This window comes from Capra hircus, chromosome 4 (genome assembly GCF_001704415.2).
Source record: "Capra hircus breed San Clemente chromosome 4, ASM170441v1, whole genome shotgun sequence".
NCBI lineage: Eukaryota > Metazoa > Chordata > Mammalia > Artiodactyla > Bovidae > Capra > Capra hircus.
Window position 1 is genome coordinate 19,641,757 of NC_030811.1, and position 288,358 is coordinate 19,930,114.

The following is a 288,358-nucleotide window of genomic DNA, read 5'->3' on the forward strand; positions in this document are numbered from 1 at the left end:
TTTGACTAAACCAAACAAATGAGATTTCCTGAGGTAGTACAAGCAGGATGGTATAATCGGGACCTGAAGTCATTCTACAGTTGCCCTAGTCCTCCTTTCACTCCACCAAAACAAAGAATGACCATATAACATAATATCCAAACCAGCACTTTGTGGGGTGAAGGTACAAAAGAAATAATTAGTTACATCATGCCAGCTGACGGAAACCAGATCTGGACACAGGAAACCAGGCCCAGTGGTTTCTATGTGCTTCCAGCTTATGACAGACCATTTGTAGGAGCTGAGTTCTGGTTGTACCACATACCAGCTGTGACCTTGGGCAATTACATGGTCTCACACAGCCTCCAATTCCCCATCTATAAAAAGGGTATAATAACAACTTTTCATTTGATTATGGCCAGATTTAAGTAATAAAATGCCTGGCATGTAAAATGAGTTATATCTGTATAAGATACTGATAATTTTATTACTGTGATACATATGGTTATTCAAGCAAAATCCTAAATGAAAGAATTTGACCATATCCAGAAGGAAAGAATAATTGCATCCTGAGTATTTCAAAGTTAACTCTTTGTTCCTAAAAAGTGATCCGGAGGGTCCAGTGGTCTCACTTGTTTTAGAAAAGGATCTGCTGGATTGATGAGATATTGACTGGTCCGCAAAGTACAGTCTGAAAAGTTCTCAAATCTTTAGTCCTTATTATAGATTTCCAGTTTAATAAGTGTTATAAATATACAGCTTGTATTGAGTGTCCATCCTTGTTGGGCACTCTGCTAGGAATTTTCAAACTCTACATAGTCACTTCTAATCCTCAAAATATTGCTTATACAAAATATCTAATTTATAGTATTACTGCATACATATGAATATGGATAATCTTTCTGTATGAAGGAATTAAATGTCTCTCTCAAGATCAAATAACTAGTTACTAGAGGAGGGGAGAGAGAGCAGTGACTATGTATCAAGTAGACAAATGCAAGCATTCTCTTTGTATTGTAAAATCTACAGCCAGAAACAAGAATTCATTCACATATTCTATAAGCATAAATAATATTGCAACTGTGAAAAATGTTATGGGGATTATAAAGAGGGATTTAATGGAGTTAGAAAATCAGGAAAGACATTCCTGAAAATATCATACTTGACCTGAGATTTAAAGGATTACTGTGAGTTAACTAGGCAATGAAGGGTGAGGAGAGCTTTCCAGAAAGTCCTAAAAAGTGCCTGTGCAAAGGTGCTTTGGCAGGAGAGGACATGATGAGGGTAACTGTGACATGTGGCAAGAGCAAGGAAATCACGTGGGAATGTGGTAAAAGGCGAGGAGGGAGCAGCTTAGCCTTTGAAGGGCTTCGATAAAGGAATCTGGACATTGTCAAAAGAAGAACTCACTCTAGGGTTTTAGAGCTTCCCAGGCGGCACAATAAAGGAAAGAAACTGTATGGACTTAACAGAAGCAGAAGATATTAAATAGAAGTGGTGAGAATATGCAGAAGAACTATACAAAAAAAGGTCTTCATGATTCAGATAACCATAATGGTGTGATCACTCACCTAGAGCCAGACATCCAGGAGTATGAAGTCAAGTGGGCCTTAGAAAGCATTATTACAAACAAAGCGAGTGAAGGTGATGGGATTTTAGTTGAGCTCTTTCAAACCCTGAAAGATGATGCTATAAAAATGCTACATTCAACATGCCAGCAAATTTGGAAAACTCAGCAGTGGCCACAGGACTGGAGAAGGTCAGTTTTCATGCCAATTCCAAAGAAAGGCAATGACAAAGGATGTTTGAACTACCACACAGTTGCACTCATTTCACATGCTAGCAAGGTAACACTCAAAATCCTTCAAGTTAGACTTCAACAGCACATGAACCAAGAACTTTCAGATGTACAAATTGGATTTAGAAAAGGCAGAGGAACCACAGAAAAAATTGTCAACATGTGTTCGATCATAGAAAAAGCAAGGAAATTCAAGAAAAAACATCTAATTTTGCTTCATTGACTAGGCTAAAGCCTTTGAATGTGTGGGTCACAACAAACTGGAAAATTCTTCAAGAGATGGGAATACCAGACCACCTGACTTGCCTCCTGAGAATCCTGTATGCAGGTCAAGAAGCAACAGTTAGAACTGGACATGGAACAATGAACAGGTTCCAAATTGGGAGAGGAGTATGTCAAGGCTGTATATTGTCACCCTGCTTATTTAACTTCTATGCAGAGTATATCATGTGAAATGCCAGGCTGGATGAAGTGCAAGCTGGAATAAAGATTGCCAGGAGAAATATCAATAACCTCTTTTATTCAGATGACACCCATCCTAATGGCATAAAGTGAAGAGGAACTGAAGAACCTCTTGATGAGGTGAAAGAGGAGAGTGAAAAAGCTGGCTTAAAACAACATTTAAAACAAAGATCATGGCATCTGGTCCCATCACTTCATTGCAAATAGATGGGGAAAAATGGAAATAGTGACAAATTTATTTTCTTGGGCTCCAAAATCACTGTGGAGAGTGACTGAAGCCATGAAATTAAACGACTCTTGCTTCTTGGAAGAAAAGCTGTGACAAACCTAGACAGCATATTAAAAAGCAGAGACATCACTTTGCCAACAAATGTCCAAACAGTCAAACTTTGATTTTTCAATGATGATCCAGTAGTCACATATGGATGAGAGTTGGACCATAAAGAGAGCTGAGCACTAAAGAACTGATGCTTTTGAATTGTGGTTGTAGAGAAGGCTCTTGAGAGTCCTTTGGACAGCAAGGAGGTCAAACCAATCAAGCCTAAAGGAAATCAGTCCTGAAAATTCATTGGAAGGACTAATGTTGAAGCTGAAGCTCCTTACTTTGGCCACCTGATGAAAAGAGCCAGCTCACTTTAAAAGACCCTGATACTGGGGAAGACTGAGGACAAGAGAGGAAGGGGGCAACAGAGGATGAGATGGTTAGACATGAGTCTGAACAAACTTAATGGACATGTGTCTGAACAAATTCCGGGAGATAGTGAAGGACAGAGAAGCCTAGCATACTGCAGTCCATGTGATCACATGGTCAGATATGACTGAGCAACTGAACAATAACAACGAGTTTCAAGCAGAGTTCAGATCTGCCTTTTGAACAGATCACTCTGGCTGCAGGCACAAGACAGATGAGATGGAATCCGAGTTGATATGGCAAAATCAGTTAGGCTGCTTCCATTGTATGATAGCATTATGCAATGGGAGAAACAGATAACTTGATAGATTTGATATTTATGAGATAAAAGTGGGAGAATTTGAAGCATGGTTGTGTGAAAGTCAAGGAAGATGGCTTAGTTTCCATTTTGTGCACTGAATAGACCATGGGTTAAGAAACAGGGCTAATTTTATGGGTAAACTTATGAATACAAGTTTGGATGTGGCAAGTTTTGAGGTATGTTTGACATATTCAAGGGGGTTATGAAGTAGACAGAAAATAGGATATGCAGGTTTGGTGTTCCGTGGAGATGAATCAGATGGAGATAATATTTAAGTCTTGTCACATCTGAGGTGATAATAGAAGCTGGAGTTATGGATGAGATTATGTTTGGAGAGAATACTGAGATAAGAGAGGGCCAAGTTTGTATGAAGCCTTAAGGAATCTGAACTGCCCTTTGCTGGGAAAGCTGAAGCTAATTCTTAATGACCATCACGGAGGCTATTGAGAATTTCTGCTCTTAGATGGAGGCGAGTATTGGTGGCAAAAGACATTTCGGCCAACCTCGAAAATTAAAGCATCTAGGCTAACCCTAACCTTGAGTAGGCAAACGTCTAAATGGATCCTTTCCTAGGGCTGGATTGAGTAGAACTCTTTGGCAAGGACACAGTCATCTTTGAGCCCATTCACTACGCTACTTTTTGTATATACCTGACAATAATCTGCATGAGTTTGTGTGGAATTTGACTTGCTTCTCCATATTTGGAAAGAGGAAAGGAATTCCAGGTCTGGGTTTCAAAGTCAATAACTTAGGGAAAGTGCACAGAAAGAGGAAAGTTTTCCTACACACTTAGCCCACCAAGTATTTCTAGAAACCTGAGCACATGTGGAGGTGCTCTAGGCAGTATTTTAGATACTTGAGAAATGGAAAAGCAGAGGATAACAAAAGTGCTCTGGGGCAATTTTCATGTGACTGAGAAAGTGAAATGAAAATTTTTTAGGGTAGAGCTAAGTGAAAGTAAAAGTGAATGTCGCTCAGTCGTGTCCAACTCTTTGCGACCCCATGGACTATACAGTCCATGGAATTCTCCAGGCCAGAATACTGGAGTGGGTAGCCTTTCCCTTCTCCAGGGGATCTTCCTCACCCAGCAATCAAACCCAGGTCTCCCACATTGCAGGTGGATTCTTAACCAATAGCTATGAGGGAAGCCTAGAGCTCACTCTAATTTGTATCAAAATTATCACTTTATCAAGTTGGGGATTTGCCTGAGTTGGTATTCTTAAAGAATGCCAAGGAGTACCTAGAATCTGACTTACAAAATGTTCATATTCTAAACACGATGAATCATATGGCAAAATAGTATATTGTTGCATATACTGACTGGTATAATGCTCCATTTAGGAATAAAACTTGGTCAAAACACATTCAAGGACACGGCATGTAATTGTTTATCATCTTCCAAGTATTTCTGGGATTTGGCACCACTGTTTGCTCAGTGCTGAATTTGGAAGTTGGAATGTCTTTGCACACATGCCTCATCAACATCTAAGTCAACATTCCTTCAGTATGTTGAATATTTTCCATTGGTTCATGTCTCATTCCTTTTAACAACCGTCCATTAAATTCCTACTACCATCTCTTTAAACATGCTCTTTCCCTCTTATAAATAAAATGTGCAATATAGACCTAAGTAAATATACATAATTTATAGCAATATTATATAGTATTATGTTAAAATCCTATCAAAACTACAGTTACTCAATTTATAGAATAAAACATGCTCTTATGTTTTCTTTGAGAATACATAGTCCAGCTATTTTAGCGTGTGCAACGTCATTATTAAACATTCTCATTGCGGGATTTGGAATTCTTATAAATCTAAATGGCTTTTTTTCTTCTTTTGAATTTTTTATTTTGTATTGGATATAGCCAATTAACAATATTGTGGTAGTTTCAGGTGAACAACAAAGGAACTCAGCTATTCACATGCGTGTATCCATCCTCCCCCAGACCTCCTCCCATTCAGGCTGCCACATAACATTGAGCAGAGTTCCATGTGCTATACAAAAAGTCCTTGTTAGTTATCCATTTTAATATAGCAGTGTTTACATGACTATCCCAGATTCCCTATCTAGTCCTTTACCCTGGCAACCATAAATTCATTCTATAAGTCTGTGAGTCTCTTTCTATTTTGTAAGTTCATTTGTGACATTTCTTTTTATATCCTACATATAAGGGATGTCATATGATATTTCTCCTTTTCTGTCTGACTTACTTCACTCAGCATGACATTTTCTAGGTCCATCCACGTTGCTGCAAATGGCACTATTGATTCTTGTTAATGGCTGAGTAATACTCCATTGTATATATGGACCACATCTTCATCTATTCTTCTGTCAATGGACATTTAGGTTGCTTCCATGTCTTGGCTATTGTAAATAGTGCTGAAATGAATATCGGGGTGCACGTATCCTTTTGGATCATGTTTTTCTCCAGATATATGTTTAGGAATAGGACTGCAGGTCATATGGCAGCTCTATTTTTAGTTTTTTAAGGAAGCGCCATACTATTCCCTATAGTGGCTGTACTAATTTACATTCCCATCAACAGTGTAGGAGGGTTCCCATCTCTCTAAACTCTCTCCAGCACTTATTGTTTGTGGATTGTTTTGATGATAGCCATTCTAGTTATCATCTCATTGTATCTCATCAATGAGATACCATCTGATGTGGTATCTCATGATAGTTTTGATTTATATTTTTCTAATAATTAGTGATGTTGAACATCTTTTCATGTGCTATTGGCCATCTGTATGTCTTTAGAGAAATGTCTATTTAGATCTTCAATGAATTTGGCAAAATTCCATGTTACAAATTAATACACAGAAATCTGTTGCATTTCTACATACTAACAACAAAAGATCAGAAAGAGAAATTCAAGAAACAATTTCATTTACCATCAGATCAAAAAGAATAAAATGCTTAGGAATAAACCTATCTAAGGAGACAAAAAATTTGTTCTCCAAAAACTATAAGATGCTGATGAAGGAAATCAAAGAAGACATAAACAGGTGGAAAGATATATCATGTCCATGGATTGAAAGAAATGACTATATTGTCAAAATGACTATACAACCCAAGGCAATTTACAGATTCAGTGCAATCTCTATCAAGTGGCCAATGGCATTTTTCACAGAACTAGAACAAAAAAATCTCAAAATTTGTTTGGAGACACGAAAGACCCTAAGTAGCCAAAGCAATACAGAACAAAACAAAGCAAAAAAAAAAAGGAGCTGGAGGAATCAGGCTCCCTAACTTCAGGCTATACTACAAAGCTACAGTCATCAAAACAATGTGAAGCTGGCACAAAAGTAGACATATAGATCAATGGAACAGAATGGAAAACCCAGAAATAAGCCCATGCACCTATAGGCAATTAATCTATGACAAAGGAGGCAAGCCTACACAATGCTGGAGAGACAGTCCCTTCAACAAATGGTTCTGAGAAAATGGGACGGCCACATGTAAATAATTAAATTAGATCATTCCTAACTACATACACAAAAATAAGCTCAAAATGGATTAAATACCTAAGTGTGAGAGCAGACATTATAAAACTCCTAGAGGAAGACACAGCCAGAATGCTCTCTGATGTAAATTGTAGCAACATCTTTTTCGACCCATCTCTCAGAATCATAGAAATAAAAACAAAAATAAACAAAATGGGACCTTGTGGCTGCTAGGGGCCAGCGTGAGGAACTCCGCCCATGGCAAAGGTCATGAGGAAGGAGGCTTGGCATACACAAAGGCGTGATCAAGCCTCAGGAAACCCCCATTCCCGAGCATCTACCCCAAAACCAGAGTCTGTTTTATGCTCTCACCTACACCTCTGACTTTATGGGGGGCTCTCCCCCATCACCATTTCTCTCGGAGAAGGAGTAAACGTGCAGCTCCAAGGCAATAAAAATTCCTGGGCGTGACAAGAGTGTTTCAGCTTACGGACTCCTCTGAAGGTTATCTAGCCCACCTGTATAGGTTCGTCTGGCCACATGTGATTGTTTACAGCCTCCCAATCTGAGAGGCATGAGATGTTTTAGACTTACTAAGGGCAAATTCTTTTGGGGAGTTAGAAATTATTAGTATACTGGGTTGGTTAGGATTATATTGGTGAAGGGTTTTTCATTTGTTGTGTCAATAATTGCTGCTAATTCCCTGCTCTGGGTGGGACAAGGATGTCTCAGGTCAAACCTCTCTGCTGACAGACTAGCTTGTGTGACAGGATTATCCATACTCCTGCCACATGATTGTTTACTACCTCTTAGCCATAAACAGCACAGAGAGTTTTGGAGTATTTTGAGAGTCTTAATTAGCATAGGGCTTTTTCTTCTTGTTGAGTCAATGATTGCTGCCAGGCCTCCATATCCTTAGGCACCTGGGAATATATTAATCAATGTATTTGGAATATAGAAAAGGAAATATAGTAGTTTTTGATGTTAGCAATACTAGACTTTTGAGTTAATGGATTTTCTGTTTTGTAATAGATCACTGTGCTTTGTTATAAATCACTGTGTCCTTGCTATGTAAAAATGTAACTTTATCACTATCTTAAGACTAAATAGATCTTAAGGGGAGCATTGGTGAAAGGATTTTCATTTGTTGGGCTGATGTTTGCTGCTAAATCTCCATGTTCCCTGCCCTTATAATGAATATAACTAACATATAGGAGAAATAAGTATTAACCTTTAAGCATATAGGAGAAATAAGTATTAACCTTTAAGATTAATCATGTTAACCTTGGGTTAAATAAATTCCTTTCTTGATTGTAACTCACTACACCTTCACCCTATAGGAATGTAACTTTATATGGAGGGTGGTGCCTGGTTTAAGAAAAAACACCTTTGGAATAAATAAGTTTTTTGGTTATCAGAAAGAAAGGATCATAAAATGTCAGCGGGTCTCACTCATGGCCAAAAGATGATGTAATATCCCTAAGACCTTTTTTATACATTTATGTGAAGCACCTGATTTTGATAAAGGTCAGGACTGCTGACCCCTGTGTGACTCTGTATTCATCCCTATGTGTGACAAAAGGTATATAAGCAAACCCCAAAATAAAGAAATCGGATCAGTTTCCGGAAAAAAAAAAAAAAAGACTGATTCCCCCATGTCGCTTCTTTCTTGCTCCCGTTTTTCTGGCTGAATTTCCATCTGGAGCATGGATGCTATTCCACGTAATCCAAGTTATTCAACCTCTTTTTCTCCACTAATCTTCCTACTACACTATCCGTTTCTAATCTCTCTATATATCTGTAATTAAATATGTATTTTTTTCAAGGACACCGACTCCGTCCCCACCTTCGAATCACCCTGGATCCACCGGGGCTGGACCCCGGCATGTGGCTCAGCTGGTAAAGAATCTGCTTGCAATGTGGGAGACCTGGGTTCAATCCCTGGGTTGGAAAGATCTCCTGGAGAAGGGAAAGGCTACTCACTCCAGTATTTTGGCCTGGAGAATTTCATGAACTGTATAGTCCATGGGGTTGGAAACAGTCAGACATGGCTGAGTGACTTTCACTTTCACTTCATTTTCACTTATACTCAAAAGCTTTCACACAGCAAAGGAAACGATAAACAAAATGAAGACAGCCCTCACACTAGGAGAAAATATTTGAAAATGATGTGACCAATAAGGGATTAGTCTCCAAAATTTACAAACAGCTTATGATACTTAACAGCATCAAAACAAATCATCTACTCAAAAAATGGGAAGAATATCTAAATGTTTTTTAATATAAGATTTTTTAAAAGACTAAGACTCTACACCATGTTTATATTTCTCTCTAATGAATTTTATATTTCTTACTCTTAAATAAAAAAGCAAAGCAGTGGATTCAAGAAAGATACCAGGTTCCCTTGTCGTGACAGGTTTTCAGGAATCATTAAAGCTGATGTAACCGTATCATCCTAGTTTGCCTGTTACACAAACTAACCTGTACCTGGTCAAGGAAAACTATTTGCCTGTTAAAATTGGCTTGCTCATAGATATGTGCACATTGAACATAAGCTTTTTTTCATCATGTTTTAAAATCAGACTTTTGTTCTTCCTCAGTCCTCCCAAGCTTGTGATCATACAGAGCTTCTCACACAGTCTTCAAAAAAGTCTTGGCAGGCTTCCAGATTTATGTCTAATACTTAATCATGACAAGTTCCCAGCTGATGGCAGTGTCTGCTCATATTCCCACAGGGCCTGGTTTAAGACCAGGTACACTAACCAGACCTCTTCACAGGTCCACCCCCTTGTGAACGGCTATGAGAGGGCCCACAAGACCACAGAGGTAATCAATACCGTGCTCTTCAGTAATAATTACAAATGGAAACCATCCTCTATGAAGCATTTTTTAAAAAATTTGTAGCTATGCTTTTGCCCATTGTCCATATTTTTGCTCTGTTGTTTTGTTTTGATATTTAAAGCATATGTATCATTAACAGCAGTTTTCAAAAATTATTTTTGCTTTCTGGTGTAGCAATGCCAACCACAGCAAAAATCAAAACAAGTGCCAGGGAAACAATAATTTTTGTGTTTGCCTCTGAAAATATTTATAAAAATTGCTTTTAAAGCAATGTTAGTGAAGAGTTTACCAAAAATATCAAAAAGAGATGAAGAAAGTAAAATTTTTTTTTAAAAATTACAGAGAAATTGGGAAAAGAAAAGAATTTCTATTAAATAGGTATTGCTATTCTTTGAGAGAGCTTAGAGGTTAAGATTTTTTAAAATCTCACTGGAATTTCTTATTTTATTGCTCTTTGTTCAGTCTCAATTTTATTCCTTTTAGTTATTTTTTCTGCTTAAGTAAAAACATTGTTTTAGATTATTACTTCTATGTAGGGTTAGAAAAAGTAAAATGGCTTTATTCAGCCATTTACTATCTGGCCTTTAAATGATCTCTTGTACTTCTTTATTCATAAGCAGAATAATGATAATACTGAGAAAAGCAAAAATAATCTGGTGGATAGTTTTCCTTTTCCTGGAAGATGAGACTTGCATTCCAGTCTTGTTTGTTTTTCAGGATAACAGACATTTTGAATATTTGACCATCTGTTGCATATTCAAAGTAAATATCACTCCTAAGTTTTTATATCATTCAGAGGTATAAAGAGCTATAAACCTAAAAAAGAATGTCTGAGAGGGATTTTGGAAGGAATGTGCTGAGAAATTGTCACTTTTTTTCTTGGACTCAGCTCTCTAGATAGTCACATTGGTATTAAAAGCATCATGTTGTACAGCTTGTAGACTGTTTGGAGGCACCCATCACGAAGATATGTATTTGTAGATGTGCCTTCCAGGTGCAATAGTGTGTTTGGGGCACCTTTTTTCACCATGACCCCATGTAATCATGGGCATGCACTGAAGAGATGGCTTTTGGGTTACTGGAATATATTGGTGGCAGACACAAAGCTAAGGCTCATAAGATCCTAAAGGTTATGAGAAAATCCTTCAGTTTACTGGCCATAGCACAGAGGAGATAGATTTTTTTCCTTCAATATCATTTGGCTGACCTGAGGCTTCAGTATCTTCTCTAGCAGAGTTTCAAATGCTTTTGGAAGTAGCAGAAAGTTTATGCCTCTGGGCACCCTCAAGATATATAGTACAAGGTAAAACGTGTGTTTGTATGCATGTGTATTTTTGGATACATATCTGTGTACCATTGTGTGTGTGTCTGTGTGCCTGAATATGTATGACTGTGTATGTGTATTAAGAAGAGGAAAATATGTATGACTGTGTATGTGTATGAAGAAAGAAAAGTGAAAGTGAAAGCTGCTCAGTTGTGTCTGACTCTTTGCGACCCCCTGGACTATACAGTCCATGGAATTCTCCAGGCCAGAATACTGGAGTGGTTAGCCTTTCCCTTCTCCAGGGGATCTTCCCAACCCAGGGATCGAATCCAGGTCTCCTGCATTGCAGGCGGATTCTTGACCAGCTGAGACACCAGGGAAGCTCAGAGGTTGAAGAATTCCTTCTAAATTGCCAATTAATTACCATTAATTCTAAATGATGTAATAATGGAATGATTCATTTTGAATACACTTATGAGGAGAATGTGTCTGCATACATATCTATGCAAAAATACATGATATAGGACATCATATAAAGTGTATGTCTGAAGTATCTTTTATTGGAGATATCACAGAATTCAAGCATTTGCTGTTTTTATCTTTAAAGATTTGATATGTTAGTTAATCTTTATGTGAATATACCAATATTATTATTTTAAAACTCTGATGTTAAGATCATGGCAAAGTTTCTCAAGAGATGGAAAATATGAAGAATCTATTTATAAGTAGGCAATAGACTTTATGACCAATAAAAACTTTCCTTCCATGTGGATATTTTTTTTCATATAGTATTCTCTTTCTTTTTTTGGTGGTAATGTTTTAAATGTAAATTTTTACCATAAATAATAGATGCTTTGCTAGTTATCATAATGCTTTGGTAAAACTTTTCATTAGACTCAAAAGTCAGTTGTTCTAAAAGTGCAGTCCTCATCAGGATCAGTTGGGAATTTATCAGAAACCCAGATTCTCATATCACACCTCAGATCTACTAACAAGGCTCAACAATCTGCAGGTGATTCTATTGCAGGCTAAAGTTTGAGAACTGCTGACATAAGGCATAATATAATACAGCCCTAGTAAAGATACTCATACCATCACAAATGTTAAGTACCCAGTCTACATACAAGAGCAGTAAGAAAAGCAAGACTTACTGTGCTAAAGATAATTAAGGATAAAGTGAATTATAACTTTGTAATATATAAATCATCCAACTACTATCCAGATTTAAATCATCCACTTCAGCAACCCATAATAATTCTTTCTGGACACAGACGCAGTCTATTCACTAACACCAGACATCCTTGGCAGTTTAGGGATTAAGACTCCATGCTCCCAATGCAGAGGGCATAGGTTCAATCCTTGGTCAGGGAACTAAGATCCTGTATACTAAATAGCATGGCCAAAAAAAAAGGGGATGAGCTATTCAGTAACACCATCACTTATGTTATAGTACTAACTTGAAAACAATACTCATTAAAAAAAAAATCCTTCAAGATGAAGAATTTTTTCAAACCTATCCACATTATCAGTAAATGTATAATTTAAGTATTCAGATGAACTTCTGGGTAAATGGTGCAAGTACCTGCTTGTCTTCATGGTTTCCCATGACTTACTGTGCATGTGTTTAAGAAGTCAAAGAATAGACATTCTAGAATGTCACTACTTAATAAATACCTATCTATATTCTACAACTTACCACGTTATGCTTCTTCCATTTTTGGCTGAAAAAGACATATATGCTATAAAGTGCAAGTTTCTTCATTATGATGGCAAGATGTTTTTCTCCCCTCAGTATTTTCAACCACCTAGTCAGGAAGAGCATTTGACAATTCATCAATACAGTATTCAATTCAAATTCTAAAAAAATTAAATGAGAACGTTTCACTGGGACAATAATAAGTTAATGACAATCGATAGAAAACATCCTTTTTCTTTTTTTCTAGAAATTATTTTGATTTACATAAGAAACAGTAATTCACAAGGGTGGAAACTGTGAGACAGAAGGCACAATTTCTGAAGTGGGTAGCCATCCAATAATGCCATGAAATTCAAAGAAAACTAGAGTTCACTGAAAAATGTATTTCTCATTTCATGCCTTGGAATATAAAGACTAACATGAATCTTTCAAATATTCAGTGTTTATGCTTTTCCTATTAAAATACAAGTGCCTCTTGAGACTTCATGTCCACTATCACTTAATGCCGTAAAATTTGCTAAGTATGGACTCGTGCTAATGGGCCAAAGAAAACATTCTGGGGAATGTGGGTAGGTAGTTGAGTGGGCACCAAGGGAAGGATGAGAACTGCTATGGAGAAGATGTAGGACACTTAGAAACAAGCATATGTTTTGTTATTTCTTAGAGACACTTTGAACATCATACTATATCACAACTTTTTGGCATTAGTGTATGGGATGCTGTATTGCCCCCAGACTGAAAAGAGTGGTTTCTAACAAACAATGCTTGTGCAATTCTTCCTTGTTTTTCAAAGTGTAAAACATTTTGAAGGTCATCCATTCCTCCCAGGATGATTATTTTTTATTTCACAAAAATCAGTTAATTTGGAGGAGAGCAAAGCTGTATGTCAATGAACTGGTTGCAGTCTCATCAGGCAATCAGACGTGAGATCAACACAGCTGTTGGAACCGAAACAGCCAGGAAGATTATAGTTAGAGGACTATCAGGAACACAGAGGCAAAAAGCATTGTTGTCATATGGGGTGACACTAGCAAAGATTTATTAATGTATTCCTCCAAGAGATATTTAAAATAAGCGCTATGTTTTCAAAGATTATAAAACAGTATAGTAGTAATATGGGTAGAGTTTGGGTTGTTCTTTAATGTCTCCCTTCAAAAGCAAATACTACTTTCTTTTACAATTAGGTGTATAAAATCTACCTTTGTCACTCTGAAGCCACAAACACCATATTACATACTCAGATTTTGTGTATAATATATTTATTTGCATACAGAAATATGTATTTCTATTATACATTTTATTACTTTATTTATAGAATATGTATATTAAGCGTACAGCATATTCCAGGAAGATACATTAAATATGCACACAGTTCATGCTGTAGCGTGCACCCTTTTAAGAGAAGCATATTTGAGAGGCAAGGTATTGTATATACATGCTGAAAATACACTTTGCACAATTCATCCAGCTTTGGGTGCTTCCCTAATCTATTTGCAACATCAGTGCTGTGGTTGTTGAAAGGGATACTATCAAACTGGGGAAAAGGCAACTATCAGTGAACTAGTAGGAGAAAATAAAAGTAGATTGCATTTCTAAGTATATGTTGCCATCATTTTGAACTCCCATCTCCCCCAGTGTCATATCTTTAGGGTCAAAAAGCAGTGAATGGACAAAGAGCCGGGAGTATGCGGAAACTCCAGCTTTAACATTCACCAGAAAGCATATCCTACATGACTTATTATATTGATGATTTTGTCCTACCACTTGGGGAGGTGGCATTAAATTAATGATGAACCGGGAAAAAGGCAATCATTTCTTTTTTCAAGAAATGAACTGGCTTTTTCACATTCTTAAGCTCTTCTTATAAGACCACTCTGGGATATTTACATTATTGCTATGAGGAAAGAAGAAATTCTTGACAGATATTTACCTTTCCAGTGAAGATAAAGGAGATGAATCGTGTTGTTTTTTAAAGAGGCTCTTAATGTTTTTGAGAGGAAAAACAGCAGCTCCAATAGAAAGTGACCATATCAATTGCAGCCATTTTAATAGCCAGTTACTTCAATTAACTGGACTCTGTGCAATCCTAACTGGACATTAAAATGCAGGAAACAATGTGTTGTGTGCGTGGTATGGTGATTTGGGAAATGCAGATGTGTCCTGTGTTCCCAATCTGTAAATTACAAACACACCAGACTCAATGGATGACAGTGTTGTCTGGTACATGGTTGGTGAAATTACCTTTTTCAAACAGATGAACAATTTGCATTGATGTCCTAATAGAGATACAGGATTATTTTCCCCACTTATATAAAGCAAGCTCTAGAATCCCTTAAAACAGGATTTCTCAACTTTGACTCTGCTGACATTTTGTACCAAAAGAATCCATAGTTGTGGGGTCTATCCTCTGCATTGTAAGCTGTTCAGTAACATCCCCAGAGCCTAGTCACTAGATGCCAATAGAGCTCCTTTGAGTTGTGGCAACCAAAAACATTCCCACACATTGTTAAATGTCCCCTGGGAGGCAAAATGGTCCCTGGCTGGGAGCCACTGAAATAAACAAATCCAGTAAATAGTTAATGCAAGCCTCTGGATACAGTCTCCACATCGTTCTAACCATCTACTATTTTCAGTATTCTTTTCACTTTTTCTGATTCCAGTTGACAAAGCATCCATGATGTATCAGTCTATATTCAACTCCTTTCTTTAATTTTTGGTGATTTCTTTTTCAGTAAGGTTGTGGTAGATATGGTGAAGATCAAGAACAGAAGAAAGGAGAAGATGCAATGGCAATGGAGAGTTAGAGGCAGTTTGATTCATGGTGAGTTGGATTGTTAGAGGAGACAAAAAAAGACCCAAATCCAGAATCCTCAATCCTTGAATTCAAAGAGTTCAACCCAACTAAAGCTGAATCTACATCGTAACAGCACAAGTTAATACGTGAAATATTCAGCCAGTCAATTGTTTTGTATACAAGAAACCAAACAGCACATTTGCTTGATGTACTTCCCCCCAATTGATGCGTTTACTTGAAAAAAACAAAAATAAATATGGATTTAAAATGTAAAAGTTTATATTAAGGTAGAATAAAGATACCAGTATGAACTGATGCTGTATGTTTATAAATAGAAGATTTGGTTGGGAGGGATGACTGAAGTTATTGAACCAGAAAGTCATTTTTATAAAGGATAACTTCTGTACAAAAATTATTGGCACTTTGCTTCTTACTAATTGTTCTTTTTTGTTGTTATTTGCTTTGTGCTTTTTTTGTCAGCTCTCAAAATTGTTGAGATGCCATCAGTGAGGCAAGTCACACAAAACAGTTCTAATTAAAGTGCTAAAGTCTAATACTGACAAATTCATCATGCAACTCACATGGATACTACTGATCAAGATATCATAGAGCCCATAAACCTAAAATGCAAAATATGAAATTTGAAAGGGGTTTTATAAATTTAATTTCTATTGATTGAACAATCTTAGAAAATCTGATCGGAAGACTATAGGAAATACCGTAAGAAAAAAAGTTGAAGGGTAAAAATAACTAAGCTTGAATCAGTATAATTGTATATTTATTTGGGATCCCAATAAAAATGTCTATCTTAGATAGACAAGGGTAATTGTTCCTGATATGACTTTTCTATTGTCTAGAATTTAAAAATGGCGAGAAGTGGCGTAGGTACAATAAAAAATCATACACAGACAGGTTAATCATTCCTGATACGATTTTTCTGTGGTCTAGAATTAAAAAATGGTGTGAAGCGGCACAGGTGCAGCCACCTACTCTCTCTCAGGTTCTGTTGTGCTTGCTTGGCCCGTTTAGTTATCCATGACTTTCCTTCCATAAAGGTTACTACTTCTATCAACAGCATTTTGAAGTTAAAAAACTTTAAGGGGAATTGACAATTTGAGGAATACAAAACACGTGGTTTCAGTAAATGTTCTCTATTTTTTTTTTTTCCCTCCACAGGTCATAAGACAGTCATAAATCTCACTCGACTATAAATTTAATATCATCCCTTCTCAAGCACTGAAGAGAAAGTTTTATTCTCTTGGGATTGACCCCCAAAGTCATTGGTGTCATGTGAATAACTTAATCCTATTTAAGATTCCAGATGAATAAAGCAGCATCTTATTCCTGCTTGCAAAGGCTAAGAATTCATGTTTTACAAGTTAGCATGTCATACATAGGTCAGGCAGATCAGGTTGAAACAGGATGCCCTTTCAACCTTCTATTTTCTTATCTCAAAATTCACCTGGCCTCAGTAAAGTTTCTCTAAAAAAAAAAAAAAAAGAACATTGTTGAATTTGATGAAACCTCATTTAAAAAAGTTGACTTTGGTTTCTCAAGCATGTTTATATATTAGGTAGACTATTCTATTAAAATAAGGGGATTGTTTAGTATAAAACCAGATTGATGAAAATATTTCACATAAAGAATCATAAGTGAACTAAATCCTCACAGTTTTATACCTCCAAAGAATGCAAAAGACACAGTGGGCAGGGGTGAAATACCCTTTCTTCTGACTGTCTCTGTATTTACTGAAAGTCCTACAGATTTTGCACTTACACAGTGTAAAACATGGAAGTAAAAAATCCGATGCCATATGACAAAAATAATGATGCAATCTAGCTAAGTTTTTGTTTGTTTGCTCTCTTTTTATGATGGGAAAGGGGAAAGATAAAAAAGATAAGCATTTATTACGTTGCAGTTCTCCACATAAAATCATAACAAAAGAATAATGTATGTTCAACACTCTGGAGGCCATGTCTACATCCTTTTTTGATCTTGTTTCTTCACTTCCCCATTGTATAATGGCTTTCTTTATGTTTAAGTCTCCAGGTTAGTTTGTAACTGTGGCCTTTCACTTGGGAACACAAAAATAAAAACACACAGCGAGGTTATTATTCTTTTTGTGCAGAGATAAAATTATAGATTCAGAAGCCCTTCTTCAAGAGAGTACAAGAAAGTATAGGTCACTTCTTAAATCCACAATTTCAACATGTCTCCTTTATGGTCTCATTGTTCCTCAACTGACAGGGTTTATAAGGTACAAGTTTCTCAAACTGGAGCATAGGCACCACAGAGTGTCACTGTTGGGCTCCTTAACTGCACATTCCATAAGACTATAAAGTGCAATGGCAGAGATTTGAAGACTGGGAGCTCTTTTGTTCTGTTTCCTTTCACGAGGCTCCCCTTGACTACCTTTCTTCTCTACAAAGATGCTTTACCTTGTAGCGCCTATGTTCTTATAATGACACATGAGAAGGTGTTTAAAGGTCTTCTTGAAGGTGGCATTACAAAGTGCATAGCAGGCAGGGTTGATAGTGCTATTGATGTAACAGAGCCAATAACCAATTGTCCACACTGTGTTGGGGATGCAGGGTGCACAAAAGGTGTTAATGAGCACCATGACATTGTATGGGGCCCAAGTGATGATGAAAGCCAACAGAATAGCCAAGATCGTCCTGGTCACCTTCTTTTCCCGGGAGGGAGGAGGCTTCTTTTTGGCAGGCTGCTTAGTCATTTTCACAATCTTGCGAGCAACGATGTTCTGTTTTTCATCTCCATTCTGACCTGAAGAACCAACTAGCTCCACGGTGGTATTAGTTGGGGTACATGAGTCACCTTTTGGGGTCTTGGTGACAATTTTGATGCACGTTTGCTTTGAGTTCTCATCTTTGGAATGGCCCACAGAAGTGGAAACTGTGTTTTCGTCCTGGGTTATTTCATCATCTCTCATATTAGAGGCAACAGCACTGACTGAGGTGGAATCATTGGAGCTCTCTTTCTCCTCCCCCTGGACACAGTTTTCAGTTACAGCATCTCTAGGGGTTTTGCCATTCTGGATTTTGTTGTGCTCCAAGCCATCATCACTCCCAGGCATGTTGTTGTTGTTTGGCTTCACTATCCTTCCTTGAACCAGACTTGGAGAAACTGGATCTTGGTTGGCCACAGGCTCCTTCTTGTCCTTCTTGATCCTACTCTTACTGGCGCGGGATATGTGCCAGTATAACACAGTCATGATGATCACAGGCAAATAGAAGGCTGCAATGGCCGTGCCAAAGGTGACAGCCGCATTGGAAAAAAACTGAATGTAGCATTCCCCGTCCTCCACAGTTCTCACCCCTACGATGAACTGCCAGAAGAGAATGGCTGGAGCCCAGAGGATAAAGGAGAGGACCCAGGCAGCTGCGATCATCATACCTGCCATTTTTGTGGTCCGCTTGACGGGATAAGTGAGTGGTTTCGTGACGCAGAAGTATCTGTCGAAGCTGATGATGAGCAGATTCATTACTGAGGCATTGCTGACCACGTAGTCCAGGGCAAGCCAAAGGTCACACACCACAGGTCCCAAAGGCCAGTAGCCAATCACAGTGTAAAGGGTATACAAGTTCATGGAGAAAACACCAATGATGAGGTCAGCACAGGCCAAGCTGAACAAAAAGTAATTGTTGACGGTCTGGAGGTGGCGATTGACTTTAATGGAGACCATGACCAGGATGTTCCCAATAATGGTCACCAAACTGAGGGACCCAGCCACAAGGACAATAAAAACCACTTCAAATGTCTTATAAGGACTGGTCAGAGCCACATTGTTAGAGGAGTTTGTTGAGTTATTCATTTTGTGTTCTCTAATCAGTAGCCAAGTAGTCAAAAAACATTTAAACCTGTAGGGAAATAGAATAAAATTAACAAATATATAATATAAACACTGCTTTAAAATACATCAATTTTCTCCCTTTTGAACCACATTTTTTACTCCAAAATCTTCCTTATTCCTCCTACATGTTTATTGTGACTACCTACCTCAGTCCCCCACATAAAAAGCAAAACTTCCAATGAAGGATTCTAAAGATCCTTTCAGGCTGGCAAAGTATTCGAAGTATGATAACATTTTGAATGTGTTCATATCTAAAACTGAATATCTGTCATAAGTGAATTTAACTGAGCATAGTATTGATGAATTGAACTAAATAGGCCAAAATTGCACATAAAACTTTCCAAAGCACCAAGAGCTTTCTGGTGTAGAGATAAAGACTAATAAATCAACAGGAGGACAGAATTGTGGAGGAAGAAAACAGGTATTGAGTGTGTGATTTTTATAGTCAATACTGAGTGTGTGGGTTTTTCCACCTGGCTGCTCTTTTTCATAATAATACAGATAATGATAATAATAAAGGAAAGATAATCATGATACTTTATTAGCCAATGCATTCCCCCAATGAGTATTATTTTTTTCTGATCTTCATTTTACACTTGCAGTTAGTGTCCCATATTTAGCATATTCTTTGTAGTTAGCAATATTCCATATCCAAAAAAAGGAAGTTATTTATTAAATGTATATTGATACAATTATACCATTTTTTGAATTTTTTTTCAAATCAGTGCCAAGTCCATCATCTTATTGTTCTTTCAGGCAAATCTTTGATACAGTCCGGCTAGAATTTTGATTTGTTTGGCAGAACAGGAAACTGAAGCCTGGAAAGACTGAGTCATTTATACAGGGTCACATATTAGGTCAGTGATAGAGATAAGACTATGAACCTTAGTTTGTTCAACCATTCACTCTGTCCTCACTTTTCTATTAAGCAACTCTGGATTAAGCACTGTGCTAAACTCTGGGTATTCCTTGATGATTAAGACAATGTCCTTGCCTCTGAGAGGCATATGCTTTGGTGGCACGATGGGTTGGTAAAGAAGCAATTATTAAACTGGAGTGCACTTTCTGTTGCCCAACCCTATTGTGTTTAAATAAACACATGTTCACCATTTTCAGATAATACCACTGAAGTCTGGGGACAATTGAGCAATCTTTCATAAGGGACATAGGAAAGAAAGCTGAGTTTATCAAATGAGCTATGACACGTTTCTGGAGACACAACATCTGAAGGAAAAAGTAGCTCATGTTGACAAAATCAACCAGTTGTGTGGATCAGAAAGCATTATTGAGAAATTATTTATTGAAATTTTGAGATTCAGAAATCTCCACTCAGGTCCCACTACTTAAAAATAAATATGGATGGCACCGTGGTGTTCCCTGAAACTCATGTAGAAAATCAACAGCTAAGCACCTTCATAGTACAAATAGCATCTAAACAATTGGATTATTCTTAGAAAGCAAGTTATCTTCAAGTATTTTTTTTAAAACAAACAGTGACTTAGGAGGAGTTTGGCCTCAATAAATAAGACCCAAAATTCAGAGGCCATAAGGAAAATATATGTAATTTTTGCATGGAAGAGTAAAAATAAAAATTGGGAAACAATGTTTGTAAAAGCACATGATTACAAAGTTACCTCATCTCCTTAATATAAAAAGCTATGAAATGAAATAAGGAAAGATGAAAAGACTAACAATCTAAAACAATGACATACAGTTAGATCAATGATAAATTAAATGCTAATATTTAATCATATGAAAAGATATTCAACCTCACAATTTAAAAATGCAAGCATGTTGTCATTAGGAGCTGGTTTAGTCACCCCTGGACCAACCATTCTGACGCTAAGGCATCATTCTAAGGCTCCTTCAGAATCAAAGACACCCAAATCAGTCACCCAAAGACAAATTAATATAGACTAAGTAAAAATGCAAACACAAACATTGGAAACCATTTCTTCATCTGCCTTTCTTATAATTATTGGATGTTACTGGTTGGACTATTGGGGTAATTTCCTTGGAGGGAAACATATAATATCTCTGCAAATGTAAATACATGTATTAAAATTAAAAATGGAGAAACACTTGTCACATGAATACTACATATAGGAGTTTATATTTCAGCTATAGTTATAAAAATGTGCAAGAGGTCTACTCAAGGATGTCTTTTCAGAAATATTATAGCAAAAAAAAAAAGACAACTAGAAACACTAAAAGAATTCATTGACAGAGGTCTCATCATACATTTCTTAAGGAAGACATAAGGAATTTGAATTTAATCTCTACGTCATGGAGAAAGTTTGAAAAGTTTAACAAGGAAAATAGTTTTGATGGGATGGAACTTACTGCATTTTATTCCAAAATTCTCCATATTTTGCTTTACTCGTTTCTAGCGAATCCTATTACCACCAAGTTAAAATTCTGAGCCGTCTCCTGGCCTCCCGCCTCTCCCACACCTCTTGCAGCCATGACCTGTCGACTCTACCTCTCAAGTATCTTTTGCAATTGTACCTTGTTCCCATTTTCAGTCCCATTTCCTTATATTAGGTCCTACTTACTTGTATGCTTAAAATAATTAGGTCTTTGATAAAATTTATAATCTTTCCCCCTTGCATCTTTCCAGAAGTATCTCAGAACTCCCCTAAATATCCCACGTGTGTGTGTGCATGTCTGACTCTTTGTGATGTTATGGACTATAGCTTGCCAGGCTCCTCTGTCCATGGGATTCTCCAGGCAAGAATACTGGAGTGGGTTGCCATGCCTTCCTCCAGGGGATCTTCCCAATCCAGGGATCAAACCCACATCTCTTATGTCTCCTGTGTTGGCAGGCAGGTTATTTTTACCACTAGCACCACCTTTGAAGCCCTAAATATCTCACATTAAAGGCAATTGCATGAGAAATTATCTAAACATAACATTGTATGTAACATCTTCATGCCATTTTCCATCCTGGTCTCCTATCTTGAAAGCATCTCCCCCACATCCCCTTATTTTATGGCCTCACATTTCTCACTTGTCTGCCTCCTATTCAGCCTTCAGGCATCATCAACTCTATGAAACCCTTTTGATAGCTCTTGGACTATTAATAGTTGTGTTTTTCCCCATCTCTGCTTCCATATCATGCTTCATATCATTTTATTCTGTTCTGTTACTCTTATTCGCCTATTTGTCTAGAGCTATTTGAATGTCAAGTGGAAAGCTGAGTTGATTATACTCCTTAGACTTTACCCAACATCCTCCTCAGTCTCTGCAAGGTCTTCATTTTAATTTTATCAATGTTTTCCTTCTTTTCATTTCTATTTCTCACATCCCATTCCTCCTTTCCTCCTTTAGAACTTGTTCAAAATTGTTCAAGTTTCTTGCACTATTTCTTTTGCTAGATACGCAACACTAGAAAATATAGATTTCCTCCCTTATTATCTTAATGTACTAAATGATACTGTGTTCTAGATGTTGTTTTGTTTCTTTTTATTTTTCACTCAGTATCATGCTTTAATGTTGCTCCAGATATTTCAAATGTATTGCTCCTAATTCCATAGTAAGTAAATCATAGCATCTTTTCTTCTACATTTCTCTAGTGACGGGCATGCAGGTTGCAACCTCAAGCTGCTTGAAATAGTGCTGAAGCTAAAATTTCCCTATTGTGTCACGGACTTGAGTTACAAATTTTGCTGTCATATAAGCCTAAGTTAGGGACCAAGGCACTGGGCAAAGGAATGGGTATAAGCTTTCTTCTGACAACAGTCATATTATTCTCTTGGATAGCTGCAGAGGATCCTACGCCGACCAGGTAAGTTCCATTTCTTCATAAGCTTTAAGCAATTGCTATTATGCAGCATCCTAATATTTGCCAATCCCAGAAAGCCAACATGTAGTTTGTTTGTTTGTTTGTTTTTCTCTTAATTTCTATTTCTCTGCTTACTAGAAAGGCTAAGTACTTTGTTTCATATAGTTAGGAGTCTTTCAGGTTTCACTTTTTATAGATCCCTGTATATACTTTTGACCCTTATGGCACCGATTGATACACCATCTATGTAATTTTCTTTCATTACTAAGAAAACAGTGAATTCTGACTTCTGAGTCTTGTAGCTCTACCGTCCAACTCACTGCCTCAAACATAGCTGGTGCTCAAAATGTTTGTTGTATTAATATAGGATCAACAATTGTTATTGTTAATTCAACCCCTGTTTACCTAATCAGTGGAATTGTTTCAATAGCACTGCTTTTGGTCATTATTCATACAGTTGTTTATTCATGTAATTTACTTGAACAAAATAATTTCACTTATCCAATCATTATTCTAATGAGTCCTTATTAGATAATATAACAGTAAGATCAGAATTCTGACTTGTTTATAAACTTGCTTTTGTCTATTCATTAGATAAATTCATGGACAGTTTTGGAAATGAGTTATATGTACATTTCAAAATGTTCATTTTTTAATACTCTGATAGAAAAGTAACAAATATTTATTGTCCCAATATCTTTTTTGACACTTTATTCTTCACATTCATTCTAATAAAACATAGAGCAATATTTGTTTTATTTAAAATATTTTTGGTGGCTTCCTCTGGTGACTTCCTCTGGAGAATTTTATATATATATATATATATATACTTGAAAATAAACTAGCTTGATCTCTTATTTTATGGAAATAAGAAACTATAAGAATGAATAAGGGATTTCTTTCTTGCCATAACTTGTGCTAGTAACTATTATCATTCTAAAACTTTATAATAACATGAAGCTGCAAGATTCTCACTCTACCTTTTCCATATTGTTTATTTGGTAATTTATTCTTTCCCCTCTTCCTTTCCCTTCGTATTGTTTACCATGAGCATGCTTTACATTTTCAACTAAAAAAATATAACCTTGATAAAAACAAAAATGCTAGGGTTCTAAACATATGTTATCTCACTTAGTATTAACATATAAACATGTAAAATTACAGGATAGGTCTTATCCTCCCCTTTATCTTTAGAAGTAAATTCAGGCTATAAGAAGAGATTAGCAGATTGTCTCATTTTCAAGGCCAGTGAGTAAATGTCTGCAACTCAATTCAGTGTCTTTACCTTTGGGTTGGATACTGTTTCTGTCCCATCTTGAGAACTATCCTTTATCCAGTAGAGGATGCTAAGACAGATTCCATTTGTGTGTCCTGGAATGCTTACCCAGGTAGAACATAGTAAATTTAACAGTGTTAACATACTTAGTTGCTATCATATCCTCTAAACTTTTAGAGTTATTTGCTTGTTTATGATCTACTCCAGTATTCTTGCTTGGAAAATTCCATGGACAGAGGAGCCTAGTGGGCTGTAGTCCATGGGGTTGCAAAAAGTTGGACATGACTGAGTGACTGTTGCTGCTGCTGCTAAGTCGCTTCAGTCGTGTCAGACTCTGTGCGCGACCCCATAGACGGCAGCCCACCAGGCTCCCCCGTCCCTGGGATTCTCCAGGCAGGAACACTGGAGTGGGCTGCCATTTCCTTCTCCAATGCATGAAAGTGAAAAGTGAAAGTGAAGTTGCTCAGTCGTGTCCGACTCTTAGCGACCCCATGGACCGCAGCCTACCAGGCTCCTCCTTCCATGGGATTTTCCAGGCAAGAGTACGGGAGTGGGGTGTCATTGCCTTCTCTGGACTGAGTGACTGACCATGCGCTAATACTGTATGTAAAAATGGAAAACATTTCACTCAGAAGCAAGCACAAGTATTTGAAGAACGGCATTCCTTTTTCCCCACATAATTAATACACAAGCTAGCAAGTACTGTTTCTTTTCCATTAAAGAAAATGGATTTCTTTATTTGTAAAGCTCTAGGCATTTCTGTTATTTACATTTCTGTAAAAGTTTTTACCTCTGATGGGGCTTCATAAGATTTTATTAAAGCAACAGATTTTATATCATTGATGAAGTAACATTATCACAACTAAACAATGAAGAAGACCTTTAAAGGGCTCAGTATCTTACTATGGCAAACATATAGTAATCCATTTGTATTTTACTATGTTAGTTTATGACCAAGTTCTGAAAGTACTACAAAACTTAGGAGAAGAAAATTTCTGTCCTTAGCTGCTTCACCACTTGAGTCCTCATATGTAGTAGTGAGGAAAGTAGCATGGTTTAACATTATCTTGGCAAAGTTGTGGGTGCTAATCTCTGCTCTTCTTAGCTATGTGTTTTTTGGTTTTTTTTCCTCAAACAAGAATAATAGCAACCCTGTTTTTCTTCTTGACTTGTGGTAAGGGTCAAGTGAGACAATGTCTCTGAACTCTGATCTGTAAATGTTAAACATTAAATAAACACTATTAATATTTACAATTGTTAAATGAGTTTAAATTAAACATGTTTCTTAATAGTTAACAGAAAATTGTATGTGTGTGTGTGTGTGGAATAGATTAAGAGAGAGGAGATGTGGGTTATAGTGGTACTGGTAATACTAAATTATCATTATCAATGATATTATTAGTCATATTAAATTCAGCATGATTACTCTTCACAGCAACTCCTGAGATAATTATCATTTTTATTATACATCTTTTCATAAATATTGAACTAAAGATCAAATAATTAAGAATTAAACCAACATTCAAACCCAGAGAACCTGGCTGTAGACTCAGCTACAAATATTCCTTGTTTGTCTGGGAACAGTTTTATTGGCCAGTGTGAAAGCAAAAGTGGAAGTAGCTCAGTTGTGTCCGACAGTCCATGGAATCCTCCAGGCCAGAATACTGGAGTGGGTAGCTGTTCCCTTCTGCAGGGGATCTTTCCAACCCAGGGATCAAATCCAGGTCTCCAGCATTGCAGGCGGATTCTTTACCAGCTGAGCCAAAAAGGAAGCCCAAGAATACTGGAGTGGGTAGCCTATCCCTTCTCCAGCAGATCTTGCTGACCCAGGAATTGAACTGGGGTCTCTTGCATTGCAGGCAGATTCTTTACCAACTGAGCTATGAGGGACCAGTGTGAGCCCCCAAATTTATCACTTTGACCTGCCATAACTGATCCAAGTTTAAGTTGGGTCGTTGCCTTAGACAACAGAGGATTATCATGTCCAGACCAATACTGTGACTTTGGACAGATGTTCACAATATGATAAAGAGTTATTAAGCGAGATTCTGCACATGAAACTACATGACATTTAAGGTTTAGAACACTTTCTTAAATGCATCATCATAAAAACCTATCACCAGGTAAACTGACATATAACTACTCACAAAAGTTTTCATGCCAATTATGTAGAAGTTCTAACATTGACAATCTTTTGGAACTCTTACAGATAAAATGCTAATTTAAATGATTTTTAAAAAATTTCTAATGTATATTTGGATATGTAGTGGAAATGTTATGAAATAAATGGGGGTTTTCCCACACTGTGCTTGTCAGGCAAGATGCCTGATATGTAATGATTACTTCCATGGATGCACCCACAATGTAATAAGCTAATAAGAAACTTGTTAATATATGAGTAACCTAGATGCTAAAATTTTCTGCACATTATTTTATTTAATTCTCACAGTACTCTGAAAACAATAGTCACGTTTTCCAGCTTTACATATGACAATGATCAGAGCTGGTAAGTACTAGGGCCAAGGTTCAAATTTTGGTATCTCCTACGGTCACATTCTTTCTACTATGTCATACCAGGAAAGTGAGGCTGATTTATTTAAAAAGCCTCCTAGAAGAATTTTAAAAGTTGGAAAAAATGGAACCTGTGATTGACAACAAGTAGAACCCAGGTAAAGAAAATATGTAGTTGCATAAAAAATTTCAGAACAAGAATTCACATAAACTTGAATTTACAATTGTTTATACTTGTTTAGGGCTTCCCTGGTGGCTCAGAGGTTAAAGACTCTGCCTGCAATGTGAGACCTGGGTTAGATCCCTGGGTCAGGAAGATCCCCTGGAGAAGGAAATGGCAACCCACTCTACTATTCTTTCCTGGAGAATCCCGTGGATGGAGGAGCCTGGTGGGCTATAGTCCACGGGGTAGCAAAGAGTCAGACATGACTGAGTGACTTCACTCACATACTTATTTAACTTTTACTTTTAAAATGTAATCTTAACATATATACTTTTCATAGATTTCTAATTTCTTCTGCTGTTTAAACACATTACCAAAAATGGCAAAGCCTTCTGGGTTTTCATTGTCCCTTTCTTTCAGACATTGATCTCTAAGAAGCAGCCTAATCACTGAGCAAACACTAGGGATAAATACATCAGCTTCAGTAGTTAGTGTGGCCTGAAATTCCCTCAAGTGAGTGTGTAATAAGGCCCATTTTAGCTTTTTAAATAGCAAGTGTGCATACGTGCTTGCTAAGTTGCTTCAGTTGTGTCTGACTCTTTGCGATCCCATGGACTGTAGCCTACCAGGCTCCTCTGTCCATGGGATTCTTCAGGCAAGAATACTGGAGCCGGTGGCCTTGCCCTCCTCCAGGGGACCTTCCTGACCCAGAAATCAAACCCCCATCTCCTGCAGCTCCTACAGTGCAGGTAGATTCTTTACTGCTGAGCCACCAGGGAACCCCTTTAAATTGTATACATGAGGGCTGAACACCACAATCTGTCTGGAGATAATTAAAAGTTGACTTTGACAATATTGGGCTTACCTGGTGGCTCAGCTAGTAAAGAATATGCCTGCAATGTGGGAGACCTGGGTTCAGTCTCTGAGTTGAGAAGATCCCCTGGAGAAGGGAATGGCTACCCACTCCAGTATTCTGGCCTAGAGAATTCCAAGGACTGTATAGTTCATGGGATCGCAAAAAGCTGGACACGATTTGAGCGACTTTCATTTCACTTGACAATATTATGCTGTCAATACAAAATAACCACTATTATTAAAAAACACGAAAAAATATAAGGATGATAAAATAAAATATCAGACTGTCATTAGAAACAAGACTATACTAGGAACAAGGAACTAGCAGATAGTCTAGGAGTTGTTTTTGTTTAGTAAGTCATTTCTGACTCTTATGACCCCATGGACTGTAGCCTGCCAGGCTCCCCTGCCCATGGGATTTTCCAGGCTAGAATATAGGAATAAGTTGCAATTTTCTTCTCCAGGGTATCTTCCTGACCCAGGGATCAAACCTGTGTCTCCTGCATTGGCAAGTGGATTCTTTACTCTGAGCCACCAGGGATTCTAGGAGACTATTTAAACCATTTAAACTGATTATCTCCTCACTGCCTTAAGAATGAAATGCTAATATAATACCACGTTATCACCAATTAGATTTAGAAAAGGATTTAGAAAAGACAGAGGAACCAGAGATCAAATTGCCAACATCCGTTGGATCACTGGAAAAGCAAAAGAGTTCCAGAAAAAACATCTACTTCTGCTTTATTGACTATGCTAAAGCTTTTGACTCTGTGGATCACAACAAACTGGAAAATTCTTCAAGAGATGGGAATACAAGACCACCTGACCTGCCTCCTGAGAAACCCGTATGCAGGTCAAGAAGCAACAGTTAGAACTGGGCATGGAACAACAGGCTGGTTCCAAATCAGGAAAGGAGTACCTTAAGGCTGTATATTGTCACCCAGCTTATTCAACTTCTATGCAAAGTATATCATGTGAAACACCGGGCTGGATGAAGCACAAGCTGGAATCAAGATTGCCAGGAGAAATATCAATAACTTCACATATACAGATGACAGCACCCTTATGGCAGAAAGCGAAGAAGAACTAAAGAGCCTCTTGATGAAAGTGAAAGAGGAGAGTGAAAAAGCTGGCTTAAAACTCAACATTCAGAAAACGAAGATCAAAGCATCCAGTTCTATCACTTCATGGTAAATAGATTGGGACGCAATGGAAACAGTGAGAAACTATTTTGGGGGGCTCCAAAACCACTGCAGGTGGTGACTTCAGCTATGAAATCAAAAGACGCTCGCTCCTTGTAAGAAAAGCTATTACCAACCTACACAGCACATTAAAAAGCAGAGATATTACTTTGCCAACAAACGTCCATCTAGTCAAAGCTATGGTTTTTCCAGTAGTCATGTATGGATGTGAGAGTTGGACTATAAAGAAACAGTTTGAACTGTGGTGTTGGAGAAGACTCTTGAGAGTCCCTTGGACTGCAAGGAAATCCAACCAGGCCATCCTAAAGGAAATCAGTCCTGAATATTCATTGGAAGGACTGATGCTGAAGCTGAACTCCAAACATTTGACCCTCTGATGCGAAGAACTAACTCATTGGAAAAGACCCCGATGCTGGGAAGGATTGAAGGCAGGAGGAGAAGGGGCTGACAGAGGATAAGATGGTTGGATGGCATCACTCAATGGATGTGAGTTTGAGCAAGCTCCCAGAGTTGATGATGGACAGGGAAGCCTGTAGTGCTGCAGTCCATGGGGTTGCAGAGTTGGACACAGCAATTTCCCTGACATGAAGAATGACCACTGAAGTATGTAGTGTATACTCTGTTTTAGATCTTCCACACTTTCCATTAGTCCCACTAATGTTTAAAACCTTTGGGACAGCAATTTAATAGGCCTGAAATTATTCGTACATCAATGAACAATCACTCTGGCTAAAGATGGTGTTAGACAGAAAAATAATGAAGAGAATTGGGGAAAGACTCTTTAAGGAAGTCTTGGGAAACAAAGTCCCTTTTCTCTAAAGAAAGGTTTCAACATACAGGGTTTTGATACTGATGCAGTAGATGATAAAATTTGCGGATACTGTGATGATGCTCACAAATCTTGAAAGTCTTTCAATTTTACTTACAGGAAAAGAAGAGTTTTTTCCAGAGACAGTGCAGCTCTACTAGCTGATAATATTGACATTCCACACTCTGGTACTTTTGGCATCAGGGAGAAGTGGAGTAAATTTCCACTTCTTTCCCTTTAATCGGATTTTCTTTCAAGTGACACATTAGCAGTCAATACACATATTGAGAGCTTTTTAGGAGCTCCTGAATCTCGCTACATGAGCAGCTATAGTGGGAGTCGTGGCCTTAGGGAGTGCTGGCAACCCTGCTAGGAAACCAGAGCTTTCTCTGTTTCTTTCTTGATTCTAAAACATCTTGCAGAATTTCTGTTATGAACAGATCTTCATCTGCCTTCAAGGGCTGTAGAGGATCGCAGTGAAGGAGTAATGAGTGACGAAACACACAAACCAAAAAAAAAAAAAAAAAAAAGAGAACACATTCTTGTCCACAAAGAGTTTATAATCTAGAGGACACACAAAATGCTGATGAAATATCCAGTTACGTAAAACAACCCTGGATTAAAACAATGACAAGTGTCAGGTCTAAGAATCCATGTAGAAAATTACAGAAGGCTTCCTGGAAACCTTTCCTAATATTTCTATTTCCTTTTTACTTCTCTTTTATTCCTTTCCTTCACCATTTGCTTTGTGTGACTTTTTTTTTTTTTTTTTTTTTTTTTTTTTTACTGTGTTCTCAAGATTGTACATAATATTTCTCAGGAAAGTACAATGTACTTTGGTGGACATTTACCCCAGTGCATCAGGCCTGACCACCTGCAGGTTCAGAAACACAAAATAAAACTTAGCCATTGACTCACCTACACTGAGCTTTTAATTATATCTGAAAAGACGTGTTGAAAGTATTCTGAAAGCAATGTGTAGAGTTTTTCTCATTTAGAAAATTGCAGCATGGTATTGCAGACTTTACCGGATATGCATTACGTAAAACATTTTTAAAAATAAAGTCTCACTTAAAACATTGCATTTATCAAGCCTTAAGGTTTGTATACTTCAATGAATGCAAGTTGAACTTTCATTTGAAAAAGGGAAAAAATGTAAAAGCAAATGGTAAATAAGCATGAAAGTAGCTGAAACAGCAATTTGATCCCCACATTAGTACAAATACAAAAGAATTCATGAATTTTTTCAGTGTGAAAATCTTAAAGAATTTCTAAGTCCTTATTGTAAACATGTTTGCAGTTTTGGCTGCCTGTCAAAAATAATACTATTCTTAGTGATGCTGGAACAAACTTCCATTCCCTGTTTGCCAAGCTATCTCCTGTCTTCTTCAAAACACATTCTAAACAGCACTTACTCTAGAAGAATGTAATGACTAAGAGGGAAAGAGAGTTAACAATTATTTAACTGGTACTCTTGTCCTTATTTATATGTCTGTGCCTCCTTTTAGTTATCTTTTTTTTTTTTTTTTTAACACAACACACCTCCTGCCAAAAGGAAAAAGCAGTCTGGATAAATATAAACAAAGCACAATTTGGAACAGATCATCTTTTTGACTTTTTAAAATGAAATTCCATCTGAATAAGTACTCCAGCCCCCTTCCTTTTCTGTACCAGGAATCTGACTGAACTCCAACATTAATGATCAAAATCATTCAGTAAATACGGCGGACAAAATAGTGTTCTAAACCAAACTTTAGTGGAAGTGGAGAAAGCCCTCTCTCTAAAGGTTGTTATATCTTCACAAGGACAAGAAGTAAAAAGAAAAATGGAAGCAATTCTTGAAGAGCTACTGAAAGTTGTATATGATTAGGCAGCTGTATTTGAATTGATGCCTGTGTCTTTCTTACCATCTTGAGAAGCTGGAAATTTGTAGAGTCGGCTTTCTGTATTTTGTTTTGTCTTTTCCTAGCCGGCAGGCTGCTGGTTTAATAACTCTAAATTAGTTAATTCATTGCTTGAATTAAACACGTGAATCAGATTTTCAGAGGGATTGAGGCTTGTTATGACTCTGATAGAAAATTCTAGATTGAAAGCTGTTGTTCTAGAGAAGCTGAGCAATTTCAAACAATACATCCCTTCAGAGATTCTTTTCAATGGTGCACGTGCCTTCTGTTGAAAGCTGAGCACAAGCACAAGGCAACATGGAACTTTGGACAGAACTCAAGAACAGCTCTGAAGAGAGGAATGACAATTAGTTCAGGCTCAGAGAGAAGTTAAAAAGTAAGTTAATAGTTTCCTCTGAAGAATAAGCTGGAATTGTTAAGAATAAATGGGATTAGAAAGGATTAGGAAGTACAGGAAGAAGTGAAATTTCTTCTGACTATAAATAAAATGCAAATTTAGATAAGACACTTATAAAAGGTAAGTGGAGAAAAGGACACTTAGTTGTATTTAGGAATCTAGTGTTTATTTTAAGCATATCTCTGCTTAAGGTTGCACTGCTTACGGAAAGAAAAAAAAGTTAATGCATGCGTTTCTCTTTTCATAAAAATGCACATATGAAAAGTAAAGGTAAGTCGATTATATTTTACAGACAAAATTTTCTTGGCTATAACCTCTGAAAACAAATGCACCCACAGTGTAAGCTTAACTGACATCATCATTCCTCTGGTACTAAAACCTAGAACAGATACAGAGTCCAAGAGAACAAAGGACTCCAAAATGTTGACTCTTGGGTTTTCTAACTTTTCAATGACAGAAATGACACAGGCCTCATATACTGATGATTCATACCAGATTCAATAAAGCTATAAAAATAAAGTAGTAACGAAGTGTAGAGAGTAATGGGCAGCAACTATTTTTATTGTTTCCAATCGAAATATAAAATGATTGTTTCCTCAGAGTCTGATTGCAGCCTATTTCTAGAACGGATCAAAATGACCACAGTATTATCCCACTAAAATGTGAAAAATGAGAGCATGAAGCAGATTAAAGTCTTTACTAAATGATCTAATGCCAATTGAGATGAGGAAACATAAAAAGCTACATCAACTCGGCAAGGATTTTTTGTATCCAAAACACTAATTTAGAGTTAAAATAAAGCAAATTGGCCAGAGAGAATGAAGAACTTTATGTGGTAAATCAGGACAGTCAATTCTCCTACCTGATTAAAATGAAGCCACTTTCTTCTGGATAACAGCAGGCTAAATCAGACATAATTTACCATACGTGACACAAGTGTCACACAGGCCATCACATGCTGTCTTAAGTCTCTGGTCCCCCAACCCCACCCCCTTTCTTCTCTCAACACCACCAATTCAAGCCCAACTATATATTTAAATTCCCTAACTCCCAATTCTTCAAGATAGGCTCCAACACTATGTGAACTGAGAACTTTCAAATGTTCAAGGTGGATTTAGAAAAGGCAGAGGAACCAGAAATCAAATTGCCAACATCTGCTGGATCATAGAAAAAGCAAGATAATTTCAAAAAAACATCTACCTCCACTTCATTGATTACGCTAAAGCCTTTGACTGTGTGGATCACAACAAACTATGGAAAATTCTTAGAGATGGGAATACCAGACCACCTTACTGCCTCCTGAGAAACCTGAATGCACGTCAAGAAAACAGTTAGAACTGGACATGGAACAACCAACTGGTTTCAAACTGGGAAAGGAGTATGCCAAGACTGTATATTGTCACCCTGCTTATTTAGCTTCTATGCAGAGTACATCATGTAAAATGCCAGGCTGGATGAAGCATAAGCTAGAAAAAGATTCCCGGGAAGAATATCAATAACCTCAGATATGCAGATGACACCACCCTTATGGCAGAAAGCAAAGAGGAACTAAAGAGCCTGTTGATGAAAGTGAATGAGGAGAGTGAAAAGTTGGCTTAAAATTCAACATTCAAAAAATGAAGATCACAGCATCTGGTTCCAAACCTTCATGGCAAATAGATGGGTTAACAATGGAAAAAGTGAGAGACTTTATTTTCTTGGGCTCAAAATCACTGCAGATGGTGACCTCAGCCTTGAAATTAAGATACTTGCTCCTTGGAAGAAAAGCTATGACGAACCTAGACAGCATATTAAAAAGCACAGACATTACTTTGCTGACAAATGTCCATATAGTCAAAGCTATGGTTTTTGCAGTAGTCATGCATGGCTATGCGAGTTGGAACATATAGAAAGCTAAATGCCAAAGAATTGATGCTTTTAAACTGTGGTGTTGGAGAAGACTCTTGAGAGTCCCTTGGATAGAAAAGAGATCAAATTAGTCAATCCTAAAGGAAATCAATCCTGAATATTCATTGGAAGGACTGATGCTGAAGCTGAAGCTCCAATACTTTGGCCAAGAATGTTGCCAAGAACTGACTCATTGAAAAAGACCCTGATGCTGGGAAAGACTGAAGGCAGGAGAAGGGCATGACGGAGGATGAGATGGTTGGATGGCATCATTGACTCAATGGACATGAGTTTGATCAAGCTCCAGGAGTTGGTGATGGGAAGCGTGGCGTGCTGCAGTCCATGAGGTCACAAAGAGTCAGACTGAGTGACTGAACCGAAGTCCTCAACTTCAGACTCTCCAAAGACTGAAAAATCAGAAGTCTTATTTAGAGGGAGCTAGAATTATAGGGCATAACCATTCCTTTCCCCCAAGAAGCAATTTCCATGTTGACCAAACCCAGTATGAAGGCTATGACAAAAATAACACCTATTTTCTCAAACTATACCATCTTGGCTAATCATTACCTTCAACACAATTTATATGCCTTTATCCCTACTATGTTAGTGGAAAATGTTGTTAACTTTGAGCAGTATATGTTATAGCGGTATTTACATACAATAGCTGGACCTAAATAATGCACGAGAAGAGAAGATTGTCAAATAAACTGTAAATGGATTGAGACTCATGCATAAATCTGCTAGGCAGGATGCTCTGTCCTTCAAGCACAATTGTACCATCAGCAAAGCAGTTTTAGTTTGCGCTGTCTGCTGAGATAGGATTACACATAGTTGGACCTCTGTGTTAGAAGAGGGTTCTGTAGGTAATTAACTCATTTCTGAAACATTGTAAAATCAGTGGAAATAGGAAGCTATGAGAAATTGCCCTGGATTCCTTCATTTAACCAATTATGTGCCAGTTGTCAGTGCATTAGCCGAAGAGGAACGGATATTGATCCCCTGAAGAACAAGTGAAAGAATGTCTCTGCTCTGAAAATGCCAGCAGTCTAAGGAAAATTTCTCATAAAGCATCACTTCCTCTTGAGGGAGAGAGCAGCAAAGACCCACCGGGCCTAGATATCCCTCTAGGAGATGGGCTGGCAGAGCACATCTGCCACTGGGTTGCCACTGGAGAGGGCTGGCCTCCTTGCTCCCTCAGGGTGGGTCTAGCTTTTCTCTCTGTAGCTTTTATAGTCAGATATCCACGATGGGCTTCTGGATGCAGGAGATAAACTCGAGACTGAAAACTATCTCTGCTAGTTTCTAGCTGTCTGAACTTAAATGTGTAGAGCAACATGGTCATATGCTTTATGAATATGTATAAAATGAATCTGTGACTTACATTTACCACATTCTCTAAATGCTGTTTAAAAAAAAAACTATTTTTAAAACTTAACTCAGCAGTTCTGCTAATTGAATGAGAATACTTTCTAACAACAAAACAAAAATAGAGTATTCATTCTGCCAAATGCTAGTTTTCTTGAGTTTTTCTTTTGTTGTTTACCCATGCTATTTCTCATGAATTCTTATGTGCTACACGTGTATTCACCCTGTCCCTCATCCACCTTTTCTTCAGTAAGTCTCCCAAGTAAGAGATAGCACAGGTTGTCTGAGGGATGATCAAGAGGGGCCAATTTCTCAATCTATAGTGTCATTCTATTCCTCTCCCATGACTGGCCAGAAATAAAGTGAAGTTGCTCAGTCATGTCCAACTCTTTGCGACCCCTTGGACTGTAGCCTACCAACCTCCTCTGTCCATAGAATTTTCCAGGCAAGAGTATTGGAGTGGGTTGCCATTTCCTTCTCCAGGGGATCTTCCCAATCCAGGAATTGAACCCGGGTCTCCTGCATTGCAGGCAGACGCTTTACCATCTGAGCCACCAGGGACTGGCTGGAAATAAGAATCTTTATTTATGTTATGGTTACTATATACAAAATATTTATTTAGAAATATTAGTCCACAGACTCATCATCTTAAAATCCAGAGGTCATGAATAGGTTAGGGCTGACCTCCAATAGCAAGATGAGGGGTTAGGACCCATTGGATTGACAGTCTTTGGGGAATGAGGCAGCTCACCCCAACCTGCCAAGAAGGACCCTCCAGCGTGCCATGGTGTACTTCCCATCCTTTCTCTGGGTATGACGTCTATGCGTCTCTCAATCCGTCTCCACTCTGGTTCATGCTTGGCTATCAGAATGGAAACATTTTGTCCAAGTGTTCCAAGGAAAGACTCATTTGTAGGCAGCCTCTCAGTGTCTGCTCTTCATAATAAAACATCCTCAGTTCTGTGTCTGCATTTAGGAATGTAACTTGTGAGCAGCCTGCCTCTGGCTCTTCCCTTGTTTGGTTCTTTCAAAGCCCACTATAAAGCTGAAAGGTGATGCTTGACTCAATTTGCTACATGTTGTGTTTTCTTTTTCTTTTTAGTATTGTTACTAAAATAACAGATGACAGTGCACAAAGCAGAAAGTCACACTGGCATGGCCCTGTCTAAGGGAAAAGGGAGGGAAGATAAAGTATCTCAACTACAGAAATCCTCAAAAGAGGCATGTTGGGGGACAGGGACTGTGAAGTGGAATGGGGTGAACTTTCAATATTTTTGGCACAATGCCTAGCACACCCTCAGATTTCCAAACTGTGTTTTAAAATAAAGATTGGGAGCCGCTTGAATAAAGTTTAATTTCTGTTTAAATATAATTCCAAGTTTGATAACCAAGTTTTTAAGAGCTGACTATAGCTAGCTTCTTTTTTCTTACTATAAACTACATTCTTACTCAACTGAAAACAAACCTTTAAATGGCTACTTTAAAAGACTCAGTGGATTTACAGAACCCAAATAAAATTCTCACATGTTGAGGTTAAATAAGAAAAATAAGAATCGTGTTCAAGAAAATGGTAATCAAGTGGAAGTTGAATATAAAAGCCAGAATACGAGAAATCATTAAACGTAGTATTGTACATGGTCAGGGTTTGGATAGATAAGAGCAACAGAATAGACAGATGCCTATTTTGTATCTCAACGGTAAAGCAAAGGGAAAAAAAAAAAAGATGATTTCAAAGAAAGATTAGGGAAGTCTTCAAAAATATTTTGTTTAGATGCTTTAGAAAAGGATGACAAGTTGAAAAGAAGAAAATCCTGGTGATTGCAGGTCTAAACAATTAAGAACAATCAATTCCATTGGTGAAGCAGGAGCTTAAGAAAGCAGAAAAGAATGGTACATGGGTGATATGAAGAGAGAACAGCCCCAGACTTAGTATTGCAAAAAGGAGAGAAGGTTATGGATCAGAGTAGATTCCATTAGTATTGGGGATGTTGGGGAATTGGGTGTTTGGGAAACTTTCAAAAAGCTATCTATGGAGTATGAGAAAGGTGGGGTATGGCAGAGAACCTGAGGAGGACGGAGACTGATAAATGGAGACTCCACAACAGTGAAGACCACTTATGTTAGATATTATAATAAACTATTGATAATGTTGATCAAGCTGGTATCATGAAATGTCATTGACCAGGATATATAACTGGACTTCAATTTCAAGTTGATTCTTCTCATTGCCTCTGTCTCTGGCTTCAGCCTTGGCTGAGCCTAACCTTCCCATCATAATTTGAATACCTTCCTTTGACAATCCAAAATTCCAATCTGGCCACATAAGCCCATTCTAAAGTTTTAGTAAGCTTCTAAATTCTACAAGAGTAAGTCTTCTCAATGCTTATGTAGTGAAAATACCCTCTCAGCAGATCCATTTCAAGAATTAAATAACACAAAGGAATCTAAACCAAGCATACTAGCCAAGGAGCCTCAACATTCATCTACAGGCATAAATAAAATCCTCCCTGGTGGCTCAGTGGTAAAGAATCCATTTGCAATGCAGGAGATATGTGTTTGATCCCTGGGTCAGGAAGATTCCCTGGAGAAGGAAATGGCAACCCATTCAAGCATTCTTGCCTGGGAAATCCCATAGACAGAGAAGACTGGTGGGCTACAGTCCATCGGGTCACAAAAGAGTCAGACATGGTTTAGCTACCAGACAATGAAAACAATAATTAAAAGCTTAAAGTTAGCTTTGATTAGGTTGGGAGCAAAGGTGAAAAGAGAATTACGTTCATGGTTTGCAAAATTGCCAACAGTACAATAGGTCTGTTAGAACTGTTGTTTAACTACTTTCTGTTATTTAGAAAGTATATTCTTGAACTTTCTAAGCTCACATGAATTGCAGAGCTTCCCTTGTGGCTCCACTGGTAAAGAACCCGCCTGCAATGCGGGAGACCTGGGTTTGATCCCTGGATTGGACGGATCCCCTGGAGAAGGGAAAGGCTACCCACTCCAGTATTCTGGCCTTGAGAATTCCAAGGACTATAGGGGTCGCAAAGAATTGGACATGACTGAGCGACTTTCATTTTCATTTTCTTTCCTCTACTTATCCATATGAGGACAATTTTCATGAAATCACAACCTCTCTCAAATAATCACCATTTATTACTGAATTCTACAAATTTGTAATAAGTAAATTTGCTAATAATTGTTTCTTGTTCACTAACATGAACCAGAAAAGGATCTTAAGTTGCCAGATAGTAGCAGTGTGCATATTAGAAAGGCAGTCTGTGCGCTGTATTCTCTTTACATATCTTGTTATGTAGAGCAAATGGCATCAGATATGAATATCAGAGCAAAAATGTGCCATGTGTTACGTATGACTGTGTGTGTGCTCACTTGCTTCAGTCGTGTCTGATTCTTTGCAACTCTATAGACTGTAGCCCACCAGGCTCCTCTGTCCATGGGATTCTCTGGGCAAGAATACTGGAGTGGGTTGCCATTTCTCCTCCAGAGGATCTTCCCAACCCAGGGATAAAACCCATGTACCCTGTGTCTCTTGCATTGCAGGTGGAGTCTTTACCTCTGAGCCACCTGTAAGCCCACCATTTACTATTAATGCATTTTTGAAGAGTAATAAACAGTAAATGACTATTAATAATAACTCAAATGTTTTCCATTTTATGTTATATGATGAAAAATAAATACATGACAAAGAAAAGAAAGATATAAATATAAAATGGTGTGAACTGTACAGTTTAATGACCGAATTAAACAAACCTAACGTGACATAAGCCTTGGCTCAAAATTATCAATTTATCTGAATGAGGGTTTCCTCTAATTTTAAGATACTGTCTGATATTGGCAGCTGAATGACTGAGGAAACTCCCTTGCAGCCCTTACTTTCACCCCAACACCCACCTGTTTTGCTTCCTTTTAGCTGGCTATTGGCTGGTTCTATTGTATTCTCCTATGTGTGCGTTTTCTTATTTTAATTTAGGAACTTCGGGCACACTATCTGGGAGGGGTTTCTATTTTGAATCTGCTTCATCTCAAAAGGAAAATGTTCATTTATGAATGATGACATCTATTTCAGGAGCTCAAGCCAACCATCTGTAGACACACAGCCACTCCATTCATGCCATTTCACATACTGATCTCTTTGCTTTTAAACAGCAGTGTTAGTCCAAACTCATGAAAAGAGCAGGGGTCTGGGATGTTCAATTATCTGCAGGCTCCTTCAGGAGATAGCACTTGCCTCCCTGAATTTGATTTTTGTCCTCTGTGCAGTGAGAATGTTCAACTCCAATGTCTCTTTCAGCTTAAATGCATTGTAGGACTCTAACTTCATTTTAATCTTCTTAGGATCCATATGGTGATGACTGGGAGGTCAGAAAGGATCATCAGTGGCTTTGGCCTTAGATTTGTATTTTCCTCACTATCGTACTGCATGTGACTACAGGGAGAAAACTGCTCTGTCTTGAGTTTATAATATTCTGGTTTTGCTGTACTTATTGAAGAGGCCTCTGCTCTGTGTCAGCTGGTTTTGTCACTCACTGTCACCATGCCGTCAACCCCCAACATCCTGGTACATCTCAGCTTCCCTCTGTGACTTTTCATCCATGTAAGCTTGCAAATTAGATTCAAATTGCTATCTGTATCTTCATTTCACTCTCAATATTGAAAAAGTACAAGCATGAACTAATTCTCTCAATCTAGCTCCATATTTACCTACCAACTCATTAAAAAAAAAAAAAGTGGCTTTAGCACTAGAGCAAGAGATCATGTATTAGGGAAGGAAAGCAATTTACTTGGCAAGTTTATTTGTATATTCTCTCCAATGTCAGAGCAAAGGTTTGTCCTTGGGATAAGGGTATTTTCTCACATAGTCTGGTCTTTCTAGCTGTCTGATTCTTCAATTAACTGACACCTCTGTGCTGGTGATTTCATCCTGGACTTAGTGGACAGACTAGAAATTATCATTCAGTGACTTACATGCTGGTTTGATAGTATCATTATAATTATTGTCTAAGTATCCCAGCAACAAAGGAGGGAAGTGAGAGGAAGGCTCTTAGAAAGGGTGTGTTTGAGATATGCAGCACTTTGCAGAGAGTAAGGAAGGGTATATTGGAGAAATCAAAACAAAAGTACAAAATCAGACAAGAATCAATTGGCTCTTGTATTGTGTTTTGTATTATACACAGCAGAATTCAGTGCCAAGGATTTCTGCATCATCTCAACGAATGGTGCGGTTTTCTTTTTTACTTTACAAATACATCAGATTTATTTAAGATATATTTTCCTTTGCTTACAGACGTCCCTCTGCCCTTGGATATTAAAAAAGTAAAAATTATTTTGAATTTTCCTTCTTATTTTAAAATTAGCACATTAGAAATGTAAAGCAAAAGAAAAAAAGACTCTGAATTATTCATACATGACAAATAAGAGCTATTATCTTCCTTACCTGACCATTCAACAATAATTTTCTTTTACCTAAATTCAAGGGATAAAATAGTGAATAATGTTGACTTATTTCTTGCTGTCAAGACCTTACACAATGGTGCCTGTGAAGTTTTATTTCTATTGAAATTTTGTTGTGTATCTTCCTATATGCACACACATGAGCATACAATGAATATATTCACCTATACACACGTTTAACTTTAAAAGTTTCAGATCACATGGTAGAGGTCAGTTCGCTATCTCAGTGGGGCAAGGTAGGGAACTGGAAGAGTGAGAAAAGCATGTTCCTGGCTGGGGTGCCTTGTGGGAAAAGAGAGGAGAACTTCCACTGTCCAGTCCCAGTTGAGGCTGAAATGTGGTCACAATATTGTTAGGTGTTCAGAATTGTAAAGATACACTGGAAATCTGGATTCCTATGTGTGTTCTCCTAATTTACAAATCTTGGCTCAGTGTTATAAAATACTGAGAAGCAAGCAAAACAAGTCTGTTGTGTGGACAGATTTGGCCTCTAGGCCTCTACTTTATAACCTTTGACATTGACTCATTGATAATTTTCAAATAAAGATAATAATGGACTTTAGGCAAATTTTTAATGCATCATTCTAGTGGGTACATAATATTTAGTTTTGTGGTGATATCATGATTTAATTGAACAATCTTTTATTTGTGACATTTAGGCCCTTTTCAATTTTACACTCTAGTATACAGTGGTGAGATGAGGTTTCATGTGCATTATTTTCCTTTACAGATTGCTAATTGCTTTCTTAGGATAAACTCCTAAAACTTGGGTCATTGGTCAAAATGATCTATACTTGCTGTTTTTGATAGTAAAATCCCACCAGCTATTGATGATTATGTTACTTTGCTACAGCTGTTTACAAAAATAAAAATTATCATTAAAATAACTTTGCAAACCAGGTAATAAAATATCCTATGAGTTTGAAGTTTTAGCTATATGGACTATATGGAATATATACATGGGCTATACTTTAGAATAAGGCATGAAGACATGTTGGAGAAGGCAAAGGCACCCCACTCCAGTACTCTTGCCTGGAAAATCCTATGGACAGAGGAGCCTGGTAGGGTGCAGTCCGTGGGGTGGCTAAGAGTCGGACACGACTGAGCTACTTCACTTTCACTTTTCACTTTCATGCATTGGAGAAGGAAATGGCAACCCACTCCAGTGTTCTTGCCTGGAGAATCCCAGGGACGGCAGAGCCTGGTGGGCTGCCATCTATGGGGTCGCACAGAGTCGGACACGACTGAAGCGACTTAGCAGCAGCAGCAGCAGCATGAAGACATGTAATATTGATATTTTCCCCGAAGAGTTAAACAAATCACTCTAGGAACATTTATTAAATAACTTACACTTTCTCTGCAAATTTGAAAAGTTAATTCTGCAATCTACTAACTATTTCTACAAATTCAGATTTCTGGGCTTTCCATTCTACCCCATTATTTCATCTAATTTATCTTTGTATCAATAATATTAATTTTCCTATTATAATTTTATATTTAGACACTAATTATACTTAAAGTCATTTATTAGGGAACCATCTGTAATTATTTACTATATTTTCATGCTTTTAAATATAAACCTCAGAGTATTTTATGACATTTTCCTTATGGAATTTTTAGTGAAGTATTATAAATTAATTTGGAAAAAACTAATGACTGTCTAGTATTAAGTATTTTCATCCAGTCATGTTTTCCTGTTCATTTAAGCTTTTGCTTTTGTCCTTCTGCAGTGTCTTGCAGTTTTCTTCATATGTATTTGACACAAATCATATTTATATATATCTTATTAAGAATGAGCTTATTCTTAGGTGCACAATGAATATAATTTTGTCACCATATTTCTAACTGTGATATAATTCATATAGACTATGAGGGATATGTTAATGCAATTATTTTGTACTTGGCCATTTCTATGTAATGTAGATAGGATATATTCATATGGCAAAGCTATTGTTTTGCATCTGGCCACTTTCCACATACAGATAATTGATATTAAAAATCATGCTTATATATTTATTAAAGCTCATATTACTCCACAGCCTTCTCACCTTTGAATAAGGATTATTGAAATAATTTGTTGGCTAATCTCTTGCCTCCAAGTTTATTCTGCACAGAACTGAAGGTTTTCCAAAATAATGAATACAATACATAAATCTGCAAAGTTACTCTTTCCAATGAAACCACCTATTTCACCCTCTAATTAGCTGAGATTAAAGTTAAATTGCTTCTGTGTTAGGAGCAGAAGGCACTTTGGAAAGTGGCTATTGTCTAATGACATAAACACTTCTGTATTAAATAAGGCATTGATATGGCCCAGCAAGTTTGTAATAGTATATTTTAAGCTAAAGATATAATAGTGATTAAATTGCAATGCAATAGTACCTTTAAATAACTTTCATATGGAATAACCACCAAATGTCAGTAAATGCAGACACAAAATACATTACCGACTCTTCTGAATTACCACTGATGTCTGAGCTCTGACACTTTTGACTATAAAAGTGACAGGATTATTTTTGCTTTAGAATGTCCCCTCATTTTCCCCGAGGTCTGTCATATCGTGATGGGGAGGTCAGGGAAGGGGCTTGCGCCTGGCAGCAGGTACACTCAGAGACTCAGAGAGGCAGAGAGAGCATCTGGAACAGCAAGGTCCTGATTTCACCTTTCATTACTGGGTCCTCTGCATTTACATGGCACCACCACAATCACAGAAACAAACAGCCTTTAAAAAAGAGTGGAAACATGATCACACCGGTTTTTTAGCATTATGTTTATGAGCTAACTGACTGAATTTTTTGCTTTTCAGTGGGTGACTGTGACTTCTATGTGGACTGATTTTGTGACAACTATAGAAAGTATTTGGGGGTCTGTATTTCTCCTCATCTTACTTATGTCCTTTGCTTTTGGGTTCTAGTTCCTTGATTACAGAACTTTGGAATAAGAATTTGATGGCTAATGTATGTGAAAATTTTTCTTTATTAGTAAAAATTGGTCAAAATCTCGCACCTATCCCATCTCCAAAATCACTGCAGATGGTGATTGCAGCCATGAAATTAAAAGATTTTTACTCCTTGGAAGGAAACTTATGACCAACCTAGACAGCATATTAAAAAGCAGAAACATTACTTTGCCAACAAAGGTCCATCTAGTCAAGGGTATGGTTTTTCCAGTGGTCATATATGGATGTGAGAGTTGGACTGTGAAGAAAGCTGAGCACCCAAGAATTGATGCTTTTGAACTGTGGGGTTGGAGAAGACTCTTGAGAGTCCCTTGGACTGCAAGGAGATGTAACCAGTCCATCCTAAAGGAGATCAGTCGTGGGTGTTCATTGGAAGGACTGATGTTGAAGCTGAAACTCCAATACTCTGGCCACCTGATGCAAAGAGCCGAATCATTTGAAAAGACCCTGATGCTGGGAAAGATTGAGGGCAGGAGGAGAAGGGGACAATGGAGGATGAGATGGTTGGATGGCATCATCAACACAGTGGACATGGGTTTGGGTAGACTCTGGGAGTTGGTGATGGACAGGGAGGCCAGATGTGCTGTGGTTCATAGGGTCACAAAGAGTCAGACACGACTGAGCAACTGAACTGAGCTGACCCCATCTCCATGCTCTTCTTGGGCTTCCCTCATAGCTCAGTTGGTAAAGAACCTTCCTGCAATGCCGGAGACCTGGGTTCGATTCCTGGGTTGGGAAGATCCCCTGGAGAAGGCAATGGCAATCCACTCCAGCATTCTTGCCTGGAGAATCCCATGGACAGAGGAGCCTGGCAGGCTACAGTCCATGGGGTCGCAATAGTTGGCAACAACTTAGCAACTAAACCACCAACCACCACCACCATCATGCTCTTCTTAGCCTGGGCTTATTTGGGTGATAAGTGGGAAGTCACTGGGCTAGAACAGGTTGCTTTCCCATCAGTTGCCTCCCTTAACTCTTCACACACCTGCCAAGGGGCTGTGGCTTAACCTTCGAGGAAGTGTGTGCCTGTGCACAGCCTTCTGGCTCTGTATACTTCCCAGGGAGCTAGTACTGAGAAAAGCTGACATATTTTAGGAATATCTAAAACAGGCCCAATGTCAAGGGTAATACTGTTATAATTTTTTTAGATTTAAGAAAACTAAAGAACATATAGGTAAGTAAATTTTCCAATGCCTGCTAGTAGTGGTACCGACTTAAAACTAAGGGGCTCTAGTAAGAAAAACTTTTTGCTCCTGATCAAGTAAACTTCCCACTTGTCAGAGCAGAAACATGTTATTTCTCCTTTTCTCTCTCTTGTGTGTGTGTGTCTTTGTGAGAAGATAGTTATAACTCATCTTTAAATATAAACACCACTCAGTGAACTGGACTCATTGTAAGTTCATCAGTATCAAATCTATGATGATTAATTCTATGTGTCAACTTGACTAGGTCATAGTATGCTATTTCACCAAATACAAATTTTTGGAGCTGCTGCTCTAAAACTATTTTGCAGATGTGATTAACATCTACAGTCAGTTGAGCTGAAGTAAAGGAGACTGTCCTCTCTGATGAGAACAGGCTTCATCCAATCAGTTGATGTCTTAAGAGCAATAACAGGGTTGGAAAAGAAGACATTCTGCCTCAAAACTGCAGCATCAACTCCTGTCTGAGTTTTTAACCTTCTGGCCTGCTCTATAGATTTCAGACCTTCTGGTCCCTATTAACTGTACCTCCAGTTCTTTAAAACCAATCTATATAGGTAGATAGATAGACATAGCACATCTTTGTTATTCTTGGTATCTAAAGTCTATAAAATCCACTTGACTACTAAATCAGTGAATCCTGAACCCTTGTTCCTAGGGGAAATATAGGGTTAGGTTTCTGCAAGCCTCTGGTCACAACATTTTGTCACTTAATCAAAACATAATCTTGCTTTATGTGTGCATGTGTTACTGTCTAAAGACATCTTGCATTGTATGCCGCGTGCACGCTAAGTCGCTTCAGTCGTGTCTGACTCTTTGTCACCCTATGGACTGTCGCCCACCAGGCTCCTCTGTCCTTGGGCTTCTCCAGGCAAGAATACTGGAGTGGGTTGCCATGCCCTCCTCCAGGGGATCTTCCCAGCCCAGGGATTGACCCAGGGTCTGTTGCATCTCCTGCATCGGCAGGCAGGTTCTTTACCACTAGTGCCACTTGGGAAATATCGAAAGACATCTTATTCAACATATATTGCTGATTCATTAACTATAAACTCACAGCCAGCCGCACTAGAATTTATGTCTGAACGATGCTTATCTAACATATGTATTTTCTCCATAAGGTACATCACAATTTTCTGGTGCCTAGGAATATTAGACAGCACTGCAGCACTATGCTTGAGGATCATTTTAAGCAGGAAGATAACCAAAAAACACAAAAATGAGACACTAAATGAACCAAGAAAAGGATATAAGAAGACACAGTATCAATTTCTTTGACTTCAGCTGAAAACATATGTGTCAGGTGACTCAGATTTTCACCACTCTGTGTGTGTCTGGAAATCACCATGAAATCACCACAAGTGTTGAATTGAAATTTTAGCAAGTAGGTGCATTCACAAATACAGAATCCATTCATAATGAATATCAACTATACGTGCATGTGTGGGTATGTGTATTCTCTTGGCTCTACTTCTTTGGAAAACCCTGACTGATACAATGATGATACCAAAGCAACCACAAATATAGTGAAATATTTCATAATTTAGAATAACTGAACATAGAAAATGAGACTAAAGCCTTGTGAAAAATATTAATATTATGCCCAATTTAACAGCAGAACTTATTAGAACTTATCTGATAATTTGCAAATGTGCATCTGAATCAAGGAAACAAAAAAGAAAGATGCCAGAGACCCGGGCTCAATCCCTGAGTCAGGAAGATCCCCTGGAGAAGGAAATGGCAACCTACTCCAGTACTCTTGCCTGGAGAGTCCCATGGAGGGAGGAGCCTGGTAGGCGACAGTCTATGGGTTCTCAAAGAGTCGGACACGACTGAGCGACTTCACTTAGTATATTTCAACCGTTATATGCGGAAAACATCTCAAATTATTTGTTAGGTGCAAATTCAAAACCTCGGTTGTTAGGTTGCTTTTAATCATCGAGTATACTGAGTGCACTTAAAGTAGCTCGTGCCTATGGACGCTATATGAACTGATAAACTGGTCTGCGTTGCTTCTTTCATTCCCATATTATCATCACATGTAAGCACTTACGGATTGGTGCTTTATATGTGTGTTTGCAATATTATTATATATAAATTGCAACCTAAACAAATGCATATTGTTATATGTTTGTGATCTACATCTTTCGTAACCAACAATAGAATTTTGCAAATGATATTTTTTTGAAAGTGATATTTCCTCAGTGTCAGTCTCACTCTCTTTGTTCCCTCCTCTTTATGAACATGAAAGTCTCTGCTGCATGTTTCTCTGGCTTCCTCTCACCTCACAATTCTCTTTTCTTTGGTACTGAAATGAGTTTCTCTCTTTAGTAGTTAACAGGTAAAGGGCAAGAGCCTATGCACTAATTAGAATGGAGGTCTGTTTGTTGATACCAAGACAAATATCCAAATTCAGAAAATTGTGATATATCAAGCAATGTGCTTAAAACAGTGTATGGGCTCTCTTTCTGATAAGTTGAATCAGCTTGATTTGGAATAGCAGACACATCTTAATGAATAGCTTGTCTCTGGAGTGTGCTTAGTCACTTTAGACTGCAGTTAATAAAATATCCTAACATGGCAACCTAGATTAATTCCTATTTTAAAAATCATAATAGAATCTGATGTTCAATTTTACCTGACATATCTATCTTTCCAAGGATTACTGTGACTTATTGCAGCTTAAAGTTGTGTCTATAAAATGTGTTCATTTTAGCAACTGAGGTTTGCTTTCATGATGAAGTGTATTCACCAAGTTCCCCTCACACAGCATCATTCAAAATTGACTATGCATATACTTCTATCAGGCATACATGTTGAAGAGTTTTCATCAGACAAAAAGAAAACCAGGAAAAGGCTATTAATCTGCATAAATACTCCCTCCAGACCTCTAGATGGTAGCTATAGTAAGCTAACCCAAGCCTGGCAATGTTCTGAAATGGAATAATTATGGAACCCAACTCAACAATTTGCTATAAGAACTAAATATGACCATGATAATGTGTTAGGGAGCAGACTGAGAATATTTAGAGTGACAAGAAATTACAGTACATAGGTTCAGCAGTGAGCAAGTGCAAAATTGAGTCTGGGAAGGGTGAAAAGAGGTGGCCAAGAGTCAGAAAGAAATTAAAGTATGGAACACTCGGGTGTCCTGCTAAGGAAACTCAGACTTTATATTGTAGACGATGGAGATCTGGCAACAGATTCTAAGCAATGAATAAATTTACATTTTAAGTAGATCTATGAGACCATCCTGAGTGGGTGGACTCGAAGAGACAAGATCCCTAGTAGGGGGACAGTACCTAGGTCACAGCAACAATCCACGATAAAGAATAGAGATAGGGCAGAAATGATGGGAAAGGAAAAGAGATGTCAGGTTTTAAAGTGTGTGACAATGTAGAGGACAAAGCAGAAGGAGTCAAAGATAATATACGCATTTCTATCATCAGTGTGAACTTGAATTAGCAGAGGGACTTAATCTCCTTACAAAAGGCTAATGAGACTACTGTGGAGATCACTGATGTGAAACTTTAGCAGTGAGCTTGCAGGACAAGGTAGATTTTATTCCCATTATATAAAATGCTTTTCAATTAAGCATCTGGCTTTGCATAGGTTTACATTTACCATGTATCACACTGGGATAGAAAAACCCTTAGAACCTAATGACCTAAGTTTGAATTCTACTTCAGTCATTAATCATTGTGTGACCTTGAATAAGTTAAGTAACTACCTTAACCTTCATGTCTTTAAATATTAAATAAAGAAGAGCTATTAAATGTGAGGAGATATATGAAGGCAAGATGCAAAAAGAAAAAACATGTAAGTAAATACTGAATCCTTCAGAGATCTTCCAGTAACATGTATAGAAATAAATATGCAAAATACAGGGAATGATTCCTAAAATCAGACTAATGAGGACTAGGTCCTGGCTCTATCATTTCTTAATCATGTGACTTTCAAAGCTACAGAGCATCTCCATGTATTAAAAGTCCTCTTTTATAAAATGGGGAAAATGGTATCCAGTTAATTGGTTTGACAGAAAGACTATGGGAAAGGATAAATATAAAGCATTTTGAATATTTGTTAAAATGCACAAAATAAGTGTTATGTATTATTATGAATATGGAGATTTCTGTCTTTATATAATATACATGTAGGTGCATATATATATATAATAAACATTTATATATGTAGACATGTATTTGGCTGTCCCATAAGAAATTGCTAATATTAAATCATTTTGAAAGACAAAAATGGCAATGGCTTGTAGTTTGATCACATCAGTTCATTTCAGTTGTTCAGTCGTGTCCGACTCTTTGCGACCCCATGAATCGCAGCACGCCAGGCCTCCTTGTCCATCACCAATTCCCGGAGTTCACTCAGAGTTGTGTCCATCGAGTCAGTGATGCCATCCAGCCATCTCATCCTCTGTTGTCCCCTTCTCCTCCTGCCCCCAATCCCTCCCAGCATCAGAGTCTTTTCCAATGAGTCAACTCTTCACATGAGGTGGCCAAAGTACTGGAGTTTCACCTTTAGCATCATTCTTTCCAAAGAAATCCCAGGGCTGATCTCCTTCAGAATGGACTGGTTGGATCTTCTTGCAGTCCAAGGGACTCTCAAGAGTCTTCTCCAACACCACAGTTCAAAAGCATCAATTCTTGGGTGCTCAGCCTTCTTCACAGTCCAACTCTCACATCCATACATGACCACAGGAAAAACCATAGCCTTGACTAGATGGACCTTAGTCGGCAACGTAATGTCTCTGCTTTTGAATATGCTATCTAGGTTGGTCCTAACTTTTCTTCCAAGGAGTAAGCGTCTTTTAATTTCATGGTTGCAATCGCCATCTGCAGTGATTTTGGAGGCCCCCCCGCCCCCCGCCAAAATAAAGTCTGACACTGTTTCTACTGTTTCCCCATCTATTTCCCGTGAAGTGATGGGACCAGATGCCATGATCTTCGTTTTCTGAATGTTGCGCTTTAAGCCAACTTTTTCACTCTCCTCTTTCACTTTCATCAAGAGGCTTTTGAGTTCCTCTTCACTTTCTGCCATAAGGGTGGTGTTATCTGCATATCTGAGGTGATTGATATTTCTCCAGGCAATCTTGATTCCAGCTTGTGTTTCTTCCAGTCCAGCGTTTCTCATGATGTACTCTGCATAGAAGTTAAATAAGCAGGGTGACAATATACAGCCTTGACATACTCCTTTTTCTATTTGGAACCAGTCTGTTGTTCCATGTCCAGTTCTAACTGTTGCTTCCTGACCTGCAGACAGATTTCTCAAGAGGCAGGTTAGGTGGTCTGGTATTCTCATCTCTTTCAGAATTTTCCACAGCTTATTGTGCTCCACACCGTCAAAGGCTTGTGTATAGTCAATAAAGCAGAAATAGATGTTTTTCTGGAACTCTCTTGCTTTTTCCATGATCCAGCGAATGTTGGCAATTTGATCTCTGGTTCCTCTGACTTTTCTAAAACCAGCTTGAACATCTGGAAGTTCACGGATCACGTATTGCTGAAGCCTGGCTTGGAGAATTTTGAGCATTACTTTACTAGTGTGTGAGATGAGTGCAATTGTGCGGTACTTTGAGCATTCTTTGGCATTGCCTTTCTTTGGGATTGGAATGAAAACTGACTTTTTCCAGTCCTGTGGCCACTGCTGAGTTTTCCAAATGTGCTGGCATATTGAGTGCAGCACTTTCACAGCATCATCTTTCAGGATTTGAAATAGCTCTACTGGAATTCCCTCACCTCCACTAGCTTTGTTCGTAGTGATGCTTTCTAAGGCCCACTTGACTTCACATTCCAAGATGTCTGGCTCTAGATGAGTGATCACACTATCGTGATTATCTGGGTTATGAAGATCCTTTTTGTACAGTTCTTCTGTGTATTCTTGCCATCTCTTCTTAATATCTATGATAATATTAAATCATGTATATATATTTGGAGAAGGTAATGGCACCCCACTCCAGTACTCTTGCCTGGAAAATCCCATGGATGGAGGAGCCTGGTAGGCTGCAGTCCATGGAGTCGTTGAGAGTTGGACATGACTCAGTGACTTCGCTTTCAATTTTCCCTTTCCACTTTCATGCATTGGGGAAGGAAATGGCAACCCACTCCAGTGTTCTTGCCTGGAGAATCCCAGGGACAGGGGAGCCTGGTGGGCTGCCGTCTCTGGGGTCGCACAGAGTCGGACATGACTGAAGCGACTTAGCAGCAGCAGCATATATATATGTGTAGTTATTCATTTCTTTTCTTGCTCATCTTCTCAGGCAAGCAATGGCTTCAGGACGGAGTTGAATTAACTGACCTCTAAATTATGGTTGCTTACTCTGTTACCACAGTCAGAAAAGCAGTAAAGAATGCAGGCTAAGGCTGACTGTACCGCTGGATTCTAACTCAGACATATATAACTCGATCAAGTTACTTAACCTCTCTAAGCCTCGGTCACCTCCTCTACAAATGAATAAATGATAATATTTCCATAAGCATTAACTGAGAGAATTATGTAGAATGTATAGCATAGAAGCCAATAGAGTGAGCAAGGATGTTAGCTATTGCTACACAAATTATTAATTATTCACTGCAATTCCATTTTCAACAGATGACTACATTAATTGTTTCTATCATGCAACTTATTTCTTCCTGTGCCCCAGGGGTTCCTTCCACAATCTCACTTCCTCCTCTTCTCTCTTCTTCCCTTTAACTTCCTTTCCTTTTCAATGAGAAACCACTGTGATCGATGACATCTGAATTTCTCTGGATATATCTGTCTATAGAACAAACTTTCCTGGAAGAAAATGCATTGATTTTTAATATGTATTTTAATTTTTAGGGGGATGAGATGTCTGTGAATTTAAGTATGATATCCATACACATGTTTCTTCTTACACCAGAAGGGAAAAATACTAATACAAAACCAATCTAATATGCCTTTGTTCCCTACCTAACTGCTCGTAAAAAATGTAATAAAATAAAAATGTTGGAACTCATGGGATCAGTAAAGCAAGTTACACACAGTCCCTGAAAGAAAGAAGGACATAACTGAAGCCTGAATGTGTTTAAGAGAATATTTAAGTGTCCCCAGAGAGGACAATTTGGTTATGACTTCAGTTCAGCTGAGTCGCTCAGTTGTGTCCAACTCTTTGTATCCCCAGGCAACACACCAGGCTACCTTGTCCATCACCAACTCCCAGAGCTTGCTCAAACTCATGTCCATCGAGTAGATGATGCCATACAGTTATCTCATCTCATCCTCTGTTGTCCGTTTCTCCTCCTGCCTTCAATTTTTCCCACTGCTGGGGTCTTTCTAATGAGTTAGTCCTTGGCATCAGGTGGCCAAAGTATTGGAGCTTCAGCTTTAGCATCAGTCCTTCTAATGAATAATCAGGATTGACTGGTTATGATTGGAGGGATGCAAATTTAGAGGTTGATCTCCTGGAAATAGTCATTGGCACCTGTAACTGATTCACCCTTACCTGGGCACAGTTTATACATTTGCCCTACTTCAGCCCATTGGCACAGCTGTGGTCTCTGTGCAGAGCAGGGCAAACGTACATACTTGAGAGGCCTTGAGGTCTGTACTGCTAGGACCACCCTAAGTATATTCTGGGTATGCAATAAATGGTGTTCAGTTAATCTAATAACTAAAAGAAAACCTGGGTGTAGCTTTGAGAGAAATTTTCTCCAGACCCATCTTCTGACCTCTAATTCTGCATGGCAAGTCTCTGATTTCAGAATGCCCAAATGCAAGACACAATGAGTAAGCTATGAGACAGCCTCCCTCTGGGGAAGAAAGAAGCAGAATCCTAGAGAGGATGGGGCTGAGGGTGAGTCTGAAGCAAAAGAGCGAACCCTCTGAGTGGCTTCTGCAGCAAAAGAAAGAGGTTCTGAATGTGGACTGCTGCTGTTCTAACAGCCCCCTATGCTACTCTGGAGGAGGGCCACTGAGAAAGGGGGGATGTGAGCCTGGACTTCAGGGAGGGGAGAAAAGGAGAAAGGAGACAATTAAAAAGAAAGAGAAATAAAAAAAGAAAGAATACCTGAAGGCAGCAAGAAGCTGGGTCAAGGACATTGGAGATATATTTACTCAAGTAGAAGAGCAAACCATTTTTGTTTGGTTTGTTCTGGTTTTGCTTTGGTTTAACTCAGTACAGGGTATGGGATATTTTGCATAGGTTTACAGATAGAATTTAAGTTAATAAATGAAAGAATAAATACTAATAAAAAATTAAATCCAATATAGGATGTTTGCATCTCATATACAATCAGAGTGATTTTGAACAACATAAAACTGCCACTTTGCTACAGTTGGGAAAGGTCCCTTTAGATAAAGGAGGCTCAGATAAGGTGTATATTATGCAGGTGGTGCCGACTGAACCTGATCAAGAATCTCTGGAGCTGCCCCAGAGATCGAGGGAAGCATTATTTGGCATTTTATTAGATGTAAGTCTTTGGACAGTCACATAAATTTTTAACAAGATAAACACTGTCAAAAAATTATGATGAGGCAAATCATGGAAGAGAAAACATAGCTGATTTAAACTGGCCCAATACATCTTAACAGATGAACCAGAGACATGAGAAGGAAGGAAGTCCATGTCTGGCAGAGAGTTGCAGGGTTTACAGTGAATCGAACTAACCTATTTTCAGGACCTTGCAGAACCAGTATATATGCTCTGCTTTTATTGCATAAGAGCTTGTAGCTTAGGGTCTATTGATAGATACTAGGATACAGTCCATCTGCACATTGCTTGGATGTTTTTGTAGAATGAATGACACAGTAGGGAAGTATTAATATAAATAAAAAATGGATTACTTGGAGAAATAGAGTAGGACACTTTATACTTACTCCTTTAAAAAAAAAAAAAACTGCTTAGATAAGGATGTGTTTTGGTTTTGTACTTCCACAGACATTGTTGGTTCCACTTAAGAAATTCTTATGGAGTGGGTTCAGAGGCTGCTGAGCAGGATGATCACTCCATTTCCATCACAGCCTAAATGAGTCATAAATCAGCTGATTGTATCTGTTTTTAGAATGGTGGAAGGATGGGTCACTTGATGTGGTTATTGAAGATTCTTTATATCAAGGCACCATCCATACTCAAGATTCCTTTCCCTCTAATCCTCTGTGCTATGGAAAAGGTATTAGATTTTGTTTGCCTCACTCACTGGTTAAAAAAAATTACCTCAATGGGAAGCTGGTCTTTGCCAAATGAATAAGGAAAATATTGATGTAATCTTACATGCTCTTCATCCAAAAAGGTTAGTAGGGTAATTGAATCCCCTATAAACCAGCACATTTACTTTGATATAGGGACCTCTAGTGAAATACTACATAAGGAACTTATAGAAATGCTCACATTAAAATACGTCATAAACATAAGATAAACAAGTTAGGCTAAACTAGTCTGGAACAATCTCTAAGTTGTTGATTTAGTTTCTCTTAGAGACATTCTCGGGAGACAGAAATATAACTTCACTGGTTTCTTAAATATCATGACTCAGGATATTGAAGATATAAGAGGTGGCTTTCAAACTGAGTTATAGCAATCTCTAAAATCCTAGTTCGGTTCAGTTCAGTTCATTTCAGTCGCTCAGTTGTGTCCGACTCTTTGCGACCCCATGAATTGCAGCACGCCAGGCCTCCTTGTCCATCACCAACTCCCGGAGTTCACTCAGACTCACGTATATCGAGTCAGTGATGTCATCCAGCCATCTCATCCTCTGTTGTCCCCTTCTCCTCCTGACCCCAATCCCTCCCAGCATCAGAGTCTTTTCCAATGAGTCAACTCTTCCCATGAGTTGGCCAAAGTACTGGAGTTTCAGCCTTAGCATCATTCCCTCCAAAGAAATCCCAGGGCTGATCTCCTTCAGAATGGACTGGTTGGATCTCCTTGCAGTCCAAGGGACTCACAAGAGTCTTCTCCAACACCACAGTTCAAAAGCATCAATTCTTCGGTGCTCAGCTTTCTTCACAGTCCAACTCTCACATCCATACAGGACCACTAGAAAAACCATAGCCTTGACTAGACGGACCTTTGTTGGCAAAATAATGTCTCTGCTTTTGAATACGCTATCTAGGTTGGTTATAACTTTTCTTCCAAGGAGTAAGTGTCTTTTAATTTCATGGCTGCAATCACCATCTGCAGTGATTTTGGAGGCCCCCCCCCCCAAATAAAGTCTGACACTGTTTCCACTGTTTCCCCATCTATTTCCCATGGAGTGATGGGACCAGATGCCATGATCTTCATTTTCTGAATGTGGAGCTTTAAGCCAACTTTTTCACTCTCCTCTTTCACTTTTATCAAGAGGCTGTTTAGTTCCTCTTCACTTTCTGCCATAAGGGTGGTGTCATCTGCATATCTGAGGTTATTGATATTTCTCCTGGCAATCTTGATTCCAGCTTGTGCTTCTTCCAGTCCAGTGTTTCTCATGATGTACTCTGCATATAAGTTAAATAAGCAGGGTGACAACATACAGCCTTGACATACTCCTTTTCCTATTTGGAACCAGTCTTTTGTAGCTGGTCAAAAATAATGTGGTTGAAATGCACATGTTTACCTGCAGATTTCATCTTAATATTGAGAGTTGAAAATTTGGAATCAGGGTTTCCAATACCTTCCATGATGCTAGACCAGAATTTACAAAATATGGAGCACTAGTTTCAGGAGCTGTTAACAGATATTCTCTAGAATGACCATTTATTTCATTATAAAATAAGTTTGGGAAAAGTTGCACCCTCAATTCTTTTGGTGAGTCACTATTTACACTGTTTTATTAAAAATGTTGCAGTCAAGAAAACATTAACTTAGCTTATTTCAATATTTCTCAAAATTATTTAACCAGAGAACAAACATACTTATAAGATATATATAATTTATATAAATATATATACATATACACACAGACACACGTATATATGTTTATGGGCTTTCCCAGTTAACACTAGTGGTAAAGAACCTCCCTGCCAATGAAAGAGACATAAAGAGACAGCTGATTCAATCCCTCGATTGGGAAGATCCCCTGGAGGAGGGCATGGCAACCCACTTCAGCATTCTTGCCTGGAGAATCCCATGGACAGAGAAGCCTGGTGGGCTACAGTCCATAGCATTGCAAAGAGCTGGACATGAGTGAAGCAATGGGACAAGCATGCACATATATGTATATACACTATACCTACACACACACTATATACACACATACATATTCCATGGTGGTGGCGGTTTACTCGCTAAGTCGTGTCCAATTCTTGTGATCCCATGGACTATAGCCCATCAGGCTCCTCTGTCCATGGGATTCTCCAGGCAAGAATGCTGAAGTGGGTTGCCATTTCCTTCTCCAAAGGATCTTCCCAACCCAGGAATCGAACCCATATTCCATAGAACACAGTTTGGAAGCACTATGCCAAATGAATCAATAAACTGACTGATGGGACCTCTGAATTGAAATAGTTGAAATTTCCTTGATATTCCAATAAATATTTTATCTCTTTGCATTTCTATATACTGTTCCTTCTCCTTACAATGACTGTCTATCCACAGTAATCCACCCACTCCCCTGCCCTGTCCATATGTTTGATGAGACCTTTGAAGTTTCAGCTTAAAAATAATTTCCTATGGAAAGCTTTTCCTAATACCTCAAGGCTACATGGGGTGCCCCTTCTCATATCTTTCCTAATACTGTGAACTAACTCTGGATTAGTATTTACAACGGTTTTTACTTCTTTTATTTGAAGGAATTGGCTATAGCTTGTTCTTTACCATAAACTTGGTGCCTCTCATAAGACCCTGTATGTGGGAAATGATGAACAAACATTTGATAAATAGATGAGTTGGGGGGAAATCAGGAAGGCATTTCTTCAGACAGGTTTTGCTGATCAGGAAGAGATGTAATAAGATTTTAAGGAGAGAGGTTCAGGGAATCAGAGGAAACCACAGCTTCCCTTTGACATTAGAAACTTGTCCCAGAGGAATGGATACCACACAACCATTAAAATGATGGAATCAGTTCTAGGAGATGTTAAACTCTTAGTCATGTGGACAAGAAAGCCCTTGGGAAGATTTATTCCGAAGTTGCTTACCAATCTGCTTTAGAAGGAAGCCATGTGGAGAGCTTCTTTTGGATTCCAAAGCAAACAGATGTTCTGTCTCCTACAATGATGCCAAGCTACTTATGTTTCTTTCCTTAAGAGCCAATAGTAGCGCACATAGTACAATAGGAATTTTATGCATTTTCATGGAAAAGCAACTACACTATTTACATAGTCAATAGACTGAATCAGTTCCAGAAACAAAACTCTATGAATGGAATTCAGAAAATGACTGTTCTTGAGGGAAATAAACTATTGCTGGTGGACACAGAGAATTAGAGGCATATTCTAGGGACCAAGTTGATTCTGGCCTGGGTGAGAGCAATTTCTGCAACAGGAAATAAGTCTCTTTCTTTCAATAAACTTAAATTTGAATATCGCGCTCTGAACAAAAGTAAAGCCAATGACTCATGGAGGGGCCTCCTCTAGAGTCACTAAGGTTAGGTACCTCAAAATCTCAGACAATATACTTGTCAGCTTTTCCTTTTATTTTATTTTACAAATAACAAACTTTATGCAGAGGTTGAGAGGCCAGCTTGTGCCCAGTTCACACACCTGCTCTCCCATACGTTGTCTGTGTTACTTGTGCAAATCCTCTGGTTACTTTCTCAGTCTACAGATCTGGAAAGTAGGGATGATAGCAGTATCACCTACATTATTAGGCATGAACTAGATTAAATTAGTTATTAGGTGTCTGGCTAAGTGTTATCTATTATAAATTTTCATTTGTACTTATAATGCTAATGTTTATCATTCGTAAAGTGTTAGTCACTCACCCTCTTTCTTATTCAAAAATCTAAGATATTTCCAAATCCAAACTCCTAACTTTGAAAATATTCTATCTTATATAGTACTTTATAAATCCCATTATTCCTTGCCATTCAGTCTAAAGCTCGGCCTGGAAGTTTCCTAAGTATACTTCAAACATGCTTAGGCTGAGCCCAACCTTCAGGTTTTGTACATATGGCTCCTTTTTTCGTAATATAATCCTTTTTTCTCTCTGACTGGTTAATATCTAACCATTCTTTAGGATTTAGTTCCAATGGAACTTCACTGGAAAGATTATTTTCTCATCTCTATAATCATGATACTTTATCTTCCAAACCAAATAAAACAACATTGTGTCACACACAGGTACTAATGTATTTTTCACATAGACATATCTCAATATACTCACCTTGAAAATATCAATATAAACAAGAACACTGTTATCTTAGAGAGTATTGAAATTTCCTGATCTACCTACAGTGTGAGTGGAGAAGGTATTAAATTGCCCTACTCCATTTTTTTGTTTTGTTTCTGTCAGTTGGCTCTTGTATTAAGAGCATTAATCATATTTTTTTCCAAACACTGAAACAACTTGCAAAGATGAAGCCAATAGGAAGAGAATAAATAAAGAAATATATTATAGCATTTATAATAAAACAGCAAATATTTGTTCATTGATATTATAGATTTTGAAGGTAGTAAAAGAGAACATTTCAATATTTGAGAATGCCAATGTGATTATTTTATTGTTGAATTTTACTTTCTTTTATTGGAGACATTATAGATAGTTTTTTTTTTCAACCTAATCCCCAAATTGGGGCTTCCCAGATGGCACAGTGGTCAAGAATCTTCCTGCAATGCAGGAGACACGAATTCGATCCCTGGGTCAGGAAGATCCCTTGAAGGTGGAAATGGCAACCTACTCCAGTATGCTTGCCTGAAAAATCCCATGGACAGAGGAAGCTGGCAGGTTACAGCCTAAAGGACAGCAAAGAGTCGGACACTGCTGAGCAACTAAACACAGCTCCTTTCTCTTTCCTTTCCTCCTGTCCTAGTCTACTGGGATCTGTGACAGAGAAGGTATACATTTATCTAATTAGAAATATAATTTTATTTGGGAAAGGGCTGTGCACCATGTCTATATCCATTCACCCTGTTTTCAGGGTAAGGAGAGTGGGGAGAATTTCCTCTCTGGGAGTCAAGCGACTCTCCAAAACATAAGCAGGAAAAAAGAAAGTGTGTCCTAAGTCACTTAGTAAAATTACTTTTCCAACAGAGTGTTATGTGTACCACTTCTCTCATATCATCTTACATCCTGACACATTCTGCAAGGAGTCTTCAATTATTACTCACTCCTAAAAGCTTTAAAGTACTTATTTTTGAAACCGCATAGTTTAGCAACTAATTATACACTGTCTTGCATTGTTCAGTCTGTGAACAAGCCAGAAATCTGGAAATTATCCTTAAATTTTCCCACATTTAAGTTTTTCAACTCCTTAACATTCTACCTGCTTTATATTCTGTACATTAGTCATCACTTTTGTATGGTTACCATCATTGTATTCAGAGTCTCACCAGATCTCACCCTCAAAGGCCACCCAGCTAATCTCTTTTGCTTTCAGGCTTACTCATTTAAATGTATCCTCAACTCTGAGCTCTCAAAGATCTTTCTAACTTACAAACCTAACTGTGCCAATGTGCTGTTGAAAATTACTCGACAGAGAATGAAATCCCAACACAGAACGGCCTACAAGGCTACTCAGGCAACCATGCAATGGCCTCTGCCTGACTGCAGAGCCTTGTCTCAAGCCGGCACTATATTCTCCCACACCACACTCTTACCTGAGTAATGTGCGATGGCAACATTAAGTTAACTACAGTGATTGCTATAAGGCAGATGTACTCAAGCCAGTGTGTTTTCATGCATTCTGTTTCTTCTAATTGAATGCCTCACTGCTTAAATTTTCCTTCCAAGTCTTAGCTAAAGCATTCTCCCCTCAAATAAAGCCTTTTTTCACCACTCCAGTTAAACTTAGATTTTTTTCCCTTATGATTTCCAGTACAGTTTATGTATTTTCATTCTAACAAATTTCTTGTTATGCAATGATGTTTACAATTCTATGTACTCAGGGCTTGGGGTTAAGCATTGAATCTTCTCTTCTTAGCACAGTGTCTAGGAACTAGAAGGTATTCAATATATGCATGCGTGCTGCTAAGTTACTTTAGTCGTGTCTGACTCTTTGCAACCCTATGGACCGTCATCCACCAGGCTCCTCTGTACACTGGCTTCTCCAGGCAAAAATACTGGAGTGGGTTGCATGTCTTCTTCCAAGGGATCTTCCCACCCCAGGGACTGAACCCATATTTCCTGCAGCTCCTGCACTGCAGGCGGACTCTTTCCCACTGAGCCACCAGGGAAGCCCATTCAATGTATGTTTATAGAATAAACGAATATCATATCTCTAGACTTAAAATATATTGACTTAAAATAAGGATCAAGATAATCTTCTCAGTGACAAAGTCAGCACTGTGTGTTTAGGAGAAGCTTAGATTGATTTACTCAAATGACATAAACACAAGCCACTCTCCAATTTTATTTCTTACGTTTATCATGGAACACCCATAAAAATTAATAAAAACATGAGATTGCAGCAGATGACATAAAAAATGTTTTCAAGGAAGGTAATTTAACTATTTTACTTTTTGAGAAACAAATAGCATATTGATTATAAATTATTTGCTGACATGTTAAACTATTAGACTATTGTTATATATTTTTTCCTCTATTATTCCATAATGGGATCAAATCATCCAAATAATTAACTGGCTCTTTAGAAACAAAGGGCTTCCATGATAGCTCAATTGGCAAAGAATCTGCCTGCAATGCAGGAGACCCTGGTTCAGTTCCTGGGATGGGAAGATCCATTGGAGAAGGGATAGGCTACCCACTCCAGTGTTCCTGGGCTTCCCTGGTAGCTCAGCTGGTAAAGAATCCACCTGCAATGTGGGAGACCTGGGTTCAATCCCTGGGTAGGGAAAATCCCCTGGAGAAGGGATAGGCTGTATTCTGGCCTGGAGAATTTCATGGACTGTATAGTCCATGGGGTCGCAAAGAGTGGGACACAACTGAGTGACTTTCACTTTAGAAAGCAAGACAGACCAACAAATAGATCATCATGAGCATCATCATCACAGCCATTATTAATAATGCCAACACCACCATCTGACTTAAATCATCACTGTTACCACCATCATTAACACCACCATCGCCACCAGTGTTATCACCACCACTTTCACCATCATAACCACCACCATCCTTACCTACTCCCATTACAACCGCTGCTATACCTTCATCAGCAATAACATACACTGGTCACTATATTAAATTCCAACCTAGTTCATTCAAAGCCGAGTTCCATTTGGCAAAACTATCAGCCATAACTTTTTTTTTTTTTTTCTCTCTTTTCTTTCTCAAGAAATTAAATCTGAGAAAATGCTAGGGGGAATGGAATCACTGGCCTGGAAAAGCAGAGTTCTTGGCAAGCAGCAGGCCATCACGTCACTGACAGAAGGAGAGAGAATAAATAATGGAAGTGCCACAGGCTATTGTTTCTGGAAACAAGATATATAAAGTAGTAGATGCTGTTATCCTCCAGGCTGGACAAAACAAGGCAGAGATTCAAAGAAGGAGGACCGATGAGACAGGCTTAAAATGAACACAGATACCAGAAACATCCCCCAAGGCAGAAGGTAGAAGAGGCATTTAAGAAATAAATAAGGATTTTACTCTCACATAAAAAAATAAATCATTTGCTTTTCTTTTAACTGTAAGTGGATTTATGTGCTTTTGAAAGATGGCCTTTATTGAACTTTAGGAGAAAGGCCAGGGTAAAAAAGAGTCATGCAGACGTCCCCCAAACAACCGCACTCCTGTTCCTCTAAGGCTTTCTACGCGGAGTGTCCAATATCAGATCAACCGGGCGCAAGACAGTCGAAGCGTTTTGCCCTTTTTAGAATCATGTAAACAAAGCAGCAGTTTTCAAATAGTTAAAAATGCAGTTCAGAGTTCTTAATTACTCTTTCTTCCCTTTAGAGGTTAACACCAGAGATACAGATGGCAGAGGATTCAAAATCAAAGAATATAAAAGATCTTGTAGCTTGTAAGGAACACAAGATTCATTTAGTTTGTTTCTAATGCAGAACTTCAGCAAACTTATGAGTTTCTTGATGAAGAAAGCAATCACCAATTCCTTTTTCTTTTTTTCTCAAAGTAAATCTATCCTCTTTCTTTTCATAGGTTTTCTTCCCAGTTCATTTTATAACTATAGTTTTCAGTCATGTTTTCCCCAAACTTCTTCAGTGTATCTGTAACCTATCAATCTATACTTATGGAATTAGTGTGGTCTAAACAACCGGACGTAGTTAACAGAGTGCGGGAAGGGTAGAGTGAATCTGAGTCCCAATCTTATGTCAGCTTCTCTCTGTGTGAAAGTGAAAGTTAGTTGCTCAGTTGTGTCTGACTCTTGGTGACCTCATGGACTGTAGTGTGCCAGGCTCCTTTGTCCATGGAATTCTCTGGACAAGAATACTGCAGTGTGTTGCCATGCCCGCCTCCAGGGGATATTCCTGAACAAAGGATTGAACCCGGGTCTCCTGCGTTGCAGGCAGATTCTTTACCACTGAGACACCACGGAAGTTTACAGTTAAACATTTTAGCTTCTGTGGACTTCTGGTCCATCATCAAGAAAATGAACAATTTGATCTAAATGATCTCTGAGATTTGGTCTTAATTCTAATGTTTCTGGTTTTTAGGCTGGTAAATTTCAGCAATTGTCTTGAGAATTATTTCAATCAACATTCAATCTATTTTTTCAGTGCTTATAATTGCCAGAAATGGTGTTGGAGAAGACTCTTGAGAGTCCCTTGGACTGCAAGGAGATCCAACCAGTCCATTCTACAGGAGATCAGCCCTGGAATTTCTTTGGAAGGAATGATGCTAAAGCTGAAACTCCAGTACTTTGGCCACCTCATGCAAAGAGTTGACTCCTTGGAAAAGACCCTGATGCTGGGAGGGATTGGAGGCAGGAGGAGAAGGGGACGACAAAGGATGAGATGGCTAGATGGCATCACCGACTCGATGGACATGAGTTTGAGTGAACTTTGGAGTTGGTGATGGACAGGGAGGCCTGGTGTGCTGCAGTCCATGGGGTCGCAAAGAGTCGGACACGACTGAGTGACTGAACTGAATTGCCAGACACTGATCTAAATTTAATATTAATCAGGAAGATGGAGAGGAATAATTAATTTATTTTGCCTAATTTTTGCATTTTTTTCCTCAGACGTTTTGAAATTTGAGGAAATAAAAAAGAACATTTGTTCACCTTCTCTGTTCACAATGAGGAAAAAAATGGTGATCTTAAGCTTATGTCACCAGCAAAATCTCCAAAAGTCAATAGTGAGGCAGTGAGTGAAACAGTCTGTGTCAAAACTGAAAAGAGAAATACTTTTGTTTTTCCTCCAATATATTGACATGGGCATTTTTGGAGGGGTAAAATGTCTTGAGAACTGGATCCCATGGTGGAGAATTATATTTAGCCTGCTAGCAAAATGTAGGTTTGTCATTAAATGCTGCTGGATGAATGAGGAACTTGAAGGCAAATCAAGCTGAAAATTACTTCCTGGAACCTAGGTATTCAGGGCAAGGAAGTCTATGACACGGTCTCTGCATTAAGGCAGAACTACAATGTAGTTTGGAAGAATTATGTGCTCCCTGCCCTGTGTAGTCATGTGCAAGTTAAGTAAAATACAGAATTGAAACAGTTTATAAGAATAATAGAAGAAATATACTAAGCTAAAGATGGGTAGGTTTGAAGACAAGTGGAGGGATATAATTTGTAAGGGAGTCATGAAAGCAGAAAGTGTCATGAAGAAAGCATGAATAAACAGATTTAATTGAAGAAGATGAAGTATGTAAAGAATTATAAGGAAATAAAGATAGAAATACGGTTTGGAACCAAGCCATAAGTACTCTGTTATGGACTGAAGGTCTGTGTGCCTCCCATGATTTATACATTGAAGTCCTGGCCCCAGAGAGGTGGTATTTGTGATGGGACCTTTGGGAGTAATAAGGTTTAGATGAGGTCTTTAGGGAGAGACCTGCATGATGGGATTAGTGCTCTTAGGAGAAGAGATGGCAGACACTCCTCCACCTCTCTACCATGTGAGGACACATTGAGAAATCTTCAACCCGAATGGGCCAACACCTTGATCATGGACTTCCCAGCCTCCAGAATTCTGAGAAAAAACTTACATTGTTTAAGCTACCCAGTCAATGGTTGTCTGAGGAGGCCTTACAAATAGCTGTGAAAAGAAGAGAGGCAAAAAGCAAAGGAGAAAAGGAAAGATATACCCATTTGAATGCAGAGTTCTAAAGAATAGCAGGGGAGATAAGAAAGTCTTCCTTGGTGATCAATGCAAAGAAATAGAGGAAAAACAATAGAATGGAAAAGACTAGAGATCTCTTCAAGAAAATCAGAGATACCAAGGGAACATTTCATGCAAAAATGGGCACAATAAAGGACAGAAATGGTATGGACCTAACAGAAGCAGAAGATATTAAGATATTAAAGCTGTACGTTGTCACCCTGCTTATTTAACTTATATGCAGAGTACCTCATGCAAAATGCTGGGCTGGATGAAGCACAAGCTGGACTCAAGATTGCCAGGAGAAATATCAATAACCTCACATATACAGATGACAGCACCCTTATGGCAGAAAGCGAAGAAGAACTAAAGAGCCTCTTGATGAAAGTGAAAGAGGAGAGTGAAAATGTTTGCTTAAAGCTTAATATTCAGAAAACGAAGATCATGGCATCCAGTCTCATCTCTTCATGGCAAATAGATGGGGAAACGATGGACACAGTCAGAGACTTTATTATTTGGTGCTTCAAAATCACTGCAGATGGTGACTGCAGCCATGAAATTAAAACATGCTTGTTCTTTGGAATAAAAGAACCTTTGACCCACCTAGAGAGCATATTAAAAGCAGAGACTTTACTTTGCCAACAAACGTCTGTCTAGTCAAAGCTACGATTTTTCCAGTTGTCATTTATGGATGTGAGTGTGTTGGACTATAAAGAAAGCTGAGTGCTAAAAATTTGATGCTTTTGAACTGTGGTGTTGGAAAACACTCTTGAGAGTCCATTGGACTGCAAGGAGATCCAACCAATCCATTCTAAAGGAAATCAGTGCTGAATATCAGATGCTGAAGCTGCAACTCCAATACTTTGGCCACCTGATGCGAAGAACTGACTCATTTGAAAAGACCCTGATGCTGGGAAAGATTGAAGGCAGCAGGAGAAGAGGATGACAGAGGATGAGATGGTTGGATGGCATCACCGACTCAATGGACATGAGTTTGAGGAAGCTCTGGGAGTTGGTGATGGACAAGGAAGCCTGGGGTCGCAAAGAGTTGGACACAACTGTGCAACTGAACTGAACCATCATCAGTGCATTGACAAAATTCTAATAGGGAAAACCTTGCAACACTCTCACTGGGTATGTTAGGCTTTATGGTCCTTTCAATAAATAGTCTTCTCTGGATAAAACATTTGAATCACTTTTGGGCTGTACTTTATCCTCTTGCTATATTCTAGCTCAGACACAGATGCTGAAAAATATTATCAACTGGCTATTTATAATCAAAATGTACAAGACATATGACATTCTTCAGTTTTATCAGTTCAAAAACTTAAGTTTTTATTTACACCGTGTTATGAATTCAAGATTGTTCCCTGTCATCACCAGATCCTAATTTTCAATCTGTGCCTAAGCCATCAACCTAAACACACAGTTTGCTCGTAACTGAGGTCAAGTTCACCAGTATGTAGGTTCTTTAATCATTCTTTTTCTGCTTTGTGAAATATCAAGTCAACATTTCATCCTTCCTGTGTTGTGACACTTCTTTCATCCTACAGCAATTTTAAGAACTTTTGACACTGATTTCACAAGTACATCAATATATCATTTTTAATATCTAAATTTAGTTTCTACTCAAAATACAATTAAAAGTGGTTACTATGTCCTGGAATGTTTATGGTCTATGCAAAAAAAGCAAAGCACAGATCAGTTGCATATACTGTCATTTGTGTAAAAAGGGTAATTTTTACACAAATTCAAGAACCTGTGAAGAATTATGCACAGAATTCATTCCATTCATTGGCCTTCTGGGAGGAGACTGACAGGACTAGAATCTGGAGGCCAAGAGCAGGAAAAATAGTACGTGACGAAATGTATCATGTCAATTTCTATCATGTGCATCTATTTTTCAGTCAACAAAATTTTAAAAACTGTAAAAAACATCTAGCAACTCCCGGGTTGGATTTTAAGAACCAATATGACTTAAAAATAGGAACTATCATCACATTGCTAATGTTTAACTTCATTGGATAGAAACGTTATAACTAACTTTATACGACATGCGTATGTGCATGCATACTTGCATGCTCAGTCGTGTCCAACTCTGCAACCCAGTGGACGGTAGCCCACCAGGCTCATCTGTTCATGGAATTCTCCTGGCAAGATACTAGAGTGGGTTGCTATTCCTTTCTTCAGGGATAGAACCTAGGTCTCCTGCATTGCAGGCAGTTTCTTTACCACCTGAACTACCAGGGAACCACAACATTATCTGACACAATAACTACATATACATTGCCTTTTATTTCATTATATAAAGACATTACAACTCGCATCTACCACAACCATCATTCCATCAAAATAAAAACAAAAATATGTGAAATCTGCAAAAAACAAATGAGGGAAATATCAGAATAAAGAGTGTCTTTTAAATTCGAGCTTTATTAAAAATTCATCTAAATTGTTTTTATTATTAATATTATTATGTTTTACTTTGCAGAAGACAAACACTTAGGAGTCAGTGATTCAAACCACCAAGACTCTTTTATGCTAAATTTTCCTTTTCTGGCATCGATTATTATTCTTCCCTTTCAAGTTTACAGTATATTCTCCTTCACAGAAAAATGTAGAAGCAGAGCAATATTTTGTGTTCCATTTCCCTTTAGCAATCTGTTAAAATTATAGTGTATTCCACAAAGCAGGGGACCCAGGTTTTTCCTATAGCTCTTTCTCTAAATAAAATTTTGTGGTTATTTTTGCCATGTACTTTAATCTTTCTCTCTCTCTTTTATTTTTAATAACATCTTAATTTTTATGTATTTTACCTCTAAATACTATTCCCACATTCCAACGTGTCATTTCTTTGTATTTATTTTTGTCCACATGCTTCACATCCCAATTTGTATATGTACTCCTTTAATATATGAACTGATCATAATAATGGCTTCTGCAGCTGAGCACTGTGAGCCTGGTTTATGGAACTGTGATAGAGACTCAGACAAAATCTCAGTTTAAATTAATTTTGTGTTTATAGGAGCTTCTTTTTTTCTTTATCATGATGTTTTAATTATATGTATTCTTCTCATTTTATTTCCTGGGCCATTCTATTTATTTTTGAGCTATTTTTTTCTTTCAGACTATATGGTTTCTGCTGCTAAGTCACTTCAGTCGTGTCCGACTCTGTGCGACCCCATAGACGGCAGCCTACCAGGCTCCCCCATCCCTGGGATTCTCCAGGCAAGAACATTGGAGTGGGTTGCCATTTCCTTCTCCAATGCATGAAAGTGAAAAGTGAAAGTGAAGTCACTGAGTCGTGTCCAACTCTCAGCGACCCCATGGACTGCAGCCCATCAGGTTCCTCCGTCCATGGGAGTTTCCAGGCAAGAGTACTGCAGTGGGGTGCCATTGCCTTCTCTGTCATACTATATGGTATCTGGACATAAAAATTTTACTAATGCCTCCCCCTCTCTTTTGAAGTTTCCTTTGCAAAATATAATTCCTATTATGTATAATAAAATGGCTAAGTCACCTGGAGAAGAGAATGGCTATCCACTCCAGTATTCTTGCCTGGAGATATCCACAGACAGAGGAACCTGGTGGGCGACAGTCCATGGGGTCGCAAATAGTCAGACATGATGGGAGTGACTAACTAACTAATTATAATAAAATGGCACGGCCATTCTCTCTGACAATTTCTTTTTGTTTTATTTCATCCATCAGTTTGCTTCTGTCAATGAGAAGTAAATCCATAGTAGCAATTCCATTTATTACTTCAATTTTGAGTTATGGAATTGACAATGAAACATAACATTCCCTTTTAGATTGTTTCTATTTACAAAAAATTGACTCCTAACTAATATATAGATATTTGAATTTCCTCACCCTTAATATATATTGTTTCTGTATTTGGATACCTAAATTAAGAATGCATTTTGACAAGGCAGTCTGTATAAATCACCCTTAACACCATTGCTTCTGTTTCTCTATTTAAAACCATTACAATGTTTCTCTGTATTAATTTATATATTTCTATCCTTTAACGTGGGCTTCCCCGGTAGCTCAGTGGTAATGAATCTGCCTGCCAATGTAGGAGATGTAGGTTTGATCTCCTGAATTGGGAGGATCCCCTGGAGAAGGAAATGGCGACCCACTTCAGTACTCTTGTCTGGGAAGTCCCATGGACAGAGGATTCAAACATGACTTAGCGACTGAAAGAACAGCAATAATTTGTTTCTAATTTGCTTTAAAACATAAATTATGTATAGATATATTTATCCATTTCTTAGATATTGCAATTAACTGATACTTATAAATTATTTGAAAATTATAGTCTCATGAAAATATGATCCTGTCAGAGTTTACTTTTGTTCACTAGATATAACTGGGGAAGAATTACTTGGTTAGCTATGTTTTGGTCAAAACGTGTGGCCCAGCAGCAGACAGCCAAAGTTTCAAAATAATAAGAATTCAAAATAAGAATATCTCACCAACGAAATCTATTTCAATGACCAAATGTCATACGACTCAACCAAACAGTACAGGATTCAAATGGGAAGTACAATGAAAGGACATAAGTACCACTGCAAGAAGAGGCTGTTTATGTTTACAACATTGGAACCAATCAGAAATCTTCGATAAACTTCTTCTATAGCAAGAGTCTATCCAAGTCTAGAGAGATAGATAGGTAGATAGGCTGTTCTCAATTCCAGAAGCACATTAGAATGATTTGGAGAAGTTTTAAAATTAATGCTCTTGCCTAGTTTCCACCCAAGTGGTTTTGATTTAATCGTTCCAGCATGGGATCCCAGGCATTAGTATTAGGTAATCCTAGTGTGAAATCCAGGCTAAGACCCCTGGTAAGCAAAACCATGCCTCTAGGTGGGAACAGATGAGATGAACCACAGCTGACACATCTGAACGAGATTATTGGGGAAGTATGTCTTAGACAAAGAAAAATCAACATCTTACATTAATTTCAGCATACTTTCCCTTCTATTTTCATCCTTAAAAACAGGATTTCTTAGATTCTGGGACATGCAGTAGATTAACTTCCTCTTGAGCTTCCATGAACAGCTTTGTCTGGAGAAGCATCTATCACCCCCACTGCAATGTAACTAATGTTTTCCTAGAATCACAAGTTTTTCCAGGATAGGGCCTATGTGTTCTTTAAATCTATTTCTTCATCGCTCATCACCATGCATGGTGTTTATGAAATGAATGATTGTTTAATAAATGTATTAGTTAATGGAAAATATAAAGAGAAGGGCAAGCATTCTGTTACTGGCGTCACTGTTACTTTGGCTATCCTCATTTCATCTTTGATTTCCTTTCTTCTGGTCTAAAGCTTCTGAACTCTTCACTTCTGTTTCTTTTTGTTTTACTCTTCTTGAACTCTTGGACAATATTTTTACTCAAACGTAATTCTCTTCCCTCTGCTACACACTTTCGCTCCTTACTCCCACTCTCCCAGGTAATATCACAAATCCAGTTTACTAAGTTTGGCTAGCATTCATTCTTTGTAAATACTAAGTTAGTAACAAATGCTAACTAGTCCATCTAGTCAAAGCTATGGATAGTAGTCATATATGGATGTGAGAGTTGGGCAATAAAGAAAGCTGAGTGCCGAAGAACTGATGCTGTGGTATTGGAAAAGACTCTTGAGAGTCCCTTGGACTGCAAGGAGATCCAACCAGTCCATCCTAAAGGAAATCAGTCCTGAATATTCATTGGAAAGACTGATGATGAAGCTGAAACTCCAATACCTTGGCCACCTGATGCGAAGAACTGACTTATTTGAAAAGACACTGATGCTGGGAAAGATTGAAGGTGGGAGGAGAAGGGGACAACAGAGGATGCGATGATTGGATGGCATCATTGACTCGATGGACATGAGTTTGAGTAAACTCCAGGAGTTGGTGATGGACAGGGAAGCCTGGCGTGCTGTAGTCCACAAGGTCGCAAAGTCAGATGTGATTGAGCAACTGAACTGAGCTGAACTGAACTGAACATAAGTTATAAGTTAACTCTGGTGGTGCAGACAGTAAAGAATCCACGTGCAATGCGGGAGACCTGGGTTCGATCCCTGGGTTGAGAAGATCCCCTGAAGGAGGGCACAGCAACCCACTCCAGTATTCTTGTCTGGAGAATCCCCATGGACAGAGGAGCCTGACAGGCTAAGTTCATGGGGTCACAAAGAGTTGGACATGACTGAATGACTAAGTACACACACATATAAGTTAAACATCTAAGTTAATCATGTAAGTTAATCATAATTTAATCATAACTATATAAGGAACTCTGCATGGGCTTCCCTGGCGGCTCAGCTGGTAAAGAATCTGCCTGCAATGTGGAAGAGCTAAGGAAGATCCCCTGGAGAAGGGAACAGCTACCCACTCCAGTATTCTGGCCTGGAGAACCCCATGGACTGTATAGTCCATGGGCTCGCAAAGAGTCGGAAATGACTGAGCCAGGTTCGCTCCACAAGGTACTCTGCATAAATGTATATTTTCATTAGCCCTCTACTGGCTCTTGAACTAGAGATGCTGTTGTTTATTCCTAACACAATGCCATTCTCTAGTATGTGAAGCATATCTTTCAAGTGTGTACTTTCCCCCCCCAACTGATTCCAAGTAAATAATATTCCTACTCTTTTCAAAAATTTTATTTGTCCATTAAGTTTGAGTTGAAAGGATGTTTTCACATTTGAATATGAGAAGTATAACAGAGGGTTTGTTAACAGCGACCAGGGCAAGGCTTTCTGTTCTTATTTAGTTTACCTAATTTTTCCCTCCCCTCCCCTCTCTACCACCACTCTCCCTGCTACCACACATTCAGTTAACAATAATATTATCACTCTAGAGTTTCAAACATTTGTCAATATGCTCCTCAGTGTAGTCCATCCGAGAACCTCCGGCTGTTTCATTACCTTTTACAGATACTTGGGAAAGGTGGCTTAGTAGCTGGACCCCTTTCTGGGACTGGCACTGATGCCTGGTGCTCAGTGGTGACCAAGTCTTCGTGCCTGTCTTCCACTCACCCCCTTCCTCTTTTCTCCACATGCAAATGGCCAGCTCTTCTCCTGTGAGCTCCTTTCCCCTTCCTTCTCTTCATATTCCTCCGCTTCTTCCTTCCTCTCAGCTTTCCATTTCTGGACCCCTTCCCCTACTTCTTTCCTCTAACAAAATGTATCTAGATACGTCTTTCAGTTAAAAAGAGAAATTTGAGAATTTACTCATCAATAAACTCACATACTTTATAAGTAAATGAGTAAAGGTAAATTTACACCTGTCTTAATATTTACTTTAAAATACACTCCAAACTATAAATTTTAAAGAATGAGGAAAAACTAAAAGAAGTGATATTTTAAAATTTTACTTTTTAATTTGTTATTTGAATGGGAACTTTCATTAAAAAGGTAGAATTAGAAATATTTTCAGTGTGAGCAATTCGGTCGAAGACGTATCATCATAAAATTATCTTGGGGTAAATTTTAGAATACAGTAATCTACAGGTTTAAAGCCTTGTTTATTTCTATACTTATAAGTCTGGTTTATTGAGTCTAACACAGTGAGCTATAAACATGAAATTGTAAATATTTTATTAAGCATCGGCTCAGCCATGCTTGGTGAAAATCACTCTTTAAGGTTATTTGAAGGATTTCCCAGCTGTTTTTGGTAATTACAATTTAGTCCATTCCACTTTAAGATATCCTCTGTCAGCAGGGACTAATTCTCTGGTTCCGAGTGAGTTGGGTTGGCTCCTGATCTATTTGACTCTGTCCCCTACTTGAGCACTTCAGAATGAGTGAGGGCAGTGTTTCGGCCCTAGGACGTCGTTTCCTCTGTGTCCAGGACCTAGCTCCTCCGGTGGTGTTTGAATCACAAAGAGGGAAGAGAGAAGGAGGAGCTCCTCCTGCATGGTTTTTTACAGCTGCACTACGTAGAGGTAGCTCTAGGTCCTGGCTCATTCTGGGCTTCTGAAAACTTCTGTCAATGTGGCAGTCTCCACAAGGATGATGGGGGCAGTTTTCTAGGTCAGTGAGCACCCTATTCCAGCCCTTTCTATCTCTTAACACACAGTCACAGGGAAGCAGTTTTGTCCATCTTCAGCCACTGCCAATAGCTCACTCCTTCAGTCCCCTCTCAGGTTGGGGCACAGTTTCTTGGTCACCTGGTTCTGGGACAGCCACTGAGTTTCCGCCTTCTTCTGCTACCTGTTCTCCTTCACTGGGAGCCTCAGGAGCCAACGGAGGTAGCATCTGTACCATACGAGGCTCCCAGAAATTGCGGTGGGATGGTCCCCCACCGTTATTTTATCTTCAGTGTATGCTCTAGCCCTTTATCACACACGTCAAAAATCTCTAGAACAGAAAGATGTGGGAGAGCTGCTTTCTGTCTAAGCACATCTTCCACATGCTGGGGACACTGTGAAGCTTCTCTAACAGCTCTCTCACCAGCATCCACTCTCCACTCTGATGGAGCTCAGTATGGGCCTGTTGGGTTGGCAATCTCAGAACTGGACATCAGTATCCATATGTCTCAGGCATCCTTATCTTAATAGACAAATTTCTTGTTACTCTCTTACCCGAGTCACTTATCTTGGGCAAAAGAGCACAGCTCCCTTTAAAAGGTATATACTGTGATATATTTTAATGTAAAAATTAGTTCAGTTTTAGATACACTTTATTTATTTATGTTATACAAATTTACTGATGGATAAATTCTCAGCTCTTTATTGAAGTGAAAAGATGCCTAAGGTGATTTAGTCACTAAGTCATAAACCAACTTGTGCAACCCCATGGACTATAGTCTGCCAGGCTCCTCTGTCCATGGGATTTTCCAGGCAAGAATACTGGAGTGGGGCGCCATTTCCTTCTCCAGGGGAATTAAACTCAGGTCTCCTGAACTGGCAGGAGGATTCTTTAATGCTGAGCCACCAGGGATTCCCTAAAGATGCCTATAGAGAATGGCATTAGAGTTAAGAAGCAAGGAAAGGAGTGTGGGAAAGGATGGTAAGAGGAAGGTAGAAGGAAGAGAATATGGAAAGAAGCTCAGAGGAGAGGAAGAACCAATCAGCATACATGGAGAAAAAAGGAAAGGAGAGGAGAGAGATAAAGGTAAACAGATGAGAAGGGTGACTCAGGTCACTGTTGTTCACCTGACGTCAGAGGTGGGTCAGGGTCTCCAAAAAACAGTCTCTCAGCCTCTTTTTCCAGACATTTTCAAAGGCAAGGGAATGAATGGTGAGCCTCAGACAGACTATAGTTAGAGGCATACAGCCAAACTCTTAAAACTCTGGAAGAATAATTTACTGTAAAATTAAGAGGTGTCAAGGACAGAGCTGGTGTCCCATTTCTTTCCAACTTCCATTGTAGGGCTGCTTCATGTCAATACTTATGTCTCTTCCAAACCCTTGCACTTCCTTACACTTCTAATCTCAGCAGATGACCTTGTTCCTTCTTCTTTCAGGAAAAAATCAGAAGTGAATTAAAGAAAACATCCACTTGTTCCCATTATGCCATTGACACAGTTACTAGCACCAAGGCCATGCACTCTGCCCAGTCTGCTGCCACCAGGCACGAAGGTTCTGCATTCCAGCCAGGGACATCTGCCTTGTTCAATAGGCTTCGTCTCCTCTCATCTACTCCAAGATGTCTCTCCACTGTCTCTCTGCTCCCCTCTCACCAGGCTATTCTCAAGTCAAGTCAAGTGCTTGTGCTCAGCGGTGTCTGACTCTATGCCCCCATGGACTATAGCCTGCCAAGCTCCTCTGTCCAGGGGATTTTCCCAGTGAGAATACTGGAGTGGGTGTCATTTCCTACTCCAGGGGATCTTTCCAACCCAAGGATCAAACTCACATCTCCTGCCCTGCAGACAGATTCTTTACCACTAAGCCACCAGGGAAGCCCTTCTATCCTCATACAAATGTGTCCCTAATTAATGATAACCAAATCTGTGTTAGAAAATTAGTAGAATGATGTAAAATGATACCAGTGTAAACAGGTCCAAAATTGTCTCCAAATTGTACAGACTGCATAATATCAAGCAACCACAGTGAGTGACTGCTACTTTTCCAAATCAGGTCGTCAAATTGCAAAGATTTAGTTGTTAAACTAGTTTGGTTCATAAAGTGTCAAAAATTAATTTGATTTTCTTAGTGAATTTATATTTTTTTCCTGAATTGATACAATGTTATAAGATGTGGCTTCAATAAAATCCTTGTATTTTATTGTGAAGCAGTAAAGATATGAAAATTTCTTATGCAGTAACCAAAGTCACTGAGAGGTCATAATATTTTAAAATTGGTTTCAGAATTCTACAAAACATCTCATATTCAGTAAAGAAAACTTTTCAATTGACTGAGAAATGGCTGGATGTTAGACGTTTAATGCAAGATAGAGACACACAGCCCTGGTATGTGCCTGGTTTCTCAGATGCACATACCTTCCCATATATATTTGTCACTTGTCATAGGTCATAGCTCTCTTCTGTTGTCACTAAACATTAGTCCAAAAGACAATCTGATGTTTTTATAATATGAAGGATACTATAATATAATGTTTCTCTGACTTGAGTGTTGATCATTTTGTTTAATAATTCTGGCTCATCTGTAGGAGCAAATGAACTCAACTAGACCAGCAGTATGTCAACAACCTTGAAATCAGAACCCACTGAATACTTTGTCAGTAATGAAACTACCTGGTTCCTTACTTAACCGAGCTATTTTAGACAGCTTTTGTGTTGACAGAAGTGGGCTGCCTCCAAAAGATGCGCTCAACAAGGCACAGAAGAAACGGCCATTCAGAGACTGGCTTCCTGCCCCGGTGAGCGCCTCAATTACTTTGCTGCCTACCCGGAACACATTGAAGTGGAGTTTTGGCGCTTGGTCTACAGGGCTAGCCAAGGTGGTTGACAACCCAGGCCAAAATACCTACTTTTCCCATCAGGCACTCCGGAGGAGAATTGGAGGTGGAAGAGTCTCCTCAGTTTTCTTGAGCAGCGGGTCCCAGGGCTAGCCTCACATCACCTCAGATGTAGCCTCAACCAGCACGTGGCCAGTGTTTGCTGAGGGGGTCAGTGGGAAGAGGGGTCATCATCCTACTGTATCCCATATCCTATGGTACAAGGGGAATAATAACAATAAAAGTGAAAGTGAAAAACAAACAACTTGCTATGGTCCCATTCCTTGTCTCTGTTTCCTGTCTATATCGATTTGCTACTTTAGTTTACATTAAACAGCCCTCTTAGCAACTGAATATATAGCCACAGGCAAAGGGATTGGAGTTGAGGCTCCTGTGTCAGCCGTCCTCATTAATTTAATAACAAAGGATAATATGATCTAACAACAGAAAAGAAGTATACTAGTAATTTTCAAACCCTGTGGGCAGAGGGGGAGTGGGAATGTGGGTAGCGGCTTCCTGACATTTTGCAATTAATAAGCTCCACTTATATCTTTTTTATATATATATTGGTATTCTGTAATGGAGAATTTTGAAGCCAGATATATTTCCAATCTGGACTTCCTGTTACTATCTATACCCATTAATCTTAGGTCAGAGTGAAGCAGCTTTTCTAGATGACTAAGAGTTGGCATTTCCCCTTAAACAGTACATTTATATTAAGGATCATCTGAAAAGAGTTCACACTGAAAAGAAATAGTACATAAGAAAGAATACATAAAAACCAAGGAAGAATTAAAACAAAAAGCCACTGACTAACAATCCTTTCTCTTTTTTTCTCTCATAGAGGCCATATGCTACATTCTATGCCATTCCAGAGTCTTGAAATAGACTTTATCCTTTCACAAGATCACCCTCCTTGTTCAAAATCCTTAAAGTTCTACTCTCTGTGATGACAATTATAGCATCTCTTCTTTTCCCACCAAAAATCTACATCAGGGTGACTGAGAATCTAAACATTTTTCCTTTTGAGTTATTTCTAACACCAAGAATGGTATAGGATGAGAAAAGACATTCAGTAAGTATCAGTTGATGCATTATCCCCACTTACTCAAGTAAAATAAAATATATAACAAGGAAATCAAAATTAAAAGTCATTATATATGCAGACAACAAGTATAGTTAGTGTTCATATGGTGATTTATAACACTTGGCAAAGATAATGTATGTTGAGTATGCCACCTTGAAATTCAAGCATTAAGAGAACAAGTTCTCATTAAGTCCTCATTGTTATAAAGTTAGTTTTATGATAGTATTTTTTAAAAAGAATTAGCATGGGCAATTCCCTTAAAGTCCAATGGTTAGGGCTTTGTACTTTCACTGCTGAGGGTGTGGGTTCAATTCCCGGTTGTGGAACTGAGATCCCCCAAACTATGCAGTGTTGCCAAAAGTAAGTAAATAAGAACAGGCACCAAAGGGCATAAAGAACTTCTCACACTTTAGTGTGTGAGAGTAGTTAACCCAAAATTATGCAAAACCAACTGCTCAAACCACTACTTTCTAGGACTCCAACAGATTGACAGGACTAAATGTGTCTCTTTAAGAAAAGAATATGAAAAGAAAAAGGCCAAAGCATCTCTCCTGGGAATCAAATGGTAAACTAAGTTATGCTCCATCATGGTTGTGGATATGCAGCTCATGGTTGGCATCTGATGAATAATATGCTGATAATGCATATAGCAGAATGTATCTCATTCTATTCTGATATTGAAATTGAGACTTTGCCATTGCGGAAATAATAAACAGTTAAGTAGGGGAGACTGAGGGGGGACTATTCCAAAGACGTAAACATGTACCAAGTTGAAACATCAAAGGAAGAGTTACTACAACTGCCATTTCCACTCACATTATTATTATCATTTGGATCAGCAACATAATTTATAAGAACTGAATTAATGCATTGATATGAATGGAGTATAAAATATCTTAGCTAGTAAAGGACAGTCAGGACACATTTTAGAATTTAGTCATGAGAAATAGACAGGAAAGGTGAAAGCTTCACTCAAAAAATGAGTTACCTGGTATTAAAAACACAAATGTTTAAAACTCTTTTATTGCTAAACAAAAATTGGGACTACTGGAGCAATAAGGGAAATTGCAGAAAATAGTTTACCCTGCAGTTCCTCTACCTGTGAAAATAATTAACATCTAGCTAAACGAAAATTATCATAGAGATGAAGACCTGCTCCTTTTAAATTAATGTGCCATGAAGAGGAGAAAACAACTGAAGCAGCCAGTGAGAAATGCTATTAGTGAAAAGGGAATCTAACTAAAGCGTTTCTGTAACACATAAAACATGTCAAGGAATTTATAATAAAGCTTATTATTCAGATCCAAATATGTCATGACTTATTGTTTATAAATCAGAATTAAAAATTTTTGCTTATGTTTTTGCCATTAAAGTATCACTCCATTTTCACGGCTATATATTTTTGAATGGAGGCAATACTCAATGGATAGAGAAAGGAAGAGGATAATATGATAAGAACACCAAGGGAAAACCCCTTTAGGGTATCTATGAGCATTTGCTAAGTTTTTCTTGGCCATTTTCCTTTCTTGCTCTGCAAACCACGCCCAACTTCAGCTAGCAATCTATACTTTTATCCTAGAACTTCTATTCTGAGCCTCAGGCTCATATATCCTACCGCCTACACCAAAGAGCCTAAAGAAACCAAGAAAGCAAAGTGCAATGCCAGGAGGGCTCATTAATATCTTTAGGCCCAAAGAGAGAAGAGAGTAGAGATTCCTGAAATTAGGGTGAAACTCCATAGTGAGGGCTGCCTGACAGCTACTTCAGTCTTCAGTAGAGGGATATATAAATAGCAATCTACACTGACCTAGCAGAAGGAGAGATAAGGTAATAAATATCATTAATCTAACTATCCTCTTACTTTATGACTTTCTGGTGCCTTCCATTTGTTGAACTCAATTGGCAGCTAAAGAGCAAGAGGACTCATGCAATGAAGTCTTATATAGGTCAGCTTCCTGGGACATGAAACATGATGGAAGAGTGGAGAATGAAATATGCCCAGCAGAGCTAACTTTCAAAAAATTTTTCATGTTTTTCCTATATTCTACTCTTCCATGAACTCATTGTCCCCAGGGGAGAAATAATCAGAAAGGGGACTCAGACAGAGAATCCACTGAATGTGAAGAGGAAAACACAAGAGGGTTAGCCAAAAGAAATAAAATAAACAAAGTAAACATATGTCTAGTAAACATACACAATAAGATGTAAGTCCATGGGACGTTATGGAATGACAGGTAATATGGAGGAAGAAGCTGGCAGAATTGTGGAGTGATTTACATTCTTTTGATTCTAAAAGATGAGCAACAAGCAAAGGAAAGAGTGGTTGAAAATTTGAGATTCCACACAAAGCTGAGCATGTGTACCTGGTTTACTTGCTGAAACAGTCACTAACTTTGAATAATGACATTTTGGGGGGAAATATACATATGTGTGTGCAATAAAGTAAAGAACACGAGAGACAAATTGGTTGACCTTGGATCATGTCTGCTTCGATTTTGGTAGCTTATATAGGTGTCACTCAGTCTGCTAATACAAAGGAAGAACACAAAGTTTTGACTGGTGTAAATAGCTGAGCTCTGAAGGTTCGATCATGTTCTCTACCAAGCTTCATTCCTCATTACATATTTGACTAGTTCAGCTTTGGCCCAAGCTCCCCTCTCATCATCATAGTCAGAGGATGGAGGTAAAGTGGATAGGAAAACAGCAGAATGCAGGTGCCTCTTTGAGGCAATAACTGGCTTCTTAGATAAGTCCACTGCAGGCTGCAATGTTGATGGACCCACACTGAGGGGGATGGAAGGGTACAACCCTGAGCCCACAGGCACCACCTTACTGCTACTGCCATGCTTTTCCTTGGCTTGCATTGTCTGCATGAAAAAACAATGACTACTTTTTTCAGGGCACACAACACCTGCTCTAGCACAGAATTAAAAATTATGGTTCCCATGTCTGTTTCCGCCACTGCCTATGAGCTCTCTGAAGGCAGGAATCACATCTATCCTCTATATTTTCACTACCTGTCAGGTGAATGCATATACTGGGTATTCAATAAACATTTGTCAAATGAATTAACATGCATGTAGCATAATTAAGTGTCCCATTTTATGTGATTTTTAAATGGGTTTCTAAGTATAGGTAAAATAAATTAAACCACTCTTATAACCAAGATCTTTGTGATCTTGGAGAGTCAGAGAAAACAAGTGCACCAGAAAAGCTATTCCTATACTTGATTGCATTTGGTAACTTGAAATAGAGGATAATGACCCCAAGAGGCATCTGAAACGTCTATTTGTCAGTACCAGGAAGTCAGTGGTGTTGATACTGACAACTAACCTAGGGGAATGTGGAACACCTAGATATTCAGTCACTGAATATTTATTTAAAAAAAGAAAAGAAGAGAGTCCACAAGGCTGTCAGAAGATGTCTGAGAGGGAGCCTCCTAGAGTATAAATTCTACTCATAATGAGTAGAAGATACTAGTTGAGAAGTCAGAAGATGAGAGTTTAAGGATTTAAGAACTTAAGCAGGCTGAATAATGCCCCTGCTCTTCAATTCCTCTTCTATAAAACAGCATGGCTGGATTATATGATCTTCAATAATAGCTTGCTTAATTCTATAAATCAATAAAGCGAATATGATAACAATAGTAGAAAGAAGGTGGAAAGAAAACAAATGAGATAAGAGAGAAATTAATTTAAAATATTGCTTTGAAAAGAATGTTTTGCATTCTGTAATGATAGAACATAGTGTAATTACCAATATTATATTTTATACCATCCTATTAGGAAAAAGAACTATTTGTCCTGTACCAAATATTGGAAAGAGACACTGGATGTCTTCAAATGACTTTTCTCTTCTCACATCCCCATAAAGCCATCCATCTACTTACGCACCCATCTACTTATGCACTTACGACAAGCAGCCCACTCGCCATGGCGCTCATCTCATAGAACACAGTGGGACTGACTAATGGACCACATTCTGCTCCTATCAACCCTGAAGATCTGTGGTTTCAATGCAGTATTTAAGGGGTTACAAAGCTAGATTCTGTGCATCTGATGGGGGACCCATCTGAGTTGCTTCATAAACATTATTTTCTCCTCAATCTGGGAGCCCCTGAAGAATAAGGAGAGAGAAAAGAGGACGAAAGCAAGACAGGGTGACAGAATCGAGAAAACTGACAGTAGGTGAAGAGAAAGAATGCGAAAAATACGATTTTCCTCTAGTTGAACTCTAGTTCAAGGAAAATGATTCAGTGCTTAAAATGATGAATAATGGGGGTGGGAAGGAAGGAGGGAATGAGTGAGTCAATGAATGAGTGAATTCACTGTAATATTGCCCTTGCGCAGTGCTATTCCTTTCCAGATCTGAAGTTACTGTTTGAGGATATTATTAGGAAATGACAGAGAATCACTTCCCCCTGTCTTCTCACATGTCGATCTCCTACTCTCTCTTTTCTCATATGCAATCAAAGAGGGACGAACGACAGATTATCACGTGCATTATAAATACCATGAAACAAAGAAGGAAGCTGCAGTGATAAAACCTAAATCTGATCCGCCAGCCAGACTCTCTAGCAAGTCACATTTTATTATTTTCTGCTCCAATTGTCATTCCTCTAATGCCTATCATATATCTTATACAAGCTTTCAAATCATATCTACAATGACCCCCATCTTTCCCCAGACTGGGAGTTCTGTGCTAGTGGTTGCTTTACAACAAACTCCATGTATCATCAAAATTGACAGGGTTCTCTTGTAATTGATGTATGTGTCTGGCACATTTTGTTACATTTCCCTTGGAAAAATAAAGCTGAAGTAACAAAAGCCATCCTAGCTGGATATCCCACACAATCCTGTGCAAACAGCCTCACCCAGGTGGCCCCTGTCTGACAAGGAGGTATCTCAGTGGAAAAGAGGCCATGACATAGTACAAACGTACTGGATTAGTTCAGTCCTAGCTTAGGCTCTTCTTCCAGTTTGCTGTGCGATTTTGTATACTTTACATCCTTCTTCTTGATGCAAACTCGGCATTTCTAGAGTGGGAGTGTCTAAATAGAAAAGGGCAATAACCTAAATAGAAAAATGAATAAGAAGTATTGACAGACATTTCACAGAATAGGAAACATTCATGACCAATAGACAAAGCGATGCTCAGCCTCATCAGTAATCAAAGAAATGCAAGTGAAAATCACCATGAGATACCATCTTACTCCCAGTAGGCATGGGCAACAACAAAGAAGTATTACATTACCAAGCACCAGGGCTTCCCTGCTGGCTCAGATGGTAAAGAATCCACTTGCAATGTGGGGGACCTGGGTTCGATCCCTGGGTTGGGAAGATACCCTGTAAGAGGGCATGGCAAACCACTCCAGTATTCTTGTCTGAAGAATCCCCATGGACAGAGGAGCCTGGTAGGCTACAGTCCATGGGGTCACAAAGAGTCAGATATGACTGAGTGACTTTCACACTAAGTGGTAAAAAGAACATGAATAAACACAATAACACAATCCCTTCTACATTGTTGGACAAAGTTTCTCTTCTAGAAAACAGTTCAGTCTTATCTTAAATTTCTACTTTCTGCATCTGGCCATTTCTCTTAGGATAGTGTTCTAGAAACAAGATTACATTTAAAGTCTGAATGAGTAATTGACTGACCTGTATTTTTACTTGTATATTTACCTGGATTTAAAGGTACAAAAAAGAGACTCATGAATGAAGGCAGTGATGTGTGTGTGTGTGTGTGTGTGTGTGTGTGTGTAAAGTTTTATTTCAGACTGTTTCTACAAACATCTAAATTGTTTCTTTAAAAAGTCAGCTTGTGAAGTTGACATTTTTGCTGTATTTTGAGATAAAGAATCAGACTCAGAAATTAATTGACTCACTAGAGAGTGTATATTCAGAGATAGACATCAGCTCTAAATTGGTACAAGAGAATGAAAGTTCAGACAAGCCTGGGTCTGGGTTTTGGATTAAGTCCTTGCTGACAATAGTAACTGTAGAAGAAATATTTTACCTCTTTGAGTTTCTATGTCATCTCTTTAAAAAAGGTGCTAATTATGCCTACATTCTGAAGTTTTTATGAAGACAAAATGAGATAATTTATCTATAGTGCAGTAAATATTCCTTTCTGACTTCTCTACCTTCTGTAACACAGGCTACTTTGCAACGAGCCACAGATAGCAAGTGCCGTCTTGCTGCACCCAGTGCCTCTGTGTGACTGAGGACAGACACATCCTTAAATCACTGTTTCAGCTGACTGATGCTATCCTGTCACCTGTCCTTGATGTCCTTCATCACTGTCCCAGATCCTAGCCCCTCAAGGTACTGCCTCCTTTCATCCCATCTTGGTTGCCTCCATAGCTGCCCTGCCTTCCCTTCCTGCTCTGAACCTCTGCGGACTGACTGTGAACGGATGTGAATTTACTTCCTGTCCCCAAGGATGCCTCCTCCCTAGATGACCCATTGGAAGCTACTCTCTGGATTTTCCCACTCTCTGGATACTACAGGGCTTGTGGAAGGAGAAACTTCTCACTTCATTTTATTGTTCAAACCCATTTTCTCTTCACCAAATAAAAACAAGACATTCTTGACTGTAGAAACAGTCTGAAATAAATATATAAAACTTTACACACACACACACTTTCTCTGCTTTCTCTGCCACTTAGTCAAATCCATGCTCATCCAATCACTTTTTCAGGAGACTTTGGCTCTTTCGTGATGTTACTCTGCATTTCTGATTCCACTAACAGCTTGGGTGACTTAAATGTCTACACCATTAAGCCACGGAATGTCTTAGACTAACATTTTCTTGAAACTTCAACTCTGTTTGTCCTCACTTGCACTCCATTTAGTGATCCATTCCCATTGGCAAAAGTTTGACGTTGTTATAGAATTATCCCATCTCTGAAATCTCAAATATTTTTACTCTTTGGCTACAACTTAGTATTCTTGCCCACTACATTTTTTTACTTCCAATATACTATCTTCTTGACTGTAGCAAGACCTCCTATTAGGCCCTATACTTTTCTTCCAGTTAATAGTTTTAATCTTAACCTCTTCTTATTTCCAACCTAGACAACATTTTATAGTCCATTGTTTTACCCATTGTTGTACCTGCATCAACTGCTCCTTGTTTTTCTATAGAATCCTTCTTGTGAACTGTGTTATTCCAGCTGCTCCAGTGGCAGAGTTAACTATTGCCTTCTGCTGCAAAAACTCAACCAGCCATGAGGACTGGAACCATGATTAGGACAAGATCTCAACCTCACCAGTGTCCTCTCTAGTCATCTCTCCACCCGAACTCCCTCAACAACTATTTCAAATCTTCACTCCTCTTCTCAAGTTTTCCCAACTCACTATTGTCTCTTGTCTCCTACATTATCAGGAACTGCAGCTATCAAGAGAGGAAGCACTAATCATCCACCCTTGCCACATGCTGACTTCTCTCTAGTTGTTTCCAATCTTTCCTCCTGACTCTCTGGAGAGCAATCTCCCTTAGCTCCATTTAACCCCACTGCCAGATCCCATCAACTCCAGCCTCCTTAAGGTCCTTAATCTCTCTGTTTCTTGATCTTTAAATTATAAATGATGATAATATTATTGGGAGAAATCATTTTCCTGAAAGAAGAAGAGTTTCTTAGCAGCAATCCCAGACAGGAAGACTCCCTATCAGGTTCAGAGGTACAAGACAAAAGTGAAGAAGCCTCCTGGGCAGATGGCCAAACCAGCAATGATTAAACAGCTGTAATAAATTTTCCATGGAGAAGACTGTGTTGTTACTTAAGTTGATAAAAGTTTATAATAATCACTTTACTGCATGTCGACACTGGACCTTTGTGATTATCAAACTAGATAAAAAAGCCAAATTCCTCAATTACTCTATTGTTTATTCCTCAGCTTCACGTTCTCTTTGTAATTTTATTTCTATCCTTCTAATACTCTCTTTATCCCTAGATATTAAGAAAATGGAAAAAATTAAGGAAAAGAGATAAATTTCCCCCTAAATTCAATATATCTCTTTCCATTTATTTCTTCTTTAGCCACCTCTACATCTGAAAAAAAAATCAGTCTAAACAGTTGTTATAGTTGATAATTTCATGGTGCTTCAAGTGCTTGGTGGCCCTTATGCATAAGATTGGTCAAATCCTTCCTCAATTTCTGAGACCATAATGGTTTGATCCAGTTTATCACTGGGATGAGAAACTAAAACAATTTCGTTGGCATAAAATGGAGGATTTCACTGAGGCAGAAATTTCAACAGAATGAATCCAGTGAGTAAACTTCTTGCTATCCTGGGCATATGGTCCACCTTGGAAAATAACTGTAATAATTTACTGGTCGCCATTCTCTGTGTCTATACCTGAGAATCTAGAAGCTGACAGAGTGAGCCAGAGGTGTCCTACGGAGTCAAGAAGTGGTCTTTGAGGTCTTCTTTCTTAGAGGAAAATGCTTCCTCCAGAAATATTCTGATACTTTTCTGACTTCAATTTGGATAGAGATAATTATGTGAGCACCCTAAAATTGTGATATCTCTCCTGATTCAAGTGCTTTATAACTATATTTATGAATGAGTAGCATCATTCTACTTGAGGTAAGTTTGAACATATTGTAGCATGGAAAATAGAGGTACCAAGCTAAAATGCACAATTCATGCTGGGAATTTATAAATATAAAACAAAACAAAATAAAAATCTGATTTTTTTCCACTATGCTTTTAGTCACAAAAGAAAATCCAAGAACAGTAATACAGTTTATTGTCACATAAACATATGCTGAAAACAAAATTATTATTTTTTTCTGAAATACAGCAACTAAAACCATTAAAAACATTTTAGGTTATAAACCTTTTGCAGGAAGAGCCCTTTTACGTATCCCTATATCTCCTAATACTCTGCACAATGTTCTGTAGGCAATCCACAAATGCTGTGCAAATTTATACATAAATGACTTAATATAATATGATTAATTCATATTATGGATTCTGATATTGTTTCCAATATCAAACTCCCTGAAGATCACCTGATTATATTATCCAAATAGTCTACATTCATATAATACTTCTAATTTTCAGAATGTTTTTACAAGCACTATATAATTGATTATAGAATAACCCTTGAAATAGGTTATTATTCCCAGTTGCTGACTGAGGTAACTGATTCTGAGAGCTGAATGACTTGCATGATATAGGTTTAGCTAAGAGCCAAGCTGGGACAAGAATCTCTCTCTTGAAGTTCCCATTCTGGTTCTCTTTCCATTCTAAAATACTGCTTTTTTTCATTCCATATGATACAATCTATGCAAGATGGGAATCATTGAGATGACTCTTGGAGGTCATTTGGATCAATATGTTATGGAAAAATAACCACGTACCATCATGCCATGGTGCTTGAATTCTTTGACATTATATCTATCTGAATTTGAGTCTGGCATTACTAGAAATGCAATCTTGAACAATTATTTAACCCTTTAGATCTTTGCCTTTTTTTTTTTCACCAACAAGTGAATAATAATACCTACCTTATCAAGTCGTGAAGAATTAGCTGAGATACTATATGAACTGCTTAGCAATTAGCCAGCACATAGTAAGTGCCCAATAAATGATTGCCGAGATGTGATAGTTAGTAAATATAAGATCAAGATGGAAAGTCTTCAGGAAGATTTTCCAAGCTATACATGACACTGATGACAAATCAAGGTTTGATTTTCTTTTCCTACCATTGTTTCTCTTGTTTCTAGTTGGCCTCTTTCTCACCAAGCCCTCCATAATCACTCATACACCATTTCTGGCACTTTCCACCCTATGCATCTTTATCTTAGAGGTTTTCTCTTTGTGCTTTTCTGCACCTGTATATCCAGGCCTATAGGTAACTCCCAGGGGCCTGGCAGATGAGGCTGCTCCTCTCCTGGTTTTTTTCATTCCGTGCTGTCAGAGGTACTTGTTTCCAGGCACAAAACCAGTTTGAAGTCATGTCAATCTATTACTGTGGCTGCGGCTGGCAAGTGTATATTCCCATATATGAGAGTACTTCTACCTGCCTCAGAGCCGTGCAGGATTTTCAGTTCGGTTCTGTCCTTATGTCTGAGTATGTGTGCAGATACCCTCTTTTGTATATATAGGAAAGTGGTGTCTATTAGCCCGGGTGTTTCTTTGTACTTCTAGGTATGCACATTATTCTCCTTTTATGATGCTTGGTTTGAGATACTTTTGTATTTTTCACAAGTGGGCTGATAGACCATCTTAATCTCTGCTCTATTCTCCTGCTGAGCATCTATGAGAACACCTGACACTACATCATATAAAACATGATTCTACCTTGAAAAGCTTTCTGGCTTTTGTTTCTGTTTGTGTGTGTGTGTGTGTCTGTGTTTGCAAGAACCTCTTTTTATCTTTCCCTAAATTACTCTTGCCTGGAAAATCCCATGGATGGAGGAGCCTGGTGGGCTGCAGTCCATAGGGTTGTGAAGAGTCAGACACGACTGAGTGACTGCACTTTCACTTTTCACTTTCTTGCATTGGAGAAGGAAATGGCAACCCACTCCAGTGTTCTTGCCTGGAGAATCCCAGGGATGGGGGAGCCTGGTGGGCTGCCGTCTATGGGGTCACACAGAGTCAGACACGACTGAAGCGACTTAGCAGCACCAGCAGCAAATGGTTTCCAGATTATACCAAGTTAAGGAATTACCAATTCAGGGACAGGCTTTTGGTCAATGCAATATTAGCTTGGCATCTGTTACCAGCCTAATAGGAACAGTACTCATCAGAGAAGCATAAATTAGCATAATTAGAGAATTATGCAAAGGCACTATATATATATGGGACTATTGCGGTGACAGAAAGTTATATTCCTAACGTGCTTTTTGCTTCCAGTTTTGAGGAGCAAATAGCAGTTGTAAACTAAATTGTTTCCACCAAAAACTAAAGAAACAAATGAGGAAGAAAACACTGTTTCAGGAATAAAGGCATAGGTAGACTAAAAGGAACACAAAAGAAGAGATAGCATGTCTAACAGGCGATAGATTTATTCTGCACAGCATTACAGACAACCTCAGTAAGGGCTGGATGTCGCCGGGAGACAGATGACAGTTCAAAATAAGGAAGATCCCTGATGTCAGGTGTGCTCATGTAATGGAATGGGCTGCACTGCAAAACAGGGCAGCTCCCTCCACTTCAAGTGTCCACAGAAAGACTAAACGCTGTCTGTTACAGGAACTGAGGACAGAGCTCCTATGTGAGCTGAGATTGGTGACCTCCAAGTTCCCTTCCAAACCTCAGAGGCCGTGATTAAAATGGAAATGTGAATACTCTGCATCTCCTAGTATGGAATGAAGACTCTGACAGTAAGAGGTTAGACAATGATGTGAAGGACAAAGAGCAAAAAAGGAGAAGAAAAGAGCCAAATGAAAAAAATTCTCTGGTGCGTTGTCTGTGGCCGCCCTAGTGAATGCCTGCAAACCAGCAAAGCATGAGAAAAATCAAAGAGGATAAAGCGATTTGGGAAAATCTAAATTATTTCTGTGCATTCCTCTTCACCATAGAGGATGACAAGCAAAGGCCTGCCCTGGGGTTATTCTTCCCTGACAGTGAAGGTGAGCCTCTGTCAAGGAGCGATGTGTTAAATGAAAGGGTAAAGGGACAAGAACTAAAAATGTCAGACATCACAGAGAAAGGAGGCGAGTTCTGAGAGAATGAGAGAGCAGCACTTTGGGCTTCCCAGAAAAAAAAAAAAAATGTGTTTTATCTTTCAAAATAGGAACCTTGAAAACAGTCCTGCAGGGGGCCCTGTCTGTCTTATGGGTGTTAGTAATAGGACTGATGCCAATCCTCCAGGGCAGTGGCCAGCAGCACTTCCTAAGGGATGGAGAAGCATGAGCTTCTGGGAGCTGCCAGGACACGAAGCCTGCTTTTCCTATTGCACAAAGAAGTGTAGAAACTACTGGTTGTGGTTTGCTTGGATGGGGAAAATTTCCAGCTCCATCAGAAGTTGGGAACCACTGGTGAAATGACACTCGATCCAAGTGAGTGAAATACAGCACACCTTATATATTGTATTTTTAATGTCTTTTTTTTTTTAATAGTTGCTCAATCATGTCTGACTCTTTGCGACCCCATGGACTATAGAGTCCATGGAATTCTCCAGGCCAGAATACTGTAGTGGGAAGCCTTTCCCTTCTCCAGGGGATCTTCCCAACTCAGGGATTGAACCCAGGTCTCCTGCATTGCAGGCAGATTCTTTACCAGCTGAGCCACAAGGGAAGCCAAAGATAATGGAGTGGGTAGCCTCTCCCTTCTCCAGGGGATCTTCCCAACCCAGGAATCAAACCAGGGTCTCCTACATTGCAGGTGGATTCTTTACCAACTGAGCTATCAGGGAAGCCCAATGTCTTTGTCCTACTAGGTTAATGTGTGAAGAACTACACTAGGTGTTTGAAAGACTGCTACTCAGAATAATTGGACTCCTTATACCCCCACATCCTCCAGAGGCTTTGCTCAGCCTCTGAAGGCTGAACAAGTATTTTCAAGTCATTTTCCCAATAAAACTACAAGTATCAAAAAGTAAGATAAACTGATCTCAGGCCTAGGAAATGGAGGCTCAGAGAGGTATACTTATTAGCCCAAAGTCACACAGCTAGAAATGGACTAAGCCAAGTAGTTAAGCCTGGATTATTTGACCCTAGAGCCTGCAGGAATGTGTTTTGGTGACTACGTAGAAGCACTCACTGCTCCTAGGACCCCTGCTCATCCTTACACCAGGCTCATCCTTCCATCAGGCTTATACACTGTGCCGTGTCATCCTCTCACAGACGTTAACATGGCATTTCACTTGACTTTGCCTAGAGTCACATTATAGGTTTTCAGCAAATCAGCAAATCAAACAAAACTAGAGGAGGACACTACTGCCAGGTTGTAAAAAGACAGACATCTTCAAGCCATGAAAAAACACAGATTCTTTACTGACTGAGCCATCAGGGAAGCCTAAAAAACCCAAGTAGGAAACTCACATGCCCATTATTCAGTGAAAGGAGCTAATCCGAAAAGACGATATGCTATGTGATCCCAACCATATGACACTCCAGAAAAGGCAAAACTATGGAGCCAATAAAAAGATCAGTGGTTTCCAGGGGTGGGGGTAGAGGGATGGAGAGTTAGGAAGGGTCCAGAGGATATTTGGAGCAGTTAAAATACTCTGTAAGATACCATAATGATACATCCATGTCATTATTTTCTTGCTCAGACCTATAAAATATACAAGTGTGAACCCTAGTATGCTAATACAAACTATGGGCTTTCGGTGATTATGATGAATCAGTGTGGGTACATCAACTGTAATTAATGTAACACTCCTGAGAGAGATGTTGACAATACAAGAAACTACACATGTGAGCGGGTAGGGAACATACTGTGAACCTAAAACTGCCATAAAAAAATAAAGTTTTAAAATTGGCTATGGGGAGGGGATGGAGGATGAGAAAAAACCTCTCTCAGATGCGTGGAAGAAATGCATGTGGAAAACCTACCATACTGTCCAGGACAAGGTGGTTTGCTTTGAATGCCTTTTTTGAAATCATGGTACAGAGACCTGGATATTCATATGTATCTGTTTAGAGCTTAACTTTTCTCACTGATGATGAAGGGACAAAATGAAACTATGCCTGAGGCCTCTTTTGGTCCTACAAGCTAATGATTCTAGATATTGGTTGCAACCAGGTAATAAAATCTTTTGAATGCTAACTTAAGGTATCTGGGCTTTATCCTGCCTACCATGCAGGAAGCACAGAAGGGTTTTCATTTGGAGGCTGATATAACAGCGGTAGTATTTTTGGAAGATTAATCTCATAACAGGATGCAGGATGAATTGTACTAAGAAAAGCTTGGTGGTATGAAGTTCAGATAAGAGGTTAATGCAGTAAACCCAGGCCTGAGCAGATAGAGAGGCATACTAGAGCCCAGCCCTGGAATCCTTAAGTAGGACTATATTATTAGCTGGGCAGGGTCAAACCCCTGTTCTACTTGACAGTCCTTCAAATGTTAGCGGACGAAACTTCCTCAGTTGTGGTAGCTGATCCTCAAATGAACATTACTTCATGGGTAAAGATATTCCAGTCAAGCAAACATTTATCACATGTCAGCTGTGTTACATAATCTTTCTAACAACTCAGTTTTTGAATATACACTACAAAAATAATAGTGCTTAATTCCCAGAGTTTTTGAAAAAATTAAATAAGAATGTTTTAGCTCAGATTGAAAGTTTAATAAATGTTCAATAAATACTATCTCCTACTTTTCTCCTCTGGAAATATTCCAGATTGTGCGTGTCTCTCTTAGCTCATGATTCAGAATTAACAGGGATAATCATAATGATTAACTGACTTTGTGCCAGGCTGTACTTTGAGCACATGGGCTATTAAATCTCATAAAAGCCCTGTAAGCTATGTAGTCTTCTAAGCCATTAACTCCACCTTATAATTGGTGAAACTAAGACATAAGACAAGTGACTTTCCCAAAGTCACACAACTAGAAAACAGTCACAATGCCAGCATTTAGCCAGGCTGTCTGGTTCCAGAGTCTATGTCCCTAACCACTATGTAAGGTTCCTTCTCTAGGAGGAGGCTGCCAAAGGGAGTGGTACTGTTAACTGTTCCTATTCAGACATAACCTCAGATTGTATTCAAAGCTTTATAGCATCTGAATCATACCATTGATATATTGTTTTGCCATTAAATTAAGTGACTCTTTCATTAAAAAAAACCAACTGTTTTATCTTCTATTTGGTTAATTTTTCAAATGTGTAACAGTGCACTCATTCTCTTCAATATCATCTAATCAGTTTTGGCTCATTAAACCTACTAATGATGCTTAGATTTCTGATTCTAAATCTTAAAACTATTCTGTTCACCTTTTATTCTCCACATTTTTTTTTTCTGGACTTTATCTAACTACAAATAAATGCATTACAAAGCATAAGATCCAGGTACAGAACAAAATACAACTAGTGATCTCGCTCTTAAAATTGGAATTATTTAAACATTAAGCTTCTTCACAAGTGTTCTTCTTTAAAAACTTCTGAAGCCATTAGCCAAAGGCCCGATAACACAGTTATCCTGAGGGACAAGCAACCTTTCCAGCAACAGAATTTTCCAGTATAGTATGTAGAAATGTTAAAAGTACTCAGATCCTGACAAGAACCAGAAGCAAGGGCCAGGTCACCTAACTGCATTCCACTCAGCTGGCCAAAATCTCCCAATTCCAGAAATGCCTTCCACTCTCACAGAGTGAAACCCAGTGATCCACTTACATCTATAGCCTGGCCCATGACAATGTTGATGCTTCTATACTCACCATCATGAAGCCATTGGGCTTGATTCTTCTTTATCTCTGGGACAAACTCTCAACTAGGGAACAACCATAGGAGATTTCCTCCCACTGAACTAGATATAAGAAATGTCATCATGGGCAATGTGTTTGGTAATGAAAGAAAATGGGATCTATCCCCCTTCCAAAGCGATGCACAACAGTCATGTTTGACGTCAAGTGTGACTTCAAGACCTGAAATGCTGTCTTTTCAACCTCATATCATGTATTTATGTCAATCAAAAGAAAATTTTTCGAGCTTCTCTATTTGGATAAGTGCACATGGCTCATTTTCTCATCAGCTTACTTGAAAACCTAATTATACTGAACCAGATGTTGTGTTTAACACCAATGGATGTGGCAAGCAGTTGGTTTTTGACAGTGACACAAATGTCAATTCAAACTGCTTAGACTCTACGCAGGGAGCTGGAATCCAATGCAGTCACAGTCATTGCCTCATCTCTTATTTTTATCTTGTTAAATTAAAAAAGAGTGACCAAGTGGTGAATGTACTGTAATAAAGTGAATCTACTTTATGGAACAGACCATAACAAAATCACTAACATCAAAAAAAAAAAAAAAAACTGAAAAAGAAAATGGCTGCATTAAATTCTGAAATTAATTCTTACATTCTCTTTGGCTTCTTGCTCATAAATAGAATTAAAGTGAGGAAAGAGAAAGCCAAAATTCTCCCTAACACTAAAGTTATTATCCTGTCTTGGGCTTATATATTTGAGTCAATGAGGATGGAAACTTCATTTATGTAGCCATTTAAAACCATAACTATTCTCTGTATAAATCACTGAATAAATCAGAAATTACAAAAGTCTACCTATTTTCATTCTAGTCAAAACCTCTGTCTTTGGGCCAAGAGACAATAAGAAAAGCATAAGTATATTAGTATTCAGAACATAATGAAGTGCAATGTGCTAGTTTAAATCACTGGCTTGTAAGAAACTCTATTCATGTTGACTGGCTTGGTAGAAATGGTTTGATCTTGGAACTCGAAGGCATGTATGACCTTGATCTGTTTGAAATAGAGCAGATTATAGGAGAGCATAACACAAAGTCTCCAGCTATATCTAGACACCTCGATTTAGAGCCTTTTCAACTTAGAAAGCAAGTAGAGACATAAAGAGGTAATACGGAAGAAAATGCCAAATGTACTATTAGAACCTCTACAAAAATGTTACAGATATTTGAAAATTATAATTGATTTGGTCTCTGACTGCAAGGTAATACAAAGTAATTATCAAAAAATTAGAAAATGCAGAGAAGCAAATCCAAATGATAATTGTACTTAAGGCCTGTATTACATCATTGTTCATTTTTATGTGTACACAAAATTCAGACACACACATATACACATACATCAGGTTCTTAAAGCACTTAGCTATGATTGATTTGTATCTGTGTTGACTGATTTATGAATTTTGAATTATGTTATTCTTTTAAAGGCAATTTGTACATTAACATTCAACAAAATGATTAGTAAGTACATATTAATCACTTATTATAATCAATAAAATTACAATGCATTGTGACATTTGTAGTTTCCACCTTTGTTCCTAATTATGGGAAATTTAGAAGCTGCTGCTGCTGCTGCTGCTAAGTCGCTTCAGTTGTGTCTGACTCTGTGTGATCCCATAGACGGCAGCCCACCAGGCTCCCCCATCCCTGGGATTCTCCAGGTAAGAACACTGGAGTGGGTTGCCATTTCCTTCTCCAATGCATGAAAGTGAAAAGTGAAAGTGAAGTCGCTCAGTCGTGTCTGACTCCTACCGAACCCATGGACTGCAGCCCAGCAGGCTCCTCCGTCCATGGGATTTGCCAGGCAAGAGTACTGGAGTGGGATGCCATTGTGTGACATTTAAAATATTCCCTTTTCTCTAGTTATCTCCATTTGAGTACATACATATCTAAATCTAAAATATGCCATAGGCAAAGACACCATTCAGATTATCAGCGATAATAAACTACTTACTTGATATTAGTGGAGTACATGGCCTTGGAAAGGGATGTTTTACATATGCTGATGTATTAGGCAGTCATTTGTTTCATGGGCTAGACAGATGGTGGAAAATCCTCACCCTATCCAACCCTATCCAAATATGGATTTAAATCTTGAAAACAAGTTGTTTTTCTTTTTTTGTTGAGTTACAAATAAGAGGAGAGTGGAAATGCTGGCTCAAAATAAATATTAAAAAAAAAAACACTAAGATCATGGCATCTGGCCCCATCACCTCATGGCAAATAGAAGGGGAAAAGATGGATGTAGTGACAGATTTTCTCTTCTTGGGTTCTAAAATCACTGCAGATGGTGACTGCAGCCATGAAGTTAGAAGATGATTGATTCTTGAAAGGAAAGCTATGATAAACCTAAACAGTGTATTAAAAAGAAAATACATCACTTTGCCAACAAAGATCTGTATAGCCAAGGCTATGGTCTTTCCAGTATTCATGTATAGACGTAAGTTGGACCATGAAAGAAGGCAGAGTGCCGAAGAATTGATGCTTTTGAATTGTGGTGCTGGAGAAGACTCGAGAGTACCTTGGACTGCAAGGAGATCAAACCAGTCAATCGTAGAGGAAATCAACTCTGAATATTCATTGGAAGGACTGATGCTGAAGCTGAAACTGCAATACTTGGGCCACCTTATATGAAGAACTGACTCCTTAGAAAAGACCCTGATGCTGGGAAAGATTGAAGGCAGAAGGAGAAGAGGGTGACAGAGGAGGAGATGGTTGGATGGCATCACTGATTCAATGGACATGAACTTGGGCAAACTCTGGGAGATGGTGAGGGACAGGGGAGGCCTGACACACTGAAGTCCATGGGATCACAGAGTCAGACACAACTTGGCAACTGAACAACAACAACAACAACTAATAAGCCAGTATGAAGATGCAACATGCATTAAACCCCACCCTCCTAGTAGAAGAGGGATGCTAAAGCAGAGACAATTGTAGGGTAAATACTTTTAAATGAAATATCACTGAGGGTTAATGATTGAGGCTCTGAGTTAGATCCATTCTTCTTTCTGCAGAAAGACAAAGCTTTCAGACTGATGCTTAGGTAAAGAGGAAATGAGCTGTTCCCTGACCTAATCCAGCTAAATCCACCATATTCTCTGAGGATATGAACACTTTCATGGATAGCTGAGCCAATCTTAGAACAACAGTGCTTCTTTTTGATAAAAATAACAATAGATGTTATGAGCTTGAAGATGGTTCCCTGCCTTCAATTTGACTTAACCTGATAAAAAGTAAAACAGAATTGCAGAGTGTCCTCACCTAAGTAAACAGTGCACTCTGAAACAGCACCCAAAGCACTGCAGACTCAATGGGAACAGCTGCTCTCTGAAAGGACAAGTCAGAGTCTAATACGAAGTCAACGTGTAAAGCTCAGCCCCTGTGGTGGAGTTTCTTCTTTATGTTTGTGTAAACCTCAACATTCAGGTTTCAGTTGCATGATACTACCTACTATTTTAATCAAATCCCATTTGATTTCAAGTTATCCAATCTACTGTTTCATATCAGGGCTACTATGCAGTCATTCAATTGAGTACCTCGTTTAACCCCTCATTCTGTAATTGATGCTATACATTATATGTAAGAGAACAGTTTTCCATGTGTATGTATGTATGTATATATATATATATATATATATATATATATATATGTCTGATTCTCAGGTCTCTATTTTATTCTTTGGGCCAGTTTGCTTATCCTTGTATAGAAGTATAAGGCCTTAATCAATACAGATCCATGTCTTAATATTTGATAGAAAATAGATACAAAAGATAGAAAATCTTCAGTTCCCCTGATTCTCTATTTCTTTATGGAAATTTTAGAATTTTCTTATAAAGTTCCATAAAAATTCCTATTGGAGATTTTAATTAGAATTTCACTGAATCTAAAACACAATTAAGGGAGAAGTGATATCTTTAATAAAATTGTGTCTCTAACAGTGAATATAAATCTATCTCTATTTATTTAGATCATTAATATTTCTTATAGTTTTAGTATTTTCCTGTTTAAGCCTAGTAATTATTTTTATATTTATTTCAAGATTACTGATAATTTCTGATACTATAGAAAATAATGTCCTTTGTGCAATTATATTTTCTGATTATTTGTGACTAAGGCATCGAAAAGTAATCTCCTTTTTACATATTAATCTTTTGCTCATCCACAATAAGCTAGTCTATTATTTCTAATAATTTACCTGGAGATTGATGTGAAGAGCTGACTCATTTGAAAAGACCCTGATGCTGGGAAAGATTGAGGGCAGGAGGAGAAGGGGACGACAGAGGATGAGATGGTTGGATGGCATCACCGACTCAATGGACATGGGTTTGGGTGGATTCCGGGAGTTGGTGATGGACAGGGAGGCCTGGGGTGCTGCAGTTCATGGGGTCGCAAAGAGTCGGACATGACTCAGCGACTGAACTGAATGAACTGAATAGGGATATTGTCTTGGTTTCCTACATAAGAAAGTCAAATTTTGTGTAACAATGACAATTTTAATTACTCCTCTCCAAACTTTATTCTTCTAGTTTGTTTGCTTGTTCAATGTGCTGCTCACAACCTCAATACATTGTCAAAACTACTGTGATATTAATGGGTATATGTTTTCACTCCTGATATTTAAAAACACTTCTATTATTAAGAATATCATTTCTGAAATAGGATGGCACCATTGACTTCTATCTGTTTTACTGGACTGCAGGTTCTTCAAAGAGAAGTGTTATTTCTGTGTGTTCCTATTACACTGCATAGCATGGGGTGGGGTAAGTTTATAGGATCAGGCATGACCACTAGGCCAGTGATGTCTAGTAGCAATAATGATGTCTCCAGCCTGGATCATGTAACCAATGTCCAGTGGTGCCTCCAGTGTGGACAGAACTGTGGCTGTTCAATTCTTCCTATTAATAGATTTGGGGAAGTAATAGAAGGCCAAAATAGCTGAACTTATTTTTTATCAACATAATTTTTTTCAAAAGTTTAACCATTTTTATTTCTTTGAGAAATAAATGTAGGAATAACAGGATAAAGAATTGTAATAAAAGAATGCTTCCAGTTCAGTTCAGTTCAGTCGCTCAGTCGTGTCCGACTCTTTGCGACCCCATGAATCGCAGCACGCCAGGCCTCCCTGTCCATTACCAGCTCCTGGAGTTCACTCAGACTCACATCCATTGAGTCAGTGATGCCGTCCAGCCATCTCGTCTTCAGTCGTCCCCTTCTCCTCCTGCCCCCAATACCTCCCAGCATCAGAGTCTTTTCCAATGAGTCAACTCTTCGCATGAGGTGGCCAAAGTACTGGAGTTTCAGCTTTAGCATCAGTCCTTCCAAAGAAATCCCAGGGCTGATCTCCTTCAGAATGCTTGCTCAGCATTAACTAAGCATCTTTTTCATTTTAAGTATTGTACTAAGTGCTGGGGATGTGATGAATCATAAAGCAAGTCTTAGGCATAAGGAATTTACTATTCACTTAGGATCAGTTTCTCAGACTTGATTGCATATGAAAATCACTTGAAGAACTTCTGGGATATGTTGATTCCCAGTGTGTATCCCATACCAATGAAATCAGAAGCTCAAAAGTGTGAGACCAAGGAGTAATTATTTTTAGCTTCTCTGTGATTCCAACATACAAGCAAGAATGAGAACCAATGAATTAAGGAGTCTGGCATATAAACCTAAGACATCTCCTAACTCTAGACTATACAATTTATCATCATGCCAGCAGGATGATAGAAAGAAGAAATAAAGACTTGCATCTTGAGAAAATAATAGGAGTGGATTTGTGTGTCATATCTAAGACACTCTTGCTTACCCCAAGGTCACAAAACTGTACTCTATTTTCATTTCTTAATTGTCTTGACTACTTTAGTTTTCTAGTACATTTTGAAATTGAAAAGAATGAATTTTTCAAACATGCTTCATTTTCTAATATTTTGGCTATTCTAAACCTTCTTGAAATTCCACAGGAATTTTAAAATTACCTTATCAACTTCTGCCAAAATAAGTTTTTATAAAAAGACATCTGGAATTTTGATAGAGATTATTTTGAAGCAGTAGGTTAATTTGGAGAGTTTTGCTATCTTAACCATATTATGTCTTCTGATCCATGGCCATGGGCTATCTCCCCAATTACTAAGGTCTTCATTTATTTCGACTATGTTTTATAGTTTTCATAGTACAAATTTTGCACTTTGGTTAAAGTTATTTCTGAGAGATTTGATAGTTTTGATCTTATTGTGAATGGATTATTTTATCTCAGATTTTTCATTGCTAGTGTACAGAAAGACAATATTCGATGTGAATTGACTTTGTGTCCTGCAACCTTGCTTAACTCATTTATTAGATATAATAGTTTTTTCTTAGGATTTTCTATATATAGATAATGTCATCTCTAAACAGATAGTTCTACTTCTTCTTTTACATCTGGATATCTTTTTTTTTTTTTTTTCTGTGTCAGAACTTCTCATACGACATTGAGTAGAAGGGGAAACCTTGTGTTGTTGCTGATCTTAGGGAGAAACCATTCAGTTTTCACTATTAAGTCTACACGTGGCTTTCCATAGATAAAAACATGATGTGTTTTTATCAGGTTGAGGGCATTCCCTTGTCTTCTTTCTTTGTTCAGTGTTTCTCGTGAAGAGATGTTGGACTTAGTCAAATGCTTTTTCTGTGTTTTCTGGGGTGATCATGTGTATTTCATTGGTTTTATAAGGTGTACTATCAACACACATTATCAAGCTGAGTTTTTAGATGTTAAACAAGTCTCGCTAATCTGAAACAACTCTCATTCAGTCATGATCTGTGGTCATTTTTATATGTTGTGAGTTTACTGTGTAGTTAGTTGCTAGTATACTGTGGATAATTCTTGCATCTATATTCATAATAGATATTAGCCCATAGTTTTCTTGTGATGTCCCTGTCTGGTTTTGGTATCAGGATAATACTGATCTCATAGAAAAGGTTGGACAGTATTCTCTCTACTTCTGTTTTTTTTTTTTTTCTCAAAGTTGGCACAGAATTGGTGTTAATTGTCCTTCCTTTTAAACATTGATAGAATTCACCAGTGAGACCATCTGGGCCTGGTTTTCTCTGTGGGGAGTTTTAAATCTACTAATTCAATCTCTTTATTTCTGTTTCTTTTAGAGTCATTTTCATTAGTTTGTATTTCTAGGTTTTTGTCCTTTTTACCTATGTTAACTATTATAACTTGTTAACATACAATTGTTCCGTGTCTTCTTTTATAGTCTTCTTTACTTCTGCAATATCAAAATGTAAACTTTAAAGTAGCCTATCATTTTTATGGTTATTATTGTTACTATTATTTTACCGAATGAAACTTACATAGAACACCAACATATAAAATTGATAAGGAGGGAGCTCCCCTAAAATTTCAGCAGCTTGATCCCTTTGTCCTCTGTGGGAGCTTCTGAGGCAACTCTGAAAGAACCTGATGATACCACAGAAAACAATTTGAAAGTTTTGTATGGAGGCTAAGCATTGTTTTTTGTTCACTTTTGATCAATTTACTGAATTTTTAGGTGTATCCAGTGTACTCTTGTTTAGGGATCTGAATGTCTGGACTTGAAATGTATTTTTCAGTCACTTCTCTGGAAGTAAAAATTGAAGCAAGACATTTAAGTAGTTAAGCCCCCCCCCCCAAAAAAAAAACAAATCAGTCTTCAAAGGATCAGGTTAAGGAGGTAAGAGAGGTCTGCAAAGTAACAGGAGAGAAAAACAGGAGTATCCAGGACTGTACGTACAACATTACAGGGAAGTAGGACGTAATTTCAAAAAGATCTTTGGATTTAGTATTAGTACAACATGGTGCTTTGAATGATCTACAATCAATGGTCACCAATCGTAATTATCTGTCCCTTTAGGATGTACCTGACTCAGCCTCTTCTCTGATGGTAGCCAAAGGCACCATCATAACTCCAGGAGATTCATGCCATTTCTATTTGCTGCCTTAAGCTGCTCCCACAGCTTTGATGCTTAGAGCTTGCCACTTTAGGAATCAAAATCTTTATCACTTAACTGCTATACTTAGTGCATTATCTCTCCCTGGGTTTCAGCTGTTCCTGCTGTGCATTTGCTGGAACAAAAATTCCTTTCTGTCTTTGTGCCCAAAGTAGTTCAACTGAATTGAAAGCTAAAGTATTGTCACTTCCCAACATACTTAAAAATTCTCTTATCAGAAAAGACACATTTTTGAATTTCCTATTTGTTATTTAGATCAACTTCCAAAAGGGTTCTGAAGATGTTTATAAACATTAATTGTGCACATATCTAAGCCATTGAAACCAAGAAAAAATTAAAATAACTTAAGTAATGTAAATAAAGACATAATTGTACCAGAAAATTTAGGATAAGACAATTCTTGTGACTGAACATTCTGTTAAACCTTGAGACTGATACAGATAAAATACAGTCAAAATATTGAATAAAGGCCTTTCTGGACACTAGTTTTTAAATTGTGTAACCAATAATAATTTTAGTTGAAGAACTAATATATTAGCAAAAAAAAAACCACCTTCTAGAAAAGTGTTTCTGAAATTTAGCATGTGAACAAACCAGTCGAGGTCCTATTAAAATGCAGATTATGATTCAGAAGCTCTAGGGCCTAAGCCTCTGAATTTCTAACTAGACTCTAGCCAAAGGTGAAACACAGTAAGATCCTTTTGGAAATTTTACCAGAAATTACAGTCCTAAAGTTAAATGTGATATAAAGAAAGCAACTAGCAAATAATCTAGAATTTTAATTACTGAATTAATAATGCCTCTTCTCATTTAAAATGCATTTCAGACTCTTAACATGCATTTAATATATAATTTTCAAGTATGGCTAGTGCAAAAAAGAAAAGGAATAGGAATACTACATAAAAATTCAAATCAGCTCAAACAAATAGATTGCAGCTCCACATATCAGCCAGAGTAGCAGACAAGGAAGAAAGGTGCAGTGATTTGAGAACCTGACTAATCCCAAGAATCTTCCAGATTGATCAAATAAAGTTCTTTGATTAGCCGCAACATTCAGTTCTGTCACTGAATGTTGGGAGTCACTATTTATTTGCTGAATAAAATGACAAATAAATAGTGACTCCTACCAAATAAATTAATGCAAAATATGAAACATATAGTTCAGAAAACCTATAAACCAGACAGTCTACAGTTATATTCCTTTAAATCTATGGTATACAAACAGAAATAACTTTTAAGAAATTAAGATTTGGCTAGATTATCACTCCCACAGGTGCCCACTTGCTATCATAAACCTTTGTTTCTTTGTTCTGTTTCTCATATGTAGCATATACTTAGCTTTCTCCTAAAATACAGTTTGACAATCTCTGTCATTTAATGGAACATTCAATCCATTTATATTTAATGCAATGACTATGAGATTTGCTATGAATTTTCCCATGTAATATGATTACTATTTATTCTTCTTTGTGGTTTCTTCTTTATCCCCTTTCTCTTCACTACTTAGTTAATGACTATTTCATTATTCTATATTTGTCTTTGTTATCTAATCAGTAATCTTTTTTTAAGATGTATTCACCTATTTATTTTTTGGCTGCGGTAGGTCTTTGTTGCTGCACATGGGCTTTCTCTAGCTTCTGTTAGTGGGGGCTGCTCTCTAATTGCAGGGTACAGTCTTCCCATTGTGGTGGCGTCCCCTATTGTGGATACACAGGCTGTAGGTGTGCAAGCTTCAGCTGTAGAGGCTCAAGGGCTCTAGAGCGTGGTCTCCGTCCTTGTGGCACACTGGCTTAGTTGCTCTGCATCGTGTGGGGTCTTCCCAGACCAGAGACTGAACCAGTGTCCTCTGCACTGCAAGATGGATTCCTAACCACTGGACCACCAGGGGAGCCCCAGTAACCTTTTTATCTCAATAAACAGACACATATATTTCTACTATTTGAAAGCAAGATACTAAATATTCCACTCCTCTTCAACTTACTCTGTTCCTCAGTCCCACAATTATTTACCTTCTCCATGGATACCTTTCTTCCCTTTATGATTCAGGGATTCCTTGTTCAATTATCTTCCATCCACTTGGAAGCTCTGATGTGAGAGATATTAAGTCTCAAAATGGCAAAAAGGAGAGAGGAAATAAAAGAGTGGTCAAAAGTGGGATTCCTTCCTTTTCCCAGGGCCTCAATTTCCTGAAGGAACCTGGAACCTGATAGAGGTGAGACCCCTCGAGCCTGGCAGAGGTGAGGAGGTGGCTATTCATATGTCTTTTTTTCTTCCAGCTCTTTGTGCTAGCAGTGAAAACATGGGTGGGATAAGGCAGGATAAAAAAATTCCTTTTCAGGTAAACAGCTGTGTCAAAAATTAAGAGGCAAAATATACATTTCCCCAGGCTCTATTCAGAAAAACTATTGTGCCTCTGGAAGCACAGAGAGAGTTCCTATGGTTTTAATTTGGTTCCAAATCAAGAAGTTTCGAGCCTTAGTACTCTTCCACAGTGCCTGCACCAGCTTACATTTCCACCAATAGAGTGCACAGGTGTTTTCTTTCCTCCACATCCTCACCAATACTTGTTATACTCTCTTGTCTTTTTGATAGTAACCATTCTAAAAGGTATGAGGTGATATCTCAGTGTGATTTATTTTCATCTCATTAAAGCTCAAAAAATAAGCAAGTTGGGCTTAATTCAATTAGCAAATTTGAAGCTGTTTCCACAGAACAAGTTGATAGTGGAAAAATGGTAAAATTACTAAAGACTTTATACCTCTATTGGAGAAGCAAATGGCAACCCACCCCAGTATTCTTGCCTGGAGAATTCCATGGACAGAGGAGCCTGGTGGTTAATGGTCCAGGGGGTCGCAAAGAGTCGGAAGCGACTGAGCACACAGCACTATACCTCTAGTTGATCCTGGAAAACGCTACATTATGATATAGTAAATATAGTTTTGGTCTTTTTCTCGCCCCCAGCACAAGAATTCTAAAAACCTTGGAATTTTCTAAGTGGTATATGTGATAGAAGCATCTTTTGTCCTAAAGAGGCAACCCTTGGTGGGTCCCTAGATATCTTCAGGCTGGGGTGGAACCCAGAAAGACCAGTGAGTAGAAGCCCCAACCCCTAAATTCCAGAGAAAAGAGAGGGACCAGAAATTGAGTTAGAATTTGATCATGCCTATGTGATGAAACCACCATTAACAACTCTAAAAGGCAGAGGAAAAGAAGCTTCTGGGTCGATGAGTGCATGCCAGGAGGGGAGCATACTTTAGCTCTATGGGAACAGAAGCTTCTGTGTTTGGATTCTTCTGTACCTCCTCCTACGTACCTCTTCATCTGGCTGTTCATTTGTATTCTTTACAAAAAGCCAGTAATGGAAGGTAAACCTCTCTCTGAGTTCTGTGTAACTATAGCAAATTATTGAACCTGTGGAAAGGGTCATGGGACCTCTGATTTATAGCCAGCTCAGAAGTACAGGAGGTCAGGGACTTGAGCCTGGCTTCTTAAGGGAAAGGAAATCTTGTGACACTGAGCCTTTAACCTGTGGGGTCTACACTAACTCTGGGTAGTTAGTATCAGATTTGACTTGACTTGTAGGACACTCATTGGTATCTGGAGAGTTGGAGAATTGGTTGGTGTGGCAATTTAACATTTAGTGTTACAAGTGTTAGGAGTAAAATCAGTTCATAAAAAAGAAAAAGATATGCTTCACCTCACCCTGAATAGCAGGTAAACAACAGAATCTAAGAGGAAGAGGAATTACTTTCCTTGTGGTCCTGGATCAGACATAGCGAAGAACCAACATAAATGTTAACAGTGCTTTACTCCCTTAAGAAATACATCCACATACTTCTGTATTTCATCCTCATAGCAGCCCTTTGAGATAGGTGCTATTTTTATTTCCATCCCCATCTCAAGTTACATATCTTATTCTTAGAGGTTAATGCTTTACCCCTGAAAAAGAAGTCAACGAGAAGAGTGAAAAAGTTACCTTAAAGCTCAACATTCAGAAAACTAAGATCATGGCATCCGGTCCCATCACTCCATGGCAGATAGATGGGGAAACAGTGGAAACAGTGGCTGACTTTATTTTTCTGGGCTCTAAAATCAATACAGATGGTGATTGCAGCCATGAAATTAAAAGACACTTACTCCTTGGAAGGAAAGTTATGACCAATCTAGACAGCATATTAAAAAGCAGAGACATTACTTTGCTAACAAAGTCCATCTAGTCAAAGCTTTGGTTTTCCCAGTGGTCATGTATGGATGTGAGAGTTGGACTGTGAAGAAAGCTGAGTGCTGAAGAATTGATGCTTTTGAACTGTGGTGTTGGAGAAGACTCTTGAGAGTCCCTTGGACTGCAAGGAGATCCAACCAGTCCATCCTAAAGGAGATCAGTCCTTGGTCTTCATTGGAAGGACTGATGTTGAAGCTGAAACTCCCAATAATTTGGCCACCTGATGTGAAGAGCCGACTCATTGGAAAAGACCCTGATGCTGGGAAAGATTGAAGGCAGGAGGAGAAGGGGATGACAGAAGATGAGATGGTTGGATGGCATCATCGACTCGATGGACATGGGTTTGGGTGGACTCCGGGAGTTGGTGATGGACAGGGAGGCCTGGCGTGCTGCGGTTCATGGGGTTGCAAAGAGTCAGACACGGCTGAGTGACTGAACTGAATTGAAATGGTTTAGCTGGCATTCAAACTAAATATCTGATTCAAAGTCACGGGCTCTTTCCAATATATAACATTGTCAACAACGGTATAGCTGCAGCTCCTTTGCTATACAGTCTTGAAATCATGAGTGAATTTTTCTCTGAAGAACATTTACTAAATAATCTCATTTAGAAAGACATAGCAGCTGGAATTAGCCACACTGCTAACTCAGTCAATCAGTTTCATTATTTGCAATGAATACAAGTAAAGTGGGTGAATATTAGGAACATTGTTTTCTCTGATGTTTTGAAGAATGATGAAGCATGTGACCACGCTCCAGGATCAACATAGTATAGGATATGCAATTCCCCCTCAACATTCAGAAAATAATCACTACCAGCTATTGAATAACTGCTTTCCAGTCTCTAAGCTAGATATTTTACATATTTTCTTTCCTTTAAAATCCAGCAAAGATATTACTCTTCTCAACCTACTCTTTGAGGTTAAAGCTTAGAGTAAATAGAGTGCCCAAGATCACATAGCCAGCAAACTGGGATTTGACCCCAGGTTTATTAACAATTATAGCAACTGAGGGGCTTCCCTGGTGGTTCAGATGGTAAAAAAAAGAAGCTGCCTGCAATGCAGTTCAATCCCAGGGTTGGGAAGATCCCCTGGAGAAGACAGTGGCTACCCACTCTAGTAGGCTTTCCTAGAGAATTCCATGCACAGAGGAGCCTTGCAGTCTACTTAGCGCACGGGGTTGCAAAGAGTTGGACAGGACTGAGCAACTAACACACACACACACACACACACATACACACACAGCAACTGAGAGGACTTTTTCTTTCTCCTCCTCCTTTTTCTTCCTTGGCTAAGGTTTTCTTGTTCTTACACACTTGTTTATTCCTTTCTTGGTCTGTTCTGTGGTATAAGGTTCTGCCTACCAACACCATAGAACAGGAAAGTTTTGTTTTGGGGAAAAGATCTGCAACACAAAACATAAACTCTGATTTCTACTTAGATGAATAGAAATTCTTTGTACCACAGACACTGGAGCATATCAGAGGAATATCACAACATTTATAAATCTGTTTTCGGAGTCAACATCATGAGCCTCACTTCTAGGATTAACCACCTTAAAGTAAGTTCCTGTGACATTGTGAAATTCTTTGTACAGAATTTAAGAATTTCCACTCTAATTCTTGTATTTAAATATTCTACCAGTGATGAGAATGACAATGAGGGTGCACCTGAGTTCTCTGGGAAACACAGCTCTACTGACCCTGTTTCCATGCTGACTTCAAATAGCTTGTCATTTCAGTGAAAACATTATTTTGGAAGTGCCGTCTATAGCCAAGGCATTACAGGGTCACTTATTCTATAATATGTATATTCTGATATAACTATTCCTATAGGCCTTAATGCTCCTCTGAGGAATCTTTCAGAGTATAATTTCCTCAGTAATATTTATCTTCATTTTTTAAGCTGTATTATCAACAAATAGGGGCTTTCCTGGTAGCTCAGATGGTAAAGCGTCTGCCTACAATGCGGGAGACACGAGTTCGATGATGATAACTTTTGGTGCTAAAAAACCTTAGCATTTAAAACACTGTAACATCCCCAGCCTCCCCCCACCCCACCCGCCCACAACATGCACCCATGCACATGAAGAAACTGAGGTTTGGAGAAGCTCAATGACTCGTCCAAGGTCCTATGCAGTCACATAGCACACCTGAGGTTGTAACCCAGGTGTTTTGGCTCCTGGTCCAAAGCACTTTCTGGTACACCACTTATTCCTCTGTCTGAGTTACAGGTAAAATAAAAACAATAAGAACAAAAATAGCAACTAATTATGTGCTTACAGTGTATATGGTCATTATTTAAGAGCTTTACACGATGCAGTTATTTAATCCTCACTACCAACACCATAAAATGGGCTGTGCAGTATCTGTCCCAATTATTATTCTCATTTGGCTGATGAAGTAGTTGATAAACTTTCTCAAGATTGAACATTATATTCCTGAAAAGAGCCAAAATTTGAACACACACTTTCTAACATCAGAAACTGCTCTCCCGTTACACTACTAGCATATTCAAAGGTATGAACTGATTAGTGACTTTAAAGGCAAACAGAAAATGTGTATTGTTGTCACTTGGATGGTACAGACTGGCAGCGGCAAGGGGATCCACTGAATTTGCTAGCTTAGGAGGAGGCATGGCGTGGTTTTCTAAGTTTATCCCTGGGTATAAATAGAATTTCATCAATTATGTCTCCATACATCTGACAGCTGCAGCAGGAACACCATCAGGAGGGCTGGCAAAAGCTATAACCGCCTTGTTCCTGGATGCTCTCAGCAGAGTACAGACCAAAGTCTGCAGAGGAATGGAGGCAGATACGACAGACTCCTGGGACTTAATTCTTCTCCACAAATAGCTAAGCTTTTTCATACCATCCATTCCCATCACCTCCTTTGGAAAGTTTTATGCTAAAACTTTCATAAGCAATTTGAACCCCGCAGTCTCAGTTAAGAGACATGGGATACTGGGGCTCTTTATTTAACTTATTTACCTTAACAGCTAGTTAGAAAAATTCAAATGTGCAAAGTCCAATGTTTGACAGCTATAAAGCCAGGTTTATGTGATAGAATAGGGGCTTCCCTGATGGCTCAGATAGTAAAGAATCTGCTTCCAATGCAGGAGACCCAGGTTAGATCCTTGGGTAGGGAAGATCCCCTGGAGAGGGGAACAGCTACCCACTCCAGTATTCTGGCCTGGAGAATCTCATGAACAGAGGAGCCTGGTGGGTTACAGTCCATGGGTCACAAAGAGTCTGACATGACTAAGTGACTGACACTTACTTATGTGATGGGACAGAAAGCATGAATTCTCACATTGGGACAGATACTGCACAGCAACCCATGCCGGATCCTGGCACCAAAGTATATATGACTTTACCTGTCCATGAACAGAGGTCCACTCCTGCCTGACACTTCAGTTCAGTTCAGTTCAGTCGCTCGGTCATATCTGACTCTTTGCGACCCCATGAATCATAGCACGCCAGGCCTTCCTGTCCATCACCAACTCCTGGAGTTTACCCAAACTCATGTCCATCAAGTCGGTGATGCCATCCAGTCATCTCATCCTCTGTCGTCCCCTTCTCCTCCTGCCCCCAATCCCTTCCAGCATCAGGGTCTTTTCCAATGAGTCAACTCTGCAACAGGTGGCCAAAGTATTTGAGTTTCAGCTTCAGCATCAGTCCTTCCAATGAATACCCAGGACTGATATCCTTTAAGATGGACTGGTTGGATCTCCTTGCAGTCCAAGGGACTCTCAAGAGTCTTCTCCAACACCACAGTTCAAAAGCCTGACACTTAGTACTGCTCGAAAATATACATGAATAAATTAGAGTTGAATTGTAAGTAAGGGTTAGAACAACCAGATCAAAGCCCAGAATCAGAATTTCAAAATGACAGACAATTTCCTCCCAAAAGGCAAATAGAAAGTGTAACCATATCTGGCAGCAAGCAGCAGTATGGAGGAATTCAGAAAAGGTTTTAAGTCACGATAAGGAAATATTCAATGTTGGGCACGTAATCAAGAGAGGAAAAAGATGCAACGAGCCAAAGACAAGGACATCTGCGAGTGAGGCAAGAGCTGCCTTATCTTTTTCTAAAAAGACTTGCATATTTTTGCAGCTACAGGAAAGGCCATTGACTTGCTTCCTAACATCCAGTCAATGGAGGAATCCTGTCCTACTTAGGAGATGCTAGAGAATCATAAAAGGCTACATCTCAAAACACCCCTATTTCCTATCATGGATCTGCTAACAGTAAACCTTTTTTGAAGCTGTTTATGCTTTCAGATTATTCCACTTTGGGGGAAAAGTAAGAATCATCAATTAATGTACTCACTAGGAAGTTAAATCTTCTTTTACTTATCACTTAATTGTTCTGTGACTTTGAGCATTATTACAAATTCCTCTAAGTAACATGGAGCTAATAACAAATGAGGAGTTAGACATAATTTATAAATAGCACATAGTCCAGCTAAGATACAGACCTGAATTTTTATTTGATCAGAAACCCAATATGATGCAGCTATGAAAAGGCCTACATAAACACAGACTTTATGAATAAAAGTATGGAGTTCAGATCATGAGAAGTAGTAGTCTTACTGTAGTCTTCATTCCTTAGGACACTTCTGGAGAGTTATGTTGCATACAGCCTGTCACATTTTAAGATGACCATTAACAAATACCTGTGTATTAGTCACCTGGAGGAAGGGATCATGTCTTAAGTATCTTTCTATCTTTTATAGTTTCACACACAATACTTTATATTTAACAAAAGCTTGATCAATGATGGTCAAAAGGACGAGCGAGCAAGTGATCATGAAACCATGATAGAGTAGGTACAATTATAGAATCTTGTTTTAGAGAAGAATAATTGAAATTTTAATACTTTCCCTCAAATACTCTGTTACTCCAGAAAGCAGAATCATAAAAGAATCTACAGAAAACAAAATTGGCTTTCTGCAAAATGGAGCTTCATAATGATTAGAGTTCTTTGGAGCATGACGTGGGCAGAAATGAAACTGCATTGGAAGTGTCAAGCACAGTGTGAATGACCAAGTTGGAGCTGGCTGAAGGGATTTCCACATCATGTGGGGAGTCTGCTGATACAACTGATGGGCTAATTCCATCAATCAGTCTATGATGTTATGATAACTGATCCCAACATGTAAAAGTAATTGCCAACTTAGAGCCTCTTGCTAGAGTATCATTGGGGCACAATTCCAAAAGATTTTAGAAATATATGTGTACACACCATGCACCAACACAGTTTTCCCTTAGGAAACTTGTATTCAGGTTAACAGATGGAAAATTATTTGTAACCTACCTATTTGTAGGAGATGAGAATACAAAGAAAAAAATGCAATTCCTTTTATTTTGTTTCTTAAATGATGAAAGCTTGTTTTAATTAAAAAAATCAGAGAGTTGCTTGCAACACTAGTGAAAATATCACTAGGATACATGGTATATGTACATGCTCATTGAGATATTGGCACATAGGTCACACCGTGTAGGTTTAGGGGTTCCTGATGCAATGCAAGTCTCTTTGTGTTGAATCTGTATTCATGAGTGGCTTTCTAAGAAGTCACTCATCTCTCAGAGCCTAACTTTGGCTGAAAGAGGGTAAACAACAGATTAGATCGAAACAACTCATCAGTTGCTTGACTGACAAGGTATTTTCACCCCTGACTCATCCAATCAGTTTGTGCAGACACAGCAAGGAACACATGCTTGAGACAGGTTGAAGAGCTTACAGTCTATGTCACAACCACAGTGATCACAATAACTCAAACTATGTCTTTGAAATTTCACACCTTTACTGATCGTAGTAGAAAGAAAATGGAAACCTTCTTAAGTGTTCTTTTAATCATTTATGACCTCTGTTTTTGTTAGAAGCATTAGTTACTTTCCCTGTGGTGGCCAGATGTGTGGGTAGATCTCTGAAAGGAAATATCTTACATAAAATCTGGCATCATCTTTGCAATAATGACCTTAAAACCCTCTGCTTACTAAATTTACAAAATGCTATTGTGATTATAATTTATTTAAAGGTTAATATTTTCCAGGCATTTAATATATGACATTTCATTTGATCACTTAATCATACATTACTCATTCTATGCATATCATATTCTACTTTCCATTCAACAAATACATAAGTTGAGGCTCAGAGGATTTGGCAAGTGTTTGAGAGTTACCGTTTCTCAGCCTTTTGTAAAGTGTATTTTTTCCAAAATGTCAAACAAACAAACAATCCCCAAATGGCCTTCTGTCAAGCTATATACCACAGCATAAAACACAAGCAAAGAAGAAACAGCAATGCGACACACAGGGTCTGACTTTGGTAATGAGAATGGGGCAGCAGTAATACTCTAATTGCTGAAGAGGGAGGGAGTCAAGCTCTGCATCCCAGAGGAATGACGCCCAAACCAACAATTGAAAGGTGAGCTGCTGTTATCCAAACCCGCCAGAGGGAGCAACAGGGAGTAGGCAGGATACAGAGAAAGGCCAGATCATGATGGCCATAGAGTTCATCAAGGGGAGGAATGCGAAGGAACTGTAGATGGAGAGTGTTAGCAGGTGGAGAGAGGGTGGAAAGACCTAAACTGGGACAAATCATCATGGAGAAGATCCCACAGGATGCTGAGTGTTACACAAAGGAGTTTTGACTTTTTGCTAAGAGGTATAAGAAGAATATCTTTAAATCAGTGGATAGATTTGCATTGTCAAGTAGTCACTCTAGTTAGTATGTGAAGAAGAGAGGACCAGAGAGGTAGCTTAGTTAAAAAAAAAAAAATATATATATATATATGTCTATACTAATCTAGAGGAAATACGATGTGGCACTGAACTAAGGCAGTGGCCTCGCCACATGCAGACATACTAGAGACAATTGTTTGTGAGGTAGAAATCAGGATATCTTTCTGATGAGACATGTTGCAGGAAAGAAAGCAGACATCAAAGTTGTTGCCTAAGCAGAAGAGGTTTAGAAGAGTATAGAACAAGTGGGACTTCCCTCTTGGCTCAGATGGTAAAGAGTCTGCCTACAATGCGGGAGCCCCAGGTTCAATTCCTGGGTCGGGGAGATCCCCTGGAGAAGGTAATGGCAACCCACTCTAGTACTCTTGCCTGGAAAATCCCATGGATGGAGGAGCTTGGTAGACTACAGTCAGTCTGTGGGGTCACAAGAAGTCGGACATGACTGAGCGACTTCACTATAGAACAAGTAGCCCTGGTCTGAAAACAAGACCCTTGAGGATCTCCAACGGCCTGGTGGAAGCTGGAGACCATGGCTTCTAGTGGCCCCAGACTTCATGGAGGGATATTTCCAAAGCAGAACTTGGAGGGCAGAATATAGCATTGGAGAAGGCAGACTTGCTTTTACTAGAAAAAGGAATTTTCTGAATGGGTGACGAGGAGGCAGTGGGGAAAGTTATTTGAAGTAATAATAAAGTATTGAAGGGATGGGTTGTGGAATTTAAACCACCTGAAGAGAGAAGGGGGCTGACAATATGGCTAAGTTAGAGGGGCAACATTGTTGAAGGTCTTTACAATACTGAGGAGTGCTGGGAACTGGAATAAGAGCTCTAGGGAGGAGAAGTTGTAGAGAGTGAGTTGAATGCTTGAATTCAGAATTTAAAGAAGTCATGGGTCAGTTTCAGATGATGACAGTCTTCTGGGTAACTGTATGGGTGAAGGCAAAGTTCATTAGAGATGAGGAGAATGGACTGATAGACTGTTGTGGATGGACATGAAAGTCACCCAGTAAGTCAGGAAGACTTGAGGTGGAGGTAAGACTGTGAGCCAGGTGTGAAAACATCCTTAAAGGAGACAGGATGCCCCAGGCTTGGAGTTAAGATGTTAGTTAAGATCAGGAGGTTTTCAGGGAAGGGGCTGTGTGGAAGGAAATTTGTTCATGACAAAAAAGAGAAGTGTGGAGGAGATGGTGGAAAGTTTTGGCAGGTGTGGGCAGACGAGATGCTTGTGTGTGGGAAAAGGAAGCACCAAGTGCCATGAGTTTGAGCAAAGCTGGGTCAGGAAGGGTTATTCCAGCTTGGGCTTTGAGAAGCAATGACAGTGATCTACGTGTGGTGGATTTAAGAGGACTGTATTTTTTTTCCCAAATTATTAATATGCAAATACAGTTTATGCATGCTCAGGGTTTAGGGTATGATGGGAATGTGATCTAGTCTATTTGAGGGCAAATGGCAATAGGGTAGCAGGTTCTGGAGAGAAGTGTGCACCCCAGAAATGTTCTAAGCTGAAGTTCTGAAATGCTATGGAGAGCTTCACAGATGTGGTCAGTATGGATTTACAATATGGAGAGGATGAGCTCCTCTTGCCATAGTGATTATGAATGCACTATATCCTCAAGTTCTAAAAATGGATGTGAAATCTCATTTAAGTCCAAAGTCTTTGTCACCTGCAAACACTGGTGGTCAACCATTTAATCACCTTGTTTTCTCCCCCAATTTATTTTACTAATCACTACAAAAGGAAGAAGGGGCTCTGCAGGTGGTGCCAGTGGTAAAGAAACTGTCTGTCAATGCAGGAGATGTTAAGAGATGTAGCTTCAATCCCTGGGTTGGGAAGACACCCTGAAGGAAGGCATGGCAACCCACTCCAGTATTCTTGCCTAGAGAATCCCATGGACAGAGGAGCCTGGTGGGCTATAATCTATAGTGTCGCACAGAGTCGGACTCCACGGCTGAAGTGACTTAGCATGCACTCACATAAAAGGAAGAAACTGAGGCACAGAAGGTTTCAATATCTTACATAAGGGTACACAATTACTTAGCTTAAAGTATGTATTGATGGCAGCAAGAACTGACAGTTCAGTTAAGTTCAGTAATGTTCAACTCTTTGCGACCCCATGGACTGCAGCACACCAGGCTTTCCTGTCCATCACCAACTCCCAGAGTCTACTCAGGCTGATGTCCATTGAGTCAGTGATGCCATCCAACCAACTCACCCCCTTTCGTCCCCTTCTCCTCCCATCCTCAATCCTTCCCACCAGCAGGGTTTTTTCAAATGAGTCAGTTCTTCGCAGCAGGAGGCCAAAGTATTGGAGTTTCAGCTGCAGCATCAGTCCTTCCAATGAATATTCAGGACTGATTTCCTTTAGGATGGACTGGTTGGATCTCTTTGCTGTTCAAGGGACTCTCAAGAGTCTTCTCTAACACCACAGTTCAAAAGCATCATGAATGTACTCATGATGTACTCTGCATATAACATAAATAAGCAGGGTGACAATATACAGCCTTAATGTATTCCTTTCCCGATTTGGAACCAGTCTGTTGTTCCATGTCCAGTTCTAACTGTTGCTTCCTGACCTGCATACATGTTTCTCAAGAGGCAGGTCAGGTCTTCTGGTATTCCCATTTCTTGAAGAATTTTCCACAGTTTGTTGTGATCTACACAGTCTAAGGCTTTGGCATAGTCAGTGAAACAGAAATAGATGTTCTTCTGGAACTCTCTTGCTTTTTTAATGTTCCAGCAGATGTTGGCAATTTGATCTCTGGTTCCTCTGCCTTTTCTAAATTCAGCTTGAAGATCTGGAAGTCCATAGTTCATGTACTGCTGAAGCCTGGCTTGGAGAATTTTGAGCATTACTTTATAGCGTGTGAGATGAGTACAATTGTGCGGTAGTTTGAGCATTCTTTGGCATTGCCTTCCTTTGGGAGTGGAATGAAAACTGACCTTTTCCAGTCCTGTGGCCACTGCTGAGTTTTCCAAATTTGCTGGCATATTGAGTGCAGCACGTTCACTGCCTCATCTTTTAGGATTTGAAATAGCTCAACTGGAATTCCATCACCTCCACTAACTTTGTATGTAGTGATGCTTCCTAAGGCCCACTTGACTTCACATTGAAATAATCACCATTGTGATTATTTCAGTCATAAAGATCTTTTTTGTACAGTTCTTCTGTGTATTCTTGCCACCTCTTCTTGATATCTTCTGCTTCTGTTAGGTTCATACCATTTCTGTCCTTTATCAAGCCCATCTTTGCATGAAATGTTCCCTTGGTATCTCTAATTTTCTTGAAGAGATCTCTAGTCTTTCCCATTCTATTGTTTCCCTCTATTTCTTTGCACTGATTGCTGAGGAAGGCTTTCTTATCTCTCCTGCTATTCTTTGGAACTCTGCATTCACATGGATATATCTTTCCTTTTCTTCTTTGCCTCTCACTTCTCTTCTTTTCTCAGCTATTTGTAAGGCCTCCTCAGACAGCCATTTTGCTTTTTTGAATTTCTTTCTCTTAGGGATGGTCTTCATCCCTGTCTCCTGTACAATGTCAGGAACCTCATCCATAGTTCTTCAGGCACTCTATCAGATCTAATCCCTTGACTCTATTTCCCACTTCCACTGTATAATCATAAGGGATTTGATTTAGGTCATACCTGAATGGTCTAGTGGTTTTTCCTAGTTTCTTCATTTTAAGTCTGAATTTGGCAATAAGAAGTTCATGATCTGAGCCAGTCAGCTCCCAGTCTTGTTTTGGCTGACTGTATAGAGCTTCTCCATCTTTGGCTGCAAAGAATATAATCAATCTGATTTCATCATTGACCATCTGGTGATGTCATAAGTAGAGTCTTCTCTTGTGTTTTTGGAAGAGGGTGTTTGCTATGACCAAACTGGAGCAGCAACTGCACATCCCTGCAGTGACTGTGAGGAGATGCCCCATTTCCAAGGGCAAAGGAGAAGCCCCAGAAAGACAGTAGGAGAAGCGAATTCATGTTTAGAATCAAACCTCATTCCAGCCAGAGATGCTCAGAGGGCTCAAACAAACCTTGTGTGCACTAGGACCCAGAGACCCCACAGAGACTGAAACAGAACTGTGTTTTAGCATCTCCTGTAGTCATATGGGTCAGCAGTGGACTGCCACAGGGGCAGGGGCTCTGGGTGCAGCAGACTTGGGTATGACATAAGCCCTCTTGGACGAGGTCGCCATTAACTCCACTATAGAGCTGCCAGAACTTACCCAGGACTGGGAAGTAGACTCTTGAAGGGCACAAACAGAACCTTGTGTGCACCAGGACCCAGGAGAAGGGAGCCAGGACTCCACAAGAGACTGACCCAGACTTGCCGGGGAGTGTCCAGGAGTCTTCAGTGGAGGCGTGTGTTGGTGGTGGCCTGCTGCAGGGTTGAGGGCACTGAGTGTAGCAGTACATGAAGGAGGTCACTATTATCTTCATTTCCTCCACCATAGTTTGGCCCCAGGTAAATAACAGGGAATAACAGGTTTCTGTTGAGAAACCTGTATGCAGGTCAGGAAGCAACAGTTAGAACTGGACATGGAATAACAGACTGGCTCCAAATAGGAAAAGGAGCACGTCAAGGCTGTATATTGTCACTCTGCTTATTTAACTTATATGAAGGGTATATCATGAGGAACGCTGGACTGGAAGAAGCACAAGCTGGAATCAAGATTGCCAGGAGAAGTATCAATCACCTCAGATATGCAGATGACACCACCCTTAGTGGTGAGGAAAGTGAAGAGGAACTCAGAAGCCTCTCCATGAAAGTAAAAGAGGAGAGTGAAAAAGTTGGCTTAAAGCGCAACATTCAGAAAACGAAGATCATGGCATCTGGTCCCATCACTTCATGGGAAATAGATGGGGAAACAGTGGAAACAGTGTAAGACTTCATTTCTGGGGGCTCCAAAACACTGCAGATGGTGATTGCAACCATGAAATTAACAGACACTTATTCCTTGGAAGGAAAGTTATGACCAACCTAGATAGTATATTCAAAAGCAGAGATATTACTTTGCCAACAAAGGTCTGTCTAGTCAAGGCTATGGTTTTTCCAGTGGTCATGTATGAATGTGAGAGTTGGACTGTGAAGAAAGCTGAGCGCCTAAGAACTGATGCTTTTGAATTGTGGTGTTGGAGAAGACTGTTGAGAGTCCCTTGGACTGCAAGGAGGTCTACCCAGTCCATTCTAAAGGAGATCAGTCCTGGGTGTTCTTTGGAAGGAATGATGCTAAAGCTGAAACTCCAATACTTTGGCCACCTCATGCGAAGAGCTGACTCATTGGAAAAGACTCTGATGCTGGAAGGGATTAGGGGCAGGAGGAGAAGGGGACAACAGAGGATGAGATGGCTGGATGGCATCACCGACTCAAAAGACATGAGTCTGAGTGAACTCCGGGAGTTGGTGATGGACAGGGAGGCCTGGTGTGCTGCAATTCATGGGGTCACGAAGAGTAGGACATGACTGAGCAACTGAACTTAACTGAACTAACAGGGAAGGAACAAAGCTCCACCTATCAACAGAAAACTGGATTAAATTTACTGAGCACAGTCCCGCCCATCAGAACAAGACCCAGTTTCCCCCTCAGTCAGTCTCTCCCATCACGAAGCTTCCATAAGCCTCTTATCCTCCTCCATCAGAGGGCAGACAGACTGAAAACCACAATCACAGAAAACTAACCAATCTGATCACATGGACTGCAGCCTTGTCTAACTCAATGAAACTAATAAGCATGCCATGTAGGGCCATCCAAGACGAACAGGTCATGGTGGAGAGTTCTGACAAAATGTGGTCCACTGGAGAAGGGTATGGCAAACCACTTCAGTATTCTTGCCCTGAGAACCCCATGAACAGTATGAAAAGGCAAAAAGATAGGACACTGAAAGATGAACTCCCCAGGACTCTAGGTGCCCAATATGCTACTGGAGATCAGTGGAGAAATAACTCCAGAAAGAATGAAGAGACAGAGCCAAAGCAAAAACAACACCCAGTTGTGGATGTGACTGATAATGAAAGTAAAGTCCGATGCTGTAAAGGGCAATATTCCATAGGAACCTGGAATGTTAGGTCCATGAACCAAGGCAAATTTGAAGTGGTCAAACAGGAGAAGGCAAAAGTGAATGCCAACATTCAGTGAACTAAAATGGACTGGAATGGGTGAATTTAACTCAGAGGACCATTATATCTACTACTGTGGGCAAGAATCCCTTAGAAGAAATGGAGTAGCCATTATAGTCAACAAAAGAGTCTGAAATGCAGTACTTGGATACAATGTCAGAAATGACAGAACGATCTCTGTTCGTTTCCAAGGTAAACCATTCAACATCACAGTAATCCAAGTCTATGCCCTGACCAGTAATGCTGAAGAAGCTTAAGTTGAATGGTTCTGTGAAGACCTACAAGACCTTTTAGAACTAACACCCCCAAAAGATGTACTTTTCATCATAGGGGACCGGAATGCAAAAGTAGGAAGTCAAGAAACACCTGGAGTAACAGGTAAATTTGGCCTTAGAGTACAGAATGAAGCAGTGCAAAGGCTAATAGAGTTTTGCCAGGAGAATGCACTGGTCATAGCAAACACCCTCTTCCAAGAACTGACAAGGGCTTGATAAAATGGGAAAAGAAAAAAATCCAAAAAATCAGTCACAAAATAGCAACTCTCAGCATAGTTGGGGTTATTTACTTAGGGGCAAAGTGCCCCCATCTCTGAATCCCCTGGAAGCTTCACTGCATTGATTTTACTGATCCTATAAGCATATATAAAGTATTAGGAGACCCAGCTATTGAGGAACTGAGGAATACAAGAAAGACAAGTAAGTCACCAGGAATCTAATATCCAGACAAATAAGTAACTCAAAGATTGATGACTCCCATGACTGAAGTATATATAGGACACCATAGGGCTGAAAGGGCTAAAGTAATAAGAGTGGAAGAAGACAAAGGGTCAGGATAAGTTTAGTACATGAGATGAAACAAAACAGGATCATGAAAGTTGAGTAATCACCAGCTAGAAATAGAGAGGGCTTTCTGGAAAAGTGGAGTGTCAATGGCAACTCTATGGTTCATTGAGGGAACTGTGTATTGTTTCACAGGGATACAGAAATTAGGGGTGAGGAGAGAGAAAACAAACCGAAGTGGTAAGAAGAGACAAAGCATCTTGAATCTATAATAATCCTGTCTCAAAATTTTAAATCTAAAGGCATATACTCCCATTGTATGGAAATTCAGTTACAGAAACATCTGTTTAGCCCAGTAATGCTGGACAAATGACTTTTCATATGGTGCTTTGAACTGAGAACAGGCAAACTAAAGTGTTATGACATTTCCTAGGGGTCTTCAAAGGTTGCCCATTCAGCATAATATACAGGAAATGGCCAACTGTTTTATGCCACATTGCACATTTAGAAATAGCTAGCTGCACAAAAATTATAAATGTTCATTGCGTGGGAAAAGTATTTGGACCATTAATAATAGCTATTTCTCCAGATACACCCAGATTTCCAGTTTGTAAGAAGTCATTCAGCATGGTTTTCTCATATTCATATATAATTATCCAAAGACATCAGGCAGCCTCAGTGTGTGGCTCTCCCTAAGAGGAACCACCACCAGTGAAACACTATCCATCACAGAAGCAGCAGCAGCAATGAAGGGGGCTGTGAGTATTTCTAAGATACCTTTCCCATGGCATCAGCTTTAAGCAGTGAGTTTCCCCCTGACAGGAATTAAGCACAAGGTCATGAAGTTCCCACAGAAAGGTAAATCACTGGACTGCTGGAAATCTGTAACAACAGCCTTGAGAATCAACCCTCTCATTGACAATGCCAAAACTTAGTTCAGGGACTTCCCTGGAGGTTTAGTGGTTAAGAATTCCTGCCTTCCATTGCAGGGGCCACGGGTTCAATCTCTGCTTGGGGATCTTAGTTTCCTTGGATGCTGTGTGGCACAGTCAAAAAATAAATTTAAGTAAGCCCCTTTAATAAAAACTCATTTCAGGGGAAGATATTCATCAGTTCAGTTCAGTTCAGTCGCTCAGTCGTGTCCGACTCTTTGCGATCCCATGAATCGCAGCACGCCAGGCCTCCCTGTCCATCACTAACTTCCGGAGTTCTCTCAGACTCACGTCCATCAAGTTGGTGATGCCATCCAGCCATCTCATCCTCTGTTGTCCCCTTTTCCTCCTCCCCCAAATCCCTCCCAGCATCACAGTCTTCCAATGAGTCAACTCTTCGCATGAGGTGGCCAAAGTACTGGAGTTTCAGCTTTAGCATCATTCCCTCCAAAGAACACCCAAGGCTGATCTCCTTCAGAATGGACTGGTTGGACCTCCTTGCAGTCCAAGGGACTCTCAAGAGTCTTCTCCAACACCACAGTTCAAAAGCATCAATTCTTCGGCGCTCAGCCTTCTTCCCAGTCCAACTCTCACATCCATACATGACCACAGGAAAAACCATAGCCTTGACTAGATGGACCTTGGTTGCCATAGTAATGTCTCTGCTTTTCAATACGCTCCCTAGGTTGGTCAGAACTTTTCTTCCAAGGAGTAAGCGTCTTTTAATTTCATGGCTGCAATCACCATCTGCAGTGATTTTTGAGCCCCCAAAATAAAGCCTGACACTGTTTCCCCATCTATTTCCCATGAAGTGATGGGACCAGATGCCATGATCTTCGTTTTCTGAATGTTGAGCTTTAAGCCAACTTTTTCACTCTCCTCTTTCACTTTCATCAGGAGGCTTGTGAGTTCCTCTTCACTTTCTGCCATAAGGGTGGTGTCATCTGCATATCTGAGGTGATTGATATTTCTCCTGGCAATCTTGATTCCAGCTTGTGCTTCTTCCAGCCCAGCATTTCTCATGATGTACTCTGCATATTATAAACCCAACTTTATAAGCATGAAAATTTAAAGACAACAACAGTGAGACTGATGACTGTGGGGGTATAAATTCTAAAAGGTAGTCTTTTGGACTCTGTGGGAGAGGGCGAGGGTGGGATGATTTGGGAGAATGACATTGAAACATGTGTAATATCATATGTGAAATGAATCGCCAGTCCAGGTTCGAAGAATGATACGGGATGGTCGGGGCTGGTGCACTGGGATGACCCAGAGGGATGGTATGGGGAGGGAGGAGGGAGGGGTTTCAGGATGGGGAACATGTGTACACCCATGGCAGATTCATGCTGATGTATGGCAAAACCAACATAATATTGTAAAGTTAATATATATATATATACACATACACAAAATGGTGAAATAAATGCATAAAAAAATGAAAGCAAAAAAATAAATAAAATGTGGTATATACATTTTGGAATTTCAGTACAATCTTAAATTTAATAACAACATTTTATTGCTTTTTATTATTAAAAAGAATGAAACAAAACATAGTCTGTAGCAGTTTTTAGGTCAAAATTGTATCAAATATCTATATGTTACACAGAGGGCATAATGCATGAGCTGAAGTAGTGAATTTCAACTTTCTGTCTCTCCTGAGGTGTTAGTAATTATCATTTAACTCATTTGCTCATAAAGCCTCCCAAGACACCGAAGGACATAAAGCTTTAAGGTGAACAGTGCCCAGCTTCAGTGGTTTATAATTAGACTGAAAAGATAAGGTGTTTTATTCCCCAAGTACATGTTGGGTCTTTCTATTTCCTATTTCCTTCAATCACTTTCCCCATTTCTGAAAAGCTTTTTTTTTTCTGATACTTTCTCAGTATAAATCACAGGTATTCTTAAACAAAGATGTCATATATTATATGTCCACTTCTAGTGAATTTTCAAGTTGATTGCCTCTGCTCTGTGCTGTGTTATCCACTAGGTACCTATGTAGGACTCCAGGAGAAGAAACCAAAATGTCCATATCCAACATGACTCCACTTGCCTCTTTTCAGCGGGATCTCACCTACTCCCTAAGACTAATAACCCTGACCTTATTGGCTAATTTAGTTATTATGAGGGGAGAGAGTGAGTGAAAGTCACTCCATCGTGTCTGACTCTTTGCGACCCCATGGACTATACAGTCCATGGGATTCTCCAGGCCAGAATACTGGAGTGGGTAGTATCCCCTTCTCCAGGGGATCTTCTCAACCCAGGGATCAAACCCAGGTCTCCCACATTGAAGGCTGATTCTTTATCAGCTGAGCCACAAGGGAAGCCCAAGAATACTGGAGCGGGTAGCCTATCCCTTCTCCAGTGGATCTTTCCAACCCAGGAATTGAGCCAGGGTTTCCTGCATTGCAGGTAGATTCTTCATCAACTGAGCTATCAGGGAAGCCTCATTATGAGAGGAGACAGGTTCTAAATGGGAAAATGATATGGAAAAAAATTTTTAATCCCATATTACAGCTTTTCCTAGGCTCTCCCTGTATTTTTTAGGAAGATAGTAACACTGATTCACAATTGGCATTTATGATTAAGATTTTACATTGGCTCTGGTGAAAGCTATCAGCAATTTACTGCCCAAGCTTCTTTACCCCACTCTCCCTGTGAAGAGCTTCCCAAGTAGCACTAGTGGTAAAGAACCTGCCTGCCAATGCAGAAGATGTAAAAGACATGGGTTCGATCTCTGGGTTGGGAAGATCCTCTGGAGGAGGGCATGGCAATCCACTCCAGTGTGCTTGCCGGGAGAATCCCATAGACAGAGGAGCTTGGCAGGTATAGTCCACAGTGTCACACAGAGTCCGACATGACTGAACCAACTTAGCATGCACGTACGCTTCTTGTGAAAGATAGTAAATTGTGCCAAAAAAAAAGAAAAAAAAAAGCTCTGAGGATTTGATAATGCAGAGTTGAACCAGAGAGGACATAACCAACTAATCTCCAAAGACCCTTTATGGCTCTGAGCCTGTGAACAGCCAGAAGCCAGTCTCTCCTTTCAATGGGGCAAGCAGTAATATTAGGTTGGTGCAAAAGTAATTGCAGTTTTGCACTGCTGAACTTTGCTGTTTGATATTAAAATAATTCTTAAATGTGGTTATGTTAAACATCATTTTAATGCACATTTCTCATGGTTTTTTTTTTGCTAATGACTTATTATTTGTTTATTTTATATTTATTTTAAACTAGGGAAATGATGTTGGACAAAATGCAAATCTGAGCAATTTTCTTATTCAAGTTCCAAATGGGTCATAAAGCAGTGGAGACAACTGGCCCAGGAACTGCTAATGAAGGTACAGTGCAGTGATGGTTCAGGAAGTTTGGCAAAGGAAATGAGAGCCTTGAAGAAGAGGAGTGCAGTGGCTGGCCACTGAAATTTGACAGTGACCAATTGAGGGGATCATCAAAGCTGATCCTCTTACAACTACTTGAGAAGTTGCCCAAGAACTCAGCGTTGACCATTCTATGGTCATTTGGCATTTAAAGCTAATTGGAAAAGCGAGAGAGCTCAGTAAATGGGTGCCTCATGAGCTGACTAAATTTTTTAAAAAATCATCATTTTGAAGTGCCATCTCTTATTCTATGCAACAACAATGAACCATTTCTCAATCAGATTGTGACATGCGACGAAAAGTGGATTTTATACAACTAGCAACAATCAGCTCAGTGGTTGGACTGAGAAGAAGCTCCAAAGTATTTCCCAAAGCTAAACTTGCACCAAAAAATGTCATGGTCACTGTTGCTGGTCTGCTGCCGGTCTGTTCCACTACAGCTTTCTGAATCCTGGTGAAAACATTGTATCTGAGAAGTATGCTCAGCAAATTGATGAGATGCACCAAAAACTGCAATGCCTACTGCTGGGACTGGTCAACAGAAAGGGCCCAATTCTTCTCCACAACAACACCTGACCACACAACCAAAACTTCAAAAGTTGAATGAATTGGGCTATGAAGATTTGACTCACCTGCTGTATTCACCCGATCTCTTGCCAACTGACTACCACTTCTTCAAGCATCTCGACAACTTATTGCAGGGAAAATGCTTCCACAACCATCAGGAGGCAGAAAATGCTTTCCAAGAGTTTGTCAAATCCCAAAGCATGGAATTTTATACTACAGGAATAAACAAACTTATTTCTCATTGGCACAAATGTGTGGATTGTAATGGTTCCTATTTGATTAGTAAAGATGTGTGTGAGCCTAGTTATAATGATTTAAAATTCACGGTCTGAAACTGCACTTATGTTTGCACAAACTTAATATGTTCTCACATTATTATCAACATATAAGAGGCAAAGAAATGCATCAAGTTGATTATTCACCTATTATTTTCCTTACCAGGATAAGATCAGGAAATTAGTAACATGGTGACTGATGCTGAATAGAGAAAGGATTTGAACACTCAAGGCAGGAAAAGAGGAGAAAAGGGATGCAAGAGGGAGACGAGCAGATGGTAAGTGGACAAACACATAAAATGTACACAAGAAAGCACAGAAAACAAGAAAAGTTAACAATAGTGAGTGTGATAGAGTTTATGTAGAAGTTATCAAGTATTCTTTTAAAATTCATAATATACTTCTTTCTGAAAAGGCCTTGGTGAGGTTTCACAATAAATTAAAGGCATATTATAGAACCATCAATACAAGGGTCAAAAACAGAGGTAGAAGTGATACCCAGGAAATCTGTGATAGAGAAAATTTCTACAATGGAAATCTCTCAAACTGAGCTTTACGAGAGCTAAAGAAACTACGCACATGTATGCACACATTTACTGCAGTGGAGGGGGACAATACAATGAAATGCCAATTTTCCTTAATCCTCAACTGCAATAGGAATCCAGATTTTATGTCTTTATATAAAGATCCTTACATAATGTAATAAATATAATACAGTGAATGGTATCATCAGTGGTTGTTTACAAAAACACAGATACATTATATGCTGTAATGTTAAAAGTGAGGGAAAGGTTTAAAAAGTGAACATCTAAGGAAAAAGCAGATAAATAATCGGGAGAAAGTGGGGAAAAGGTAAATATTAAAGTGGAATGTATGGAGAGAGGATAAACAGAAAAATAAAAGAAAATATTATGAGAACTCAAAATGTTACAATACTTACTTAAAGAAAAGGACAGAAAGGAAATAACGATAAACCAAATCTTTAGATAATACTCTTTAAATATTTGAAAAGAAGCTTTTTCTTCAATGAAGTCCAGGAGAGACCCATTATAGAGTGAATGAATGCTTCTCTATAAAGAACTGTAGAATGTCTGAAATGAGGATTAGAAAACAGATGAAGAAACATAAGCAAAAGTCTAACAAAATGTGTTCTTATTTTTGTTTATTATTGTAAGCTAAAATTTCATTTCAAAGTGATGCAGCTGTTTCTCCAATTGCAGTGCTAAAGAAGGCAAATCAGATTTAATTTATGTGTTTACGCCACTCCCAATAATAATAATCCTGATATGAAAACTAAGATGGCAATTATAGAGATGGTCTAAGAGGAAAATCAGAACAACATTCCTCCTAATTAGAGGCACCTATTGCAGATGAAATAGTGAAAATAATATAGCAATGTTTCCTTAAATAAAGCCTATACCTCATTGATTACATCATCCACTACCCTATTTTTTTTAAGGGTAAATCATTACTCAATTAATTCAACAACTATGAAAAGAACCTACAACAGGCCAGGTTTGGAGGATGGACAGAATTCATACAAAGATGAATATGACCTAGTCATTAGACTATAGCTAATTCTCCCTAGCTTCTAAGTAAACAAATGTGATTTTCCAATACGTGTTTCAGATTATCTCATGGGACTGAAAAAGAAAGGGTACTTCTTCTTTCCAAAATATCTCCTGATTTGGAAATCATAATTGTGCTTGCCACATTTTCTATTGTTTGGTGTCATGCTGTACCGAATTCACTGAGGCTAGTCATTGGCAGTGTGGACAAGAATTCTGTCACAAAGAATAATAGCAGGCATTTCTCTGTCGGCCTACTTCCCTGAGCTCCTGAGAATTTTGCATAATTTTCTCTCTCAATTTATCAATTGCAACCAGCATTTGGAACTTGTTGACATTTGTGGATCTAAACAAGAAACTCCAGTTAAAAGTTATGAGGTCCCCAATCTCCCTATTAAAAACAAACAAACAAACATATTCCAGTCCTTCAAAAGTCTTTGAGTTTCTTAAAAATATACATATGTGACACCAAATGCAATCAATATGCCCAAATTACTGATCACTTCAATTTAAAACCTATCATTCAATTCAGGGAAGGTAAATTAGTCATGTCAAAGATTCATTATAGTCTCAGCACTTGAAAATTGAACAGACTTTCCTCAGTGAATTATTCAGTAAATTAATCTTATGGTGTGCATGCATAGCCATAATTAATTAATCCCATTGAACCTAAGATTCATAATGCATGGATGTACTTTGTGACTTTAAGCAAGTAATGTAACTTTACGAAGCCATTTCTCCTTATATTCTGCTTTCCCTAAACTATAAAAAGGAGCCTTGCAATAGCTACACATCTCTTTTCCCAAATATGACTCTTTTCTCTCCAAGTGTATTTCTTAGAGGAATGATGTGAGCATTGTAGTAGAAGTCTGTAAGTTAATTAATGATCTTGCTAATACAAAAGATCTGTAAGTCATGCTATGGATTTTGCATGGATGTTTTGGTCGATGTATCAATCAGTCCCTCCCTCTAGTCCACTAAGATATCACATAGGAGCTTAATTCTTTCTGTTCTGAAAAGAAATCGATGGTTCTCTAAAAAGAACTAAAAGTACCCGTGGACTTAATTTTCCATTCACTCAGCAGAGTCTACTTCATTACAATAATAAACATTTAACTGTAACTTACAGTTTACCCAAAACCTGTTATTTGCACTATCTCTTCTGTTACCTTTCTTTATAGGAGATAAGGTAAGTTTTAATATTCCTATTTTACAAATAAGGAAACTGAGGCTCAAAAGCTCACTGCTTATTAAAGCCATCTAACACATTATCAAGGGAATGCTTGAATCAGCAAACACTGTGTTCCTGCTCCTGTATAATTCTGCCTCTTCTTTCTGTATGTTACTGGGGTTTATCTGATTCCTTTCATGGGCTGCTCCAGGTGCAGGTCATGATGCTCCTACATGATTCTACTTTCAGATGTGGAAGAAGTGAAGTCATTTCCAGGTGGGGACACAGTGTAAAAGCCTTCCAGCACCCTTCAAAGAACCCTGCTCTGCCTTTCTGAAACAAGCAGGCTGACAGTGTTTATTCTTTTACTAACCACTATAATATGCAGTAACAAATGAAAGCTGTAATTGTTTTTCCCCCAAATATAACCTTTTCTTAGATGCTGTTTTATGAATCCTTTGCAATCAGCTGGAAGGTAGATGAGTCTGAGGTTGCCACTTCAGTGATTGCATAATCAGTTGAGAAAAATTGCATGAACCAGGAATGAGACTAACAATTGGTACAATAATGAAATGAAATAAAAGGAAGCAGAGGTAAGCAATTGCAACTGTATTTTTGGAATCCTGATGCAAGATAAGAGATTGAGTTAGGCATAAGAGGAAAGAAGGTCAAGTCATGTTTCACTTATTTGTGTAACCTGCCACAAAGTCACCATTTTTTCATTCAATACATCAAAATGGCACTGAAGGAAAGACCAGGTAATGAATGATCAGTAGGGCCTTGTTCTTGGCTCATTGCACTACCAATCCAGATAGAAATAGTTTCTGTATTTTGACATGAGTTTTGGGAAATAAGCCTAAAATGGGTAGCATACTGTATTGGAAAAAGAAGGCATTTGCAGTCCAATTCCCAGATCTGCTATCCACATGTTTGTCATTTCTCTTCAGCTTCATTATCTTTAAAAAGTAACACCTACCTCACAGCACTGTTTTGAAAATTAAATGTCACTAAAGTGAAAGCACTTAAATACACACATGGAAATAGTAGTTGGTTATCAAGTCTTCAACAAAGTTATAGTGTAGGGCTCTAGTCTCGGAGGGTAGAGACAGCTCAGCTTTATTTGCTGTGGGCATAAGCTGAGAAGGAATATCTCTTCAAAAATAGATAAATGTGTTCCAGAGACCTCCTCCAGAAACTGAGAGATGACTTCAGCAAGATTTCCAGATTTATTTACTTATTTTTTTTTGCTTTGGAAAAGGATTCCTTTAAACAACTCCTTTTTGCATAAATATAAAACTTATATTTGCCACCTTGAATAATAAATGGGCTAATCCATAATTTATTTTTATTCTGAATCTTTCAATCAGAAATATACCAGCCACAAAGAAGGTTCTCAAAAACATGTATCATGTAAATTAATAGAATAGTTTTTTTAATATTATGAAAGTACTGGGATAGCTATTGAATACTCATTCAGTTAGATATTTTATAAGGAGTTAAATGTATTAAAATACATAAATTACAAATTTATTTATTATAAATTAATATATAAAATCAGTTTTCCACTTGCATTCTATGTGTTTTTCTTTTTTATTTCTGCCTAATAGTAATGAGCTAAACAGAAGCTTTGCTCCCTGTTGGTGAGAAAGAGGAGAGCTGCATGTACTCGGCAGTTGTTCCCACCAATGCAGAGTGACAGTACTATTAAGTGTGATGAAGAGACTGCACTGAAAGGACAGGAAGAGGGTGTGGGTCTGAGTTCCTTCAGGATAGGGAGCAGGATTTATTTTCTTTATATCTCTCAAAGCAATATTTTTCCTTACTGTGGTATACATGGGTCAGTGAAGGGTCATTTCTTTGAGCACATTTAGAAAATAACAAAGCACGGTACACAAAAATAAACTAAAAATGGATTAAAGATCTAAATGTAAGACCAGAAACTATAAAACTCCTAGAGGAGAACATAGGCAAAACACTCTCAGACATAAATCACAGCAGGATCCTCTATGATCCACCTCCCAGAATTCTGGAAATAAAAGCAAAAATAAACAAATGGGATCTAATTAAAATTAAAAGCTTCTGCACAACAAAGGAAAATATAAGCAAGGTGAAAAGACAGCCTTCTGAATGGGAGAAAATAATAGCAAATGAAGCAACTGACAAACAACTAATCTCAAAAATATACAAGCAACTTATGCAGCTCAATTCCAGAAAAATAAACGACCCAATCAAAAAATGGGCCAAAGAACTAAATAGACATTTCTCCAAAGATGACATATGGATGGCTAACAAACACATGAAAAGATGCTCAACATCACTCATTATTAGAGAAATGCAAATCAAAACCACAATGAGGTACCACTTCACCCCAGTCAGAATGGCTGCGATCCAAAAATCTGCAAGCAATAAATGCTGGAGAGGGTGTGGAGAAAAGGGAACCCTCCCACACTGTTGGTGGGAATGCAAACTAGTACAGCCACTATGGAGAACAGTGTGGAGATTCCTTAAAAAATTGCAAATAGAACTACCTTATGACCCAGCAATCCCAGTGCTGGGCATACACACTGAGGAAACCAGAATTGAAAGAGACACATGTACCCCAATGTTCATCGCAGCACTGTTTATAATAGCCAGGACATGGAAACAACCTAGATGTCCATCAGCAGATGAATGGATAAGAAAGCTGTGGTACATATACACAATGGAGCATTACTCAGCCGTTAAAAAGAATTCATTTGAATCAGTTCTGATGAGATGGATGAAACTGGAGCCAATTATACAGAGTGAAGTAAGCCAGAAAGAAAAACACCAATACAGTATACTAACACATATATATGGAATTTAGGAAGATGGCAATGACGACCCTGTATGCAAGACAGGAAAAAAGACACAGATGTGTATAACAGACTTTTGGACTCAGAGGGAGAGGGAGAGGGTGGGATGATTTGGGAGAATGGGAATTCTAACATGTATACTGTCATGTAAGAATTGAATCGCCAGTCCATGTCTGACGTAGGGTGCAGCATGCTTGGTGCTGGTGCATGGGGATGACCCAGAGAGATGTTGTGGGGAGGGAGGTGGGAGGGGGGTTCATGTTTGGGAACGCATGTAAGAATTAAAGATTTTAAAATTTAAAAAAATAAAAAATTAAAAAAATAAAAGCTAAAAAAAAGAAATTAAATAAACCAGGAGACCTCATGGGAAAAAAAAAAAACTATAAATATAATTTCACTTATCTTTGCACTCAACTGAGTACTCTACATTGCAAGTGACTAAGATTAAAAACAGATCTACTCTCATTTATTAAAGAAGGAAACCTTTCACAGATTTTTATCATTTAATTATTGTCCATAAAATATTTGTAAAACATGTCAAAAATTCAGTGGTCCCCAACCTTTTTGGCACAAGGGGCCTATTCCATGGAAGACAATTTTCCATGGGCTGGCGTGAGGGGGGGGATGGTTTCAGGATGATTCAAGCGCATCACATTTATTGTGCACTTGATTGCTGGTCTAAGGCTGCCGCTGATCTGACAGGCAGTACTGGTTCACATCCTAGGGGTTGCGGACCCCTGAAAAATTGATAGAAGCACAACAGGGAGTCTAAGCTACTTGCGGTATGTGCTCAATAAGTATTTGTTGAGCTGAATATATTTAGAAGGAGGGAATAAGTCAAACAATAACTAGTTTATTCTTTGATAGCATCCAATATTAAAGAAGAAAATATTTAAAACATAAAAAAACACCACTATGTTATTAAGGGAGAATGGGGTCAGAAATAATTAATTATCTTTTCTGATATTAAAAAAGTGTTTTCCTATAAAGAACCTTTCACACAAAGGAATAAAATTAAAGTCTATGCTTTAATCACATTTTTATTGCAAAGAGAAAGAAATTATTCTAAATAAAAAGGGAAATCACCATGAGCCCATTATAATTATTTTATTTTTTTGAAAGCACTGTCTATAGAGTTAGATATATACTATTAGAATGAAATGGAAGAATTTTATGGGTAACCATTTCAAAATTCAGGGGGAGCTATTGAAAAAGTAGGTGCCTTTGTCCACAGAATATCTAAAAAGCTGCCTTAAGATTTTTTTCTAATCTATATTGACTAGGATATCATAATTTGTATAGAGGAGAAAAAGAAAAAACAAGTTAAATTCACCTGCATCATAAGACTACATATTTTTATGTAGTAAATATTACCTATGCAGTTTATTGTTGATTTTGCTGCTGTTATATTTAATAAACTATCAATCTAAGATATTATATATTATTAGGTTTTATATGTTCAAGTATTATGTTAGCTATGTGAAGTGACAAAACATTAATTTTTAACTCATACCACTGTGAAAATCCAACATTTCATTTGTTGAGTAAAAAAATTCACTTCCCAAATGAATAATTTAGCATCATTGTGAGTAAGGTGGTTGATTCTGTTACTCTTAAACTAAGGTTATTTAGATGGGAGTGATCAAAATAGCTGATGTTTTCTCTGAAAGTGACAGAAATCTTGAAATGTCAGCTCCACTACTCAGGAATAGAATTTGTATACTGCAACAACTAAATTATTAAGAAAATCTAAGTTAAAAACACATCAATCTAATTGACAACTGAGTGACTATAATTTGAATGATTTCATTTGGCATTCTCTGTCTGATTCACACACACACACACGTACCCCACTTAACTTTCATTAACCACACCAAAACCTAAGTCAGTCAGAAGTTAGAAACGACTCATTACTACAAAACAACAGTAGCACAGAAAAACAGAAACAATAATAAAGAGCCAGGTTCAAGTTTTCCAAGATGGCAACACGCTGTTAAATGGTGAGAGGAAAGACTGAAGGCAGGCAGGTTTAGCTGTGAGTAAGTACCCACACACCTCCAATCATGTTTCTTTCTATGTCTTCCTTCAGTAAACACACAGACTTTATTCTGGGAATCTGTGATGAAAAGGAATTTGCCATCTTCACGTCTTACAGAGTTGACAGGTGTAGTAAACTCAGCCAATAAAGCATTTGGTGCTTTTATATAAGGACCTTAAAGTTCTGAAAAACGATTAAAACTCTGTCTTGTTGTGATATAATTACTTGGCTTCAATTCAAACTCTCAAGAAATAAGGAAGCAATAGGTCATGTGGACCTAGAATGTTACTGAAAGAATACATATATGTTTACTATGCTAGTCAAAATCATAGCTAATTAATATTTACTGAGCATTTATTGAACTATGTATGACACTACATGCAGAACTGGGCAATACTTTAAACACGAAAAGCAAATGAATAGAAGGGAGCTCTTTGCTTGAATCGCCTAGATATTTGGAATGCAAGGTTCCATTGGTTTTTTCCTACTTACTTGTTCCCCTAGCCCTAGTCCCGACTCAGCTCCTCAGCTTGGCATATGTCATTACTCACCCAGCTACTCTTGGAGTATGTGCGATTTTTATTTTGAAGGTAAAATTTACTCATCCAATAACACTTCTTTAACCTGTTGTTAGTTATACTCTGCAAATGATCTAGATGATTTCAGGGTCTTAAATTTAGCCTTTCCCTTAACAAAAATGGTTGTTTATCCATGCATATTTGTATAGATTTGTGTCATTTACATAAGAAATAGGTAGAAATGTGTATGTGAATTAAAGAAGAAAGCGTATCTAAAGGTGCACACTCAAGCAGGTTTGTGTATAAAACTTTTGGTAGACATGCTTCAAGAATGTGTTTATTCTGCATGCTTATATACATGTTTATATACGTGCTGGGCAGGCATATATATACATGGAGAAGATCTTGAGATGCAATTTAGCATACTTATCAACCTGAACTCTGTAGCCAAATCTTTTGCATTCCAATCTCAGGACCAATACTTACAGGCTGTGTAACCCTGAGTAATTTATTTGAATTCTCTTTGCCTTATTTTCTCATCTACAAAGTGGGCATAAAATTTTACCTACCTCCTGGAGTTGTAATGAGGATTAAATAAAGTATCTTTGGACTCTATGGGAGAGGGAGAGGGTGGGACGATCTGAGGGAATGGCACTGAAACATGTATAATATCATACAAGAAATGAATCGCCAGTCCAGGTTTGATACAGGATGCTTGGGGCTGGTGCACTGGGATGACTCGAAGGAATGGTACAGGGAGGGAAGTGGGGGGGGGGTTCAGCATAGGGAACACGTGTACGCCCGTGGCGGATTCATGTTGATGTGTGGCAGAACCAATACAATATTGTAAAGTAAAAAAAAAAAAAATTTTAATTTAAAATAAAATAAAAATAATCAAATGTGAAAAAAGTCTAAGCCCTGACACATAGTAATCAGTAAATATTGTCTTTTATTCTCTCTTCTCCCAAAAAGGACACATGCTCTGATAAATATAAATGTGCTCCCCATGTATGTCTCACAGAACAACACCGTCTATGCCTTGTGTGCATTTATTATTTCCTCCTTTTCCTCATCCTCATAAAATGTTAACACCTTCCTCATCATTAGAACAAATAGTAGTAATAATGCCTGGAAGCAGTTCTCGAGCCCAGAGTAATCACTGAGTCAATGAAATGAAAGTTCAGTGAGGATCACATATGCCCATGATAAGCATGTGCTGTGTGCTAAGTTGCTTCAGTCATGTCCCACACTCTGCAACCCTATGGACTGTAGCCCACCAGGCTCCTCTGTCCATGGGATTCTCCAGGCAAGAATATTGGAGTGGGTTGCCATGCCCTTCTCCAGGCAACCTTCCTGAACCAGGAATCAAATCCATGTACCCGTGTTTCTTACGTCTCTTGCATTGGCAGGTGGGTTCTTTACTAGCACCACAGCCAGATTCCACCTGATAAGCACAGTAAATGTATTAGCACAATCAGCACTTACAAAAATAAAGTGGAAAATCTAGGCAAAGACTTGTCAACTCTTTGACAAAACAAACCTAAAAACCCACAATTCAAAATACTTTTAAAACTTCCTTGCTGTTCAATGCCAGTATAAGTTGTTCTAGCATTTTAAATTCTGTGCATATTAAGGAATTCTCACCTACATATTAGAGGTACAGGCTTATCTTTTATCCCCCAAGTCTTCTCTCATATCTATTTTGCCTCTTCCTTTCACTGACATATGCAGATTTTTAGATAGTAAAAATAGATTTCCTGCTTGCGCTTTGCAGGATATACATCAACCAAGCAACTTAGATTTGCAGATAAACATTGATCCTGTTAAAAATTCTGCTTTGAATATCAGGATCAGTTTTGTCCTTTTGGAAAAATAATGATCATTCAAAATTTAGTCACTACATATAAGCATATTGCTATGATCAAAGTGATGAGATAAAAATTCTTCAATAACTATTAATTAGTCAGAATGGTCGATTCTACCTAATGTAGCAGGGTAAAGGGTATCACCTCTGTTATGCAACTGCTTCAGTTTTCCAATTTACAGATCTATAAAATCTTTACCACCAGTTGTTAAAAAAAATTTATAAAGGCTATCATAATGCAATCTGAAAATTATTTATAAATAAATACAATTTCTTATGCCCTATGCTCCTTTGCCTTTAATCCAAAACTGCTAAAGCATTGAAGAAGTATTGTACCATATTTAAGAATAGGCACCATGTAACTGCACACTTTTGTCTCCTAGATGTTTGATCATGAGCAGATTACTAAAGGCTCAATTATCTTGTCCCCTAAAAGAAGGATGATGATTAAAACTGTAATCTCACACAGTTGTTCTGAGAATTAAATGAGATAATGAGCTTAGAGTTTCAGGCATACATTAAGTCGTCAAGCATTTAGTAGCTGTTATTTTTCCTATTCTCTATGTCTAAGATGCTCTTTTCCTATTTCCCAAGTAGAAATTGATATTCATGTTCAAAGGTAAACACAAGTTCAGTTCAGTTCAGTTCAGTCACTCAGTCATGTCCGATTCTTTGCAACCCCATGAATCGCAGCACGCCAGGGCTCCCTGTCCATCACCATCTCCCGGAGTTCACTCAGACCCACGTCCGTCGAGTCCGTGATGCCATCCAGCCATCTCATCCTCTGTCATCCCCTTCTTCTCCTGCCCCCAATCCCTCCCAGCATCAGAGTCTTTTCCAATGAGTCAACTCTTCGCATGAGGTGGCCAAAGTACTGGAGCTTCAGCTTTAGCATCATTCCTTCCAAAGAAATCTGAGGGCTGATCTCCTTCAGAATGGATTGGTTGGATCTCCTTGCAGTCCAAGGGACTCTCAAGAGTCTTCTCCAACACCACAGTTCAAAAGCATCAATTCTTCGGCACTCAGCTTTCTTCACAGTCCAACTCTCACATCCATACATGACCACTGGAAAAACCATAGTCTTGACTAGATGGACCTTTGTTGGTTAAGTAATATCTCTGCTTTCAAACATGCTATCTAGGTTGGTCATAACTTTTCTTCCAAGGAGTAAGCGTCTTTTAATTTCATGGCTGCAGTCACCATCTGCAGTGATTTTGGAGCCCCCAAAATAAAGATCTTCACGACCAAGATAGTCACGATGGTGTGATCACTCACCTGGAGCCAGACATCCTGGAATGTGAAGTCAAGTGGGCCTTAGGAAGCACCACTACAAACAAATCTAGTGGAGGTGATGCAATTCCAGTGGAGCTATTTCAAAGCTTGAAAGATGATGCTGTGAAAGTGTTGCACTCAATATGCCAACAAATTTGGAAAACTCAGCAGTGGCCACAGGACTGGAAAAGATCAGTGTGCATTCCAACCCCAAAGAAAGGAAATACTAAACAATGCTCAAACTACCACAGAATTGCACTCATCTCACACGCTAGTAAAGTAATGCTTAAAATTCTCCAAGCCAGGCTTCAGCAATATGTGAACCATGAACTTCCTGATGTTCAAGCTGGTTTTAGAAAAGGCAGAGGAACCAGAGATCAAATTGCCAACATCTGCTGGATCACTGAAAAAGCAAGAGAGTTCCAGAAAAAACATCTATTTCTGCTTTATTGACTATGCCAAAGCCTTTGACTGTGTGGATCACAATAAACTGGAAAATTCTGAAAGAGATGGGAATACCAGACCACCTGACCTGCATCTTGAGAAACCTGTATGCAGGTCATGAAACAACAGTTAGAACTGGACATGGAACAACAGACTGGTTCCAAATAGGAAAAGGAGTACATCAAGGCTGTATATTGTCACCTTGCTTATTTAACTTATATGCAGAGTACATCATGAGAAACGCTGGACTGGAAGAAACACAAGCTAGAATCAAGATTGCTGGGAGAAATATCAATAACCTCAGATATGCAGATGACACCACCCCTATGGCAGAAAGGGAAGAGGAACTAAAAAGCCTCTTGATGAAAGTGAAAGAGGAGAGTGAAAAAGTTGGCTTAAAGCTCAACATTCAGAAAATGAAGATCATGGCATCTAGTCCCATCACTTCATGGGAAATAGATGGGGAAACAGTGGAAACAGTGTCAGACTTTATTTTGGGCTACAAACACAAGTTATTCCTTTGTAAATCCTTTGTGACATCTTCAGGGAAGTCAAGCAGATTTTTCCTTGTGGAGAAATACAGACACATCACTAAGGAAAGGCAGAATGTTATCAGTAGAAGAAACAAGAAAAAACCGGGTAAGGGAGGGACTCGGTCTTGCCTAGTGAACTCTTTTTATTGGTCTTTGCTGAATCCCTGATAGCACCTTCATAGTCTGAGGAGATGAAACTTTTGAAATGGAAAGCTAGAGGTTTACAAAACTTTTTTTAAAAATGTAGGACTGAGATATTTCTGTTGGACATTTTGGATTGTCTCCTCTCTTATTCTTTTCCTGGTAATGCCTGTTTCATAGGTACTTTTGGATGAAACAGAGTACAGAACACAAGCATGTGACAAGATTGGCTTGGAGACTCAAGAAAGAGGTCAAACGGCACTCTGCATTTCATTTTAAAAATATACTCCTTCGTCATATAATCCAGCAATTCACTGCTTGGCTTATATCCAGAGAAAACTCGAATTCCAAAAGATACATGCTCCCCAGTGTTCGTATCAGCACTATTTACAATAGCCAAGACATGGAAGGAACCTAACTGCCCATCAACAGTTGAAAAGATGAAGATGTAGTACATACACAAGGAAATGCTACTCAGCCACAAAAGAGAATGAAATAATGCCATTTGCAGCCGCACGGGTGAAAATAGAGATTATCATATTAAGTCAAACAGTGAAAGACAAATATATGATATCACTTATATGTGAAATTTTAAAAAATGATTTAAATTAACTTATTTACAAAACAGAAACAGACTCACGGACATACAAAGCACGCTTACAGTTACTAGAAGAAAAAGTAGGTGGGGAGGGATAAATCAGGAGTTTGGGATTAGCAGAAATACACTACTATATATAAAACAGATAAACAACAGGTCCTATTGTATATCACAGAACGATATTCAACATTCTGTAATAAATCATAATGGAAAGCAGTCCAAAAAATGTTCTCTTTTCTGGATACAAAAGAAATAAGAGATCCATGGTGAAAAGTAGGAATATAAATATAACTAGAATATGCTAGAACATCACTGATTTTGTGTTTCTTAATAATTTGAATATCAAACAAATGAAGACCTTAGAAGACTTTGCACAAACACCCTCTAGTCAAGTGATAGTGATAGGTTCCCCGGATCTATGAAGACACAGCATTCTAGTTCTTTCCCAGAGAAGTGTATCAGCTTTTGGTCCTGGCTTCACATTATGGACTGGTTAAGAAGCACTTTCAATTTTGAAAAATAGAAAGTTTTGGATTTCAGATTTCTATACTCATCTAAGATATCCATGTGTGAAAGCAACAGAAAATATATACATAGAGATGCACAGCCTCAAGAAATAGTAAGCTCATTAATACAAACTATTTAACATTTTTCAAGAGATTGAACAAAGAATTCAGATATAGAGAGATCCTGCTATACAAGGACTAATAATCAGAGAAACCAGCAAAACAAGGCGTAGTAAAGTAGTGGTTATACAGTACAAGGCAAATGACGGAAAATACTAGAATAAGAGAAAACATGAATAAATGTATATGCATAAATAATAAAAATACCAAATATTAATAGCAATAGCTCTGTTCTAAATCTTCATATTATATCACAAAAGATATGAAAATAAGAGTGAAATAAATCTGTTAATTCAAAATGTATTACATTTAACCTTTAGCTTTTATAATTACCATAAATATAATAATAAAATATAGTTTTTCAAAGTTAAACTAAGAACAAATTAAAATTTGAAAACAGATATGTATTCTCCAAATCACTATGTTGAGTGAGAGAAAGAGAAAGTTCAGAAAACCAAAGACAGAGAAGAAATGAAACATACAGGTAGTATAAAATGAAAGCAGAAAAAAATGAGAGAAGAGAAAAAACGAAAGAATTAAACTACCAATTTAAAAGCAAATACTAAAGGATCAAAAAATAAATAACGTCTAATTATATGCCACTTAAAAAACTGACCTGAACAAAATGGTACAGAGAATTCAAAGATAAATTATGACAAGTGTGTCTCAGACAAAGTAGAAAAAAATGGGTGGCAATATTAGTGTCATATAAATTAGAATTATAAGCAAAAATGTTTTAAACAAAAGAGAAAATAATAATAATTATGAATAAAGTTCCAAATATGTAAAAATAAAATAAAATCTATTGGAATATAGTCTAAATAAAGTAGGTATTAGAAATGCAAATACAAATATAGATCAGGTAAGAATTTCTAAGCAAAAACAAGAGAAGATGAAAATATGATGAATGTGGGGAAGAATATAAAACATGTGAGTATGTGTGTATGTGTAACTGGCCCTCATCTATAAAGAATACAATCTTCTTTTCAATTATTCAAATAACTGAAAACTGAAAAACCAAGAATAATTTCAGAAAATAGATATTATAAGGCCACATGTCTGACCAAAATTCATTAAAATTAGAAATGTATAAGAAAGTTTTAATTAAGAACAACAAAAGCAAAAATACTCAACATTTTAGACATTAAAAATTACAGTGATTATTGAGCTAAAAGAAAAAACAAAGTACAGTTTCAGCACATACTACTATCTGTGTTGGACATTTGATTTTGCTGTCATTATACTATACACTTACAGATGTATTATCTTATTTAATCTTGCGAAGCCCTATAATGCATTTTCACTTTTCCTTTCACAATATGTGCATAAATAAAACCTAAGCCTGTCTCCTTCCAGGATTATGTTCTTATTAACTAGACTGTATTTTAAACTTTTAGATGAGACCAAAGCAATTATTAGAGACAAATCCATAAATTATAATTGATCTCTATACTAAATTAGAAGGATATTTTAAAGGAAAGAACCTAAGTGTTCAAAGTCAAAAAGTTATAAAAAGAAAGGAAATAGAAATCCTCATGGAATTAGAACTAAACAAATAAATAATAAAATCAAAACCAATAGAATTAAGAAAATTAAAGTTCACAAATCTCTAGAAAGCCATAACAAAAAAGCTGAGAAAAATATAACTAAAATTATGAAAAGAAAATGAAAACTCCTAACAGATTTTAGAGTGGCAAAGTTTAACAGAATCATATGTACAATTATTTGATAAAAATTATATGTATTTTCATTAAATATGTATTCAATAGTGAATCCATAATTTATCAAAATTAATAAGATATATAAAATTTAAATAGGCAAATATCTTTGAAAATGTTATAATTAAACTTTAATTTTTTGTAAAAAATAATCTGAACTTTTTACTAAAAGTTTACAAGTGGGCCATTTGAACATATGAAGAGTTTATAATCTTCATGTTCCACTAATTAATTTCAATAATCAGTGTGACTTTAATATAAATATGAGCCAAATATAACTAAAAAAGGGTTTTTAAAACATTATCAATCTCATTTTTAACAGTAAATGCATAAATCTTTAGTAAAATAGTAGCAAGTATAATTCAACAGTCCATTAAAAGAGCAACATATCATGACAAAGCCACTGAATTTAGAAATGCATTAATATTTGGAAAACTAAAATTTGATACATCATATAGTAGTCCCAATAAGAGTATATTTATATATGTATAACAATAATACCAATGCATATAAACAAAACATTTGATAAAGCTAATTCCTTAATCTTTAATATATTGTTTAAATCAAACCCCAATATCCTGTCACTGGTAAAAGACTAATAGAATTCTTATTAAAATAAGATAAGAATGAATATTTCAATATGGATTTCATGTTGTAACAATAGCATAGATATACTGGCAGTTTTATAACATTAATATAAAATATCTCCCCAATTAAAAATAAAAAGAAGCTATAAACTTGCAAAAAAGGAACACTTCATTATTTACAAATGACATATTTAAATATCAATTAAGCTCAATAAATGCAAACTTTAGAAAAGATGCATTATATACCAGTTATTTTTAACTAGCTTTTATAAAAATTATATCTTTATGATTATTTCCATCTTAATAGAGTACATTCTGACACCATAGCTTTATAATATCCACAAAAGTAACTTTTTTTTATGCAGAGATGGGAGACTTGTTCCCATTTGTGAAAAGGGGAAGAGTAAGCAAAGAAGGTATGCATGTACCTTATAGAAGACACCAATTTAATTCCTGAGAAGATGGGTTTAGAAGTGTCCGCTGCTTGTGAACAGCTCAACAGCATGGAGTCCTCCAGGTTGGTGTATCTCTAAACGTGACCCACCTGGAGATCCATGGTGTCGAACAATGAACTTTCCAAACCAGCAAGGTCTCCAAAGAGTGAGGGGAGCTCCTCTTCACCACCGTTGGTTGCAGAGCACAGAACTATACCTACACTAGACCAGTTTAGTTTCCATCTTTGTCTTATATGTATCAGAATTTGCTCCATCCATTTTCCATTTCTGGCCCCATTTTAAAGCTCCTGGCCATGATGTATACCTTCCAGACTCCAAATTACTCCTGGCCTTGACATTTGCCTTTAATCAATAAAAATAAATAAGGAAATGTATCTACCTTATCAAAAGGTCTGGAGAATACAAAATAGCAGTTTCCATGTAACAAATATATTACAGTGTATTTGGTGGCAAAATATATACTTGCATCTTGCCATGGAATTTCGAAGTTCAACGCTGAGTTTCTGACTGCAGTTGTCACCTATGTTCAGCACATAATACGGTGGAGGAGGGATGTCCAAGGAATAGCCATGCCTAAAGCCTGACACACGGCTGGCCCTGCAACTGGCTTTTAAGAACCTGGTTGTTTATGATGTGCCATTTCACACTCAGTGTTGCCCTGCATTCCCCTCAGTCTAAGATGCTCCATTATCCCTGTAATTTGCTTCTAGTGCACCCGGAGCTGCATTTCACGGGAGCCTTGACGTTTTCCTTTTCTGCCTTGCTTACTTCTGTGCTCCTCAAAGATGGGCATACCAGATGCTCCAGAGGCCTTCTCCAAACGTAGCCACAAGCATCTTCTGCAAACACAGCCACTCTCCCCAGGCTGGACTGGGAATCCCTGGGTTGGGAAGATACCCTGGAGAAGGGAATAGCTACCCAGTCCATATTCTTACCTGGAAAATTCCATGGACAGAGGAGCCTGGTGGGCTATAGTCCATGGGGTCACAAAGAGTCGGACATGACTGAGCAATTAATACTTTCACTTTTAGTTTTCACTAGGCTGGAGTAAGGTGTAGGAAAAGAAAGTGCCTGCATGTGTGACGAGAGTTCATTAGACCAGGGAAGGATTGTGTTTAAATAATGTATGCCATCTGCTTCCAATAGTTAGAAGCATTTAACTGAGGTTATGTCCTTTATATTTCAATTATGAAGTTAAAAATCAAAACACTCATATCCTTTGAAGACACTATAAGTTAACCTCTAACTTCTTATGAAGTTGTACATAAATCCAAAGTCTTCTGAAATTTATCAGCATTATTAATTCTGAAAATGATTCTAACTACTGGCAACTGATTGCAAAATAGATGGATTGAAAGATAGGTGGATAGATAGATAGCTGAGGTTAAAAGACACTGTGTGGATCACAACAAACTGTGGAAAATTCTTCAGGAGATGAGAATACCAGACCACCTGACCTGCCTCCTGAGAAATCTGTATGCAGGTCAAGAAGCAACTATTAGAACCGGACATGGAACAACGGACTGGTTCCAAATTAGGAAAGGAGTACATCAAGGCTGTATATTGTCACCCTGCTTATTTAACTTATATGCAGAGTACATCATGCGAAACGCTGGGCTGAATGAAGCACAAGCTGGAATCAAGATTGCCGGGAGAAATATCAATAACCTTAGATGTGCAGATGGCACCACCGTTATGGCAGAAAGCAAAGAGGAACTAAAGAGCCTCTTCATGAAAGTGAAAAAGAGGAGAGTGGAAAAAGCTGGCTTAAAACTTAACATTCAATAAACGAAGATCATGGCATCCAGTCCCATCACTTCACGGCAATTAGATGGGGAAACAATGAAAACAGTGACAGACTTTATTTTCTTGGGCTCCAAAATGATTGCAGATGGTCACTGCTGCCATGAAATTAAAAGATGCTTGCTTCTTGGAAGAAAAGCTATGACCAACCTAGACAGCATATTAAAAAGCAGAGACATTACTTTACTGACAAAGGTCTGCATAGTCAAAGCTATGTTTTTTCCAGTAGATACATATGGACGTGAGAGTTGGACCATAAAGAAAGCTGAGCACGGAAGAATTGATGCTTTTGAACTGTGGTGTTGGAGACTCTTGAGAGTCCCTTGGACTGCAAAGAGATCAAACCAGTCAATTCTAAAAGAAATCAATCCTGAAAATTCATTGGAAGGACTGATGCTGAAGCTGAAGCTCCAATATTTTGGCCACCTGAGTTGAAGAACTGACTCATTAGAAAAGACCCTGATGCTGGGAAAGACTGAGGCAGGAGAAGGGGATGAAAGAGGATGAGATAGTTGGATGGCATCACTGACTTGATTGACATAAGTTTGAGTAAGCCCCAGGTGTTGGTGATGGACAGGGGTACCTGGCGTGCTGCAGTCCATGGGGTCACAAAGAGTCAGACATGACTGAGCGACTGAACTGAATTGTAAAGAAAGATGACAGTATGAATGTCAGTAATAAATGGTTTTTATATTTTGATCTAAGAGTAGGGTTTGATGATATAGAGCTTGTTGAAAGCCATGAAAAGAGCCATCATCTGGTAAGGGGAAGCTGATGTATTATAGACACTTCTTCATTTATCTAATCAAGTTGAACAAGAATATCATTTCATTACAGGATGAGAGAATGATCTAACCTACTGACAATTCCTCCTATCTAGGTATGTAATGGATTAATAAAATCAGACATATATACACACTCTTCTGTCATAAAGCCTCCAGTTGAAATAAATAAACATATCGCATGTACACCCATGGTAGATTCATGTCAATGTATGGCAAAACCAATACAGTATTGTAAAGCAAAATAAAGTAAAAATAAAAATTTAAAAAATAATAATAAATAAAAATAAAAATAAATAATAAAATAAAATAAAATAAATAAATACAGGCAGCAGGATAATATTGTGAAAAAACAAACAAACAAACCTGAATTTAAGTCTCATCTCAGGACTCTAACAATTTGTAACCAGCAACATCTTAGCAAGCCACTTAATCTTGATTCCATGCTCTCTGTGGAATTTGTAAATTTGAACATGAGTTTTTGTGAGATGTGAATAAGATAATATGTGTGCAAGTTCTTTGTAAGCTGTAAAGCTTGCACATTTAAGAAATATTTAATATTGGTATTTTACTAACTGCAACTGATCAAGAAGGTAAATATTACAGGCTCCTATGAACAGTTGCTGGTCTGTTTCATTCACTCTACCACCATTTAGCCTGCTGCTGTTGCTAAGTGGCTCCAGTCGTGTCCGACTCTGTGCGCCCCATAGACGGCAGCCCACCAGGTTCCGCTGTCCCTGGGATTCTCCAGGCAAGAACACTGGAGTGGGTTGCCATTTCCTTCTCCAATGCATGAAAGTGAAAAATGAAAGTGAAGTTGCTCAGTCATGTCCGACCCTCAGCGATCCCATGGACTGCAGCCTGCCAGGCTCCTCCATCCATGGGACTCTCCAGGCAAGAGTACTGGAGTGGGGTGCCATTGCCTTCTCCACTATTTAGCGTAGTGCCTAACAAATACTACATAAATATCTGTTGGATGAAGAAATACATGTGTTTTTTTCCCCCTTTTGATCGCATTTAGTATGTCTGTTTCAAATCTATCTAGATGGCAAAACCACAGTGACACGAAACTTGCCTCTCAAAAGCCCGTGTGTTTGAACTGCCTAAATCTATTCCCATCTTAACTACAGATGCAAACCCACTGTACCTTTCTATTTTTCCAAGAACTGGGGTTACCACTCTGTGTCCTTAATTTTGTGTGATTCACAGGTGTTTGGATCCTGAAAGGATGTTTTTCTCTCCCAGTGCAGTGGTCTCCATATAGGGGTACCTACACTTCAGGAGTTGTACAAGATAATCCACTGGCTTGCAGGAAGAAGCCAGTAAAGATCATTTTTATCTCAGCCTTTTAAAAACCTGTGCATGTATACAATAATACTCAGAGGCTTCCCTGGTGGCTCAGATAGTAAAGAATCTGCCTGCAGTGCAGGAGACCCAGGTTTGATCCCTTGGTTGGGAAGATACCCTGGAGAAGGGAATGACAACCCACTCCAGTATACTTGCCTGGAGAATTCCATGGACAGAGGAGCCTGGCAGGCTACAGTCCATGGAGTCACAAAGAGTTGGACATGACTGAGCGACTAACACACACATGCAGACATACATAAGCAAATGATAGCCCATCTTTTTCTATAATTCATAAATAAACAGTCATCACGTCTTTCAGTTTCCTCCTGCTGACTTCCATATACCTGTATCTGCTTCTCTTTGTCCCACAGCTCTTTCAGGAGCCTAGGATGTCTGTATTACTCAACCCTTGTGCTGAGCTGAAAATGCCTCAGGAATTCATCCCTTCTAGGTATAGACTTCAACTAATGATTATTTCAGCCATTGGTATATAAATATATCAGTTCCCTCAATCCTCAGGCAAGATAAGGCTAGTGATTAGGCACCATTTCATATAATTTTCCACGTGTTCAAGCTCAAGTCACCCTCTGGGGTGCCCAATATAATGGAAAACCTTTTGTTGGCTGCCTCTCCTTCCCTGTTTCATGATCCCTCTTCCCTCCATAGCTCCTTGCACTTACTTCACAACCGAAAGTAGGGTCTTGTTTCTGGGAAAACTCAAATGAAATCATGGATCATTAGGTTTCTGTATTTGTTTTTATTTATTTAAACAGCTTTTAATACCTCCTGGGAAACAAAAGGAAAAATAATGACAATAATGAAAACTAACCACTCCTGTTTAAAGGTTATTTTTCTTGATCAAATATTTTTCAGTACTTATCTTCCCTCAGGAGTTTGCTAGTTATTTGCATGAAAATATTCTTTAGTAAGCTATGAATTGTACCCATATCTACTGTTTCTCACCTAATCCATAATACTCTCTTTGCATCTTTCCTTCCAAATTTTAACTCTGGAGATTTTGAAGTTCTCAAAAACAGCTCTTTGAGGTCAAGGAACTGTAAAACAAGAGTGGATTACTACATTTTCTATTTTACAATGCACATAAGCACACTAGAGAGGAAGTTGCAGAATTTAATATTCTGCAAATACTGTGGTGTTGGAGAAGACTCTTGAGAGTCCCTTGGAGTGCAAGGAGATCCAACCAGTCAATCCCAAAGGAAATCAGTCCTGAAAATTCATTGGAAGGACTGATGCTGAAGCTGACATTCCAATACTTTGGCCACCTGATGTGAAGCACTGACTTATTGGAAAAGACCCTGATTCTAGGAAAAGATCGAAGGTGGGAGGAGAAGGGTATGACAGAGGATGAGATTGTTGGATGGCATCATCGACTCAATGGACATGAGTCTGAGTAAGCTCTGGGAGTTGGTGATGGACAGGGAAGCCTGGCGTGCTGCAGTCCATGGGGTTGTAAAGAGCTGGACACGAATGAGCGACTGAACTGAACTGAACTGACATACATTTACTGCTTTGTTTCTAACGGGAGTAGTGGAATATTTCACAAGCTTCTTATATAAATGCTGCCTTAATTTCTTGATTTGATTGAGGGACATGGAATTAGATGCTTAAATGTCACATTTCTTAGCCAACAGATACGCAAGAGGTGACATATTTTAGAAAACGTGCTCATATTGTTTATCTTATTGAATAGTAGATGGAGGTCAGGCAGGTTAATGACTGATTAACTCACTGCAAAAACCCACTGTGTTTAAAATTAGTAGCTTAGGTTCTTCTTGGGGTGAAGCCAATTGTTGGCATAAAAATGTTAATGAGTAGTCATTTGTGGTCTATGCTATAACAAAATGTTCTCTCAGATGTCCAATTGTGGGGTCATTTCAGTTTGCCAAATGATGAAATTTCAATACAGAAGCAGCTTTTCTTTTTAAATAATGAATAAGAGCAACATGTGCATAAGAACTCCCTAAAATAAAATTGTTCATTTTTGAGAGCAATAGTCTATGCTTACTAGCCTAATGTTAAAATTACACAGATTATAAAATTTGAGAAATTACTAGAAATATATTCAAGATATTGAAATTCAGAATTGCATACTATTCCCTGGTGGTAAGCTTCTTGAGAATAAAAACTGTGATATTTTGAAATAGCGCGAAAAACTCACTGTGAACCATAAATCAGCCAACTCCACTTTAGCGCATAAGATATGCTCAACATATAAATTATCACTTCATTATTAGTTTCTTAGAATTTTCTATTCTTCTGTAAATATTTTATTTCTGTTCTCATATTAGCAAATATATTGGAAGTTCTTTGAAATACTTCACTGCTTTGTCCATCTTTATAATTATGGACAGTCAGTCGTGTCTGACTCTTTGCGACCCCATGGACTATACAGTCTGTGGAATTCTCTAGGCCAGAATACTGGAGTGGGTAGCTGTTCCCTTCTCCAGGGGATCTTCCCAACCCAGGGATCGAACCTAGGTCTCTGGCATTGCAGGCAGATTCTTTACCAGCTGAGCTACCAGAGAAGCCCTTATAATTAATAGTATTAGCTTTCTTTAACAAATAAAAACAGTGCTCATTTTAGCCTTTTAATTTACCACTCTGTATAGACATGTCACAGCATCAATTTCTCTACCTTTGGGTCTACTTCACTCAATAAATATTGAGTAAATCCTTAACCTTCTTTTGATTTATATATGTCAAAATATGTTTCATCTTTTCTGATCAACTACTTCTTTCTCTAACCTTAAGAGTGAATTAGTCACTGGAACAGTCTCATCCTTTCTCTAACTGGGTCACAGGTAAGCCTCTACATAATCTATTAATCTCTAATAATTAACACACAACTGAATACTCAATAATAGTCTTATAGATTTAACAATGTGAAAGAATTAGCTGCATGAATGATAAAATCAATGTACCAGAGACTTGGTTATTGATGTGATCTAACAGGGCTTCCCTAATAGCTCAGCTGGTAAAGAATTGGCCTGCAATGCAGGAGACCCCAGTTTGATTCATGGGTCGGGAAGATCTGCTGGAGAAGGGAACAGCTACCTACTCCAGCAGTCTGGCCTGGAGAATTCCATAAACAGTATGGTCCATGGGGTCGCACAGAGTTGGATACAACTGAGCAACTTTCACTTCACTTACGACCTAACAATCTCTTCTACTATTTGTGTTTAATGTTTGTCATTGGAGATAGCTTGTCATCAAGTTAAGATTATTTTCTAGGTTAAACACTGAACTGAAAACATTTAACTGATAAATTTTTGTCTATAAACATATGATGCTAACATGAGCTTATCAGACAAGTATTCCAAAAAGCATTTGTTTGGACTATGCATAATATATAATCTTTGAAAAAAAATTTCATAATCTTCTATATTAATTCAATGTTAATTCATTCTGTTCTTCTATTAAATTCATTTTCAAGTTTTCAGGTGAAGTATCTATTGACCAGAAATAAGATCATATAGAATTTTCAAATAGCCTTTGCAATGTGGCCATTGCTGACATCAGTAGCATCCAGAAGTATTTAAGAGAGGAATGTATATCCTAGCATAAGCCACATTTTGTGATTCCACTACAGAAATGGGCACAAAAATTAGGATGTTGATTTTAGAGATGACATTTAGAATTTTATTTTCTTTTAGTCGGCATTCTTATTAGAAAAGAAAACAGAAAAAACACATTGAGGGGAGATAAAAATGAAAGATAAAAGTGGGGAGATAGTGATTACATTTACACAAAAATAAAAATGAAGACAGGCAGATATACAAATACGAGCTCTTTCCTGTGAAATGCCACAAAAGCCATGTCTGGTTTTACTTTTGATGACAGCTATTAATGTTCGCTATAAATTGCTCTAACAGTTGTGTGGCCATGATCTTTTAATTATACTCTGAGTAACACCTAGATATCAAAGGCAAACAAAGAAAACAACAAGACAGAAACGAATAAAAGATAAACTGCTTTCAATTAAGAAAAATGACCTAAAACAGCTTTCCAGTTCAGGAGCTCATTTATTATAAATCTGCTTCTGTTCATCACTACTTGGCAAGTTTACTTCCTAAAGAGATACAGGGAGAGAATTTTTGATTGGGAACAAACATAAGCTAAAAAAACCCTGTATATATGGGTACATATACATAATAGCTGTTTGCCATGAATATGCCAGTAATTCCTAAACATGTACCTTTGGTTTTCAGATCTCTCTACTATGGCTTGTATATCCAATAGCTTACCCTAACACTCCTGTATGTATTGCTTTCCACAAACTAAAAAATCATTCTTCTTACTAAAACTGGCCCCAGTTCTATCAGTCTCATTGCCTACCTTACATAACTGCTCTTCAGGCTGTATTATTTTTTTTGTCCAATCTACCACCACCACTACCCTACTTAGCCAATCACCCAGGCCAACCTACCCCTTCTCTTTAGCATTTTTCCAATCCATCACCTCTTTGTATTGATTTAATTTTAACCTTGGTTACTTATCTGTCCTCCAAATTTTCAATCTTTCTTCTGTTTAAATTACTTTGCATACTTCAATCACAGTCATTTTTCTTAAATATCAAGCATTTCTCTTCCTTGATTAACCATTTAATAATGCCTCACTTCCCTGAACTCAGCCTTGGTAAGGGAATAGTAAAGGCTCTTGGCAGTGTCATTGGCAAGCTGTATAGCCACATTTCCACCACTCACTCTCCATCACTCTTTTGTCTAGTTGTTCTGGACTACTTTACTAAATACATCATCTTCTATCCTCTGATGATTCTTCAACTTCATCTGAGGTTTCACAACCCTACAGATGTTCTTGTGTACTTTTCATTTTTAGCTAGAACCACTATGGATACATAAATATGAGTGTACACATGAACGCACACACACAAGGCAGAATTACAAACTCTAAAAGCACTGGAGCCTTATCTCTCTGGGTTATGTGCGCTTACCACTGAGTGAATAATATTTCAGCCTGGAGAGTACCACTCTACCACTCTATCGACTAGAAAAATAATCCCTCCTAGTGAGAAAATTAATGTTGCTTTAGATACACTGGAAGATTTCATTATGATGCTAGACAAGATTAGGGAATTCAGAGAAGTCATGAGACTTGAGAACAGCAACACTTGCTTTAGCCTCTCACAACCACTGAGAAATCATGTCCCACGTCTCAGAGAAGTGTGGGGCAGGGCTTTTCTTTATAACAGAAAACTGAAACTGATTTTCTGAAGAATATTATCTCAGATCTTCCAAGGTCACCTAGTTCAGCCCTCTTGCTTTCAAATGAAAAGACTGAAGCCCAGATGAATGTGACCCTCTCTCTCAACAGTTACACTATTACTGTTGATTTTTTTTTCTTTTAGAAAGATTTAGAGGTAATTTTCCCACTGCTCATACATTTTCATTTCCCTCCTGCATTCTCTGTGAAGAAACAGAAAGATGAGTCTTTATTATACTGTTGAAGCTCTAGACTATATGAAAAATGAAACAAGTAACAGAAATTTTGTATTCAGGACAGTCTACCTGAGAAGCCCCTTCAACTAGTCACAAATCACACATTCCCCCACAATTCCCTGACAGGTGTATCAAATTAACTGATCTCACTGATGGTCTATGGCCTCATGATTTGCATGGTCAGAAGCAGAGTTTTACATTCCCAAGACAACTAGAACCCAATCTATGGTTTATATGAGAGAAGCTATGTTTTTCTTCCCATTAAATTCTTTATTTGAACATCAAATATACTGAATAAATTGTTTACATGTGCTTGAATATCTCACTGGATTCTTTCCTTTTTAAAGGTGTGAATGAGGTTTTCAAGTGTGTTGCATTAAACACAGCAAAGATGTGACAAGACAGAATCACTGCAGTAATAATATGCATTAATGAAAGGGAATATTAATCCATCAAACACAACTTGGCATTTGAGTCCTTTGTCATAAAAAAGGAAAAAATGATTTATCAAAGGAATGCCATTTTGGGGACCGGGGCAGAATGAGGAGCATATTGTAGCAGTGAAGTTTAAACTGGGTGACCCTTGCTATCGCAACAGAGAGAGATAGAGGGGCATCAGCAAGTTAAGACAAAAACTCCAACTGATTACTAAGAGAGTTATTAATTTTAATTTCAGAGAATACATACTAAGAAATGCAAACTGAATCATAGATAGAAACTGTATAGCTAGAAGAGCAGAAACATCAGAAAATGTTCATGGAACTTTCCTATCAATCCTGCATTTTACATATAACTCTTGACTAACGGAGAGATGGGAATGGAATGAGGGGCAAAAGGCTGTAGTTCCAAGTGTATACCAGGAAGAAAAACTGGGGGACTGAATTGCTAAAAAATGAAAGCTGTGAGACTGTATTTTATTTTAAGAGGGTTCTGCAAAGTTGTTAGGGCTTAGATTCTTGTTATACATATTTGTAAGTATGTATTACAGGACACATACTGCTGCTGCTGCTGCTAAGTCGCTTCAGTCGTGTCCAAATCTGTGCAACTCCATAGATGGCAGCCCACCAGGCTCCCCCGTCCCTGGGATTCTCCAGGCAAGAACGCTGGAGTGGGTTGCCATGTCCTTCTCCAATGCATGATAGTGAAAAGTGAAAGTGAAGCTGCTCAGTCGTGCCGACTCTTAGCGACCCCATGGACTGCAGCCCACCAGGCTCCTCCGTCCATGGGATTTTCCAGGCAGGAGTACTGGAGTGGGGTGCCATTACCTTCTCCACAGGACACATACAAACTATATCAAACTGGAAAAATGAGATCTATCCTAAGCACTCAGCTTTATATTTCTACTCACAGGCACATTGTGAAGATCAAATGAGAACAACATTGTGAAAACATTTGCTATAATTTTACAACATTGTGAAAATATTGTTCCCAGGAATATTTGAATCCATAATAGTAAAATATTCTGCCCTAATTTTCTTGGCTTAGCCTAGAAAAAATTTACCAATCTAGGATAAGAAGAGATACCTAGATATTCCAAAACACTGTTAGTTATGGAATACTAACTCAGGAGAAAAAACATTTAAAATAAGCTGAAGTGTAAATGTAAAGCCCATTCAACAGCCTTCATTTGTTAGCTTCGTTCTGTCCCTACAACAATGACCATCAGGCCCTAGTGAAGAAATACTTGTCCTTTCTGAAGAATTCTTGGGGGTTGGTTGAAGGTCACAGCTAAGTGTTGCACGACTATGGAATATATAATAGCTTATACATTGTTTATAATCTAAAAACATTAAGAACATTTTTCCAATTGAAAATAAATGCATACACACTGTACAAGATAAAACAGAATTCCAAAACTATATAAAGTGAAAGTCCACTATGTTCTTTTCCTGAGAGATAACCAACATTATATTTTCTGTATACCCTTTGGGATTATTATATATTATGATGATCATGATGTTATCATTAGTATCCTGTATAAAGAGTAAACAGAGAGGGTATTTTGAGATCAGATACTTTTGTTTTTATCATTAAAAAATAATTTGTAATCTCCTATGGTTTTGTATTCCAATTTTTTGTATTCCAGTTTCCATTCCAATCCCAAAGAAAGGCAAAGCCAAAGAATGCTCAAACTACCATACAGTTGCACTCATCTCACACGCTAGTAAAGTAATGCTCAAAATTCTCCAAGCCAGGCATCAGCAATATGCGAACGGTGAACTTCCTGATGTTCAAGCTGGTTTTAGAAAAGGCAGAGGAACCAGAGATCAAACTGCCAACATCCACTGGATCATCAAAAAAACAAGAGCGTTTCAGAAAAACATCTATTTCTGCTTTTTTTACTATGCCAAAGCCTTTGACTGTGTGGATCACAGTAAACTGTGGAAAATTCTGAAAGAGATGGGAATCCCAGACCACCTGACCTGCCTCTTGAGAAACCTATATGCAGGTCAGGAAGTAACAGTTAGAACTGGACATGGAACAACAGACTGGTTCCAAATAGGAAAAGGAGTACGTCAAGGCTGTATATTGTCACTCTGCTTATTTAACTTTTATGCAGAATACATCATGAGAAATGCTGGGCTGGAGGAAGCACAAGCTGGAATCAAGATTGCCAGGAGAAATATCAATCACCTCAGATATGCAGATGACACCACCCTTATGGCAGAAAGTGAAGAGGAACTAAAAAGCCTCTTGATGAAAGTGAAAGTGGAGAGTGAAAAAGTTGGCTTAAAGCTCAACATTCAGAAAATGAAGATCATGGCATCTGGTCCCATCACTTCACGGGAAATAGATGGGGAAACAGTGGAAACAGTATCAGACTTCATTTTGGGGTCTCCAAAATCACTGCAGATGGTAATTGCAGCCATGAAATTAAAAGATGCTTACTCCTTGGAAGGAAAGTTATGACCAACCTAGATGGCATATTAAAAAGCAGAGACATTAGTTTGCCAACAAAGATCCATCTAGTCAAGACTATGATTTTTCCAGTGGTCATGTATGGATGTGAGAGTTGGACTATGAAGAAAGCTGAGCGCTTTTGAACTGTGGTGTTGGAGAAGACTCTTGAGAGTCCCTTGAACTGCAAGGAGATCCAACCAGTCCATCCTAAAGGAGATCAGTCCTGGGTGTTCTTTGGAAGGACTGATGCTGAAGCTGAAACTCCAATATTTTGGCCACCTCATGTGAAGAGCTGACTCATTGGAAAAGACCCTGATGCTGGGAGCAATTGTGGGCAGGAAGAAAAGGGGACAACAGAGGATGAAATGGCAGTATGGCATCACCAACTCGATGAACATGAGTTTGGGTGAACTCCGGGAGTTGGTGATGGACAGGGAGGCCTGGCGTGCTGTGATTCATGGGGTTGCAAAGAGTCGGACACCACTGAGCTACTGAAATGAACTGAACTGAATGGTGTTGTATAAAGATTCTCAAGAAGGAATGGCACCCCCAAGCTGAGCATAGTTCAATGATCCTAGAACCAAGAAGGGCCGAGAGGGCTTTTTCATGGGGAAGACTATAGCTTTAGGCTAAGAGAAAATATAGAATAAATTAATCAAGACTCAAGAACAGGGAGCATACAGCCAGAAACAAAGACGACTAGAAATGCAAGAGAAGTAAAGAATAAAATAGGAGTATCTATGGAGAAGGTAATGGCACCCCACTCAAGTACTCTTGCCTGGAAAATCCCATGGATGGAGGAGCCTGGAAGGCTGCAGTCCATGGGGTCCCTGAGGGTTGGACACAACTGAGCGACTTCACTTTCACTTTTCACTTTCATGCATTGAAGAAGGAAATGGCAACCCACTCCAGTGTTCTTGCCTGGAGAATCCCAGGGATGGGGGAGCCTGGTAGGCTCCCGTCTATGGAGTCGCACAGAGTCGGACACGACTGAAGCGACTTGGCAGCAGCAGTATGGAGAAGAGTTCTCCAGACCAGTCATTAATTACAATCACTTCATTGTACTACCAAGAGTTCCTTACCTCCCTATCTACCATCTTCCTTCATTTTAGGAAGGATGAAGCTTCCAGGGCAACACAACTCCTTAGCCCATTCCCTATTTCCCTTAGGGAAAAATATAGTCTATCTGTATGAGTACAGTTTGGAAATTAAGCTGAGGTGGTCCTATTGGCAACTAAAAGGCTTCTTTGAAATGGCCTTACTTCATTCTATGAAAAACTGCAGACAGGAGAGATCCACCCACCTGGTTTCAAGGTTGGATGTAGAAACTACGACTTTCAGTGGTTTCAAGGAGCTTGACTGTGAGGCTCAACCTCTCAAAGAAGCTAAAACCATATCAGGGAGCAACCCAGGAAGGAGGAAGTTAGCCCTGGTAACCTTGTCCTACCTGATAAGTCCATAGCCCTAAATGGTGCCCCACTGGTAGAAGGAAAGAGAGAACTGCACCATTATTTTGACTCAATGCCATTATACAACCAACAGTATTGTTTTAATTAAGATAATTGTTTCAGAAGCCCTAGGACATAATGGAATTTTGCTTCCTCCCTTCTCAGAAAGGTCTTTGGGGCAATTATTTTCAACACCTCTCCTCAGTCTAAAAGGATCAGCGCTAGAAAGATGACAGGGTTAAGGAAAATGTGGGTGCAACTGTCAGTAAAGTGGAGGAGGATAGAGGGCAGATTATAGGATGGTGGTGAGCAGACCTTTCCCAGGAGTCTGATGATAATTTTCAAGGAGGTTAATGGAATGGCATCTTTAAGAAGAGAGAAGAGCAAATGACGGACTTTTATTTGTTTCATAGGATGGGAGATAGAAGAGATAGAAATCCTTAATCTAATTTCAATACTAAAAAAAAAAAAACTTTAGCAAAAATTCCTTATTATTTTTCCTTCCTTGGAATCACTCTTAGATATCTTCAAATACATACAACTTTTCTCCATCTTGGTGCTTAAGCCTTATCCAACTTACACACAAATGAACTCATTGATACTGATTTGTCTGTTTTCTTATTTGTTTTTAAGCATAGGCCTTAGTTCTCCATTCTGCTCATGCCGTGAATATTCCCCCTGCCCTTGATCTTTCCCCACTGGTTTGTACATTCTTAATATTCAGGGACCATTAAGCATGAGAATGCTTCTAGGGTCTTACAACACCAATATCATTATCACTGAAGAGCTAGACAATAATATTCCTTTATTTGGCACAGAAAGTAAATCTTGTTCTTCCAATCTTCTTAAAGTATATTCTCAATTTATGTATCAAGGCAAGAAAGATAACTGACGCTGGATAAATTTAACGAAGCACAATGTACCAACTATCAGTAATTTAAGAAAACAGTAATTTAAAATTCTTTAAATATAAATTATCATCAGAATTACCCAATGCAATTGATGTCTGGCAAAAACCATCACAATATTGTAAAGTAATTATCCTCCAATTAAAATAAATAAATAAATTTAAAAAAACCATGTGGCACACTAAAGGCAGTGTTTTGCCATTAGAATATTATTACATTGTATTAACTGGCATCTTCCATTAATGATATGTGTCCCGGCCCAATCTGAGTTTGGTGAGTCTGAATCTGAACCTTTTTTTTTTGATATCGGGGTATAACCGATTAACAATATCGTGATAGATTCAGGTGCATAGAGAAGAGACTCAGCCATACATATACATGTATCCATTCTCCCCCAAACTCCCCCCCCCCCCATCTAGGTTAACACTGAGTAGAGTTCCATGCCCTATACTGTAGGTCCTCGCTGGTTATCCATTTTAAACACAGCAGTGTGTACATGCTCATCCCAAACTCCTTACTATCCCTTCTCCCTGGCGACCATAAGTTCCTTCCTGAAGTCTGTCTCTTTTTTAACTTACATCATGTGTCTTACAGAAACACACATCAGAGTAAGAACTGCTGTTACTCACCTAACTGTGGGCTCCCACCTAAGCCTCAGGCTGAGGTGCTAAGGACCTTTCCAACAACTCTCAACAACTCTGTGTTGTTGAGCCCAGCAAGCTTTTCTCCATGAAGAATTCCTTCCTCAGAAAAACCTGGATGAACAAGTTTCCCCCTGAACCTATATGATTCTGGGATGTCCAAAGATACAGGAATGAAAAGATGACATCACTAGCAATCATTAAAAAAAAAACAAAAGACAGAAATTACAATAAATCCTCCCAAAGGAATAAGCAATAAAACAGAATTATCCAATGTATGTGCCTTTCCCCTCATCTTTCAAAGTCAAGCTTGGCATTTATCTAACAAACATTAATATCTACTATATAGCGGATAACGTTTTAGGCCCTGATGATTCAGTGGCAAACTAGAGAGTTCTTGCTCCTGCCGTCTAGTAAGATATTAAAGACATAAAAGTTACATAAACAACCGCATCAAATTCTAGGAAGAAAATAGACTGAGTACTAAGACTGCTTATAAATCAAGCCATTACTTTAGCCTGACTCACAGGGAAAGGCTTTCTAAGGAGCAGCAGACAATCAGACTGAACCTGAGAAGAGGCTTCCCATGCTTATGAGAAAGTCCTACATGAAGGAAACAGTAAATGGTGTATACTCGAAACAGAACCTTTCAAGCTGAAATGGGCACATCATGTTCAAGAAACTGAAAGACAAACCAGTGTGGCCAGTATCTGATGGCGAAGCTCTAGGTCATCCATTGAAGATCGTAATAGGGAGTACAAAGAGGGGAGGGAGGGAAGAAAAAAATGAGGCATCACAGACATTCCCTCATGCGGATGGTAAGTCTTAATGTTATCAATAAGAAGTCACGTTGATAGCAGATACCCTTGGCCTTTCATGATCTTGTTACTCAGAGCTTGGTGCATAGGCCACCAGCCTTGGCATTACCTGGGAGCTTGCTTGAAAGATGAAATCTGAAACTTACTTACTGAAGCATAACCTGCATTTTAACAAGTTCCCTCAGGTGATTCATAAATATACTAAAGTTTGAGAAATATTGCTCTATAACATAGATTACCAACATAGATTACTCAAACATAACTGTATAAAGAGGGGTGGGAAGGAAGAAAAAAATGAGGCATCACAGACATTCCCTCATGCAGATGATAAGTCTTAATATTATCAATAAGAAGTCATGTTGACAGCAGATACCCTTGGCCTTTCGTGATCTTGTTACTCAGAGCTTGGTGCATAGGCCACCAGTGTTGGCATTACCTGGGAGCATCTCAGGGCTTCCCAGATGGTTTAGTGGTAATGAATCCACTTTTACATGACTTAGTGACTGAACAACAATGTAAAATCTTAACAACAGGGAAAACTGGGTGGAGGGGGGAATATGAGAACTCTGTGTACAATTTTTGTAACTTTTCTATTAGCTCTGAAACTATACTAAATTTTTAGAAGTTTATTTTAAAAACAATGAGTACTGAGTTTCTAGATTTATCTAGTTAGCTGATGGTAAAAAAGACAAGGAGACAAGTGGATAAATGCAGGAAGAAGGTTGCTAAAATACCTCCTAAAATACATTTTAGGAGGTAGCAACATTTTATTTGGAGATGTTAGTGAAACACCCAAAGAGAGATGCTGGCAGGTGAGAAGGGATATATAGATGATACCTAAAAAGGAAACAAGAATGCAGAACATTTGTTGCCAGGAGCTTGTTGAAGGTATAGAAAAATGGGTACAGAGTTTCAGTCCAGGATGGCAAAAAAATCTCTAGAGATGGATAATGGTAATGATTGTATAACAATGAGAATATACTTTATGCCATTGAACTGTACACTTTAAAATGATTAAAATGGTAAGTCTTATAATGTATAGTTTCTCACAATTAAAAAAATAAAACTACTCTGGGTGGCAGGAATATAAGGACCTATTTCATTATCCCTTTCTACATTTCAGATTTAATAAAGAACACCAAACTACACACTGCTGCTGCTAAGTCGCTTCAGTCGTGTCCAAATCTGTGCGACCCCAGAGACGGAAGCCCACCAGGCTCCCCCATCCCTGGGATTCTCCAGGCAAGAACACTGGAGTGGGTTGCCATTTCCTTCTCCAATGCATGAAAGTGAAAAGTGAAAGTGAAGTTGCTCAGTCGTGCCTGACTCTTCGCGACCCCATGGACTGCAGCCCACCAGGCTCCTCCACCCATGGGATTCTCCAGGCAAGAGTACTTGAGTGGGGTGCCATTGCCTTCTCTGAACTACACACTAAAAGTGCTTTAAAGAAGGATGAATTTTGAGAGGAAAATCTATTCTAGGTAGAAGGTCAAGGAGAGTGTCTCTGAAGGGATAACTTTCAGTCACTTCATCTTTTTCCATGTGTCCTTTCAAGAACCTCCTTTCTTTAAACGCTGTTGCCCCTTTAGGACCACTTCTAAGGATGATAGTGTTACCTAGAGACAAAGATACTGGTTTGCATTTGAATCCTAGCTCCAGCTCCTACTGGCACTATGGCCTTGATTATGTTATTCAACCTTTCTAAACCTCTATTTCCTTATCTGTAAAATGGAGATAAAATTTATCTGAAGTTTGGTGGAGACTGAGTGTGTGTATATCAGTTCAGTTCAGTTCAGTTGCTCAGTCCTGTCCGACTCTTTGAGACCCCACGAATTGCAGCACGCCAGGCCTCCCTGTCCATCACTGACTCCCGGAGTTCACTCAGACTCACGTCCATTGAGTCAGTGATGCCATCCAGCCATCTCATCCTCTGTCGTCCCTTTCTCCTCCTGCCCTTAATTCCTCCCAGCATCAGAGTTTTCTCCAATGAGTCAACTCTTCACATGAGGTGGGAAAAGTACTGGAGCTTCAGCTTTAGCATCATTCCTTCCAAAGAAATCCCAGGGCTGATCTCCATCAGAATGGACTGGTTGGATCTCCTTGCAGTCCAAGGGACTCTCAAGAGTCTTCTCCAACACCACAGTTCAAAAGCATCAATTCTTCTGCGCTCAGCCTTCTTCACAGTCCAACTCTCACATCCATACATGACCACAGGAAAAACCATAGCCTTGACTAGACGGACCTTAGTCGGCAAAGTAATGTCTCTGCTTTTGAATATGCTATCTAGGTTGGTCATAACTTTTCTTCCAAGGAGTAAGCGTCTTTTAATTTCATGGCTGCAATCACCATGTGCAGTGATTTTTGGAGCCCCCCAAAATAAAGTCTGACACTGTTTCCACTGTTTCCCCATCTATTTCCCATGAAGTGATGGGACCAGATGCCATGATCTTCGTTTTCTGAATGTTGAGCTTTAAGCCAACTTTTTCACTCTCCACTTTCACTTTCATCAAGAGGCTTTTTAGTTCCTCTTCACTTTCTGCCATAAGGGTGGTGTCATCTGCATTTCTGTGGTGATTGATATTTCTCCCGGCAATCTTGACTCTAGCTTGTGTTTCTTCCAGTCCAGCGTTTCTCATGATGTACTCTGCATATAAGTTAAATAAGCAGGGTGATAATAGACAGCCTTGACGTACTCCTTTTCCTATTTGGAACCAGTCTGTTGTTCCATGTCCAGTTCTAACTGTTGCTTCCTGACCTGCATACAGATTTCTCAAGAGGCAGGTCAGGTGGCATACATATATATACAGGGTTCAATTCCTGGGCCAGGAAAGATCCCCTGGAAGAGGCAATGGCAACCCTCTCCAGTATTCTTGCCTGGGAAATTTCATGGACAGAGGAACCTGGGAGACTACAGTCCAGGGCAGGTCTCAAAAGAGTCAGAAACAACTTAGCAATGATACACACACACACACACACACACACACACACACACAGAGCAATTGGATCTGAAGATGTACTCAACAAAGGACAGCTTTAACACAGACAGCATATTTGAAGAGAGACATCTGTTGTAGTCTACTTCGAGTGGACACAGCCAGAGTGGCAAACCCTGTACTCTCTTCAGGCTGGAAAAATTACTCACTAGAGGAGAACCCATGGTTTCTGGCTATCAGAATGAAGGCAAGTCCTCTGAGCCTTCTCCCTAGAACAACCCTGATAAACAGACTGTTTCTATTCATGATCTTTCTGCCTCTGAGTCACAAGTTCTCACTACTGCAGAACATGGCAATTTTCTACTGAGTACTGACATCCTTTTGGGATTCTGCAAAAGAAAAAAAAATTATTGAATTTGAAAGGAAGCCAATGATCATAAAAAATACTCAGTTCAGAACCTATATTTTTTCTCAGAATATATGATCAATATCATTGGTGATTCTTAGCTATTCAGTCATAGCAGTACACCGCCTTGTACTAGAGGCAGTGACATAAAAGGCCACTGAGCTGATATCATGGGTCTGATTACATGTGACCACACCTTTCCTTAGATTACAATTCATTTACTTCCTTCCCAACCTATCTTAGCAGGATACAAGTCAGCACTTCCAGAAATTTTACTTAAGTGCAAACCAGACACTTCATAACTCTCCTCAAGGTTAGAAATACATTATTTTAGTTTGCGGGGAATTTCTTTAAAAATTTGGCAACTTTAACCTGTGATTTCCAGTTTAAAAAAAAAAAAAAGGCCTATAGAACAATTAATTGTGAGGTCCACACTGAACTTTGGCGGAAAACAATGTGGAACAGCCGAGTATGCATAAGGTATGCTAGGGCAGAGAGAATTCTTTATATTCTTTCCATATTCTTCACTGGGTAATCCTAGTCAATTGAGAAAATATCGAAGGTCTCATGTCTGCCTTATGTTTGTGAGACATCTCTGGGTCCAAAAGGAGTGAGTCAGTCTAAAAATACAAGACACATAATTTAAAAATATGTTCAACTTAAAAAAATAAAAACATCCCGGAAACAGTACTATACAGATAAACTAAATAAATACGATTGGAGATAACAATAATAATTTTAGTATACTTCAGTTGTATAGCATTTTAAGTGATCATAAAAGAGTTCCAAATGCATTTATTTTGATTCTTGAATAATATTATGAAGTCAGAATTATAGGTATTAATAATATCCATTATAGAAATGAAGAAGCTGCAGAATTGGATGATGTCCTGAGAGTCACATTTTGGAAAAAAAAGATAAATTGTACTTGAGTTGGAAAAACTGCTTTATTTCCCGGTTCCACCATTACTTAAAGTTGAGATTGACAAAACTCTTAAATACTCATATTCCTCACCTGGAAATCAATGATAACACTACCTCACAGGATCAGGTGGCTCAGTGGTAATGTGTCTACCAATCCAGGAGATTCAGGTTTGATTCCTGGGTTGGAAAGATCCCCTGGAGGAGGAAATGGCAACCCACTCCAGCATTCTTGCTAGGAAAATCCCATGGACGGGGGAGCCTTGTGGACTACAATACATGGGGTCACAAAGGTAGGACATGAACGAGTGACTGAGCACATAGCATACACACAGGATTATAAATGTAACAACAGAAGCAAAAATAAATATGAAGGCAGTACATGTGGAAAAGGCATGTAATGCCTATTCTCTTCCTTAGCGCTAGAAGAGCTGGACATGCTCCAAAGTCATCATCTCTGCATGAAAGGGAGGGGTTCCCCTGTGCACTCAAAGTCACCTGCAAAGGGCTAGCACGCAATGACGGCTGGGCATTCAATCTCACACCCTCAGCTAGTCACCTTAGAACACATCCAGCCACCAGCACTGAATATTGTAACACTATTCAAGATCAATACTTCTGAAGGAAATGAGGACAGACAAACTGGGCCATGAGACAAAAAAGTTCTTTTTTGAACAGGTCATCACTTTAAATTGGAATAATCACACTACAATTTCTTTGAAGCTCCCAAGTCACTTTATTAACAGGAATAACTATTCTTATGATTTTCCCATTGGAGGAAATAAAACAGATCCTAGCCCCAAGTTAAACTAAGGAAAACTGTGAGGCAAGCAGCTCATCAACAAACAGTCTGAGTAGGAAATGCTCATATTTCATTTCTCAAAATGCATTCCCTAGTAGAGAAAGCTTTTGCCCTGAGGATTGAAGGCCGATGATTGGTGTGACTTGAAAAATGTTGTTCTTACTCATCTATGTAATTTCTTTCTGAAAACCTGCTAAAATATTTCTCACTGAATTCCCATAGCTTCCAACACCAGAGGTCCACTGTTCGCTTTAGGCTGAAGCAAGGATTAAACCAGGAAGGTTCTCAGAGGTTCTCACATCTCTCCTTTCCCCAGTGCATGAATGTGTACATTTGTCAGACATCATGGGAAGGGGGTTTAAATACAGCAAGGCAAAGCAACACAACCAGCAGAGCCAGAGGAAGGAAGAACAGTAAGTGCTCAGCCTTCTCTGATTCTTTTGCAATCCCAGGGACTGTAGCCCTGCCAGGCTCCTTTGTCCATGGGGTTTTCCAGGCAAGAATGCTGGAGTAGGTTGCCATTCCCCACTCCCGGGGTCTTCCTGACCCAGGGATTGAACCCAAGTCTATTGCATCTCCTGCACTGGCAGGGGGATTCCTTACCACTAGCCCCACCTGGGAAGCCCAAGGAAGGAAGAGAGAGCTAGAACTGTTCATCTTCTTAACCTGTCCCTGAGGTAACTGTCGTATATCCGGAGTGCTCCTTAGGACTCCCAGGGGAAACCTTATGTTCCCCCCAGAGGAATCAAAAATCCTATAGGTATCTTCACCTCAAATTGTCTTTCCATAAACTTTCCAGCTAAGGTTGTCTCTGTGAATGAAGAAAGGCCATCCAGGTGCCTCTCAGGACACAGAACTTTTCTCTACATCTATTTCTTCTAATGCATCATAGAGACAGTCATAATGAGATGTTTCCGGGTAAAATTTAAAAGCTATATTCCAAAGTATCTCACAAAGAGGAGCTTCAGAGAGATCAAGCATCAGAGACTTCTTCCTCATCTTCCCTGAGTGGACACTTGGTTTCCTCAGGAGCGAGACAGAATTCTTCCTGTGAGGCAGGGTTAGAGGGGTTCTGAATTTTGTAACAAATTCTCTGTTTTTTAAGGGTGAGGTAATTCAAGAGAAAAGGATGGACCCATCATTCTTAATTTATATTTCTGTAGGATTTATCACATAATCCATCTAGAGGATTTACCACAACCAAGTTCCCAGCTGACTTTTGTACACTCAAGGGCATTGCAGGCAATGATGTAGTGGGTTATCTGTGAGGAAGGATGGAAAACACAGCCAGAAAACAGCTGGGCTTTCTGAACTCTCATCCAAGCCGTATCACCCTAGACAAACCATCTGAGATGGCTAATTTTGAAGTTTCTCAATTTGTAGGTATCCCCCTTTTAGTGTTTTAAGGAAAATGAATGAGGTGATGGATTTAGTTCATTGTAAATTGAAAAGTGTTTTTTTAAACAGTATTGTTTATTTTAGATTATCATTAAATAACCCACAAATATGACTTTAAGAGAGTAGGAGTCAAGCACAAAGATGAAGAGATGGAATGAGTTCTGAAAGACAAGCTGAGAGATCTGATCCACTAGGCGTATATACACGGGACAATGGAATACAGAATTTATCAGTCAGAACCACTACAACAAATCGAGTTCCTTTAACGCAAACTACATGATGTTAGGTTCTTAGGCTTCAGCCATTTTGCCTTAGTTCCAACTAAGTGGAAATATAGTAGTTACACTTTGAGAAGCAATATAAGTGTCTGTGAAGCTTCTCCTAAAAGAAGGGACTTTTTTGTAAAGTGCCAGACACTAAGTATTAGAGACATGGAAAGCCACATTTGGTTTCTGTTGCTCATGTTTCTGCTTTTTTAAACAACTCTTTAACAATTCAAAAATCATTCTTGGCTAGAGGCCATACAGAAACAGATAGAGGCTGTACTTGGCACCAAACCCATGCTCTAAAACAATGCAGTGACGAGCTTTGGGAACTCTAAAGCAACACACAAATAAAAGGGATCATTTGCTCAAATCCACACTATTTTTTTTCTGACCTCCCCATGTGTACTTCACATATTTTGATACTCTTTTTTTATTCTGTTGTGATAGTCATTGCTTGACAAGCTAAAGTATAGTTATTCTCTTCATACCTTACATACACATATTTAGAATCATTTTATATAAATATATATATTCAAAATACTTTATATACAATAAGTGCTCAATTATAATGATTGCCATTAAAGCCATCTAGTCTATGACATATATTTGTTCCAGGAGTCCGAGCTGACAAAGACATGCCCCATCAATCCAGAAAAAACCGCTTACTTTGCAAATGCCCTGTTAACCCAAGCTTTAGTTGAGTTAGTCCCATCCTGCTCCTCTATTGTTGCAGGAGTCTTAACACCTCTATTATAGCACCCATATATCATGTGTTCTTCACCACATGTCCAAGGAAAATTTGTCAGGGTTAGGATTATGGTTATTCATCTTCGTATCCTAGATGGCCATCAGAGTACCTGGTTGTACCTAATTTTACAGTAATGTTGAAGAAGAAATGAATAAACACGTATTACCACTGTATCAGGGGCTTCCCAGGTGGCGCAGTGGTAAAAGAATCTGCCTGCCAATACAGGGGATCCAAGAGACGTGAGTTCGATCACTGCACTGGGAAGATCCCCTGGAGGAGGAAATGGCAACCCACTCCAGTATTCTTGAGAGGAGCCTGGTGAGCTGCAGTCCACTGGTTGCAAAACACTGGACGTGACTAAGTACACAGTGCTCACCGCTCTATCAGTATCTGTCCCTTACACAGCACTTACACGTACCTTCCACAAAATAACTGATAATATGGAAGGAAGATAGAAAAGCAAGCTCTAAATACAGAACGAAAGTGATACTGACATGAGTAATGGATTTTTTCCTCAGTTTTAAATATGAATAATGTTCCCTTTATATGAATATATACATACGTACACACACACACACACACACACACACACACACAGAGGCTTCCGTGGTGGCTCAGACTGTAAAGAATCCACCTGCAATGTGGAAGACCTGGGTTCAATCCCTGGTTTGGGAAGATCCTCTGGTGGAGGGTAGGACAACCCACTCCAGTACTCTTGCCTGGAGAATCCCATGGACAGAGGAGCCTGGTGGGCTACAGTGCTTGGGGTCACAAAGAGTAGGACACAACTGAGTGACTAAGCATATATATATATAAAATCTTTGGATTTGGGCTTTTTTTTTATTTTCTGAGAAGGATGGAGTCAAAGGGAATTCCTAGTCATGTTCATCTTTTTGAGCAAGCTGTATTCCAGCCCTCTCTGAAATCCACAGGGGGTCCACAGACAAAGGTAGAAAGCACTGGAGTCCAATCTGATTCTCCCTTTCCTCCATCATTAAAGAGGTGCAATCTGCCAAAGAAGGATTTCCATTCCTATCTAAATCTTTTTCTTTGAATCTATATGAAGACAAATGAAACATTTTCTAAAATTGGAGGCAAATTAGCTTTCAGTCTCCTCAAATACAATTTCTCTGAAAACAAAGTCTCATCTGTCTTCTGATGTGATTAATCTCACTAGTACCAACTACTTGGGAGTTCACATTGGAGAAACATATTGATAAAACACAAAATGACTTCCTGAGGTTTTTGTTAAGATGTTCCATTTAATTTAACGTCATCATTTATGTGGAATTCTCTGCTAGTGAAGCAAGATAAGCAGCTTTATTTCTTGGCAAAAACACTCTTTTGATTTTTGCCACTCAGTAACCCATAAAGAGAATACAGTATTTACAAACAAGGCTCTGACATGTTCTCCTATAACTTTCTTGTCCTTTCACAGTTTCAAACGCCTCTTAAAATAGCTTTGCAAGTGCCTTCCCAACATTCCCCAGGAGCACATCACGTTCCGGTGTAAGTGACAGTGGTCTGAGAGAGCATTCTGTCACCTTGTTGTGAATTTCTCTGGACCATGAAATATCCAGTGTCCCAGAAAACACCAATTTTCAATTTATCGCCAACTGCTTCTCCTCTCCATTCTACTCTGATATAAAACAAGGCAAAAAGACAACCAAAAAATGGGCATTTCATTTTGAAAATATTTGTGGCCAAGTTGATTACATTTATGGTTATCAAGACTTCAGGATGAAGTAATCTGCTATTTGGAAGAAAAGTACATGGACAAAATTAGGAAAGATGACATCAAACTACAGCTTTCCAATTTGTCTCTTTCTTTATGCTAAAGATGAACAATTTTTGCCAATTTGGAAGTAGGTATGACAACAGAGGTTCCTAATGACCTCATGAAGTGGAGAAACAGAATAAATAGGTAGATTTTGGTGTCATTTTGGACAAGGAAATGGCAACCCACTCCAGTATTCTTGCCTGGAGAATCCCATGGACAGAGGAGCCTGGCAGGCTTCAGCCCATGGGGTCACAAGAGTCGGACACAACTTAGTGACTAAACCACTACCATTGGTGATGTTTATAAAAGGCTTCATCCATCATATTTCTCTCTGCTTTTAGCATTTGTCATATATCTCCAGGGAACAAAAACACTGCAGAACCTGTTTTCAATTATCTCTTATTATGTCAGGTTAAAAGGTTGAGTTGATATATTCTGATGAGCATCAACATTATTTTTAAAAAATACTGGTCCAAATAGATAACTGAAAGGATTAATGAAAACTCTATTTATATGCTGTATCAGTAGCAAAAATGAATAGATGAGATTTACGAAGCTTCTGGAAAGCAGAATAGTAGATTCTTGCAAGATTATAGTATCTCACTGAATCAGGGTTGATTTGCAGCAAGAACTCAGAAGAATGACATAATGATCAATCTGTATTATGATAGGTTGACCCCTGTATCATACCTGTCATTAAAGTTTTGATTTTCACTCTTACTTAAACCTCAGCATTTCCAACAAAATGTTACCACTAAATCATGAGAAAGTGTTAGTCATGAAGTCATGTCCAGCTCTTCGTGACCCTATGGACTGTAGCCTGCCAGGATCCTCTGTCCGTGGAATTCTCTAGGCAAGAATACTGAAGTGGGTAGCCCTTCCCTTCTCCAGGAGATCTTCCCTACCCAGGGATTGAACCCATGTCTCCTGCACTGTAGGCAGACTCTTTACATCTGAGCCACCAGGGAAGCTCCACTTTGAAAACATCAGGGAAACAGAAGAGAGGAGATGGAAAAAAGAATCAGAAGTCCCACAGAAGTGAAAAAGACTAGCAAGGGGGTTTGTATAGCTCAAGATTTTTTTTTTTAGAAAGAAACTCAAGAATTAAAATAATCATACAGAACATTTCATAGGGGTAGACATGATGGGGTAATGCAATTGAAAACGGATTGGGTATCAAGATGTTCAGGCCCCAAGTCCTGGTTCTGTCACCTTAAATCATTGTCACCTACAGGGCAACTCACTTCCATTTCTTGCTCAGTTTCCTTAGCTGTAAAATAAATGCATAAGAGTAAATAATTTTGAACACTTCACTAAAGACTTGACTCTGTGAAGTCAAAGGAACTAAAGACAAACTGGCAACAGTACAATGATATCCAAAATGCAAATTCTTAACCACTATTTTATACTGCCTGACAGTGGAGTATACCTTTTGTGAGATACTGGAACCTCAAGTCAGGGGAAAAGGTTAAAACCTTTTCTTTCTAAGCTCTCTAGTCAATAGGGAAGGCTAGTGGAAGTTTCTGGCTCCTGAAGAGCACAGCTCCACTATAACTACCAAGGCTGCAGAGTGCTATTATGACAGAATGCTAAGCCTGAGTAAAGAAGGGGGTGAAATTGGGCATGCGAGTAGAGTATCTCCACTTTCCCAGCAATATTTCTGCAGGACGATAGAGAGGGGTCAGGTAGGAGGGTTAGCTAGGGATAGCAAAGCAATGTGATTTGTGTAAAGTAAGTGCTAAGTAAATATTTGTTGAATTAATGAATAAAAGAACAAATACATTCTTATTGCAATTCTATGCATAAGACTAAGGCTACATAGTATGGCAAGGTGTGCAGAATGGTACTCCATCTCATGATGTAAATCATTCTCCATCTTTTCAGATAATTCTCCATATTATCTTGTAGATGGAATGAAACAAAGAGAGTCCATTCTTTTAGAGTATTGAAAATCCATCCTAGTATGAAAAAAAAAAGTGGTACATTTAAATCCTATGTGATCTGTGTGTGCTAACTAAATTTGTTTCAACATACCCTATATATAATAACTTCTCTGGTGGCTCAGAGGGCTTCCTTGGTGGCTCAAAGGTTAACACATCTGCCTGGAATGCGGGAGACCCAGGTTCGATCCCTGGGTCAGGAAGAGCCCCTGAAAAAAGGAAATGGCAACCCACTCCAGGACTCTTGCCTGGAGAATCCCATGGAGGGAGGAGCCTGGTAGGCTACAGTCCATGGGGTTGCAAAGAGTCGGACACGACTGAGCGACTTCACACCACACACATGTAATAACAGTCAAGGTGAGTTATTTTAAAAGTTCATGTGATAGTTATTAATTACATTCAGCTTAAACAAACTAATAATAATACCATATACCTACAAAGGTACCCCACAGAAAATTTTGCTCAAGCTTAGATGAAGTGTTGGTTTCAAAAGTGGGAAAACTTATCAGAAGAAAAGGGTTATTTTGAAAGGAAAATTTTACCTAGAAAGAGAATTTCTTTGAGCTATTTCAGAAAATAGTGACTTCTTGTTTTGAAAGCAATAGAAGATTAGGGTAGTAAGAAATTTTGGATGTTCAGCAGAATCAACAGAGGAAAAGATGGTTGGATAGCATCATTGACTCATTGATGTTTGAGCAAACTCCAGGAGACAGTGAAGGACAGGGAAGCCTAGTGTGCTACAGTCCATGCAGTTGCAAAGAGTTGGACATGACTTAGTGACTGAACAACAGAAAGCAGACTAAGGGCATAAAATCATCATTAAAAATAGTTATTGACTTCCACTATGTGCCAAGCATAGAGCTAGGCATAAGATGCTGAGAAAAACTTTAAAAACCACAAAATGCAAATCTTCCCTTTATGCAGTGTGTCTCTTCTTATGAAATCAGAGAATATCAATGACAACTTCATTCACTGTGTAAAGGACTTGAATAGAAGGTACATGTTTAAGCCAAAGAGTGAGCCCAAGCAGAGATACGAAAAGTCAAACTTTAAAAGCCTCTTAGGATTTGTCTCACTTTTCAAATAAATTAAGAATACTCTGTCTGCTACTGATAAAACAAGTTAAGTTTATGCTCCATTTAAAGGTCAGTAAAAGTATCTTGGGTAAGTTCTCAGGTTTTATTATTAGCTTCATTATAAGTGATCTGCTGAGACTTGGAAGATCTTAGAAAAGAGAAACAGAAAAAAAACAAACAAACAAATTTGCGATGTCCATTCTTCCTCTTCTCATAATTACAGACTCAAAGGAGCTGAAGAGTTGCCCACACTGGATAAACACACTGTCTAAGTCTTTCAGCAGAGAGGCAAAATATTTTTGTTGTCGGAATTATTATATATAGATAGACAGATATAGATATATAACTATTTATCTATATAGTGAGATTGCAATATATACAGTGCAAAATATAATAATGAGAAATAAAAATAGTTAAATAAAAACCACAAGATGGCAAGTATTGAATGAGCCATCAAGCTAAGAAAAAAACATGAAGGAAACGTAAATGCATATATATTACTAAGTTTAAGAAGCCAATCTGAAGCGTCTACATACTGCATGATGCCAACTGTATAACATTCTGGAAAATGCAAAACTCTGGAGACAGTAAAAGGATCAGTGGTTGTGCACGGTTAGAAGGGAAAGAGGTGTACATAGGGGGAGGACAGAGGATTTTGTGGGGCAATGAAATTACCCTTTAAGATACTATATTGGTGGATACATGTTATTATCTTTACATTTGTCAAAACTCTTGGAAAATACAACACCAAGAGTGAACCCTATTGTAAACTAGGAACTGTAAGTTCATCCGTTGTGACCAGTGCACCTCTCTAGTGGCTGATGTTGACTATGGAAGAAGCCATCCGTCTTCTTCCATCCGTCCCCTTCTATGGGGGTAGGAAGCATATGAGAATTCATTGTACTTTCTAGTCAGTTTTGCTGTGAACCTAAAACTTCTTTAACACACACACACATACACAAAGATGAGCAGCAAGGAAGTTATCTTTCAGTAATTATACAGAGTAATGAAAAATCATTTTGAATTTTAGATAACTGATCTATTGATATCATTTCATATTCAATTATATTAGGAAATTAAAATAAGAGTTTAGGAGAAAAAATAATTTTTAAAAGTAGTCAAATATTTGCAGTGACTGGGATGAATAACCCACTGTAATTTAATTAAAAGAAGCAAATGCAGAAAATGAACTTTAGAAACTCTGACCAGTATATGTCACAGTGATTTCAATGATCTGCAGTTCCTAAGTATTAGGGAAATCAGCTTACAGTCACCATCGAACATTTCTAAAAGTGCATCTCACACCACGAGGTGCCAAAATATAAGAACTGGAGCAATACCTAATAAAGGAGAAGAGAGCAGGGCTGCCAATTAGAGCCTACACTCTAGATTCAATATCTTCTAAAATCATGGGACTAAATCAGAGGGGGGAAAGTCACAAACTTTGTGTACTAAAAAGGCTGCAGAGAGGCAGGAGCAATTAAGTAGCTGAGGATTGAGACACCAAAGAATGATCCAAGAGAAACGAATCATGGGAACTTGCACTGCGATACAGAAGCTAAAATAAGCCAGTGAACATCAAAGGGGAGACATTTGACAACATCGTTCTCCCTTGAAAATGACTCCTGAGATTCAATCTGAACACTTAAATGATAGAAAAGATGTCATTTTATTTTGTTTGAATATGGAAATGCTGGAAAATAAATATGACCTCCTTTCTATATCACTTCTTGAAAATAAAAGTAATGTGAATTTTTAGTAAATTCTTACAGAGATAGAAGCCAAGGAATCTTCTTTTAAATGGGAGAGGTTTAAAGAGGAATGCTAAGGATGTGAATTTCTTGAAGAATGTGTTATGTAACTAACTAACTGCAAGGGAGAAGAATAATTATCACTTTAATTAATGAGGGCCTTGCTGTTGCTCCCTTGTGAAAGATACTCTTTGATTAAAAGTGTCAGTATGTAAAAATATTGACTGATATTGAAATGTAAGAGTGTGAAATTTCAATTAATTGTAAAAAAATTAGCTGGTATTATCATTTACCAATAGACACTAATGATTCCTGGAGACTTAGGACATACAAACAAATAGTTAAGAGTTGACAGTGGGCATGTAAACAGGAATAGAATTAACCCACTGATGCTTCATCCCTCAGAATAATTAGCTCCTTTGGCCTTTTACATATGCAATGAGGAGGTTAATGTTAAGTCATAGCAATTGTCTTGCAGAGAAAAGGAATAGGAAACAGAAGATCAAATAATATTTTAACAACACATAGTGTTTTCAGAGTCAACAAAAATGTTCCTATATATACATATATATGTTTTATAAATACTCACGGAGTCGTATTTTACGCCTTGGCAATTCCATACCTAGAAGCTATATTAAGACTCTTGTGCCCTCTGTACTTAGAGAGAGCTCCCAGGGGGCTAAGAAGGATAAAGCATCTTCAAACATGAAGCCTACTATCAGACTAAACCAGGAGGTGAGTGGCCAAGGTAGATTCTAAATATATCTAAGACTGGTTCCTCAAATATAAACTCTGTTTTCATGCTTCCATATTCTTAACTCAGTGTGACATGCCCCCTTTTCTCCCCTCTTTTTCCTTGATTTTATCAGAATTAGATGGCAAATAATACAATTGGATATTCCTTTAAAGAAACTCCTTATGGTAGTAAAACAAAATAAACAACAAAAAAATTAATACTTGCTTTGATTTTAGATGTGAGACTGATGCCCAAAGCAATGAACTTACTCTTAGGTCTTAACAAGTTATTTTGTGTCCACTGGCAAGAATTTCTGCACTTACTTAGAAAAAACAACCCTCTATCACATCGGATTGGTGTAAACTATAGGAATAGTATACATAAAGAAAATGGCACGGGGTCTAAACTGTGGTAGACACTCAAGAGAGAGTGGCTATGATTTCACTGTTTTTATTCTTTATTGTTGTCACAGAAGAGTATCTCATCCAAAATTCTGAAATTTCCCCTAACATGGAAACATTCAGTCGTGAAAAATACCCAGTCATGCTCACTTTAAAGTAAATGCAAAAGTGTGACCCCTTGAATGGCACCCATCAGCCAGAGACAATAGAAGCTAACCCTACATCAGCCACTGTTCTCCCTGCCTTCAGGACTCCCAGGACACAATACGGAGGGGGGAAAAGGCCTATAATATTTAAGCTTACATGCGAAGATAAAACGGCCCACTCCACTGATAAAATCTGGTAGCAAAGTAATTTTGAGGATGAAGCAAGAAAACAGCAGGCAGATTTGGGAAACACTTTGCCTTTGCGGCTGCTCTTTATTTTCTTCCTAAAATGGAAACACGTGTCCTGATGCTCTCCAAAGAATGCAATTAAGTAGAGTTTCCCTATTATTTCCTATTTTTATGCCGGCTATATGGTAGCAGAGCAGAGTATTAGAAAATCTTCATCATGTTCAACAATATGAAATTGTATGAAATTTATGTTCTTCCCTTGCCAATCAAATTATTCCATTCTTAGCTTTTATAGAGAGTAGGAAAAATTAGCCTTTAGGTAATTCTTTAGCTTCCCATGTCACTCCTTCTAAAGAGTTCCTTAGTAGTTAATTAAATAATCAAGAAATTATAGGCTTTTCTTCCTATATTATTTCGTCTTGTTTACTGACTTGGCATAGTTGGTGAGGTAGGGGAAGGTGCTTCTTTGCTTTATTAAAGTGGAAGACAGCTTCAGTACCGAGGGTGAGCAATAACATCAGGAAAAACCATCATAATATTCCTTTCCTGGAGGAGGTTTTATATCAGTCTGCTACTGGGCTTCATCACAGTGCACCAACATTTTGTAACAGTAATAGTGAAATGCATCCCCATTAACGTTTGTGACAATTTCTCCACTCTCCTCCACCAGAACTCCTCCATTAGAGCTCTGAGAGAGGAAGGGGAAGAGGGCCGGGTCCTTGGTCTGCTAGATCAGTCATGGAAATCTAGACAGAACCCCAGATAGGAGCGTGCACAGAGGAGCTCTGGAACCAGGAAGACATCTTCCCAAGGAAGTATCGCAGAGAATGAGTAATTTTGGACAGAGAAAATGGAAAGACATCAAGTGCTTATTTCTTCAATAACTAGGACTGATTTAACTCTATGGACATAAGGTATATGTAAGTATTATACTCCATCTAGACAAATAAGTATCAGAGTCATATGACATAGAAGAGAATCATCTTTATCTTTGGATATTCTCCAGAATTGTTACTCATCACATGTAACTGAAAGATCAAATAGTCTCTGACCACAACCAAACTCTCAGTCTCAATGACTCATACAAGGAAGACTCTTGATGATACTGGTAGCAGCATTTGGGTTGATTATCCAATCTTCGTACTTCTCCATTGCCCTTTAGATGCCAATTCTTCAATCTGATCTTATTTTAAAATGTAGTCCTGTGTTTACCCACCTCTTACCCACCTCAGTATCACATGAGGTGCTAAACACACAGATTCTTGGGTCTGGCCCCAAATCTGCTGACCCAGAATCTCTTCAAGAAGAACAGAGTATTTCAAGGACTCAACCAGTGAATGAACCTCTTTGAAAGACTTCTTAGAAGACAGAGGTGATTCAATTCAAATAATTCAGAATCTGGTTGATGATGAATGTTGACTACTGAAAAAGATCCATTTCTTCCATGAGATCAACATTCAAGGGGATCTAGGAGCCTCAACTTCAGAAAGAAGTCCTGCTCTACTGAACCCTGTAAATCTAGATGACTTCAACATAATGCTCTGCTACCACACCATTTGCTATTTATTTTCACTCATCTTAAAAACATAGATCTTCAGTTTTGTTTTTGCTGCACATTAGCCACGGGTTGGAAATTTGACTTTAAAATAGTTATTTGACCTATGGAGATGCCTATAATTTCCTTGATACAATAAAATGGAATGGGGGACTATGCATATTAATAGGGCTACCTATTATCTACTCAAAACATTGGGGAAAAATAAAGCTCTGATTCTAACACATTTGAATGGTATATCCCTGCCATGTATGCAAATATGGCCTCTGTTCTCAATACAGACATTATCAGCCTCCCTAACAAATTCTGGTTAGTGCCCCATTGCCAGTACCAGGTAAAAATTCAACTTGCCTAGAGCTCTTGCAGGCTAACCATTTTGTGAACAGTTCATTTTAATATCTAAGAAAACAATTCTGCCAACCCCATAGAGCAATGTACCTGATTGTGAGAAATTAAATGAAATTATAGTATGCTAAATATTTGGCAAAATATCTGCCACACCATAGCTTTTCTTACCTATTATTATTAGTTTGGGGAATGACTAGTATAAGTATTATATTTATTACTGCTTATTAGTTTTATACTAATAGTAAATTAAATGAAGAGAAGGAGGAAAAAGAGAAGAATGAAGAGAAAACAAATTTGACCAATATTTACTTTGCATTGACTCTTTGTCAGTCATTACACTAAGCTATTTATATATATATATATAAATATATATATATTATTTCCTTGTGTAGAAGGGGAATGGAGAAGTGGCTAACAGAGCTTGGAATAAAGGCTTTGATCATCTATGGAAGATCTCATGTGGATTTGATTTTTAAGTTTATCCTAGACAGTTGAGACAGTGAAGAATTTTTAACAAGAGAATGACATGTTCAGATTTGCATTTGAGAAAGGTTATTCCGGCAATGTGAGGCATAGATTATACTAGAGAAAGACTGACCATAGAAACACAAGGCTCTGGTGATAGGTCAAGTAAGAGACGCTAAAGATCTAAAAAAGATGTGTGGATGGAGAAGAGAGGAGGAAGTCTGGACAAACCTAAGAGATGTTTGATTTGATGACTCAGTTAGATGGGGACAGTGGGGCTGGAGTGAGGAAGAAAGAAGATATTTCTAGCATATCAACCTTACTTCTAATTTGTCATATAATCTGTGAATAATAATATGCATATTATATATTCACACAATAATATAGAGCAACTTTCAAGTTTCTCACATAACAAAACAACAAATTATACATGCAAATTATTATTTTATCATCATCATCAACACTATTCTATATCCTATCCAGCCAGAACAATGTTCTCATTCTAAAGACAGAACTCTCCCATTTTGAAATTTTAAAGACTTAAACATATGAAACAATCCATTAGCTTACATATCTCAGCCAGATATATCTCAGCATCTCCTATAACAAAACTCTCTTTGTAAATCCCACAGGAAAATTTTCACAATATTGTTAAACACACAAGGGTCATAAATATCCATTTGCTATAACTTTGTAGAATTCTACACAGCAAACAGTACTTAATATGTTCAGGCAATGAATGTTTTCTACTAATCTGTTTACTTAAAAACATACTAATTAAGAGTCTTTCTTGCTTTTGTCCACCTCAAATTATCATTGAAACGAAAATTCAATTTTAAAAAATGTTCTTGCCCAATCCACAGTTGTGTGCTTCCTGTTACTGGACACCAGAGGGCGCCATTCAGTGAAAGCTTGGATTGGGGAGAGGGGGGCGAAAAACAAAGAAGGCATTCCATTGCTAATGAAAGAGACTGATTTTTTAGTGTGTACCCTTATCTACCATGAAACATTACCATGGCAACAGCACCAGTTAAGATGACTGTATATTTAGGTCACAGTATAAAAGAAGGAGCTTGAACATGTGTGCAGAAAAAGGGAAATGAAATAAAGACAAGAATATATCAAGGGTAGAAGGAGGCAAACCAGTCAGAACAAGCCTCACACACTTTGCTGATCGTATGTTCACAAAGTCACACCATGCTTTTCAAAGCAAAGGTGGATGATGTTTTAACTAAAATCAAAAGCTGCCATTCAAACTCAGAACTTTAAGCACAAACAATCTTCATATAAAGAAAGAGGAACTCCTGTGGAGAGACAACTAGAGGAAAGTTGGAATGTGTAGACTCTGAGGCAGTTCTTGGTTAACTGCATCACAATGGAAAACCTCTTTACCCACTTCAACACTTAAGGTGAGTTAAATTCGGTACTATCAAAACTCTCTTTCATCCTCCTGCACCAGACAACAGAAAATCTTGGTGGTGCTACAGGTGAAAATAGCATCTGCCAAAATACCAGGTAATTTCTGTGCCCTTACTTCCCTCTGCCAGAGGCGATCACTGGGTCAAGCAGGTTATGCCAACAGAAGAATCTAGTTGGCAATGAATCTTTCTTGCTTAGGCTTTAGGGAATATAACCAGAATACACAGTTTAACTAAAGGAGTGGAGAGAACACTGTTGGCCTCAAAACACCAGAGTTGTGATTTCCTCAGACATAGGGGAAAATGTACACTGTATCTCCACGGTGTAAGACAAAGCCTGGAGTCCAACAGGAGTCCAAAGACTAGAGTCCAACAGCCCTTGTTTGAATCCAGGGACTGCAACTTACTAGCTGTGTGACCTTGGGTCATTACCTGACCCCTCTGAAAGCCAGTTTCCTCATTTGTAAAATGAGGACAATAACATCTACTTCATAGGATTGTGGCCGTGATACAATAAGAAACTGATTCATCAATTCACATATTCAACAAATAGTTAATAAACTCCTAGAAGGTGACAGACACTATTTTAAACACTGGGGATAAAGCCCTGACAGAAAGATGATACAATACATGTGAAGTGCTTAGGACAGCTTCAGAGACTTAGAACACACTATATGAAAACGCATTTCCAAGGGAAAGTGGAAATGTGTTTTGTTCCACACAAAGCACGCTCTACCATCCCTGTGGTCACCATGTGGCCCTGCTGAGCTTTGGGGTGTGCAGTCAGTACCCCTGCTCTGATACCTTTTAAGGAAAGCAGTCCCCACACCTGCTGAGTGAACCAAAGGTAGATAAAATGGGAACAGGAGACAGGGAATAAACCAGCTGGTCACCAGGAGAATACTGACGGTTTTGATACAGAAAAGGCCACTGAGGAACAGAACATAGGCTCACACTGTAAAATGCCAACTCAACTCCAATACAAAGCTGAAAGAAGAAAACCAGGTCCCTCAAGGAGACTGTGACAAAGTGTTTCTGTCAGTCTCTTGATCCTACTGAGTAAACCAAAGAAAGATTAAGATAAGAGTAAGTGTGGGGTTTGAGTGGTCATATTTAGGCAGTTACTCATGGGCATTCTCTCACAGGCCTGCCCAAGGACTGCCATCAGCGATGGAGATGGGGCTCGTAATGGCATGCTCACAGATTCTTGTCCTCATTTTTTCCATCCCATTCTCTCTTCACTTCCTTTATTGGAATAAATGGCCTCTTCTTCTTCCTCTCTTACGCTGGCTTCACCTTTGTTCACTGTTGTGGGTTAGAGTGGCGTGTCTCCTGTGGGTCCTTCTCCAGTAAAGCGGGCCCCCTGCCTGCCCTCCTGTCTCCGTGAGCCATCTGCTGTTTTCCCCAAAACTCTGAGACTTCCTTTCCCTCCTCCTCTGCTCAGAGGGTTGGCTACTCTGAAATTAAAATTGTAAAACTGCCACTGAACGTACATGCAAGTTCAGATAACCCCAGATGTTAGGGGTTATCTGGGCAAAGAAGGGGATAGGCTAGTGTTTGGAGCAATGTGGGTTTTTTAATGTGAAGATGTCCCCCCATATTGACAGACTGTGGGGGCTCATTCCAAAGAGACTTTTATCTACATTTGACTGCTGGCTTTCCTACGTTTGGCTTCCCAGGTGGCTCAGTGGTGAAGAATCCACCTGCCAATGCAGGAGACTCAGGAGACATGGGTTCGATCCCTGGGTTGGAAAAATTCCCTGGAGTAGGAAATGGCAATCCATCTAGCATTCTTGCCAGGAAATCCCATGAACAGAGGAGCCTGGCAGGCGACAGTATGCGTGGCCGCAAAGAGTCGGACACGACTGAGTGAATGAGCACACAAGCACACTCTCCTACACTTATCTCTGAAGTCAGCTGAGTTACAAACACATTCTGTGGGTTCTCTTGAACTTAAACTAGGATAGGGATATTTAAATCAACCTATTTTCTCCCTACAATCCCCCCAGACAACCGCAAACACACTCACATAAACAAATACACTTTTCTTTTATAGGAAGACCAACCATCTTTCAGGAAGCCCACCCTGAATTTTTGGATCCAAGGACTTTACCCTACTCCTGCCCCATCTCATTCACAGAGTTTTAAAACAGTAAGCTGAGTTAGTTGGTATTTCCATGCCTTTTTAGGGTCAAGTTTTACTTTTCAGCTTTAATTGGCATAATTGTTTAGCCTAGTAAAGCATGTAGAGTCAATAGAAGTTGCTTAGAGTACTGCCACAGCTAGACACATTTACTAATAATAGTAATAATAAAAATTCATCTGATAATAACTGATTACTTCTTGAATCCTTAGCTGTCAAATCCTGCAAAGCTGCTACATTGTTGGCACAAAATTCTTCCATCCATTCACCAAAAGAGTCTCAAAAAGTCCACTTTCTGAATTGTAGCCTAATATAGTTCTTAGTGTGATCTACTGGTTTAATTCTATGATTATCCCCTTGTGGTTACCACCCCAAAGACCCCACATACACACACCTAATTGCAGTTTCTTAACTGTGTCATCATCCTTATTATTTGGTTATCAATGAAAGTGTACTCTCTCTATATATTCTTCTATATATTTTCAATATAATGCATATATTATATTTGATTGCCAACAAAATACAGGAGGAGGACCTTGTGGCCCAAGGTTGGGTGAATAGCTGTAGTGTGCAAGGTGCCACATTTCAGAGCCCTCTCAAGGCGGGTAAACCAGAAAGGCCTGGAGCAAAGAGAGCTGCTCACTCCAGGACCTGGCTATCTGAACTTCCCCAGAGAAAGGCTGCTCCCCTAAGGGTGGGCTCTCCTCCACGCAGGCGCTGAGGGGGCCAGAGCCTCGGGGTCCCCTCAGAGCAGCTGCACCCGAGCTACAGTGCTGGGGGCCTCTGCCCTCAGAATCTCCCCCTACTCCACCCTCAACCCCAATTCAAGTTTTTCCCAGGCCTTTCCCATTGCCCCACTGTTTCTCTCTGGAATCTGGGCCGGCTCAACCCTCCGCGGAGACAAGGCCACCGCCGCCCTGACTGTGATCCTGGTCAAGGAGGTGGTCCTTGCTGCAGGCGCTGGGGTTGTGGAATTGGGGGGCGGAGGCTGCGTGCGGGAGCGCTGGCGGGTGTGCGGTCCAGCAGGGAGATGCGTGTTGTGTCGCTTGCTGCGTGTACTAGGGGATGGGCAAACTACACGAACCCACTGCCACCCAGCGCTAAGGAAAAAGAGCAAGAAAAGCAACACAAACCAGAAAAACGCAAGATGAAAGGGAAATAGAAAGTCAGTCCGAGGGATTCCGGAGCTTGAGGACTTGAAGGCTCCGTGCTCTTGCTGGGCTCCCCGCGATTGGGCGGGCCGACTTGGAGCCCTTGGTGGCCTCCGTCACAGGCGGGCCGTGGCCGTGAACCGACTAAGGACACGGGAGGGCGGCTCGGGTGAGATGTCGGTCGACAGCTCTGCTTGCCTTAGGCGTTTACCTCCGTTTCTCCTCTTTCCTCCCTCCCCTCCATCCCGAGGGACTCCCCAGAGATATTTCCTTACAGGCAACCCTAGTCTCAAGGCGTGGGTCTGGCGAGCCCAGTGGACCCTCCTTTTTACGATTTTGCGGCTTAGAGCAGCCTGGAGGACCGCGACGAGCAGGAGGCTACAGAGGGATGGGGACGCTGGCGGGAGGCTGAGGCAGTGGATGTGCGCTGCTTTCTGAGTCAGTGATTCCGAGGAATCTCAAGTCTTGACCTCTTCAGAGCTCTCCCAGGCAAGCAGCGTCCTGCCCCGCCGGGGGCGCCCCGGGGGCGCCGGGCAGAGCGCACAGGTGGAATTGCTGCGCGATCTCCCAGAGCGGGATTGGACCGTCCGTACCTCGCAGGTTCAAGAGCTACAAGTTATCTGCGATCGCCCGAGTCCGCAGGTGCGAACGGCAAAGGGATATTGTGGGTCCGGTCATTCCCAATCTACAACCCCGAAGCCCGCAGGGGTGGCTCAGATCTCACTGTGAGGTGGCTGTCGGCGCAGCCCTGGCACGGCCCGGGACCCCGCGGGCTTGGGGCTGAGACCCTGTCCTCTAGCCGAGGCGGACCGCCGACCTCGTGTTAGGGCCGAAACGGGACGAGGTTGCAGCAGGTTTCCGCCTGCTCTGTCCTGGGACCCTCTCCCCATTCGTATCCCCCCCGCCCTTGGCCACGCTCCTCGGACTACAGCGCGAAGCCTCCCTCCGGCCACCTGGCGCGGGCGCTCACAGAGCGGAACCCGCGGATCGTGTGGGGCCGAGGAGCCGGGCCTCCACCCCAAACGCCTGGGAGACGTGGCCAGACCCCAGGCTGGAAGAAACGTGAGGGGCAGGAGCGGGCGAAGCTCCCCGGTCTTGCGGACACCGCAAGGAGGGGGGAGCTGGTGACAGTGCAGGGGGAGGGGGCCGGGCTGGAAGAGGGAGCGACGCCCGGGCGGGCTCGGGCCCCCAGGCTGCCTTTGCCACATTCCTCCGGACTCCGTGACCCGCGGAATGGCATCCCTTCCCGCGCTCTGCCTCTTCTGACCCTGCTTTCCATACCCGCCATCGCTGCCCTCAGTTCTCCAAGCCCCAGAAATCAAAGTTTCCGTTTGAGGATCTGGACTTGTGGAAGAATTCTCCAATTCCCTCACCCCAGACCCCTCGGCGCCCGTTCCGGAGAATCGGGAGGTGCCAGGGTCCCTGGCGCTGGCCAGCGGAGGGCTGAGCAGCTGGCTGTCCTTACCTGCCGCCGGATTAGCTCCAGTTGCCTCCCCGGGCTGCAGTATCCCTGGCGTGGGCTGGCTGGCAGGAGCGTGGAGCCCTTCACGGGTTCGGGGCTGACCCGCCGCGGAGCTAGCCGCGCGCGGCTCAGAGTCCGAGGCCGGGCGCCGGCTTGCGCTCTCCCTTGATCTTGCAAACGAAAAGGAAAAGATTAGTTGGTGCCGCGACACTCGGAGGGGTGGGGCGGGGGAAGGCGGGGAGAGAGCGGACCTAAAAGCTCCGGCAGGAGCCGCGGGGCTCGGGCGCGCGCTAGCAGAGTCGCGCACCCCACACGCGTCCCAGGCACTTTACGAGTCTGGAGGCCCTTGGCGGTGTAGACTGGAGTTAAAGTGACACTGCCCCCGCCCGCCACACCAAAACACCAAAGGCGAAGAAGCAAAAAGGACTTTCAAACCTGGCTTTTACGAAGAAGAGGTGTCTGGAGAGCAAGATAGAACGGAGACCTGGCTGGACTGACGAGCTGGGCGGGATTCATTTCTTCACCAAAGTGATTGGGGAAGTAGCTATTAGCGTGCGGGCAACTCATTACGAATTAGTTCGGTGCTTCTGGCGATCTCCGAGTGCAATCTGCAGCTTCAAGGCTCTGGCCAAGCCGCAGGCTGGCGTGTGTGCGTTCGTGTGTGTACGCCTGTCCGTGTGTGTCACGCGCACTCGCTGGAGCGGGTCTCTGCGTCCGGGCACCTTTGGAATAAAAAGAGAGTGTGTATGTATTCGTCAGTGTGTGTTCGATTAGCTGCGATGGGCAGACAATTTCTGGAGAAAACATTTACAATCTTCTTTCAATATGACGGGATTAGCTGCTGTTGAAGGCGCTCCTCCAATGAAATCTTCTCTGCTCTCTGATTTGGTGGTTCTTCTGAGCAAATACGACAGCCTTTTCTCCAGGCTCCTTTCTGCTCCTTTCCACGTCCATCCCCAGAGCCAAGCTCTCCATCTGCAATTTCTACACCAGAACGTTTACAGTTACCACCATTGCCCAGTCCCATTCCTGCAAGTATGATTGCTATCAAAGTGACATGACATATTGGGAAGAACTCAGTGTCGCTTTCTGATTGCCGAAGACGCTTAAGACCAGTTTTTCCAGGTGGGAAAATATTAGAATAAATCCTCTATGCTTTGTAAACATATAATCGTGCTGAACTATCCACAGATTGTTTATTTCTTTGGGACACTGGCAAATGTATAAGAGGAAGAGGTAACTGTTTTCCTTCTTCTTTTACACTAGGGTCAATGCCTATGTTTTCTTTGACTAATAGGCATCAGATTACAAAGTATTTATGGTCCTTTATGAAATTTGGGATCTCCATGAAAAAAAAAGCAGTATATAATTTTTTTCTGTTAAAAAACTTAGCTTTTTATTTTTTCATTTTAATGAGAAATCCATTCCAAGAAGAATATTCATTATTTTTAGGCTGTAGTCCCAATTGATAAAGATAAAATGATATAAAACAATATGATTCTAAAGTATAGTTGAGGACAAGACTTGCTTTTGTGAAAGTATATGTATATAAACATAGCATCACTGTATTATATGCTATAAGGCTGCATTTTCTTTTATCTACCTTCGGCAATCAAATGAAAACAGCTTGAAACCTTAATTGATGTATCCAATTAAGTTCAGTTCAAATCTTGATGCCTAGGCCTCTGCTAGTTGTCAAAGGGAATACAGAATAGCAATAGTCGCTGCCCCTGTCTTCTATAAGCTCCCCATTTTATTGGCTTCCCTGGTGGCTCAGTGGTAAAGAATTTGCTTGCAATGCAGGAGCCACAGGAGATGCGGGTTCGATTCCTGTGTTGGGAAGATGCCCTGAGCAGGAAATGGTAACCCCCTCCAGTATTCTTGCCTGGAGAATCCCATGGACAGAAGAGCCTGATGGATTACAGTCCATGGTGTCACAAAGAGTCGGACAGGACTAAAGCAACTTAGCATGCATACATGCATCTTATTGGTAGGGAAAGACATTCAGATGACAAGCAAGATGAATAAATATGCAGCAACATAAATTCATCAATAAATAAAAATTGTGTATATGAGAAGGTCTGCCCTTTCTGTTAACTCATAGCCATCGCCAAATAGGATATGGCACAAACTATTGTGGTTTGATATAAGTCATCCTGAGATAATGCACTGCATACTGTGGCTCTACCTTCGGCCTCCATACCCTCACAGCCCATCATCACTGGAAGAGTACAAGATACTTGTTAGAAAATCAAGACAGTTCTGTCCAGTCTTGACCTTAGCCTCCCCCAGCATTCGACCCATTACATTAAACATCTGATTTTGTCGTTTTTTCTCTTTTAGGGTATCTTTTGAAAATGAATTCACATTTCCCTTTTTCTCTTCATTATTTCTGACTATTAAGCTTCCATAAGCACAGGGAGTTGGCTTGGATGTTTAAAACAAAACCACATACACATACCAAAGCAGAAAAGTAAAGGGGAAAGAATCCCTAGCCAGCAAAAGAGAAGAAGAAAACCCAGTGATCTGTTATTCTGTTCTTTCAAATCATTAATGCCTTCTTACAAATGGGGTTTTGTTGTTATTTAATCACTAAGTCAAGACTCTTGTAACCCTATGGACTGTAGCCCACCAGGCTCCTCTGTCCATGGGATTTCACAGGCAAGAGTACTGGAATAGGTTGCTATTTTCTTCTCCAGGGGATCTTCCCAACAAAGGATTGAACCCGCGTCTTCTCCAATAGCAGGCAGATTCTTTACTGTTGAGCCACCAGGGAAGCCCACAATTAGGGCTACACATTCCAAACAGAGCAATAAAGCAAAAAGCCAATGAAATCTAATGAATATTTTCTTAGACTTGAATAAAACAGAGTCCATGAATCACTGAACAGTCATGTTTAATAGAAGTCCTGATAGTTATGGCCTTTTGGAGAAGAGCTAAAAATGGAAACAGCATTTTTATCAAACAATCAACAAAAATGTCCATTTTTTTTCTTTTAGGTCATTACTGAAAACACTTTGTAAAAAACATATACTTGTATCTGTGCCAGTTATTGTGTGTTTCTGAAGAATTATTTAACCCTTATGTGCTTCATTTTCTTAATCTGTAAAAGGGATATAGTAATAGTAACATTCCCATTTTTATAAGGAATAATGAGTTTTATATAGAATAATGAGTGCCTTCAGGTAAAGTTTTCAGAAGAAGGTCTCACATACAGCAAATTAGCTATAAGACTGTCAGTAAGGATTTAAAAACAGATTCTTGGGTTATTCCTCTGACCTACTAAATCAGAATATTTAGGAGTGAGTCTTGTCATTAGAAACAATACTGCTCCTCAATTTCATGCAACAAGCATGTTAAACATACTCCATCAAAACACGGACCAGAAGAAATACCATTTTCCCCTTTCTAGTTTCTCTTTCTATACAAGAAAAGATTAAGTGTACTCAGAGCATTTTATTTTTATTTCATAAGCCAGTTCACCCTCTGAGATAAAAGAGTACTCCCCCCTCCCAGGAATACAGCTTTTACATTTATTAGTAACCCACAGTGTGGGACACTTTCAAAAGTGCTTTCTACAGACTTTACAGAACACATATCTATGGGTTTCCCTTATCTACATACCTATTTTCCACCTCAAAGAACACTAATAAATTAGTAATTTCCACTTGTGAGGCCAACCAACCTTATTACCTGTGACCTCAAAAACTTACTTTCAGGCATGTGCTCAAAAGAGATGACTTAGAATATTTGACAAAGCTCCTTTCTGAATATGACTGTAAATAAGATTACCACCAACATGAGGAAAAGGGGGATGAAGAATCTCATGCCTGGGAATGTGGTGCATATTTTATTGTGCTGTGCTGATTTCAGTGTGGCAATAATTAGGCTTCAGTAATTAGATGCACAAATCAGCACTCTGTCATCATAAGTACATTAAGAGGGTGACGAGTTCAGCTCAAGTGGTTTCCCACCAGGTATAGTGGCCATAACATTTTCTTGATTCTCTGCTTTCAAAGAACCAAGAAAAGGAAGGTGAGAGCTTTGACTATACGGGGAAGAGCAAGGAGAGCTTGCCATGTCTTCATCTCCCACTCACACAAACTGTTCAGGATTTGAACTAGGAAAGTACAGCATTTATCAGCAGGAGGTTTGGGAAAGGCAAGCTGATTTTTCTGATGTTTGCCAAAGAAACCTATCTTCTCCTTGACCTCAGTTTGAAATATAACAATCCTGGGTTAAAAGTGAACCTCCACTAGATGACAATCATCGCTTAAAACGGGTGCTACAATTGCCCTCACTGTTTTGAAATCTTAATAACAGTCCGATAATAGACACACTATTCTTCTTAGAGTTATTTGTTTGTAGTTATTGTCCCTACAAATCTTAGAGAGTAATTTTAAATGCTCCTATTCTTTAGAAAGATTATCTCTTTCTCTCCTAGAAAATCCTAAGCTTTTCTTTTTCAGTCCCTGCAATAGGAGTTTCCATATACAAACGAGACTGATTCTGAGTGACGATGCTTGGTGACAGTTTAACAAACAATACTTTGCTATTTTTTCCTTCTTCTTTTTCTTGAAGTTTGGTGTTACAGCTGTTTTAAACTCTTCCTTTCCTAGCAGTGTTGGTGCTATCCAAAGCCTGAAAACATTTACTGCTGCTGAGTCTAAAATATTTAAAACACAGAGCTCATTTCAAACAGGGAATATGAACAAGGGGGACAAAATGAAACACTGCCTTGCAAGATGTTAAGCAGTTGCAATGGCAATAAATCAGTATTAAGAATGCAAGAGGAAAAGGCCACATGGGACATGTGTGTCCTAGAGAAGCTATTAGTACCTGGGCATTCCTCCTTCCAAGATGTAGTGCCCACTTCCTCTTTGGAGGTAAACCTCTAAGATGGAGAACTGAAACATTTCAACCACATCAAGCTCATGGGAGACTGTGACAAATAGCTTAAATTTCCCCTTTTCACAGCCTGAGTGAGATGCCAGAATCTCAGATGGAGATAAGATAGCAAGTTCAAAGTGAAAGTCTTATCAGACTCTTCTCTGTGTGGGGAGTCCTGAGTTATTTGAATCAATGACTGCATGGTAGAGAGTAGGCTGTGTGTGTGTGAAAGCCGCTCAGTCGTGTCCAACTCTTTGCAACCCCATGGTCCATACAGTCCATGGAATTCTCTAGGGCAGAATACTGGAGTGGGTAGCCTTTCCCTTCTCCAGGGGATCTTCTCAATCCAGGGATTGAACCCAGGTCTCCCACATTGCAGGCGGATTCTTGACCAGCTGAGCCACAAAGGAAGTCTAAAGAGTAGGCTAGGAATTCTCAAAATCTTCCTAGTCTGTAGGGAAACTTAATTTCTTAAAATTTAGAATCAACCAATCACATCACTGTGGACAGTGACTGCAGCCACAAAATTAAAAGATGCTTGCTACTTGGAAGAAAAGCTATGGCAAACCTAGACAGTATATTAAATAGCAGAGACAAAGGTCTGTATTGTCAAAGCTATGATTTTTCCAGTAATGTACCAATGTAAGAGTTGGACCATAAAGAAGTCTGAGCGCCAAAGAACTAATACTTTCGAATTGTGGGGCTGGAGAAGACTCTCGAGAATACCTTGGAGAGAAAGGAGATCAAACCTTTCAATCCTAAAGGAAATCATCCCTGAATATTTATTGGAAGGACTGATGCTGAAGCTCCAATACTTTGGCCACCTAATCTGAAGAGCCAACTCACTGGAAAAGACCCTGATGCTGGGAAAGATTCAGGGCAAGAAGAGAAGGAGGTGACAGAGGAGAAGGGGGTGACAGAGGATGAGATGGTTGGATGGCATCATGGACTCAATGGACATGAGTCTGAGCAAACTCTGGGAGATGGTGAAGGACGGGAAGCCTGGTGTGCTGAGGTCCATAGGGTCACAAAGAGTCAGACACAACTCAGTGACTGAACAACAACAAAAATCACATATTCATGGGAATTCACATAATTTCTCAGGTTACATAGTCAATTGGTTCTTAAGCTAAATAAAATGGTCCTTGGGCTTCCTTGGTGGTGCAGAGGTTAAAGCGTCTGCCTGCAATGTGGGAGACCTGGGTTTGATCCTTGGTTCAGGAAGATCCCCTGGAGAAGGAAATGGCAACCCACTCCAGTATTCTTGCCTGGAGAATCCCATGGACAGAGGAGCTTGGTGGGCTACAGTCCACGGGTCGCAGAGTCAGACACGACTGAGTGACTTCACCTTCACATTCACCTTCACCTTCAAGGGACAGGTTGAATTGAAAACCTTTCAAAGATATCCTCGGAGGCAGCATCACAGAGGACAGCATCTTCACTAAATCTGACTTACTCTCTATTTCTTGAGAGTGACTGAGATAGTTGTGATGCATAAGGTTGCCTCGTAGCAAGCAAGACTCAGCTGAATGTATCTGATAATATCCCCCGATATAGACTTTTCACTTTAAAAACAAGCCTTCTCCTACTAGTGTTCCCAAAGAAGAGTTCCCTAAAGCATTCCCTGATTTACTGTGCCCAATAAGACAGACCCTGAACACTTCATCCTTTCTTCTTCATTTACTCAGCAAGGTGACTGGTTTCCAGTTTAAGGGCCTCATTTAGAAAATCTCATGAACTATATTCTACACATCCCTGCAAAAAGGAATGAGGCAAGGCTTCAGACAAAGTCAATGTCTTTTCTTGACAAACATTTTCTTAGAAAGCAAGCTCACTTTAAAAGGATGCCCAATAAACATGCACTGGTAATCCCTGAACATTTTCAATAACAACCACTCAAAACCTACCCGTAAAGCTCCACAGCTGACACAATGTGCTCTCCTGTTATTGATGCCAGGATATGAAGCAGACAGATTCCCTCGCATGACTGTAATCCCATGGCAATGTTTCTTGAGCAAGTCCCCTGTAAACAAGCTGCCACTGCTTTCCTTTCTTCTACAGCATTATGAATCGCACAAGACACTTCCAGAGCCGAGTGTTTCTCAGAAGCCCATCATAAACTAAACATGAAGTATTGAAATTGGCTCAAAAAATTAGTATATCATGCAATATTCTCTTAAATATTAGGGCAACAAAAATAATTAAGAAAAGATTCCTGCCCTTCTGAAAGTTAACGCATTTGGAAAGAACAACAGAAACAGAAATACTGCTCTTAGACACTTGTGATAAACCTTTTGATGCCATAATCCATGGGGGATTTGGGAAAGGGCCTGACATTTTCCTATCAGAGAGCTGATTCCAGAGGTGGACTTTACATAAGGTATACTCTACCTGGGATTGGGAAGCTATGACAAGATAGATCTTGGAAGAGATGATGGATGATAGAACAATACTTAATATACTTAAAGCCATTACCTGGAAGATACTGTTAAAACTGAAGATGTATATTAATGAGCATTATTAATAAACAGAATTTTTGTTCAGTCACTCAGTGGTGTCTGATTCTTTGTGACCCTGTGGACTGTAGCCCACCAGGCTCCTCTGTCCATGGGATTTTCCAGGCAAGAGTACTGGAGTGGGTTACCATTTATATTCCACCCCAAAATATGCCTCTTTGATTATTTTGAGCTGGTTATTTTTGAGAAAAGGCAGACACAGGAGAAGTTCTGAAAACTGAGTAGAAGTTACTCTTTTGTAAGAGACCTTTTTACACTTGTGAGGGAAATCTCCATTTGTAAGGGTATCTCCCTCTCCAAGAGAAGGATGACTTAAAGCTCTAGAAATAAGTCTCACCTAAGGTGAAAGACAGAAGAAGGACATTGTACTCAGTCATGTCCAGCTCTTTGCAAGCCATGCACTGCAGCCTACTAGGCTCCTTAGTCCATGGGGTTTCCTAGGCAAGAATATTGGAGTGGGTTCCTTCTAAAGGGGATCTTCCGGACCCAGGAATTAAACCTAGGTCTCCTGTATTGCAGGCAGTCTCCTGCCCTGCAAGCAGATTCTTTACCAATTGATCCACCAGGGAAGCCCATCAAAGGTGAAATGAAAGCTTAAATTGGAATAACAACCTTATCATTATTTACTGTGCTTTTTTTTCTGGTAACCTCCCACAACTGGCCTCTTCCCTCACCACACACAACACCTTCTTTTGCCTTTACCTGGAGATGTTATTTAAGATGGTGGCTTAGGCCAGTTCAGAGACTTACCCAGTTTTCCTGGGTCTCTCTTCTGTGTACTGAATGTATCAGTGGCTCAGCGGTAAAGAATTTGCCTGCAACGCAAACAGACACAGGAGATCTGGGTTCAATCCCTTGATCAGAAAGGTGTCCTGGAGAAGTAAATGGCAGCCCACTCCAGTATTCTTGCCTGAAAAATCCCATGGACAGAGGAGCTTGGTGGGCCACAGTCGACAGGGTCACAAAGAATCAGACACGAATGAGTGACTGAACACACACACAACACATATATGTTATTAAAATTTTGTTATTCTCATATTAATCTTTTATTTTAAAGGGATCTCAGCTCAGAACCTAGAAGGACAGAGGGGAAATTATTTTTCCTCCCCAACATCACTTACCAAAACTTGGGCTTGTGCTTTTATAGTATCCAGGGTAGACAAAGGTAACTAATATCTAATTTGCACAGTAAGTTAATGGAGAAGACCAGAGAAAGACAGGGGCACCCCTACATACTTTTGGTCCAGGGCACTATGCTCTAGGGTAGAGGTTCATTGTATCTTTCATTACGCTAATTCTGTCTTGTTCTGTGTTTTGGAAGTCATAACGTGAGTGTGAAGTTACTTAGCAGTGAGTGTCTCTGGCACACGGACATTTGTTTAATTTCTTGAGAAGAAAACTCTTGGGCACGGCTGTTAAGCTTATTCTAATTATATAATGGCATTGGGGATGAGGGTAATGTTACTAAGAGCTGGAATGCAGTCCTTGTTTATGGAATAAACCTAAAGCAACGGAAATATTTTTGAGTCATAGTTTATACTTTCAGTTTGCAGAATAATACTAGGCTTATCCCTGTGAACGTTCTCTTCGGTTTCTGTATGTCTTGCCCTAGTGTTGGTGCAGAGTAATGAGGGAGAGAATTAAAATGAGGTGCAAAGATATATTTTCAAGGTGAAAGTGGGAATATGCCACCCAGTATCTGAGAAGAGTGGGGCTTCCCTGGTGGCTCAGTGGTAAAGCATCCTCCTGATAACGCAGGAGACACAGGTTTGATCTCTGGGTGGGGAAGATCCCCTGGAGATGAAAATGGCAACCCGCTCCAGTATTCTTGCCTGGAAATCCCATGGACTGAGGAGCCTGGCGGTCTACAGTCCATGTGGTCGCAAAAGAGTTCGACACAACCTAGCGACTAAACAATAACAATCTAAGAAGAGCAATGGTATGTAGAAATTTTTTTTTCATCATCTCAGAAGTTGGGATTACCTGAACAATACTAGGAAAATGAAGATGAAAAATCGCTAAATTATGAACAGTAGACTTGCTTTTAAGGCCAAAACATGGGAAAGATGGGATCCAAAACTCTCCACAGAACGAAGCGGGGATCTTCACTACTTATTAGATGTGACCTGGGACAAAATGCTTAAATCCTTTACACTTATGAAAGAAAGTCACAGTGGAGATGATAACATGAAGAGAACTCTCTAAAAAGGAGCCAGAAGGCCACTGCAGAAGTGTGACTCGTGCATGTCTCAACCCGGATAGAACCTGACCTTTAGACTGCTTATTGTCTTAGCAGGCATCTAGAACGTCTGCCAGAAACTCAAGATACTTATCAGACCCTAACCCTAAAATAACTCATGATAGTCTATCTACTTATCAAACCCTTACCCTAATATAACTCATGACAGCCTATTCTTCAAAGACTAGTATTTGCTATCCTAAGTCATAGGCAATCCCAGCTCCCACCAGATAACTTATGAACCTAATGGCTTTTGTCTTAATAAGCCCCTGACACATTTCTTCTCTGGTTTTACCCAAATCTGTGTTTCCTGAATTGCAGTTTTTAAGACTCTTAGATAAAGCTCTTTGTCCCTTGTAATCTCAATACTGATTATTATTCGACATACCTCAGTTCTCTCACATGTAAGTAATGTGTAGAATCTGCCCCAGAGTCATCATGCTGATTATATGAAATTGTATACGTGAAAAGTATTTTGTAAAATGTAAACTATTACTGACTATGGTAGTGCTAGTGGTAAAGAATCTGCCTGTCAGTGCAGGAGACGTAAGAGGTGTGGGTTCAGTTCCTAGGTTGGGATGAGACTCCCATGGACAGAGGAGCCTGGTGGGCTACAGTCTATAGGGTCACAAAGAGAGGGAAATGACTGAAGTGACTGAGCACGCACATGTAATTAAACTGCGATGTGAATGACTGCTCTTTTATCCCTGCCCATTCTAAGTTCTCCCAGGCAGGTGTTTCCTTCTTAATGAAAAATAATGTCTACTTAGGAGAATATTACTTATTATGTGGCTGGCGGACAGGGAAGGTTTGGGGCAGGGTGTTACTCACTAATGTTATACGAGGAAAGAATCCATGTGTAATCTTACTAGAAAGGTGAAACAATCACTGGTTTCTCCTTTCCTTTACTTATTGATATTACTGATATTACTGATCAACTCCTAGTATGGAATGTCAAATCAAGAAACCCCTGTCCTTATATATATCCTAATGAAGAAATGAAATTTATGCTCCAAAACAAAGCTGCCTGTCCACCCTGTGTCAAACACAGAACTTCCCACAGTTGCTTTGCTCTAGCTTCTAAAACCATGAGTAGTCATATTTGTTGGCTATAGGAACTAGTTTCTAGTTCTTTGGGCCATAAGTATCTTCTGATAGCCAAAAGATTGTAAACTAACTCTTTAGGGGGCTTCCCTGGTGGCTCAGCGGTAGAGAATCTGCCAGACATTGCAGGAGACGTGTGTTTGATTCCTGGGTTGGGAAGATTCCCTGGAGAAGGAAATTGGAAACTCGCTCCAGTAATCTTGCCTGGGAAATCACATGGGTAGAGGAGTCTGGTGGGCTACAGTCCATAGGGTCGCAAAACAGTCAGCCACAATCTGGCGACTAAATAACAACTCCTTTTAAATCTAAGGTTTCATTCAAGGGCTTTTTTTCTGACCACCTAAATTCACAGATCTTCTCTTATATCTCATATATCTTTTTGCCCTTGAATATTTTCTCAGTCGTTACCCTGTTCTTATGCATCCTACTGATTGGCTTGGGATTCAATAGATAATTTTAACCCCAATTTGCTACTTCCTAGAGATTCTGTGTAAGTTTAGATTTGAACTCTTTGTTCTTAAAAAAAAAAACAACAAACAAACAAACTAGTGTGAACCATGTTTCTGCTGTCTCTTCTAAACTTAACAACATCTCTTACAAGTCAGGATGTACTCCCTGCAACTGGGCTGTTAAGCATGGTAAATCTTCCCCCAATCACCAAGTCAGTTTTCTTTAAGTATATTCAATCTCAAATTTATTTTGAAGTGGTTAATTGTTTAGAACTTGAACACCTAAAGGGAACGTTTCTCAGTATACTATTATATGATTTTATATGAGCAGGATGATAATTCTCATGGAAAAAATTTTAAAACTTGTATTAAAATATGACTTATCTTTGGCACTGGCTTATTACCTTTAGCCAGAACATTAATAGGCTGACAACATAAATACATTATTTCTATATCATTAAAAACAATCCCAAAACATTAGACATTTTTTACTATGATTGCTTAGTGACAACGACTTATTCTGCAACGTTAGAATTGGCAGTTTCTTATTTTATTTTCTCTCCTTTCCAGAACTTCTAATTGTTTTAACTGTTCCTCAGATATGCAGATGACACCACCCTTATGGCAGAAAGTGAAGACGAACTCAAAAGCCTCTTGATGAAAGTGAAAGTGGAGAGTGAAAAAGTTGGCTTAAAGCTCAACATTCAGAAAACGAAGATCATGGCATCCGGTCCCATCACTTCATGGCAAATAGATGGGGAAACAGTGGAAACACTGTCAGACTTTATTTTTGGGGGCTCCAAAATCACTGCAGATGGTGATTGCAGTCATGAAATTAAAAGACGCTTACTCCTTGGAAGAAAAGTTATGACCAACCTAGATAGCATATTCAAAAGCAGAGACATTACTTTGCCGACCAAGGTCCGTCTAGTCAAGGCTATGGTTTTTCCAGTAGTCATGTATGGATGTGAGAGTTGGACTGTGAAGAAGGCTGAGCACCGAAGAATCGATTCTTTTGAACTGTGGTGTTGGAGAAGACTCTTGAAGAGTCCCTGGACTGCAAGGAGATCCAACAAGTCCATTCTGAAGGAGATCAGCCCTGGGATTTCTTTGGAAGGAATGATGCTAAAGCTGAAACTCCAGTACTTTGGCCACCTCATGCGAAGAGTTGACTCATTGGAAAAGACTCTGATGCTGGGAGGGATTGGGGGCAGGAGGAGAAGGGGACTACAGAGGATGAGATGGCTGGATGGCGTCACTGACTCGATGGACGTGAGTCTGAGTGAACTCCAGCAGTTGGTGATGGACAGGGAGGCCTGGCGTGCTGCGATTCGTGGGGTTGCAAAGAGTCGGACACGACTGAGCGACTGAACTGAACTGAATCTGGAGATATTCCTGGTCAAGTTAAATTGTAAACTAAGAGAAAATCATTGAATTAACAAAGTAATTAAAACATAAAATTAGGAATAAATTAAAAAATGATGGCAGTAGATGGGAAGAGATTAGGGTGGGAGAGGGAATGTGGGAAGACATTGTGAAAAAGGCACTTACCAAGTGAAACTGAAACCCAGCCCCTATAAATCTGAGTTCCTTGCTGAATGCTTAATGGTTAAGTCTTTACCTGAAACTTTACTCCCTTTCTTGTCCCACTCCTTTACCTGTGGGATTGAGGCATATCAAAGAAAAGGGGGAATTGAAACTAAGCAGGACCCTGCATGGCCATCACAAGTACAAACCCTTTCCTGTCCCTCATTTCTGTTTGTAGAAAAAAAGGCTTTAGTCTCCCAGGCCTTCACTACACCCCAAAGAGCGGACTCAAGCTGTCACCAATTAGGGAAGTGAGAGAGCACAGAAGCAAAGGAAAAACAGTCAGCCAAGAAAAGTAATGATAGTTTAAACAACAGTTCCATAAAAAGCAGTCCTCATCCCTCCTCAAGGGACATACATAATCACAAGTATATCTAACACACATATCTTTAAAGTTGTTCTGCAGAAAATGAGACCCTCACCCAAGCGGAGATGTCTACATGCTGACCTGCACAGTAGATCCCAGACTGGTTGGAACCAGAAGGGTGATGATTAAGATTCCTAAAATATCACCCAGTCACCTCACCATCAGCCAATCAGAAGAAAGTTTATGAGCTGCAACCCTCACCCAGAATGTTGTCTTTGACAATCCTTCCCTGAGAGCCGCTGGGGAGCTTCACCCTGAATATTGTCTTTGAAAATCCTTCCCTGAAAGGTCTTTTGAGCATGAGCAGCCCATTCTCCTTGCTTGGCAACCTGAAATTAACACTGTAATTTCCTTTACCACAACCCAGTGTCAGTCCATTGGCTTTGCTGTTGGCAAGTGAACAGAACCAAATTCAGTTTGGTAACAAAATTAGATGTCCTACTGGAGTCATTATTCATGATCTAAAAAAGACAACTAGAAAGAACTCCAACAACATCTCTTACAAGTCAGGATGTACTCCCTGCAACGGGGCTGTAAGCATGGTAAATCTTCCCCCAATCACCAAGTCAGTTTTCTTTAAGTATATTCAATCTCAAATTTATTTTGAAGTGGTTAATTGTTTAGAACTTGAACAACTAAAGGGAACATTTCTCAGTATACTATTATATGATTTTATATGAGCAGGATGATAATTCTCATGGAAAAAATTTTAAAACTTGTATTAAAATATGACTTATCTTTGGCACTGGCTTATTACCTTTAGCCAGAACATTAATAGGCTGATAATATACCACATACTGTCTAATGTATTCGGATTTGCCTAACACCAAATGCATCCGTGGGAAGATGTAAAACTAAAATTAGCCCTGAAAAGGCAATGCACCATTATCTGTTTTGTGCTCCTTTGTTAAACTGCTAGAAACTACAGCATGGCTCCTATATAAGCTGAAAGTTCTCAGCTCCTCCAGTTCAGTACAGTCGCTCAGTCGTGTCCAACTCTGCCACCCCATAGACTGCAGCACTCCAGGATTCCCTATCCATCACCAACTCCCAGAATTCCCAGACTCATTTCCATAGAGTCGGGGATGCCATCCAACCATCTCATCCTCTGTTGTCCCCTTCTCCTTCTGCCTTCAATCTTTCCCAGCATCAGGGTCTTTTCCAGTGAGTCAGTTCTTTGCATTAGGTGGCCAAAGTATTCAAGTTTCAGCTTCAGCATCAGTCCTTCCAATTAATATTCAGAACTGATTTCCTTTAGGATGGACTGGTGGGATTTCCTGGCAGTCCAAGGGACTCTCAGGAGTCTTCTCCAACACCACAGTTCAGAAGCATCAATTCTTTGGTGCTCAGCTTTCTTTATATTCCAACTTTCACATCCATACATGACTACTGGAAAAACCATAGCTCTGACCAGATGGGCCTCCAATGTGTCTTAAAATCCATTCCATTGAACTCTAATGGTAAACAAGTAGCAGAAATAAAAATAGTCTTGCAAAAGCTTCTATTGCTTTTTGCTTGCTTTCTCCCTTCTGTGGTGACATTTTTCTCTGTAAACTGCTTTAAAAACTTGGTGGCACAAAGAGAACTTACTCAAAAGAGCCTGGAGGTATGTTGACACGGTGGAGGAGAAACTTGGAATATATAGCAATCAAATTGCTAAGGATAAGGGTCAGAGTATAGTACCCCAAACTGGCTTGCCATTCTGTTTCTCAAAATAGATCCGTTGTGAACCAGAAAAATTAATCTAAATGTTTTATTAAAGATATAAATAGCATCTTTGCTGCCAGTTTTACAAAGCACAGCAGCACTAGGGAGACAGCATTTTAAGCATTTCCATGTGTGTATAAACACGCAGAGCATTTATTTGGCATTCATTTAGCCCTGAAGAATAAAAGTGACTGTCTAGTACAGATAATACTTCATAACACAATTCCAAAGAACATGAATTTGTAGATGTATGGGTGGTTACTTTGGAATAAGTCTAGGGTCTCCATTCACCCTCTCCTAAGTCTGCTCCCATCATTGCAAATGCCTACATTTTTCTTTAATAGTGACCATCTTGATTAGCTTAAAAATAACTTGTTAAGCACTTATTTACGTGCACACTGTTGTGTCATAAGATCAACAAACGGCAAGCTTCAGATTCTCATATAAAGAATGTTCCTTGTACACAGTATTGCCCTATTACAATGGGATGAATTTGGTGAAAATGCACATGGCCACATCTGGGAGCACCAATCAGCTTCTCATAACTAGGTCCTTTGAGCACTGGAAAGCCTCATGTATCATGCACATAAGGGAAGGATTATGTGACCAACATCAAAGGATTAACACATTCTACATTGCTGAATTGTAAATTTTTAATTTTAGGCTTCATAAATTTAAAAACAAATGTTAGCTATGTGATAGATTTGTTCTGGAAAGTATTTCAATATAACCTGGCTTCCAACAGTAAAGCAAAAGTGATGGCTTAGTAGAAAGTGCCCTGAATCCTAATCTCAACTCTTTCAAAATATATGGCCTTGGATAAGTAATTTATCTCATTCATTTTTTACTGTCTTCATCTGCAAAATGGCAGCATGTTCATCCTAAGTAATTCCAGATTATTTTTAAAATAGTTTAGTACCTCAAGATTTATTATATTTTGAGAAACCAGTTATTTATAATACTCCTTTGGCTAATTTTAAGATGATTTTTATAATCTTCTGTGTTTTAATATGTACTAAGTTTATTAGGCAGAATAATGCCTCTCCTTCCAAAGATGTCCACATCTCTGAAACATCTGATTATGTTACCATAAATGGCAAAAAAGAGAGAATTCAGATGGTGAAAGGAATTAAAGCTGCTCATAAAGTTGACTTTAAGGGGAGAGTATCCTGAATTGTTCTGTTTGGTTCAGCACCGTACAAGCCTTCTTAAATGTAGGGAACCAAGACAGAAGATGCAGTATCTGAATAATGTGATATGAAAAGAGTTTCACTGGCCATTACTAACTTCGAAGATGGAAAGAACCATGAGCCAAGGGATGCAGACAGTCTGTAGAAGCTGGAAAATTAAAACAAACAGACAACAAGTACAGCAAAAAAAAAAAAAAGAAAAGGAAAGAAAAAAGATTGTCTCCTAGAGTCTCCAACAGGAATGCAGCCCTGCTGACATGTTTATTTTAGCCCAGTGAGCGCTGTATTGAACTTATGAACCACTGAATTATGAGATAGTAAACTTACATTGTTTGTTTTAAGCCACAAAGTTTATGATATTTTGATACAGCATCCATAGGGAAACTATGTAGCAAGTTGCCACTTGTGTGGAAAGTGATAAAGGTATTGTATGCTTAACATGAATTTAAGGTGTCCAAAATGTCAGGTGAGTTCTTACGTGGGTGGTCATTTATCTGTGCAAACTATTGTGCCCCAAAGTCTCAGCCAAATATACTGGCTACAATAACTTTCCCATAGTAGAAGTGAAGTGGGGGCTGCAAAAGTTTTGAAGAAGCATTTTATTGCTGCTTAATGTTCAGCACTTAGGACAGTTCAGCCATATTTACCAGTTTTGAATCAGTACCTTGGAGAGAGAACAGGATGCATTCTTTCATAATAGATTATTGAGATAGACTCAAATGATTACTCTGTGGTGCCAGCCTCTCATCATCAAATGCCCACACCCGAGTTTTAGCAAAGCCAATTGAAGCCAAAATGTCAGATTTTCTCTGATCTAACGCAGCATAGCACACCAGGCTCCTCCGTCCATGGGATTCTCCACGCAAGAATACTAGAGTGGGTTGCCACTTCCTTCTCCAGCAGATCTTCCCAACCAAGGGATCAAACCCAGGTCTCCTGCGTTGCAGGCAGACGCTTTAACCTCTAGGCCACCAGGGAAGCCCTATACCACATGAAGCTTCTGTGAACTTTCTCAGTCTGAATTTCCTTCCTACATCTTCCCATGGACTAATGTCAGTATCTGACTTGAACATCATAGTCCTTGTTTATAATCCATCTTCACAGTCCAGAAATCCCCTTGCTTTACAATAACGGTAAACTGAGCTCACTGCTAGATGGCTTGGATAGAAGATGATATGGGTTAAAAAAATCCAGTGTGTGGCGTTCATTCACTCATTCACTTATTTAATAAACCGTATTTATTTATGGTCTATCATAAGCCATGAATGGTTCTATGTGCTAAAGATATATTAGGATGACTAAGACAGAATTTTGCTTTCATGGGTAACTTGTCCAAAGAATAAGCAATAAACAGATAACTAGATATAATATCATTATAAAATGCAGAAGCAAGTAAAGAGACTAGTCTAGATTAGATAGTATGCTGTTTGTCAAATACTTATTGTTCTTCCTCCACAGAAGAACAAGTCCAGACTGCAGTGGTTGGGGAACAGGGTCTCATGATTCAGTTCAGTTCATGTCTGGCTCTTTGCAACCCAAGGACTGCAGCACGCCAGGCTTCCCTGTCCATCACCGACTCCTGGAGCCTACTCACACTCACGTCCATCGAGTCAGTGATGCCATCTAACCATCTCCTCCTCTGTCATCCCCTTCTCCTACCGTCTTCAATCTCTCCCAGCATCAGGGTCTTGTCCAGTGAGTCAGTTCTTTGCATCAGGTGGCCAAAGGATTGGAGTTTCAGCTTCAGCATCAGTCCTTCCAATAAATATTCAGGACTGATTTCCTTTAGGATTGACTGGTTGGATCTCCTTGCAGTCCAAGGGACTCTCAAGAGTTTTCTCCAACACCATAGTTCAAAAGCATCAATTCTTCAGCACTCAGCATTCTTTATAGTCCAACTCTCACATCCATACATGACTACTGGGAAAACCATAGCTTTGACTAGATGGAACTTGGCTCTCTAGTTATAAGATCTGAGTGGAACTGATAAAACTCAAAGCTGAGCATTTAATTATCAATGTTAGAACCACCAGGGCTCTCCTTCTCTCTAGTATAGCAACCGCAATTTTCATGATGGCAGAAGCTCCATAGTCTGGGTCCTTGAATGATTTCCACTAACTGCTGTGGATATATATAGTGGGCTGTAAAATAAAACTTTGTTTTTTTATGCCACAAATATTTGTCTTTCCTTTCACAATATAATCTGACATTCAGACAGAGGAAATAGCCAGTGTAAAAAGGCTTTGAGATAGGCACAAGCCAGGCTAAAGAAAGTGCTGCACAACTCTGAACCAAATTTGGACATGGGTCATAAATCTGGCAGTGCCAGCTTTTTTTTTCCTCATGCATAATAAATTTTATTTCTTTATATGCTAGTATTTATTTTCAAAAAATGGTAGATATTTAAACCAATATCTTTAAGTCTTAGAAATCCAACCTAGAAATATATCTTAGAATCTAACATCTTTCTTATCTATACAATTATGTTAATCAGGTGCAGTAACTACTTTTGCCACCAGCTTTATACCCTAGCCTAAGTTCTTCTCATTATTTTCTTCGTAACCTGGGGGCAATGCCTAGGAACTCATGCAACCTCTGAGTCACTGCAATGCTATAAGTTTTAATTTTTAATGTTTATTTATATATAAATATTTATTTAAAAACTACAATATGCCAGATTCTGGGCAAACCACTTGGGATAAAATAGTATTAAAAAAATAGAAATTTCAGTGTAGTGAGGAGACAAATATTAAGCACATAATCACACAAATTACATGGAAAATAACAAGGATAAATGCAATGGGTAAAGATCTTATTGTTCTGAGAGTACATTCCTGGCAGATTCAGAAAGGGCAGAGATTTGCCTGAGAAAGTGAAGACTGGGCTTACATCTCATAGTTAAGGAAGAATTAGTCAGTTGAAGAGTGGATGAAAATATATATAACTTTGTGAGTCATTGGCTCCTAGGTGGTAACTGAAGCCAAAGCAAGCTGAGATGCCTAGGGAGAGATCTTAGAAAGAGGAGGAGAAAGGGTGGGAAGCAAGGGCCCCTAATGGAAGATTACCAGAGCAAGTAGAGAAGAAGCGGAAGGGGCAGGATTGAAATGAGAGCTGGATCAGGACAAATATCAGGAAATCTGGATTCTATCCACCATGGTCTATGATAAAGGTTTTAGAAGGTTCGTGTTGCAGCACGTAAGTTCTTAGTAAGAGAATTTACTTAACAAATTCATTATTTAGATGATCTGAATTCAAGAATGAAGGACAGTTCCCTTTTCCAAAGTTTGCTATTGTTTTTTCCCACATGTTGTCCTAAAGCTGAGCTTTTATATACCACAGACTAACTTATATGCAGAGTACATCATGAGAAATGCTGGGCTGGAAGAAGCACAAGCTGGAATCAAGATCAGTGGGAGAAATATCAATAACCTCAGATATGCAGATGACACCACCCTTATGGCAGAAAGTGAAGAGGAACTCAAAATCCTCTTGATGAAAGTGAAAGAGGAGAGTGAAAAAGTTGGCTTAAAGCTCAACATTCAGAAAACTAAGATCATGGCATCTGGTCCCATCACTTCATAGGAAATAGATGGGGAAACAGTGGAAACAGTGTCCAACCTTATTTTGGGGGGCTCCAAAATCACTGCAGATGGTAATTGCAGCCTTGAAATTAAAAGATACTTACTCCTTGGAAGGAAAGTTATGACCAACCTGCTGCTGCTGCTAAGTTGCTTCAGTTGTGTCTGACTCTGTGTGACCCCATAGAAGCAGCCTATCAGGCTCCCCCATCCCTGGGATTCTCCAGGCAAGAACACTGGAGTGGGTTGCCATTTCCTTCTCCAATGCATGAAAGTGAAAAGTGAAAGTGAAGTCACTCAGTCATATCTGACTCTTAGTGACCCCATAGACTGCAGCCCACCAGGCTCCTCCATCCATGGGAGTTTCCAGGCAAGAGTAGTGGAGTGGGGTGCCACTGTCTTCTCCGATGACCAACCTAGACAGTATATTAAAAAGCAGAGACATTAATTTGTCAACAAAGGTCCGTCTAGTCAAGGCTATGGTTTTTCCAGTGGCCATGTATGGATGTGAGAGTTGGGACTATAAAGAAAGCTGAGCGCAGAATTGATGCTTTTGAACTGGGGTGTTGGAGAAGACTCTTGAGAGTCCCTTGGAGTGCAAGGAGATCCAACCAGTCCATTCTAAAGGAGATCAGTCCTGGGTGTTCATTGGAAGGACTGATGCTGAAGCTGAAACTCCAATACTTTGGCCACCTCATGTGAAGGGTTGACTCATTGGAAAAGTCAATCCCTCCCCTGGGAGGAATTGGGGGCAGGAGGAGAAGGGGAAGACAGAGGATGAGATGGTTGGATGGCATCACCAACTCGATGACATGGGAGTGGTTAAACTCCGGGAGTTGGTGATGGACAGGGAGGCCTGGTGTGCTGTGATTCATGGGGTCACAAAGAGTCGGACACGACTGAGCGACTGAACTGAACTGAACTCATTCTAAGAACATAACCACTGTCTTACAGTGCACTCAGGGACATGCAGGTGATTAACATACCTATGGGAACAGAAGACCATGTAGCCTTATGTTTTAGGACTGAAATGAAGCAATAACTCACTTAGAAGACAGACTCCCATCAGATGCAGTACTTAGAACGTATCTACATGTTCCAAGCAAACAAATAGTTATCTCTTTTGCTTTAAAGATAGATGTTTAAAAAAAGACCACAATATATGTTTGTAGGGGAATTTCTCAGTCACAGAGCTTTAATAGACTCTGCTATCTGAATAGAAGGTTAATTGCATCCAATTATAAAAATTAAAGAATGAGCAGATAGACACTATAAAGAATGAATGACTAGAAACGAGGCAGAAGTGAGGAAAAAAATAAAAGGAAAATTAAGAGAAGATCTTTCCGAGATCTTAAGAAATAGAGCTCTTTGGGGCTGTAGTAAGAACACACAACCTTTCTTACCACAATTGCCTGTACAACCTTTGCTGTATTATAAATTGGCTAAATACTTGTAAGTCATCCTGGTGATCTTGAATTATGTTAACTCTATTCCTTAGAAGGACAGAAAAATTTGTACACATTGAAGATTAATCTCTATAAAGAAAAACAAATAACGACACTTGGAGTAAGCTTTAGTCATTTTGAAAATAAATCTATTTTGAAGTGTCATTTTGAAAAGAATGGAGTAAATTTTAGTCATTTTTAAAATAAATCTTTTCAAAATAAGAAATAAATAAGTCATTTTGAAAATAAATCTATTTTGATGTGAGCTATAAATACATATGCATGTTCTAATCAATGCATTAGCTAATAGTATATTAGTACTTTCTGCTTTTAGACTGCTAGTGAGTTTGCTAGGACCACCATTACAAAATAATACAAACTGTGGTTTAAGAAATGAAGTAATATTGTCTCAAAATTCTGGTGGACAGAAATCTGAAGTCAAGGTGTTGGCAGGGTTAGTTTGTTCTGGGAGTTTCAAGAAAAGGATCTGTTCCAGGCTTCTCTCTTTGGCTTGTAAAACACTGTCTTTGTGTTCAATGGCATTCTCCAAATTTGGTAATTCTGTCTTCAAATTTAGGGCCCTAAAGCCTTTAACTTGTAAAAACCCTATTTCCAAAAAAGGTAACATTCTGAGGTACTGAGGTAAGTATTGCAACATATGAATTTTGGAAGAACACAATATAATCTGCTGCACTTGATAACAAAGCAAAATGCATAAATTATGAGACTAGTGCTCTAACCCCTGAGCAACAGAGCCCCAGTAAAATAAATAAAAACAATATATTTTCTATTGCTGTTAATGTCGTTCAAAGGCATGCTTTTCAACGTTTATTTTAGTAGTGCTGATGGGTTACTTTAAATTCACTTGTTTTACCTGTTTCATGATCAAAAGAAGTATTTAATAATTAATGATTAACCACTGTGCTTCCATAATACTTATCACAGTCACCCTACTGCTCTATTCTTCCATAAACATCTCTTTTTCTAATCCTATAGAGTCACAAAGAGTCGGGCACAACTGAAGCAACTTAGCATGTATGCATGCATGAATTTCTGGTAATCTTCTTGGGGACAGGGGCCCTGTATTATCTATGTATACTTCCTGCATCTAGCATTGTGCTTGATACATGATACCATTGTACATGATAAGTTATTAGTAAAGCATTTTTTGAGATGAACTGAATTGAAATGTTAGTTGAGATAAGTTTTCTAAGTGCCTAAGGAACTGTTTGAGGCTAACTGATGCACACTGAAGCCTGCCTTAGTCTCATTTACCAGGATCTAATTAAACAAGGTAATAAAAAATTATCATATAGTGGTTTATTTAGACCAGTTCTGTTTTGTTTCTTGGACATGCATTGGCTCTGCACTTCAGGAGTGATTTTAATGATCTGGGATGATCTGGTCTCATATCTAAAACAATGAACCCAAAGATTTGGTGGCCCAACTGTCCTCAAGAGTCAATCCAGTAGCATCTAGTACCTGGCAAATGAGTTTGGCACAATTAAAATTAATCATAGCTGACAAAATTTTCTCAAAATCTAGATAAATGAGAGGAAAAAGTATGAATGCATATGAATTGTATATAGTTTCTACATTATTCACTAATGTACATATCAATTCTGATGTCATTTTAAGGTGATACAGGTCTCAGCCCTAACATCACCTTTTTCAAAGATACTTTCCTGATCACACAATTTAAAGATAACTCTCTATCTCATTCATTTTCTACCACTTCATCCTTTCGAAATTTTCTTTTTCATGCTGACCACTGTTGAATATAATCTTTTACGTTTTTGTTTACCACCTTCTGATCCATGCTCCCCAAATCTCTACTTGAATATAAACTCCACAATAGCAGATACCTAGCCATTCTTACTCACTGATATCTTGTTCATCAACCTTGGCTATAGTAGAAACTCAATTAATATTTGGTGACTAGGAATACACAGAACATGAACGGGAACATGAAGTCACTCAGTTGTGTCCGACTCTTTGCGACCCCATGGACTGTAGCCTACCAGGCTCCTCTGTCCATGGGATTTTCCAGGCCATAGTACTGGAGTGGATTGCCATTTCCTTCTCCAAGGTATCTTCCCAACCCAGGGATCGAATCCGGGTCTCCCGCATCGTAGACAGACGCTTTACTGTCTGAGCCACCAGGGAAGTCAATAAGAAGAACTGTACAAAAAGATCTTCACGACCCAGATAATCACAATGGTGTGATCACTCACCTAGAGCCAGACATCCTGGAATGTGAAGTCAAGTGGGCCTTAGAAAGCATCACTATGAACAAAGATAGTGGAGGTGATGGAATTCCAGTGGAGCTTTTTCAAGCCCTGAAAGAGAATGCTGTGAAAGTGCTGCACTCAATATGCCAGCAAATTTGGAAAACTCAGCAGTGGCCACAGGACTGGAAAAGGTCAGTTTTCATTTCAATCCCAAAGAAAGGCAATGCCAAAGAATGCTCAAACTACCACACAATTGTACTCATCTCACACGCTAGTAAAGCGATACTTAAAATTCTCCAAGCCAGGCTTCAGCAACACGTGAACAGTGAACTTCCTGTTGTTCAAGCTGGTTTTAGAAAAGGCAGAGGAACCAGAGATTAAATTGCCAACATCTGCTGGATCATCGAAAAAGCAAGAGAGTTCCAGAAAAATATCTATTTCTGCTTTATTGACTATGCCAAAGCCTTTGACTGTGTGGATCACAATAAACTGGAAAATTCTGAAAGAGATGGGAATACCAGACCACCTGACCTGCCTCTTGAGAAACCTGTATGCAGGTAAGGAGGCAGCAGTTAGAACTGGACATGGAACAACAGACTCGTTCCAAATAGGAAAAGGAGTACATCAAGGCTGTATACTGTCACCCTGCTTATTTAACTTATATGTAGAGTACATCATGAGAAACGCTGGGCTGGAGGAAACACAAGCTGGAATCAAGATTGCCGGGAGAAATATCAATAACCTCAGATATGCAGATGACACCACCCTTATGGCAGAAAGTGACGAAGAACTAAAGAGCCTCTTGATGAAAGTGAAAGAGGAGAGTGAAAAAGTTGGCTTAAAGCTCAACATTCAGAAAATGAAGATCGTGGCATCTGGTCCCATCACTTCATGGCAAATAGATGGGGAAACAGTGGAAACAGTGTCAGACTTTATTTTGGGGGGCTCCAAAATCACTGCAGATGGTGACTGAAGCCATGAAATTAAAAGACGCTTACTCCTTGGAAGGAAAGTTATGACCAACCTAGGCAGCATATTAAAAAACAGAGACATTACTTTGTCAACAAAGATCTGTCTAGTCAAGGCTATGGTTTTTCCTGTGGTCATGTATGGATATGAGAGTTGGACTATAAAGAAAGCCGAGTGCTGAAGAATTGATACTTTTGAACTGTGGTGTTGGAGAAGACTCTTGAGAGTCACTTGGGCTGCAAGGAGATCCAACCAGTCCATCCTAAAGGAGATCAGTACCATGTGTTCATTGGAAGGACTGATGTTGAAGCTGAAACTCTAATATTTTGGCCATCTGATGCGAAGAGCTGACTAATTTGAAAAGACCCTGATGCTGGGAAAGATTGACGGCAGGAGGAGAAGGGGACAACAGAGGATAAGATGGTTGGATGGCATCACTGACTCAATGGACATGGGTTTGGGCAGACTCCAGGTGTTGGTGATGGACAGGAAGGCCTGGCGTGCTGCGGTTCATGGGGTTGCAAAGAGTCGGACACAACTGAGCGACTACACTGAACTGATGACTCTATATGATTCCTCATGCCCCTAAACCAACTCTCTGACCTCACATCTTATGAATCTCCCTAGTCTTCATGCCACTTAAAGCCCTAATAGTTTCCTTGCTCTTCTTCAAATACATCAACTACTCTATCCTGCCTCATAGCTTCAGGGTTCTTAGGGTTCTGAGGTCCAACAAACCTCAGAGAGTTGTTGTTGTTCAGTAAGTATGTTGTGTCTGACTGTTTGCAACCCCATGGAATTTAGCATGCCAGGTTCCCCTGTCCTTCATTATTTCCCAGAGTTTGCTCAAATTCATGTCCATAGAGTCACTGAGGCTATCTAACCATCTCATCCTCTGTCACCCCTTCTCCTTTTGCTTTCAGTCTTTCCCAGCATCAGGGTCTTTTTCAGTGAGTTGACTCTTCCCAACAGGTAGCCAAAGTATTACAGCTTCAGTTTCAGCATTAGTCCTTCCAGTGAATATTCAGGGTTAATTTCCTTTAGAATTGAGAGGTTTGAACTCCAGAAACACAATTCAAAAGCATCCATTCCTTGGACTCAGTCTTCTTTATGGTCCAACTCTCACATCTATACAGGACTACTGGAAAAACTATAGCTTTGACTAAGGACATTTGTCTGCAAAGTGATGTCTCTGCTTTTTAATACCCTGTCTAGGTTTGTCATAATTTTCCTTCCAAGGAACAAGCATCTTTTGATTTCATGGCTGCAGTCACTATCCATAATGGTTTTGGAGCCCAAGAAAATCAAATCTGTCACTTCTTCCACTTTTTCCTCTTCTATTTGTCATGAAGTGATGGGACTGGATGTGATCTTAGTTTTTGAATGGTGAATTTTAAGCCAGCTTTTCATTTTACTGTTTTATTCTCAACAAGAGGCTCATAACTTCCTTTTCACTTTCTGCCATTAGAGTGATATCATCTGCATATCTGAGGATATGGGTCATGCCTATCCTCAGGTATGCATCAGCCGACTCATTAGAAAAGATTCTGATGCTGGGAACGATTGAAGGCAGAAGAAGAGGGCGACAGAGAATGAGATGGCTGGATGGCATCACCAACTCAATGGAAATGAACTTGGGAAAACTCCAGAAGACGGTGAGGGACAGGGAGGCCTGGTGTGCTGCAATCCATGGGATCACAGAGTTGGACATGACTTGGTGACTGAACAACAAACAGCAAGTACATGGTCAGTGCAATGCCATCCCAACTCTAGAAATGCCTCTGGGTTTTTCTGAGTCCCTTGTTGCAACTAAGTCTCAGTTTAGTCTTTGTCTCCACCCAAACTTGCTACACTCACTTCCAGGTGTGTTGATCCCTAACATACTTCCTGTACCCAATCTCCATTTCAGAGTCTGTGCTCCTTGGATTTACAGGAAGTTCAAGTTCCATGAGAACAGGGACTTTGTCTGACTCACTCTTATTTTCTGCTGCATCCCTGTGTCTAGAACATGGCCTAAAAGGAGCTTGATTAATATCTATTGAACAAATAAATGAATGGGAAGACAGTCATCTCTTCCCCCAGAGAAGAATTTATGAACATGGATGGATTCTGTATTTTTTCACTGTAAGGAATTACAGAGGAACTATCAGAAAGGTTATTCAACACCTTTGAAGCAAGAATGCTGCCAAACTATGAACAACCCCTACAGATTATCTTGCATGCCACAATTCGTTTTTAGTGTTTTCACAGAAACAACCAGAGTTACTCAAGTGTGATTTCGGCTCATTTTGACCTTCCTACAAACTACATGAAGAAGGGATATGAGCAATCATCTCTATTTTCTAAATGATAAAACTGAAGATTAAAAAGGTTAAATTCACTCATCTAAGACCACTTGTTAGCACATACCAGAACACCCAAATTCAGGTCTTCTGAATATTTTTGACATATTCCTTTTCATTCTTTTGCTAACAATACACCGACCTATTAATGACTGTGTTAATTTCATGTAACTCTAAGTATTTACATGCACACACACATTTCTGACTTGCCCAACTTCTACCTAAAACTTAATGTCCTTATTTAAGTGACCAGGCATCCTTCTTTGATTAAGACTCACAAATTCCACTGTAGAGTTGAAACAAGTAGAAAATTAAATAAAACTATTCTATTGCTTTTAAGATTCGTTTGTGAAGTTCTTAACACACACTGCAGGAAATAGTAATCATTATGCCATTGATCTTCAGAAGTCTTCTACGAGCCACCAATTAGTCCTGTTACTATAGAAATGTCAATATGGCTTGTCAATATAACTTTCTTTGTGCTAAGTCTAAATTTAAACAGAAGATATACATGACATATTCATTATGCTACAAATGTCTTTTATATTCATATAGAGATCTATCTTTATGCACCCATGTATAAATATACAAAACAAAACATAAATTTAACCAAGACATACAAAATAATTCTGAATAAACAGTCTTTAAATTACATTCAGTATTTTTGACTTCATAAAGGGTCACTTGAATCTTATGGCAGATCAAACTGAGAACACCTAATGATATTAAAACACCAAAGCTGTTTTAGAGAAAAATCTTTCAGAGGAATGAATAATACGATTGTGGGCAGCCATGAAAATGCACTGCTCAGACTCTCTGCGCTGCCTGTGAGCGCCATTGACTGGTGAGCCGAGCTGCTGTCCTGGGTCCACAGAAGTCGAGCTTCCCACACCCTGCTCTGGTGAATGACTGACTGAGTCTGGCAGAGGTGCCAAGGCAAGCCATGTAGCACTACTGCTTTGACCCAAGGACTCCATACTGACCTGGATGGACCACTCTTGGAACTGTGCAGCTGTCCAAGATTCTTTCACCCTAATCCTCCTTCCTTGCTTCTTAACTTCCCAAAATATTAGATGTGTGAAAGGGAAAGTGTTAGTCACTCAGTCATGTCCAACTCTCTGTGATCCCATGGACTATAGCCTGACAGGCTCCTCTGTCCATCGAATTTTCCGGGCAAGAATACTGGAGTGGGTAGCCATTCCCTTCTCCAGTGGATCTTCCCGACCCAGGGATCAAACCTGGGTCTCCTGCATTGCAGACAGACGCTTTACCATCTGAGCCACCAGGGAAGCCATTAGATTTGTATTGCTGTCTAAAGGATCTCCGTGCCTTGCCTGCTTCTTCCTCCAGTAAATAAATCTCCTGGATGCAAGCTAAACCCATGTAGGCATCTGTTCCTCAGCAGATCCACAGTAATGCAAATTATAACCATGTATCAGCAGAACTCTCCACTTCTACCTCTTCATTTCCTACACTCAAACACAAGACTCAACATAACTTTCAAAATAACCAGCATTTTGACTGTCCCTCATTAAGTATCAAGAAACATTCAGAAATCACTCCAGAATTATATTTCAGCCATCATGCAGACCATATCCATCTTCAAGATGTGCAAAAAGATTTTTCCTAATGTGACAATTTTTCATGGTTAATTTTTGGTATGGTTATAATAGGAAAAATAACTGGTTGATATTTCTAGAAATTGTTGCATGATATAGGTCCACCTGGGAAAATGCAGTATAAGAATATCTTTTTAGCCTTGGAGGGAAAAAAAATTATATTCAGTTCTAAATAAAGGAAGAAAGACTTGGGAAAATGTTGAGACCTTGCTCATCGTGATAGTCCATGAGAATGCCGTGGCCAGCAGGCAGCTTGTCCACGCTGGGCATGCTGGAGGGAGAAACGTATCTTCTGAGTGACAAGCTCCACCTTCAGTGATGGACACATGCAGCAGCTTTATTCCCTGATTTATAGATAGTAACATCATAAACTTTATATGTGATTAAAAATGATTTTTTCTTCTGGAAACCACTTACATTTACTCAGATGTTCTATGTAAGAGTGTATGAAAGAGTACTTTTTAGTAATCATTGAAGCTTGGAACATATTTTTATCAGAGTAAATACATTGAGAGAGATATGGGCATTTACTCTAATGCCAGCAACCTTTGGATAAATTACCATAGGACCTCTGATTTAAAGTTCCTTCATGCAAAACAATGTTGTAATTCCTAGCATCTTTCCTTCAATAAGTTGTGTATATTCAGCTGAGCCAAAGTGTTTACAAAGGCTGTATTAATTTTTAAAATGTCCAAAAATAAAAAATATTTTTCTCTTTACAAAAGAAATCTATGTCACAAATTTGACAAAATTTCAGTAAAAAAATCTGCCTGCAGTACAGGAGACCTGGGTTCAATCCCTGGGTCGGGAAGATCCCCTGGAGAAGGAAATGGCAACACAATCCAGTACTTTTGCCTGGAAAATGCCATGGACAAGAGGCTGGTGGGCTACAGTCCATGGGGGTCACAGGTTGGACACGAGTTGATGACTAAACCACCACCAACCCTTCCAGTATTTAACTTGTTAAAAGAAAAGTTGCAGTTTAAATATAGGGGAGGGGAGAAGCTCCTTATCACCTTTCTTGCATGTTGTACATGTACATTGTAGTTTTCTGTTCTTAATGCAAAGTGTTTATGTTGGCTAATGTTTGTTAGAACATCCCATTTTCATTTTCAGGCCAGAATAAAATTATTTTTAGATACACCCTTTTAGTTTATAAATAAATGACAAGGCTCTAATAAATATCACCTAGAGCTTGAATGTGAATGCTCCCCCTTTTTCTCAGAACAGGATCCCATAGTGACATTAACATTTCCACTTCAATATATTTTATTCCACAAACTGAAATATCAGCAACAAAGTTATATCTTCCAAACCCCTAGCCTCTGTTATCTACCCCACCTTTGATGGTTGACAAGACCTCCAAATAATCCTTCCCCTACTTCTGGCCCCTATTCCTTCATATCACTGCCAAATTACAGTTCCTAAAGCATCTGTTTGGCAGGGTAAGTCTCATACTCAGAAGTCATCAGTGATTTCCCATCAGATAAAGCTCACCCTCTTTAGCCTGACATTCAAAGCTATCTACCTTCTGAGTCATACTTGCCATTTCAGCAATATTTGCCATCATATACCTCTATGAATCTTTTTCTGTGGGGGAAAAAGGGTTTACTCACCAGTTTCAGAGCTAAGGTTGTACCATTCCACCTTCTTATTCCTTCACCAGAAATGTCATTCCTCCTCAAATATTACTTAATTATTATACTGAAAGGGTCTTGGGAGATCCTGACTGAAGTCCTTTATTTTAAACTGAGATACAGAAAGATTAAGCAGACATAATTTCTTTAATGGGTGAAAGACACATTCTAGACCCACAGCTTAGAAATGTGCTGTCTATGTTATTTTCACTGTGCCGGACAACTTGCAGTGAGTTGGCAGCTAAAGTGAGGCTAATACCCGGATCCTAAGGACTGCAGTATCCCATGCAGTATTCTCTGAGACCTAACTTAAATGTGACCCTTGTCATAAATCCTTCGTAGTTAAGCCAGTTGGGAATTCACTCCAGCTTTTCTGAATCCCTATATCACTTTTATTGTCTCTATAATTCACTTGAATAATAACTATGTAGATTGTGATGTCTCCTAAATTTTGCTCTTGATTTTTGAATTACAAAAGCCCTACCTACTTGCTGTAATAAGTTGAAATCGCAAGGGGATGTATACATTTTTTTAAAAAATGGAAAATACCATTAGCTTCTCAACAAGGTCCCCACCAAAGTAACAACTGCTAGAATTTATTTTTGTTTAGACTTATTTTTCTATATATCTACTAACGTCTGTGATTAGTGCACCTAGGAAAAGAACGAGTCTAGGCTTCACAGAGCTCATATTCAAGCTTTCCTGGGCACTCTCTCTCTTTTGTTATCTTCCTCAAGTGCACATACGTGCGTGCGCATTCATACACACAGGCGCAGGTCCACATATTTTAATACGATCATAATATATATACTTTTTTTGATTGTTTCCAATGTTTTGTTATAATAAGCAATTTGATGATGACTATTTCTGCTCTTTTGTAGAATACTTATATAACATTATAGGAGAGATTTATCGGAAAGTGATTGTGTCAAATGTACAGACACTTAAAATGTAGATAACACTCTACAAGTTCCCCTCCAAAACTCATCAACAATCCATATAAGGATTTATTTTTCCTCATACTCAACTCGATGGATCTAGTTTTTGATAAAAAATTCTAACATATGATTATAATGTATATTGTGTACATATATTGCATTTGTTTATCTTTTTAGCTGGTTTTAACTCAGGCTTCTTGGTCTGTACATTTTCCTACCTTTTTATCATTTTCAACATTTTTTCCACCCTTTGAGTGTCCTTTTGCATATTTCCCTATGAATTAGCTTTGTTAGTCATCTCTTCCCTTATTTAAAGCTGAAGTGAAAACTTACTGTGGAAATTTTCTTTTCACTTTTGTTTGTTCAGGAATTTTTAACAAAGAACTTGCACAGGGTAGGTGTTCACTACATACTCAGAGCCTGGCTTTTTATGGCATATTGTCTAGCTGTCAATTTTGAGAGCTCAGTTGAACAGAAAAGAGATAACTGAGGACAGGTACAGTTGATTTATAGGGTTTAGAGGATTGGCTGCAACCATGACAAATTATTTAATTTAGCATGGTGTCCATAGAGCCAGGGTGCAGAGCCAATTGACTGGATACTAAATTTGTACACACAATGGGCTGTAGAAGGAGGTCAGCTTTAAAAAGTTCATGGTATTAGGGATATTCCTTTCTTTCACTGACATATGGAGGCACTGCCACTTAGGAAACAATAACCTTCTTCATTACTTATTCCACTGCCTACATCACTCTTTACATGCACACTTCAAGGCTCCTTCCTATTTTGCTCTCTCACATTTGGAATTGATACGTTTTTAGTAGAAAACTTGAACTACACTTCACATCAGTTTGGGAGAGCTAAAGGCATATGCCCAATCCATTTCCTCTCTCTTAATCATCCAAGTGAATGAACGATAATAATAAAATGAATATGCATTGTGGGCAGGACAAGAAGGAGAAACATAACTTGCACCCTTCCTCTGTGAAGCTTGCATCTATCTCAAGAAGGGACTTAGTCTCCAGGTGCCAGCTGCCTCTGCAGCACAGGGCAACCCTACTTTATATAGTTTAAGAAAGTAGCTAACCATTAGCTACCCAAGGGAAAAAAGTCCGTGAAATCAAACTCAAGTTTCTGTCAAACTGAATATTCTATCTGTTCTGTCACTGAATTATTTTCCTTTCAATGAAAAGTATAGGAAGAACTTGGAGAAACTTCCATGATTTCTTAACATCCAGAGCTTTCTCTAACACTGTCAAGAAGAGTTCCTGAGTAGGTTGCTGTTTCTCAGTGTTCCCAGATAGTACAGATACACATCACTGCTCTTCTTCCCCATCATTTCCTTTGCATCCCTACTCCCATATGACTAATTCCTTCCATTCTATAATACGAGCCACTACCCAGTTACTCCACTCCACTCATTACTTTGCCTTGCTGTCCCTGTCCTGTCATAGAGTCCAACAACCCAAGGATAGACATCAGTAGCTGTGTATGTGATTCTACATGCTTTATTTATTTCTCAGGAATATTGGGGGAAAGCTCATAGCCTTTCAGCTCACTGGAAGGGTGAACACAGTTCTACTTCTGCAGTTTGAATTTGCTCCTTCCTTTGTGTTACAATCTCTCACTCTTTTCTTTTGTGATGTTTTTACCACCCACTTGAAATGATAGCATCTCATTCTAACCCTGCACTACTACGATACTTTCCTCTGTGTTTCACTACGGCTCATCCTTTGGTCCAATTTTCTGAATATTTCCCTCTGCTATATTTCCCCTTTTCTCTTTTTCTCACTTATACTTCAGGTTTTTTTTTTTTTTTAAGAATTATACATTCTTACCTCTCTTCCCAAAGCCCCTTTAGGCAGCAGCCCTTGATATTTCTTCTGCTGGTTTGTTACATAAAGGTTTCTAAAAGAGTTGTTAGAGAGTCAGTGAGCTCTGTGATTTATGACTATTGCTCAAGAAGTGGCATAACTTGAAGAACTGAGCAAAACACAAAAATCTCAAGGGAAACAAAAGGTAATGTAAAATGCCATAAACCTGTAGTTTCAAAAGGCTCTTTACAATAATTTAGTCAAGCCTCAGTATTTTATATAGGGATACTGCAGCTCAAAGATAATAAGGAATTTACCTAAGGTCACACAACTAACGGGTAGCAAATTGAGAAAAAGGTAACTGTACCCAGGTCTCCTGCTTACCACTCAGGATTCTTCCTCTATTTCTTCCATTACAATCACTTCACCCTTTTTCAAGGTCCAGAATCAAACACAAGCAATGTGAACCCTCTCACATTAATCCGGGGGTGCATAGATCTCTGGCACACATCAAGGGAGCTATTTTCCACAGAAGGGATGTCGGTCTGACAGCAGCTCAGGAGCTCGCAGTTGCATTGTTTTAAGAGCAAACTGCCTCTCTGTTCTGCCTTCTAAATTATAGGGGAGGAAGAATCCAAGCTCCTAATAGTTTTAAATAGACTGCATAGAATGGCATGCTAACTTTGAATAACTGTGCCATCCAGGAGAGCCTCATCATCATTCTGGCAGACGGGAACTTGAGGCCAGAGCCAGAAGGGAGCTAATGGCTCTCAGGGTCCTTACCCAACTCTAAACCAGAGAAGAAGGTAACAGAGCTTCAAATCACCTTCCTTTAATATCTTTACTAGTTTTACACTTGGAAAAAGGAGAAGACACTCCCTACTCTGGGAAGTTCATGATAGTTGCTTGCAAGCATTTTCATTGGATTTGCAAAGCTGCTGTCTCCAGATTTGTTTCAAGATTGCAAGACAATGGGAAGGGAAGTGGGTGAAGAGGGTGCCTCCTCAACTATGAATAACATCCCTTTCAGGAAGGTTGGCCCATACTCAAGGATGCACCCTTCCTTGGATGTAAAGTGGACCCTACTTATTTTAAGGTACCTGATGTCATTCTTTGATTGGTGCCATGCTTTTTGTTTTCCCTCTGTGTCTTTGTGGGCTTAGTAAGGAAGACTTCTGAGGGAGGGAAGTTGTTGTTTAGTCACTAAGTCATGTTCGACAGGATGGGAGCATTTTTAATTGTAGACTCTAGACGTTCTTTTTATATAAACAAACCAAGTAAGGAACATTTGTAAAAGTGGCATATGTTTTTATTTGCTTCACACACAGGATTCTCTCTCATTAGGGGGGAAAAAAATCTCAAAAATTGTATTGCTTTAGTTTAGACTTGCCAGATAAAATACAGAATGTCTAAGTTAAATTTGGATTTAAGATGAATAAATAAATTTTTAGTATAAATTGTCCCCAAAGTTTCATGGGGTCATAAGTCCATTTTTAACCATTTTAAAAACCTGAAATACAGTTAATCTACAACACTGTGTTAGTTTCTAGTGTACAGCAAAGTAATTCACATATCTTTTTTGGATTCTTTTCCATTATACATTATGACAAGTTGTTAAATATAGTTCCCTGTGCTATTCAGTAGGACTTTATTGTATATCTGTTTTATATATGGGTAGTTTGTATTTGCTAATCCAAACACAATTTGTCCCTCCCTTCAGTTCAGTTCAGTCGCTCAGTCGTGTCCGACTCTTTGCGACCCCATGAATCGCAGCACGCCAGGCCTCCCTGTCCATCACCAACTCCCGGAGTTCATTCAGACTCACGTCCATTGAGTCAGTGATGCATCCAGCCATCTCATCCTCTGTCGTCCCCTTCTCCTCCTGCCCCCAATCCCTCCCAGCATCAGAGTCTTTTCCAATGAGTCAATTCTTCGCATGAGGTGGCCTTACCCTTTCCCATTTGGTAACCATAAGTTCGAATTCTATGACTGTGAATCTCTGTCTTGTAAGAAGTTCATTTGTATCATTTTTAAATTATTTTTTATTGAAGGATAATTGCTTTACAGAATTTTGCTGTTTTCTGCCAAACTTCAACATGAATTAGCCATAGGTATACATATGTCCCCTTCCTTTTGAAGCTCCATCCCATCTCTCTCCCCATCCCACCCTTCTAGGTTGATACAGAGCCTATTTGTATCATTTTTTTAGATTCTACGTATAACTAACATCATATGATATTTGTCTTTGTCAAGTTTAGTTCACTTAATATGATCATTTCTAGGTCCATCCATGTTGCTGTAAATGGCATTATTTCATTCTTTTTATGGCTGGGTAACATTTTGTTATGCATATATGTACATACCATATTTTTAATCCATTCATCTATGGATAGACATTTAGGCTGCTTCTATGTCTTGACTTGTAAGTAGTATGCTATGAATACTAGAGTGCAAGTATCTTTTGGAATTAGAGTTTTCTCTGGATAAATGTCCAGGAGTGGGATTGCAGAATCATATGTAACTCTATATTTAGTTTCTAAGGAAATTTCAGACTGCACCAATTTACCTTCCCACAAACATTGTGGGAGGGTTCCTTTTTCTCCACACACTCAGCATTTATTATTTGTAGACTTCTTGATGATGGGCATTCTGTTTGGTGAGCAGTAACTCACTGTAGTTATGACCAACCTAGATAGCATATTAAAAAGCAGAGCTATTACTTTGCCAACAAAGGTCCATCTAGTCAAGGCTATGGTTTTTCCAATGGTCACATACGGATGTCAGAATTGGACTGTGAAGAAAGCTGAGTGCCGAAGAATTGATGCTTTTGAACTGTGGTGCTGGAGAAGACTCTTGAGAGTTCCTAGGGCTGCAAGAAGATCCAACCAGTCCATCCTAAAGGAGAGGAGTCCTAGGTATTCACTAGAAGGTCTGATGCTGAGGCTGAAACTCCAATACTTTGGCCACCTCATGTGAAGAATTGACTAATTGGAAAAGACCTTGATGCTGGGAGGGATTGGGGCAGGAGGAGAAGGGGACAACAGAGGATGAGATGGCTGGATGGCATCACTGACTCTATGCATATAAATTTGGGTGAACTCTGGGAGTTAGTGATGGACAGGAAGGCCTGGCATACTACAATTCATGGGGTCGCAAAGAGTCAGACATGACTTAGTGACTGAACTGAATGAATAATTATTGATGTTGAGCATCTTTTCATGTGCCTATTGGCCATCTGTATGTCTTCTTTGGAGAAATGTCTATTTAGATACTCTGTCTTTTTTTTCTTTTCTTTTTTCTTGCTTGGATTGTTTCTTTGATATTAAGCTGTATGAGCTGTTTGTATATTCTGGAAATTACTCTATTGTTGGTTCCATCATTTGCAAATGTTTTCTCCCATTCTGTAAGTTGTCTTTTCATTTTGTTTATGGTTTTCTTTTCTGTGCAAAAGCTTTTAAGTTCAATTAGGTCCCTTTTATTTCCATTTCTCCAGGAGACAAATTCAAAAAGATGTTCCTATAATTTATGTCAGAAAGAGTGTTCTGCCTATGTTATTCTCTAGGAATTTTATATCTGGTCTTACATTTTATAGTATCTGGTCTTATATTTACATTTGAGTTTATTTTTGTGTATAGTGTTAGAGAATGTTCTAATTTCATTCTTTCACATGTAGTTCTCAGTTTTCTCCATTGTATAGTCTTTTTGCCCTTGTTGCAGTTTGATTGGCCATAAGTATGTGGGTTTATTTCTGGGATTTCTACCCTGTTGTTTTGATCTATATGTCCAGTTTAGCACCAGTATCATACTGTTTTGATTACTGCAGCACTGTAGTATAATCTGAAGTCAGGGAGCCTGATTTCTCCAGCTCTGTTTCTCTTTCTCAAGATTGCTTTGGCTATTTAGAGTCTTTTGTGTTTTCATACAAATTTTAAAAATTGCTTTTTTAGTTATATGAAAAGTGACATTGATAATTTGATAGGGATTGCTTTGAATCTGTAGATTGCCTTGGGTAGCATGGTTATTTTAATAATATTGATTCTTCTAATTCAAAACCTTGGTATATCTTTCCATCTGTTTGTGTCTTTCAATTTTTTGTACCAGTATATCATAGTTTTCAGAGTACAGGCCTTTTGCCTCCATAGGTAGGTTTATTACAGGCTATCTTATTTATTTATTTATGTACTTATTTTGATGTGAGGGTAAACTGGATTGTTTCCTTAATTTCTCTTTATGACATATTATTCTGTTTATGATCTGTAATGCAACAGATTTATATATGTTAATTTTGTATTTAGCAACTTTATCAAATTCATTGATGAGCTCTAGTAGTCTTTAGGATTTCTATGTATAACATCTTGTCATCTGCAAACAAACAGTGGCAGTTTTGCTTCTTTTTCCAATTTGGATTCCTTGTATTTCTTTTTTTTTGTTTTTTCTCTGATTTCTGTGGCTGGGATTTCTAGAACTATGTTGAATAAAAGAGGTGAGAATGGGCACCCTTGTCTTATTTGTGATCTCAGAGGAAGCGCTTTCAGGTTTTACCACTAAGTATGATGCTAGCTGTGTGTCTGTCATCTACTTGCCTTTATTATGCTGTAGTGTATTTCCTCTCATGAGCACATTTTAAAAGTCTTCACTGTTTATCTGAAATTCTAACTTAACTGAGTAGTCTTGTGTTTTTATTATAATTCTGATAACCTTCACTTAGATATCAGAATTGAACTAATTGTGGATTATTCTGCCTCTGGAATTTTGAGAAGCTGTAAGAAGCATGGAGCTCCTCATCCAAACCAGCATGATTGATTCCATGGGAGGATCCAGTTCAGTTCAGTTCAGTTGCTCAGTCATGTCCGACTCTTTGCGACCCCATAGTGTAATTCATGTAAGTTGCAAGTACAGCTTTTGGCAAATAAATGCTCAATAAGTGGCAATGGCTCCCCCCTCCCTTCTCTTCATTCTTCAAAAATATTTATCAAAATATTAGTTGCAATATAAAAAATTATGGAATACCCAACAATGGAATCCTCCTCAGCATTATGAAGAAATAAACTCTGATACACATTACAGCATTATTGAATCTCCCAAATATAATTTTGAGCAAAAATAGCTAGATAAATGAGAAAACATTATATATTTATGGCATTATGACATCTAAGTGGATCATTTTGGATGTATCACCGCTATACAACAAAAATATTTTCGTTAATAATCAAAAAATTAAATGAAAGATAACAATTGAGGAAAAAACAAGGCAAACAGCAAATATAAATGAATTATAAACTATTAGTAAAAATAATTATTAAAAATAAATAAATAAAAGAATACTATATATATCTGATTTTAGTTTTATAGAATATTCCTTATATGTTTTCATGATTGTATGTGAAAATGTCTGAAAAACTATACCAAAATAGTGACTGTGATTATCCTTTTTTGGTGACATGGTTGGGTGTTTTCTCTGTTTCATATACTTAATTTCAAGAAAGTATAATAATTAAAGTAAATAATTCTCAGAAAGAAATTTGGTTTAGTTTTGCATAAGCTTTTGTTTTCACATGAGTATATATTTTATTTTTAGTAATGTGTGTTGAAACTACTTTTCAAAAAAGAGAACACTATCTTCCCTATTAACCTGTTTGAAATCAGAATTCAATTGTAACTGGTAAACTGTAATACTTTTATAATGGCCTCATGGTGGTACATGTGGTCACACTCCTATTGATGATGCCTGGTGTGTTTTACTGAGTGAGAGACAGGAGTCTAGAGTATAGGATAAAGGAGATAAAATATATAGAGAAAGAGGAAATATTTCCATTTGGTTAAGATTTTGAATATCTCTTCAATAAACAGCACAGACATTATGGTGAAACAATCACATAAAATGAAATTAATATGCATGTCAAGCTAAAACACATTATCCTTTTCCAAATATTTAAATATTAGTGATTAATTTCCATCCAGAATTGAGTAGCTTATATCTCTTCACTTAGAGTTAAAATTTTTCTATACTGTCTTGAAGGCTCCAGTAGGAATGGCTATTTTTGGACAAATAACACAGGCCAAGTTGACTTTTGGTCCTTGATCTTTCAAGGACAATGACCATCAACCATTGATGGGACATGGTAATACTCCAATGGAGTACTTTAAAAATGTAACTATTTAGGCAGAATGCCAGTCCTATTGATTCAAAAACTCTGTGGGTGAATCTCTCAAATTTTATTTTTTTAAATTGTACAGTTTATGTTGATGAATAGCCAGGGTTAAGCATTACTGCTCTAAGCATAGAGATCTACACTGTAAAAGAAGGGAAACCAAAAAGATGGCATTATGTTTTCTTCCCATAATTCTACAATGGAGCACTGGGTTCCTGGTAATTTTCTTTTATGGGAATAAGCTAGAAGAAGGTTAATTATCCTCATGATGTCTTTATATCAGCAAAATAATATCCTGTTCTATAAGCTTTAGGGATCATACACTTTATTTTTCTCTTAATGTGTAGATATGGTGATTTGCAAGGAAAGATTTTTTTCAAATACTGAATCAGCATTGAATTCTCATATAAAAATGCTATTTTCTCTATTTGTTTCTTGTTCTTTTATTCTTCTTATTTTCTGGCAGTTATCGAGCTACTTATATATAAGAATCAATTTAATTCATTATTGGGTTATTATTTATATCACTATAAATTTCACAGTTGCTCTAAAGTTTACAATATGCATATTTAATTAATCACAACCTACCTTCAAATATGATTATATGGTTTTACATGTAACATAAAAATCTTAGAAATGACAGTAGATTGTTACTTCCTGTTTTTGCATAATTTTCACCAGTGTTATTTCTTCATGCTTATCAATTCAAATACATTGCTATTACTTACACAGGTGACCATAAATTACCTTTTAGAGCAACTAAAACTTTAAAATATTGCATTTTTTACTTTTATATTTATGCTAGCCATTTCTAGGAATTTTTATATCTTTGTGCAAACCTAAGATATTAATCTTGCATCATATTTAGTCTTCCTGAAAACCATTTAAAAAATCATCTTGTAGTATAGGTGTGCAATAATGAATTCTCTATTTTTAACTAAAAATGTTCATTTTATTTATTAAAGATATTTCACTATTAATAAGTGTGGAGGGTTGATAGCATTTTACTTTTAGCACATTAAATATGGTGTAACTTTTCTTTGGTTTTGCAAAATTTCTGACAATATGTCTGCTGCAAATCTGCTAGCTTTTCCTGTATACATCATATGTACTTTTGTCCTCTGTCCTCAAGGTATTTTCTTTATCTTTCATTTTGAGCTATAGATGATAAATAACACACATATGACATATATGTCTTTCAATTCCCTTGATGTTCATCACATTGGAATTCTCAAAATTTCTTGTTTCTGTAGTTTGATGTATTTTGCTATTTTTAGAAATTCTCAATCATTATCTCTTAAAATATGCATTGCTTCATTTTTATTAGGGCATGTATTATATTTATGTTAAGCCATTTGACATTGTTTCAGAATTTGGGATGTTCTGTTTTTATTTTTTCCCTCATTTGTTTTTCTTTGTGTTTTAGTTTGGGCAATTAATGTTGAAAAAATCTTCAACTTCACTGATGCTTCCCTCAGTTGTTTTGACTCTACTGTTGGTTATGTAAAAGTGATTTTTCATCTCTGTTACTGTGGTTTTAAATTTCTACATTTTCTTTTGATTTTCTTATGGTTTCCATCTCCCTGTTGAAATGTTACATTTCAATTTCCTCCTCTTGAGACCTGAATATATTAGTCATGCTGCTAAGTGGCTTCAGTCATGTCCGACTCTGTGCAACCCCATAGACGGCAGCCCACCAGGCTCCCCGTCCCTTGGATTCTCCAGGCAAGAACAATGGAGTGGGTTGCCATTTCCTTCTCCAATGCATGAAAGTGAAAAGTGAAAGTGAAGTTGCTCAGTTGTGTCCGACTCTTAGCGACCCCATGGACTGCAGCCCACCATGCTCCTCCATCCATGGGACCTTCCAGGTGAGAGCACTGGAGTGGGGTGCCATTGTCTTCTGCAATATTAGTCATAGTTGTTTTCAAATGCTTGTCTGAAATTTCAAAATCTTGATCATTTCTGAGTCTGGCTGTGTTGACTGCTTTGTCTCTTGGTGGTGGAGATGGTTTGGTCGCTAAGTTGTGTCCAACTCTTGTGACCTAATGGACTGTAGTCTGCCAGGCTCCTCTATCCATGGGATTCTCCTGGCAAGAACCCTGAAGTGGGTTGCCATTCCATTCTCCAGCTTTGTCTCTTGATTATATATTGTTTTCTATCTGAAATTTTTTGATGTCTCACAACCTTTGATTAATCAGTTTGTAGGATAGTAGAATTGAGATAAATACTGTCTATGCCTGAAGTGCACATACTTCTTCTACTGTTAGACCTTCAGACTGGAGAGTTGAGTTAATCTTAGAATATGCAGAACTGTTTGGGGGTTTTGTGGTTGTTATATTTTCAGAGAATCATTGGCTTCAAATTTCTTTGGTGTCATCTTGTGCTTAATGTGGAAATTGATGTGAAATTGGATTTTTCTCAGGTTTCATTGGATAGAAGACTACTCTAGTTATACCCATCATATTCTGAGATGTGGGCTTCCCTGATAGCTCAGTTGGTAAAGAATCCACCTGCAGTGCAGGACACCCTGGTTCAATTCCTGGGTTGGGAAGATCCCCTGGAGAAGGGCTAGGCTACCCACTGCAGTATTCTTGGACTTCTCTTGTGGCTCAGCTGGTAAAGAATCTGCCTGCAATGTGGGAGACCTGGGTTTGATCCCTGGGTTGGGAAGATCCTGTGGAGAAGGGAAAGGCTACCCAATCTACTATTCTGGCCTGGAGAATTCCATGGACTGTATAGTCCATGGGGTAACAAAGAGTCGGATACTACTGAGTGACTTTCACTTTCATCCTGAGATGTTAGGTTGTTGCTTTTATTGCACTGATAAACTTTTTAATTTATAAAACTTTTATTTTTTTAACTTATTAATTATATAAAAATGTTTTTTAGCTTTTAAATATTTGTGATATTCCAGATAGCTATCTGTTATTAACTTGTAACTTAATCATATTGTGGTTAGACAACACACCTTGTATGATTTCAGTCAATTCATATTTATTTAGCTTTGTCTGTGGCCAAGATCAATTTAGTAAATTTTCCCTGTGTACTTGTAAATAACATGGGTATAACGTTGTACAGCATATTAAGAAGCAGAGGCATTACTTTGCCAACAAATGTCCGTCTAGTCAAAGCTATGCTTTTTCCAGTAGTCATGTATGGACGTGAGAGTTGGACTATAAAGAAAACTGAGTGCTGAAGAATTGGTACTTTTGAACTGTGGTGTTGGAGAAGACTCTTGAGAGTCTCTTGGACTGCAAGGAGATCCAGCCAGTCCATCCTAAAGGAAATCAGTCCTGGGTGTTCATTGGAAGGCCTGATGGTGAAGCTGAAACTCCAATACTTTGGCAACCTGATGTGAAGAAATGACTCACTGGAAAAGACCCTGATGCTGGGAAAGATTGAATGCAGGAGAAGGGAAAAACAGAGGATGAGATGGTTGAATGGCATCACTGACTGGATGGACATGAATTAGAGTAAGCCCTGGGCAGTAGTGATGGACAAGGAAGCCTGGCGTGCTGCAATCCATGGGGTTGCAAACAGTCAGACACGACTAAGAGACTAAACTGACTGAACGTTGTACAAGTCTCCATCAGGTCGATTTTCTTGAACATTTGTAATTGTTCCCTTGTCTTTATCTCTACTAACTGTTTCCTTGATTCATCATTTTTTAGAACTGTTGAAATCTCCAAATATAATTATAGATATGTCTATTTCTCCTTTCAGATCTATACATTTCACTTCATATGTTTCAAAGGTTTGTATTAGGTGCATAAACATTTGATTGTTATATCCTACTCATAAATAGATGGTTTTGTTATTACAAAATTATATCCTTTATCACTGGTAACATTCCTTGTTCTGAACTGGACTTTGGAATTAACAAAAAAGGATCATTTTATTTTTAATAATATTTTAAAGTATTTTAAACTTATTTTTATTCATGAAAGTGAAAAGTTAATCATTTAGTCATGTCTGACTCTGTGATCCCATGGACTGGGGCCTGCCAGGCCCCTCTGTCCATGGGATTCTCCAGGCATATGTACACTTGTTTTATTTTCTAAGTGGATTTTTTTAAGGTTTACAGTATACTTTTCTTATGTGTATCAGTTCAGATATAGTGCAAGGGATTCTACAATATGGTATATTTCTATTGCTCCTCCATCTATCATTGTACAATTGTCATGTTTTTTAATAAAAAATTTCACTTTGAGATAACTGTAGATTTACATGCCATTTAAGAAATACTACAAATAGGTCCTGTGTAACACCGCTTGGCTTCCCCAAAAGGAAGTATCTTACAAAATTGTGGTACAATATCCCAACTAGGACATTGGCTTTGATACAGTTAAGACACAGAACTGGTCATCAACTCAAGGATACCTCAAGTTACCATTTACAGCTACAGCCACTTCGTTACACTTTAAAATATTAGAAAGTAAAATCTAGAAATATATAAAAAGGCTAATATGCCACAAACAAGTGGAGCTCATCTCAGCAATACAAAGTTGGCTCAACATTTCTGGTTTTAAACAGCAAGGAATTACTCAAAAATCAACACCAGTGCATTTCAAAAGTCGTAGGAACTACACTGAAAGAACTCCCTAAAGCTAAAAGCTAGAATAGTTTGAACAACAAAATAAGCAATTATAGTATTGGCTTATAATCCTCTCAAACAACATAAATATCCATGAGTCCATATTGATATAAGCAAATGAATGGATAAGTAAATGAATGGAGGAGAATGGTCAATCTTTATTATAGGAGAATTCCAAATGTTAAACAGAAGGAATGAGAGAAGTAAAAATTCTCTTCAGTAATAATTGCTCCAGGCATGTTGTACCAAGTCATGTTAAAATGTATAAGTGGAACTTCAAGAAGCAACAGGATATTTGCACAAATTCAGAGTATTTCTCCCCAGAACACATTATTGCTCTGATGATTCTAACAGATTTCCCCAAATTATTTGATATCCCTGCCTCCAAGAGGTAGAGATTCATACACCTCCCTTTGGTTGGACTTAAGGACTCACCTTTAATAAGTAGAGTATCAGTTCAGTTCAGTTCAGTCGCTCAGTTGTGTCTAACTCTTTGCGACCCCATGGACTGCAGCATGCCAGGCTTCCCTGTCCATCACCAACTCCCAGAGGTTGCCCAAACTCATGTCCATAGAGTTGGTGATGCCATGAAACCATCTCATCCTCTGTTGTCCCCTTTTCCTGCCTCAGTCTTTCCAAGCATCAGGGACTTCTCCAATGACTCAGTTTTTTGCATCAGGTGGCCAATGTATTGGAGTTTCAGCTTCAGCATCAATGAATATTCAGGACAGATTTCCTTCAGGATGGACTGGTTTGATCTCTTTGCAGTCCAAGGGACTCTCAAAAGTCTTCTCCAATACCACAGTTCAAAAGTATCAATTCTTTGGTGCTCAGTTTTCTTTATAGTCCAACTCTCACAGCCATACACGACTACTGGAAAACCATAGAGTATAAAAAAGGGACAAAAACAAAACCCAGTAACTTTACAAAGAAGAAATCTCATAGATCTACATGAGATCTATGAGATTATCATTACTAAGTTCTGATACTTAGTATCAAAATATCAGTACCAAGCTCTAGTGCTAACATGTACCTCTTGATACGTGATAGTGATCAGGACAATATCCTTCTGTAGTACGTTTCTCCAAAATCCATAATCTCATTCTAATTATAAGGAAACAACAACCAAACTAACAGAGGGAACACTCTACAAGATACTTACAGAATACTTTCTTAAAGTGTCAAGATCATGAAAGCAAAGGAAAAAACTAAGAAACTCACAGATTAGAGGATATTGAGAATACATGATGATTAAAAGCAACATGGAGGAAAAATCAACCTACCTGATTTCAGACTATACTACAAAGCTGCAGTCACCAAGACAGTATGGTACTGGCAAAAAACCCAAAAGTATAGACCAATAGGGCTGGACAGAAAGCCTGGAGATAAACTTATGCACAAATGGGCACGTTTTTTTGACAAAGAAGGAAAGAATATATGATGGGAAAAAAGATAGTCTCTTCAATAAGTAGTGCTAGGAACAACTGGACAATTACATGTAAAACAATGAAATTAAAACACTGCCTAACATCATACACAAAGATAAACTCAAAATGGAGTGGGTAGACATTCCATTCTCCAGTGGATCTTCCCAACCCACATTGCATGTGGATTCTTTACCAGCTGAGCTACAAGGGAAGGATATAAGCTACAAAAACAAAATTCTTTATCATTTGTTTACATGGCAAAAATATGTACAGATATATTTGACACAAATCTTTGACATAAATCTCAGGAATATATTTTTGAATCCATCTCCTGGAGTAATGGAAATCAAAATAAAATAAACAAATAAGACCTAATTAAATTTAAAAGCTATTGCCACAACAAAGAAAACCATAAACAAAATGAAAAGACAACCTACAGAATTGGAGAAAATATTTGTAAATAATGTGACCAACAGGAGATTAATTACTGGAATATAAAAATGACACATACAGCTTATTATCAAACAATCAACCAAATTAAAGAGGCAGAATGTCTAAATCAGTTCAGTTCAGTCGCTCAGTCATGTCCGACTCTTTGTGACCCCATGAAACACAGCACGCCAGACCTCCCTGTCCATCACCAACTCCCGGAGTTCACTCAGACTCATGTCCATTGAGTCGGTGATGCCATCCAGCCATCTCATCCTCTGTTGTCTACCTTTCCTCCTGCCCCCAATCCCTCCCAGCATCAGAGTCTTTTCAAATGAGTCAACTCTTCGCATGAGGTGGCCAAAGTACTGGAGTTTCAGCTTTAGCATCATTCCTTCCAAAGAACACCCAGGACTGATTTCCTTTAGAATGGACTGGTTGGATCTCCTTGCAGTCCAAGGGACTCTCAAGAGTCTTCTCCAACACCACAGTTCAAAAGCATCAATTCTTTGGCACTCAGCTTTCTTTACAGTCCAACTCTCACATCCATACATGACCACTGGAAAAACCATAGCCTTGACTAGACGGACCTTTGTTGGCAAAGTAATGTCTCTGCTTTTTGACATGCTATCTAGGTTGGTCATAACTTTCCTTCCAAGGAGTAAGCGTCTTTTAATTTCATGGCTCCAGTCACCATACACAGTGATTTTGGAGCCAAAAAAAAAAATAAAGTCTGACACTGTTTCTACTGTTTCCCCATCTATTTCCCATGAAGTGATGGGACCAGATGCCATGATCTTCGTTTTCTGAATGTTGAGCTTTAAGCCCACTTTCTCACTCTCCTCTATCACTTTCATCAAGAGGCTTTTTAGTTCTTCGTCACTTTCTGCCATAAGGGTGGTGTCATCTGCATATCTGAGGTTATTGATATTTCTCCTGGCAATCTTGATTCCAGCTTGTGATTCTTCCAGCCTAGCGTTTCTCATGATGTACAGATAGAGTGCCTGATGAACTATGGACGGAGGTTCGTGATATTGTACAGGTGACAGGGAACAAGACCATTCCCATGGAAAAGAAATGCAAAAAAGCAAAATGGCTGTCTGGGGAGGCTTTACAAATAGCTGTGAAAAGAAGAGAAGCAAAAAGCAAAGGAGAAAAGGAAAGATATAAGTATCTGAATGCAGAGTTCCAAAGAATAGCAAGAAGAGATAAGAAGCCTTCCTCAGCAATCAGTGCAAAGAAATAGAGGAAAACAGCAAAATGGGAAAGACTAGAGATCTCTTCAAGAAAATTAGAGATACCAAGGGAACATTTCATGCAAAGATGGGCTCGATAAAGGACAGAAATGGTCTGGAGCTAACAGAAGCAGAAGATATTAAGAAGAGGTGGCACGAATACACAGAAGAACTGTACAAAAAAGATCTTCATGATCATGATAATCACAATGGTGTGATCACTCACCTAGAGCCAGACTTCCTGGAATGTGAAGTCAAGTGGGCCTTAGGAAGCATCACTACGAACAAAGCTAGTGGAGGTGATGGAATTCCAGTGGAGCTGTTTCAAATCCTGAAAGATGATGCTGTGAAAGTGCTGCACTCATTATGCTAGCAAATTTGGAAAACTCAGCAGTGGCCATAGGACTGGAAAAGGTCAGTTTTCATTCCAATCCCAAATAAAGGCAATGCCAACGAATGCTCAAACTACCGCACAAATGCACTCATCTCACACGCTAGTAAAGTAATGCTCAAAATTCTCCTAGCCAGGCTTCCACAATACATGAACTGTAAACTTGCAGATGTTCAAGCTGGTTTTAGAAAAGGCTGAGGAACCAGAGATCAAATTGCCAACATCTTCTGGATCATCGAAAAAGCAAGAGAGTTCCAGAAAAACATGTATTTCTGCTTTATTGACTATGCCAAAGCCTTTGACTGTGTAGATCACAATAAACTGTGGACAATTCTGAAAGAGATGGGAATACCAGAGCACCTGACCTGCCTCTTCAGAAACCTATATGCAGGTCAGGAAGCAACAGTTAGAACTGGACATGGAACAACAGACTGGTTCCAAATAGGAAAAGGAGTATGTCGAGGCTGTATATAGTCAGCCTGCTTATTTAACTTATATTCAGAATATAAAAACAGACATTTCTATACATTTCTATATATTTCTGGCCATACAGATGGCCAACAGGCACATGAAAAGATTGTTAACATCACTAATTATTACAGAAATGTAAATCAAAACTGCTACGAGGTATCACCCCACACCCGTCAGAATGCCCATCATCAAAAAGAAGTTTCCAAATAATAAATGCTGAAAATGGTGTAGAGAAAAGAAACCCTCATACACTGTTGGTAGGAATTTAAATTAGTATAGCCACTATGGAGATTAGTATGGAGGTTCCTAAAAAAACTAAGAATAGAATTACCATATGATCCTGGAATCCTATTCCTGGGCAAAAATCTGGAGAAAAGTCTAATTTCAAAAGAAATTTGTACCCCACTGTTCACGGCAGCACCATTTACAATAGCTAAGACATGAAAGCAATCTAGGTGTTCATTGATAGATGAGTGGATAAAGAAGATGTGGTACACATATGTACATAGGCACACACACATATGTATATATGTATATTTATATACATATTTATATACACACACGCAATAGAATATTACTCAGTCATTTGCAACCCCATGGACAGTAGCCTGCACCCAGCTCCTCCGTCCATGGGATTTTCCAGGCAAGAGTACTGGAGTGGGTTGCCATTTCCTTCTCCAAGGAATCTTCCCGACCCAGGGATCAAACCCACGTCTCCCACATTGTAGACAGATGCTTTGCCATCTGAGCCACCAGGGAAGTCCCTACAGAAAAGAATGAATAGTGCCTTCTGCAGCAACACTGATGGACCTAGAGATTATCATATTAGGTGAAGGAAGCCAGACAGAAAAAGATAAATGATAAAAAGATATGTAGAATCTTAAAAATTAAGATACAGATTAATTTATTTACAAAACAGAGACAGACTCAAAAACATAGATAATTCATCCAGTGCTTTGCAGAGGCTCTGGCACATGGTAGGCATTCAAAAATAGTTGAATAAATGATCTAGTCTTTCCATACCTGAAGTATTCAAAGTTGTTTTACTACTTTCCCAAAAAAAAGGGAGGGAGTACCTTCCTTTCTATCAAGCAAGTTGGCAGGCAAAACATCTAGTTATAAATACTGTAAAAAGTAAAATTTTAAATGGGGGCGCTTTCAGGTACTCTGAGACCCTTCATTATAGGAAGCAGAAATGTGTCAGCTCCCTTATGTTTCTTTCTGCCCAACCCCACAGCCCAGCAAAATTTCAAGCAACTCTATTATCAGTGTTAAGTATTGTGGCTGCTTCAACGCTCCCTTCCACTCAATGGATAGAGAATAAGGGGATTCAGACATGCCTGCAATGCAATCTGAGCAAGCCACTGTCTCCTCCTTTTCTTCCTGCTTCTTCCTCTATGTTTTGGTTGTTGATGTTGTTGCCATTGTTAATTGAAGCAAGTTAAAATCCATTTTGCAATTTGCTCTTTATCAGGCAAATGATTCTTTTAGGCAATTCCCAGTGGGATTGAGCCTACATTTACATTTTTGGGACAGTCCAGTTCAGTAACAGCAGATGGAACATCATAGTTAAAATTTTAAAAAGAGAGACAATGAAATGCATTCCGGAAAGATAATAAGGCACAAGCAAGAAAAAAAGTACTAGAAATATTGCTGTTTAAAACTAAAAGCTGTACTCAGGGAATTGGGAGAGGCAGGGATGTGAAGAGAGGGAATGTTAACTCTCTCTTGGTCTGGATTTGTAAGTCTGCTTGTCATGGAGCCAGCTTATTGAGAATGGGACTCCTCTATGTGGATTTAATTTCTTATAGTATCTAAAGTTCTTTTCTAGGGGTTGGGAAAGAAGTAAGTGGAACACAATTCCTTCTGGTCCTAAGAACAGATTGTTTATACCTCATTATACATACATTAAGAATATTTACTATTTGACTCTTTGTGGGATTATTACTGGACATCAGTTGCTCTAAACAGAGAACTTAATAACTGGCTCTTTATTAAAAATATGTCAGGTATTAAGGAGTTGACAGGAAAAATTTCAGATGACAAATGTTTCTCTGATTTGTAAGGCTCAGGTCATTTCTTGTATGACTAGTTTTCACTTATTTCATAAGTCTTGTTATAGATTATGAAGAGCCTATGATCAGGAATTTTATAACCTTTTCATAATTTCATAAAGATATTTTTCAACAATAAAGACATTTATACATGCATACTGTGTCAGTATTTAGAAACAACACTCACCTATAATCACACCATTCAGAGATAATGCCTGTTCCTCTAGCATGTTTTTAAGTTATGATCACAAACAACAATTTCAACCCTTTTTTTATTAATTCATTTACTATACACTAAGTATTTCCCCATATCATGAATGAGTCTTTCTAAATCAAATATGTTTGGATGTACAGTATTATATCAGCTGAATGTACAATTTTCAAAGAAGACTTAAATTTCTAAGAGGTTTTTAAGCACAGGCTAATTGCCAAAGAAGGGCAATGTCAAAGAATGTTCAAACTACCACACAACTGTGCTGATTTCATAAGGTAGCAAGGTAAGGCTCAAAATCCTTCAAGTTAGGCTTCAACGGTATGTGAACCAACAACTTCCAGATGTACAAGCTGGATTTAGAAAAGGCAGATGAACCAGAGATCAAATTGTCAACATTTGCTAGATCATAGAAAAAGTAAGAGGATTCCAGAAAAACATTTACTTCTGCTTCATTGGACTTCCCTGGTAGCGCAGATTGTAAAAGTGTCTGCCTATAATGAAGGGGACCCGGGTTCGATCCCTGGGGCAGGAAGATCCTCTGGAGAAGGAAATGGCAACCCACTCCAGTACTCTTGCCTGGAAAATCCCATGGACGGAGGACCCTGGTAGGCTTCAGTCCACAGGGTCACAAAGAGTCGGACACAACTGAGCGGCTTCGCTTTCACTGCTTCATTGGCTACACTAAAACCTTTGACTGTGTGGATCACAACAAACTGTGGAAAATTCTTAAAGAGATGGGAATTACAGGCCACCTTATCTGCCTGCTGAGAAACCTGTATGCAGGTCAAGAAGCAGTATGTTAGCGCCAGACATGGGACAACACTGGTTCAAAACTGGGAAAGGGGTATGTCAAGGCTATATATTGTCACCCTGCTTATTTAACTCATATGCAGAGTACATCATGAGTAATGCCAGGCTGGATGAAGCACAAGTTGGAATCCAAGACTGCTGGGAGAAATGTCAATAACCTCAGATATCCAGATGACACCACCCTTATGGCAGAAAGCAAAGAGGAACTAAAGATACTCTTGATGAAGGTAAAAGAGGAGAGTGAAAAAGCTGATTACAACTCATCAAAAAAACTAAGATCATGGCATCTGGTCCCATAACTTCATGGCAAATAGATGGGGAAACAATGGAAACAGTAACAGACTTTATCTTCCTGGGCTCCAAAATTACAGTGCATGGTGACTGCAGCCATGAAATTAAAAGACACCTGCTCCTTGGAAGAAAAGCTATGATGAACCCAGACAGAGTGTTAAAAGCAGAGATACCACTTTTCTGACAAAGGTCCATATAGTCAAAGATATCATTTCTCCAGTAGTCATGTATGGATGTGAGAGTTGGACCATAAAGAAGGCTGAGCACCAAAGAATTGATGCTTTGAACTGTGGTTCTGGAGAAGACTCTTGAGAGTCCCTTGGGCAGCAAGGAGATCAAATCAGTGAATCCGAAAGGAAATCCACCCTGAATATTCATTGGAAGGATTGATGTTGAAGCTCTAATACTTTGGCTACCTGATGCAAAGATCCAGCTCATTGCAAAAGACCCTGATGCTGGGAAAGATTGGGAGCAGGAGGAGAAGTGGGCAACAGAGAATGAGATGGTTGGATGTCTCAATGGACATGAGTTTGAGCAAACTCCAGGAGATAGTGAAGGACAAGGAAGCCTGGTGTGCTGCTGTTCATGGAGTTGCAAAGAGGCAGGCATGGCTCAGCAACTGAACAACAATATCAATGCATGTGCTGAGTGGGAACTGAGTGAGGTCACCTAACAAAATTCCAGTTTCTCTCTCCTATTACCTGCTAAACTCAAGACTTGAATATACTGTTAGATAAACTGGCAAAAATATTTACAGGCAAAAGTTAATCTTAATAAAGAGCCTGTCATTTCAGTTGGAGCTTACCAATAATTTCCCTTAGAGATAGGTGAAGAGGGCTTTTCCCACTTTGGATATGATTTTATGAGTCCTGTCAAATGACTATTCACCTTCAAATTGCTCCAACATTCTCCTACAATTTTGTTTGAAGTTCCCAGTGTTCAGACGGGTGTTTTGGATGAGACACTGATTGTTCCATGAAGTCCTCAGTTAGAAAAGTATGGAGCGCAGCATAAGTCTTTGAAGGAACAGGGAGTCTCAGGAATGACGCATGTTAATGGGGGCTGGAGAGTGGAATGAAGGATATCGAGGTACAGTTCATAACGGAGTCCTGGATCACAGGGCACTAGTCAATAAGAGGGGGTCAGGAAAGCGGGGATCACTGAGTAGCCTTGAAAACTTAACATATGAGACATGTAGAAACAGAAGGAGTAGGTTTGCAATACAGAGAGGAAGATGTAGGTGGGAGGACATGAGCATAGCAGCTGCCTGAAGTTTGTTGGATATGGGAAATCATAGGAGTTATGAAGCATTCAAGTTTAATAAAGTCAAGGTCAGGATATTTATTTATTTATGGCTCTTTGGTTTTGTTGAGTGTTTGCGTAAATTAACATAAGTTTATGTTTAAGCTTATTTGATGGAAGAGAAAATACTGAATAAGGGAGCAGATTTAAAAAACCCAGCTATCTCAGGATGCTTCCACAATAATCATTCATTGTGCATCACCTTCTGTTTGTGACAGTAACATGTTCTTGTAAAGCAATAGGATCTTGCATAAATTATTTTCCCCTTAAAAAGAATTTTTACTCTACAGAGAAAAAGATATGCTATCTATAAAAATATAATTTGCCAAAACTACCTAAGCACATTTCCACATAAAAATCTAGATGAATTAATATGCTATTTAGAAAAAAAAAGAACAACTCTGCTTCCTTGAACACAAGTTTGAAAAGCATACAAGTTGGATATTAATTAGTAAGGCTGAACTGTTGCAAAAGCACCAATTAACTTTAATATGTTGAGAAACACCTACAGTGTATTTCTATCTTTAATGATAAATATACTTTATTAGATCTACATAAGGAAACACATAGTTTATTAGAATCAATTTCAGTTCATGTTCCTCTCCCTCCACTCCTAGAAAATCTTATCAAGATGGTAATTTATCTAATTTGATGAAGCAAAGAACCATAAAGCTGCTATGCCTCCTACCCCTTTTCCCTGAACTTCAAATTAAGAAAAAGGTTTGAGAAGCACTTTTTCAGTACTCATATCCAGTGCTTTGATGGAAAGATATTTGACAGCTAATTCTCTGTAGGGAGGAAAAGAGGGAACCCTGATTTGTAATGTTTGCTGATGTCTACAGTGTAAATTTCCCATCCTGGCCAAATTTAAGCTGCCAATAGGACAAAACTGGCTCCCCAAGTTCCTGAGAATCTAACAATCGTCTCTGTTGAGTTGTGAAGACCTGGCTTCAGCATACATCTGTTTTTTGTTTATTTGTTTGTTTTTGTTGCTGTTCTTAACACAGCTCAGATAGTAAATACATTCATATCCCATTAGCAAAAATTCAGAAAACTTAATCTATTGTTTCCCTCCTTCCTCTTCTCTTGCAGGGGTCAAAAACAAACCTCCAGTTGAAAAGGGAGAAGCACCAGGAGCCAAGTAGCTGGGCTCCTTTGCTCTCTGTTCATTTACACTTATGTATCTTATGAACCATGGACTATGGGTCACGGATCATCCTGGTTGAGGAGGTCAAGAGAAAAGACAGAAGCATTTAAGAAATAAGTATCTGACCCTTCCTCTAAGGATATAGAAAGATTGAATGAAGATTAGCTCTGAGGGGCATCCCAGTTTTGAGAGTTTACAGCAGCAGTTCTCAACTCTAAATGCAAATTAGAATCAGCTAGAAAGCATTTATAAAGGCCTAAGACTAATTTCAATTACAGAGATTCTCCTTTAATTGGTCTAGGGTGGATGTCTGGGTACTGGCATATTTTACGGCTCCCCAGTTTTGAGAACCACTGGTTTTTACGTTGCTTGTAGTTATATTTCTAGGTAGATGATAATGAGCAGAAACAGATTTATGGACAGGCAATGGGTGATGTGTGAAGAGGTGGAGATGTATATTTATGTTTTTAAAAGATAGTTGGAAGAAGCACAAGCTGGAATCAAGATTGCCGGGAGAAATATCAATAACCTCAGATATATGGATGACACCACCCTTATGGCAGAAAGTGAAGAGGAACTAAAAAGCCTCTTCATGAAAGTGAAAGAGAAGAGTGAAAAAGTTGGCTTAAAGCTCAACATTCAGAAAATGAAGATCATGGCATCTGGTTCCTTCACTTCATGGGAAATATATGGGGAAACAGTGGAAACAGTGTCAGACTTTATTTTGGGGGGCTCCAAAATCACCGCAGATGGTGACTGCAGCCATGAAATTAAAAGAGGCTTACTCCTTGAAAGAAAAGTTATGACCAACCTAGATAGCATAGTCAAAAGCAGAGACATTACTTTGCCAACAAAAGTCAAGGCTATGGTTTTCCCTGTGGTCATGTATGGATGTGAAAGTTGGACGGTGAAGAAAGCTGAGTGCCGAAGAATTGATGCTTTTGAACTGTGGTGTTGGAGAAGACTGTTGAGAGTCCCTTGGACTGCAAGGAGATCCAACCAGTCCATTCTAAAGGAAATCAGTCCTGGGTGTTCAGTGGAAGGACTGATGCTAAAGCTGAAACTCCAATACTTTGGCCACCTCATGCGAAGAGTTGACCCATTGGAAAAGACTCTGATGCTGGGAGGGATTGGGGGCAGGAGGTGAAGGGGAAGACAGAGTATGAGATGGCTGGATGGCATCACCGACTCGATGGACATGAGTCTGTGTGAACTCTGGGAGTTGGTGATGGACAGGGAGGCCTGGTGTGCTGCAATTCATAGGGTCGCAAATAGTCGGACACGACTGAGCGACTGAACTGAACTGAACTGAAATGAACTGCATTATTATACTGAAACACCTATAATATTGAATAGTGTCATGTGTCAAATTGATGTAACAGAACAAGGCTAACATATTTCACTTTTGTTGAGAGGTGTCTTTGAGTTTACTGCTTTCCCTGGAACACTTCTTTCACCCTCCTCTTTGACTTTCAACAAGAGGCTTTTTAGCTCCTCTTCACTTTCTGCCATAAGGGTGGTGTCATCTGCATATCTGAGGTTATTGATATTTCTCCCACCGATCTTGATTCCAGCTTGTGCTTCTTCCAGCCCAGCGTTTTTCATGATGTACTCTGCACAGAACTTAAGTAAGCAGGCTGACAATATACAGCCTTGACATACCCTTTTTCCTGTTTGGAACCAATCCGTTGTTCCATGTCCCGTTCTAACTGTTGTTTCTGACCTGCATATAGGTTTCTGAAGAGGCTGGTCAGGTGGTCTGGTATTCCCATCTCTTTCAGAATTTTCTACATTTCATTGTGATCTACACAGTCAAAGGCTTTGGCATAGTCAATAAAGCAGAAATAGATGTCTTTCTGGAACTCTATTGCTTTTTCCATGATCCAGCGGATGTTGGCAATATGATCTCTGGTTCCTCTGACTTTTCTAAAACCAGCTTGAACATCTGCAAGTTCATGGTTCATGTATTGCTGAAGTCTGGCTTGGAGAATTTTGAGCATTACTTTACTAGCGTGTGAGATGAGTGCAATTGTGCGATAGTTTGAGCATTCTTTGGCATTGCCTTTCTTTGGGATTGGAATGAAACCTGACCTTTTCCAGTCCTGTGGCCACTGCTGAGTTTTCCAAATTTGCTGGCATATTGAGTGTAGCACTTTCACAGCATCATCTTTCAGGATTTGAAATAGCTCAACTGGAATTCCATCACCTCCACTAGCTTTGTTCGAAGTGATGCTTTCTAAGGCCCACTTGACTTCACATTCCAACATGTCTGGCTCTAGGTGAGTGATCATACCATTGTGATTATCTCTGGCTTAAAGCTCAACATTCAGAAAACGAAGATCATGGCATCTGGTCCCATCACTTCATGGGAAATAGATGGGGAAACAGTGTCAGACTTTATTTTGGGGGGCTCCAAAATCACTGCAGATGGTGACTGCAGCCATGAAATTAAAAGACGCTTACTCCTTGGAAGAAAAGTTAACCTAGATAGCATATTGAAAAGCAGAGACATTATTTTGCCAACAAAGGTCCGTCTAGTCAAGGCTATGGTTTTTCCAGTAGTCATGTATGGATGTGAGAGTTGGACTGTGAAGAAAGCTGAGTGCTGAAGAATTGATGCTTTTAAACTGTGGTGTTGGAGAAGACTCTTGAGAGTCCCTTGGACTGCAAGGAGATCCAACCAGTCCATTCGAAAGGAGATCAGCCCTGGGTGTTCTTTGGAAGGAATGATGCTAAAGCTGAAACTCCAGTACTTGGCCACCTCATCCAAACAGTTGACTCACTGGAAAAGACTCTGATGCTGGGAGGGATTGGGGGCAGGAGGAAAGGTGGACAACAGAGGATGAGATGGCTGGATGGGATCACCAACTCGATGGATGTGAGTTTGAGTAATCTCCAGGGGATGGTGATGGACAAGGAGGCCTGGTGTGCTGTGATTCATGGGGTCACAGAGAGTTGGACCTGACTGAGCGACTGAACTGAAAATAACTGAACTGAACTGGAACACTTTCTAAGATCTCTGAGTTGGAACTCCAGAGGTGCTACATTATTAATCTTCTAAACAGCAGGAAAAAATACAGGTTTTTTTTCTGTCTAGGTTCTATAATGGCCCCAAAGTCATAAAGAAAACAATAAAGACCAATTAATTATACAACTCAAAAAACAATATGTTAGACCACATATGTAGGATTTGTAAGAATGATACACAATAGTTTTGTTATACTCATTACTTCTAGGCTAGGAGAGGAGAGGAGTCATGTTCTTAGAGAGGGCTTTTTAGGGGTTAAATTGTGAGCAGGTTGAGGTATTTCTTTCATATCTTCTGGATAGACGGGAAAGGGTATTTTATTCTCACTTCGAATCAGTCAAGTAGGATTTAAATAGGGTCACTCAGAGAACTAAAATATCTGCAAATGGTGATTGCAGCCATGAAATTAAAAGATGCTTACTCCTTGGAAGGAAAGTTATGTCCAACCTAGACAGCATATTCAAAAGCAGAGACATTACTTTGCCAACAAAGGTCTGTCTAGTCAAGGCTATCGTTTTTCCAGTAGTCATGTATGGATGTGAGAGTTGGACTATAAAGAAAGCTGAGTGCCAAAGAATTGATGCTTTTGAACTGTGGTGTTGGAGAAGACTCTTGAGAGTCACTTGGACTGCAAGGAGATCCAACCAGTCCATCCTAAAGGAAATCAGTCCTGGGTGTTCATTGGAAGGACTGATGTTGAAGCTGAAACTCCAATATTTTGGCCACCTGATGCGAAGAGCTGACTTATTTGAAAAGACCCTGATGTTGGGAAAGATTGAAGACAGGAGGAGAAGGGGATGACAGAGGATGAGATGGTTGGATGGCATCACCGACACAATGGATATGAGTTTGGGTGGGCTCTGGGAGCTGGTGATGGACAGGCAGCCCTGGCGTGCTGCAGTTCATGGGGTTGCAAAGAGACAGACATGACTGAGCAACTGAACTGAACTGAACTCAGAGAACTTGAGACATAATCTTTGCAGTCTGGGGGAACCCGAGGGATAGATGTTTGTCTCATAGCTCAGAAATTTAAAGGCAAAAGTTGTGGCTGGAGCTGACGGGAGAGAGAAAGAGAAGTTTCCATTGAAATAAGCTCAGCTTCCATTAGAAGCTAGGCAACATGCAACTTTGGTTTGGATAATGAGGGCCATGAAGGAGGAAGTAGTCTGTGGGCCATTTGAAAGGGACCAAGAGAGCTTCCTTCCAGAGAGAGGCTGCCTCATTAAAAAGAAGCTGAAGAGGTACCCTTGGATATAGAAGTAGAGAGGACTACCTTCAGTGGCTCATCACTGTCTGGCTAGAGCCGTTGGTCATTTGGAGAGAGGCACAACCAGATATTTGCAATGGAAATTATCTGGGGTGTTATAAAGTCCCATGAATGAAAGTCAGTATTAAACCCTTCTAAACCCAGAGAACACCAACACAAGACTGTAGTTCAATGTGCTAAGTTGGATTTTTTCTGCCCCCATTTTATTCAACACTCCCCCACATATACCTCCAGTCAGGGATCAGCAAGAACACTGTTCGAGCGGAGAAGCAAGGAGGGTAGCATAAAAACAAATGACAAGCAATAGGAAAACTCTCTTTCTTCACTGAATGCTGCCTAACTTGAAGTAACATCACATGTGACGGTGGGGGTGGGTGGGGGCAAATACTTAATGTGTAGAGCAGTATTGAACTGAGCATTTTAATTATGAAAATGGAGACCTTTCTAGTAATTAATGGGACTAGAAGCCTTTTTTTAGTATCTAAGAAAGTGAAAGTTATTAGATATGCCCAAGAACAGTGAAAACAAAAAACTGAGTCCAAATATAGGATTTAAAAGAACAAACGACAGGAAATAGTAGAGTTATATTTTGCAACACCCTATGGAAGCTTGATCTTTCAATGTACTAACTGTTCTATTCCACCAAAACGCAGTGATTCCAGGAGACTGTTTGAAGTCTAAAAGCTCGTTAGAATATAATCCTTAACACAGTCACTACAATTGCCCCTAAAGTAATATAATCAAGATGAACATTAACAAAGGCCACTTGCACTTCAAGGTGTAGTGGAAAGAGAATTATAGGAAGAAAACCAAGGTTCTAGTCTGCACTGCGCCATTTTTAAAGTGTGCATGTAGGGGAAAGTGATGTAACTTCTCTTAACCCACACTGGCTCTGAAAACTGGAAATAATGATAGTTGATCTGCCGGCCTCCCAGAGTTGTGGGGAGAATGATAGAAGGAAATGTTTCAAAACCCAGCAAATTTCTATAAATGTATAATGTTTCTGTGACTATAGCAAGACTCACAATGTAATAATTTAGAAGCCTCGTACTTTTTAGATGACACTCATTGCCTTTTCATATCACAGGAATAAAATCTTTTCTTCACAGGATAATATTTTCTTTGTTGGTTCTACTCAAACATTGGTTCTCTGTCTTTTGATATAGTTGATACAGTTCCCTTGAGAGGTAGAAATCGGAAGTAAATCTTGTAGAATACACACGTCTACATTTTAAATTAAAATTAAAGCACAATAAAGGACAGGAATGGTATGGACCTATCAGAAGCAAAAGATATTAAATAGAGGTGGTGAGAATATACAGATGGTGGTGGTTTAGTTGCTAAGTCATATCCAACTCTTGCGACCCCATAGACAGAGGAGCCTGACAGGCTACAGTTTATGGAATTCTCCAGAGGAACTATACAAAAAAGGTCTTCGTGATTTGGATAACCATGATTGTCCAATCACTCACCTAGAGCCAGACATCCAGGAGTGTGAAGTCAAGTGGGCCTTAGAAAGCATTATTACAAACAAAGTTAGTGGAGGTGATGGAATTCCAACTGAACTATTTCAAATCCTGTAAGATGGTGCTGTTAAAGTGCTGCACTCAATATGCCAGCAAATATAGAAATCTCACCAGTGGCCATAGGACTGGAAAAGGTCAGTTTTCATTCTAATCCCAAAGAAAGGCAATGCCAAAAATGTTCAAACTATTGCACAGTTGCACTCATTTCACATACTAGCAAAGTAATGCTCAAAATTCTCCAAACTAGGCTTCAACAGTAAGTGAACCAAGAACTTCCAGATGTTCAAGGTGATTTAGAAAAAGCAGAGGAACCAGAGATCAAATTGGGAACATCCACTAGATCACAGAAAAAGCATGAGAATTCCAGAAAAACATCTACTTCTGCTTCATTGACTACACCAAAGCCTTTGTGTGGATCACAAAAAACTGTGGAAAATTCTTAAACAGATGGTAATACCAGACCACCTGACTTGCCTCGAGAAGTCTGTATGCATGCCAAGAAGCAACAGTTAGAACGGAACATGGAACAATGAACTGGTTCCAAGTTGGGAAAGGAGTATGTCAAGGCTGTGTATTGTCACCCTGCTTATTTAACTTATATGCAGAGTATAATGAGAAAAGCCAGGCTTGATAAAGTACAAGTTGGAATTCAAAATTGCCAGGAGAAATATCAATAACCTCAGATATGCAGATGATACCATCATTTTGGCAGAAAGTGAAGAGGAACTAAAGAGCCTCTTGATAAAGGTAAAAGAGGAAGTGAAAAAACTGGCTTAAAACTCAACATTCAAAAAACGAATATCAGGGGATCTGGTCCCATCACTTCATGGCAAATAGATAGGGAAACAATGGAAACAGTGACAGACTTTACTTTCCTCAGCTCCAAAATCTCTGCAGATGGTGACTCCGGCCATAACATTAAAAGATGCGTGTTCTTGGAAGAAAAGCTATGACCAACCTATACAGCGTATGAAAAAGCAGAGACAAGTATTACTTAGCCAACAAAGGTCCATGTAGTCAAAGTTATGGTTTTTCCAGTAGTCATATATGGATGTGAGAGTTGGACCATAAAGAAAGCTGAGCACCGAAGAATTGATGCTTTTGAGCTATGGTGTCGGAGAAGACTCTTGAGAGTCCCTTGGACTACAAAAAGATCAAACCAGTCAATCCTAAAGGAAATCAATCCTGAATATTCATTGGAAGGACTGATGCTGAAGCTGAAACTCCAATACTTTGGCCACCTGATGTGAAGAACCGACTGTTATAAGAGATCCTGATGCTGGGAAAGATTAAGGGCAGGAGTAGAGGGGGATGACAGAGGATGAAATGGTTGGATGGAATCACTGACTCGATGGACATGAGTTTGAGCAACCTCAGGAGTTGGTGATGGACATGGAAGCCTGGCTTGCTGCAGTCCATGGGGTCTCACAAAGAGTCGGACGTGACTGAGAGACTGAACAACAATTTAAAACTAACATAGATTTTTGATTTAAAATGTGATTGTAGGAAACTTAGAAATATATAAAAGAGTATAAAACAAATACAAATCTCCGTAATCTCAACATTCAGAGAACATTTACCGTAATGCCAGCTCCAGGAAGGCAGATGTTTGATTCTCACTGCTGTCTTCCTGTGCTTGGGGCTGTGTCAGGCCCACTGTAAGCACTCAATATGTATTTGAATAAACATGTGTTAATATTCTGCTATATTTCATTTTAGTTAATCTTCAACGTCTGTATAGACACATCAGCCAAAAGTGACAATTACAGGATTGGGATAGTGCAGTACTGCACCAGTTAGGCTCTTTGGTTTCAAAGGGAACAGAGTAACTCAGGTAATGTGACATTGTGCACATACTTGGGAATAGTAATATAATTTGTCCTTACAGAGACAGGCATACAAATTAAGAAAGTCATCTAGATGTGAAATGAGGTCTACCTATCATGTTGCAGTAGCGAAGTTTTGGCTTCATGATCTAGCGCTCTATCACAGCTGTGATGTGGGTGATTTCCATATCAAGTCTGTCTTCCAGATGTTTGGTTTACTTTTTGAGTAACATACCTAGTAAAAAACTGCTCAACTCTCTGTTTAAATTCCCTAACAGAGAAAAATCCAACTGTTCTAAATGGTCCCTATTATCCTTGAGTGACCATAAAGTGTACTCAAGTACTTCCTAAGCCACTGGCTAGCACCGAACTTGGCAAGGTTAAAAGGTCAATATGGTCTTAACTATTGTATCCAGGTCATCACGGGGACTTAGGTGGGGGAAAAAAAAACCCCAAAACCTCTAAATAGACATGTCAGACATTCTGAGGCCAGTGAGACACAGACATTTTGCTGTATGTTGTTTTATAACCTACTTTGTCATTTGGCATATTCTTATCTCATTTAATTCATAATGTCACAAGCTTGACTAACAATAGCTGAATAGTCCCTCATAGTAGGCACATATCAGATTTTTAAAACCTATTGTCTTATCACTCAATATTTAGATTGTTTCCTATTCCCAATTTTTATGAATAGTGTTGAAATGCAGAATTATGTTTGACAATCTTTTTCACATCTTCGATTATCACTCAGGATTAAGGCTCTCTGTGGCCATGACAGTTTTTCAGATGTTCCTTATTTTTGATAACCCTGACAGTTTTGAGGAGTATCTTATTTTAGGGCATAGACGACATTCCTGAATGGTTACAGCCAAATATAAACATTTTCTTATTATTGGTCACTTGAATTGCTTCCATTTTTCACTATTACAATTTTAATTCTGTTTAAAAAATTGTTTCATTGTCTTCCTGAATTTATTTTTGTAGAGGATAAATCTAAAGTCACCCTTCTCATTCTTTCTGTTAGTAACCTGCTACATTTTGTATTCATTTTCCTGCCTTGGAGTGTCTGGATAGACATATAACCCTTTTTCCCTCATTTATTCAAAAATGAATAAAAGTTGTACCATCCAGAATCAAATTCTTCTTTCTTTCTAAGTAACCTGCTATTTTAAATTTTTTTTTAGTCTGTATGTTTCTATAAATGCTTACTGGAGCATACTTTAAGAGAAAAATATTACTATATTTTATTTTCAATGATTTTAATTGACTTGAGTTTTCTTTAGATCTGAATTTTCTTGGCGGGGGCGGGGGGGTTAATGCTCCATTTCCATTTGTTATTTTCTCTTCTTTAGAAAGTCAAGCTATCAGTAACTTTTTTCCAAAATGAAATAGATATGTCAACTGTTCTTTTATATGTATATACTGTAAATATTTTAATATAATGGCTGACATGCAGAAAAAAAAAAGCTATAGATAACATACATGGAGGGCTTCCCTGGTGGCTCAGTGGCAAAGACACCACCTGCCAGTGCAAGAGATGTGGGTCAACCCCTGGGGTGGGAAGAGCCCCTGGAGAAGGAAACGGCAGCCCACTCCAGTATTCTTGCCTTGGAAATCCCATGGCAGAGGAGCCTGGTGGGCTATAGTCCATGGAGTCACAAAAGAGCTGGGCATGATTTAGTGACCAAGCAAAAACATAAATGTAAGTTATGAAGCATAATATGAAATGCTAACAATCCTATCAGACTCCACAATCAAAGTATCGTGAACATGGCAACACCAGTGTCTGACACTGCACCCTCCTCCTTATTCCATTCCACACTTTTCTCCAAGGAGGTGAAAGAGGAAGTTCAGCTCAGTTCAGTCGCTTAGTTGTGTCCGACTCTTCGCAACTCCATGGACTGTAGCACGCTAGGCTTCCATGTCCATCACCAACTCCCAGAGCTTCCACAAACTCATGTCCATCGAGTCAGTGATGCCTTCTAACCATCTTATCCTTTGTATTCCTTGTCTCCTGCTGCCTTCAATCTTTCCCAGCATCAGGATCTTTTCCAGTGAGTCCCTTCTTCGCATCAGGTGACCAAAATATTGGAGTTTCAGCTTCAGCATCAGTCCTTCCAATGAATATTCAGCACTGATTTCCTTCAGAATTGACTGGTTTGATCTCTTGGTAGTCCAAGGGGTTCTCAGGAGTCTTCTCCAACACCGCAGTTCAAAAGCATCCATTCTTTGGTGCTCAGCTTTCTTTATGGTTCAACTCTCACATCCATACATGATTACTGGAAAAGCCATAGCTTTGACTAGACAGACTTTTGTTGGAAAAGTAATGTCTCTGCTTTTTTTTTTTTTTTTAAGGTACAACACAGTTTACTAGAGTGAAAAATTGGAACAGTTTAAATTAATATGGAGTCTAGCATCACATTTTGATTCTTTGTAGATTATATAGTATTTACCATCTTTTTAACAGACATAGCAATTGTATGAATGTCTCTGCTTTTTAATACACTGCCTAGGTTGGTCATAGCTTTTCTTCCAAGGAGCAAGCATCTTTTAATTTCATGGCTGCAGTTACCATCTGCAATCATTTTGGAGCCCAAGAAAATAAAGTCTCTCACTGTTTCCATTGTTTCCCCATTTATTTGCCGTGAAGTGATGGGACTGGATGCCACGATTTTAGTTTTTTTGAATGTTGAGTTTTAAGCCAGCTTTTCACTCTCCTCTTTCACTTTCATCAAAAGGCTCTTTCATCATTTTCATCAAGAGCTGTGGCATAGGTAATGTGAATATTCATGTTGATAAAGCAATATCAAATTGTTTTTAATCTGCTTAACACATTTATACTCCCACTCTCAGTTTATAAAAATCCAAGCTGATCCATGACTATTTTGACATTTTCAGAAGTTGTCATTTTTGTCAATTTAATTGGTTTAAAATTCATGCTTCTCTTAATTTACATATCTCTGATACTAATTTTGCTCGTTTCCATATCATTCATGTATCCTCATCGGTAAAAAGTCTATTCATGTTTTAGCCCATTTTTCTGTTGGAGTTATTTCTTATTGATATGTAGAAGTTTCTTAAGAGAACTTGATTAGTTGGCAAACTCATTTTTGTTTCACTTAAAATATTCTTATTTTTCCATTGTTTTGAAAGGTTATTTTTCTAGGTATGCATTTGTACTTGACAGTCTCTTTATTAAAATACTGTGAGTCTATTAATCCACTGTCTTCTGGCTCCCACTGTTACTTTTGAGTCTACTATCTGCCTAACTGACATTCTTTCATTTCTCTTTGCGTGCTTTTAATACCTTCTTTTTGCTTTTATTGTTTTTTGTTTTATCATGATATATATAAGGTTTTCTTTTAATCCTCTTAGGGGTCTGTGTGTGTGTGTGATGTTCCAAACATCACTGGGGTTCTAGATTTTGCAATTATATTTCATTTTGTGAAGTTTTTTTTTTTTAATGAGTGCTGTTTGTTTATTTCTTTAAATATTTTATATATCACTAGTCTATAATTTATAACTGACAATTACAGCATCTTCAGTTCTTGGCATCTGTTTTTTATTGTTTTTGCTGATTCTTACTTAAGATTTTCCGTCTCTTTGAGTGGTTTAGGTCTTTGATAAGATATTTTTGTTTGACTCTGATCTGTGGGACCCTTGTGGGTATAAATTCAGGATGCCTCTTCTCCAGGGAAAATTTGTTTCTGATTCTGTCAGGAGACAGTGTCTACTACATGGGAAGTCTGGGCTCAGTACAGGCCATCAGTTCAAACTTCTGCCTTTCAGCTGCCTCAAACTTGGTATCCCCATGGTAATACTGCTATAGGCAATGTCCTTGGACTTTCTGTTGCTTACCAAAACTATCCTCCTACTCTTTGAAGGGCTGAGTAGAATTGTAAACCTAGAAATCAGAGTTTCAAATGTGTCTTATTCAAAATCTAATTCCATTTTTTGGGGGAGTAGGAAGAGGTTCTCAGGGCATCTACTATCAGTCATAATACCAAAACTTATTAATACTATGTTTCATCTCCTCCATTTCCTCTGAATTTCCTTAAGGAGTATCTCAGGTTCATCTTGCTCATCACTAATTTTCTGTAGTGCCTCTCTGACTTTATTTGTACTCATACATATTTTATTTCTGCCCTTTATTTAAAAAATTTTATGACAAGCTACTGTGAAATTTTCATCAACTTTTTATTTATATCTGCCCATCATAACTTTTTCTCATTTAAAACTGCAGTCTTATCAATTCTTTGTTCATTTCTCATATCTTAGAGGTCATATTCTCTTAAATTTTATTGAGAACACAAGAACTGGTTCCGTCTAAATTAGATATCTGTATTTGGAAATACTGCCTCAGAAGTATGTTAAGCCTACATGCTATTTTCCACTAATGCTGCAGATATTATTAGTTATCCCTCTATCATTTAACCTTGAAATAAAAGCTGCCTTTTAGCAAAGCATAATACTCATCAAGAGTGAGATAAAGATGAAGATAAAGCTTTTTCTTCTCAACTGTTATCACTCTACCTTAATTGTTGTTAGAATCCTCTTGCCAGATATTAAACTAGAGAACTAGTATATAAATATACTGACTAGTCAAATTTTACTGGAGTACAAAGTGTTCTGAAACAGAGAAATCTTGGACCTGGCGTGTATTAGTCAGAATTCTCCAGAGGAATAGAACCAATAGGATATATATAGATACATAAGAGAAGAATTATTATGGGAATTGGCACACACAATTATGGAGACTATGAAGATCCACTATTGGCTGATATGCCATCTGCAGGCTGGAGAGACAGGAAAGCCAGTGGTATATTTTGGTATGAGTCCAAAGACCTGAGAACCAGGTAAGCCTATGCTGTAACATGAAATCCAAGGCCTGAAGCCTGAGAATGAGGAGAGGGATGGCACTGGTGTAAGTTCTAGAGTCAGAGGCCTGGAAGCCAGGAGTTTCAGTATCTATGGGAAGTAGAAGATGGATGTCCCAGCTCTAGAAAAGACTAGAAGAGAGAAGTAATTCACCCGTCTTTTGCCGTTTGTCCTGTGTGAATGCTGCCCATTCACATTGGTGAAGGCATGGCTTCTTTACTCAGACTACTGATTCAAATGCCTGTTTCTTCTGGAACATATTCTCACAGGCACATCCAGAAATAAAGTTTTAGCAGCTATCTGGGCATCTCTTAGTTGACACATACAATTAAGCATCACAAAGTGTATTTGTTTTTAATATAAAGGAAAGAATTTTTCTCATGAATGATCTAAAGCTGTTTTTGTTTTTTCTTTCTAGAAATTGTTTTAGACAATGCCCCCTTCCAAAGGGGCATTTCTTACTTAGTTTCTCCAATCCTAATCCTTTTCTGTCCTATTTGCTGCTAATTCAATATTATAATGCTCTGCAACAATTGCCCACTTCAACACTTCTTTGTATTCTGATACTGGATATTCCCTATTGGAACGGGTACAGGAAGAGAGAACAATGGGAAGACAGAAGGTGAGGAATAAAATTAACTCAGTAAGGAAATAAGTCCATGGAGTCACAGAGAGTCAGATATGACTGAGCAACTAACGTACATACAAGGATACAAGGCAGAAGAGGGACCACTGCCTGGATTTCTGGGTGGTGTCGATTCTGGGGCTTCTAATTTAGATGGAAGACTATACTGTGGGAAAGAGCAGCCCCCTGCAGTACTTCATACCAGTCAGGAGATTTTCCTTTGAACAGCATTGCTGTCAATATAAACTGTAGATTAGTGGTTTCTTATTGCACTTCATAGATCTTAAATTAGTGTTAATTCTTTTCAGATTCTCCTGGTAACTTGCACCGCTTTACATACCCACCAGTAATGCACATGGATTACATTTTTCCATATAATTGCCAATACTTGTTATCTTTTTAAAAATTATAACCATCCTGGTAGATGTGAAATGATACACTATTATGAAGCAAAGCACATTTGATTTGAATTTCTTTAATGACTAATCATGTTGAGCAGATTTTCACATAGGTATGAGCCATTATTATATCTTCTCCATAGGGATGCATATTTAAGTTCTTGATCCTGCCTCACTTTTTTGGCAGGGCTGCTCAACTTTTCACACTGCAGGTCAGACCTGGGCTTTCTGCACAGGTCCTAACCACTGGACTGCCAGGGAATTCCTTTCACCCATTTTTACCTTGAGGTGTTTGTCTTTTGCTGTTGAATTGTGAGAGTACTTGAATACTAAACCCTCATCAAATACGTTGTTTGCAAATATTTTCTCATTCTGTAGGCTGTCTTTTCACCTTGTTAATAATATCTTTTGATGCATAAAAGTTTATAGTATTGGTGTAGTCCAATTTATCTACATTGTTGTTGCTGTTGTTTGTGCTTTTGCTGTCAAATCTAAGAATCTATTGCCAAATTCAAGGTCATAAGAATATCCTCTTGCTTTCTTCTAAGAGGTTTATGATTTTAGCTCTTATATTTACATTTCTGAACCATTTTGAGTTACTTTTTCTATATTTTGTGAGGCAGAGGTACACCAATTCTTTGCATGTGGAAATTTATCCTAGTACCATTTGTTGAAGAAGCTATTCTTTTCCCTCATTAAAAGGACTTGGCACCCTTGTCTGAAATCAATTAGCCATAAATGTATGGGTACATGTCTGGACTCTCAATTTTACTCCACAGTACTATTTCTAGCTTTATGCCATTACCACATTCTTCTGATTATTGTAGTTCTGTGGTAACTTTTGAAAGTGGAAAGTATTACTATTCCAACTGTGTTCTTTTTTCAAGATTGTTTTGGCCATTCAGAGTACCATGCAATTCCATATGAATCTGAGGATCAGTTTTTCCATTTCTGTGGAAGAGGCTGCTGGGATTTTGACAGGAATTAAATTGACTCTGTAGATCACCTTGGGCAATATTGCCACCTTAATAATATTAAGTCTTTCAATCCATACAAGTGGAATGTCTTTTCTATGTTTGTCTTCTTTAATTTTTTACAGGCATGTTTTGTAGCTGTCAGTGTTCAAATCTTTCCCTAATTTGAATAAATAGGTTTCTATGTATTTTATTCTTCATTACTATTGTAAATAGAATTGCTTTAATTTTTTCAGGTTGTAATTTCCTGGTAATATAATAGGTTTCTTTGTGTTAATACTGTACCCTGCAATTTTGGTGAATGTGTTTATTATCTTGAGTAGCTTTCCTATGGATTCCTTAGAGTTTTCTATGTATAGTCACACTTCAGAAATATTGCAGATTCAGTTCCAGGTGGCCACAATAAAATGATTATTACAATAAAGCAAGTCACATGTACTTTTTTTGAATTCTCAGTAAATAAAAACTTATGTGTTATACTACCCTGTAGTCTATTAAGTGTACAATAGCATTATGTCTAAGACACCAATGTGCATTACTTAATTTGTGGTATGTATATACAATGGAGTATTACTCAGCCATTAAAACAATACATTTGAATCAGTTCTAATGAGGTGGATGAAACTGGAGCCAATTATACAGAGTGAAGTAAGCCAGAAAGAAAAACATCAGTACAGTATACTAACACATATATATGGAATTTAGAAAGTTGGTAACGATAAGCCTGTATGCGAGACAGCAAAAGAGACACAGATGTATAGAACAGGCTTTTGGACTCTGTGGGAGAGGGAGAGGGTGGGATGATTTGGGACAATGGCATTGAAACATGTATAATATCATATATGAAACAAATCGCCAGTCTAGGTTCGATGCAGGGTGCAGGTTGCTTGGGGCTGGTACACTGGGATGACCCAGAGGGATGGTATGGGGAGGGAAGTGGGAGAGGGGTTCAGGAAGGGGAACATGTGTACACCCGCGGCAGATTCATGTTGATGTATGGCAAAACCAATACAATATTGTAAAGTAATCAACCTCCAATTAAAATAAATAAATTTATATTAAAAAAATACTTTATTGCCAAAAAATACTAATCATCATCTGAGCCTTCAGTGAGACATGATCTTTTCTAGTGATGATCTTGCCTCAATGTTGATGGTTGCTGACTAATCAGAGTGGTGGTTCCTGAAAGGTGGAGTGACTATGTCTAATCCTTAAAATAAGACATTGATTGACTCTACATTTCACAAGTGATTTCTCTGTAGCATCAGTGCTGTTTGGTAGCATTTTACTCACAGTAGATCTTCTTTCAAAATTAAAGTCAATCTTAAACCCTGAAGCTGCTTTATCAACTAAGTTTATATAATATTCTAAATCATTTGTTTATTTTAGCCATCTTAACAGTATCTTCACCAGGAATAGATTCCATCTCAAGAAACCGCATTTTTTTTTTTTTTTTGCTCATCCATAAAAAGCAACTCCTCTACTGAAGTCCTGAACTCTTCTGAGTCATCGATAAAGGTTGGAATCTTGTTTATGTTGCTATTCTCATGAATCACAAGTGTACTTAATGGCATCTAGAATGGTGATTCCTTTCCAGGTTTACAGATTCCCCAGATCCATTAGAGGGATGGCAGGTAGGTGGCGCAGTGGTAAAGAATCTACCTGCCAATGCAGGGGACACGAGTCCCACCTCTGGGTGAGGAAGATCCCCTGAAGTAGGAAATGGCAACCCATTCCAGTATTCTTGCCTGGAAAAATTCATAGACACAGGAGCCTGGCGGAGCTAGAGTCCATGGGGTTGCACAGAATCAGACAACTGAGCACACACGTGACAGAAATAATTAGAGGAATAAATATCTATGGCAATTAAAGCCTGGCGAAATGCATTTCTTGCACAATACGACTTGAAACTCAATAGTGCCCCTTGATCCATGGCCTAGAGAGTGAATTTTCTGTCTGTAAACATGTACATCTCCATCAGAGCTCCTGGGTGACCAGGTGCAATGTCAATGAGCAGTAATGTATTAAAGGAATTTTTTTTTTCTGAACAGTTCCCAACAGTAGGTTAAAATATTCAATAAACCATGTTGTAAACATGTTTAAGAGTATTTTGTTTAATTTCTACAGATGGTGGCTGGGACTGAGGTCACCTGAAGCATTATTGCCTCTTATATTTTACACTTGAGCTGGGAAATGCAAAAGCTAGAACAGCAATTGAGAATTTCTGCCTCTTTGTAACCTTTCCAAGTGGTCTCTCTAGCATAGCAACTACAGGAAAGTCAGACTTCTTTGGGGCTTCTGAGATCTAAGGATGTGTATAACAAGAAAGAATGAGGAGGAAACTATATCCCTTTGATGTCCTAGATTCAGAAGTCATATAGCATCACTCTTTCCCTCTAAGTGTCAGAGCAGTCACAAGTTCTGATCAAATTCAAGGGCAAGAACATAGTCTTTAGTTTATCATTGTCCCACATAAGAAGAGCTAGCAATATGAGAGATATTTTTGTGGTCATCTACTCAGTTAAATGCAATATGAGACTGTGATAATAGTAACATCATTCTGAACTCCAAATTTTTTTAGTGTATGTAATAAAGAGTTTTTGATATGTAAAATAATAAACTTATGGCAGTGGAACAAAACTACCAATCATTTCTGGAGAATTATTAATCTTTTTGGTGTCTATCTCAAATCATGTGTTTAAATTAATTATATTTATCTATGCTATATTATTGAAAGGAAGGTTATGACCAACCTAGATAGCATATTAAAAAGCAGAGACATTATTTTGCCAACAAAGGTCCATCTAGTCAAGGCTATGGTTTATCCAGTAGTCATGTATGGATGTGAGAGTTGGACTGTGAAGAAAGTTGAGTGCCAAAGAATTGATTCTTTTGAACTGTGGTGTTGAAGAAGACTCTTGAGGGTCCCTTGGACTGCAAGGAGATCCAACCAGTCCATCCTAAAGGAGATCAGTCCTGGGTGTTCATTGGAAGGACTGATGCTGAAGCTGAAACTCCAATACTTTGTCCACCTCATGCGAAGAGTTGATTCATTGGAAAAGACTCTGATGCTGGGAGGGATTGAGGGCAGGAGGAGAAGGGGACGACAGAGGATGAGATGGCTGGATGGCATCACCGACTCGATGGACATGAGTTTGGATAAACTCTGGGAGTTGGTGATGGACAGGGAGGCCTGGTGTGCTGCGATTCATGGGGTCGCAAAGAGTTGGACATGACTGAGCAACTGAATTGAACTGATGTTACATTCAGTAATATACAAAGTAATTTCAGTGTTATTGTGCAAATAAAAATAAAGTGACTACTTTTATAGTCTTCAATTATCCTATTACTTTCTTCAGATAGTTTCTCTTGGCATAGATGTAGCTACACAAAGATAAACAGAATTTAAAAAAAAAGAATGGAGATACAGAAACTCAAATGTATAGTCAGGTTTACTTATGTATGAATTTATAATTTACCTAATCCTAATTCATGCCTTCCTTTCTTCAAAGTTTACTAGTTGTAGCTATAAATACTGAGGAATAAACATATGAAAGGAGAACATGGAAACATAAAAATGTCAAATAAAACAAAAGGTCATGTAACTCATATATGGATGTATACTTTGCCTCATTCCATGTTATGAACCTGAGTTTTCAAAAAGATATGTAAATGAAAAGATATCAATATTGACCATTCACAGATTCACATCCCCAATTATTCTGTTTGAAAACAATAAAAAACTAAGCAAAAAATGCTTTTGTCATTATGTGCTTTCTTCTGAACTTGTGCAAAGTGGTATAAGAGGTGGTACCAGCTGGATAGATTTACACTGGGAATGGCATGGTAACCCTCTGTAGAAGAAAGGACCATAAGGCAAGAGAGAAGTGAGGAGAAATACAAAAATCCCTGTGTGCTGGATTTTAAAGTGGAGGATGGTTAACTGATGGATGAAGCAATTCACAACTGAGTTCTACTGAGGGGAACCTTGGTGAGAGAGATGGGTGAAAAGAAGTGTTAAGAAGCGTTACACGGTGAGGGAATGGAACTCTAAAGAGGACTTTCATTTGAACTCCAATTAGAATTTAAATAACTGTTCAGTCTTCTTTGTCTATTATACTGTCTTTTTTTTGAATAGTATACCATGTTAAAACAGATCAGTAGATTAAAGGAACAATTGCTTTATTGTCTGATCAGTCTGGATTTTCAAGAAAGAGAAGCAATAACTCATGATGCTGCTGATAAGTCGCTTCAGCCTTGTCAGACTCTGTGCGACCCCATAGACGGCAGCCCACCAGGCTCCCCCGTCCCTGGAAATCTCCAGGCAAGGATACTTGAGTGGGTTGCCATTTCCTTCTCCAATGCATAAAAGTGAAAAGTGAAAATTGAAAGTGAGGCCGCTCAGTCGTGTCCGACTCCTAGCGACCTTATGGACTGCAGCCTACCAGGCTCCTCCGGCCATGGGATTTTCCAAGCAAGAGTACTGGAGTGGGTTGCCATTGCCTTCTCATAGAAGACAGTGAAAAGAGCACTTAGCTGGAAATGATGAAATAGGAGCTCTCATCTTGGTTCAGGCAGAAAAAAGGTTCTTTCTGCCTTTAAATTGTTAAGATTCTGTCTTATTTTAGTTGTAAAATAAAACCACCACAATATTGTAAAGAAATTAACCTCCAATCAAAATAGATAAATTAATTAAAAGAAGAAAGATATACAAAATTTATCTATTGGCCTTAAGTTCTTACCACTTACAAAAACAAAAGGCTTATAAATAAATGTACAAGATTAATTATAAATACATTTCTCCAATTGGCAATAAATCATGATAAAATCTTCATTTTTCAAAGGAGTTCAGAATATACAGATATATATTATATACATGTATTATATATATCAGTTCAGTTCAGTCGCTCAGTTGTGTCCGACTCTTTGCAACCCATGAATCGCAGCATGCCAGGCCTCCCTGTCCATCACCAACTCCCGGAGTTCACTCAGACTCACGTCCATCGAGTCAGTGATGCCATCCAGCCATTTCATCCTCTGTCGTCCCCTCCTCCTCCTGCCCCCAATCCCTCCCAGCATCAGAGTCTTTTCCAATGGGTCAACTCTTCTCATGAAGTGGCCAAAGTACTGGAGTTTCAGCTTTAGCATCATTCCTTCCAAAGAAATTCCAGGGTTGATCTCCTTCAGAATGGACTGGTTGGATTTCCTTGCAGTCCAAGGGACTCTCAAGAGTCTTCTCCAACACCACAGTTCAAAAGCATCAATTCTTCGGCGCTCAGCCTTCTTCACAGTCCAACCCTCACATCCATACATGACCACAGGAAAAAACATAGCCTTGACTAGACGGACCTTAGTTGGAAAATAATGCCTCTGCTTTTGAATATACTATCTAGGTTGGTCATAACTTTTCTTCCAAGGAGTAAGCATCTTTTAATTTCATGGCTGCAGTCATCATCTCCAGTGATTTTGGAGCCCAAAAAAATAAAGTCTGACACTGTTTCCACTGTTTCCCCATCTATTTGCCATGAAGTGATGGGACCAGATGCAATGATCTTCATTTTCTGAATGTTGAGCTTTAAGCCAACTTTTCACTTTCCTCTTTCACTTTCAAGAGGCTTTTTAGCTCCTCTTCACTTCTGCCATAAGGGTGGTGTCATCTGCATATCTGAGGTTATTGATATTTCTCCAGGCAATCTTGATTCCAGCTTGTGTTTCTTCCAGTCCAGCTTTTCTCATGATGTACTCTGCATAGAAGTTAAATAAGCAGGGTGACAATATGCAGCCTTGATATCCTCCTTTTCCTATTTGGAACCAGTCTGTTGTTCCAGGTCCAGTTCTAACTGTTGCTTCCTGACCTGAATACAGATTTCTCAAGAGGCAGGTAAGGTGGTCCGGTATTCCCATCTCTCTCAGAATTTTCCACAGTTTATTGTGATCCACACAGTCAAAGGCTTTGGCATAGTCGATAAAGCAGAAATAGATGTGTTTCTGGAACTCTGTTCCTTTTTCCATGATCCGGCGGATGTTGGCAATTTGATATCTGATTCCTCTGTGTTTTCTAAAACCAGCTTGAACATCAGGGAGTTCACAGTTCACGTATTGCTGAAGCCTGGCTTGGAGAATTTTGAGCATTACTTTACTAGCATGTGAGATGAGTGCAATTGTGCGGTACTTTGAGCATTCTTTGGCATTGCCTTTCTTTGGAATTGGAATGAAAACGGACCTTTTCCAGTCCTGTGGCCACTGCTGAGTTTTCCAAATGTGCTGGCATATTGAGTGTAGCACTTTCACAGCATCATCTTTCAGGATTTGAAACAGCTCCACTGGAATTCCATCACCTCCACTAGCTTTGTTCGTAGTGATGCTTTCTAAGGCCCACTTGACTTCACATTCCAAGATGTCTGGCTCTAGATTAGTGATCACATCATCATGATTATCTGGGTCGTGAAGATCTTTTTTGTACAGTTCTTCTGTGTATTCTTGCCACCTCTTATTAATATCTTCTGCTTCTGTTAGGTCCATACCATTTTTGTGCTTTATCGAGCCCATGTTTGCATGAAATGTTCCCTTGGTATCTCTAATTTTCTTGAAGAGATCTCTAGTCTTTCCCATTCTGTTCTTTTCCTCTATTTCTTTGCATTGATCGCTGAGGAAGGCTTTCTTATGTCTTCTTGCTATTCTTTGGAACTCTGCATTCAGATGCTTATATCTTTCCCTTTCTCCTTTGCTTTTTGCCTCTCTTCTTTTTACAGCTATTTGTAAGGCCTCCCCAGACAGCCATTTTGCTTTTTTGCATTTCTTTTCCATGGGAATGGTCTTGATCCCTGTCTCCTGTACAATGTCATGAAGACATATATAATATCTATAAATATTGGTCTTTGCATACAGGAAGTTTCAGGGAACTCAAGCTGACTTACAAAAGACTGTCTTTTCATCATGACCATGTCTATAAGTGAATCCATTTCTCAGGCAAATTATCTGGCTCTCTTCATCAGTTCATCTTCACTTAACTGATCAGGAAACCTGAACCCGGGTAGTTATTGTAGTTATCTGAGGGACCAATTCAACTGAATTTTAATTTGGTGTGTTTTAGCTCAATAGACACAGTTTAAGATGTCTGGAAGATTCACGGGGCAATTGTCCAAAGAGTTTGTAAGTTATTATAGTCTTATTTGTTATGAATTATTTCTCATGGAAGAAAATCTGTTTGGAGCTAATTTTTTTTCAGTAGTTGATTTACTGTGCCTTTTAGATAGTTTTAAAATAATACTTGGGTCTACAATTCTTGCTAGCCTTTAGAAGCACAGTGTGGCAAAACTCTCAGTGAGGTAAGAATCAAATAACTGGGTTGTAGTCCTGCCTAAAATAACTTCAAAAAAATTTCACTATTACTCAGAGTCCGGTTTTCTCATCAGTAAAATGAGAAGACTGAAAAAAAGGACTGCTACATTTCTTTACACCTACAGTATTCGATTACCATTCCCTCTTTTAATATACTTGTTTAAAAGATATAAGTTGGCTCTGGAGGTAAAATTGATGCCAAAGTTGTGGTTCCTGTCTACCTGCTCCATTCTTATGTCTCCCTAATCTTCCCAAACTGAATCAGAAAACAACACTATAGTTGTCATATTAGGCCCCAGCCCACAGATCTGGCCCACTTTTCACTATATAATATGCACAAATAGCTCTTTGGAAACTAAGTGAAATATTTATTACTGATCTTAAAAGAGAGGCAATGCCAAAGAATGCTCAAACTAACTCATAATTTCACTTATTTCACACGCTAGAAAAGTAATGCTCAAAATTCTCCAAGTCAGGCTTCAGCAGTATGTGAACCACGAACTTTCAGATGTTCAACCTGGATTTAGAAAAGGCAGAGGAGCCAGAGATCAAATTGCCAAATCTATGGATCACTGAAAAAGCAAGAGAGTTCCAGAAACACATCTATTTCTGCTTTATTGAATATGTCAAGCCTTTGACTGTCTGGATCACAATAAACTGTGGAAAATTCTGAAGGAGATGGGAATCCCAGACCACCTGACCTGCCTCTTGAGAAATCTGTATGCAGGTCAGGAAGCAACAGTTAAAACTGGACATGGAACCACAGACTGGTTCCGAATTGGTAAAGGAGTACATCAAGGCTGTATATTGTCACCCTGCTTATTTAACTTATATGCAGAGTACCTCATGAGAAATGCTGGACTGGAGGAAGCACAAGCTGGAATCAAGATTGCTGGGAGAAATATCAGTGACCTCAGATAGGCAGATGGCATCACCGTTCTGGCAGAAAGCAAAGAACTAAAGAGTTTCTTGATGAAAGTGAAAGAGGAGAGTGAAAAAGTTGGCTTAAAGCTCATTATTCAGAAAACAAAGATCATGGCATCCAGTCCCATCCCTTCATGGCAAATAGATGGAGAAACAGTGGAAACAGTGGCTGACTTTATTTCTTTGGGCTCCAAAATCACTGCAGATGGTGAGTGTAGCTGTGAAATTAAAAGACACTTGCTCCTTGGAAGCAAAGTTATGACCAACCTAGACAGCATATTAAAAAGCAGAGACATTACTTTGCCAACAAAGGTCTGCTTAGGCAAAACTATGGTTCTTCCCATAGTCATGTATGGATGTCAGAGTTGGACTGCAAAGAAACCTGAGTGCCGAAGAATTGATGCTTTTGAACTGTGGTGTTGGAGAAGACTCTTGAGAATCCCTTGGACTGCAAGGAGATCTAACCAGTCCACCCTAAAGGACATCAGTTCTGAATATTCATTGGAAGGACTGATGTTGAAGCTGAAACTCCAATACTTTGGCCACCTGATGTGAAAAACTGACTCACTGGAAAAGACCCTGATGCTGGGAAAGATTGAAGGCAGGATGAGAAGGGAATGACAGAGGATGAGATGGTTGGATGGTATCCTCAAACTCAATGAGTTTGAGTAAACTCCAGGAGTTGGTGATGGACAGGGAGGCCTGGTGTGCTGTAGTCCATGGAGTTGCAAAGAGTCAGACATGACTGAGTGACTGAACTGAACTGATTGAAAATAGAGGGAAAAAAATCTAGATCAAAGTATAGAAGATCTGCACAGACAATAAAAGAAAAAATCATAGAATATGGAATTTATTTTCCAATATGCGAATCTACAAAAAAAGCCTGCATTTTAACATTTAAAAGAATCATACGTGCATTCTGACCTTTTTTTTCTTTCTTTTACTTATACTATAGATATATTTTCTCTTATATTGGGTATAAGTTTACTTTGGCTTTCCCTGGAAACCTGTGTACCTAGTAAGAACAATAAAAATGAATTAAAATGTATACATTTAAGTATACTGTAAGTACTACAGGCTTCCCTGGTGGTTCAGTACTAAAGAATCTGCTTGCCAATGCAGGGGCAGTGGGGTTCGATCCCAGGTCAGAAAGAAAGATTCCCCTGGAGAAGGAAATGGAAACCATTCCAGTATTCTTGTCTGGGAAATTCCATGGACAGAGGAGCCTGGCAGGCTATAGTCCGTGGGGTCGCAAAAGGGGTGGGCATGACTTCATGGCTAAACAACAGCAACAAAAATAAGTAATATACCATTATGGAAAAAAAAATCAATGTTGCATGTGGAGCATGGACTGATATATTAGACATATACAATTAACATCAGTGTGTTCTCAAAATAACTATTCTGTTTGTTGTTGAAAAAAGTGGATGAATGATTTTGAAGGTTAATACCAAGATCTACACATCTCTTATTACTAAGATCTACCCCTTTTTACTCCCCTTATACTACCCTTACAGTAGTACCCTTACTACCCTTACCCCTTACTACTACCCCTTATTACTCCCTTATCCCAACAGTTTATTCCCACCTGACCTGATCCATTAGCAGTGCTATTTAATTGAGTTTAGGTAGAAGAAATGTTTTTCCTCCAAAAAATATTCAATAGCAGATAAAGCCAAGGAGTATGAACTCTTAACTTACATTACACAAAGAAGCATTTTCTGTCTCAACCAGCATCTCTTCCTTAGTTTTTAAGAAAACAGTTTTACTCCTCCTTTATGTTTCCTCCATCGTTTTTTCAAACATACACAGAATTAGAGAAGAAATTTCACAAAGGAGGAGGAGAAACCCACTGATACCTGATGCAGCCGGAAATGTATTTACATCAAATAGATCATTCAGAAGTTATACAACCAGAACATTCATGTTGCTAAGATTCCATGGTTTAGTTAAATAATATCAGCCTCCTGGGCTTCCCAGGTGGCACTAGTGGTAAAGAACCGTCTGTCAATGCAGGAGACACAGGAGATGTGAGTTCAATCCCTGGGCTGGGAAGATCCCCTAGAGCAGGGAGCAGCAACCTACTCCAGTATTCTTGCCTGGGGAATCCCAGGAACAGCGGAATCTGGTGGGATAAAATCCACGGAGTCGCAGAGTCATACATGACTGAAGCAATTTACTTTGCAGCATGCACCAGCCTGATTCAAATTTCTGTTACTATGGTCTATTAACTCTAAGGAATTACATAAAGTACGAACTACCCTACTAGCTCTTAAGTCCAGAAATCACTATGCAAATAACAAGTGCACAGTATCATTGGTGACCAATCACGTCACTGCTTTCAAAATATGTTTGTAATTGGTCACTGTGCATCTGTTTTAGACTCACACACAGACAACAAAGCACTTAGTTGTGCTGACTCCTCGTCTCTCAGTTGTATTGGGAGACACAACTCCGAGTTGTTGTTTCCCTGTCTCTCAGATATTATACAAAAATGGCCAAAGACAAAAGTGCAGCAAAGTGAAAAGAGATGATGTTAGACACAGACCTTCAATTTAGCATAACTGGAGTCATAGAAGAAATAGCAGATCATGAGGACATGGACACTGCAGCCCTCTAAGAGCCTCTAGACATGCAGCCAAAGGAACTTAGTGAAGGTCAACCTTTAATCATAAAAGAGGAATATGGTGGTGCCAAAAAGTACGCAGATGTCTCAGAGTAAGTGGCACCTGCAAGAACCCTCCAATTAAAGATTCTGTCACAAATTTCATAATATTGAAAGGATAAAATGTTAGAGTTTTACATCCAAAATTAAAATGGAGTATGACAATTTACTTAGGCATTGAAAAGGTACTTGCTCTATAACGTAAGTTACATGATGAGAAGAAAAAGGCAAGCACTCCTCGAATTAAGGGCATTCAAATTAATCTTTCTAAGAATTAATTCTCAAGACTTCTAACATCTTAAATCATAGTGTACTAAATAAATACATGTCTAGTGTAATATTTGGATAAATAATTAATGAATATTTTATTATTTATTTAAATGTATGTTAAAGTTTAAATTTTTATAGTTATAACTGCAATACATAACTTAAATTTTCATTTAAAATTTAATAAAAAATCTATAATTTTATAAAGTTTTAGGCAACAAACACATTTATTTACTAAATAAATATTTACTTTTTTCACTTTCCTATACATTTATGACTAACAGAGGTTTTTAGTGTGCTGACAAATATTTTTTAAGGTTAAACAATTATGATTTTTCCCATTGGTTCACACTGTTTTGCGCAGTTTTGGATTGCACGGTCACTTCTGTGGTCCTAACCCTCTGTGCAAGGTGAAGACAGTCTGTGTTTAAAATTGTAATTAGCTGCTTCACGCCTTCCTCTCCTTTAGTCCCAATTCCTTCAGGCAGTGACATTTACTTCTACTTGTGGCTTGTGATATTTATTTCCATATTTTCAAAAATGTGCTATAAGTGCTTTTTCTTGACTCATTTCAATCTTTGCTTATTTTTTACCGCCTTCTTTCGGGTTCTTTTTTATAACGCTGTAGTATTTCACTGCTGCGCAGTACTTTCTTCACTGAGTAAAATACAGCTTGTTTATTTGTTCTACACTTGATGGGCAGTTGGGTATAGACCTATTTTTATGTATATAAATAAAGCTTTTCAGAACTTTCTTTTATATGCCTTTTAATATGATTTGACATTGACAAATGAAGCATCAATATTTTATTTGCACAGCCATAAACTTATTTTTGACTAAATTTACTTCAGAAACCTTACATAGATTTTTTTTTTACTGTACATAAAATTAAATTCATATAGTGAATTCCAGCATACATATCAGCTTTATACAACATATGGAATATAACCACTTTGTGCCTTAGTGTTTGTTGGTAACAATTTGTTTCTAACATTACCTATAAAAGAGTGATATGTATCTTCACTAGTGCTTTCTTTTTTTTATCATATCATGGACCTGATTTCTTGGTCCTTTCTGGTTCTGCTTTACAAAGTGACAACAAAAAGTCCGTCTGACAAGTTAGCATTTGGCTTTGGCTGACATGATGTTCAAAATTATTTTTTAATATCCAATTAAAACTTTCAGAGCTTTTAATTATCTCCTAATATTAAAAATCTAAATATATATTAATGATTAATGTATATATTATATATGCATTTTTCCTTACAAGCTATCTTATGGAATATAAAAAATTATCAATAGAATATTAAATGAACATTTTACTGAAGGCTGAAGTAGGATGACAAATCACACTCCTTCTCCGTGTTACCCCAGCACCAAGAGCAGCATTAGTTGAGAGATATTGATGTCAAACAGAGGGATCATCGAAGTATGTAGCTCAGTATTGGTAAAACTGAGTTGGAGAGCATAGTTTGTCCTGTGGACAGTTATTATTTCCCCTGGAATTAATTTTATCCTCCTAGAACTGCATTTCCCGCCATATCCAGGGGGATATGCCACAGGAAGTGAAATAGAATCCTTGCATCCTAAGGACTGGCTACTCTGAGAGAGGGGGAAATACTGGCTGGGTTGCCTTTGATTAGAGCCTTTCCCTAAGCTTGTCTGTCAAAAACGATCAATTTGAGGCAAGGTCATAGCCCCAAATTTCCTAAAGGACCGTGGAAGGATTGTGAAGAGAAAGTCGATACGTGGGTAATACTTATACAGTGTTCACCATATGTCAACCCCCTTCTGAAAACTTTAATATTTATTAAATTAGCTAATATTTGCAAAACCCCACATGTATCTCCATTTCAATGAATACCTGGAAGCAGAGAAAGGATTAAACAACTTGCTCAAGGCCACACTGCTAGTAAGTATTGGAGCTGAAATTTAATTCCATGTAGTCTATGTCCAATTACTATAATACTTCCTACAGTCTGAAATTTCTTTTTTCCCCATAATTTGAGGGTAGAGCACTGTCACTCAAGGGAAAAGACCAGCTCCCACCTTCATGGGTCACTTTTTCAATATCCAACATCATCTCTTTATATTCCTGGGACTATTATGAGAAATTCATCTTTTACCCCTCCCCCTCTCACACTCAGGTTTCTGCTATGAGTCTGGGTCACGCATTGACTAAAAGATTTCCCTATAACTCTAGGTTGTTATCTCATCCCTATCATAATTCCTACTTCAAATGCTTTTCTACAATAGTGTTGAATGTGACTCAGTAGAGGTTATGAAATGAACACAAATGACTCCATAAAATTACCATAAATTTTTTCATAAAAATTCCAATTTTGAACAATATTAAATTATCAGGGAAGAATTAAGGACCCCAAATTAGAGCAATTCTAAAACCTGAGAAATTAAAATCCTTAAACCCTCTTCTCCAGTTCTTTATTCTGGTTAGTTTCAGCCTTGGGGAACTTTCTCAGTTTCTGCTGAAGCTGAGGGTTCTGAGCAGAAGCAGCCTGAACTTTCTTCCATGTAAAATGTGTGGAATGTCACTCAAATATAAATCAATCAAATCTATGTTTCTCATGGGTCTAGATTTTTAAGGGTTTTAATTAATTTATAGACCAAATATATATTGTGTCTCCTTGTCAAATTCCACTGAAACATAACTACAAAACAATCTACACACACACATATATGTATATACGCATGTGTGTGTACCAGGTTGCTTCAGTTGTGTCTGACTAAACTTTTCTATCTATTCATTTCATGATGCAGAAGTCAGGACACAAAATTTAAGCACATATCTCTAACAAGTTTTATAACAGACTGACAAGTTAGCTCATCCAGAACTATCCTATAAACATTTCCAACATGCTTCAGAAGGCCCAGTATGCCCAGTCAATAACTACTGCCTGTGTTGACCACCAAATTGACTTCTGCTATTACAGATTAATATTGCCAGTTGTAAATCGAGTCCCACAAACTTTGGTGTGTGACTTCTTTTACTCTCATATCTGTGAGAGTCATCAATGTTGGTGCATGGAACCCAGTAATCAAATATTTGTCATTGTTACATAGTATTCTATTTATGAACATAGTTCTTTTTCATTTTCAATTATTTTGATATATTGCACTTGTTTCTGGCTTTTAGCTATTATGAATAGAACTTCCATGAACATTCTTGTACATGTATTTTGCTAGTCACACACATTTCTTCTTTTTTTAATTTTTAAAAAACTTATTTATTTTAATTGGAGGCTAATTACTTTACAAATTCCAGATGTTCAAGCTGGTTTTAGAAAAGGCAGAGAAACCAGAGATCAAATTGCCAACATCCACTGGATCATCGAAAAAGAAGAGAGTTCCAGAAAAACATCTATTTCTGCTTTATTGACTATGCCAAAGCCTTTGACAGTGTGGATCACAATAAACTGTGGAAAATTCTGAAAGAGATGGGAATACAAGACCACCTGACCTGCCACTTGAGAAAACTTTGTGCAGGTCAGGAAGCAACAGTTAGAACTGGACATGGAACAACAGACTGATTCCAAATAGGAAAAGAAGTATGTCAAGGCTGCATGTTTTCACCCTGCTTATTTAACTTCTATGCAGAGTACATCATGAGAAATGCTGGGCTGGAAGAAACACAAGCTGGAATCAAGATTGCCTGGAGAAATATCAATAACCTCAGATATACAGATGACACCACCCTTATGGCAGAAAGTGAAGAACTAAAGAGCCTCTTGATGAAAGTGAAAGAAGAGAGTGAAAAAGTTGGCTTAAAGCTCAACATTCAGAAAACAAAGATCATGGCATCTGGTCCCATCACTTCATGGGAAACAGTAGCTGACTTTATTTTCTGGGCTCCAAAATCACTGCAGATGGTGACTGCAGCCATGAAATTAACAGACGCTTACTCCTTGGAAGGAAAGTTATGACCAACCTAGAAAGCATGTTAAAAGGCAGAGACATTACTTTGTTAACAAAGGTCTGTCTAGTCAAGGATATGGTTTTTCCAGTAGTCATGTATGGATGTGAGAGCTGGACTATAAAGAAAGCTGAGTGCCGAAGAATTGATACTTTTGAACTGTGGTGTTGGAGAAGACTCTTGAGAGTCCCTTGGACTGCAAGGAGATCCAACCAGTCCATCCTAAAGGGGATCAGTGCTGGGTGTTCTTCGGAAGAACTGATGTTGAAGCTGAAACTCCAATACTTTGGCCACCTGAAGTGAAGAGATGACTCATTGGGAAAGACCCTGATGCTGGGAAAGATTGAGGGAAGGAGGAGAAGGGAATGACAGAGGATGAGATGGTTGGATGGCATCACCGACTCAAGGGACATTAGTTTGAGTGAACTTCGGGAGTTGGTGATGGACAGGGAGGCCTGGCGTGCTGCGATTCATGGGGTCGCAAAGAGTCAGACACGACTGAGCGATTGAACTGAACTGAATACATCTCTGGAATAACTCCAAGTATCTTAGATAATTTATTCTATAATTTTCAATTTTAAAAATATTTTGATCATTCTTACTAAACTTAGTAGTTTAACCTGAAAAGCAATATTTTGGTGTAAAGAGATCAGATTTTAATGTTAGACAAATCTGTGATCTAAAACTCACCTTTGTTGTTTTCTAATTGTGTGAACTTGGGCAAGATTAATTTCTGCATGCTTCAGTTTTTATTTGCTAAATAGAGATGACAATGACTATCTAATTTCTAGTACTTGGGTGGTCTAATTGAGATAAAGAATAAAAACTTTATGAGTCTGGTATGGAGTTGATAGTCAATATGTGTTAATTTCAGTGTTTGTTTATCCCACATTTGTGAGATTTTATCCTAAAATGCAAATGTGACAATTATGTGCTTCTTCTTACTTATTTTTTTTAATTTTTATTTTTACTTTATTTTACTTTACAATATTGTATTGGTTTTGCCATACATTGACATGAATCCACCATGGGTGTACATGAGTTCCCAAACATGAACCCCCCTCCCCCCTCCCACCCCATATCATCTCTCTGGATCATCCCCATGCACCAGCCCCAACCATCCTGTATCCTGCATTGAACATAGACTGGCGATTCGTTTCTTACATGATAGTATACATGTTTCAATTCTCTCAAATCATCCCACCCTCTCCCTCTCCCTCAGAGTCCAAAATTCTGCTTTACACATCTGTGTCTCTTTGCTGTCTTGCATACAGGGTCATTATTACCATCTTTCTAAATTCTGTATATATGTGTTAGTATACTGTATTGTTTTTCTTTCTGGCTTTCTTCACTCTGTATAATTGGCTCCAGTTTCATCCATCTCATTAGAACTGATTCAAATGTATTCTTTTTAATGGCTGAGTAATACTCTATTGTGTATATGTACCACAGCTTTCTTATCCATTCATCTGCTGATGGACATCTAGGTTGTTTCGATGTTCTGGCTATTATAAACAGTGCTGCGATGAACACTGGGGTACATGTGTGTCTTTCAATTCTGGTTTCCTCGGTGTGTATGCCCATCAGTGGGATTGCTGGGTCATAATGCAGTTCTATTTCCAGTTTTTTAAGGAATCTCCACACTGTTCTCCATAGTGGCTGTACTAGTTTGCATTCCCTCCAACAGTGTAAGAGGGTACCCTTTTCTCCACACCCTCTCCAGCATTTATTGCTTGTAGACTTTTGGATCACAGCCATTCTGACTGGTGTAAAATGGTACCTCATTGTGGTCTTGATTTGCATTTCTCTAATAATGAGTGACACTGAGCATCTTTTCATGTGTTTATTAGCCATCCATATGTCTTCTTTGGAGAAATGTCTATTTAGTTCTTTGGCCCATTTTTTGATTGGGTCATTTATTTTTCTGGAATTGAGCTGCATAAGTTGCTTGTATATTTTTGAGATTAGTTGTTTGTCAGTTGCTTCATTTGCTATTATTTTCTCCCATTCAGAAGGCTGTCTTTTCATCTTGCTTATATTTTCCTTTGTTGTGCAGAAGCTTTTAATTTTAATTAGATCCCATTTGTTTATTTTTGCTTTTATTTCCAGTATTCTGGGAGGGGGATCATAGAGGATACTGCTGTGATTTATGTCTGAGAGTGTTTTGCCTATGTTATCCTCTAGGAGTTTTATAGTTTCTGGTCTTACATTTAGATCTTTAATCCATTTTGAGTTTATTTTTGTGTGTGGTGTTAGAAAGTGATCTAGTTTCATTTTTTTACAAGTGGTTGACCAGTTTTCCCAGCACCACCTGTTAAAGAGATTGTTTTTACTCCATTGTATATTCTTGCTTCCTTTGTCGAAGATAAGGTGTCCATAGGTGTGTGGATTTATCTCTGGGCTTTCTATTTTGTTCCATTGATCTATAGTCCTGTCTTTGTGCCAGTACCATACTGTCTTGATGACTGTTGCTTTGTAGTAGAGCCTGAAGTCAGGCAAGTTGATTCCTCCAGTTCCATTCTTCTTTCTCAAGATTGCTTTGGCTATTCAAGGTTTTTTGTATTTCCATACAAATCTTGAAATTATTTGTTCTAGTTCTGTGAAAAATATTGCTGGTAGCTTGATAGGGATTGCATTGAATCTGTAGATTGCTCTGGGTAGTATACTCATTTTCACTATATTGATTCTTCTGATCCATGAACATGGTATATTTCTCCATCTATTAGTGTCCTCTTTGATTTCTTTCATCAGTGTTTTATAGTTTTCTATATATAGGCCTTTAGTTTCTTTAGGTGGATATATTCCTAAGTATTTTATTCTTTTCATTGCAATGGTGAATGGAATTGTTTCCTTAGTTTCTATTTCTACTTTCTCATTATTAGTGTATAGGAATGCAAGGGATTTCTATGTGTTGATGTTATATCCTGCAACTTTACTATATTCATTGATTAGCTCTAGTAATTTTCTGGTGGAGTCTTTAGGGTTTTCTATATGGAGGATCATGTCATCTGCAAATAATGAGAGTTTTACTTCTTCTTTTCCAATTTGGATTTCTTTTATTTCTTTTTCTGCTCTGATTGCTGTGGCCAAAACTTCCAGAACTATGTTAAATAGTAGCGTGAAAGTGGGCACCCTGTCTTGTTTCTGACTTTAGGGGAAATGCTTTCAATGCTTCACCATTGAGGATAATGTTTGCTGTGGGTTTGTCATATACAGTTTTATTATGTTGAGGTATGTTCCTTCTATTCCTGCTCTCTGGAGAGTTTTTATCATAAATGGATGTTGAATTTTGTCAAAGGCCTTCTCTGCATCTATTGAGATAATCATATGGCTTTTATTTTTCAATTTGTTAATGTGGTGAATTACATTGATTGATTTGCGGATATTGAAGAATCCTTGCATCCCTGAGATAAAGCCCACTTGGTCATGGTGTATGATCTTTTTAATGTGTTGTTGGATTCTGATTGCTAGAATTTTGTTGAGGATTTTTGCATCTATGTTCATCAGTGATACTGGCCTGTAGTTTTCTTTTTTTGTGGCATCTTTGTCAGGCTTTGGTATTAGGGTGATGGTGGCCTCATAGAATGAGTTTGGAAGTTTACCTTCCTCTGCAATTTTCTGGAAAAGTTTGAGTAGGATAGGTGTTAGCTCTTCTCGAAATTTTTGGTAGAATTCAGCTGTGAAGCCATCTGGACCTGGGGTTTTGTTTGCTGGAAGATTTCTGATTACAGTTTCATTTTCCGTGCTTGTGATGGGTCTGTTAAGATTTTCTATTTCTTCCTGGTTCAGTTTTGGAAAGTTGTACTTTTCTAAGAATTTGTCCATTTCTTCCACGTTGTCCATTTTATTGGCATACAACTGCTGATAGTAGTCTCTTATGATCCTTTGTATTTCTGTGTTGTCTGTTGTGATCTCTTCATTTTCATTTCTAATTTTATTGATTTGATTTTTCTCTCTTTGTTTCTTGATGAGTCTGGCTAATGGTTTGTCAATTTTATTTATCCTTTCAAAGAACCAGCTTTTGGCTTTGTTGATTTTTGCTATGGTCTCTTTTGTTTCTTTTGCATTTATTTCTGCAGATTTCTTTCCTTCTACTAACTCCGGGGTTCTCCATTTCTTCCTTTTCTAGTTGCTTTAGGTGTAGAGTTAGGTTATTTATCTGACTTTTTTCTTGTTTCTTGAGGTATGCCATTATTGCTATGAACTTTCCTCTTTGCACTGCTTTTATAGTGTCCCAAAGGTTTTGGGTTGTCGTGTTTTCATTTTCATTCATTTCTATGGAAATTTTTATTTCTTTTTTGATTTCTTCTGTGATTTGTTGGTTATTCAGAAGCTTGTTGTTCAGCCTCCATATGTTGGAATTTTTAATAGTTTTTCTCTTGTAATTGAGATCTAATCTTAATGCATTATGGTCAGAAAAGATGCTTGGAATGATTTCGATTTTTTTGAATTTATCAAGGTTAGACTATGGCCCGGGATGTGATCTATCCTGGAGAAGGTTCCGTGAGCACTTGAGAAAAAGGTGAAATTCATTGTTTTGGGGTGAAATGTCCTATAGATATCAATTAGGTCCAGCTGGTCTATTGTATCATTTAAAGTTTGTGTTTCTTTGTTAATTTTCTGTTTAGTTGAACTGTACATAGGTGTGAGTGGGGTATTAAAGTCTCCCACTATTATTGTGTTATTGTTGATTTCCCCTTTCATACTTGTTAGCATTTGTCTTATATATTGTGTTGCTCCTATATTGGGTGCATATACATTTGTAATTGTTATATCTTCTTCTTGGATTGATCCTTTGATCATTATGTAGTGGCTTTCTTTGTCTCTTTTCACAGCCTTTGTTTTAAAGTCTATTTTATCGGATATGAGTATTGCCACTCCTGCTTTCTTTTGGTCTCTATTTGCGTGATATATCTTTTTCCAGCCCTTCACTTTCAGTCTATATGTGTCCCTTCTTTTGAGATGGGTCTCTTGTACGCAGCATATATAGCTTGTTTTTGTATCCATTCAGCCAGTCTTTGCCTTTTGGTTGGGGCATTCAACCCATTTATGTTTAAGGTAATTATTGATAAGTATGATCCCGTTGCCATTTACTTTATTGTTTTGTGTTCGGGTTTATACACCCTTTTTGTGTTTCCTGTCTAGAGAATATCTTTTAGCATTTGTTGGAGAGCTGGTTTAGTGGTGCTGAATTCTCTCAGCCTTTTCTTGTCTGTAAAGCTTTTGATTTCTCCTTTGTATTGGAATGAGATCCTTTCTGGGTACAGTAATCTGGTCTGTAGGTTATTTTCTTTCTTCACTTTAAGTATGTCTTGCCATTCCCTCCTGGCCTGAAGAGTCTCTATTGAAAGATCAGCTGTTATCCTTATGGGAATCCCCTTGTGTGTTATTTGTTGTTTTTCCCTTGCTGCTTTTAATATTTGTTCTTTGTGTTTGATCTTTGTTATTTTGATTAATATGTGTCTTGGGGTGTTTTGCCTTGGGTTTATCCTATTTGGAACTCTCTGGGTTTCTTGGACTTGGGTGATTATTTCCTTCCCCATTTTAGGGAAGTTTTCAACTATTATCTCCTCCAGGATTTTCTCATGGTCTTTCTTTTTGTCTTCTTCTTCTGGGACTCCTATGATTCGAATGTTGGAGCGTTTCATATTGTCCTGGAGGTCTCTGAGATTGTCCTCATTTCTTTTAATTCGTTTTCCTTTTTTCCTCTCTGATTCATTTATTTCTACCATTCTATCTTCTATTTCACTAATCCTATCTTCTACCTCTATTATTCTACTATTTGTTGCTTCTAGAGTGTTTCTGATCTCATTTATTGTGTTATTCATTATATATTGACATTTTTATTTCTTGTAGGTCCTTGTTAAACCTTTCTTGCATTTTCTCAATCCTTGTCTCCAGGCTATTTATCTGTGATTCCATTTTTATTTCAAGATTTTTTGATCCTTTTCACTATCAATATTTGGAATTCTTTCTCAGGTAGATTCCCTATCCCTTCCTCTTTTGTTTGGCTTGGTGGGCATTTCTCCTGTTCCTTTACCTGCTAAGTATTCCTCTGTCTCTTCATCTTGGTTATATTGCTTCATTTGGGGTGGTCTTTCTATATTCTGGGAATTTGTGGAGTTCTCTTTATTATGGAGTTTCCTCACTGTGGGTGGGGTTGTATCAGTGGCTTGTCATGGTTTCTTAGTTAGGGAGGCTTGTGTTGGAGTTCTGGTGTGTGGAGCTGGATTTCTTCTCTCTGGAGTGCAATGGAGTGACCAGTAATGGGTTATGAGACGTCAATGGTTTTAGAGTAACTTTGAGCTGCTTGTATATTGAAGCTCAGGGGTGTGTTCCTGTGTTGCTGGAGAATTTGCATGGTATGTCTTGCTCTGGAACTTGTTGGCCCTTGGGTGGTGCTTGGTTTCAGTGTAGGTATGGAGGCGTTTGACGAGCTCCTATTGATTAATGTTCCCTGGATTCAGGAGTTCTCTGATGTTCTCAGGATTTGGACTTAAGCCTCCTGCTTCTGGTTTTCAGTTTTATTTTTACAGTAGCCTCCAGACTTCTCCATCTATACAGCACTGATGATAAAACATCTAGGTTAAAGATGAAAAGTTTCTCCACATTGAGGGACACCCAGAGAGGTTCACTGAGTTACATGGAGAAGAGAAGAGGGAGGGGATAATTAGAGGTGACTGGAATGAGATGAGGTGGTATCAAAAGAGGAGAGAGCAAGCTAACCAGTAGTCACTTCCTTATGTGTGCTCCACAGTCTGGACTGCTCAGAGGTATTCACGGAGTTATACGGGGAAGAGGAGAGGGAGGAAGTAGACAGAGGTGGCCAGGAGGATAAAAGAGGGAAATGAAAAGGAGAGAGACAGACCCAGCCAGTAACCAGTTCCTTAAGTGTTCTCCATAGTCTGGAACACACAGAGATTCAGAGAGTTGGGTAGAGAAGAGGGAGGGAAGAGACAGAGGCCACCTGGTGGAGAAAAAGGAGAGTCCAAAGAAGGAGAGAGTGGTCAAGCCAGTAATCTCGCTCTCAGGTAAAATTGGGTAGTGAAGTTTGGGTTTTTTAATGTACAAAATTGACAACAAAAACCAAAAAGCAAAGATTAAAAATCTAGAGTAGAGGTTGGATTTTCAAAAATACAATATTAAAGAAAAGAAGAGAAGGAAAAAATAAGCCACAAGAATTATTAAACAACAACAACAACCACAAAAAGACTATATATGGCGTTTGCTTTAAAAAATAGGGTCTTTTTTTTCGAAAAGTAATAGTAGGTTATAGAAATAAAAATTAAAGGAGAAATAGAAGACTTAACAATTTTTAAAAGTTAGGGGGAAAAAAAGAAGAAAAAGAAAAGAAGAAAAAACAACCACACAACAACATCAACAACAACAACAACAAAAAAAAAAACAAAAAAAGAGAAAGAGAGAGAGAAAAAAAGAATGATCGTAAAAATAGTAAAGATATATCTGGCCCTTTCTCTGGTGTTGTGGGCAGTGTGGGGTCACTTCCAAGGCGGTTCCCTCTGTTTAACTTCTTCTGTTTGCTGGTCTCTTCAGTGTCTGATTTCCATCCTGACACAGGGGGGACAGTGGTGGACACTTTTTTTTTTTTTTAGGCTCATTTGTTCAGTCGCGCTGTGGGGAGGGAGGGATGCTGCAAACAAATAACACTGTCGTGTGCGCGCAGTGTCTCAGCCCCGCTGGGCCTGCCCCTGTTCACGGCCACAAATGGCTCAGGCTCTACGTTGCTCCACTGGGAACCGTCTGAGGCCGGCCCTAGGCTGCATGCACCTCCCCGGTCTAAGCCGCTCAGGTTCGGCACTCAGGTAGCCCTCAGAGGCGCAGATTCGGTTGGGACTGCTGTTTTGTGCCCTTCCCAGGTCTGAGTAGCTCAGGTGTTTGGCGAGTGTGTTCGCTGCAACTTATCGCCTTTCCCATCTCTGCTGCTCAGTTTTCTGGGAGTACCGCTGGTGCCCCTTGTGAGACGGATGGTGACTGTCCAGGACCCCCAGAAGTCTTAGCAAAGAAGCCTGCTTGCAGTTTAGTAGAGAAAGTCTCTCTGGGGCTGCGATTGCCCCCTTCCAGCCCTTATGGCTCTGGCTGCCTGTCACCGGTGGGGGATGGTCTGCAGCTGGCTATTTCTGTTCCGTCCTTTGTTCTGTGTGCGGTCCTGGCGGTGTCTTATGTTTGAGCTTTTTGCATGGTAGCTATCCCACAGTCTGGTTTGCTAGCCCAAGTTAGTTCGTTCTGGTTATGCATGGGGCATTCCTGCCCGATTCTTAAAAAGCACTGCAGCCCACGCCTTCCACACCTCCCTGCCTTGCCCCCACTTGCCGGTGGCGGATGCAGGTGTCTGCACTGCTTTTCCGCTGGGGGAGTTACTGTTGGGCTTGTAATCTGTTGGTTTTAATTATTTATTTATTTTTCCTTCCTGTTATGTTGCCCTCTGTGCTTCCAAGGCTTGCCACAGACTCGGCAGGGAGAGTGTTTCCTGGTGTTTGGAAACCTCTCTTAAGTCCTTTCCTGGGGCGGGATTCCCTTCCCAGGATGGAGCTCCCTCCCCACCTCCTTTGTCTCTTTTTTTGTCTTTTATATTTTTTCCTCCCTGTTTTTTAAGACAATGATCTGCTTTTCTGGGTGCCTGATGTCCTCTGCCAGCATCCAGAAGTTGTTTTGTGGAGTTTGCTCAGAGTTGAAATGTTCTTTTGATGAATTTGTGAGGGAGAAAGTGGTCTCCCCGTCCTATTCCTCCGCCATCTTAGGACTGCCCGCTTCTTACTTAATTCTTTTTTTTTTTTTTGCATGTATCATTTTTTTTTAATTTTTTATTTTTTTTTTAATTTTAAAATCTTTAATTCTTACATGCGTTCCCAAACATGAACCCCCCTCCCACCTCCCTCCCCACAACATCTCTCTGGGTCATCCCCATGCACCAGCCCCAAGCAAGCTGCACCCTACGTCAGACATGGACTGGCGATTCAATTCTTACATGACAGTATACATGTTATAATTCCCATTCTCCCAAATCATCCCACCCTCTCCCTCTCCCTCTGAGTCCAAAAGTCTGGTATACACATCTGTGTCTTTTTTCCTGTCTTGCATACAGGGTCGTCATTGCCATCTTCCTAAATTCCATATATATGTGTTAGTATACTGTATTGGTGTTTTTCTTTCTGGCTTACTTCACTCTGTATAATTGGCTCCAGTTTCACCCATCTCATCAGAACTGATTCAAATGAATTCTTTTTAACGGCTGAATAATACTCCATTGTGTATATGTACCACAGCTTTCTTATTCATTTATCTGCTGATGGACATCTAGGTTGTTTCCATGTCCTGGCTATTGTAAACAGTGCTGCGATGAACATTGGGGTACATGTGTCTCTTTCAATTCTGGTTTCCTCAGTGTGTATGCCCAGCACTGGGATTGCTGGGTCATAAGGTAGTTCTATTTGCAATTTTTTAAGGAATCTCCACACTGTTCTCCATAGTGGCTGTACTAGTTTGCATTCCCACCAACAGTGTAGGAGGGTTCCCTTTTCTCCACACCCTCTCCAGCATTTATTGCTTGCAGATTTTTGGATCGCAGCCATTCTGACTGGTGTGAAGTGGTACCTCATTGTGGTTTTGATTTGCATTTCTCTAATAATGAGTGATGTTGAGCATCTTTTCATGTGTTTGTTAGCCATCCGTATGTCTTCTTTGGAGAAATGTCTACTTAGTTCTTTGGCCCATTTTTTGATTGGGTCGTTTATTTTTCTGGAATTGAGCTGCAGAAGTTGCTTGTATATTTTTGAGATTAGTTGTTTGTCAGTTGTTTCAGTTGCTATTATTTTCTCCCATTCAGAAGGCTGTCTTTTCACCTTGCTTATATTTTTAATGAGTAAGATTATGCTTACCAGCTCTTGGACCCCTTAATGTCAGAACAACAAAAGCTGGATCAAAAATAGATGATACTTCCTTATGTGTGCATATGTATTTCCATTTCTTATTTCAGCTTTGAATAAAAGAGGGGGTGGGTATTTTTAAGATAAGAGCTTGTAGGAAACAATACAGTTATTCAGTCATTCTGAAAGATGGCCCAAATGGGAATGCATGTAAGAATTAAAGATTTTAAAATTTTTAAAAAAATTAAAAAAAAAAGACTAATGGAAAAAAAAAAATGAAAGATGGCCCAGGAGGTATTGTTCTGCTTACACAGGCTCTACAAATAGATAATAATGCAAAATGAATATTTGTTCCAAGGAGATATTTTATACCTCAAACATATTAAATATAACCAATGCCAAATGGAATTAAAGAGATGGAACAAAACTCAGTACATTTGTTTCTAATCGAAACTCATCCCTGAGGTACTCAGGACAGAATCAGAGGTATTCAGCCAAAAGAAAGTCTCCTTCTTTTAGTCCCACAAACACCATGTTATGTTCTGATACAGGTGCTTCTCTGTGAGCACATCACCATTTACTGTGTAAATACAAATCAAGTAGAGCTTGAGCAGAAAATACTGAAGGTATTATTCTAATGCCAATTATTTAGGATGGGAATTTGCAAAAAAATTGTCCTCTAGGAAAATACACACATATACACAAACTTGAGGCAAGAAGACCTGGATTCAAATCCAAGCTTTAACTATTCTACTAATGTGACCATGAACAAATCAGTCTTTCCAAAATTCAGTTTCATTACTTCTAAAATACATAATTTTGACAGTATAACTTTATATGCCACATAGATCAGTTCAGTTCTGTTGCTCAGTCGTGTCCGACTCTTTGCGACCCCATGAATCGCAGCACGCCAGGCCTCCCTGTCCATCACCAACTCCCAGAGCTCACTCAGACTCACGTCCATCAAGTCAGTGATGCCATCCAGCCATCTCATCCTCTGTGGTCCCCTTCTCCTCCTGCCCCCAATCCCTCCCAGCATCAGAGTCTTTTCCAATGAGTCAACTCTTCGCATGAGGTGGCCAAAGTACTGGAGTTTCAGCTTTAGCATCATTCTTTCCAAAGAAATCCCAGGGCTGATCTCCTTCAGAATGGATTGGTTGGATCTCCTTCAGTCCAAGGGACTCTCAAGAGTCTTCTCCAACACCGCAGTTCAAAAGCATCAATTCTTCGGCACTATCAAAACATACAGGTTACTCTCCTCTCTTCCTTGTTAAGGTAATTTTATACCTCCCAAAGAAAATCCTTGGGCAGTTTCTATGATCAATGCAAGAATTCAAGTTTCAAAATACCAGCAATAGGTTTTTGTTCACACATGTGACTCCTGCTTCTAGCATTTATATTACCTAATAATCAGATCAGTTGAAAATAATAAATTAAATATGGAATTAAATATCACCAAAGTAATATCATTTCAATTTGGTTTAATCTTGATTTTCATTTTCAAGGAAGTTAGAAAAACATATAAAATTTGAAGGTATAGTATACAACTCAATAAATGTTTGTTACCATATGATCCAGAAATTCTGCTTCTAGTTATATGCCCAGAAAAAATGAAAATCTATGTACACACAAAAGCTTGTACATGAATATTCAGTGACGTATTGTTCAAAACAGCCCCCAAATAGATATAATCCAAATATCCATCAACTGATGAATGGATAAATAAAAAGAGTATATCCATAAATGTTGTATTTTCAGTCACTCAGTCCTGTCTGATTCTTTGTGACTCCATGGACTGTAGCCTGCTAGGCTTCTCTGCCCATGGAATTCTCCAGGCAAGAATATTGGAGTGGGTTGCCATTCCCTTCTCCAGGGGATCATACTGACGCAGGGATCAAACCGAGGTCCCCCACATTGCAGGCAGATTCTTTACCATCTGAGCCACAGGGAAGCCCCTACAATGTTACATTATTCAGCAGTAAAAAGAAAGTGAGTGCTGATATGGGCTACATGGACAAATCTTGAAACATTCTTCAAAATGAAAGAAGCCTTTCACAAAGGACCATAGATTGTACGATTTCACTTATATGAAATGTCCAGAACAGGAAAGACTATCTAGACAGAAACTATATTGCATAGGGTAAGGTGGGACAGTTAGAAGAATTGTGAGATTGGGGTGAAGGGGTGAAGGCTAAGGGGTAGGGTGGGATTTTGGGGGGGAGGGTAATAAAACTGTTCTAAAATTGTTTTGATGAAAGATCAACTCTTTGATTATATAAAAAGCCATTGAATTATACACTAAATGGGTGATTCATGTGTGAATTATGTCTCAATAAAGCTGTTAAATAAATAAAACATGAACTCTGCTTTAGGTGGAGTAGACCCATTAATAAATAAACTCTGATGGCTTCTGTTACAAAGATCCATTTCATTCACTCACTGATTCTTTCATCATCCAGCTATTCAGTGAGCCTCTACTCTATGTGGGGCACCATGCTGGGAACAGGACACATACACAGTGGTGAGCAAAATAGATACGGTTTCTGTTCTCATGGAGACAGTCATTAATAGCACAGTGGTTGCTGCTTCATTGATTTTGTTTGTTTGTTTGTTTGTTTGTTTAGATAAATGAGAGTATGAACCTATTAATTTCTGGGAGTTAATTCCCAGTTTCTGTGTTGTTAATGGAATTAATTTAACTAATTAAGTTTCGTATAAAATATAAAAGTTCCTAATAACAGTATCTTTAGAAAGAGAGATATAGCCAAAAAAAAAAAGAAGAAGAAATAAGGAGCTTCACCTTAGAAAGACATTGATGCTGGCTTGAAATGCAATCATCTTGGACCAGCTATACAGATTTTTTTTAATGTTAAACAGTCAAAAATAGTAACAATTTGGAGTTCATGTGCAAAATATAGGGATTTACAGGATCAAATAAACAGCTTGCATGCCACAATTTACGAAAACACTGAGTCTTTCACCACCTCTGTGCTGCAAAAACCTCCTTCATTAGGAAGAGGTAGATCATTGTATGTGCAGTTCTGTGTTTAGTTGCTCAGTCTGTCCAACTCTTGTGACCCCATGGATTGTAGCCTACCAGGCTCCTCTGTCCATGGGGATTCTTCAGTCAAGAATACTAGAATGGGTTACCATGCTCTCCTCCAGGGGATCTTCCCAACCCAGGGATCAAACCCAAGTCTCCCACACTACAGGCAGATTGTTTACCATCTGAGCCAGCAGGGAAGCCCAAGAATACTGGAGTGGGTAGCCTATCCCTTCTCCAGGGGATCTTCCCAACCAGGAATCGAACTGAGGTCTCCTGCATTGCAGGTGGATTCTTTACCAGCTGAGCTACCAGGGAAGCCAAGATTAGTGTTTATTATGGTCCAAAGGACATCCTGGCAAGAAATGAAGAGTTAGTGGGAGAGTCAACTCAAAATCTTGACTTTTCCTTTTCTCTATGTTAATTAGTTTATCCCAGTCAGAATCTGTACCTTCTTCTAAGATGGACAGATCTGTTAATGTTTTATTTGTCCCATCCAGCTTTCCCTTCTACCATTCCAATTCACTCAGAAAACTAAGGGGAAATTAGAATGAATCTCAGTAAGAAAAGGGCATGGGACAAGGACTTATTTTATTTTAAACTAAAAGGGATTTTACTGATGCTACATAAATAGGCTTATGAGGATATACTCTGTAGTATTTGGAATCAATGTACATCAAAGGAAACAACGATCCAGTTGACAGTATAATCTTGACATTTGGGAGAACTTGGTGTTCTGACCCTTGCTTTGCCACAGCTGTGTGATGTTAGGCAAATTAACTCCTCAATACACTAGCTTTTCTCTTTTGTCGATTGAAGGAATTGACCCAGAAGATTTTTCAGTTTGTTTTAGAGCCAAACTTAGTATTTCCTTCATTATGTTACAGTTGACTTACAAATTCTTCTTATATATTTTGGAGTATAGATGAGGATTAAGAGTATAGGGTTTGTAACAGATAGAACTGGAAATGAATTCATATTCTATTACTTATTAGAAAGCTGTTTCTGCCCTGGAAAATGTATTTATATGCCCCATCACCTCATCCATAGAGGAAGAAAAGAGAATGACCTCATAAAGTTATTTTTAGGATTTTAAATGACACCCTAAGCAAAAAGCACCTGGACTACCTATGTACTTAATAAATGAAAGCTATTACTATAATTGATCTAGACTAGATGAAAATTCATTTTATGTAAAGTAGACTGCTTGGCATCTTTGCTTTTATATTTCTCTTATATGCAAGGTATCCATCTGATAGATTATAATATTTTATACATTAACATTATAATATTTTCTTAGTATGTTGTCTGTCTCTAGTATAGGCTAGCCAGAAATGACTTCTAAACTATAGGACAATCTTTGAACCAATGAGTTGCTCCAAATATTTGACTGTTACCTCCTCTCTGTGACATTCTTGAGAAGATGTCTATATTGACAATGTGGAAATATCACGGGGGAGGTGTGATGTGGAGAGGGAGAAGATAATGAGTTATGTAAAGAATACTAACCTAGAAGTTGGAAGGGAAAAAATTAAAGAACAGAAATAGTGTAAAAAGGAATGCCTCAGTTTTAATTCTTTATGTTATTGTGTTTTTCAAGTCTTTTACAGAGAGCAAAATTATTTTTATAATCAGAAAAATTATATAACATATATATATAAATATATCACTGTATGAACTCAATATTTTAAAAATTCAAAGTCGCTACCAAAGAAAAGCAGAGGCTAAGCAGATTTCTTCTCCTTTGTTTAATATCAGACCTAAGGCATGAACACGTATACATATACTTCACCACCATGCATATATTTAGAGAGATCAAATCAGCCAATCCTAAAGGAAATCAACTCTGAATATTCATTGGAAGGACTGATGCTGAAGCTTCAATACTCTGGCCACTTGATGCGAAGAGCTGACTCACTGGAAAAGACCCTGATGCTGGGAAAGATTGAAGACAGGAGGAGAAGGGGCCACAGAGAATGAGAGATTGGATGGCATCGCTAAATCAATGAACGTGAGTTTAAGCAAGCTCCAGGAGAGGGTGAAGGACAGGGAGGCCTGGCGTGCTGCAGTCCATGGGGCTGCAGAGTTGCATATGACTTAGCAGCTGAACAACAATGCTTCCAAAAAAGAGGCACATATCTACATCTATTTACAACTGAACATAGGTTTGTGTTCACTAAACATAAAAATCCTTTCAATCAAATAGACACATACACAAACTGTTAGTCGTATTCATCCAAACGCACAGGCATGCAAATGCTGACACCCGCACTTGGAGAAAGCATCTACAGCAGCTGAAACTAATGCTTCAGCGCTAGTGAAAGGAAGAGAGGGACTGTTCTCACAACAGTCTTCAAGTCTTTGTATGTGCAGTGTTTGTTGTAAAATCTGAATGTGTAAGGTAACCTAACTCGCCACTAAAATGCTTAGGATTTTCAAGCTAAAAAACTAAAAATTATATAGTCAAATCAGTGTTATCATCTCCTTCCTAACGTTATATGCAACGACTTTCTAAGTGCTCTAGGACAGTGTAAAGTAATGAGCTTTCGGCCTCATTACAGCGGTTTGATGGGCTGGCCTCTGGGAAGCAGCAAGGGGAACTGCCTGGGGTCCACAGAGGATGCTGAGGAAACAATGTCCTCTTTGAAACAAAGTCTATAAGCTTTGATTCTATAGACTTGTTTAAGAGTTTAAAAGAGCAAGTTTCAGACATGCTAATGAAAGGTCCAAGAAAAATACCTGATGGGCATAAACATGATTTTAACCCAGCTGTTGCCATGGGTTAAAATAGCATTGATAGCTGCTAAGTCACTTCAGTCGTGTCCGACTCTGTGCGACCCCATAGATGGCAGCCTACCAGGCTTCTCTAGCCATGGGATTTTCCAGGCAAGAGTACTGGAGTGGGATGCCATCGCCTTTTCTGAGCATTGATAGCAGTGGTACTCAAAAATTAGGTTCTTCAAATCACTTGGAGGGCTCCACGGATGGTGCACTGGTAAAGAATCTATCTTTCAAGGCAGAAGATGCATAAGACTGAGCGGCAGATGGAACAGAGGTGGATTTGATCCATGGGTTGGAAAGATCCCCTGGAGTACAAAATGTCAACCCATTCCAGTATTCTTACCTGCAAAATTCCATGAACAGAGGAGCCTGGTGGGTGACAGTCCATGAGGTCACAAAGAGTCAGACATGACTGAGCACAGCACACACACACACACACCCATAGAGCCTCTAATTTACTAGATCTGTAGTTGGGGCTGGAGAATTTGTCTTTCTATCAAATCCCTAAGTAGTAATGATGATGCTGGTCTGTGGACCACACTTGAGAATTATGTCTTAGAGAGAGCGATTAAAGGAAAAAAGATACATCAGAATCTTTCTGGGAGTGGAGCTGTGATCTGAGCAGACATAAGTAATTTTGCAAAGTTCTACAGAGGATTCAACTTCACTCCTCTCTCATTCCCAACCCAAACCTCCAATCCTTCTTACCACTGGAAAGTGAAAGTGAAGTCACTCAGTTATGTCCGACTCTTTGTGACCCCATGGACTGTAGCCTATCAGGATCTTCTGTCCATGGGATTTTCCAGGCAAGAGTGCTGGAGTGGATTGCCACTTACCACTGGACTGACAACTAAATCCTGGACTATGTCAATGAAGAGGTTTCAATCACAGAAGCGCATAATACTTTTAAAACCTTCAGAAAATTGTAAGTATGCATTATAGACAAAAATTTATTATGAAGTGATACACAAAATGGACAGAAGCCCATGGCAATTGCTCATCATTGCCAAGCTAGCATAGACTTTGGAAATAAATACTGATTTCTTTTTTATGCTAATATGAACTTCGGACACGACTGAGTGACTGAACTGAACTGAACTGAACTTAAAAGTATTGATTAAGTGACGTGAAAGTCATAAAGCAAAAGAAGGAAACATTTATGGAAAATTAGTGGCAAAGACTTGCTCTCTGGTAATGTTGGTAAGTTATGTAGTCTTGGCTAATTACATCAGCTTCCATACCACAGTGAGTAAAGGATAACTGTAGGTGTCTTTAAGAGCAGAGAGAATGTATAGAGAGATTAGGAAAAATTAAGGAAAAATCCAAATGACAGCAGAATGCTTTCCGTTTAAGGCAAGAGAAAGAAACAGCCAGAGGAAAAAACTTAGGCTTCAGTGTCTGAAATCAAAGAAAACAGTTTTAGCTCCCAAAGCTGTAGCTATGGAGCAGCCAGTCCTCTAGGCACTGAGTCAACGATGTGGCTGATTGCTTCTATGCACAGTCATTATGACTGATACTGGGCAAGTTGCTTAACCTCTTTGGTCCCAGTTTCCTCATCTGTAAAATGAGGAAGTTGGAATAGATGATTTCTAAAGTCACTTACAGGCCTAACATTTTATGATATAGTGCTTGACTGGGAATGGATCCTTTTATGGGCTACTGTGCACAGCCGTGCATGACTTAAAACACTCCTGTGCAGGGTGCCAGCTTGTCTTCACAATGCAAAGTAAAAAGAGCTAGCTTTAAACAAAACAGTGAAGTCATCTAAGTTTTATTTAACCTTTTTTAAGTCTTTTTTAAACTGACTATCAAGCCCTTTTAAACTCCCTTTCAGGCAACCTGGGTTTCTCTGCATTCTCTTGTTTCCTTTTCTTCACACTTTGCTTTCAAAGGCATATTGGGCATTGGTAAGGATGCAGGCATTTTTTTAATCAATAATTGACAACCTCTTTAAGGTATGAGTGGTTGTAGGTTGATTCGAAAGAAAAAAAAATGTTTAAAATTAGATGATGACCCTGGGACTTAGTGCAGACAACAATTAAAAATCCAGGGGAAGTGCCTGGGTAATCAGGTTTAGAAATGCAAGCAAAACGTTGAAAATGAATCCGAGAACTAACCCAAAAGACTAGCGATACTCTTGGTAAACCTGAATAAATGAAAACCTTGATCCTCAAACACATTCTCACATGATCCAGAAGACTATGTTGCACAAAGGACTAAAAAATTCCAAGCTTAGTTTTGAGCAAAAAATACTGAAACATTTGTAACTACCTTGTCAAGGGGGTATATAGGCATATAATTAGAGGAAATCCTAACAGGATCCTGCCCACTGCTCTTGAAGTCTTACGTAATATTACCTTGAAATCTTCCTCGAAGGCTGACCACAGAGGAAAACCTGATCAGTTGGTCTAGAATCACTGAAGGCTTAGCTGTATTTTTCTGAACTTCTTTCCAAACTTCCTTCTATCTCCTAAGGAGGAACAATTTGAAAGACCCTGAACTGGTGGGGAAAGATGAAGGAGCATATATAGGGACTTACTGGCTTTAACTTGGAGCATCCTTGCTGAGCACTGGTTTGCCTCCATACCTATGTGACTTCCCTGTGTCTCCGGCTCTTCTGATCCACTTTGTAACCACACACAAGCACATGGCCATGTCCCTATGTTGTTAACCGGCCACCCAAAGCTGAATGACTTAGAGTTATTATAGCCACAGTCCTATCACCTAGAGCATATAGTATCAGGACTTCAAGACAGAGAATAGTAGAAAAGGCTCCCAGATAATTCAAATTAGAGGCAAAGATAGAGAATAGGAAAGAATCCTAGTGATAGGCTGTAGTGGGTAACATGAGGTGGTTCGAAATTCAGAACTAGAACACTGCCTCTGAATACATATATTAGTGAATATATATAAATACAATTGTATAGTTGATATAGTTTAAAGATACTATAAGTAATGATAAAGAAGAGAGTTTTTAAACTTGGCTTTACTATGAAAGAATAATAGTAACTTCAAAATTTTACATATATTTTCCCCAGTGCTAATTATTATATAAAAATCACATTGTGTAGCAATTAAGCTATCATATACTAATGACTGACAGCAGTTTGTTCAAAGTTTTATATGATTACAACATTAAATTCTGGTCAAATATCCTATGGTTCTATGTCTTTATTGTTTATTTTCACAGAAAGTTTGTAACTCAAAAAAGAAATTAAAGGAAAAAGTGAATGATAAAACTTTTGTTTATAGATTCAGTCTCAAAGATAAATGAATATTGGCCTCTTTAAGATCTCCACTGAGAGTAAAAGATAAAACTACTGCTTTTATCCATTTTCAAAACATTAGAAATAAGCTATTCTTGTGTGAACTGGGATGCAGCTCAGTAGTCCAAGTTTTGCCCTTAATTGTTTCCTCCATGTACACATGGCTTGGAAGAGAACCAACAACCTGATCCTTTTATTTCTACATCAACTGGCTGGACTAAACCCAGATTGAATATTTTAAAATAATCACAACTAATTTTTCTTTACTCTTCAATGCTTTTATATTGAATATAGAATTCAAGAGTCCCTTATAAAACTATCAAGGGGCCTTTGAAGAGATTCAGATGAGTTAATTGATTAATTTTAACTCCAAATCACTCTTCATATTTTAGCCAAGTGTGAAAACACACACTACTTTCCACCTGTCCTTGGCTTATCATAGGCTAGCTGCTGATCAGAGATAATGCGCAGCCTATCTAGATGGGCAGGAAAGCCTGGTGTGCTGCAGTCCATGAAGGTCACAAAGACACAACTGAGTGACTGAACTGAACTGAACTGAACTGATAACTAGATGTGGTGGGATACAGTTAAGAAAGGGGGCATGGTACATCTAACTTAACTAATGCAGGGGTCAATCAGAATACCACACTACCTTGAAGAACAGAGTAGGCCACACATTTTTTAAAAAATGCCCTGCTTCAAGTAGAAGTGGCCATAGGAACAATCGAAGATAGTTTATGAAGACCATGACAAAGGGATGCTATGAAAGTGAAAATAATGTGAGAGTAGAAAGTGTTTTCAAACTTTAACAATTCATATTACAACCTCATACTTCTGCCACATCCACACACCACTTTTAATATTATTCACTAAATAATTTTACTTAACTGTAATTAAATAGACTCATTTAAAGAGTTTTTTAAGTTAGCCTCTTACTGTGAGGTATTATCCCTGGTCACAGTTCTTCCTTTCCTTATATCCATATCCCTTGAGATCTTCCAACTGAGAGAGAGTCTGCTTCTCTCCTTTGAATCTGGGCAAGCCCTGTGATTTACTTTAGCCAATTAATGTGGCAGAAGCAATGCGATGCCATTCCTGAGACATTAGGCCGTAAGAGATTTTATGCACCTCTGCTTTCTGCTGGGAATCCTACCTCTACCATGGAATACTTTGCTGTACTAATGCCTAATGAATACAACCATCTACACTAATTGGAAAAGACCCTGATGCTGGGAAAGACTGAGGGCAAGAGGAGATGGGGGCAACAGAGGACGAGAGGGTTGGATGGCATCACTGACTCAATGGACATGAGTTGAGCAAACTCCTGGAGATAGTGAAGGACACGGAAGCCTGGTGTGCTGCAGTCCATGAGGTCACAAAGAGTCAGATGTGACCTAGCGACTGAACAACAGCAACACTTTTGTAGTTCTCCTTCCTCAGTTGAAGACAGTCTTGGATGGGGGAAGATGGAACCTTGGCAGAAACAGTAACAAGCATTTATTCTCCCTTCACTGCTGATCATTTGTTTCTTTATAGAGAGGTCAGACTCCTCCTTTAGCTGTCTTTAAGGAGATTGATTCTGAGGTGCATTTGTCTCTGGAGGAACGAAGAGGAGACAACGCAGCACTGTGAGAAAATGGAGACTTGCCACTGGATTGACCTGGATAAAGGTCTAAATTAATAGGGGTAGAGATGACTTTCATCAATGCTCAGCTCAGCTAAATAGAAAACAGATCTGGATAAAGAACAGAAATACTGTTCAAGAACATTGTATGCACTTAGCTAATGTGTCTTTAGAGATGTGTGTTAACACAGCTAATTTTCGTTTGCTTGGAACCTTAAATGAGAACAATACTAGAGTTAGGTGGCAGAATATCTATGCTAGGGCTTTCCAATATGATGGACATATACAACATGACAAAAATTACTGCATCCTCCAAGTCTAGAGTGTAGATAACAATGCTAGAAAATTAACTTAGAGGAAGTACTGGTAAGTGAAGGTTCTAAGAGAGTTTTCAGAGTGCTGTGAGTTTCCTTTATACCCACAAAGGAGTAGGAGATACTTCCTCCAAATAAACCCAGGTGATATGAGAGATTTAAAGCAAAATTTTAGAGTGTGTATGTGTATAGACTTGTGCTTAATTTGCTTCTCTGGAAAAAGTTAATAGTGATAATCCAGTTAAAGCTGCCTATGACAGACAAATGAGGAAATGATTAAAATGAGAGCAAAAAAAAGAAACCTATGGAGAAGACTATCACTACCTTGGTCAGGTGACCAGGTCAGCATGATGACTACAAATAATGTCAATAATTGGGTATTTTTGATATTCTGGCACTTTACTTCTTGGTCTTCCTCCTCAAAAATTCATAACCCCAATTTCATTATGAGAGAAACATCAGACTAATTCCAATGGTTGGACATACTACAATATCCCACTAGACCAGTACTAAACATTTTCAAGGTTATCAGAAACAAGAAAAGTCTGAAAAACTATCACAGCCAAGAGAAGCCTAGGAGATATAAGAATTAAATGCAATGCAATTTCCTGGATGGATCCTGAAACAGTAAAAGATTAGGTAAAAACAAGAAAAATATAGACCAAATATGGACCTTAATTAATTATATTGATATAATTAGTCACTAAGTCATGTCCAACTCTTTTGCAACCCCATAGACTGTAGCCTGTGAGGTTCCCCTGTCCATGGGATTTCCCAGATGAGAATACTGGGGTAGGTTGCCATTTCCTTCTCCAGGGGATCTTCTTGACCCAGGTATCAAACCTGTGGCTCCTGCAACTTGAAGGCAAATTCGCTACCACTGAGCCACCATGGAAGCCCTTTTGGTTCACTAACTATAGCAAATATGCTATTACTAGTATATGAGATTATTATTATGGGAAACTGTGTATGTGGTAAAAGGGATGACATGAGAATTCTGTACAACTTGCTTAATTTTACTGTAAATGTTGAACTGTTCTAAAAGATAGAGTCTATTCAAAAAGTAATAGCAGGTGGATGAGCAGAAGAGCCCATCAGATGAGTGGTGAACTTACCATGATTTCATTCCATTACCTCCAAGGTTAAATTCAACGCAACCTAAATCCTTGAAGTGGACATTAGATCAGATAGAGAGAATTTTAGAAGAAGCTTTCTAGTTCTGGCCTAAGGATCAATACAAGTCTTCTAAGATTCAGATGCAATGGAGGAATTATCCATTTTTATTTCTCTTTTCTTTCCTTTGTTTCTTTACACTCTAGCCTCCAAACAATCCAATAATATAATAGCAACAGGGTGTTGGGAACCAACAGAAACCTAAAACTCTGAAAGAAAGCCACCTAAATCTCATTATCAGAGGAGTTATGGCCCCAAGAGTCAAGGGAGAAACCCTATTACTTCTCTGTGTCTCTGTCATTCTGTCCCTTGACCCCAGATACAGGCACAGCACAAAAAAGTACACAGAACAATAAGGTACATAAAGCTTGACTTCCTTAATGGAGTAGTCAGAGGGAGTACTATGAAGACTGCAAAGAGGGAGGAACTTGGGAATGTGACCTAAAGTCAATGTTCCAACTACCACACAGTTGTACTCATCTTACACGCTAGCAAAGTAATGCTCAAAATTCTCCAGGCCAGGCTTCAACAGTACATGAACTGTGAACTTCCAGATGTACAAGCTGGACTTAGAAAATGCAGAGGAACCAGAGATCAAATTGCCAACATCTGTTGTATCATAGAAAAAGCAAGAGAGTGCCAGAAAAATATATATTTCTGCTTTATTGACTATGCCAAAGCCTCTGACTGTGTGGATCACAACAAAATGCTAAAAATTTTGAAAGAGATGAGAATACCACACCACCTTACCTATCTCCTGAGAAATCTGTATGCAGGTCAAGAAGCAACAGTTAGAACTGGACATGGAAAAACAGACTGGTTCCAAATCAGGAAAGGAGTACGTCAAGGCTGTATATTGTCACCCTGCTTATTTAACTGATATGAAGAGTACATCATGAGAAATGCTGGGCTGGATGAAGCATAAGCTGGAATCAAGATGGCTGGGAGAAATATCAATGACCTCAGATATGCAGATGGCACCACTCTTATGAGAGGAAGCAAAGAAGAACTAAAGAGCCTCTTGATGAATATGAAAGAGGAGAGTGAAAAGGTTGGCTTAAAACTCAACATTCAGAAAACTAAGATCATGGCATCTGGTCCCATCACTTAATTGCAAATAGATAGAGAAACAATGTAAATAGCGACACTTTATTTTTGGGGGCTCCAAAATCACTGCAGATGGTGACTGCAGCCATGAAATTAAAAGACGCTTACTCCTTGGAAGAAAAGCTATGACCAACCTAAACAGCATATGAAACAGCAGAGACATTATTTGCCAACAAAGGTCCATCTAGTCAAAGCTATGGTTTTTCCAGTAGTCACGTACGGGTGTGAGATTTGGATTATAAAGAAAGCTGAGCACCAAAGAATTGATGCCTTTGAACTGTGGTGTTGGAGAAGATTCTTGAGAGTCCCTTGGACTGCAAGGAGATCCAATCAGTCCATCCTAAAGGAAATCAGTCCTGAATATTCATTGAAAGGACTGATGTTGAAGTTGAAACTCCAATACTTTGGCCACTTTAGGTGAAGAGCCGACTCATTGGAAAAGACCCTGATGTTAGGAAAGGTTGACGGCAAGAGGAGAAGGGGATGACAGAGGATGAGATGGTTGAATGGCATCACTGACTTGATGGATATGAGTTTGAGTAAGCCGTGGGAATTGGTGATGGACAGGGAAGCCTGGTTTGCTGCAGTATATGGGGTTGCAAAGAGTCAGACACGACTGAGCGACTGAACTGAACTGAACTTCAAGTCCTATATGAACTCCTGGGCTCCTCCTAAGCTGAACATGTGTGAAACTGGCCTTTAACAGAGTACCTAGATTCTGATAACCAAACTGTAGAATGGGCCACCATTCAAGTCCCAGGCTGTTCACAGGGTGGTGCACACATGGCATAGATCCTAGAAGTAGGGATAAGGCTTTGAAACCTGAATTGATACTGGAATCACAACCCACAGATGGTAGGTCAGGACTTTCAGATTGAACCCAATCAGGATGACTGCCCACTTAAAAGTCTAATTAGTATTATCTATATGAATTACAGAGGAGGTCACAAAGATTTGGACACAACTTAGTGACTAAACCACCGCGACAACATATATTAAGGCAAACAGCCCTATAACACAAAATTCAAAATGTCTACAATATAGTCCAAATGTACTTCAGTCTATGAAGAAGAAAAAAATCTCAACTTGCTTGAGAAAGAACAACTAGACTTAAATATTGAGATGACAAGGATGTATCATTTTCTATCTAAAGACAAACCAAATGGAAACTTTAGGACTGAAAAATATAATAACCAAAAATTTTTAAAAATTAACAAATCAGCTCAATAGCACCATAGGGAAGACAGAGAAAAAGTCAGTGAATTGGAGAATATATCAGTAGAAATTATTCAGTTAGAACAACAAAATGTAAATTTATGGAAAAAATTAAACAGAGCCACAAGACACATTGGAAAATACCACAATGTCTAACATTCTTGCTATGAGGGCATGAGGGAAAAAAAAAAAAAAAAGAATGCAGAGGGGAAAAAATTGAAAAAAATAAAGACTGAAGACAAAAGATTGCCAAAACTAGACTGAAGAAGCTCAGCAAATCTCAACGCTCCTAATCCACATCTACACATATCATAGTTAAGTTACTTATGACCAAAAATGAAGCAAAACACCTTAAGTGCATCCAGGGAAAAATGATGTATCCTTTTACTGGAACGATGACTCACATGACTGTGGATGTCTCATCAAAAATCATGGGGCCAGAAAAATGAACAAAAATATTTCTGAAATGTTGAGTAAAAAGAAGTATAATGCAGAATTCTACATCCAGTCAAATTAACCTTCAGGAATAAAAATCAAATAAATATTCTTAGATGAAGGAAACTAAGAGGATTTGTCAGTAGCAGACATGCTATAATAGAATTGGAAAAAAAAAATCTTAAAACAGAGGAAAACTGATACCAAAAGGAAACTTAAAACATCAGGAATGAAGGAAGAGCAACAGAAATGGTCAATATCAGGGTGAATATAACAGACTGTTCTCCTCCTAGTTATACAAGATATGTTTGATAGTTGAAATCAAGAACCATAACACTGGCTGGTGAAGTATTTTCAATGTTTGTGGATATAATGTGCACAGATGACTACAACATAAAGCAGTGGGGAGGGTAAAGGGATCTACGTGATAGGAAGATTCTTGAAACCATCAGTAAAATTATAATATGTGTATTCAAATAATTAGAGAAACTTCTAAAAAGTGTACAAAGGGAAATGCAAATTAAAACTACCATGAGATACTTCTGTCTACTTATTAGAATGGCTAAAATAAAATATCCTGAAAATAGCAAGTATTTAAGAGGAAGAGAACCAATTGGAACATTGCTGGAGGGAATGAAAAATGGGCCAGCTATGCTGGAAAGTTGGTTTTTGGCGTTTTTGGCATTTTTTTAAATCAAGTTAAACTCCTACTTATCATGCAACCTAAGAATCTCACTTTTAGATGTTTACACTAGAGAAATGAAAATTCTTACACAACTGCACACAAAAGTTTGTAGCAACCAAAATGGCCTTTGGTGGGTGAAAGGATGAGCAAATTGTAGTATAATACATTTATACAATGGAATACTACTCAGCAGTTGAAAGAAGCAAGGAGCTATTGATATATGAACATCTTGGAAGGATCTCAAGACCATTTTTTTTTGCTGAAAGCACCCATTCTCAGAAAGTTACATTCTATTATATTTACATAACATAAAGACAAAACTACAGATCAGATCAGCAAGTTGCCAGGTTTAAGGGTGGGAGAGAGTATTACTACAAAAGGAAAGCAAAAGAAAGTCTTTTAAGGTGATAGAACTGTTTTGTATCCTGATTATGGTGGTAGCTGAGCAAATCTAAATTTGTTAAAAGCTAGAGAACTGTATGGATACACGTTAATTTTATTGTGTGTTAATATAAAGAGTATATTTTAAAAGGCATTCACAGAAATGAAAATGAGAGGAACCAAATGAAATCTATACCTCTACAAGCACCAAAGGTAATAATACAGCATATCCTGTTATAAAAATGTCTTTTGAACTTGAGAGGTCAGAGAAAGCAACTCAATAGTGTTAAATTCACAGAATGTTCTCCATTTATTGGATAAATCAAATTAAAAAATCACCAGGACAGATGGCATTCAGGCCAAATGTTCTGAAGGAACTCTTTTAATGAGAATGTTCATAGTCTTTCATTTTTTTGAGTCATAATCTGTTTCACCTTTGAATTTCCAGCTACCGCAGCACCTATAGTCTTTTTTATTTTCTGGCCATCTACTGACAATCATGAGTACTTATAAATGTGAAATATAAATTAATAATATTTGAGTCCAAAACAGAGGGATAAATTTAGATTTCTCCTATGGTATTCAG

General features: G+C 38.7%; 1 protein-coding gene and 1 non-coding gene across 2 annotated transcripts; both read right to left on the minus strand.

Annotated features, from left to right (window-relative positions):
* On the minus strand, positions 13,739-179,242 carry CHRM2 (cholinergic receptor muscarinic 2). The gene is made up of 2 exons (XM_005679508.3): positions 179,076-179,242; positions 13,739-19,152 (listed from the first exon to the last, which is right to left on the minus strand). Exon 2 carries the CDS (start codon positions 19,104-19,106, stop codon positions 17,709-17,711), a length of 1,398 nt encoding a protein of 465 aa, XP_005679565.1. The 5' UTR covers positions 19,107-19,152; positions 179,076-179,242; the 3' UTR covers positions 13,739-17,708.
* Positions 138,926-139,053, minus strand: MIR490 (microRNA 490). Its single transcript, NR_129765.1, has one exon. It is a non-coding gene; the product is annotated as a microRNA 490 (primary transcript).

What these genes read in the sequence shown, in the direction of transcription:
- CHRM2 (XM_005679508.3), bottom strand. Translation starts at nt 19,106, where the DNA reads ATGAATAACTCAACAAACTCCTCTAACAATGTGGCTCTGACCAGTCCT.